Source organism: Cricetulus griseus, chromosome 7, assembly GCF_003668045.3.
Source record: "Cricetulus griseus strain 17A/GY chromosome 7, alternate assembly CriGri-PICRH-1.0, whole genome shotgun sequence".
In the NCBI taxonomy this organism is placed as follows: Eukaryota; Metazoa; Chordata; class Mammalia; order Rodentia; family Cricetidae; genus Cricetulus; species Cricetulus griseus.
In genome coordinates, this window is record NC_048600.1 from 43,663,711 (window position 1) to 43,902,213 (window position 238,503).

At 45.4% G+C, this 238,503-nt stretch overlaps 8 protein-coding genes, 1 long non-coding RNA gene and 1 pseudogene across 11 annotated transcripts in view; 1 reads left to right on the forward strand and 9 right to left on the reverse strand.

Moving 5' to 3' along the window:
- Pdpk1 (3-phosphoinositide dependent protein kinase 1) overlaps positions 1–18,579 on the reverse strand; it is a 62,638-nt gene extending 44,059 nt beyond the window's left edge. The window contains exon 1 of the mRNA XM_027424893.2: positions 18,434–18,579. Coding sequence (XP_027280694.1) covers positions 18,434–18,457 — 24 coding nt within the window. The 5' untranslated portion in view covers positions 18,458–18,579. The remainder of the gene's footprint in view (positions 1–18,433) is intronic.
- Positions 18,580–18,733: 154 nt separating this feature from the next.
- LOC103159143 lies at positions 18,734–21,896 on the forward strand. The gene is made up of 3 exons (XR_003487032.2): positions 18,734–18,832; positions 18,938–19,042; positions 20,952–21,896. It is a non-coding gene; the product is annotated as an uncharacterized LOC103159143 (long non-coding RNA).
- An 11,442-nt stretch (positions 21,897–33,338) lies between these two features.
- Amdhd2 (amidohydrolase domain containing 2) lies at positions 33,339–42,909 on the reverse strand. 3 transcript variants are annotated; one of them, XM_027424898.2, is made up of 11 exons: positions 42,730–42,908; positions 42,316–42,452; positions 42,098–42,237; positions 36,334–36,388; positions 36,005–36,217; positions 35,840–35,928; positions 35,612–35,756; positions 35,434–35,541; positions 35,222–35,290; positions 34,279–34,380; positions 33,339–33,602 (listed from the first exon to the last, which is right to left on the reverse strand). In XM_027424898.2, the coding sequence occupies exons 1-11, from the start codon at positions 42,810–42,812 to the stop codon at positions 33,514–33,516; spliced, it is 1,230 nt and encodes a 409-aa protein (XP_027280699.1). In that variant the 5' UTR covers positions 42,813–42,908; the 3' UTR covers positions 33,339–33,513. The 3 variants fall into 3 exon arrangements, with proteins under 3 accessions (XP_027280699.1, XP_027280700.1, XP_035303370.1); XM_027424899.2 differs by lacking the exon at positions 35,222–35,290 and having other exon boundaries at positions 42,730–42,909; XM_035447479.1 differs by lacking the exon at positions 33,339–33,602 and having other exon boundaries at positions 34,279–34,395; positions 42,730–42,909.
- Positions 42,910–43,002: 93 nt separating this feature from the next.
- On the reverse strand, positions 43,003–48,154 carry Atp6v0c (ATPase H+ transporting V0 subunit c). The gene is made up of 3 exons (XM_027424900.2): positions 47,907–48,154; positions 43,836–44,019; positions 43,003–43,745 (listed from the first exon to the last, which is right to left on the reverse strand). The coding sequence occupies exons 1-3, from the start codon at positions 47,983–47,985 to the stop codon at positions 43,541–43,543; spliced, it is 468 nt and encodes a 155-aa protein (XP_027280701.1). The 5' UTR covers positions 47,986–48,154; the 3' UTR covers positions 43,003–43,540.
- Positions 48,155–55,358: 7,204 nt separating this feature from the next.
- Tbc1d24 (TBC1 domain family member 24) lies at positions 55,359–65,361 on the reverse strand. The gene is made up of 6 exons (XM_027424903.2): positions 64,312–65,361; positions 62,891–63,049; positions 61,821–61,884; positions 61,463–61,558; positions 60,827–61,058; positions 55,359–60,496 (listed from the first exon to the last, which is right to left on the reverse strand). The coding sequence occupies exons 1-6, from the start codon at positions 65,274–65,276 to the stop codon at positions 60,342–60,344; spliced, it is 1,671 nt and encodes a 556-aa protein (XP_027280704.1). The 5' UTR covers positions 65,277–65,361; the 3' UTR covers positions 55,359–60,341.
- An 18,468-nt stretch (positions 65,362–83,829) lies between these two features.
- On the reverse strand, positions 83,830–87,247 carry Ntn3 (netrin 3). Its single transcript, XM_027424901.2, has 6 exons — positions 86,225–87,247; positions 85,965–86,153; positions 85,729–85,878; positions 85,549–85,599; positions 85,362–85,436; positions 83,830–85,091 (listed from the first exon to the last, which is right to left on the reverse strand). The coding sequence occupies exons 1-6, from the start codon at positions 87,150–87,152 to the stop codon at positions 84,742–84,744; spliced, it is 1,743 nt and encodes a 580-aa protein (XP_027280702.1). The 5' UTR covers positions 87,153–87,247; the 3' UTR covers positions 83,830–84,741.
- A 7,225-nt stretch (positions 87,248–94,472) lies between these two features.
- On the reverse strand, positions 94,473–98,963 carry Tedc2 (tubulin epsilon and delta complex 2). Its single transcript, XM_027424904.2, has 10 exons — positions 98,809–98,963; positions 98,634–98,732; positions 98,370–98,428; positions 97,853–98,264; positions 97,389–97,442; positions 96,477–96,570; positions 96,207–96,318; positions 95,994–96,095; positions 95,473–95,663; positions 94,473–95,137 (listed from the first exon to the last, which is right to left on the reverse strand). Exons 1-10 carry the CDS (start codon positions 98,856–98,858, stop codon positions 94,991–94,993), a joined length of 1,320 nt encoding a protein of 439 aa, XP_027280705.1. The 5' UTR covers positions 98,859–98,963; the 3' UTR covers positions 94,473–94,990.
- Positions 98,964–100,952: 1,989 nt separating this feature from the next.
- Ccnf (cyclin F) lies at positions 100,953–129,230 on the reverse strand. The gene is made up of 17 exons (XM_027424905.2): positions 129,101–129,230; positions 127,264–127,418; positions 123,773–123,879; positions 122,287–122,354; positions 120,935–121,128; positions 120,454–120,507; positions 119,656–119,760; positions 119,270–119,347; positions 115,268–115,419; positions 112,784–112,948; positions 109,333–109,456; positions 108,899–109,079; positions 108,257–108,344; positions 104,816–104,915; positions 104,608–104,735; positions 103,270–103,439; positions 100,953–102,727 (listed from the first exon to the last, which is right to left on the reverse strand). Exons 1-17 carry the CDS (start codon positions 129,114–129,116, stop codon positions 102,282–102,284), a joined length of 2,331 nt encoding a protein of 776 aa, XP_027280706.1. The 5' UTR covers positions 129,117–129,230; the 3' UTR covers positions 100,953–102,281.
- Positions 129,231–147,202: 17,972 nt separating this feature from the next.
- Positions 147,203–222,439, reverse strand: LOC100771037 (ATP-binding cassette sub-family A member 17-like). Its single transcript, XM_035447884.1, has 30 exons — positions 222,386–222,439; positions 221,152–221,413; positions 218,425–218,552; positions 217,115–217,280; positions 212,503–212,762; positions 210,457–210,573; positions 205,455–205,572; positions 200,520–200,693; positions 198,449–198,621; positions 197,413–197,538; positions 195,311–195,440; positions 189,937–190,091; positions 184,002–184,157; positions 183,606–183,816; positions 182,646–182,796; positions 181,109–181,207; positions 175,899–176,061; positions 172,742–173,048; positions 170,380–170,653; positions 170,005–170,209; positions 168,985–169,204; positions 166,827–166,985; positions 161,279–161,457; positions 160,349–160,465; positions 158,658–158,852; positions 150,362–150,549; positions 148,724–148,894; positions 148,080–148,270; positions 147,872–147,945; positions 147,203–147,454 (listed from the first exon to the last, which is right to left on the reverse strand). The coding sequence occupies exons 1-30, from the start codon at positions 222,437–222,439 to the stop codon at positions 147,203–147,205; spliced, it is 5,175 nt and encodes a 1,724-aa protein (XP_035303775.1).
- Positions 207,897–209,985, reverse strand: LOC103159154 (annotated as a pseudogene).
- Positions 222,440–238,503: the final 16,064 nt, after the last annotated feature.

The following is a 238,503-nucleotide window of genomic DNA, read 5'->3' on the forward strand; positions in this document are numbered from 1 at the left end:
TTTTCTTTGAAGGTACATTTAGCACTTCAGTAGAAATAACGTAAACTAGTTATCTCTGCCGCTGACACCTGTCTGAAGCCATCAGCATAGGCAGGGTACAAAATGCTCTAGAGCCTGAGCTAAGCCAGCTTCAGGTTTTTTGTTTTGTTTTGTTTTGCTTTGCTTTGTTTTGAGACAGGGTTTCTCTGTGTAATCATTCTAACTGTCCTGGATCCCACTTTGTAGACCAGGTGCACCACCACTGCCCTGCCCCAGAAGTGCCACTTGTATGAGCATGAAAACATCATCTCCTAGCAACCTAATGCTTACATGAATTCTGTAATTTCTTCCTGCCTTGGCTATAGTGCACTAACCAAACTCCTCTCCCTAGCTGGATGATGTTTACAAGGTCAACATGGTTGTGCCTTCCTCAATGTAATCATAACTTGCAACCATCACCACGGTTTAATGTCTGATTTTACTTGTAGTAAAAGGCAATGATAGTTGCAATCTTACCTTTTAAAGCATCAATTGTGAAATGAAATGGCTGAGAAAAAAGTCCTCAAAGTGTAAAGACTAGTTGGGAGTTGGTTGTGCATGACTTTAATCCCAGCACCTGGGAGGCAGAGGCAGGCAAATCTCTCTGAGTTAGAGGCCAGCCTCGTCTACAGGATGAGTTCCAGGACAGGTTCCAAAGCAATAGAGAGAAACCCTGTCTTGAAAAACAAACAAAAAAGTATAAAGTCTACAGCTATTATTACAAAGGGGGATTAAGCTACTCTGCAAGATACAAGATACACACTGTCCAGAGGGCCACATGCCAAGGAGGGCCCTGCTGTCTGTTCTAACCTGTGGCCTTGAAGAGGCCACACAGCCAAAGAACCCAGCTGATTCAGGTCTGGGGGTGAGTCATCCCCTTGAGGCACACCCCCATCACTTTGCCACCCACACAGTAACCCAAAATTATGGTAAGCAAATGTTTTGGTTACTCAACAGATTCTGAAATTTAAATTTCTGGAGAAATTTAAAGCAACAAAAAGCCAGTCTACCACCCCTCTTCTCTTAGTTCACTAAAGCTGAATATAGTAACACACACTTATGACCCTAGATTAGGATCACTAGGAATTTGAGCAAGTCAGCCTGGATTATATAGTACATTCAGCCTGACTAAAACTGCATCTCAAAGACAAGCAATAACAACAACAAACCTCTGATTAATCTCAGCATTCAGGAGGCAGAGGCATAAGAACCAGGGCCAGCCTGGTCTACATACAGAGTTCCAAGATCCCATCAAAACAAACCAAACAAACAAAAAAAACACCTCTACTTAAGGGTTGACTGCTCTTCCAGAGGACCCCAGTTTGACTCCTAGCATCCATATTGTGGTTCACAATGATCTGTAACCCCAGTTCCAGGGAATCCAACAGACATGCACATGGGCACATATGCATGCAGGCAAAGATTTATACACATAAAAATAAATCTAAATTTTTTTTTAAACTCTACCTGTCCTTGTTATTTCAGGACACCACATCCTTTTCCCCAGTCACAAACTGACACATCTATATCCTAAATCCTAGTCAGTCTCACTTATAATTAAGACTGGAAGCTTCAGTCAGGCATAGTGGTGCATTTCTTTAGTACCAGAACTTGGGAGGCAGAAGCAGACGGATTTCTGAGTTCTTGGCCAGCCTGTTCTACAGAGTGAGTTCCAGGACAGCCAAGGCTACACAGAGAAGCCCTGTAAACCTCCATCCCACCCTACCCCCGAAAAAAGAATGGAAGCTTCAGCCTGCCTCCATTCCACTCCTGCAATTCCATACAAGTGACCACCTCAGATGATCCACAGCTATGATATGACCAAGTCAGTGTGGCACTTCCACACCTAGAGTCTCCTACCTACTATGCCTTGGTCTATACTATAGCTTATTTGTAAACTTAGCATTTTCTGAGTGCTTCCAATTTGTCTTTTTTTTTTTTTTTTCTGAGTACTGAGCTCAGCAGTCTCACTCTCAGAAGTAGAAACTCCGGGCCACCAAGATAGCTTGGTGGGTAAAGGAGCTTGCCATACCAAACCTGATGACCTTAGTTTAATGCCCCAGAAACCACATGATAAAAAGAACAGTCTCCTGCAAGTTGTCCTCTGACTTCTACCATTGTCAGAACATAGTCCAAGAATGGAATCATTCAAGGGGAATTCTGAGTGCTTGTAAGAAAACGCCAAGAAAACAAGACAAGAGTCTTGTGACCTCAGTTTCTTCAAAAACATATAATTGTCCTTGGAATGTTTTCGTGCTCCTCCAGACAAGAGTGAGTTTATCTAGGTGTTGTTATTCATCATTCCCTTATTGAAAAACATGTTTCTGCCACATGCAGCTTTCCTTGTGATTGTATACTTTACTCAACTGACTCTTCTTAACCCTCAGAATATAAATTGTCTAACACTCTGAATAGAGTTGGCTATTGTATGAGACTTTAGTCTGCCTCTTTTTCTTTTCTTTTTCCCTTTTGCAGGGGCAGCAACCAGGACAAGCTCTGGAAAGAAAAAGATGTAGACAGGAGGTCTTGGTCAGGGACAGGCATGAGTTTCTGAAGAACCTTATTAATGAGACCACATGAGGTCCCTAAAGTCTTTTGGACTTTCATGCTCACTAATTCACTTTTGTTCATTAATTTCTTTTGAAATGAGTGATTAAACACTAAGGGATATTTGCACAGATGAATGAACTAGTACCTTCAGAATGCAGATTTATGTATAGGACAAGAAGAAATCAGTAACTATGAGAGCTGTATTAGAAATAAGCTGGGCGGTGGTGGCGCACACCTTTAGTCCCAGGCACTTGGGAAGCAGAGGCACGCAAGGATCTCTATGAATCCAGGACAGCCTCCAAAGCCACAAAGAAACCCTATTGGGGGGGGAGGGGGAGAAATAGCATGATAATTAAAGATAAATCGAACCAATAGACTAATTCCATTTCAAGGCCTGGAGAGATGGATCAGTGACTAAGAGCACTTGCTCTGGCTGAGAACCCACATTCAATTCCCAGCATGGACATGGTGGCTCATAATCATCTGCAACATCAGTTCGAGGGAATCCAAAGCTACCTTCTGGCCTCTGTATGCAAGGAGCACACACTTGGTACATATACACACATACAGGCAACCAGTCATATACATAAAATAAACTTTTACAGAAATTCCATTTTACCCAGGCGGTGGTGGCGCACGCCTTTAATCCCAGCACTCGGGAGGCAGAGGCAGGTGGATCTCTGTGAATTCGAGGCCAGCCTGGTCTACAAGAACTAGTTCCAGGACAGCCTCCAAAACAATACAGAGAAGCCCTGTCTCGAAAAACCAAAAAAAAAAGAAAAGAAAAGAAAGACAGATAGAAAAGAAAGAGAAAAGAAATTCCATTTTAATGCCAAAAACTCTTGGGTAAAATTTAGAATAAATATCAATTAAAAGTTTTACTAGGTGTAATCTATTCTTAGCCATCAAACAATAAAGTTCTTGCTTTTGCTTTGCTAAAATTAACATATTAAAGTTGATAACTAAGAATAACTGTGTTTCTAATCTGAAATCATATTATACGCCACTTAACCATGAATCTTCCCTTGGAAATTAAATTCATTCAACAAATGTTCTTCCCCACAATCTAGTCTGAGAATTAGAATGATGTTATGTTTCAGAGCCTGCAGGCATAGAGGACTTCCCTTTCAGACTAGAGCTCTGGCCCTGGCACCTTGTAATCAGCTTCCAGCTTCAGTACTAGCTCCTTATAAGAACCTTGGCCTCCAGGACTCCAAGTCACATGCTGAGATGAACTCTTACATATGAATATTTGTCATACAGAAAGAACCTTCCTCCGGGCTGAATGTGGGGAAGGGGCAGTGAAAGGAAGGGAGAGGAGATAGAACACACATACATACTCCCAAGTGTGGGCTAACCAGTGAGCTACAGGGACTGGCCTGTCTCCACCTTCCTAGCACTGGGGTCACAGATGCTTGCCTGGCTTTTACATGGATGCTAGGGATCAGAACTCAAGTCCTTATGCTTGAGAGGCAGGCACTTTCCTGACTGAACAATCACCCAACCCCTAATTTCTACCGTCCTACCATCTACTGATGCCAAGTGGAGAAAAGGCTATGGGTCTCAACCTGTGGGTCATGAGCTAGCTGTTTGGGGATTGAATGACCCTTACACAGGGATCAAATATATTTACATTACAATTCATAACAGTAGCAAAATTACAGCTATGAAGTAGCAATGAAAATAACTGTATGGTGGGGTCACCACAGCATGAGGAACTATATTAAAGGGTCGCAGCACTAGGAAGGTTGAGAACCACTGCTGCAGACTGAGGCAAACAAACCAAAATCCCGGCTTTCTGACATGCCTATCTTCCAAGGTGGACATAGTGGTGTGCCTATAATTCCAGCTACTGAAAAGCTGAGGAAGCACAACTGTGAGTTTAAGGTCAACATGGACAACATAAAAAGGCCAAAGTCTAAAACAAAAATTTAAGTTAGGCATGGTGGTACATGCACTCAGGAGGCTAAGGAAGGAGGATCTTAAGCTCACACCAACGGACTACAATAGTAAGTCTAAGTTAACCTGCTCTAATTAGAAAACTCTCTTTAAAAGTATTTTTTTAAATTAAAAGCTTCAAATTTGGGCTGGAGAGATGGCTCAGAGGTTAAGAGCACTGACTGCTCTTCCAGAGGTCCTGAGTTCAATTCCCAACAACCACATGGTGGCTCACAACCATCCATTATGAGATCTGGTGCCCTCTTCTGGTGTGCAGATATACATGGAAGCTTATGTTGTATACATAATAAGTAAATAAACTCTTAAAAAAAAAAAAAGCTTCAAGTTGCCCCCAGATTTATATGTGATTCAAGGCAAAGGTCATACAATAAATAGTCCTGAAGTTCTACCTGAAAACAAATTTGAGGTTACGAAGTTAACCACAGTGATCACAAAAGCCAGGATACAGACTCCCAGTTTAGAAAGCAGCAAGAATTGAAGTGTGTAGAAGTAAACTGATAACAAAGTGCCATCTCCAATGCAGTAGGAGACAAAGATCTGGTCCTCATTTAAAAAAAAAAAAGTGGGGAACAGTCTCAGTCTAGCAAGATGGGTCAGCAGGTAACGGCACTTTAACCTTTCCTTTCAATTGAGTTCAATTTCTGGAATACATTTGGTAGAAGGAAAGAAATGACTCCCAGAAGTTTGTCTTATGACCTCTACATATGTACTGTGCCAAACACGTGCTCATACCTCATACCAACATAAAGTAAACAAAGCTGGATGGTGGTGATGCATGTCTTTAGTCGAAGCACTTGGGAGCCAGAGGAAGACAAATCTATGAGTTCCAGGACAGCCAGAGCTACAGAGAGAAACCCTGTCTCCTGTCTCGAAAAACAAAAATTTTTAAAAAGTAAACAAATAACTGTAACTTAAATTTTAAATTTGTTTTTAGATCTTTGTTTGTTTTGTTTTGTTTTGAGACAAGTCACTCTTCATAGCTCCAGGGTCCTTGAACTCACTATGTAGTCAAGGCTGGCCTTGAACTCAAGAGAAACACCTGTCTCCCAAGTGCCTCGATTAAAAGTATGCCCGGCTTTAAATTTTATTTAGAGAAACCAGTCCTATCAAGGAGCACACACTCACTGCACTATTGGTATGTCTCTGTTCCTACACAGTGTCCTAGAAGTGTCTAAATCTGCAGATAATGACTGTCTGTAACAGAGTCTATACTCCAGGCCAGCTCTAACCTTCACCAGTAAGGAACTCTCCAAATCCCTAGCGTCTTCATCTAGAAGGACTTGACTGGATAAGCAGAATGATCCCTTCCAAAATAAAAATATCTAAAATAAATGACACACACTGCAAGCATCATTGACCAAAGGTTTAATTTTAGTAAAAAGTACAATGAACTTCATCTAACATCAGTCATGTGGACATCATGAACCCCCAACAGGATGAAGACGGCATCTCAGTTCCATAGGGTTCCTTATAACCATCACAAGAAAATATCAGACAAGGGGCTGGAAAGATGGCTCAGTGTTTAACAGCACTGGTTTATGGAGTATCTGCTTTAAAATTTACCAGACACGAATGAATTGGAATTCAGTACATTGTGACTATAATCTTTATTTGGTAATTGTTCTTATTGTATACAGTCTTACTATGTTAAAGTTAAAACTTTTCATTTTGTGTAGAAAAAAAGCAAGAAATGTTGAGGAATGTTATTTTAAGATGTTACTTTTGTTTATGTTGTATTTGTTTAACTCAGTGAAGCTGAGTTACCGTGCCTGTCTAAAACACCTGATGGTCAATAAAGAGCTGAATGGCCAGTAGCAAGGCAGGAGAAAGGAATAGGCTAGGCTGGCAGGCAGAGAGAACTATGAAGAGAAATCTGGGAGAAAGGAGATCTGGGAACAAGAGAGGATGGAGGAGGACTTCAGGGGTCAGCCACCCAGCTATACAGCCAGACACAGAGTAAGAAGGAAAGAAAAGATATACAGGAATAGAGAAAGATAAAAGCCCCGAGGCCAAAGATAGATGGGATAATTTAAGAAAAGCTAACAAGAAACAAGCCAAGTTAAGGCCAGATACTCATAACTAAGAAGCAGCCTCCATGTGTGTTTTATTTGGGGGGTGGATGGTAGCCCCACCCCCCAAAAAAAGGCAAAAGAGTAAAACACACTACAACTGGTTGCTCTGTTCTTCTAGAAGTCCTGACTTAAATTCCTAACAATGACATGGTGGCTGATGATCATCTATAGTGGATCTGATGCCCTCTTCTGGTGTGCTGACACACACACAGACAAAATACTCAAACATTTAAAAAAAAAAAAAAAGGAAAACAGACAAATCCAAATTATGGGATATTCTGGACCAGTATTCTCCCAAAAAGAATAAAAGGTCATAAAAAAATAAGGAAAGTCTCAGGATCAGAGAGGTAGACGAGGCATCACAGCTAAATGCAATATAATAACCTAGGACAGAAGATGTTCTAGAAGAAAGTAAAAAAATCCCAAATATGTCCTAAGTTCCATCAGTAGTGTTGTCCTATGCTAATATTGGGGTTTGGAAAGGTGTCCACATTAGGCAAGCTAAGTAGGGGGTGTTTACTGTAACTCTTAAGTATTTCAAAGTAAAGTTTACTCATTTATTTTTTGAGACAGTCTCTCTGCAACCCTGGCTGTCCTGGAACTTGATATGTATAAACCAGGCTATCCTTGAACCTACAGAGACCTGTCTGCCTCTGTCTCACTGCTGGGATTAAGGACATGCACCTCGATGCCTATCCCTACTTATTTTTAATTGTGTGTGTGTGTGTGTGTGTGTGTGTGTGTGTGTATGCACTCGCGCTCTCGCACATGAGCGCAGCAGGAGGACATGCCACAGAACACATGAGGAGATCAGAGCATAACTTTGTGGAGTCTGTTCTCTCTTTCAACCTTTACATGTTATTATGGGAATCAAACGTGCATGCATAAAATAAATGTAACTTACAATTAAAATAATGACTTTGTGTGGAAACTATCTTGATAGCTTGACACAAATTTATAGACGTTGAAAACACTTTGGGTCAATATTCAATAACTAATTTGAATATAGGACTACTGAAAGAAAATAATATACTTAAAATAGAAAAAAAGATTTAGTATGAATTTTTCTTTTTGTAATGTCTCTCAATGTAGCCCAAGCTAGCCTACATCCACAAAACTGGGATTAAAGGCATAGTATGATTTTTTCATTTTATTTTTTTATGTTATGTGTATTTGACTTGTATGTATGTCTATGCTGGGAATTGAGCCTGGACCCTCTGAAAAGCACCCAGATGCTGAGCCATCTCTCCAGGCCCAATTATGATTTTTTTTTTGGGGGGGTGTCTTTAGAGACAGGGTTTCTCTATGTAGCCCTTGCTGTCTGGAACTTACTCAGTAGACCAGGCTAGTCTCAACCTCAGAGATCCACCCACCTCTGCCTCCAGAGTGCTCCTCTGCCTCCGGATTAAAGGCATGCACCACCACCATCCAGCCCCAGTATACATTTCTTAACATGACCAACTTCATTGGCTAACACTGTTGAATGATGTGAGTCTGAAAATAAAGTCTCCGAGTAAACAAGCTAAGTAACAAGTAAGGTTTGTCTGGTCTTCCCAACCTGCATACAACAGTTCTTCTAACTAGAAACTCCTCCACTCTTGGCCATGTCTCTGCTCAGGCAAACCAAACTGTTCTCCCCTCCCTTCCTTGGGATGTCCCTCTCCACCCACTGGGTCCACCCTGAGGACTGGGTCTTTCCAACAGACCCTCTAGAGCAGCTCCAAGAAGGCTGAACCTTTCTGCTAGAACACCATTCTTGCCAGTCATAAACCACCTGCAATACCAGACTATTGACCTTTTCCTTCAGGCCATGGGACAGTCAGCAGTTAGCCAGCCTCACAAGAAACAAACTCCAAGCAAGTGGTTTTCTACACAGAAATGTTTCTCACCCAAGAGTTTTTTCAGGCCAGGAGCATGTAGTCCATCTTGTCCATGACCACTTCTTTAAACTATCCACCAGACACCTCCCTTACCCTTCTGATCCAAAGAACTCAGTGCCAACAGCATCTACACAGGATAAGTTAAGCCTTAAAACAAAAACTTAGTTCATGAGGCAAATAGGCTGGCTTTCTTTCTTTCTAAACTAAGAATAAAAAAAATCCAAAATAAAATCTATATTTAGATACACATTTAAAAAAAACTGTTATCTGATAATAATCAGCTGTGTACATACAATCAGTAGAAGACAGTAATCTGACCAATGAAAAACCCCTGAAAGAAAAATTTCAAACTGTAGCAAGAAAAAAAAAAAAGTTGACAATAGAAAAAAAAAAACATGCAATTAAATGCTGTGGATTTCTGCAATGGTGCACAGAAGAAGCAATATATTTTCTCTCTCTGGGTCCAGAATAAGCCATAGTCCACTTGGAGGAGACATAGGATGGCTAAATGCCCATATTCAACGGGAAGTTAGAAAGCAGCAGTTAGGTCAGGAATGAGCAAGCTATCATGCTTCTAAGATTCCAACTTCCCTAGAATCTAGCTGCCTTCCTACGGAAGGACCTAACAAAGCCAGGACTCAGGCAATTCTCCCAAGGTGGTTCTGTACCCATCAGTATCTAAAATAAAAGTCTATATGATGGTACTACGCAACAGCCAGTGTTAACATGCTAGCTCTGACATCTGGCATCACCTGCCTAGGATGATGGTGCTCTCAGCATCCACATCATGCATGGGCACACAGCAGAAAACCCTTAACTAAAGTGGGCTGCTCTGAAACTTAAGCACTAGGATACAGCCACCACTACCACCCTTACACCAGAACCAACAACAACACAAGTATCCTGGGAATGTAGCTGCAGTTCTGTAGGTGACTGCACCCCACCCACAGACCATTTTACTCCTCTTGCTATCACAGAACTCACCCTGGAAATCAGAGCCAAGCCAAGCCCAGGGAAAAGACCTTTTGGACCCTGCCCAAAGTAGGAGAGTCCAGAGGTAGCTTTTCAGGAGATACAGGGTAAAGCAATCCTAAAGACCTTAAGGAAAAAGGTCTTTCTATGGGAGTATGGAGAGTGCACTGGCATCTCTGAGGCTCTTCTACAGAAATTGAGGGTGTAATTGTGAGGACAGTGATCCAGCCACACCTCCTACTAAGGCTGCAACTTCAGCTCATGACACTGTTGCTCAGTGGTAAATCCAGCTAATCTAGATTCTTATCTAACATTTGATGGTCAGAACTTCCTAGGGAGGACTTTAGTATACAAACTAAACAATAGCAGCTTTGAAATACCACTTTTCAAGGGTCAGATAAATTCCTGGGGAATAGGGAAAAGAAACAAAAAACCAACAACCAAGATGACAGAGAGGTACTAAAACCATGATGTCCTTTGGTGGCTCAGAATTTAGTTCTAGATTTAATTCAAATCTAGTTCTTTGGGGTGTGGCTGTACAGGTCCAGGACACTCTTATTTTGAGGAAGAGAACTACAAAGACTGATATGGACATGACCCATCATGAGAGCCACATGGGGGCAAATTTTGCATTGATGTTCTAAGCAGAAGATACATCCCTCACAGTCCCAGAGTTGGTTGTCAAGCACTGTCCACCAAGGGCATGCACCCTAATATCACTACAGCCAAAACTCTATTCAGATGCAGCTGGCCCAATGCTAACCTCCCATAATCAAGGAACCAAAAACCCAAACCCTCTGTGCAGACAGTGCAAGGTATCACCCTGCCATCATCACATTACTTTTAAATTTCAATACCAAATGTTCCGTCAGTTATGCAAATATCTAGTCATCTCTCTTTTCAACGGTGAAACTTGAAAAAGCGGGCTAAACTGCCATTTTTCTTCATTTATGATCTTCAGTAATCCTAATTACTAATAATCTATACATGCTCATGCGTGCATGTGCACGAGAATTCAACTCCTAATACAGCACTTTGACAGCATGCTCTCTTGATGTAATACAATGAAAATGATAATTAATCCCATGTATTCTTCTCCTCAAGACCCATAACCAGGGGCTGGAGAGATGGCTCAGCGGTTGGAAGCACTGACTGCTCTTCCAGAGGTCCTGAGTTCGGTTCCCGGCAACCACATGGTGGCTCACAACCACCTTGAATGAGATCTGGTGCCCTCTGTTGGCATGCAGGCAGGACTGTATACATGATGAATGAATGAAATCTTTAAAAAAAAAAAAAAAAAGACCCATAATCCCAGTCTAATCATAAGGACACATACCAACAGTGGGCATCTGACAGTACCTGATCATTGCTCTTCAAAACTAAAGTCAGCAGGAAGTGGTAGTGCAAGCATGAGAGTGGCAGAGGCAAGCAGATCTCTGTGAGTTCAAGGTCAGCCTGGTCTACAGAGTGAGTTCCAGGACAGCCAGGGTTGTTACACAAAGAAACCCTGTCTGGAAAAAACAAAAAAAATAAGAAGAAGAAGGGGGGAGAGGGGAGGATAAGAAAAGGGAGGGGGAAGGAAAGGAGAAAAAGAGAAAGACACAGGCTGGGAGGATGAATAAATCAGTAAACTGCTTGTCATGCAAAGGACCTGAGTTCAATTCCCTGAATACACATTAAAAGCTGGGTGTGGTGGTGAGTCCCTTGTTATCTCCGCACTCAGGAAGTAAAGACTTGTGGATCCAGGGTCTTCCTGCCAGTCACTCTAGCTGGTTAGCCCCAGGTGAGAGACTCTGTCTCAAAATACAAGGGTGGATAACTCTAGAGAAATGATAAAGGAAAAAAGAATCAAGAGGAGTGAGAGAGAGAAAAGAACAACAGGGGTCACCTAGAGGCTGAGAGGTGTTTACCTTAGAGAAGAAGACACAGAACATAGAACAAATGTGGCGTAGAACCAAGGCTTGGGGAAAGGGCAGCCACCATGAAGCAGACTGGTCAGACAAGGCTGCACAAGCCAAACCATGGGAAATGTTTATGAGGGGCCTTCCACAGAGGGGAATTTCTTCAAGCAAAGAAGAATATGAAAAAGACAAGAGGCCACTAAGAACCTGGCAGCCACAAACATCCTGGACATTTGCCTGGGCATGGGTGCATGGGGGGTGGGAGTGGGGTTCCTGAGGCATAGCCATTGGGAGAAACAAAATGACAAACCAGGAGAAGAGGAGGGGGCACAAGCACTGGCACCTGGAGACCCAACCAGCAAGTCACTGGAGTGCTCCTTAATCAAGAAAGGGAGAAGCCAGAAGGAAAGGGCAACAAGGACACAAAGGTGGCAGTGGGCAGTCACATGCATGATGATAACATGCAAGAGACAGCAACCCTGAGTGAACTACAGCTTCCCTCCACACCTAGGACTAAGGTTCCACAGCAAGGTCCAGAAGATAAAATAACCTTTGTAGGCCCTGTCCACCATGCCCAGTTCAGGTCTCCCATAACACCAAGAAAAAACTAGAAATTAGCTCAAGCCCCTTCTCCTCTCTTCTCCTCTCCTCCCTCCCTCCCCCCCCTCTCTCTCTCAATCTCCCCTCCCATCCCCTCCCCACCTCTCTTTTTTCAAGACAGGGTTTCTCTGTGTAGTACTGGCTGTCATGGAACTCACTCTGTAGACCAGGCTGGTCTCAACTCACAGAGATTCCTCCCATGCCTCTGTCTCCCTAGTGGGGGGATTAAAAATGGGTACCATCGCCATCCAGCTCCTTCTCACATTTCTATTGCAGATCAAAGCACTTGGTGAGACTCTCAGGGAATCTTCTCTGAAAATATTACCAGCCTTCCCTGAAAGTATCCAATATACAGCTGCCACCTAGAACTACAACTCCTTCCTACTGCAATAAACTCAAGCTTCAAAAGAGAAAAACAGATGAAGAATGAGATTTTAACAACAATCTCACTGTAAAAGCTATGTTTCTGGTGGAGTGCATTTTGACCAAAACCTGTTGAGACATGAAGCCTCTGAAGTGGAAGACCAGCTATAGTTTCTCCAGGCACACACAAGACACACACCTCCAAAGGCAACATCCTTGGCCATCTAGGCAGACCTTCAAACAAGGTCTGTACTACCACTCCCTTCAGAATGAAAATGACTTGAAACACAGACTGGCACAGAGGTTACTGATCTCTCTGTGAAATGAGAGAAATCACCAGGCCACACAGAAAACATTTGCCCAACTTCAACTGGCCTCTTGACAAAACTACAGGCAGAAACCACATATTCATGTTCAATAGTGAGCAAAACCTTTAGCACTGGCTGTTCTAGCTTTTGTGGCCTCTGTGTAATCCAGCAACCTAAAAACATAAGCCTGAATCAGGCACCTTGATAAGGAACTAAATCCTTCCCAGTGTAGTCTGCACAAACCTGTAACCCTAGCACTTGGAAAGTGGAGGCAGAAGGACCAGAAGTTCAAGGTCATCTTCAACTACATAGTATGTTGAGGCCAGCCCACTATGTGAGATCCTATCTTTAAAAAGTAAAAGGGAGAGGGTCAGGTGTGGTGTTGCATACCTTTAAGTCTCATCATCCAGAGTGAATCTCTGAGTTCTAAATCAGCCTGATCTACATAATGAGCTCCAGGCCAGCCAGAGCTGCACATGAGATCCTTTCTCAATAGATAATAAATATTTTAAAAGCCAATTCTTTATAATAAATTGAGTAGCTGCTTTTGTTTCTTAAAAGACAGGCTCTCCACTGGCTGCTCTCCCAGAGGTCCTGAGTTCAATTCCCAGCAACCACATGGTGGCTCACAACCATCCATAGTGAGATCTGGTGCCCTCTTATGGTGTGCAAGCATGCATGCAGGCAGAATTCTATATATATAAATAAATAAATCTTAAAAAAAAAAAAAGACAGGCTGTCTCTTGACAGGCGGTGGTGGCACATGCCTTTAACCCCAGCACTCAGGAGGCAGAGGCAGGCGGATCTCTGTGAGTTTGAGACTAGTCTGGTCTACAAGAGCTATTTCCAGGACAGCCTCCAAAGCCACAGAGAAACCCTGTTTCAAAAAAAAAGACAGGCTCTCTCATTATGTTGCCCAGGCTTCCCTCAAAACTTGTGAATTCAAAGATTCTCCTGCCTCAGCCTTCCAAGTAGCTGGGAACATAAGCATGCACCACCATACCTGACAAATTTAATTTCCTTTTGTTTTCGAGACAGGGGGGTCCACTGGCTCCCTGGAGTGCTGGAACTAAAGGTGTGCACCATCTCCACCCAGCCTTCCCTTTGTTTTTTTAAGATTAAAAAACATTTTTATGTGTATGAGTGTTTTGCCAACATGTAAGTTGGTGCACCACTTGTGTACCTGCTGCCCAAGAAGGCCAGAACAGGACTTTAGACTCCCTAGAACTGAAGTTTCAGATGGTTATGAGCTGCTATGTGGGTGCTAGGAATAGAACCCAGGTCCTCTGAAGAGCAGTCAGTGTTTTTAATTGTAGAACCATCTCTACAGCTCTTTAAGTATCTTTCTTAACACATCTAAAACTTTAAAGAAAATCAACTTTAACATTCTAGAAAACTAAAGACTTTCTTTGACTATACAGATGCAAACAAAAGTCAGGTACCAAAGCAGAACCCAACAGCTATCATAATCCCAAAAAGCCCTTTCTCATCATAGAACACATCCCTTTCTTAAAGTGCTCACTGCCTCTGATCTAACAGCTGGAGACATAACATACAACCTGTTTACAACATCCAAGTAACTTTAAAAAGGTCTCGTTTCACACCAAACAAATGAACAATGTGATCCAGTCACAGAAGAATACATGACTGAGAAGATCTGACTGATACATGTCCCAAACTTACAGTTTCCACACAACACTTCCTCCCCCATTGACTTGCCCTTTGAACCTGCCTTCAAAACAACTGTACTGCATACCCCATTGCCACCTGTCATCCCACAGACAGGCCTAGGGCACACTTGCAACTGCTGAGGGAGTCATTTCTGTACCCGTGTTCCTCTGCAATGATTTGCTCTCCTCATTGAACTAAAAACCCACAGGGAATTCCCTGTCCACTCCACAGGAGACACCACTTGGAAAGAGGAAAACACATTCTAAGGACCACTCTCCAGATGACCTCAAACAGCCTCATCTCTACAGCACTTCCAGTTACATTCCATCTCTGATGCCTACCAGGGTCAATCAGCTGTCTAGAGCACCTCGACTCGAGCTCAAGTACAGATGAGGACACAGGCTGAAAAGGGAGACACATGTCCCCAGAAGACACCCATTCCTCCTCCCCAAAACTGTACTGAAAACAGCCTAGACCCAGACCCGCCTTCAGCCCTGTATCTCTGAAGACAGCTGCTAGCTTAGATAATGTTCTCACAAAATCCATGTCAGAAACATTTCTTAAAAGAGTACGTCCTGCTTTTCCCTGGGACCCAAATTTGCTTCCTGGCACCTATATCAGGTGGCTTATAACCACCTGTAACTCAAGCTCCAGGGGATCTCAGACCCTCTCCTGGCCTTTGAGAACAAACACAAACACATGGTATTTACTCACTCACACACACACACACACACACACACACACACACACACACACACACACACACACACACACACACACACATGTTTTGAAAAGAAACATAAAACAAGCCCTTGATTCCATCTCTCATGCGGACCTTGTCTTGCCTGCAGGGTCATCACTGGAGAAGAAAATGCATCCTGTCCCATGACAGGCAGAGCACCTAAGCACTAAAGAAATGTGGCACAGCAGGCTGAAGAGATGGCTCTGCAGTTAAGAGCATTTTTTGCTCTTGTAGAGGACAGGGGTCAGGTTCCCAGAGTACACATGGTGGCTGACAATCATCTATACTATGTTCAAGAGGACCTGACGCCCTCTTCTGGCCTCCAAGGGCACTGCACACACATGATGTGTAGACAGGCATGCACCCATATACATAAAATAAAAACAAATTTGTTTTTTGATACAGGGATTCTCTGTGTACCCCTGGTGTGTGTCACCACTCCACAGTTAAAAATAAATCTTAAAAAAGGGGGTGGAGGGGAGAAATAGCTCAGTGGTTAAGAACACTAGCTGGTCTTCCAGAGGTCCTGAGTTCAATTCCCAACAACCACACGATGGTTCACAACCATCTGTAACAAGATCTAGTGCCCTCTCTGACCTGCAGGCAAACATGCAGGCAGAACACTGTAAACATAATAAATAAATAAATCTAAAAAAAAAAAAAAAGGCAGCCAAGAGGTGATGGTGCACACCTTTAGTCTCAGCACTTGGGGAGGCAGAGGCAGGCAAAGCTCTATGCATTCCAGGTCAGCCAAGGCTACATAGAGAAACCCTGGGGATGGGGGGGGGGTTCAAGCTCTGGTTGTGGCACACACCTTTAATTCCAGCACAAGGGAAACAAGCAGGTAGATCTCTGGTCTACATAGCAAGCTCCAGGCCAACTGGAAGCTATTTATTGATATCCTTATCTTAAAAGAATTTGTGGGCCGGGCATTGGTGGTGCATGCCTTTTAATCGGGAGACAGAAGCAGGACGAATTCTGTGAGTTCAAGGCCAGCCTGGTCTACACTTTTTTGCATGCTTTCTAAATTTTCCTGACAGATGCAGCACCCTTGGGAAATCTAAAACACCTTAGATTCTGACCAAACCACATCTCTTTTTCCAAAGGGGTGTGGAGGCTTCAAGCCTCACCCCAGCAGAGCATCAGTCCTCAATGAGGGCAAATCATACACAGCTTCTTCCAAGCAGGTGTTTTCTGACAGGACACAACTGAAATGGGCGCCAGGTCCCATTTAAAATAATGTGGTCATCTGCCCAAAGAAATATAATGTCCCTCTTCCTCCAATGTGGCACAATTAATATACTTAGGAGGCTCAAGCTCCAGGAAGACCTCCTGGGCAGTGGCACTGAGGACTTCCTCACATCCTAAGCTGCCCACAGAGCCTCCCCTGGGAGATCCTCACATGAAAGACAGAGTAACACTGGACTTTCTGCCCAAATCCAATGTTACTTATGAGTCGTGTACTTGACCTCTCTAATCTTAGTTTCCTCACCTGGAAAATGGGAACAATATCTACCTCACAACACAACATAAATTATCTGCCTTGAATTAAGAGCTTAATAAATGATACTTAAAATGTGTTGCCCACCTTAACAGCAGACTGAGCTAGGCCTATTTCCACAGCCTCGGGACATACTGTTTGTTGGCTTTACAAGTATAAAGGGAAAAGGCTTTGAGGAAAGTTAATTGAGGCAGTGTCAGATGCCAGGTTAAAGTTCATCTTCCAATCCTCAGATGAAAATCCATCACAGGAGCCAATTCTGTCATTCCTACTAGGAAACAAGGCATATTCTCACATGTGGGGGGCTCTAGATGACAAAGATGCAAGGCCTAGTTCTTCTCATTTCTTTACAGAGAAGTCTATCATTGATTCTGTAATTCTCATCTGCTCAATAGATTTCAATGTTTTTAACACTGAAAAGGATGCCTGATGAGAAGAAAACTGCAGATATCAAATGCCCATCATGAAAGTGCCAAGACCATGTGAGAAAACACACTTTGCCTCTTCACATGACACCATCAAATGCACACCATATACGCTGAAACAGCATCACTGTGTAAAAGTTCACTTCATAAGCATCCACAATACTGTCACTCCAACTTCCACGATTCATGTTTTGTGTGCTAGCCCAAACACCCCGGGGTAAAGACACAAGTGTTGCAACACCCTTTTGCCTTTCACCATTTTTCTCAATAGGTTCTCCTCCTTTTAGAACTTGGATTAATTATCACCCATCTCTACAATGGAAGTTTAGAACTTGGAAGTCCACAGATGAGCTGCAGAAGGCTCAAGAGCCTCCAGTAGCAACAAAATTCAGAGCAGCTGTGCATGCTTCTCAAAGGGAATCCATACTTTCAGATTCTCAAAGAGGCTCGTGACCTTCCAAAAACATTTTTTAAAAACTACCACAGCTGCATCCTAGACCATACTGGATCAAGTGATTTTCTCCGGTCCACCTGAGTAAAGAGACCTACAACCCCCTTCCGCCCCTCCCCACCAATAAAGGAGATAGGAGTAAGGATGGAACACAAGAGCTCCGAACGTAAAAGGCAAGCAAATCACCACTGAACTACAGCCCTAGACCAAGGGGGTCGGTCTGCCTTCTGAATCAAATTTTGCTAGGCATCTGACATTCCATCACCCACCTCATATGGCATACAAGGTAGACATGCTGATCTACCTTGATCCTAAGAACTCTAAAACTTAACAGAAAATACCAGACGACTATGGATACTTTTAACAACACAGAGAAAACAGAAACATTTCACCCAACAAGTGGTTGGTTGGTGTTTTTTTTTTTTTTTTTTTTTTTTCCCCTAAAACTCCTCCTCCCTGTCAAACTTAGGCTGCCCTCACTGGGGCCTCTAAGCCAGGCCTCCCAGGGCTTCCCACCTCACTGAGCGCAGAAACACAGCACCGAAATGCCCCGCTGACCAAGAATCTGGAAAGGAGCCGCCAGCATCAGGTGTTACGAGCAGAAACTCACATCTCCTGCTGCCCGAGACCCTCCTTCAGGTAAAGGCCAGAGGCTTCTCCTCCGCAGGCAAGACCTCAAGGTAAGCCCAGAGGCTCGGCTCCAAGCTGCGCGGAGCCGAAAACAAACTTTCCAGGCACTTCCACCCCGCCCGGCCGGGTGACACCTCCCGGCCTCCCCCGCCCTCCGCGCCCTGTCAGCGCCCCCGGCTGCCGCCGCCAGCCCGAGTCGGAGCCCGCGCTCCCCGCCGCAGCCGAGAGGCACCCTCGGACGGCGCCAGCAGTCCTGCTCGCCGCCCAGCCGCAGGTGAGGCGCCGCCCGGCCCGCGGCACCGGGCCGCCCCACCTCGCCTAGCAGAACCCGGGCGACCGCCACGCTCCCGGGTAACGGACCGGCGCGCCCTGCAGCCGCCACGCGCTCACCAGCTGGCTGGTGGTCCTGGCCATGAGCCCCGCGTCGGAGCGGGCGCCTCCCCCGCAGCGTTGCGCTGCTCGGCGCCTCCTCAGCGTCCTCCTCCCCGCGGCGGAGCCCCAGCAATGGCCGCCCTCATCCTGCGCCCGCCCCGCTGCCTGCCGCCCCCAGCGCCACCCCGCCCCCGCGCGACGCTGGGTGGGACTTCCGCGACGCAGTCGCCGCTGCCCATACCCATTGGTCAGTATAACTATCACTCGCCGCCGGCCGTGAGTGCCCGCCCCCGCCCAGGAGCCGCATTTCCGGGTTGGGTCCCGGCGCGCCTGTAGAGGGAGACCGAGCGAGCCAATCCGAGGCGGCGAGGAGGAGCCGGTCTGGAGCGCCGAGCTGTCATCCGCGTTCCCTGTCAGGTAAACTGAGGCTCGGCGGCAAGCCGGCCAAGGTCACGCCTGGGGCAGCAACAAGGCTGAGTGTGAACTCACTGCCTGAACTCCTTGAATTTCTTTACTTCACAGCTCACGAGTGATCCGGGAGAGAGATTGGGCTATCCTATTATTGATTCGGAAAAACAAGTCGTCCTGTCACTGACAGCCTCGGAATCTGTTTGTGCCTAGATTTTGGTGGGTGTCTTTTTTCTCTTCGGATGTCTTTGTGAGCTTGCTTTTATTCTTTTTATTTCCTTTTCCCTCAACAGGATCTCACTATGTAGCCCAGACTGGCATCATACTTGCAGCAATCCTCTCTCCTCCTCCCAACTGCTGAAAGTACAGCTGTGAGCCACTACACCCTGCTTTAGGTGTCATTAATGACAACGCTGGTTTTTTAAATTAATTTATTTATTTTGGTTTTTCGAGACAGGGTTTCTCTGTGGCTTTGGAGGCTGTCCTGGAACTAGTTCTTGTAGACCAGGCTGGTCTCAAACTCATAGAAGTCTGCCTTCCTCTGCCTCCCGAGTCCTAGGATTTTGTGTGTGTGTGTGTGTGTGTGTGTGGTGAAATGAATACAAATTTTACAACCTTTTTTTTTTCTTTGGTTTTTCGAGACAGGGTTTCTCTGTAGCTTTTACAATCTTTAAAAAAAAAAAAGAAACCTTTTGTGCTTTGCTTATCGTGTATGTCTGCTTGTGTGTGGATGCTGGTGTCTTCAATACCATTCTCCACCTGGAGCCAGCCTAATTCCTCTAGGCTGGCTGGCCAGTGAGGTGCAGTGATCCTCCTGTCTCTGATTTCCCCGGGGGTGGAATTACAGACATGCCCACCATTTCCAGCTTTAGTGCTGAAGATCCAAACTCAGAATTTCATGTTTGCATAGCAGGCACTTTACTGAGTCATCTTGCCCACTTTTGTCCAGTGTTGGGAATTGAACTCAGGACCTCATGCTACGTAATCTCTAAAATGCCATCTAAATACACTCCTACCTCTTGCCACCTGTTTTGTGGTGGTTTTTGAGCAGGGTCTCAGGGTGTAGCCCTGGCTAACCTGGACCTCACTATGCAGACCAGGCCTGCCTTCAATTTGTGGTCTTTCTCTCTTAACTTCCCTAGTGCTTGGATCACAGGTGTGCACTACCCTCTCCAGATTATCTACCTGACCGTATTTTTAAAAAGTAATTTGAAGTCAGCTGAAATGAGTGTTCAGCCTTAAATGGGACATTCTAGAGCCAGGTGGTAGTGGTGCGCACCTTTAATCCCAGCATTCAGGAGGCAGAGGCAGAGGCAAGCAGATCTTTGAATTTGAGGCCAGCCTGGTCTACAAAGTGAATTCCAGGGCAGCCAGACTACACAGAAAAACCCTGTCTCAAACAAAAATAAATGGGGCATCTATATCATTCCCCCTTCTAAATAAAGCTTAGGGGATGTTGAGAAAGAGAGAAAGGAAAGAATGTCAGAGTGGTAAAATGGGGGGGAATGCTGAGAAATGTTGTTTCCTGAGCAAGTATGGCTATGGCACTGATGAAGTCGCAGCCACTGTGGTTACATGCACAAGATCAAGCCAGTCACAACGCCAACATGGACAGGAGACGGCCTCACAAGGCCACACCTATCTGAGTAGTAAGTCATTGGCAACTGATGGCTGCTGGGGAAAAGTCTTTTTTCTTTGAGGGTGTGACCATTGGAAGGTTGTCCTTGCTCTAGTGGATGACCCCATACACATTCACACATAGACGGCACTAACCAAACTCAGTAGGTTAAAAACTATACTACTACCTGCCCCCCACCCAAAAAAAAATGGTTTAAAGTCAAATGAAGTCGAGTGTACATATAGAGCCTTCTAACCTGGTAGAAGAATCAATTGAGTCCAGGAGTTCAAAGCCAACCTGAGTAATATAGCAAGATTTTGTCTCAAAAAAATTAGATGATATAGAACAGCCAACATTCTTGGCATAAATTCATCACCCCATGTAGGTAGAATGGATTACTAAACAAGCAGTAATGACTATTAACAGCTACTTCATATTGACTCTAAGTGAGGAATTTTCATCCTAGATATCATTCTAAAGCATTCCTAATATTGTTGCCCCCATTTTCAGATGAGGAAGCTGAGGCACAGGAGTGACAATTCTACATTTTGAAGTGCCAGAATGGGGACCTAGGCATCTACATCTGGGACCTGTATGCCATCCTCTAAAGATATAGCCTAGAGCTACCGCTTCTCCCAGTCTGTCATACATTTATAGGCCTTAAAAACTACAAACCGGCCGGGCGGTGGTGGCGCATGCCTTTAATCCCAGCACTTGGGAGGCAGAGGCAGGTGGATCTCTGTGGGTTTGAGGCCAGCCTGGTCTACATAGCAACTTCCAGGACAGTCAAGGCTGTTACACAGAGAAACCTGTCTCAAAAAAACAAAACAAAAAAACAGGCAGAAAGATGGCTCAGTGGATAAAGTACTTGCTGTAAAGGCATGAACACCTGAGTTTGGATCCTCAGAGTTCATGTAAAGCCAGCCACAATTAAACTCATCTGTAAGCTCAGTATTCCTGTGACAACAGAATCCTTGGAAGCATGTGGGCCGGTTATCCCAGACACTGAACAGACCTGATATGACTAAACAGGTAAAATAACTTGCTGTGCAACCCTAACGACCTGAGTTTAACCTAACCTAAGTCAAGATAGGTGATAACTGACTCCATACATGTGTGCCCCTCATGTGTGCTTGGTGCCCACTGAGGTCAGAAGAAACCTATCAAATCCCCTGGAAATGAAGATGGTTGTGATCAACATGTGGTTACTCAGAACAAGAGCAACAAGTGCTCTTAACCTCTGCCATTTTTTCCAGGCCTATCATAAGTTTCTATGAATCCCAGGCCAGCCAAGGTTATATAGAAAAACCCTGTCTCAAAACTAAAAACTGAAAATAAAGAAGAAACTTTGTGTCAAACATGGTGGAAATAAGGACCAACACCTGAGGCTGTCCCATGAATATGTGCCTACATCTACACACACACACACACACACACACACACACACACACACACACGGACACGGACACGGACACGGACACGGACACGGACACGGACACGGACACACACGGAGGGGGGTTGATTGATTTAAAGCAACAGGTGACTATAACCCCTAGTGCCCAGAAGTCTTATTCTATCCATGCTGGTTTGACCCAGCCTTCCTTTTGCACTCAACACTGTATCACCCTGTTTCCTGTATGGCTCCCCTGGTTGCCATCTGCCTTATCTGCAGAGGTCTCCATTGAAGGAACATTACATTTATACATGGGGTGTTTATAGATCCATATATTGATAAATCTCTACTAACATACCAAACATTAAAATAGTTCCCAGTTTTGTTTTGTTCTCATAAACCAGGTCCTACACCCAAATCCAGACACACCTTACATGCTTTCTTGTATAAATCTGTAGCCTATGAATTTAGTGGGTCAAAGTGCAGTTCGTTGCTGCTAAATCGCCTGCCATGTCCACAAAGGACATTCCAGGTTATACTCTCATCCTAAGAATACACAAAGACAAGCTGGGGGTACAGAGCTCTTGCCAGCAAACACTTTTGAAGACTATCCTGCATTGTTTACCCTACCACACAGTCAGAGCAGAGTTCCAGCTTTCAAAGCTTGATGGCCCCATGAGCAGCAGGTACTATGATCCTGCCCACTACCCACATGAGGAAACTGGGGGTGGGGGCATGGGGCAAGCTGCAGTGATCACTCTTTTACAGAGTTAAGTCACAGAATGCAGGTTTCAAAACCAGACCCATCCAATTCTGTTGCCCAACTCAGCCAACTCAACTGCCTCCCAATCCCTTCAATTTTGTTTTGAGAGAATACTGACCATTTTATATCATTAATCTTTCTTAGTTCTCCCTACAGCCTCGTGAGATGGATGGCTAATATCCACTACCATTTTACCCATGAAACAATTCACCAGACTCTACAGTAACCACTGAATATTGATATATATATATACATAGCTATAGATGTGTGTGTGTGTGTGAGAGAGAGAGATCATACTCCATTTCTCAGAAAGTTACTGTAAGAATGTGTTCCACCAAAAGCAAATAAAGGGACAAGCCAAGAAAGAATATATGAGAGGCATAAAAGAGACGAAGAATACACAGGAATAGAGTGTAGTGAGGTCCCAGGTCCTATTTATCCTTTCAACAATCATTGAGCCTCCCATGTGCCAAGCACTGTGCTTGGTAATTCACCAGTAAACAAAACACAAGGTTTTCCCATGGATTTCTAGAACTAACACAGGAGTGGAGGAAGAGAGCAAGCCCAATAAGCAAGTTTTATTGCATATTAGAAGGTAATACGTGACCCGGCAGTGGTGGTGTATGCGTTTAATCCCAGCACTTGGGAGGTAGAAGCAGACAGATCTCTGTGAGTTCAAGGCCAGCCTGGTCTACAAAGAGAGAGTTCCAGGACAGCCAGGACTGTTACACAGAGAAAAACCCTATCTCAAAAAAACAAAACAAAAAGGGTAATAAGTCTTGTGAGGAAAAAAGAAAATCAGGTCAATGGAGTTGCAGACATGCATAAGGAGGAAGTAACAGTTTAAATGAAGAAAAGCCAAGGTGAGCTGTGTGCAGCAAGCATCCAGACCATAGTAAGCAGACTTCCCGAATACTCCAGAAAAATACTTGGACTGGTAGGTTCTCAACACATAGAAAGTTGAGTTGAGAAGCTAACATAGAGGTGAAAAAACTCCAGGGAGAAAACCCAACAACCAAAGACTCTCCTAGAAAGACATCACAGACACAGTTTGAACCTCTTTTTGGTGCCTTTTCTGCTGTGTGTGATATTTACAGACATGATCAGGTACTGACTCAACACTGAATCATCAGACTCTCTTGACATGAGGCTGGAGCTGTGGCAGGGTATTCAGCACAAAAGCAATATATAACCACAAATGATGACTCAGAATATAAAGACACTATTAAGAAAGATGGACATAAAAAGCAGGAAGACAGGGAGGTTACTGATTTTATCACAGCCTTTTTAGAACTATTTGATTTTTTTTTAATTTTAAAATTTATGGGTATGGGTAATTTGCCTGCATGTATGTCTGAGCACTATTTGTGTTGAGTGGCTAGGAAGGTCAGAAGAGAGTATCAGATCCCCTGGAACTAGAGTTAAAGATGGTTTAAGTTGTCATGTGGCTGCTGGGAATTGTCCTGAAGAAGAGCAGACAATGCTTTAAATTGCTGAGCCATCTCTCCAGATCCACTATTTGGTCTTTTATCTATTGACACAAATCAAAATTGATAAAATGGAGCTGGGCATGGTGACTAACTTCTGTAATCCCAGTACTCAAGAGGCTGAGGCAGGAGGATCACCAACCATGCTTCAGAACCTCTCGCTCATGAATGTAAAGCTGGACAAGGATATTTGTGACCCCACAACTCACACTACTGTTTTGTGTTGCTGAAGATTATGGCCACAGCCTCCCTCCTTCCAAGCAAATGATCGACCGTTGAGCAACATCTTTAGTCCTGACTGCACAAATGAGAGAAAAGGGCCATGATTTAAAGAGCAAGGGGTGAGGTACATGGAATGTTTAGGGGGAGGAGAGGAAGAGGAAAATTATGTGCCTATATTATCATCTTTAAAAAATATATTTAAAGCCAGGTGGTGATGAAAGTGGCACACACTTTTAATCCCAGAATTTTGGAGCATCTACCTTTGGAAGGCAAAGTTCAAGGCTAGCCTGGTCTTCATTAGTTCCAGGATAGCCAGGGCTATATAGGGAAATACTGTCTTGAAAAAAAGAAAGGAAGGAAGGAAAGACAGACATATCAAAAAATACTTTAAAAAAAAAGCAGCAGCTGGGCAGTGGTGGTGCACACCTTTAATCCTGGCACTCGAGAGGCAGAGGCAGGCGTATCTCTGTGAGTTCAAGACCAGCCTGGTCTATAAGAGCTAGTTCCAGGACAGCCTCCAAAGCCACAGAGAAACCCTGTCTTGAAGGGGAAAAAGCAGTTTCTTATTTGTTACAAGGGATTAGGTTTTTTTATTTGGTTGGTTGGTTGGTTTGTTCAAGACAGGGTTTCTCTGTATTGCTATGGAACCTGTCCTGGAACTCAATCTGTAGACCAGGCTGGCCTTAAACTCACAGAGATCTGCCTGCCTCTGCCTCCTGAGTGCTGGGATTAAAGGCGGTGCCACCAATGCCTGGCTAAGGGATTGAAAAATAAACAATGATACTCTGGTTTCTCTTCAGATTGTATAAATCTTTCGCCTTTTACTCTGTAAAATAAACAATGAGAGGGACTGGAGAGATGGTTCAGCAGTTAAGAACATTCTTCTGGAGGACCCAGGTTCAATTCCCAGAACCCAATTGGCAACTCACAACTGTCTGTAACTCCAATTCCAAAAGATCTGACACCCTCACACAGACATATGCAAGCAAAACACCAACCAATGTTCATAAAAATAAATTTTAAAAAATTAATGATGAGGGCTGGGGATGTAGTTCAAAGGTCGAGTGCTTGCCTACTATGTATGAGGCTCTGTTTAATCCCCAGTACCACAAAAATAAAAATGAGATAAAACAGGGAGGAGGCAATGGCTCGGTGGATACAGCCCTTGTCACACAGCATGAGGACTGGAATTTGGATCTTGTAAACCCACTTAATAGTGAGGCAAGTACTTAACACTCAAGAGGTTGAGACTGGAGATTCTTGAGACAAGCAGCTAGCTAGCCTAGCCTATCATTTGAGAGATCCTGCGTCAACAAAAGTGGAGAGCCACCAAGAAAGATGCCCAATATCAACTTCAGGCCTCCATATGCATACACATACTAACAACCTTCTGTTGACCCTGGAGATCAGTATGCACTTGCTACAAGGAACAGAGAAAAGTTCTAACAAAAAAAGTAAAGTTAAAGAAGCAAACCAAACCATGTGTAGTGGTGCAGGCTTTTAACCCCAGCACTCAGGAAGCAGAGGCAAGTAGATCTCTGTTGAGTTCAGGACTGGCTGGTCTATGAAGTGAGTTCCAGATCAGTCAGGGTCACACAGTGAAACCCTGTTTGAAAAAGTCAACATTTTTTTCAAAATAATAGAAAAGAAGCAAGTTAAAGAATAAAAAATTAGCCAGGCAGTGGTGGTGCACACTTTTAATCCCAGCACTCAGGAGACAGAGACAGGCAGATCTTTGAGTCTGAGGCCAGCCTGGTCTACAGAATGAGTTCCAGGACAGTTAGGGCTGTTACACAGAGAAACCTTGCCTTGAAAAAAAATTTTTTTAATTTGGGGCAGTGGTGGCGAAAGCCTTTAATCCCAGCACTTAGGAGGCAGAGGCAGAGGCAGGCGTATCTCTGTGAGTTCAAGACCAGCCTGGTCTACAAGAGCTAGTTCCAGGACAGCCTCCAAAGCCACAGAGATACCCTGCCTTGAAACCCCCCCAAAAAAAAACTACCACACACAGGCTTCGGCATATACACCATATACATACATACATGTAAAATATGTTTAAAGATCCATTGAAATTTAGGTGTGCTTCTGGGAGATACAGGGCAGTGGCAGAGTGATTAAAGTGCATGATGTCCAAGGTTCATTCTCTGGTAGAGTCAAAAATGAAATCTGGTGGCACACTCCTTTAATTTTAGCATTCTGATGGCTAAGGTAGGAGGACCTCAAGTTCAAGGCCAGCTTTGGTCATAGAATGAAAACCTGTCACAAGTGAGGGAAATACAGTAGATTTTTTTTCCTGCTATAAGCATGTGATGAGCCAACAGATGGCTGAGCTGGTATAAAGGTACCTGCTGCCCATCATGAAGGCCTGAGTTATGTGATGCCCTGTGTGATGACCACACACAGAAGAGAACAAACTGCTACAGGTTCTATAACCTCCACACTTATACCATGGCACACAAGGACACACACACACACACACACACACACACACACACACACACACACACACACACTACTTTTTAGGTAAGGACTTAATATCTAGCCTTGGTTAGTCTATTACTCACTATATAGGTCAGGCTGGGGTTCAACTCATAGAGACCTGCCTGCCTCTGCTTCCTGAGTTCTGGGATTGAAGGCCTGAGCCACTATGTGAGGCCTGTTAAAAATCTTTTAAAGTGTATATAAAGGTTTTTGTGCATGTTGTGGTGTTGGGACTCAAATTTAGGAACTTGAACATGCTAGACAAATGCTCTATCTCTGAAGTACAAGTTCAAATCCCAATAAATTGATGTAGAATTAAAAGCCTAAGAGAAAGCAGGAAATGGTTTAGTTGGTAAAATGATTGCCTTGCAAACATAAGAACCTAATTTAATTCCCCAGAGTCCACATAAAATGTCGGCCATGGTGGTATGCTGGTTGAAATAAAAAGGTGTTGGGCTGGAGAGATGGCTCAGCAGTTAAGAGAATATACTGCTCTTGCAGAACAGCCAAGTTCAGTTTCCAGTACCAGTGGAATAGAATATTTGTTTAACTGTGTAAGGATGTATCACTGTTTCACCTTGCCTGCCTAAGGCACCTTACTGGTCCAATAAAAAGCTGAATTTCCAATAGCTAGGCAGAGGAGAGATAGGTGGGGTTGGTGGACAGAGAGAAGAGGAAGCCAGCCAGCAAGACATGGAGGAAGCAGGAAAACAGAATGGACAGTACGTAGATGAGGTAAATGAACCTCGGGGCAGCACAGAGATGAATAGAAATGGACTAATTTAAGTTAAAAAAAAAACTAGGTAGAAACAAGCCTAAGCTAAGGCCAAGTATTCAAAATTTACAATAAGTCTCTGTGTCATGATTTGGGGGCTGGCAGTGAAAGAAAGCCTGCTACAAGTATCCCCACCAGGAAATCTGACACCTTTGACCTGTGAGGGTACTTGCATGCACACACACACACACACACACACACACACACACACACACACACACACACACACACACACACACGTCTTAAAGACAACTGAGCAGGTGACAGGAGCAGGGTAGGGAGGGCAGCAGAAAACAGGACCTTCCTGGCAGCTAACAGGTAAGACCTCTTACCTCTGCAAAGACAGGGCACCTGTGTAGGTAGTGTCTGGCTGCCCACCCCAACACAATGGACAGGAGGGGAGATGGTCTTACCTGCTCTGGTACAGTTCATTGGTACCTGAGGTAAGGAGATGGACTGCCTGCCCCTTCTGTGCCCAGACTCTCTTGTGTAAGCAGAGTATCCCTGAGCCAAGTATGTTGTGGCTTGGGGTAACATTATGAGGTCATGGAAGGGCAAGAGGATGATGGGAATCACCTTTGAAGGGGCTGGTAGGTGTCTGGTATACACATGGCTAACGCTGTTTCACTCTCTTCAACCAGCCCTCGTGGTGTGAGAAAACAGGTTCAGAGGCTGAAACTGACCAACATGCCCCATCTGGATGGTTAAACACTTTCTTCTGTGTAACATATTGCCCCCAAAACATGACCTCATGAGGTTTTGGAATTTAGAAGCCCAGAAGTGTCCTGGACACATGGTTAGGCTCTGGTTTCTCCTGAGCCTGCACAAAGATACTGCTGGAACTGGACATGATAGCCTGTGTCTTTAATCCTAACACTTGTGAGATAGAGGCAGGAGGATCAGAGTTCAAGACTAGCCTCCAATACATAGCAAGCTTGAGAATAGACTGCCTGACCACCACTCCTCTTCCTCCAAAACCAAACAAAGCCAAGCCCCACAGCCATAGTTGAGAGGTCTAAAAGCTTGTGCAGGACTAAAGACTTACTGATACCATAGTGGACTGCAGACCTCAGCTCCTCCCACGTGGGCAACCCCATGCAGCTGTCTGCCGGCCAAACTAGCTGCCTCTCCTCAGACATGGGGTCCCACCTGGAAAAGTCTATACACTTATTCAGTTTGACAACAGAGTTGCCAAACTACTAAATGAAAAGTGCAGTCTGGCTCAGTAAAACAAGCGTGTGTAGGGGAAAGGCTCCGGCTGGAGCCCTTCACTGCACTCCTTACAAAAGCCACCCAGGCACTTCAGAGGGCGAGCCAAGGTACCCACCCCCCTGAAGGGGAGGAAAGAATTCAGTGGTTCCGCACGTCGTGCTCGGTGCTGCACGAGTGCTAATCGAGCCTACGTGTAGATTCTGCCTACTTTTGCTCCTTAAGCTGGGTCCAACGATTTCAAGCGTCCTACAGCTCCGAGCCTTGGTCTGCGAAGAACATTACAATTGGCCCTTGCCAAAGCAGCCCTCCAGAGGTGGGCGTGGCTTCCGCGGCACCTTGCAGCACCCACGGGCTGGGCTGAGCCACTCCTCCAACCTGCTAGAGCCTGCACAGGTGGTTAACGTTGTATGCCACACCCGACTCCAATGTGCGGATAATCTGTCTCAGACGACCCCCTCTTCACGAATCACCAGCCGGCCTTGAGAACATCATCTTGCCCCGACACCGGAGGTTAAAGAACCCAGGTGGTCAGGCTCGGGACTGGATTCAGAGTTCCCGCTGAGCCCGGCAGGCTGCTGACCAGCGCCGGCCGCCAGATGGCACCCGTGCGCTTCGCAGTACTGAAGCGTTTGCCGCCTAGGTTCACTGGATAAAAGCGTCCGCCTCTGCCAGCTGTCTCAGGAGCACTGGCTCCCAACCTGTTCAGCGCCCTACCACTACCGTGACTCAGCTGACCTCAGGGAGTGGCTGTCCCCCAGTCCACACCCATACCACAGGCATGTCTCATGTGGCTCCAACTGTTACCAACAGCTGGGGCGGCATCCATGCCCCAGAAGCCCCAGACTGAAGTAACCAGCACACCTTTCTGTGACTAGCCCTCCAGTTCTGAGCCATTGACAGGGCAGAGTGCGGTTGTGGTAGGAGACTAATGGCAATGACAGTATGTCTGGAAAGTAATAGTTCCTGAGATGATGGGGGTGATGGCTGCGCGACATGAGGGTGCTTACAGTTACTGAACTATACACACACGAGTGGTTAAAGTGGGGCTGCAGCTGGCTCAGTGGTTAAGAGCACTGGCTGCTCTTCCAGGGGATCCAATTCCTTCCTGGGTACTGCACTTAGGTGGTGCACAGACATGAATGCAGGCAAAACACCCATACTCACGAAATAAAATCTTAAAAAACAGTAAATAAAACACCCATACCCACAAAATAAAATCTTAAAAAAGAAAGTAAATAAAAGAATGGTGAGCCGGCGTTGGTGGCACATGCCTTTAATCCCAGCACTCGGGAGACAGAGGCAGGCAGATCTCTGCGAGTTCGAGGCCAGCCTGGTCTCCAGAGCAAGTGCCAGGATAGGCTCCAAAACTACACAGAGAAACCCTGTCTCGAAAAACCAAAAAAAAAAAAAAAAAGAATGGTGGTTAAAGTTGGCTGGAGAACTGGCTCAGAGGTTAAAAAGCATTGCTTTTAATAAAGGACCAGCGTTCAGTTCCCAGCATCTATACCAGGCAGCTCACCACCACTGTAACTACAGCTCCCAGGAGGTTCCAGGCTTCCAGCTTCTACTGGCACATGAACTCATGTGCACATACCTACATACATATACATGTATACATAACTAAAGATAAGCCTTTCAAGTAGTTAAGGGACCAGAGAGATGGCTCAGTATTCAAGAACCCAAGTTCTGTTCTCAGCACCTACCCCATGCACCAGGAGGTCTGACAGTCTCTTCTGGCCTTCTTGGACACCTGAATGCACATAAATAAACACACATAAATAGAATAAAAATGCCAGAGAGTGGTGGTGGTACCCGTCTTTAATCCCAGCATTTGGGAGGCAGAGGCAGGTGGATCTCTGTGAGTTCCAGGCCAGCCTGATCTACAGAGTGAATTCCAGGACAGGCTCCAAAGCTACACAGAGAAACCCTATCTTGAAAAACCAAAAAGAAAATAAAAAAATTAAGACAAGGTCCCTCTACATAGCCCTGGCTGTCCTGGAACTCACAGAGATCAGCCTGCCTCTGCCTCCTGAGAGCTGGTATCAAAGGTGTGGGCCACCACCTGGCCAAAAAGAAAAAACTAAAGTGACTGAACGATAAATGTTGGGTCTGGGACTCTAGCTCAGTTGAGAGTGCTTGCTTATTATGCATGAGGCATTGGGCTCAAACTCTAGCACCAAATATGCAGCTGTAAATCCACCCTCAGAACATGGAGAAAAGAGGATCATGTTCTCAACTACACACAGATTTGGAGGCTAGCCTTGGCTACAACAGACACCTTCCCAGTTTGCTGAGATTATTATACAGCCTAGGCTGGCCTCCAGCTTGATATATGGCCAAGAACCTTGAACTCCTGGTCCTCCTGCCTCTACCCTCCAGGGGATTACAAGCATGCACAACTACACTGAGCAATTTTATACTTTTGTAAGATTTTCTTTTTACCTTATTTACTTATGGTTTTCAAAACAGGGTTTATTTGTGTAACAGTCCTAGCTGTCCTGGAACTTGCTTTGTAGACCAGTCTGGCCTTGAACTCATGGAGGTACTCCTGCTTCTGCCTTCCAAGTGCTGGGATTAAAGGGGTATGTCACCACCACCCAGTTTGATTTGTTTTTATTATTTTTAATTATATGTATTGTGCATGTCTGTGTGGAGAATGTGCAGGTGCCCTCACAGGTCAGAAAAGTCAGATCCCCCTGAATCTAACCACCTGATGTGGGTGCTAGACTTAAACACAGGTTCTAGCAAAAACAGTGTTCTTAACGCTGAGTCATCTCTTCAGCTGATATATATATATATATTATATATATAATAATCCAGGCAGGTGGTGGTGTGAATCCCTTTAATCCAGCAAAGGCAGGCAGATCTCTGTAAATTCAAGGCCAGCCTGGTCTAAAGAGCAAGTTCCAGGACAGAGAAACCCTGTCTCCAACCCCTCATACCAAAAAAAAAATCTAATTAATAATAATCTGATCCCTAGAGCAGCTTCAGAGCCACTGACTCCTCTCTCCTGGCTATATTCCAACACTTAAGCCTGCTTGCCTCTGTCTTTTGTTGAGGCAGTTCCTTCCACCTCAAGCATCATTTCTGGGTTGCCCCAAACACACAGCTCACTCATCTGAGCCCCCGGCTTGTCCACCAGAGCAGCAGCACAAATCCAGTGGAACTGCATCTGGGCAGTTCAGGGCCAGTTCTGTACTGAAATGAAGCCCAGGACTTTATATATGCATGTTAAGTAAGCTCTCTACTATTGAATTGTCCCCAGGACTGTCCAGCAGCAGAAGTCAGTGCCTGGGTCCCTCATCTGAGAAACGAAGGTGACAGACAGGTAGGCCTACCATTGGGTTTCTGGTAGATGGGTGGAATGGGAGTGAGGCCTTCCACCAGCAGAGGGAGGTTTCCACAGGCTGGTGAGTCCTGATGGACTGGCCCCATGTGACTCATGCTCTCCCTATCCTTTGTTATGTGGAGGGGTGTGGCAATGGGGCAAATGCAGGCTCCCTCTGCTGAGGCTGGGATCCCTCCCTGGCTTTCTTGGATTACAGTGCCCCTGCCCACCAGCTATTCTCTCCAGGCTCTTGCTCTCAAACAGTAGAAGGTCTAAGTGTGTTTTGTTTTGTTTGCCTAGTTTCCTTTTTCTCTTTAAATATTTTTCAAACTTTGGCTTGCAAACAGTTCCTATATACTGTTTGGGACCTATATATAAGTGACCTGAGACATGATTGCAACCTCCTATCCCAAGGTATAAAGTATGACATGACAGGGGATTCACCTACCCCAGGACCCAATGCAAAGTGAAGGCATTCCAAGACCTGACCTCCAACCTCTGGTATATATTCCTACATCACAGCCATCCTTAAAGTCAAAGGAATCCCCAAAGCTTGTGCAGTGATGTGTCCAGGGAGCCTGATGAACCACATTCCCCAAGTGGGAGGAAGTCAGGCTAGGGTTCTCTTGGATGCCCTGCCTAGGACCAACAGTGCAAACAGAGCCATAAGGCCCAGAACTGCCCACCGGCACCAAGCAGGGTATGCCACAGCCACCAAACATGGGAATGAAGGAAGATTTGTCAGCCCAGCTGTTGGGGTCTTTGAAAGAAGATACCACAGGGAATGGAACTTTTGATTATCCAAGAAGGTGCTAGGCAGGTCTGGCAGGTCAGGGAGCAGCGGGTGGAGTCCTAGGCTCAAATCGGAGGCCCTTAAGGCACCTATTCCTGCATCCATTGCTAAGTAACCCTAGGCCCCAAGACCAACATGTGGCACTCTCCTGAATGTTGCTGCAGAGAGCCTGGAGCTATGGCTTCCATTTTTGCCCATTTAGCTCCGAGTCAGCCATCCATATACTGTCTCCTGCCTCTCCCAGTGGCTTCCCACCAAAATCATTCCACTCACTTCCAACCATAACATTTCCCTGGGTCTGCAGGCCTCAAAACAGATCTGGCCTACAGAAGCGGTCTCATGTGACACACCCAACCCTTGCTGGTCCCAAGCTAACCCAGAAGGCCCTAGGGCAAGAGAACATCTGCAGCCCTGCTGAACATAAGCAGAACTCAAAGCACAACTCGGACAAGGCAAGTCCTATTGTCTGTATTTATGCCTCCTCTTCAGTGAAGTGATGAGGTTCCACATGAGACTGGGGACAGGACTCCCAGCTTGCTCCCTGGAGACCAGCTCCCTGGACTGTGTGGCCTGTCAGTGTCCAGCTGGAGCCAAGTGTCCTCTCCAGCCAAGATCCTCAAGTCACGGCCCAGCTTCCTCTGCCTTCCACACCAATTCACCAGAGATGTAAGTGGCCTGGACATGGAGGGTGTCGTCGAGTACCACAAAGTCTGCGGCAGAACCAAAAGGTGAGAGGAGACACAGTAGGGTCACCCATATCCCCTACTGTGGAGTCATCCTTTACAACCGAGCTCAGTGGAAAATCTGAGACCCAAGAAGATCATTTGAACTGACAGAGGAGCTGAAAGCAAGAGCATCAGCTCATCACAGCTGGGCACGAGTGATCCCTGTAACCCTCACCTGGCCTGATCTCAAATACCAGAAGCCAATGTGTGACAGATAGCACACACCAACAATCCTAGAACTCATGAGGCTGAGTCAAGAAAGAATATTACCATAAATTTGAAGCTAGCCTGGTCTACACAGTGGGATGCAGGCCAGAGAGGGCTACATAATAAGACCCTGTCTTAAAACAAAAACATACAAACAAGGGCCAGCCAGGAGATAGCTAAGTGGGTAAAGGTGCTTGCCTCCAAGCCTGAGTTTGAACCCTGGGACTCACATGGTAGAAGGAGAGAACCAATGATTGCAAGTTGTCCTCTGACCTCCACAGGTGAGTTGTGGTACACACACAAAAAAATAAAAGGGTCTATGGTGAAAGGAAAAAAAAAAAACCCAAAAAACAACAACAAAAAGAATCTATGATGGGAATGGACCCCAAGGAGCAGGTACAGGTAAGAACCTCCCCTCCCTTGAGCCTGACTCAACCCCTACATGGGACCTCACCTGCATCAGCACCAAAGTCCAGGTTCCCCTTGGTCTTCTCCAACCCTAGCAGCTGTGCAGGGTGGAGGGATGCAGCTTCCAGAGCCGACTCCACACTACAGCCTGCTCAGGAACACACTGTAGTGAACATCCACAGCCCTTCCTATAAGCAGCTCCAAGCCTCAGGAAAGGCCTTGGACTCTGCAGCAGCTTAGGAAGGAGCCTCAGCTTTGAGAGACACTGCTCACCATTCTCTTCCCCAGTCCACTCATCATCCCAGCTCTACAGGGAACCTATCCTCTCAACAGACTACACATGGGTGTTAGAGTGTGTTCAGTGTTGTATGGTCATAGACCCTCTTGCCTACTTCTAGCAAAGAAGTCATATCTGGGCCCACCATGTACCAATCCGGCTCCCACCAATCCAGCTGCCAAATGGGACCCTATACTCTGAGCAGGGCCTACCTGAGGCCCAGTAACCACATTCAATTTACTGTATCACTTCTTGCCAGGATACAGTTATCTGCTTTGTCCTAGGCCATCCCTAGCCTATTTGCTCTAACATTGCCCACATTTAGAATGACACTCAATCTTGAGATGCTGACAGGTATTTGGGAGCAGAACCTGTCCCAAGCCCCAGAATGCCGCTTTCACTCCACCCCATTGAGACTTCCCCTGCAGATTCCCATTATCCCATGGGGCTAGGCCTTTGCTCATCTGTGAGCAATGTGAGCCTGCCCCTCCATGAGGTCACAGCTTCACACTGTTCACTATCCTTCTATAGCCTGAGCTCTATTTGGGAGTGACCATGGTCATTTCCATCTGCCAGAAGTCACATTTCCCATCTCCCAGTTTACAGGTAGCTAGAGGATGTCAGCACAGAACTCCAACTTCTCTACCTCCCTTCTAGCTTTTCCCAGATACAGCCTCTGCCTTCAGACACTTAGGAACACCAGCCCACTGACCTGTGGCTTGCAGGAAATGCCGGATGCAGACATCCATGGGGGCTATGCTGCCACACAGTGTCTTGGTGCCTTGAGACCAGAAAGGCCAGAATTGGAGGAGGGAGTTTCTGTGGACCTAGAAGCCCCATGGACAAATAGGGCATACCCAAGTTCTGCCCCACTCTAGGGAGGAGTCAAGAGACCATACATATGTTGGTACAGGAGTCACTCACCTGCAACGTAGGCTATTAGCCCATCTACCTCCACCTCCTGCTGTCCCAGCGTATGGCGGCCATTGCCCAAGCCCAGAGCAGGGACAGCATCAGTGACCAGTACCAGCCCTAGAGAAGGAGATGGCTCAGGACCTGGCCAGCTGTTATCCTACTTGCCCTATCCTACCCAGCTACTCACCCCGGGGATGGGCCCGGTGAGCAATGCGCAGAGCTGCAGGGTTAGTGTGTATGCCATCGGCAATCATCCCATAGAAGATGCAGTGGCCTGGAGGCAGCCGGTCACTGGTGAGAAGCCCTACTATGCCTGGGTCACGGTGGTGGAACTAAGCAGGGAAGGAAGAAATAACTGAGTGACAGTTATCCCTTTTGAGTTCCCTTCCACCCAGGAGTAGGGGGTGACACTCACAGGCAACATGGCATTGAAGAGGTGGGTGATGAAGGTGGCCCCATTTTGCACTGCTACTTCTGCAGCTCCAAGGTCAGCCACTGAATGCCCTGCATGGGGGACCTAAGATCAGCTTCTGCAGCAGTCAACAACCTTGAGCAGGCAACCCAACAAGTGGCCTCTCACCTAGAGACACACAGATGCCTTGGGCTGTCAATGCCTGGATCACTTCATGGCTCCGGTTTAACTCAGGGGCAAGTGTCACAATGCGGACATTGTCCAGGGCCCCATATGTGGCCAGTACATCGTGAAAAGCATTGTCTTCAAAGGAGCGGAGGTAGGCCTCAGGGTGTGCACCCCGCTTCTCCCGGCTGATGAATGGGCCCTCCAAGTGTACCCCTGAAGGAAGGGACAAGGGTGGTTCTAGTAGACATTCCCACCTAGCAGTCCCACCCCAGTCCCTCAAACCTGCCCCACTTCCCAACTGGGCATTTTCAAGCAAGTTAAGCACTCACCAAGGACCCCTGCCCCATGGGGACCTCCACTCTTCACAGGGATCTGAGGAAGGACCTAGGGGGAACCAGCTGTTAAAGTCCTGCCCCCCACAGCTCAGTACCCAGAGGCCACAGTTCAATCAAGGTCAGATCTTCTGGTCAGGGTTTGAGACTCTGACCCACCAGCCCAGCCCAACTATCCTTCCCATTGGTGTGGGAGATGGATAAAGGCCCCCCAGTGATCAGGAGCAGGAAGAAATGGCAACAGGGAATACTTGATAACCTACCCTGAGGATCAGGAGATGAAAGCATCCCCAGGCCACAGAAGCATGAGTGGAGGTGGAGGCACCAAGGGCTGCTTCAACCTGCTCTGACCTTCAAAGTGCCTTCTGCCAAACAGCCAGGATATAGTGGTCAAAGCCCTGAAAACATGACTGTACCCTTCCTAAGCTGTAGGACAAGGAAGCAGGGATGGGGGTTGCAGGAGGAAGGCAGGGCAGAAGCAGAGAGCTGGAGGTTGGGGAACTCTGCATGTGGGGACAGGGCTCAGCACGACAGCCCAGCCTACTCTGAACAGGAAGTTCATAGCCTCAGGAAAGAGTGACCAGCACTCACTTGGTCTTGGAGATGACCAAGTATAGCCATAACCCTCTTTCCAGACCCTTTAGTTATGGAAGTCCCCAGACAAAACAGTGATACTCTCCCTCAGAATTACTCATTCCCAATACAAATAAAGGGCATTTAAGGCCCTTAAACTGCCTTTAATCCCAGCACTTGGGAGAATGCTGGAGGATCTCTGTGAGTTCAAGGCCAGCTTGGTCTACAAATTGAGTTCCAGGACAGGTTCCAAAGCTACAGAGAAACCCTGTCTAAAAAAAAAACAAACAAACAAAAAAAAAACCAAACAAACAAACAAACAAAAAAAACAAGCTGGGTGGTGGTGGCACATGCCTTTAATCCCAGCACTCAGGAGGCAGAGGCAGGCGGATCTCTGTGAGTTCAAGACCAGCCTGGTCTACAAGAGCTAGTTCCAGGACAGCCTCCAAAGCCACAAAGAAACCCTATCTCAAAAAACCCAAAAAACAAAAACAAAAAAACAACAACAAAAAAGACCCTTAAACTGGGTATGGTGCACACCTACAATCCCAAGCACTTGGCAGGTAGAGGCAGGAAAGCAAGCCAGCCTCAGCTACATAACAAGTTCAAGGCCAGCCTAAGATACATGATGCACTGTCTCAAATTAACCAAAACCAAACCCACACTTAAATCTGAGGACAAAGAATGAGAAAAGGGCTGTCAGACTCTGAGACACAAATAGATGGACTCTGGACATATCTCAGTTGGAGAGGACTCAGGAAACTCAGACCTCACAGAACCTGGTACTGTGAGAAATAGGCTGGGGGCAGGACTGGTAGGGGGCTTCAATAGAGCAAGTGAGCTGGAATACAAATATTGAGAAGTTTATGTCCTAAAGGTTCTCATAATTGCTCCCTCTGAACAAAACAAGACTCTTCCCAGGGGATCTTACAAGTCCCAAAGACAGGACCTTGGCAGCATAACCATGTGTACCCCTACAAAGCTCCCCTCGAAGGGCAGGTATTCCTTGTGGCCTGCTAGTGCCATCCACTAAACAACCCACACTGGGTTCCCCAAGGAGCAGAGGAAGGAACACCAATAAGATGACCAAGCCAGCAGAGAGAAGATGCTAATACAAGACACAGGAAAAAGCCAACATTGATACCCTTGAGCAATGAGGCCTTCTACCCATAAAGCCAGAACAGGATGTCAGAGAGCAACACTCACTCTTCCAAACTCAAAGGTGTGCAAGAATCCCATGGGATGAACTCCAAGATAGAAGCTGAGGAAATATCATCTAGAAAGTGGTGCCAAGAAGAAAGATGAGAAAAAATGAGAATAGACCTAGAAAGTCCAATAGTAGACTAGTGGGCCTCCCATAGAGTGACAGTGGAATGGGAAAACAGTCACCAAGGAAACAATTCAACAGAAGAAGCTTAGAGAGCCTCAAACTGGAGCCATGGCTCAGGGGTTAAGAGCACTGGCTGCTCTTCCAGATGTCCTGGGTTCAATTCCCAGCAACCATATGGTGGCTCACAACCATCTGTAATTGCACACTCTTCAGGCCTATAGATATACATGCAGGCAGAACACTGTATACATAATAAATAAGTCTTTAAAAAAAAAGTCTTGGCTGGAGAGATGGTTCAGTGGTTAAGAGCACTGGCTGCTCTTCCAGAGAACCTGAGTTCAATTCCCAGCAACGACCATGTGGTTCACAACCATCTGAAATGAAAGCCGGTGCCCTCTTCTGGCCTGCTGGGATACATGGAGGCAGAACACTGTATACATAATTTAAAAAATTAAAAAAAAAAAAGAAATCTTGAGCTGAACTTCCCATTATGTCCAGCAGGCAGCAAAATGGATAGACACCCCATCCCCACAGCATGACACCATGAGATGTCAAGTCCAGGGAGACATCTTATGAGCCTCTAGAGAGAGAAAATAGTCCCCACAACGGATCAAGGAATAAAGCAGGTGGCTTCCTACTTCTTAGCTGCAACATGAGAAGTCTAAAGACAGTAGACACAGGCCAGGCATGGTGTGACACTCTTTCAGTGCCAGCACTTCAGTCCCAGACAGAGAAAGGAAGGATCTCTGAGTTTAAGGCCAACCTGGTCTACATGGAGAGTTCCAGGACAGCCAGAACCACAGACACAGCACAGGAGACACAGCACTGCTCTTAGCATTCTAAGGAAGTTGTGTGCAGTAGGGTCTATCTGTTGTCCCATACTTAGGAGATCACTTGAGCCCAAGAGTTTGAGACCAGTATATAACATAGAAAGATCCTTGGGTAATGTACAGCTGGGTGCATCCCAGTCATTTTGGGCTTGGAGATGTAGCGCACTGGCAGAGAACTTGCTTAGCATGTACAAGGTCTTAGGTCCAATCCTCAGCACCACAGACATGTTTATTATGAGTGCCTGCATTTATGTTTGTAAGCCACATGCATGCCCTCCTGGTGCCTGTAGAGACCAGAAGGAAGTGACAAATCCCCTGGAAAAGGAATACAGGTAGTTATGAGCCATAGGATATGGGTGCTAAGAACCAAACCTGAACCCTCTGCAAGAGCAAGTGTTCTTCGATGTTTGCCAGCCCCAAACACAAATTTTCTTCCTACACCTCTATCTAAAACCATGGATCAGGAGAATAAAGGCATAGCTACAAGTGGTGGCGCACGCCTTTAATCCCAGCACTAGGAGACAGAAGCAGGCTGATTTCTGGGTTCCAGGTTAGCCTGGTCTACATAGTGAGTTCCAGGACAGAGAGACTCTGTCTCAAAAAGAAACAAAGGAGAATAAAGGTAGGGCTAGAGAGACAGCTAGCTCAGAGCTTAAGAGCATGTACTATTTTGCAGCAGAGGGCTGGGTTCAGTTCTCAGTACCCACATCAGGTGCTCCAGGGGAATCTGATACCCTTAGGCTCTGAGGGCAGCTGCACTCACATGTACTTACTCATGTGCAGACACACATACCTACACGTAATTGAAAGTGATGAACCTTCAAAGCAGCAGCAACACTGCTGCCATCACTGCAGGTGACTCAGCAGCTTGAAGAACAAACAACAAGGGAGGCATGATAGCATGTGTGGGGGCTGGGCAACAGGTCAAGGCTAGCCTCAACTACAAAGTGAATTTGATCTAGGATACATTAAGTCCTTGACAAAAAAAAAAAAAAAAAAAAAAAAAAAAAAAAAAAAAAAAAAAGGGAGAAGTGGCTCAGTGGGTAAAGGCACTTGCTGCCAAGCCTCCTGATGACTTGAGTTCAGTTCCCAGGATCCACATGATGGAAGGAGAGCACTGATAATTCCCACAAGCTGTCCGGACTGTCACTTGCATTCCATGGAGTACATAAATGCATGTGCATGTCCACTGACAGCCACTATTTTCTAGAAGAGCACTTTGAAAGACAAAGTGAGAGCGCACAGCAGAGAGGACAGGGTAAACAAGAGGCGGGGGGGGGGGGGGAGGGAGGGAGATAAAGGAAGGGATGGGCAGAGCAGCGGACATTGCTGACCCTGAGGTGCTGACCTTCAGCAGCCAACAGATTTGAAGCAGATTAACAATGCCATCAGATTTGTCTTGAAGCATAGAAAGAAGAGGAAACCTCAGGGAAAAAGTGGGTAGTTTTGATGAACTAGAGGTTCGTGAAGGTTCCTGAGTGGTACCTGGATGAGTGGACAAGTCCCTCATCAAGAGGGGCCCTGGAGGAAGTCAGAGAACACAGTAGGGGAAAGGCTTGATGGTAGTCTCCTGGTTTCTAATACAATAGGATATTATGTTTCTATACTCAGAGCTGCCCACTCTCTGCTATCACTTCCTACCTGCCTCCTGAGGCTTCATTCTAAGTGTTTTCTGAGGGGCTACAGGTACCAGAAAGAAAACTTGAGGAATATCAGCCACTGCTACTGATGGAGAGTCATGCCTTGCACCATGTCCGTCAAACCTGCTGCAAGAAGGGAAGCTTGGTGGTGTGAAGGAGCATGGGAGCAGGGCTAACAGGAGAACAAGGCCTTCCTGGAAGAGCTTGGGAGGAGAGGGGATACCTGGAGCTGCTGGAATGTGCCTGGGGAAGAGAGAAGCAGCTTAACTGGTAGGAGGGGGATGTGGCAGTAAAGGGGGTGCATCCTGTCACCAAGAAAGGTGACTCTGGCAAAGCCCAGAGTCTGTGAGATCAGCAGAGAGAACCAAGGACCCATCTGTAGTGGGACAATATTTGACGGTGAGGTGGGGGTGCTGTGGGAAACTTTCAGGAAGACATCTTTAGTTAGCATTCAAGGAATGCTTAAAATGTGTCAAGCACTCACTGACTGTTCATACTTTAGGTTTAATGGGATTGGGGCTCAGAAGTGAGTATGGTTGTCCCAAGTCTTCCAAGGGTTGCAAGTCAAGAGGCCAGAGCGAAGCCTATGGAAGCCAAGGCCACAGCCCACACAAATACCCATGGCTTCTTACATACGACATATATATATATGTCTACATACCCAGAAAGGGAACCATAGGCAATCACACACTTCCTGATCCAGAAATGGATCCTGTACTGGAAGAAATACTGGCTGAGGCAACTGACAGCAGGAACAGAAAGAATCCATTGAAGCATGGTTAACAGCATTAATTTACTAAACTCAGCAATTGTATTACATTGCATAAGAGAATACCACAATTTAAAGCAAGAGTTCAGGACTAAGGGATAAATGTGCAGAATACACACAAACTGCTCTTGACCAGTGCTGAAGACAATAACCTAAACAAGCTGAGTTAAAACTGGAAAACCTGTGGGAAAGCCTTCACGTGAATACCGGATCAAAGACAACAGATCTCCTTCTAGCTAGAAGGTGGAAGGGTGAGGGACGCAGGGCTGTCGCCAATAAATACAAGAGCAGCTCTTTCTGAACTGCTTCTTCATGTGAGTCACATAATACAGGCAGGTTAGGGAGGAAGAGCCTGACTAGAGACAATGGCTGTGGCAGAATTCCAGGCAACCTTAATTCAGGAGGCCCAGAGGCTGCCTACAGGGCGTTGGGATGGTGTGGCAGATGACAATGGTGACAGAAAATGTGTGGCAACTGCACTGGCAGCTGCAGAGACTAGGCAGGGCACAAATGAGTAAGAGAGAGGAAGATCCCCTCGCAACCACAACCGAGTGAAGGGAATGCTACTGCATCTGGGGGAGGGATCCCTTTGCTCAGGAGTAGAGCAGCCTCATCTCACCTTGTGATAAATCTCTGGTGGGGAAGTGACCATGGTGGGACAGAAGGAGGTGACACCGTGGGACAGGATCCTCCGGGCCACTAGGGCAATCCCAGAACCCACGTCCTCCGTGGCCTTGGAGAAGTCAACACCAAATCCACCTGTGGCCACAGAAAACAAGGGGTAGCACAATGCTCAGAGCTCCTCCCCTGGGTTCCCTGGCCCAAGCCAGGCCGCACCGTTCATCTGCACATCGATAAAGCCGGGAGCCAGGATGCAGCCTCCGCAGTCCTGCTGCTCATCAGCCATGCGCCTCTCCTCAAAAAACAGCTTCTCTGGGTCCAGGATGCGGCCCCCGCGCACCCATAGATCCTCCCTGAGGGCAGAGCAGTCGGCACTTGGGTCAACAGCAGGCCCTGGAACCAATTCCTAGTTCTGTCTCACTCCCGGCTTGTCCCTGCACCCCCACTATTCTACTTGGTCCCCAGCCACACACCCAGGATAGTCCTGCCCTCCACATTCCTGAGTTCCCACACCCGACCCAGCCCCGCCGCTGTTAGAGCTTAGGCCCTACACTCGCCTCAGCCCGACACCCCACACTGCGGTATCACCAGTCCTACACCGGGCCTAACCCAGCACCACCCAGCCCAGACCTGAGCAGCGTGCCGCCGCGCAGGATGCGGCAGTTGGTGAACTGGCGCACTGGGGCCCCCGCCGCACGCTGCCCGCCACGCATCGTGAGTCGTGCCGAACCCAACAAGCTTTGGGCGAAAACCAGCAGCGCCCGGTGCAACGGTAATCGGAAGCAGGGACGGGCTACATCATGTGACTCTCAGCTGATAGGCTATCACGTGGGCACCAAGCTCACGTGACCAAAGACAACGTGACAGCGATCCCGCCCACAGAAGCGCCAGAACACAAGCCAGTCACATCCGAGAACTTTATTGGACACAGCTGGGAGCCAGCACTGGCGAGCAGTAACACTCTGCCCTCTACCCTGGCTGTCCAGGGCTGGGGGAGGGTGGCTCCATCCAAAGAGTCTCAGCAACAGGAACCCCACAAGGCAGCACTTTACTAATGATTACTATATAGTTGGGAGACAGGGCTGCTCCACAGACGCATGAATAGGTCAAATCTTTTATAAATAAACATCCAGTGAAGAGAAAAATGACAACTCTAATTCATCCTTATACACAGAGCACTCTAGGGCGATGGGTGGGGTAGCCAGAGGCTGACATCCTCAGTGGTCAGGGGCCTGGATGGGAGATGAGTGGGCCCAGATGTCCACAGCACGGGGCGGCAGGGGCCAGGCGGGGGCAACAGACAATGGGCACTAGGACACTGCGCATTTACAAGACCAACTACTGAGGGGGTAGCTGCCCGTGCGTGTGTGTCAGGCTGTTCGTTCTGGAATGAGGAGGGGTGGTCTTTACATCCTATCCCGTGACTGGTGGTGGTAAAGGGCTACTTTGTGGAGAGGATTAGGGCCACGATGAGACCGTAGAGGCCGAGCACCTCAGCGAAGATGAGGATCAGGATCATGCCCACGAACAGTCGTGGCTGCTGGGCAGTGCCCCGAACACCAGCATCCCCAACGATGCCAATGGCAAAGCCAGCAGCCAGGCCACTCAGCCCCACACTCAGACCAGCACCCAGCTGAAGAAAACTCCTGGGAAGAGAAGAGATAGAGGCTGTCAGCAATCTGCCTATCCACAGGAAAATGATGCACTTCACCTGACAGGACAGGCCCTGCACTCACCTGTAGAGGGTGATGCCATCAGTCAGGGAGTTAGCGATAAGTACTGCCACCACCAGGCCATAGATGGCAATGATCCCAGCCATAACCACTGGGATGATGGACTTCATGATCATCTCTGGCCTCATGACCGACATAGCAGCGATGCCGGTGCCACTCTTGGCTGTGCCATAGGCAGCTCCCATGGCTGTGAAGGAAGAGATGAAGTGAGCCCAGAGCAACATGGAAGCTGCCTGGGGAGCTTTTTTGCACTCTGGGAAGGCTCCCCAAGTTACCACCCACTAGAGGAACTGAAGGCAGGCAGCCAGGTAGGATCCCCCCTTAGAGAATAACCATCACCATAGCCACTTCTCTTTATACTAGCAGAGCCATACACCAGCCCCCCAGTCCACTTCTGCCTGTAGTAGTTCTTGTGGTCATTAGGAGCTCCTGGTTGGCTGTGAAACCAGCCTTTGTTCCATAGCACTCCCCTTCTCTAGCTTGTGACCTCTGGTAAAACAGTCACATGGAAAAGACAGATGGGCACCATAAGCCCTGCTTGAGACTCTGGGCATCTCTGTCACACACCCAAGTTCCAGGCACTTCCAGCATAGGAGGACTATCTCTCAGCTGCCTTAGAGGCCAGTCCAGGGTCAGTCAGTCTGCCTGCAGTGGGGCCTTCAAGTCTTCCAAGACAGGACAGTAGGGTCACCTGTCTCTTCTGAAGCTGTTCCTCGACTCCAACCTCCCCAGGGATGCTGCCTTCCTTTTCTCTGTCTGTCTCCAGGTCTTGAACTCCAATTTTTCTCATTTCTGACACTTGTTTTCCAGACCCTATAAGAACTATTGAGCTACTTATACAGGTAACATGGGCAGCCTCCAAACTGTCTCTGCTCAGGGCTCCCATAACAAGGCCAGTCTGGAAGCAGTGGTCTATAACCTGATGCACAGAAACCACAGGTCAGAGGTAAAAAAAAAAAAAAAAAGACACAAACAACCCCAGTCATTCTACATAATTCATTGATCTTGCTGGATCAGGAATACTCCTACAGTGTGCCCAACGCTGAGTAGGGCAAAGGTCTGAAGGGCTCCCTGTCTCCTCAGAGCTCAGGGAACAGCAAGAAGACAGGACAGTGACTCAACACATTGACATATCCAGTAAGGAAAGATACCAGGGAGTAGGGGAGCTACATCAAGTGGGGAAGGGTCTGAAAAAGGATCGTGGAGTAGGGAGAGGACTAGGTAAGCAGCAGAGCAAAAGAAAATCAGGCAAAGGGCAAGATTCTTGACTGCACATTCAGGCACCAAGCAAGATAGTGCTAGATGAGATCACCTAGAAGAGGCAAGGACTAGGATAGACAGCTTTTGTCTCTTCTACAACACCCTTAGATGCCCAGACTCTGCCAGACAAAGACCTTAGGTTTCAAGTCTTGGGTCCATTTCAAGAGATATTTCCCAGAACTTTTCTAGGTTCTTACTGCAAGCCAAGTCCACATTCAGCTTCACTACAGCGCAAAAGGTGAGTGGCCCAAGGGATCCCACTCCTGAGGACATGGTACTAAACATAGAGAATACAGGTTGCCACATGGTACTGTGAAGGTGGGGAATGAATACAATGACCTCTGAACCCCTAGAGGTGGGACTCTGAAAAGGCAAGGAGTTGAGTTGGTTCTTCCCCAGAGTACAGTAGGTAGATCATGGGGCTGAAGGATGGGTGACAAGAAGAGAGATGATGAGAAACAGGGATGCACGCCATCAGGGACTAAGGTAATGGGACATAAAAATTAGCGTAGGCCCAGACAGTAGCAGGTATCCAGAAGGTCAAGCCTGAGAGGCTGCATAAGGGAGACCTTCTGACAAATACCAATGCAACCGGGCAGAGACGGAGAGCAGCATCTGGAGGCACTTCCAGGAAACTAAGCAAATACAGGGGGAAGTTACAGAAAAGAAACAACTGGCAGTTTCATGGAGAACATGATGAAGAAAGAACCAACAGGATATTTGTCATAAGAAAAAAAGGGAAGCTAAAATGTGAGCAGGGAATAGAGGCCTCAAAGATGTGTGCAGAACAATGGTCTTTAAACTTGGCTAGTTAAGTCCAAGAAAGGCCATGGGCCAGTCACTGAGACTAAGCTTCGAGTCTTCCCAGCAGCAACACCAAAGGCCACAGAGATTTCTTTAGGTAGTGTCAGGACAAAGACATGCTACAGAATTGCAAGTTTGGAAGGAAAAAATGAAATTAAAAGGTGATTCAACTGACCAAGTGGGAGGCTAACTCCCACAGGACTGTGAGACGCTTGTGTGAAGGAATCCAACTGTCAGCATGTAGGTTTCAGTCCCCAGAAGCTAGGGTCAGGAAGGGAAAGCCTAGACCAGCAATACCCAGTTTTCAATAGTGCAGAGACACCTGTTGGCCAGATTTGGCACATGCAAGGTCTTGATAGAAGAGGTTCAAGAAGCTGGGTGCAGAAAAAGAACTCTGGACAAATTCAGAATTGCAGGAGCCATCGGGACAGCCAGAATATGAGCTCTACATGATCAGGAATATTTTTTTTGTTCACTGATGTTTCCCCAATATCTGGGAAACAGTAAGAACTCAAGAAAGATTTACTGAATTAATGAATGAGTGACAATCACAAAAAGTAATCACAGGTGGCCAAAATAGGGGAACCTATGGACATATTCTGGGGCAAAGAACAGAAGGAATGCTTGGCAAACTTCTCTAATGAGCCCTTAAGTGTGAGAAGAATGGGCATGGTCTGGGAGGAGAAAAGGAGAAGTCTAGACCACATCTCCCACCACAAATGATCCCTTAAGCCAATGATGTGGGGAGAGCAGGGCTATCTCAGCAGCACCTGACAGGCCCGGGCAGGGGAGGTCACTAAGACAGACAAACCCCCACCCCAATCTGCACCCTACAGGTGTTTACAGTCAACAGACACTGTTTGGAGTTCAAACTCTACATGTACCTGCACAGAGGGCCAGCCTCTCCATCTGCCAGATAGGGTGGGGCAGGGCGAGGTCACTTAAGCCAAAGACCAGACCTTCCAGAGGAGGTCCAGACCAGGCCAGACCAGTCCCTGGGGGCTGTGACTTACCTCCCTCAATCCCACATTCTTGGGTCTGGCCCAAAGGCTTTTCTCCCAGGAAGGCCAATTTTCACTAAATTTGACACCATAGAACTGTCAAGGCCCAACTTCAAAAGCAAGGTGCCATCAAGAACCTTGGCAGGCTTTTCCTTCTCTGAGCAAGGAAGCATCATCCCCCAGTTCCAGCCCCTCACCCACCTAGAAGAGGAAGGTCATTTGTTCACTCATCCATTCATTAGGGCCAGGACTGAAGATCAAAGACCTAATCACGTAAATGCTGACACTGTAATGCCCCCATCTCCCTCACCTCAAAGCACAGACTTTCAGCAAGCATACTCAAATGCTCCTTCCTAGACCAACCCCACTTCCATAGGCTCTAACCCGAGTCCTTGCAGTTTCCCAGGACCAACCCCTCAGCCCAGTTTTCCCAACCAACCCACACCGATGACAGAACTATTGGGAAACCGAGACAAGTCTCAACCGGAAACACCTGCCTCACCCAGGGTACAGACCCACCTGACCCCCAGCTGCACCGCCGCCATAAAAGCTGGGCTTGTGGACCTTAGCGGGGACAGAGACTCCCGTACTGGGCCCGCCGCAGCCTACGGACTGGCGCCTTTCAAGATGTGATGTCACACCTGCCCGCAGAATGCGGGATGCGGAGCAGGCGCAGGAGCGCCCGGGCACAGGATAGCGCACCGCCCCCCGCGCCCCCACCCCACCCTCCTTCCCGGGGCTAAAATGGCAGCCACACCACCTCCCCACCCCCGCACGAACCAGGATCCGTTGGCAGGCTGACAGAACCCGCACCCTGACCAGCCCCCATGCCCCGTGCTCCACACACTCCATGTCCCCGCCGCCGTGGGGCTGACTCGGGCCCGCAAGGCCCGACACCCACATAGCTGGGGATGACGTCAGAGTGACGTCACGCCAGGCCCCCGGTGAGCAGCGGGCTCGAGTCCCGCACCGCCTCGGCGCCTCCTGCTCCTCCTGCTGCGATGCTCACCGCTGAAGATCATGGCGGACGAAGCGCCTACGACAGCGAAAAACGCAGCATATTCGGGGCTGTTCTTGATGTCAGTCATGTCTGCAAGCGGGAACAGGGCAAGCTCAGCCGGCGGCGGGGGTAGGACGGCGGGAGAGCGAGCGGGCAAGCGAGCGAAGATCCCCGAGGCGGCTGAAGCGAAGGCGACCCCGCCAGTCAGCCGCTGCGCTCTAAATACCAGCACCGCAGAGCAAGATGGCGGCCGCGCTCGCGTCACATGATCTGGGCTCCGCCCCATGGGTTGTACCACTTCGCGCCGGTGGGGGAGCGAGGTCCCAGGCTCGCCAGCAGCCCTTGAACAGTGTCTGGGCCCTGCCACCAGCTCGCTGGGCCCGGGGCCCAACGCTTGGTCTTGACTGGAACTTCGCTGGCTCGCTGCTCCGTGCCAACGTTTTCTCGGACCCTACCGTGTTGGGCCCATCGGTCCCCGGGGCGGGGCCGTAGCTCGCCATATTAGCATACAGGGTGGAGCCTATGCTGGTCCGCCTTCTCTGCGGCTGCGCGGCGCTCGCTGGTGTTCGCGTACCGCTGTACGTTTTCCTGTGTTCCCGGCTCGAGAACCTTAGGCACTGCTGCTGCGTGGGGCTCAGGTTTTCACTTGTGCCGGGAGAGCTAGGTTAAAGTAGTGGACTACAGAATCCCGTAACGGTGTCGGGCTTCGCTCTTTCCTCCAGCCCCATGATTGCCGCGCCCCACCCCGCCGGGTTTAAAGTACAACAATCCTAGGTGTTCTCATGGCACCTCCTTCCATTCCGAACTCAGGCTCCTATAGATCCAGGCACACCACCTTCCCTCTGATTCCAGGAAAAAAAAAAAAAAAAAAAAAGGGATCCCTCATCTGACCCCTCCTCTTGCATCAGGGACCCTGATATCAGTTGAGGGGAGTCTGGCCGTTATGATGTAGGTATGACTGTTTTTGTTTTTGTTTTTAATTTTTGTTTTTCAAGACACGGTTTCTTTACATAGCCCCGCTGTCCTGGAACTCGCTCTGTAAACCTGCCTCCACCTCCTATGTTCTGGGATTAAAGGCGTGCCACACCATCACCCGGCTATTATTTTATTATTTTATTTATTTATTTTTATTTTATTTTTTTAAGATTTTATTTATTATGTATACAGCATTCTGCTTCCATGTATATCTGCACACCTGAAGAGGGCACCAGATCTCATAACGGATGGTTGTGAGCCACCATGTGGTTGCTGGGAATTGAACTCAGGACCTCTGGAAGAGCAGTCAGTGCTCTTAACCTCTGAGCCATCTCTCCAGCCCCCATATTTATTTTATTTTATTTTTGTTTTTCGAGACAGGGTTTCTCTGTGTAGCTTTGGAGCCTATCCTGGCACTCCTTCTGGAGACCAGGCTGACCTCGAACTCACAGAGATCCGCCTGCCTCTGCCTCCCGAGTGCTGGGATTAAAGGCGAGCACCATCAACGCCTGGCCTAGTTAGTTAGTTTGAGACAGGTTATTGTGTATTTTATGTATATGAGTGTTCTATTTGCATGAATGCCTGCATGACAGAAGAGGGTATCAGATTCTATTATAGATGGTTGTGAGCCACCATGTGGTTGCTGGGAATTGAACTAAGGACCCCTGGAAGAGCAGCCAGTGCTCTTTTAGCCACTGAGCCATCTCTCCAGCCCCTCTGTTTTATTTTTGTAAATAATTTATTTGTAGCTCTGGCTAACCTGGACTTGCCATGTAGACCAGGACTGTCTGCTTCTGTCTCTTGAGTGCTGGGATTAAAGGTATGCACCACCCTACTCGGCGTATCTTTTTTTTTTTTTTTTTTTAAATGGGCATGTCAGCATTGACACCTGTGAATGTTAGCTCAGATTTGTGAAAGTCTCAGAAAGGTCTGCTTGTCCTTCTAGTACCCATGCAAGGCCCATACCTGCAGGGCCTCCTTTCTGGACTGGTGATGGAGGACTGGTTTCTCTAGCAATGGAGTGGCTGAAGCTACCTCTGCCCTACTGATACCCCTACTGATACCCCTGAGGCAGCCTAGGCACCCCAGCTACCTGCCTTCCCTCCATCTATCAACTCTGGCTGCTTCTTTTCCTTTATGTCTCCCTTGAGGTTCAAACTCACATCCCAAGACCAGGGACTCTCCAAGTGGTTTGTGTGCTAGTACCTCAACTTCTCCATGGAGGCAATGGTGACACTTTCCCATCCTGACCCTTTTGCTATACTCTAGCCCGCTTTTCACAACAGAACCTCCCTGTGCCCCTTTCCCCACTTGTCCAAACTGGGTCTACCACTCTTTAAACTTGCCATGGAGAGCCCAGGCTTGTTTTGTTTCAGAGAAGAGGCTATAGAGAGCAGTTACTAGGGTCTCCCTCCACCCCTAGCTTGCTCCATTCTGATTTCTGAAGAGGAACCTTCACTGTTGTCTCCACCTCTTCACCCCTCCCTCTCCAGCTCCTTGCCCTTGCCAAAGTTGCACTGACTGTTATTTCTCTTCTAAGCTGAGACGCTTGCTTGCTTGCTTGCTTGCTTGCTTACTGGGCCTCTGTAGCAGTGTTTTCAATGCTTCTTCCTTCTCCCCGCTTTTTCTCCCATGTGCCTACTACCCGAGGAAGTCAGATCTCCTGGAAGTAGAGTTACAGACGGTTGTGAGATGTCATGTGGGTGCTGGGAATTGAACCCAGATCCTTTTGCAAGAGCAGTAAGTGCTCTTAACTACTGAGCCATTGCTCCGCCCTCATAGGTTGTTGTTTTGGTTTTCTTTCTAATCATCACTTAATATCCTACAATTCTTTGGTGCTTGATCGCATGCTAGACTCTTCTTGTTGCGCTCCCCCTTGCTCTCTTGTCCTCCAACCCTACTCCCCTCGTCTTACTTATTGCTCAGAATCCATTTCCCTCCAGGAAGCCCTCCTGTCATCCCTCCATGTTTCTCCTTCCCCTCCCCTGAATGTCCTCCTCACACCCCATTCTTGCTTTCATTGAAGGTTATTTGACTCTATTTTATTTTTTTGTATTCCAGATCACCAGCAGGGTGTCCATCTGATTTAGGCAACACGGCTGAGAGCACCTATGTGCTGAGACATCTGAGACCATTGCTATACCTATTTTTAGTCAGTGGATAGTGAAACAAACCTAGGAAGATTAAGAGCCTTGCACTGGTCACCAACTACTGATGGAATTAGAATTTTGATCTAAGGCCCAGGCTGCTGGGCTAAACTGACAGCTCAGCCACCATCTTTCACTTCTTTCCATCTCATAACCTCCCACCTGGATCTTCCAGGCACTGTGCAGGGCCCTTACTTTTAGGGGTTCTAGGAAAGAAACTACAGGGGCATCCCTGCCTTCTCCCTCAATGTTACTTCCCCCTTGGCATGAAATCATAGATCATGAGTTCTGCCTGTCACTGTCAGTGGGGATTTCCAGACACCAATCGGGAGGGGATTTGGAAATGCATGCCCCATGAGGAGAGGAACAGAGATGGAAGGTGGGACCCTTAGACAGCCAATGACACTTTTCAGAAATCCCAGAAAAGGGGACAAAGAAAGTTAAGACACCATAAATAACATCAACCTTAACAACCTTAACTGGAAAAGTGAACTTACTCCAGGGAAGCTATTCCAAGGAAGCAAAGACCAGGTTTAGTAGTGCACAGCTGTCAACTCAGCACTTTGGATGCCGAGGCAGAAAGAGTGTAAATTCAATGCCAGCCTAGATTGCATAGAACTGTCTCAAGAAAAAAAAAGGTGGGGAAAAGGAGGAGAGATAAAAATAGGAGGATGAAGAGGGTGAAGGGAAGGAAGAGGACCGTGAGGAGGGGAAGGGAGAAGCAGCAGTCTCTCAGGAACATCAAGAACTGTGTGTCCCAGGAGGAACCTTGCCAACAGCCTCCTTCAAAGCCACCATGGAGGCATGGGGTTGGGGGAGAGGAACAAAGGACATGGGACAGACAAGACTGTATAGGGTTGGCACCATGCTCTCTTACCCTGGTGAGACAGAACATGTGGCTCAGACAATGCTGGTGGAAACAAACAAACAAAAAGCATAATCACACTGCTTTGGGGAATGGAACATGATTAAAGGCAGCTAGTTTTTTTAACTCAAAAATAGTTGAGCCGCCAGTCATTGGTGGCACACACCTTTAATTCCAGCACTGGGGAGGCAGAGACAGGTGGATCTCTGTGGTTCAAGGCCATCCTGGTTTACAGATCAAGTTCCAGGACAACCTCCAAAACGATACAGAGAAACCCGGTCACAAAAAAAAAAAAAAAAAAAAGTTGAGCCATGCATGGTATTGTACATTTATAACCCCAGTATTTAAGGGTTTGAACAGGAAGGTGGAGATCTTGAGGCAGATCTTATCTAAAAATATTAAATAAGGCTGGCCACTGGGTGCTGACGTTGCTTGATGGTAGAGTGCATGTTTAGCATGCATGGGGCCCTGGACTTATCCTGAGCACCAGAAATAAATACCTTATGGAATAAGAATCAAAGAAGTAAAAACAGGCTGGAGAGATAGCTCAGTGGTTAAGAGCACTTGCTGCTCTTGGAGAGGGCTGGAGTTCCATGCCCAGGATCCACAAGACACCTGAAGCTGTCTGTAACTTCAGTTCTACGGAATTCGACAACATCTTCTGGCCTCTGGTGCACATGCATACATGCAGGCAAAACACCCTCAAAAATTAAAAAATAAAACCCCTGCTGCTTGTGGTGGTACACTCCTTTAACCCCAGCCCTTGGGAAGCAGAGGCAAGAGTTCAAGGGCAGCCTGGTCTACATAGGCAGTTCCAGGACAGATAAAGCTACATATGGAGGCCCTAAAATAAAAATTAAAAAAAAATTCTCTGTGAGTTTGAGGCCAGCCTGGTCTACAGAGCCAGTGTCAAGACAGGTTCCAAAGCTACATACAGAGAAATCCTGTCTTGTTAGTAAAGTCCTTTTGCTTGGCTCCTGGACACAGTTCAATTGCAAGGGTGGTTTGCAAATCTGCACTGCTTCTACGTATCAGACCTCAAGAGAGACAATACATATGCATTTACAAGGCAGACAGCTAGAATGGTCCCAAAGACAGGGCAACCTCTCACTTCTAGCAAAAATTCCAAACTTCAAGAGTTGGTGTAAGGCCTGACTGAGTCTTCCTCTCCGAAGACAAACGGGCATGTGGAGAGGCAGCTCTGCCAGCAGGGGGCAGTGTGAGGCTCTCAGAATAAAGCTAGTTTACTGTAAGCTTGGCTATGGAAGAAGCTTGTCAGGTGTTGGGTTAACCCTCAGTGTTTTTTGCCCCATCTGCCCTTGACCCTGTGTCTCCCCACTTGGTAATGGGAATACACTGAGTATCTGGAAAGCAAAGATGAACTGGGAACCTATTGTGGGAACAAACATGCCTGAACAAATCTCTAAGACTAAGTCAGAAATGGGGTTACTAATGTGGAGAGGGGGATACAGAGGGAGTGGTTAGGGCTCTATACTGGGGTCCCAGGAAAGATGATTCCTAAATTAAGTCTTAAAATATGAAAAGGTTTTATGACAGGAAGAAGATACAATCCAGTTTTTGTTGTTTGTCTGTGGGAGGGTCTTATGTGACCTAGGCTGGTCTTGAACCCCTGATCCTCTGACTTTTATGTTTCAAGTCCTGAGATTACAAGTGTGGTTATTGGGTCTGTCCATGCCGTGATGTCAATCACAGGATGGATCTGTGCACTGGGTAGTAAGAGAAAAGAGCTATTTTAGGGCATTCTGGGGATGCAGGACAAACCTTGGGAATGGTCCTATACCAGCAGTGCAAGCACTGTTTATTCTGCAATTGGCTACACTCCTGCCCTGGAGGGCTGACAGTTCTCAGTAGACAACAGAACAGTAGAGTTTTCTTAGGAGCTACAAAGCTTCACAACAGAGAGCAGTTTCCCAGGAAGGGGGCTTGAAAGCCCAGAAACAGGTTCTGGATCTATCTGAGGAACTGCAGAAAACCAGAGCTCACTATAGCTATGCTGGGGTAGTCCTGGAATCAAGTAGACATAGTGGACGACTTCTCAAAAGTGGGCCAGGCCTCCCAGCATCCTCTGGAGTGACCTGTGATACAGCAGGAAAGCTCTTAAGAGGCAGCAAAGGGCCGGGCGTTGGTGACACACACCTTTGATTCCAGCACACGGGAGGCAAAGGCAGGTGGATCTCTGTGAGTTTTAGACCAACCTGGTTTACAAGAGCTATGAGAAACCCTGTCTTGAAAAACAAACAAAACAAAAAGGCAGCAAAGGAGATCACAAGCCATATCCACCCTCGTAGCCAATATGGGAGAGAGAATTAGGGAAGAAGAAGTGGGCAGCCATTATTTCATGGAGAAGCAAGCAGGGTCCTAGAGCAACTGCAGAAATAGGGCAGGAACCCTGCCCAAAAGTCTCACAGCTAGGAACTAGACAGGGCAGTGGGCATTTGTGCGTGGTTCGAAGAAAATATTCTGGTAGGCCTGGTGTGCCTACTTGAGAAGCTAAAAAAGATCACAAGTTCAAGGTCTGTCTAGGCTATAGAGTGAGTTGAAGGACAGCCTGGGTACCTTAGGACACTGTATCTCAAGCAAAAAAAAAAAAAAGAAAAAGTCTGGGGATATAACTCAGTGGTATGTACAAGATGACACATCAAATTCTCAGTACCACAAAAAAAAAACAACAAAAAAACAAAAAAAAAAAAAACAAAAGTAGGATGCATTGGGAAAGATGTTAATATTAACAGCCTCATTTTGAATGAGAAATTTGAGTTTTGTGGGGGTTTTTGTTTGTTTTTGTTTTTTGTTTTTGTTGTTGTTGTTGTTTTTGAGACAAGTTTTCTCTGTGTAACAGTCCTGGCTGCCCTGGAACTCACTCTATAGATCAGGCTGGCCTCAAACTCACAGAGATCCGCCTGCCTGGGATTAAAGGGTGTGGGACACCGCCACCCAGCTGCTTTTCTTAAAATGATTTATTTTATATGCATTGGTGTAAGGGTGTTAGATCCCCTGGAACTGGAGTAACAGAGAGGTGTGAGCTGCCATGTGGGTGCTGGGAATTGAAGCCAGGTCTTCTGGAAGAGCAGCCAGTGTTCTTAACTTCTGAGCCATGCTTTTGACATTGAGTTTTACACTTCACAGGAACCAGGATGACTGGAGACATGATTCTTCACAGTGGTTCCTCTCCATCCTTCATTTACTCCAAATGACACACCTGAAGGCAAAAGGCAGAAGCAAGGTCAGGAAGCAGGTTATAACGGCTGGCAGTGGCAAATGAAACAGAATATATACCTGTGTCTGTGGGGTCTCCTTGTCATGGCTATGAGGGGCTGGTGCAGGCTTCAGCTCTACTTGAAGAGGGCAATGGATCCTTAGTTTATGCCTTCTCCTCAAGAGATGGACAGTAAGTATATCCTGGAAGAACAGTGCCAGGGACTTCCCATCCTGTACTCACATGGCACACACAAATACACCTCTTCATCAGTTATTAATTTTATTTAGGACTTACATTAACACTAACCAAACATCACCAAATCACTTATTTTCACATACAAAATTGTATTTTGCTGAAAATCCACTTTTGCTCTGTAAGCATGAGCATGTTTAGTACACTCATTCAGATGCTCCACAGGGTCAGTCCAGGGACCACCCTTTTTGTTGTTTCTTCATTTTTAAGATAAGGTCTCAGTATGTAAGCTAGGCTAGCATGAAACTCACTGTTAAGTCAGACTAGCTTCGTGCTTGCAATCTTCCTGCCTCAGCCTCCTGAGTGTTGGGATTACAGGTGTGCACCACAACTCCTAATTGGTGACCCCTTGTCAAAGCCCATAATGACAAGATCTAAGAGGTAAAGTTATGCTTGGAACTTCTTCCCCTTCAGTCTTCAGCCTACAAACTTTTTTTAAAGCTTTATCTTTATTTTACGCGTATGGTTGTTTTTACCTGCATGTATATCTGTGCATCTCTTGCATGCATTGCCCAGAGCCAAGACGAGGGTGGGAGATCCCCTTGAATTGGAGAAATGGACAGTTGTGAACTGCAATTTGGGTGTTGAAAATTGAACCTGGGTTTTCTGGAAGAGCAACAGTGCTTCCCCCACCCCAAGATAGGGTTTCTCTGTGTAGTCTGGCTGGCCTCAAACTCAGATATCCATCTGCCTCTGCCTGGATGGAGTACTAGAACTAAAGGTGTGTGCCACCGTGCCCAGCTGGCCTCTTAATGGATGAGCTGTCTTTCCACTCCAGCTCACAAGCTTCCAACCAGAGGGGCTCTGATCTCTTCATATAGGAAAACAGGGCGAGGCAGCAGCTGCAGAGCAGCCAAGTGGCACACCAGTGGGTGCCAGTCTACATCGAGATATTTTGTTTGGTTAGTTCCTGCCATGTCACTGGTCAGTGTGTCCATGTGTCCAATGACTGCTTCCTTAGTCCTAAGTACAATATTGACAAATTCCATGCAGTTTAAGAAAATGACTGAGCCTGCAAACAAAATCATTGTCTGTAGTAATGTACCATGTGACTCTTCACCTGATACCAATTAGCACAATCAGAAACTGAGGTAATGGGAGAGGTCTTAAAAAGTTTCTTTTTTTCTTTTTTCATTTTGAGACAGGACCTCTTGTAGCCATAGCTAGCCTTGAAGTCTGTATGTAGCTAACAACCTGATCTTTCTGCCTCTACCTTCCACGTGCTGGTGTTTTAGACACACACCAGGCCCAGGTAAGAATCTTAATACCAAAATTATCTTTTATACTTCACAAGCCTTCTGACCTGATGTAAATACTTCGGGGAAAGAACTCTAAGGCCTGCTTGGCACTCATGCTTGACATAATAACTTTGCCACATAAACCTGAGGAGAGCTGCTGAAGAGTTAGCTATATTGGAGGTAGTTCTATAGAAAACTACAACCTAAATAGTGGCTTAAAAAACAAAAACAAACAAACAAAATAACCCAAAAACTTAGTAGTCTTTTGAGTTTGACAACTTTCTAGATTTAGTGAAAATGTGAGAAAGCGGGTATCTGTACAAACTTCATATACTCCTGTCCAGTGGAAAAACAATGCTTGTGGTTTAGTCAGGGCTGCACCTATACTAATTTGTTTTATTTTTCCTTCATTTTTATTTTTTGTGTATGAGTCTTTTGTCTCCATATATGTCTATCTACTACATTGGTACAGTGTCCAGAGGCCAGGAAAGGACCTGGATCCCTGGGAACTAGAGTTATAGATGATTGTGAGCTGCCATGTGGTTGCTGGGAATTGAACCCAGGTCCTCTGGAAGAGCAGCCAGTGGCCTAACCACTGAACATGCTCTCTAAACCACCTCTCCCCCTATATCTTTTTAAAGACAAGGTCTCATTATTTAGCCTTGGCTAGTCTGGGACTTGCTGCATATAACAGGGTGGCCTTAAACTCACAGAGATCCACCTGCCTCTACCTTCTGAGTGCCGGGATTGAAGTTGTGTCAATAGGTCAGTGTGGACAAGGGTCCATAAAAACTTCCATCTCAGCAATTCGGATGTAAACTGAAAACCAGTTCAACATACAATGTAGGACTGAGGACATCAGGGGTAGAGAAGTTGCCTAGTATGTATAGGGTCCTAGGTTCAATCCTCAGCACCTTAGGAACAAAACCTAAATTAGTAAATATAAAATACTTGAGATCAGAAAAGCTCTAAAGACTCAGGAAATGAGTAAGAAAAACTTGAAAATCTGAAATTCAGAATGCTCTAAAACAAACTGCTCTGAAAAACTGGAAAAATAAAAGCAGGAAAACTAAGGGGCTGGAGAGATGGCTCAGCCGTCAGGAGCACTGGCATGTGGCAGCTCTTAAAAATAGGAAAAACTCAAAACAGTAATGTAGTTCAATAATTAAAATAGAAAAATTCTTAAAATGCAAACACCCAATGTTGTATCATAAATTACTTTGAAAATGAGCTGATTATCACCAAGCATAGCAGCAAACCACTGTGATCCCTATGATATTTGGGGTGTGGAAGCACAAAGATGAGTTCAAGGAAAGCTGCATCCACAGTTTGTTCAAGGCTAAACACAGCTACATGACACTGATTGTCATAAACAAAACCAAAGTACAAACTGATTTTCTGGGGCCCCAAAGGCATATGGTTTATATTAACAAAGTTATTTACTTTAATGTACTGGCTTATATTAAGTTCAATATTTGTTTTAAAAACAAATGTTTAAATGCTGATAAAATAATAAGTTCTTATACAATGCCATCAAATTTTGTCTTGTTGTTAACATCAAAAGCTAATAAATAATAGAAAGCATTAATAAGTACTAAGTGGAAACACTTAGTATCAGATAAGAAGAGTGATCAGAATAAACATATAAAGAAAATGACACCTTTTAGTAGAAAAGTCAGAAGAAAAAGGAGATACTAAGTTTAAAGAACTGAGTGTGTTGTGGGTAAAAGTGAAGAACTTAGCTTATGATGTAATTGTGACTAAGCATCAACCAATTTTCATGAGCTGGACCCCCAGGAAGGCCAGTAGGGACCACACAAGACAAGAAATCTACTACCCAATCAGGAGCCTTGCAGGGCCCTTCACACACTGCCCAGTTAACTTATTCTGCTTCTGAAAGGCTTCTGAGTCCCAGTGGCAATGCATGGGTGAGCATCATGATGGCATGGCCTGGAAAAGTCCTGGGGGCCTTCTGGCTGGAGGTCAAACTCAGAGTCCCAGAGTTAATGCAATGGGAAAGTGCTGAGCTTAATGCCTATGAGCCCAGCACTTAGGAGGCTGAGGCAGGTCATGATTTTGAGGCCAACCTAGGCTACAGAGCAACTTCCAGGCTAGCCTGGTCTATATAGGGAGTTCTAGACTAAGTAGGCTACATAGTAAAGTTCTTGCCAGAAACAACAATAACAAAAAATCAAGATGGCTTTAAATGAACACCAAAGTTGGAGGTACAGGCCTGGGACAGTGGGCTCAGAGGAATCGGTGGCAAGGGCTACAACACTCTGGAGATGAGTAACAACAGTTCCTCCCAGTACCTCTTTCCTCTAGAGAGTCATGTCGACCTGTCCCAGAAGCCAGCATGGTGGGAGAACTGGTCCACTGTGCAGAGTCCAAAGTTCTACGCAGGTTTACCAGGTAGCCCAAAGTTTCAGGGGGCTCCTTCCTGCCCTGTCTCGTGTGCCACTGTGGCCTTGTTGAGAGCTGATGTGAATAGACAGGACAGGGCAGGATGACCCTCCCACAGAAGAGTGAGCATCAGTGTGGAGACAAGCACAGGTGTGAGACATGCTGACTGAGCACGCCAGACATGGTCATGGGAGCCAGGCAGCTGTTCTTATGATTCAGACGTCTGTGGCCCCAGACCCTCAGGACCAGCTGAGGGAGGTCACAGGGAAATAGAGCTTGCTGCAGTCCTCAGAGGCAGCACTTCCCTTGGCATCCACTGTGCTCCCGGCCAGCACAGGGCTTAAGAAGCACAGACATCCAGAGACTGGAAGGCCATAATGGGAGAAGGGGCAGCACACAGAAAACATGGCACGAGGCTAGCCATAGTGACAACTTTAGAGGGATCAGAAGGTCACACTGGTTTATCAGATGCTGTGTGAACAGGTCTAGGGAACCACAGGCCTGAGGAGAAGGCAGACTGAGACAAGCATGCCATGCTAGGGTTCGGGTGACCCTGGGCCTCAGTCACTACAGTGACAAGGAAAGGAAACACAGGAGTCACCAAGACTACAGAAGTTCAGGAGGCTACAGGGATGGTCAGGAGGAGGGCAAACAGCCTCACTGAGTCCAGTCACCTCTGAGGAGAACCCTGGAAATGGAGCTGAAATGGCCAACTTGGTCAAAGCAAGTCTCTCCAGAGGCCACCTTCAGGTGTGGGCTTGCAGTGAGGCGTAGCGAGAGCTTCAGGCTCTGCAGAAACACAAAGACAAAAGACAGCTCTCCAGCCCCCATCCCTTCTGGGACAGAAGCTGCAAAGCTCTGCACAAATCCTGCCCTCCCCATCCCACCCTGAAGCAGCCACTGTAGCTCAGGGGAGCCTCAGAGCCTGCAGGGTCAAAGTACCAGCAGGGGGCACCACAAACCCACATTTGGCAAGAAATCATTTGCCCTTTCCCTACAAGAGCAATATAGCTCTGGGCAATCCTGGGTACAAGACACCTCCATGCAGAGCTAGGACCCTGGGTGAGGACAGAAACTGGACAGGGATGGGGGCATAATAGCCCCATGAGCTCAGAAGCAGGAGGGTTCAGGGGTCCTAGCCTAACAAATCCAGCCAGTCAAAGCAGAGAGTCAGCCAGTCCAAGGAGAGGCCAGACTTGGCTTTCGACACTGACATCCCCACTGCACACCAAGCATGCCTGTTTCCCGGGGGTGGTGTCTCACTCACTCCCTGCTCCCTCAAGGCAGCTTGGCTTCCACCCCATCATCCCACAGTGTGGCTCAGTCACCATCAGCACAGACCCATCACTGGGTGTCAGGGTCTTGGAAGCCCCAGGCCTCCACTGCTGAGATGAGGAAGTTCTCAGAGCAGAGAGGCTGGTTGTTGAAAGTGTCGCAGTGTCCAGTGCGGCCTCGGTTCAGATCCCCATCAATGTAGAGTGCTTGGCCACCTCCTCCCCCTGTGGGATATGCAAGGGAACAGATGTCTTTCTGCTCCAACAACCTCCCCATCCCTAGGTACCCCATCATCTCTGTCCTTGGAAGGACAACAGGGGTTCTTCTAAAACCACAAGTTTACCTGGGCCTGTCTGTCCTGGCTAATGCTTGTTTGCTAGCCCTTATCTCCCATCTTTCATGCCTGGTCTACCCCCAACAACGTAGGTCCTTTTCCTTTGTTTAACTGAGATGCCTACTACAACCAGTCAACAAGGACTGGGCACAAGGGCTTTAGCTACCCTCGATCCCACATGCCCTCCTCCCAGGCTGAAGTGAAAGGAACAGGTGCCCACCAATGATGAGGCAGTCATTGCCCCCAGCCATGAACATGGACTCGGTCTTGGAGGGCAGGTTGAAGTGCCGGGCAGCCAAGAAAGGGGAGAGCCGATCAGCAGGTTCTGGAGAGATGGAGTGGCTGAGGAAGGAAGAAGCAGCTGCAGCTTCTGAGGACTTGAAGGATGTTGGCCTGGTCAACTCTGGGTGCTTGATGACCACCCACTCATAACGCTGTACCTCTGGCTGCAGCTGGAGAGGAACAGGTAGCACGTGGCACCTCATTGGGCCTCCTGCTCCAAAGCCACAGCCCATCTCCATCCCATGAATCTGCTGTGGTGAGTCCCTAAATACTGTGGCAATGGAACACCACTTTAGCAGAGGAGGCCCTGCTAAGTCTTGGGGTACTCATAGTCTAACCAGCAAAACCCAGACATGAAAATGAAGCAAGGCTCTTGTGCTGGGGTGCTCAGGTACATGGCCTGATGACTTCTGAACCCCTCCAGCTAGCCTCTGTGACAGTCAGGGGTCAGGACAGATGCTGGGCCTACACTCAGTCTTGGAGGGCAGACTAAGTGCTCAGAGCATCTGAAGAGACAGCAACAGCTGAGGAAGAAGGGGGTAGGCAGAGGGACCCCACACTCAGCCCAACTCACCCTAAAAACAAAGCATTCTCCAGTTCCAAAGAAGCTCAGTTTGCCTCCAAACTTATTTCTCTCGCTCCAGTCTGTTGACAGGTAAGCTCCACAAACCTATGGAGGATGGCTGGGGTGAGACTTTCTGGCGTGGCTTTCTGTCCTCATTCAGGTATGCTGAATGAGACAAGTCGCAGCTTAGGGGTGTTGTTATATTGCATTCACCCACCATTGAGGGCAAAAGGTTGTGGGAGAGGACTGACTTTAGGGAAGTGTCATTTTGTTTCCCCTGTGGCTCTCAAGCATGAGAACAAGCTCCATGCTGGGACTATATCCACACTCATGTCTTGGCATCAGCCCAGTAAACCAGGCTTCTCACCTCCTTTTTCGTGGTCTTGATGAGCAGGAGGGTGGGCTCGTGTCCTTCACACTGGAAATAGAACCTGAGGGCAGAGACCACACGTGCTACCCTGCATGTCCTCCCTGGCATCTCCTGTTAGCACTGACAACTGTCAGTCCCTAGGTCTAGGGTAGAGAGGCCTGGGGACTATGCTCTTTTCCCACCACCTCTGTCCACAGTGGCTAAGGACCTTGCAATCTCATTTTGGCCAGGCCAGGCTGCCCTGGTATGACAAAGGAGAAGATTCAGTGTATTTCCCCCTCAGGCAAACTTGAGTGCTGGAAGCTATAGGGAAGCAGGAACCAGAGAAACAGGAAAAGCCCAGCCCTGGACATGTGAGGAAGGTGAGGCATGCCACTGTGGTGCTCAGATGTCCCTGGGGGCTGGGAGAAGACAGGGTTTCTCTGTGTAGCCTTGAGTATCCTGGCACTCACTTTGTAGACCAGTCTGCCTCTGCCTCTGCCTCTGAGCACTGGCATTAAAGGTGTGCACCACCACTTCTTGGGAAGAAGTAACTATTAACTAAGCCAAAATGCTTGTGTGGTTGCAGACAGGGGACTTGGGATTGTGGGAAGTTGTTCCAGATTTTGTGAACTGTCATTTGTTACTAACTGAACCCAACCAATCTAGCTTGCAGGGCAGTGTGCCCCTGCTAGAATACCAGGTGCTTACACAGACAGAGTCCCAAAAAGGGGCACCTGGTCCAGGCTTGTGATGGACATAGTGGGTGAGGGCAGCAGGGAGGCCAGGGCCAGCTGTCCTGATGACAACTCTCTAACAATTCTGAGCTCCTATGATAGGAATTTTAATTTTTGTATTTTATGATACCACACAGGACCCTCAGCTGTGGTGCACACAGCAAAGACTTCCAAAGTCTATGTAGCCTGGGAATGACAGAAGGCCAGGAAAAGAGGCTCCTTATTCTCAGGCCTCACACAATGAGGCAAGACCTTATCAGGGCCCCAGGTTCAAAGACTCATTTCTGCCAGCCCATAACTTCCTGAAGTGGAGTGTAGGATGTGACTCTCAAAGTCTTGGGGGCACCTCACCTGGTTAAGCTGTACCCATGCTGCAATGAGGAGAAGAGTAGGAGGGGTTGGCAGAGGGCAAAACGCTCAGGGATCCAGGACCAAATGTCTCTCATCTCCTTCACGCTGACAATCTCTGAGTGGAAGTTTTCTGCATGGACAGCCAAGTGCACAAACTGCCTGGGAAAAGTGAGGAGGGGTGAGAACCCACAGTGACCACAGTCCTGACTGCACCCCATCCTGAGGCATCACGGTTGCATTTTGGTACGTATCTTGGAAAAGATATCTCACCTACTCAGCCAGGTTTGCAGCTTGGCTCTAGGTGCCAGTTGGAAATGAGATGGAATTATTCCTAGAAGCCCCACCTCCCATCTGATACATAGGAGAGTGCCCAGCCTTGGGGTATGGGGGACAAAAGCCCTTTTCTTTAAGAAACCAGGACAAATGAAGTAAGCCTCCAGCAAGGCAAGGTTACAGAGCCAGCCAAGCACCAGCAGATCCCACAAGTGAGGCAGAAAGATGGACGGATGGAGGACAGACGGACAGACAGACAGACAGACATACAGACAGACAGACAGACATTGCCTGTATCAATCAGGCTAAAGCAGCAAGCAGAAGCCATCCCAGGAGAGCCAGGTGGGCCTTGAGAGACAGCAAGCAGCCAAGCCAGAGTTGGCTGGAAGAAAGGCAGGGCAGAGAGGCCAAGCATCGAGGTGTGGTTTCAGACCTACCTTTTAGAAAGTGAGACACTGAGAAACAGGAGGAAGCAACGACACGGAGAAGAAGAAAAATAAAACAGACAAGGCGAGGTTAGTGGTAGGTACCGATCCCCAGGTATGCCTTCCTTTGGGCCCAGGAGAATGTAACTCCATGCCAGCAGCCATGCCTATAGCAGTATACGGTGACTCTTCCCAACCCTGTTCCCCAGGGATAAGGAGCCCACAATCAGCATTTCCAAGGAATGCCAGCCATGAAGCTTGGAGCTGGAAGGGCAGAGTAGGAGCTGTTCTGATGTGACCACCCTAGGAGGCCAGCCTGTCAACTGCTGGACCTTCTAACCCCAATAGCATCCAGCTTCCTTGCTTGTTAAAACCATAACTACAAAGCCCTTCCTGCTTTCTAGTGTCCTATTCACATGTGAGCAGGTGGACAGACAGAAGGCTAGAATCAGACCAATGGCTGGCAGGACAAGCTCAGGCTCAGACCTCAAGGATGCATTCCACTAAAGCTCCCGGCTCCACAGATGTAGTATGCTCATGGCACACACACACACACATTCTCTCTCTCTCTCTCTCTCTCTCTCTCTCTCTCTCTCTCTCTCTCTCTCTCTCTCTATCTCTCTCTCTCTCTCTCTCTCTCTCACACACACACACACACACACACACACACACTTACAAACAGAGGAATGAGAACACATGCACACAATCCTGGGGCCCACCTACCTCTTCTGCTTGACAGTAATGCCCTTCTGCTTTAGTGCTTTCTCATTGGCCATTTGCAAGAGCTGGATCTCCTTTCGGGAAAATAGGCGGATGGCAAAGGCCTTCTCTAGTAGTTTCTCAGGGGACACTGTCTTGGCAATGTCCTTGACAAATATGCGGATGTCTTGCTTTACATTGTCTGACTCGAGGGGCTGCCCTGCTCTCACCTTATGGAAGAACTTGAGGATGGCCAGAGCGACTCGGTACAGTACCTTGTAGCCTTCTACAAGAAAGACATCAAAAACTCGGGCAAAGTAGTTGAGGGGCAGCTCCCCAAACAGCCATCGCTGCCAGTCAGAGTAGACCTGCAGGACATCCTCTGACACAGCTACCATCAGTTTGTGAGCTGCCTGGCAATACTTGTTCACCAGGTCCCCAAATGTCATGCAGGAGGACTCAAAGGCCAGGAAGCTCTGGTCAATGAGCTTCTTGCTGGGGTCATTGCAGGCTAGGATGCGGCAGGCCTTTTCGAAACACTCAGCCTCATCAATGCTATAGTGCAGCAGCAGGGCCACCACAGCAGGCAGGGCAGGACAGAAGGAAATATCAGGGAACTGATTGGCGATACACAGGAGAATCTTGCGCACAGCCCCCTCACCCCGTGTGTTCAGGCAATAGATGGGCACCTGAGTGTTGTCCACAAATTCAGGCAAGGGTAAGCTACTGCTGCTGTGCTTGCCCACAATCTTGCCCACGATATCACTGTACACGCTGGCATCCGGTGTGACCGTGCGGCAGGGGATGTCCCGGATCAGGCGCTGGTACACTTTACCCCGCAGGTCGTGGCTCTGAGCCCAGTAGCCCTGACGTGCCAGTTGCTTCAACTCCTGTAGCTCGGTACAGTTCAGTTCCTTTGGCCCCAGGTCCTGGATGGATGCGTTCATCTTGTCCTTGTCCACAAAGCAGTTGTACCCTGGGGAGTCCATGGTGCCTGAGGTGCCTGGGAGGCAGGTCCCAGGCTGCCAGGAAGTGAACCAACAGCAGCTAAATCTTGCAGCCCTGTCCTTAGGGACTTTCTGTCAACCAGTCAGTCATCCCACACACCTGGAAGATTGAAAACAATTTTAGTACATGCATTGAAAGTTCACAGTTTAAAGGCTTGGTTTTGTTTTTATTTTTATTTTTTTAAAGATTTATTTATTTATTACATATACACTGTTCTGCCTACATGCCAGATCTCGTTATAGATGACTGTGAGCCACTATGTGGTTGCTGGGAATTGAACTCAGGACCTCTGGAAGAGCAGTCAGGGCTCACAATCTCTGAGCCATCTCTCCAGCCCATTGTTTTTATTTTTCTAAAAAGGAGTAGGAAGATAAATAATTGCTCTGAAGTCATCACTAACTTTGGAAAACTTTTTATCACAGAGTTCATGTGTTACCAGAAAAGGCCATGGGTTCCAAGTAACAAAAAGGTAGTGGCAGGTTCTCAGTAATGCTTTGAAAGCCTGATTCTGAGGGACAGAGAGAGGGCTGGATGGCTAAGAGTGCTTACTTTCCTTCCAGAGGACTTGAGTTCATTTCCCAGCAACCAGTTCAGGCAGTTTAAAATTGTAACTCCAGTTCTAAGGGATCCAATATCTCTTCTGCCCTCTGTAGGCACAGCACATATGTGGGGCATATAAATAAGTGCAGAGAAACACTCATACATAAAATAACAAAATAAATCTTTTTTGTTTTTGGTTTTTCAAGACAAGGTTTCTCTGTGTAGCTGTGGCTGTCCTGGAATTTGCTCACAGAGATCCACCTACCTATGCCTCCAGAGTACTGGGATTAAAGGCATGGGCCACCACTGCCCAGCATAAATCTTCTTTAAAAAAAAAAAAAAAAAACATTTAGGGGGCTGGAGAGATGGCTCAGAGGTTAAGAGAGCACTGACTGCTCTTCCAGAGGACCCAAGTTCAATTCCCAGCAACCACATGGTGGCTCACAACCATCTGTAATGAGATCTGGTATGCATGCAGATAACTGTATACATAATAAATAAATAAAGTCTTTAAAAAAAACATTTAAAATTTTAGCCAGTTGGTCATGGTCCACACGCCTTTAATCCCAGAACTCAGGAGGCAGAGGCAGGCGGATCTCTGGGAGTTTAAGGCCAGCTTGGTCTACAATAACCAGGATTGGCATAATGGAGATTAGGTAACAAACACGTAGAAGAACATAAATTTTAAAATATGGGTTTAAGTTATAAAAGCTAGTTAGAAACAAGCCTAAGCTAAGGCTGAGCTTTCATAATGAATAATAAGTCTCCATGTCATGTTTTGTGAGCTGGCGGCCCAAAAAGAAAAGTCTGTCTATATACCATATGGGTGCTGAGAATGGAACCCAAGTCCTCTGGAAAAGCAGCCAGTGCTCTTAAGCACTGAGCCATCTTTTCATGCCCCCACCATCTTTAAAAAATAAAAATACAGGGGCTGGAGAGATGGCTCAGCAGTTAAGAGCACTGGCTGCTCTTCCAGAGGACCTGACTTCAGGTCCAGCACCCACATGGCAGCTCATGACTGTCTGAAACTCCAATTCTAGGGGATCCGATAGATAGCCTCACAGAGTATATACAAGCAAAACACCAATGCACATAAAATAAAAATTAACATGTTATTTTTAAAAATACAACAATTTTTTAAATTTAAATTAGAAACAATCTTATTTTACATTATCAATCCCAGACAAATCTTTTAAAAGATAAAAAAAAGCCTGATCTTACTAGAAACAGCTGTCCACCTGGGGTGCACTTAGGTCACTGCAGCCCAGGGGCCATCAGAAAAGGAACAAGGGTCAAGAGGAGCCTATGGGACAGTGTGTCCTCTCAGCCCTGAGGTATCAGTCAGGCTCCAAACAGCTGTGCTGAGGACATAGGCATGCACTGCCTCAGCATGCTGCATGGAATACCAGGCCAGCACTGCACCCCTGAGTTGCATCAGCCCATGGAGATCTATGGGCAGCTCTTACCTTCCTCTAACTTCCAGCTTAAGAGCTAAGTTCCTGACAGGTTATTCCAGGGGAAGCCACCAGTAAGGTGAGAAATGGAGTCTGGGGTGTAATTCTATAGTGTAAGGGTTGAGGGACAGGAGAAAGATCTCACAATTTCAAAACTAGACATTTCTGGCTCCAAATGAACTACAGCCAGAAGTCTTAGGAGAGATGATATTATCTCATTACATGGCAGCTGTCATGATTCAGGTGCACATGTCTGAAATATCAGAACCTTGGAGGAAGGGGAGGCAGGAGGATCATGAGTTCAAGGCCTGCCTAGGCTACACAGGAAGTTCAAGACTGAGTTATATAGTGAGACCCCACCTTAAACAAACAAACAAGCTGGATGTTGGTGGCACATGCCTTTAGTCCCAGCACTCTGGAGGCAGAGGCAGGTGGATCTCTGTGAGTTCGAGACCAGCCTGGTCTACAAGAGCTAGTTCCAGGATAGACTCCAAAGCCACAGAGGAACCCTGTCTCGAAAAACCAAAAATGAACAGGGTTTGGAGATATCAGCAGTTAAGCAAGGGCCCTGGGCTGGAGCTCAGTTGTAGAGCACCTGTCTAGTATGAATGAGGCCCAAGGTTTGGCCTCCAGCCCAGAAAACAAAAGATAGAGGAAAGGAGAGAAGGGGAGAGGGCAATGAGTGAGAGAGGAAGGGAGGGAAGGAGAGGGAAGGGGAGGGAAAAACATAAGGCAGAGGAGAGGGTAGTTGAGGGGGAAAGCAAAGGGTAAAATATACTAAGAGACCATGCACAGTGGGCTCTAACAGCCCATTGATTTGGGTTCTAAAGTTTCCCCCAAAGACTGCTGTCCGGAGCAAACATGCCCATATTCATTCATGCACACTGGGCTGACCGTTAGTATTCAGATACCTGTACTGGCCTGCCCTTGGGGTTCTGACAGGACATGCTCTCAGCTGCAGTCACTAAGAGCACCACCTGTGCACATTCACTATGTTCCCTTTAAAAGGGCCGACCCTCCCTCCCTGTCTCCCTCCCTCCCTCCTTCCCTCCTCTTTCTTTCTCTCCCCCCTCTCTCCTTTTCTTAAATTACAACACAGACCTTTCTGATCTGGATAGTAGGACTGTCCAACAATGTCACAGGGGTCGGCTTCCGTGAGTTTAGGTAAATATCCACACCACTCTGATTTCTCTTGCATCCAGAAAATTCAACTAGAAAATAAAGAGAAAAAGACAATGCTATTGAATTAAAAGAACTTTATCTGTTTTTGTTTTTTTCTAGACAGGGTTTCTTTGTGTAGCTTTGGCTATCCTAGAACACTCTGCAGATCAGGCTGGCCTGGAACTCAGAGAGATCTGCCTGCCTCTGCCTCATGTGCCACCATGCCCAGCAAGGCAAACTTTAAAAATTGGAGTTGCCCAAATGGCCTCTGTCCCCTGCCCGCCTTTTATTTTATTTTTTTTAAAGATTTATTAATTTATTATATATACAGTGTTCTGTCTGCATGTATCCCTGAAGACCAGAAGAGGGCACCAGATCTCATTACAGATGGTTGTGAGTCACCATGTGGTTTGCTGGGAATTGAATTTAGGACCTCTGGAAGAGCAGCCAGTGCTCTTAACCTCTGAGCCATCTATCTGGCCCCCTATTTTACTTTTCAAAATTTATTTTATGTGCATTGGTATGAGGGTGTCAGATCTCCTGGAACTGGAATTACAGACAGTTGTGAGCTGCCATGTGGGTGCTGGGAATTGAACCAGGGTCCTCTGGAAGAGCAGTCAGTACTCTTAACCACTGAGGCATCTCCGCAGCCCCTGCCCTCCTTTAATATACACGGTTTTGCTGTAATCATTTAGTGGACCATCATACCAGGCAGAAACATTATAATGTAAATGCTAATGTATGGGACTAAGAAAACACCTTGATTTTATGTTCTCTCTCTGGTAAATATATGCAAAACACCATTTTAACCATTTTAAAAATATTTGTGTGGGGGTGCATTGGACAACACACTTGCTGGAGATGAGAAGACAACCTTAGGTGTTGGTCCTTGCCTTCCACCTCGGTTGAAACAAGGTCTCTTGTTCACTACTGCATACACCAGGCTAACTGCTGCGAGCTTAAGGTAGTCTTGTCTCCCAGCCAAGCCCCAGGCTACTGTATTAGGGCTGGAATTACAGATGCATGCTTGAGTCCAGCTTTACATGGGTTCTGGTAATCTGAACTCAGTCCTCATGCTTGCACACGAAACAACTTATCCAATGAACCATCTCCTTAGCTTCCATTTTAATCACTTTTAAGACACTTCAAGGCTGGAGCCATGGCTCAGTGGTTAAGAGCACTGGCTGTTCTTCCAGAGCACCCATGTTCAATGCCCAGCACCCATGTGGTGGTTTACAACCATCTGTAATTCTGGTCCCAGGGAATCTGACCCCCCTCCCTCTTCCTCCCCCCCCCCCCCCGGCCTCCACAGGCATCAGGCACACATGTGTCACACAGACATACATGCAGGTGAAAGATACACATAAAACAAAGAAGAAAAAGATATTTCAGTGGTGTCAGGTGTCTTCATGTTGCTGTGCCATTGCCACAGTCTCCAGAACTGTTCCATCTTCCACAGTGAAACTCTCCTCCATCTTCCCCCTAACCCTAACCCTAGAGGTGACCTCTCCACATTTTTTTTTCCTTCGAGACAGGGTTTCTCTCATGCTGCTGACCAGGCTGGCCTTGAATTGAAGAGAACGGCCTGCTTCTGCCCCCAGAATGATGGGATTAAACGCATATGCCACCACCATTGCCCAGCACATTTTTTTCCCTTAAAATGACAGTCTTACTATGTAACACACACTGACCTTGAAGCTGTGCTCACCCTGCCATAGCCTCCTGAGTTCTGAAATTACAGCTGTGCATCACCATACCCTGGTCCAGAACTGCCTTCCATTTAAAAAGTAAAAGGGCCAGGTGTGGTGGCACACACCTTTAATACCATCATTTGGGAGGCAGAGGCAGGCAGATCTCTGTGAGTTCAAGGCCAGCCAGAATACGGAATTTCAGGACAGGGAGAGGGGGAGGGAGGAAGAAAGGAGAAAGAGGGAGAGGAAGAGAGGGGGTGGGGGGAAAGAGTGTTCGCCTCCATGCCAGATGCCAGAAAAGGCATTGGATTCCCCTGGAACTGGAATTACAGCCAGTCTTGAGCCACCATGTGGGTGCTGGGACTGACACTACGTCTTCTGAAAGAGCAGCAAGTGCTCTTAATAGATAAGCCATCTCTTCAGCTCCCATTGATAAGTCTTTACAGGGGCTTCCTCATAGTAATCATTAATTAAAACAAGGGTTTCTGGGGCTGAGGGTGGAGCTAAGTGGTACAATACTTAGCCATGAATGAGGCCTTGAGTTAATGTCTGGCACCACAAACAAAACCCAAAATTGCTCCAAGCAATTATAGAAATAGTAAATTGATTTTAATGTGTTCCAGTGGGAAAGCCTTGCTTATATCGGGACCAGTCTTGCTGCCTGGCTGGCAGGTATGGGGATCCCTCTTGCACTTCTCTGAAAGCAGAAGGCCCACCTACCTGCTTTCTTTCAGCCATGCCAGGGCCACACTGCACAATTTCCCACACCTGGGCCATTTTTAGACTTCGGTTCTGAGTTTAAAACCCTACAGAGCCACCACAGGCCCATTCTCTCTGGGTGACAAGGACCTGTTTCCCCTGAGTGAAATAAAAACATTTATAAATAGAACAGGAGTTTAGCAGAGCACACCAACCTGCTCCAGGTTGGACATTTAACGGAAAACTCCAAAAGTGATGGAGGTACTGTTCAAAGAACTCCTTCAGCAGGAACAGATACAGAAGGCTAATGCTACAGCAAGAGGTCCAGGGAATGTGTCAGAACCAGAGGGATCCTTCCTCCTCACATCCCACCCAAGGGGGGGAGGGCATATGTTACTGGGGCTAGGCACATGAGACTTTCTCTAGGCATCTATAAAATAGGCTCAGCTGCCTTGTAATTCCAGAGGACCTGACATCTTCTTTTGACCTCTAAGGGCAATAGGCATGCAGATGGTGCATATATATACATGCAGACAAAACACTCATACACATAAAATAAAAAAACTATACCAATTAAAAAAAGAATGCATAATCACAAAAGTTCAGATAAGACCAAATTACAGAGCAAAACTTGTGAGTACTGTTCAAACCATCACTCTAGTCCTAGCTTTCTTCAACTGAAAGATTTCTATCACTATTGCTTTGGTGTATGGCCCTCAAAACCTTTTATTACATTTACACACATAATACAACCGAGTCATATCTTCTATAGACCGGTCATTGAGATGGGGAAGTAAGAAAGGCAGGAAATTCATTACAAACATAAACCAGGCTTTTATACTCATGCTTTGAAGAATTAAAATTGTTTATTTATCCATTCATTATTTTGGGTTTTGTTGTTGTTTGGTTGGTTTTTTTCTGAGATAGCATTTCTCTGTGCAGCCCTGGCTGTCCTGAAACTCACTCTGTAGATCAGGCTGGCCTTGAACTCAGAAATCTGCCTGCCTCTGCTTCCCGAATGCTAAGATTAAAGTCATTATTTAAAAAAAAATTTTTTTTTGAGTTTTGAGACAGGGCCTCTACATGTAGCCCTGGCAGGCCTGACTCACTATGTAGGGTGACACAGCACACAGGACATCTTGCTCTCCTGCCTGGACAATGTGGACCCTGCACAGCTGCTGCCAGTGTGAGCAGTGCTGGAGAAGCCACTTTCCCTCAGCCTGAGGGATCAGGCTTCTGGTGTGAGGTTTACAGAAAGTACAGGGGTTGTGATTTGTCACCACATACACTGCACTGCCCCAAAGTCCCTCTTTGCACCCTCGAGTTTTCAACAGAGAGGAGCTGGTTCTCCCAGTGGCATCTTTGGCTGGCCCCTCTCCTTAGTTCCATGTGTTTGGAATGGAAAGCACTCTATAGCTTGTGACCTCAGTGCTGGGCCTCACCAGTAATTCCAAGAAAGCAAGAAAAATGCTACTTGACACCTGTTGGACTCATGGAGCAATAGCTGATGATGGTTTCAGACATAGTGGGTCTGCAGGGTGATGGATACTTTACTGAAGGTCCCCGGTGTGAACATCTCCCAAGAGATGACACATGAACTGAAGTAATGAGCTGCCACAGCTGGGGGAAGAGCTCAACAGTGATGGAGACAACGTGAGAGGGGGACAAAAGCCCTCAGAAGAGCAAGCTCCAAGAAGAAGTGTGGCCAGAAAGTACAGTCAACACCAGGAGCAGTGAGGCCAGCAGGGCAGAGGGAAGAGCCTCGGGAAATGGGGAAGGGCATGAACTAATAGAGGCTTCTGGTGTGAGGTTTACAGAAAGTACTCAGCATGACATGCCAGGACAGGTCAGAGCCTCAGCTTTCTCTTTTGGGGCTGCATTCAGAGTCTTGGGGCTGACACTCAATACTTAGGAGCATCTGGGAGAAGGGCACAGTTCTCCCATTAGACCATGAGGCCAGAGCTCGAGTTCTGGTGGTAGCGATCCCCCCAACTGTCTTTCAACAGCCCACTTCCCCTTCCTGCCCTGAGCTGCTTCTTTCTCCACTTCACAGGCTTCCCCTAACTTTTACAGCCTTTCTCTATCAGTATGGTGACTATTTGAAAGTTCAAGGTACCTGGAGATGGGAAGAAAGTATGTCTTTTAAAGAAAACAAAAAAACATAAGCGTTAAGAAATGCTTTCTAGCCTGGCAGTGATGGCTCACGACTTTAATCCCAACATTCGGGAGGCAGAGGCAGGAGGATCTCTGTGAGTTTGAGACCAGCCTGGTCTACAAGAGCTAATTCCAGGGCAGCCTCCAAAACCACAGAGAAGAAACCCTGTCTTGAAAAACCAAAAAAAAAAAAAAAAAAAAAAAAAAAGAAAGAAATGCTTTCTAGTTCCCCTAAATGTTATGTTGCTGGATTGGATGACATGTTCCAGGTGATGCCTGCAACCTGTTCCTATGAGTGTGTCCTCTGCCCACAGTGCTGCCCGGGTTCTGCCAAGGATAAGACCAGAGGATCAGGGGAGCCATAGATGGCCAGGCCACCAGCCAGTCTTCTCTGAGGAGAAGCATTGCTGTAAGACTTTTTAAAAAAAAAAAAAACCACAAATGTCCCAGGGAAACTGAAAACTCAACACCTTCCTTCCAGATCTAGTAAAGCCTGTTTTGCCCTTTCTCCACAGAGGAAGGTGGCCAGGACTGGGCCAAAAGAACACCATCTTGTCGACACTGGCTGGACTGTTCCATCACCCTTTCAGGCAGATCTCTGGCCAGGAGATAGGGTTGGTGGTTTAAATAAGAACAGGCCCCATAAACTCACATTTGGATACTTGGTCCCCAGTTGGTCATCTTCAGCCACAGAGGCTGACTGCCAAAGATGTGGCTTCACAGTCCATCCCAGTCAATCCCACGGATAGCCTGATGCTGCAGCATTTACCCACTTTAGAAATGAAGGCAATGGGAGAGGAGAGGTACTGCAGAGTCCCCTACACAGGAGGAACACCCAGGCTGCCGAAGTTCTAAGGCCTCCTTGAGGCAAAGGCCCCTTCACAGGCAGCTCTGCCCTAGCTCCTTCCTCAGCAAGGTCAGGACTCCCTTTTCAATACTGTGAGTCTGTCCCAAAACACTGCTTTAGTCATGAGACTGCATTTCTCACCTCTTTTTCCAAACAGGCAGATTTGAAAACAAACTCCTTAGCATGTGACATACAGACTGTGCCTTGAGGTTTACATCGTAACACCTGGACACTGGACTGCCCTTCCTAGCTTCTTGTCTTTGTCACAGAGAATGGAGAAGCCAACAACAATCATAGCTCCCCTTTGCTCCAAACTTTTATTCATTCCATAAACTTTTAGTTAGTTACTCCCCCCTGCTTGCATCAGGCTGAACCCTGGAGGTAAAGCAGTACAGGGACCCCAAAAGAGACCCCCAACCATAAATGTACACAGTGATGTTACCTCAAGTCTATAAAGATGGGGAGCTGGTTGGGGTTGGTGAAGACAGAGTACTGAGGGATAGCATTACATGAAGAAAGTGGAGGAGATACCGATATGTTTGGGGTCTTTTGGTGGGCAGTATAGAGAAACTGGTGTGAAGAGAAGCAGGAGGTTAAATATATGACATCTCAGATCTAGTTAGAAAACCACCCTGATGTCTGTGGTAGGAGAGTCAGGGGAAAGGAGGATCTAGTCCAGTTGAGAAAGTGGACAGAAGGGCTAGTAGGTAGGCCTCGGAAGGTCCAGATGTAGTGGTCCCCAGAAACAGCTTAGGGGCAGAGTCCAGCAGACCCATGAGCTTCCTACAAGTCTGGTGGTACTGGGAAGGCACCCACACTCACACCCACACGTAGCCACCAAACAAAGACAGACTGTCCTGGGGAGTCCTACACCCTTGTGCAGACTTAGCCTGACGATGCTTCTCCAGCCACAGGAACAAGCTGTGAGCCAGGGCTCTGCCTGACTGAACCTTAGTCACCATGCCATACGCTAGGCAGGACTCAGCTTTTCCTCTCTTGTCTTAGCAATCCCCACATGTTTTCCTGGAGACCGGGAGGGGGACATCGGGCAGGAATAAAGAATGGAGAGGAACTGAGGCTGGGCCCCCAGTCTGAGGATGTGGGAAACCTGATGCCTAGCAGGCCTCATAGGCAACACTGGACAACAGAAGGGGACAGTGAGGCACTTTGTGGACATTTCTTTTTTCTTTTCTTTCTTTTTTTTTTCCCAGCCAGGTTTCTCTGTGTAGCTTTGTAGACCAGACTGGCCTCAAACTCACAGAGATCCTCCTGCCTCTGCCTCCGGAAGTGCTGGGATTAAAGGTATGCACCACCACTACCCTGCTACTGTGGACATTTCTATGTGACAGACAAGCATACATACCTCTCATGCAGGTCACCTTCGTATAATTCAGGGCATGCCTATGCTTGTCCTTCAATCTTGCTTAACAAGAGAGTCATGGGAAAAAAAGAGCCCACCAGTTCAGGGAGGTGCACTATGCAGACCACTAAAGAACACAGCAAACTTCGACATCTTCTTGGCACTGACCATGCCTATAGGGCCAGGGAAGGACCATAAGCTATGCTGTCTGGGGCGGCGAAGACACAGCCATGACTACTCTGATAGTGACGGCTTGCTGTCTGATAAGATGCTCAGAGTGCCAAAATGGTGGCCCAGTGGTGAATGTGTGGGAGGGTTATTTAGTGGCTGAGAATAGAGATGTCAGCAGGTAGGGAACCTGAAAGGACATCTGAGATGGCAAGCAGGGGGGCAGTTTCTGGGACAGGTGTGTGTGTGGGGGGTAATCCAAAGGTATACTACTGAGACAGGGAGGAAGGAAGGACTAAAGGAACACATTAGACAGCTGGAAGGGCCAGGGCAGGGGTGCTGGACCTAATAGCAGACCTGGACCAGGGCAAGAATGGCAGAGACAAGAACAGAGGTAACAACTAGCAATCAAAAGTAAGCGACAATTACACCCTCTTGGTACATGAACTTTCCTCATACCCTCCAGAGACATATCTCCAAGGATGTGCCCATCCTCTAAGACCTGCTGGACATTCCAGAGACATATACAACCTCAGTGCATTGTCAGGAGTCCTGGGCACTGGGGGTACTGGATACTCACTTTCTCCTTAGACACCAGCCCCGGTACAGGACAGCACAGAAGAAACCTTGAAAGTAAGGGGCCACTAGTCTAATGCACCCATCCCACATCCAGTCTTTCCAGAAATTTCTTTCAAATGCTCCCAGGTCTCTTGTACCTAGTTGGGTATAGCAGATACAGAAACAAGATACCTGACAGCACCCACAGAAAGTGGATTTGTAGACACACTGATAATTAGGGCATGCTTCCAGAGGGTTGTGAACCCTTCTTGAAGGGGACTCCAATGGGAGATCAGAGAAGGTAAGGTGCCATTCCATGGAAAGGACCAGAACACACCGCAATAGGAAAGGCTTGCTGTGTTCAGAAGACTTTAAAGAATAACTTCCCCTGGGAGTGGGAGGCACATCACAAAGGCCCTGTCCACTGAGGGTCCATTACCCCCTGCTAGGAACAGAAGCCAACAGGGCACCGAGATGAGGAAGTATGAGCTTCATCCTGGAAAGATCTGTCTGTTTGCAGGAAAGTGGACACAGAAGCAGCAGCCATCAGAATCACTGTTAGAAGTGACTAAAGGCAGGCTGATCAGCGGGGGTATGCTGCATTTAGGATACAAGGCACCCTGGGCCTTCACATGCAGAATGTCACGGTGGGAGAGGTTCCACATGGACATACTTCCAGATATCCCTTGGAGACCTAGGCTCCTCTGAGCTCCACTAAGAGAACCTCAAGGGTAGGATGGTGCTAATAACCAGGGTGATGAGAGTACTCTGGTCTTCAGGCTGTTCAACCCCCACTCCTCCTTCTTACTCTCCTCCTCCAGGAGCCTCTTTCTCTCTCTTCTTGTTCCTGAACTAGCCTATGGCACCCCCATCACCACCACAAACACTTCTACTCTCTGGAGAGTCCCCGCACCTCCCTTCACTAGGTCTCTGGCCACCTGCTTCCAGCCCATGGCCTTGTTCTCTGAGGCTATCACTAGAAGGAAGGGTGGGCTGGGCAGCCCTGCCTCAGGCTTCCTGATGCCAACACCCCTCCCCATGTACACCACATTAAAAATCTTTACATTTCTACTTCATTATATGTACTCAGGTCATCCAACCCCATTCCACCCAGAGGCCAAATATTCATAAACTCTTATCTGTCTGTATGTTTGTGTCTCTGTCTTCTCCCCACCCCCAGATAGGTTCTCACCTTGTAGGGCTGCAACTTACATGTAGACCAGCTAGCCTCAAACTTTTAGAGATCTGCTGGTCTCTGTTTCTCTAGTTCTGGGATTAAAAGTGTGTGCCACTGTGCCAAGCCTAGCACCTATTTCTTAATGCCTTAGCATATGCAGTGCCCCTCCTACCCTGGAGCACCAGTCCCCATTTGCCAGCCCCCTCACTTGGCTCCTTTGCAGCTAAGTCTAGACCGGCCACACCAAACTTTAGCTCCCACTTGTCTTGTTCCCTTGTCTCAACTGCTAGGTAGGAGGCAGCCAAGCTGAAGCACGCTTCTCTACACCTACATCAGAGCTGAAGAGGGGACAACAACCAAACCATCTGTTCGTGGGACTTGAGCATGCTGGGCTCTGGGTGCTGCTTGGCAGGCCTTCTCAGCTGGCCTCCAGCACCTCTCCTGTTTCCAGGCATTGGCTCATAGCCTCGCCCTGCCCCTTTGAGAAGAGCAGGCTGTCAGGCAGGAGTTTCTTTTATCTGTATCCACACTTGGTGTCATGGCCCAAGTATAGGCCCCCTCCAAGGTTCTGATCTCACTTCCCTGGGCCCTCACTGAGGCCCTACTCTAGCCCTGTCTCTTAAATTCAGAGTCAAACAGCTGGTGACAGCAGGTTACATCTGACTTTAGGACATTACTAACCAGCTGCTATATATACATAACAGATACCTCAGGCCCTTATTGTCCTAAAGCACTGGTGGCTGATGTCACTCCCTGCGCTGTTCTCTACTGGATGTCTGTTCACAGCTCCAGCTCTCCCCCTACTCTGGCTCCTCTGCATCACTGCTGTAGATGTCTAGCTTCTCGACCTATGCAGGAGAGCTCTAGTCCATTACCTCCAGCTGCTTCCCAGGTATCATGCACATCTCATGACCTTCATGCTCCATGGCTCCACTGCAACTCGGCACAGATCCTAGCACTTTTGCCATGCCCCGGGCTGGGCTTGTCACAACCTCTTTCCCCCACCCTTCCTGTCCCTCTCACAGCAGCTTCAGGAGCACTGGTCACACAGTGGGAACTGCTAAAGGGACATGAAGAAGGAGAGGCAGGACATATTTGTCCCCTCTTCCATTCTTAGTTCATTCCAATCAAATCTCCTTCAGGGTTCCTCCAGTGACCTTCCAGGCCAGTGCCCCCTTATCCAAGTGTGTCTCCACCCACTTCGACACACTGTGGTATTATAGTGATCTGCTTATATGTCCCACTCTTGTATTATTAGATTGTAGCTTCCATACCCAAATGTCACATTACACTTTGTATGCCTGGGAAGGAAGAAACCAGAGAAGGAAACAGGTTAATTTTGAAGGCTGAATAACAGTAGGAAGCCTTAACAAACTTGTCCTATGCAGTGACCCCAGAAGGCTGTATGCTGTCTCAGCCCTGAAGCACAGCATAGGAATTTCTCAAGTGTCAATGGTGACTGGCACTCACAGTTGACTCCCGGAGAAGCTGGTTACAGGGAACTTGATAGTGGGCCTTATGCTGGTGGCACACAATGGTAGGCACGTGCCAGGTACAAAAGGGATGTAACCAGTAATGAGGCTTGAGTCATAGCACCATGGGCCAGCTGGACTGCTTGCTGACTGGAAGTTCAAATGCAGATCTTCCTAGAGGTGCCTAAGATCACACATGGGATTGAGACCCAAGCTTGCCTAGCCACTCTAGACACAGGCAGGGGCTAGAGCTCCATGGCACTCTTTTCTTGCCACAGCAAGTCAGGAAAACAGCCCCTCAGCACATACAGAATGAGAATCTGAGGAAAAGAATGCAGCCAAAATGTCAGCAGCCCTGGAATTTCGACAGACCTGAGTTCCAAGTTAGGTGTCTGAGACAGGTGTGCCTTGCAAGGCTAGGCACATGGCAGGTTCTCAGCAAACATCTTCAGACCAAGTAGACAGCTGTCTGGGAATCATGAAGGCTTAATCATGTTAATAGGCATTCAAGACATGCTTCCTGCATGCCAAGGTGCCAAGTGCTGGAAGACAAAGGTGTGAGGCATTGCCTCAGCTCTCAGAGAACCATAATCAGGACAGAAGAGTAACCAAGACCTTGAAGGTATAAGCATTACGACTGGAAAGCACAGGGCGTCAGAGCCCTCTCTACCTACAAAGAAACAGGACTCAGAGAGGCTTCCTATCGTCTGTGTCTGCCTCAGCTGGTCCTTGAAGGGTGGGGAAGCCTTAGCCCCAGGCAGTGACACAGAAAGCATGAGGAAAGGACAAAGCCACCAAGCACAGAGATCCTTCTGAATCTAGGTACTGTTTGGAATGAGGGCATAGGCCAGTGAGTATCTTTATGGTTCAGATCAAAAGACAGTCTATGGGTGGAGAGATGACTCAGTTGGAAAAGCGCTTGTTATTAAGGCATGAGGATGTCGGCGTTCAATCCCCCAGAATCCACATAAAAGGCTGGATGTGGCAGGTACATACCTATAATACCAACACTGCGGAGGTAGAGACAGGAGGATCAATGGGGTTCACTGGCCAGTTTAGCTGAATTGGCAAGCCCCAGGATCCTGTGAGAGAGACTATCTCAAAAGATAAGGCTGAGAGCAATTGAGTGAGACATCAAATGTCGACCTCTGGCCTCCACACACAGGAACTCAAATACACATATATATACACTCGCAAAGGGAAAAAACAAAGACATAGTCCAGTTCACAGGCTCCAAGAAGCCTAAAAGCCTAGAAATTACTGAGCTTCTGACAAAGGACAGTGTTCCCATGTGCTGTTCTGGGGGTAAGGCTTAAGGAGCCCAGGAAGTAGGAAAAATGCTCCAGGACAGGAGTATGTCCCTTAACTCAATTCTTCTAAGGGTCCACAAGCTTCCAAGACAGGGATGCTGGAAGGGCCTTGCTGGGAAGGATGGAAGGTAACTAGAAAACAGGAACAAAGTGATTCAAGGCGAGAGGCTGATGGGATGAGGGAAGAGTAGCTTTGGGTGATACCCAGACAATGAGTTACACTTAGAACAGTAAACCAGTTTTTATTCAGAATAAAATTACCTATCAGTAAACAACCAGTCTCAGAGTGTGTAACAAGCTAGGAGCCGAGTCACACATGTGTAATCCCAGCACTCAGGAGGCCAACTCAGGAGGTTCATGAGTTTGAGGTCAGCCTAGGCTACACAGTGAGAGCTTGCTTCAAAATATCAAAACCAAATTTGGAGACAGAGTTCAGTGGTTAGAATACTTGCCTAGCACTAGGCAGAAGGTCCTAGGATCATTTCCCAGTACCACAAAACAAGTAGATGAAAAATCAGTCAGGACAGCTTCAGAAACAGTTTGGTGGTCTGTCACTTACAAAGGAAAACATGCCAGGCTGGAGGGAACAGTGCAGCTTACACAGTCCACAGACAAGTGCTCTGAGGCTGTGGGCAGCCAAGGGCTCCTGTGGCAGTATCAGTTTTCTCTTATCCATGTGGAGACCACATGTTTGGCCTTACTCGGTTCTTACCTAAGTCCTGCCTATCTCTAAGGCTGACCAAACAGAAACTGGAGGCCTGGAAGGAAGGCAAGACAAGCTCCAAGTTCTAACTGTGAGAATACACTGAGAGCTCCAACCCGTGATTTGGAGTGGGATCTTCCGAGATAAGTAGCACCCAATCTAGAGGTTCCCCAAAAGACAGACAGGAAAAGTCCTGGAAGGCAGTGGGACCAGGGGAGGTTGTATCTTCAGCACTCGGCATCTCTCTTTTACTCAATAGAAAATCTGGGCTGACAGAAATACAAAGCCCATCACCTTACTCTACTCCACCTACAAAGCAAGAGGCTATTCCAGCCTTCTCCCTTATTTTGTGTCCCAAGGATATAGTATCAGGAGTCTGTATGTATAGCTCAACTCACTCCCCAGCTTAAATGCCACGCAGGAACGATCCCCACTCTTGAGCCCATGTACACTCTTTGGCTCCAGACCAGGAGACACTTACCCACTGTCTGAATGGCACCTTTCCAAACTCAAAGCCTTATTCTTCCCCAGGCCTGTCTCTTTCTGTATTCTATGCATTGTGGCCGTGGGCTACCAGTCACCCAATATCCTCCTTCCGCCCTGGCTCTTGCCATTCTGTTTTATGATTGTCTCAAGGTACATCAACTGTCCCCACATGCAGCACAGCAGCCCATGTGGTTTTAGAACACACTCATCTGATCAAGTCCCCCACAAGCCACACACTTCCAGAAGCTTCCAAATCTCACTCAACACTGTGTCCACAGCTCACACAGCACCTTCTCATATAAATTCATTTCCTTCGACTTTTTCCCTTTAGTACTGGGGATTGTGCCTAGGGCCTTGTGCACGCTAGATAAGAACTTGATTACTGAGCTGTGTTCCCCAGCCCTTTCTGTAGCTGTTTTGAAACAAGAGTCGTGCTCTGCCTAAAATTTGGTCCTTCTGCCCCTGACTCCCTACTGGGGTTATAACTTGGTGCCACCACACCCAGCTCATTTTTCCTTCCCCCTCAGGTGCTGGGCCTTGCATACACTAGGTAAGCACTGTTGAAGTATGAATTCAATAAACACATATTGAAAGGACAGTGAAAATTCCCAGATAATGAAATTCAGGCTTGTTCTCAGAAAAAGGCCTGAGGGCTTTTTGTTTGTTTGTTTTTTTAAATGTCTCCATTTAGAAGGTGATGGCTGCAAACTGCCACTGAAACAGCTGTTTGTAAAGGCTTTCTTTCTTCTATTTAGAGTTGTCAAAACAGAAAAGGTATGCTCAAACAGGTAGAACATTGAACAGGGCAAATGTTAACTGTTTTTTACAACCCACTTCATTGTCCTGTGTACTTTAAACTAGAAACCATGCAAAGGCAAATACTTTACTGTGTCTTCTGAGGTTGGCTCAGTCGCTAATAAGGATTAGGAGCAATGCTGTGTGCCCAAGGTCACTGAGACTTGCTGGACAGTCCTGGCAGGTGTGGTTAGTCAGAGCTAGTAAGGTACACATGCAGGTGAACTTGCAGTCCCAGGGAGGTGAATTTGATTGTTGTTATGAAAACCCTGCCTAGATTACTAGATTACTTCTGCAACCCAAAAGGTCACCCTTAATCCAGTTGAAAGCCACTACATTGCTAGTTCACTAGTTGACATCTATCACTTAGAAAATGGCATCTTTATTCCCTCTAACAACCACTTAAGAGAGTGGCTGGCCCACTGAATGCCAGGTCATGGGGGAGTCATGAGTGTAGCCAGTGGCTCCAGGCCAACCACACAAAGACCAGGTTCTAAATACAGCTGTCATTACCGAGTATGTCCCATAAAGTCTTTATCTGAGTGCTGAGGAGATTAGGTGAGGGTTAATCCTCAGAATAAAGGAAGCAAACAAAGGGGTCTTACCACTCAATATGAATGGTCACTATCAAATATTTGAAATGTTTGATCATTTGTCATCTGGGTAGGTCTTGACACCAACCTAGACTACACAGAATGGACACCAGCTGGAACGAGAGCTTGAAAGAGTATGAGCACACTTATCTCCACAACTCAGTGAACATTCACAGGTGCCTATTGAGAGGAGGGTGATAAAAAAAATGAGAATGGAGTCCTTGACCCCAAGCGGATGAAATGGTAACATGTGCCAAATTATGGGACACTTGTACAAACTGCCTGGAAGTCACCTGCTGGTCTTCCAGCAGAACACGATGAAATGAGGAAAATCATTTTGAGCCTTTACCACTTTGGAAAGATGGTAACACCACTGCCATGAGCCAATTATACCTGTATACGGCCCAGTTGGTTTAGACAACCTTTGAGCCTTAACCCAAGAAGACCAGAGCACAACTGCTTCTGAATTGAGCCAGGTTTGTCAAGGGAAAACTGTGGCCAGGCTGCCAGCATCCCTGATAGACTGACTTCTGTTACATGAAGCCCACCCCCATATGGTGCCAGCTCTGCCCTCGAGCTATGTTATTCAAGGCTCCAGAAGCACAGGTCCAAGCGAAGGCACAGGTGACACAGGCGACACAGACAAGTCAGGGACACTAGCTGGATAGGGCTCTCGGGCTGGGAAAGTACCTAAGCGTCAGGTGGGCAGCTGTGTCATCTTTGGCCAGTGAAGGGCCCGAACTATTGCAGGTCTTCGAGGGCAAAGGTATATAAACACTGCTGCAATTTCGAACAAACACAGAAAGAGGATTTCCTATTCCACAGGGACGGAAAGTGTCCTAAGGGAAGGTTGACACAGGGGCCGTTCTTTCCCACGACACAAAACCAAGCGGAGGCAGCGACGACCGAAGAAGGCCCGGCCTGCCCACAGGGATCTGACACCCGGGCCCACGTCACGCACCAGGCTCCGGAGCACCAGCCTCCGTAGCCCCCAACCCGCTGCGACCAAGACACTAAGCACCGCCCGTGTCTCCTCTCTCAGTTCGTCCGTGCCGCCGATCAGCGCAAGATGACTGCGATACCCTCACACCCCGCGTCCAGCCGCCACGCCCCCGCCGCGCACCCACCTCGGCGCCCCGCACCGCACCGCTCCCTTCAGCTCTCCGCTGGACCGCGCGAGCCTTTCTGCGCACGCGCGTAGGCGGCCCCGCCCCACAAGCACGCGCTTGCGGGCTGCCCACCCCGAGCGCCCCGCGTCTCGGCGCGGATGGCTCTGGGCATGCGCGCTTGCGCCCAGGCGGCGGCCAAGTCCGGAGCATGCGCTAGCCAAACAGTGGTTCCCGCGCTCAGGGGCAGGGGCTCGTCAAAAGAGGTGGGGACTCTAGCGCCTGGTGTTAGGCCAAGTCTTGGGCATCTGGAACCCCGATGGCTGCCCGTGGAAGTCGCCGTCTGACCCGGTTACATGTGGACCCAAACTACCCGTTCGTGATGTCCAGTCTTGAACATAGTGTAGGGCTCCTAGCTAGGGGCGGGACTTGTGCCAAGAAGCTTGGCGGCCAAGACTATTAGGAGATGCTTCAGGGAGTGACAACTGGACGGATCCAGAGATGGGGACAACAGGACAAGAAAGAGGTGGGAAACAGGCAGAGATGCAGCTGCGCATGGGGACACAAATACGCAACCGGCAGAGGCAGGCCAGAATGGACACGGGGACAAGATCCACGGTGTTGGACAGAGGCAGCCATCCTTACACCGGAGGAGCCCGCAGTATTTGCAGATCCCGGTTGGAGGCGGAGAAGTCACTGTCCTGGCTGTGCAGTTGGACCACGACCCCCACAGCGGTGTACAGGCGTCTATGGTGGCAACAGTGGCTTTGGGGAGTTCTGAGGACTCTAGTGTATCACAACATCGGAGAGCTGATGAATCACAGTGACCCGTGGGATGTGCTCAAACCCCAGAAGGATCCTAGCATCCCCTGGGAGTGGGGTGGTTTTCAACCTTTAAGATATATCAGGAGACCCCTTGTAGTAGGCAGCCAGGGTGATGAGATCAGGGTCCTCTGAGGGTGACTGTCCTAGGAGTCTCCAGGTAGCTCTTAGGGGCCTTCACACTCCTCCCTGTTGGAGGTGGGGTGTCGCCAAAGAAGTTAAAAGCGGGCATGGGGAGAAAGGGGGAAGTTAGATGGCGACGCACGTGACACTTCCAGCAGGCTAATGCACTGATGAACACGCCCAGTGATAAGAGCGGTGCCCGCCCAGCCCACGCCCGGCTCGCAGGTTCAAGCGGTCCCGCAGCGCCCCCGCCGCTCGCGCCTCTGCAACCTCCGCAGGCGCCGAGTCCAGGCATCCCTCCAAGGCAGCACGAGGCTTCCACGGGCAGCGCTAAGTCCGGGTCCCCGGCCCGCTGTGCTTCCAGCTGCAGCCCCGGGCCCGCCCCCCAGCAGCAAGTAACGCCGGCCGGGTAGGAGGCGCGGGCAACCGCAGGCGGCGTCTAGGGTTGGTACCCACAGCGCGTTGCTCCCGCGCCGAGCGCGCTCCTCGCCGCTGCGGAACACAGCAAGCACTGCTACCGGAAAGCGTGTCCACGCGCCGCGGGCCTCGCCGCGCGCACCCACTGACACCTGCACGGCTGGGGAGGAGAGTGTGAGAAAGCGATCGGGTCAGGCGGGGCAGGGCCGGAAGGGACTGTGTGGAGAAGCACAGAGTGCCCACCCGACTAAGGAAGGACATAAAGAGGCCACCCACTAGAGGGAGGTACATTGAAGACATAGCTGCTGAGTGGGCGGAGCCAGCATCAGTGGGAGACCCGAGGAGAGGATAAGGCTTGAATTTCAGCCAAGGGTCAAGGTTTTCAAAGGAGTTGGGGGCGAGATGGAAGGGCTGGGGTGAGGCAGCCTACCATAGTCCTTCTTGCAGAACTTCTTCAGGCTGATTCGGTAACTGCCACGCGCAGGTCTACAATGCGACTCACAGTCTAGGGGGAAAGAGTGGAGGCTAGCTGAGTCCCACTCCCCCACACTGGTCTACTTCAGCTACAGCCCCCTTCTCCAAGGTCATACCAGTCTGGGAGGCCGGTGTCCACTCACCCTGTGGCTCCACAGGACTGCTTTCTTCAGTGGGTCCAGGGACAGGAGTCTCTAAAGAGTGTGGGAGAATAGTCTATGATGGGGTGGCAGGGGTATCTGAAGGTCTCGGGGGACAGACAGACAACAGTAGCTAATTAATGTCTTTGGCTGAAGTGATTGAGACAGGGCAGGGTCACTCACTAACACAGGGCGCCACAGGAGAACGGCTCTGCTGGAAGCCTGGGGCACATCGGTTACAGGTGAGGCCAGTAACACCATCCTTACAGGGACACTGGCCTGTGGTTTGGTTACAGGTTTTGCCAGCAGCACCAACTGGATGGCAATCACAAGCTGAGGACAGAAACAAGGGGCTCGTTCAGAAGTGCATCAGGGTTCTGGGGAAGTAGAGCATGAAGGCATGCAGGTGGTAGGCTCACCTCTGCAAGCACGGCGGTCACTCAGGACACGGCCTGGGTCACGATAGAAGCCCTCCCGGCAGTAGTGGCAGTGTCGACCAGCAGTATTGTGCCGGCAATTGAGGCACACACCCCCACTGCGGCGGCCGGACAGTCGGTACAGCTCCATGTTGAAGCGGCATCTTCGGGCATGGCCGTTGCAGGAGCAAGCTGCAGGGAGGCATCAGTCAGGAGCAGCCCTGCCTGGTCAGAAGTCCCCAGGCTACCCTCCAAGGCCTCACCAAGGCAAGCGTGGGCTTCCTGCCCTGTAGCCCGCTGCCATGGCCTGTCGCAGTAGAAGGGCTTGCAGCGGCTACAATCAGGGCCCTCTGTACCATGCTGGCAGTCGCAGATCAGATGGCCATGGCTGTCCAACAGACACCTTGAGGCATGCCCATTGCACTTGCATCGACCTCCCACCTGGAGCTCAGTGGCTGAGTAGGAGTAAGGGACTGTGACCTCCCGGTCCCTGGTGTCCCCCAGTATGGCAGGCCTTGTGAGTAATATGCGAATATCTGTGGCAGTCACCCAATCTTGGAGCACGGGACTGTTGTCCAGATCCAGGCCCTGTGGGCTGCCATCCTGCACACTGAAGGCCAGAAGGCCTCCACCATCAGGCTGGACCTGGGGGGCTGGGAAGCAGAGGGCTTCTGGCCCTGGACCAGCAGGGCCATCAGCAGGAGCAGGCGGACGGCCGTAGTCCAGGCTACAGCTGGAGGAGAAGAAGCCCAGGGGGACCCAGCTGCGGCCATGGTCCTGCGACTTAAGCAGGGCCACGGAGGTTGGGGGAGCTGAGCAGAAGCGCAGGCTCACGAAGACCAGCTCAAAAGCCTTCCCCAGGGCCACCGTGAGGGTTACGTTGTAGGGTGCCCGTTGTAGCAAATCGGAGCGCCAACAGAGAGGACTTGCAGTGCCCGGAGCAGAGGTCAGGAGATCTGCAGTGTGTGCCCGCTGCGGGTCCGAAGAATCGCAGGCGCGATTGGCCGGCCTCCCGCACGTGCTGGACGCCAGCACCTCTCTGCCCAGAGCAGCATTCACTAGGCCCGGAATACAACAGCGGGGCTCACCCGCCTCATCATAGCAGGGGTCGGCGGTGGCCGGCAGCCCTGGGCTCAGTGCAGCGGTGAGCGTGCCCGCGGTCAGCAGCAGCCCCCAGGGCCAAGTGGGCATGGCCGTGGCCGCTGTGGGTCAACCGGCCAGCTTCCGCCCAACGATTGTGCCCTCGAGGAGAGAGCCTAGTCCGGGACTCTGCCTGCCGGGTCTGCAGTGCCAAAGTAGTAGAGCCCCTGGGCGGCCCCAGCACAGGCCCAGGAGTGGGAGCAGCCACGGGCACGCCCGGGGCCGAACACAGCAGCAGGGATGTTGGCTAGTCCTCCTGCTAGGCCTGGAGCGTTGACAGGCGTCGCCCCCGCTCCCGGTGCCTCCGCCCGCGGAGGCCCCACCCGCCGCCGGCCGCCAGCACTCACCCACGGAGGGCCAGGAGGAGCAGGTCTCCCGGCCTCCCGGGAAAGGCCCTGGGCGGGCGGGGCCTGGGGCTCCGGGGCTGCCGCCTCCTGGCTGCTGCAAGGGCGGAGGAGCTGTGCCAGAAGTGGGTGGGGGGCTCAGCAGGCGCGAGCCTGGTCCTAGCCGGGGGCGGAGCTGCTCGGGCCGGGAAGGAAGGAGGGGAGGGGGCCTTGTCCCGACAGCCAGAATCAGAAGCAGATTCAGACACAGGCTGGGCCAGCGCGGGAGGGGGCTGGGAGGCCCGAGAGCCGGGGGAGGGGCTGGAGAGCCAGGAATGCGCTGACGGGAGGGGGGGCAGCTCAGTCTTGCAGCCCGTAAGGGACCACCCAGCAGGGTCCTCGGCCTGAAGCCAGACTTTGGCTGCTCCTGGGGTGGTGCCACGTGCAGGGCTGGGGTCCGAGCCAGTCCTCCCAGAGGCCCATCATGCAGGCACAACCTTAGGTCTGAAGCTTGAAGACTTGGAAGCTACCCAGAGTAGGGGAACACAGTTGGGGCTGGCGTACTTGTAAGGTATCCCCAAGGTAGTAGTCTGTTCTAGCAGAAAGAACGCAGGTCTGATTTCAAATCCGAGCTGTTTGGATTTTTGGCTGTGTGGACTGAGTTTCTCAGTTTCCTCATCAACCAAAATGCCTACTTTGTGGAGTTGCTGGGAGGATTTGATGAGCCAAATAGATATCATCCTAAACTAGGGAACATCTGGCTTCTGCTAAGTGCTGAGATCACTGTTCCTCAGTGGAATCAGGCCAATCTCTTAACCTAAAGCATTCCTGGGTCTCGGTGAATAGTTGTCAATATGATGGCCCCGTTGTCCAGAAGGACTTGCAAGTTTGGAAACTGGGTAGGGAGGTACCGTCTATTTTATGGCCTCTTGAGATTCGGGGTCTGGACACCTGTTGAGGGCCCCTATGGGAAGGTAAGGAGTGGGGTTTGACACAGAGAAGGACTGGTCACAAATAAATCAGAGTCAGAATCCCTGAACCCATTAGTCTCTGTCCTAGTAGATTTGGATAGGGAAACAGGCCTGTGCACCATATGAGTTGCCAGGGCGCAAGTTGGAGATGAGCAGCAGCTATAGCTTCGAGGTTCTTGCCAAGTGGAACCAAAGACTCTTTTCTTACTGCCCTTGTCCTTGGCAGACCAGGCAGAGCTGGGTTGACTCCACGAAGAATGGGCAGGAATATTGTCCCATCTTTGGGGCTGTCCTGACACCCAAAGACCTACGTTCAGAAGGGAGGCTAACCACAGGCCAGTCTGCATATGGGGATGCTTGTGTACTCAGAGCTACCATCATGGACTGAGTGTTCCTGACAATAAAAAAGGAGAGAAACAGAACCACTCTGCTTTTCAGGAAAGGCATAGTAGAGCAAGGACGCTGGAACACTTGCAAAACAAACCAAGGTTGCAGCCAAGGCAGACACTAGAAGAAGCAGGATGACAGACAGGTTGATGGACACTTGGTTTGACCTGTAGAACGAAGTGCTGACCCTAGCACTTTCTCAGACCTGCTGTCCATACATTCAGGAATGGGTTCTGGAGGAACACATAGTCGAGAAGGACTACTGGTCTCTCTCTTCATCTGGACAGCCACAGAGACCTACCTTTCAGCTTCCTACAGTGAACCAGAATGTGTCCTTTAAACAAGGAGTCATGGGCTGAAGCTATGCTCTTCGGTAGATCAAGTTCAGAATTAGCCCTGTCCTACCACCTTCTAGACCAGTGGTTCTCAAGCTTCCAAATGCTGCGACCCTTTAATACAGATCCTCATGTTGTGGTGATTGCCCTCACTGTAAAATTATTTTCATTACTATTTCATAACTTTAATTTTGCTATGGTTATGAATTTCAGTGTAAATAATCTGTGTTTTCTGATGGTCTTAGGTGGCCTCTTAAAATGGGTCGAGACCCACGGGTTGATAACTACTGTTCTAGGTTCTTCTACACTCCTGCCCCGCCCCCCCCCATAGGGATGGGAGAAATGCTTGAGAAAAGACTCAGGGGAAACCCAGGCTGTCCTCTGAACTTCAAGACCCCTGCTCGAGTCCCCAGACTGTCAGCCAACTGTGGGGTAGCACAAGGGCAACAGCCTTTCACCCTGACAATGAAGTAAGCCTTGTCTCCAGCCCAAACTCCCTGTGAGTTATGGCTGCTGGGGTCTACAGAACATGTGATAGATTCTGATGCTGGTGGAAGCTGGTGTTGGACTCAGCTTTGATCAGGTCCAGGGGGATGGGGAGGGACAGGACAGGGGCTCAAATGGCATTGCATCATCAGCTCTTCAGGGAGGAGGCTGTGGGCTTCAGATATCTTCTATAGAATTGCTCTCTGCACATACTCTGTGGCCCCAGGGCTACTTTTGCAGATGGTGTGCTGGGCATTGGGATAGCTTTCTCCAGTCTCCAAGAGAGGCTTATAACTCTCTGTGGACCCAGCCACCTGTCCCAGCCCCTGACTGAGGCCTCTTAGGCCTCCCATCTTACTGGTCCCCACCCCCTCCAAGCACTTTCTGTAACAAAGAGGTTCCAGGTCCCTGCCTCACACCTGCAAATGCTCAAACTCTACACACTCACCCCAATTCAGTCACAGCAGCTGGCTTTGAGGGGACAGGGGATGATAGAGTTTGACAGTTTCAGGCCGCAGGGAGCTGCTGACCTCTCAAATAACCCCCTGCCCAGCCCAGGACCTACTGTCCCCTTCAGACACTTGCTCCCACTTGTTCTTGCCTTGTACAAATATTTATTGAGTGCCTATTATGCCTCCATGTGCCCAGACATGGTGAGGAAGGCAGGCAGCTTCACACTCCTTGCACCGCGCCACCCAGACGTTTTCGTGAACTCCCACCCTCCACATTGTCAGCCCAGCTCTGTCACAGCAATCAGCTCTCGGTGCTCAAAAGCACGGGTTGATGGAGGGAGGGTGTGAGGGTGAAGGGCAGAGAGCGCGGAGGAAGGGCAAAGGCTCATAGCCCTCTCCACTTCATGAAGGTTTGGAAATAAAGGTTAGGGAGGGGGTCTTCTGTGTCCCGCCTACACTGAAATGCAGCACCTTCCCCGCCCAGACCTCACTGGGCGGTGTCCCCGCACACAGGCTTAGGGTGCCCAGGCTCTCGCTGCTCCACAAACCCAGCCCTTCCACGCCGCCGTCGCCGAGTGCGCCAGCATAGAAAGGTGGCGGTCAGGAGTCCGAGGCCCGCGCCAAGAGCAGCCAGCGACATGCTCTGGGCTAGATCCAGGCAGGGCCCGCACAGCGAGAAGGTGATGCCCGTGCCAGCTGCACCAGCCAGCACCGCCAGGGCGCCGAAGGGCAGGACGCAGCGCGGCCAGGAGCCCCCTGCACCGCCGGTGGCCAAGAAAAGAGTGTGCAGAGCTCCAGGGGGGTCTGGGGACGCCAGGCCTGGCAGAGTGGGCTCAGGCAAGGGTTCTGGTGTTCTCATGTTTCCGACTAGGTGGCCGTGATCCGGGGTGGGAATGGGATTGGAGATGGTAAGAATGCCCACTACAGCCTTAGGTTACATCCTGGTCTGCCACGTCAAAGCCAATTGGTCCCTGACGTGGTGACGACACCAGGATGCCTCCACTGCCTCCTCCTGGCGTTGGCAAGAAATTGGGTGGGTGTGGGCGTGTGTAATATCTGAAGTGCTTCCCCTATTTTCATAGAATCCTTCACAAATACTCCACCCACTGTACCTCTCAGGGTTTGAGCACCTAGAACAATCAGTTGGATACTACCAAGGCCAGAATTGGCGGCAAGGTAGGATGGTCATGAAGTCAAAGGATTACTCAGCTTCCCAGAGGTTGGCCAGCAGCAGAGATGGACAGTGTACTTCCCTTCTTAGGATTTATGTCCAATGCGAGGCAGGACATTGAGACATAGGAACCAAGTGAACCAATCAGTGGACTAATTCTGGGTAGCCTGTTATGGAAAGGAGTCCTGGGGTGGGAAACGACAGATTGGCAGGGTTAAGGCCTCCTCTGGATCAGAACACTTGCACATAAGCTTTCCAGGTACCAGTGGAGTGACCAAAAAGGGATTGGTTAGTTAAATGGATGGTTCAAGTCAGTGGCATTCTCCTAGGGCTGGGTGCTAGTCTTACAGGGTAGAGCAGCCTCCTCTCTTGGCTCAAAGATACCTGGGTTCTGATCCAGGAGACACTTCTCGGTCCAATGAAGGCCATAGTTTTTCATGTTCTCCTGTCTCTCATTCCCTTGAAGCCATCAACCCACACTGTCTTGACTGATTTTGGTTGGCTGGACTGACCAAGCTGCTTAACCATTACCCAGTCCATACTAGTTACCTACAGACTTTCCCTGGCTTTCCACAGACTTGGTTTTACCTCTGTGCACACTTCCTATCAGGCCCCCTGTAGGGACAGTGATCCCTGTGACAGAGGCCATTTTTCCCTTGTGGAAGGTCCCTGTCCTCTCCCTAGTTTGGTGACACTGTGGCCAGCTCAAAGAAATTCTTGGGATGTGTTAAGTGCTCTTAAAATATACTTAAAATCAGCCAGGCAGTGGTGGAACAAGCCTTTAATCCCAGCACTCGGGAGGCAGAGGCAGGTGGATCTCTGTGAGTTCGAGACCAGCCTGGTCTACAAGAGCTAGTTCCAGGACAATCTCCAAAGCCACAGTGAAACCCTGCCTCGAAAAACCAAAATAAATAAATAAATAAATAATCAGGATCTTAATATATAGACCAGGCTGGCCTCAAACTCAGAGATATACCTGCCTCAGCTTCCTGAATACTGGGGTTAAATGCATAAGCCACAATGACCAGCTAAAAATAGTCTTAAAAACAAAACAAAACAAACACAGGTTTTTAGCCTGACTCCAGGCTTCTGTGTAACCTTTGGTGGCAGTACAGACCCTGGCTGTGGTAGGATCATGGACCCAGACACGGTCCTGGGCAGCAGCTGGGTCTGGATGTCATCATTGCCCCATGTGGCAGTAAAGGCCACTCAGATTGGCATGGCCCCAGTGACAGCATAGCCCTCAGGCACTTACAATGCCTCAGATCTTGGTCATCCATGTGGCCTTCAACAATAACAGGAGCCTTGGACAGCAACCTGTGACTCTGGTGTCCCAGGAACATGCTGCCACCAGAGCCATCCTGATCTGAGTGGCCCTTGCTTCCACCTGGAGCTAGCCCAAGCTGCTGCCAAGGCCATGTCTGGGCTGGTCGTCCTGCTGCAGTGGGGTCTGTGGCCCATGTTGCCTCAGGCGGCCATAGGAACCGTGTGATGGAATCAGAGGGCCAAGCTAAACCAGCCCTGCCCTTCCTTCACTAGATGCTATAGCAAGAGAGGTGTTCCCCCACATCTCAGGAGAGATGGTCCCACCCCTCACCATGGGAGGGTGAGAGCTGACCTTGCTGGCAAGGGTATAGGGGAGCTGACTCAGGCCTTTGCCTGATGGGTACAGCCCCAGTGGCCAAGACTAACCAGCTCAACTACCACCCAGGCCCACATCTGGACCTGGGGTTGGCCTATGCTAATATCTACCCTATCTATGTCTTGCTGGAGCTAGTGAAGGGACTGGTCCTGTGGAACAACCACCGGAGGATCTCCATGACTCGTGGAAGCATTGGGATATCTGAGAGGAGTTTCGGTGAGGATCAGTGTACCAGATGATGGTGTAGCAAAAACCGGAGGCCTTGAACTGGACCAGTCACTCATTGCAATGAACATTTGCAAGTAGAGCTGATGGGACAAAAGGGTATACTATGGGACACATCTCAGCTCTCAATGCCACCAGGATGGTGTTAGAGAGGTGGGAATGATGGAGGAATGAAAGGGTTTCTTTTTGATTTGTTGTTCTTTTTGTTTGATTTTTTTTTTTTAAATTGTTTGGGGGTTGCAATTCAGGGGGATTGGGAAATGAGTGGAATTATGTTGCATAATGTGAAAGTCCCAAAGATTCAATAAAGAAATCATGTTAAATTAAAAAAAAAAAAGTCTAGGGGCTGGAAAGATAGCTCAGGAGTTAAAAGCACTTGATACCCTGTACAAAGGGATCCAGGTTTGATCTCCAATATCCATGTGGCAGCCCATAACCAATTATAACTACAGTCCAGGGGATCTGAAGCCTTCTGGCCTTTGCAGGCATCAGATACACACAAGGTGCACATTTATACATACAGGCACCCACATATACATAAAATATATTTAAATTTATTATTTTACACATACATTGCCTGCATGTATGTATGTGCACCATATGTGTGCAGTATTTACTGTGGCCACTGGATCCCTTGGAACTGGAGTTACAGGCAGCTGTGAGCCATAATGTAGGTGCTCTTAACCACTGAGCTACCTCTCCAGCACCCAAAATAAAGAACTTTTTAAGACCTGGGGAACTGGGCTGGAGAGATGGCTCAGAGGTTAAGAGCACCGACTGCTCTTCCAGAGGTCCTGAGTTCAATTCCAGCAACCACATGGTGGCTCACAACCATCCGTAATGAGATTTGGTGCCCTCTTCTGGTGTGCAGATATACATGGAAGCAGAATGTTGTATACATAATAAATAAATCATAAAAATAATTAAAAATTAAAATAAAACCTGGGGAACTGAGGCTGGAAGTCCTTAAGAATCTTGCAGGAAGTCCCAAGCAAGAAATTCATGATGTAACCCCAAGTCCAGACTGTAGAGGCTAAGACCCTGACCCCTGCCCTTTCTTATCTTCCTAGGGAAGTGACAATCCCTTACAATAGTGGGTGAAGCCTGTGAGGTAACAATGCCACAAGTGGGGGTTCTCAATAGGAAGTAGTGACACCATAGGCTGCTACAAAACTGGTACCAGGTGACAGTGGGGGCGGAACTGGCTGAGTTGGCTGTGGGTAGAGTCAGGCCTGTTCTGATGTAGCTTATGGCTATCTGTGTTTGATAGGCTCAGAACAGCACTTGTGCACATGGGGAAGAGACTTCGGGGTCCCAGGGAGCACATGCTAATAGTTTCCCCATTCCTTATACAGAAGAGACAGTCATGTTTTTGAAAATTCTACTTGATATATTCTTCCCTTTATTTATTTTATTTAGGCAGGGTTTCAGGCTGGCCTTAGACTTAAGATCCTCTTGCCTCAGCCTCCCCAGTAGTGGGATTACAGGTGTGTACCAAGCCCCTCAATTGATAAAAGTCCTTAAAACCATAAAGAAACGAATATGAAAAGCTCCTTACCAAGCCCTACTTTGATATAATATAAATATACACACTTCCTGAAACAGCTCTAGTATCATACAAGTAGTTTGTGGACCTACAGTGAAAGAAAGTAGAGGTAGCTAAGAAGGGCTTCCCCAGGAAGGCAGAAAGCTGAGCCCTGATCAGAAGTCTGGTGGCTAAGCGGAGCCAAGGGAGCACCCTGACCGCCTCACTTTGACCACCCAGCTTTCCCAGTGAAGTTACAGGTATCTCTCTGCTCTTAGTGCCTCCAACAGGAAACTTTTCCTCAATCCCTGTTCATTATTCTCCACATGAGAGGAGGAGACTCTACCAGAGAAGCTTGTCTGCCCAGCCTTCTTAGTCAGTGGGGTCATCTCGAAGGACTGTGAGGAATTGCTCACCCCCTTCACAGAGCAGACTGTACGCAGCCCGACACAGCGCCAGCTGAGGTGACCCTCCTGCCTCCTGGGTGTTTATCAGAGGGAAGAGTTCAGCCATCAGAACCTGGGGAACAGTAAAGGGTCAAGGCCTCAGTGGACCCTATCCCGGGGAGCTAGCCCAGGGCTCCCCATGTGGGCAATCCTGGGACAAGCTTCCATTCTCCAGTCTTCCTTTCTGAGATTCTTTCTACGCATCCTGGGCAGGCAATGTACTGGAAAACGACCCAGATCACATTGGGCCCAGAGGCTCAGAGTCACAGCCTATCCCAGGTCCTTCTCTTGAGACTGATCCTCAGGGGCTCAAGTGCCAGCCTCAGTGAGGTCATTGGCTCCTTGGAACCCAGGTATACATCTCCTTGGAACCCAGGTATACATCACCACCTCCTGCTCTGGAAGTACCTTTTCTAGATGGATCTGCTGGTCTAGCATGGCCACTCGAAGCTTCAAGGTTGCCAAAGTCTGCAGCTCCTCGGTGCTAGAGTAGAGAAGGAGCTCAGGGCTCCAGGAAGTGTCCATCTCTCCTCCACCAAGTGATGAGGCCTGAGTGGGCTTCTCCACAAGGTGTAGTCCTGGCAATTGTTCTGTCACAGCTATGAGAACAACCCATTATAGTCTCATGGAGTGGCAGCCATTACCCTAGTCTACAGAGTGAGTTCCATGACAGCCTGGGCTACAGAGAGAAACCTTGTCTCAAGAAAAACAAAAACAACCAAAACAACAACAACAAAAAATCAAACAAAACAGAAAAAAAACAGAAAACAAAACAACCTAGTGTGTGGCAGGCTATGGTATGTTTGGTATGAGGGGTTTGCCTACCTCTGGTCCCTGGTTGGTGACTCTTTACTCCCAGGCAAGGCAGTTTAAAGTACCCTGACCCTAGTTTAGACCTTAGCACAGGCAGTGGTGGAGTAGAACCTCACCTGCTTGTAGCACCTGCACCCTGTGTAGACACTGTCCAACAATGGTCTGCAGTCCTTCTAGGATGAGTAGGCCTCGGTACTCCTGCATCCAGTCAGTGGGGGCTACAGGAGTTAAAGAGGGTAAGTGGAGTCCGTGATGGTCCCCAACCTCCCCGCCGCCCCTACCATCCATGCCTTCCACCCTCCACCCAAGTTCCAATCAGGATAACTGACCTGTTGAAAGCTCCTTCTGCATATGAAGTCTCAGCAGGGTACGGGCCTTCCTCAGGCTCTGGACGTGTGCCTCCACTTCTGCAGCACTGGGCCTGTGGCTAGATGATCCTGACTACATACTAGTCAGGGAAACTGTTCTGTGGCCAGAGACCCTATCCTCCCACCAAAGATGAGTTTGAAGAGATACCACTGCCATGCCACAATGGCCCTTTCCCAAACCCACCAGAGTTAGAGCTAGAAAACCCCAGTTCTTTTCAGCCAGAAGGATACAGCCATCTGGAGTTTGTGGAGGAACTCAGTTTTGGCAGCTCTGGTGACATCTGTGGAGTCACTGGCTTGTATAGAACTGAGCTGTGCCCACAGACTGGAACAGATACAAAGGCAGTCCCGGAGGAGAGACAAGGTTATTTTAACTAACAAGAGTGGACCTTAAGAGGTAGGGGAAGTGATGGACAGGGCCATATATCCCTGGGCAGGGTAGATCTGTGTCAGGCACAGTGCAAATACCGGCGAGGTGCCACCTTACCTGACCCTCACAGCACCAATATGAAACAGGGCCTATTACTGTCCTTCCAGAAGGAAGACAGTCCAGAAATTCGAGACCAGGTGTCATGCTCACCCCTTAAAATTAATTGTCATAGGCTGGAGAGATGAATGACTCAGTGGTTGGTTAAGAGCACTTGGTTCTCTATTATAGAGGACAAGAGTTTGCTTCCCAGCACTCACTTCAGGCAGCTCATAACTGTCTGTACTTTAGATCTAACACCCTCTCCTGGTAGTATACCCATAGAAACACACACACACACACACACACACACACACACACACACACACACACAAAGCTGGGCAGTAGTGACACACGCCTTTAATCCCAGCACTTGGGAGGCAGAGGCAGGTGGATCTCTGTGAGTTTAAGGCCAGTCTGATCTACAGAAGGAGTTCCAGGATAGCCAGGGCTACACAGAGAAACTGTCTTGAAAACCCAAAACGAACCAACCATGAGCGGTTGAACTGGGAACTGTAAAGCCACTGTGCCTGAGATGAACAGCTCAAATGAAGCAGATTCTCCACACACACAGGGACCTGATACAGCAAAAGCAGAGAGACCTGATGGTGGGTTTTGTTTGCAAGTCTCAACATTAGTGGTGTTTTCCCTGTCTCTCAGTGCCCACTCAGCCTCACCGAGAATTCTGGGAAGCTGCTTTCCTGAAGGCCACAGGTAGTTGCAGCAGGGTCCTGTCAGAGAGAAGCCAATGTTCAGAGCAGCCTATTCTCATTCTAGGCTGTCATTCTTACTCTTGGCTCAGAACCAATTAGGGTGAATCTCCTCAACCCCTCTCCTTAACAGTCTAATTGTCAGACAAACATCTTGAAAATGGCTTCTGGAGTAGCATGAGTAATGGCCCAGTCCAGAGAGAAGACAGGGCATCCCGCACCAAGAGCACATCCCAAGCCCTGCAGAGGCCATCTAAAGCCCAGGGTCTGTCAGGCTCCAGAATGACAAGCCTGATGCCATCCCAACCCGACCAGCTGTTCTACTCTGCCTGCTGCACTGCATGACCCTTAAGGGCGGTATAGCTCGATGCCCTGCTAAAATCTGAACAGATAGAGAAGGCAGTTTCTCCAGGGAAGTCTGGGACACTTACCCCTTCTCTTTTAGTGTGAAGAGTTCTGTGGAAGGAGGAACAGCTCCCGGGGCCATTTGTTGGCCCCTGAGGCCTGGTCCAGACCCGGTAACTTGGGCTTCTGTTCTCTCTTGGGTCCTATCTCCCCTTGACCGACGTCTGCACTCTGGATCTGCACTCCGGGAAGGTACTGTGGCCCGTTGTACACCCTTGGTGGATCTTGCACCTGATGCAAGGCTGCTAGCCTGGCTGGGAGCCTGGGAATGCGCAGGGGCAGTGGCACCAGAAGTGGCTGCATTAGATGCAGATGCCAGGCTGGGAGTTCTGTCTCTCTGTCGAGCCTTAGACACGACTTTCCTCACTCGTACAGCCTTCTCCAGTGCCTGGGTCAGAAGCTCCAGCTCTTTGAGGTCTTGAGCATTCGGTGTGCATGCTATGAAAGTCAAGTACCATGTAAAGTTCCTTTACATTGTCCCCCATGTCAACATGCCAGAGAAAAGCCAGGGGGCAGCACGCAGAAAAAGCAGTTGAGATTTACCTGGAGTTGCGGCCTCTTCCTTGGTTTCTGGCTCCGGAGCTGGGGTTCTGGCTGGTTCCCTGCAAGGACAGGGCAGCCATGGCATAGCCCAAACAGACCTTTCCCCTAAGCAGATTCTCAGCCCCAGACCCTGCAGGATAAGGGAGAGGGATAGCAATGGCAACCGGCCTCCTAAGTGGGCAGTTGACTTGGTCTCCCAGTCCCCGGGGCTCTGCATAAAGGGTCCGAGGAGAGCCTGGCCAGGAAGTCCCAAGGTCCGCGTACCAGACCTGCAGCAGCCTCCTGGAAACGCGCAGGCTCCGCTCCAACTGCCGCTGCCGATGAGCGCAGGCGTCCAGGGCGCCCTGCATCTCCGCCACTAGCCTGAGGACAAGCACCTATGAGAGCCTCGGAACCCCGCGCCCGCCCGCCCCATTCCCTCCGGCCGCACGAGACCCACCGGCGCGCGCAGTCCGTGGGTAGTAGGCAGTCTACTTTAGCTCCAAGCATTTTTGCCGCCACCACGGAGTCCGCACCTTCCGGGTAGAAATCCGCCCACTTCCGGCTAGGCTACCCAATCCTGAGCGAAGCGATCAAGACCTGCTGCTTAGTGCGAATCCACCAAATTAACCAGGCTCCGCCCTAATCCCGCCTCCGAGGCTCTGTTGGGCTCTGGATAACCACGCCAGGGTAGATAAGACTAGCTCGCTTCCGGTTTGGGTAACCAGATAATGCTCTTCTGGTAGGATATCCATGACTCTCTAATGTTTGGTTTTCTGTCTTAACCAGTTTTTGTCGCACATACATTGAAAGCAAAGGTTAAACTGGCTTGCTGACCCCAGGGTCACTTAGCAGTCAAGCATATGGAAGAAAGATGATGTTTTAGAAATGGGCCAGGGGAAAGGAAGCATGGGAATGAATTTCAGATAGGTGCCAGAACAGAGAGCAACGAAGCCCGGGAAGTCTGGAACATTTGACATCTAGATGGGTCGGCCAATCTGGCCTAAGTCATGGTAGGCTGCGAAAGGGTCAGATGAGTGACAGTTACTAGGAGGGGAGGCTGAGGCCCAGATATTGGTGGAGGTGGTTAGGAACAGCAGGTGGCAGACCATCCGTACAGCTAAGGCCCAGCAATGGTCTTTGCCCAGTCAGGTCAACTTTCAGTTAGTGTTTTTCTTTTCCAGTTTTTTGAGGCAGGGTTTCTCTGTGGCTTTGGAGCCTGCTCTGTAGACCAGGCTGGCCTCGAACTCACAGAGACCTGCCTGCCTCCTGAGAGTGCTGGGATTAAAGGTCACTACCGCCTGGCTCACTTAATGTTTCATAAACCTATTCAGTGCCGTCTACTCCATTAGTGCATTTCATTTGAAAGCTCGCTATGTACACTAGGCTGGTCTTGAAATTACAGAGATCTGCCTGTCTCCCAAATCTTGCTAATTTCTTTATATTCTCAAATATATATATATATATATATATATGAGATATATATATTATATCATATATATATATTTGAGAATATATATATCCTCAATTAAGGCAGAATCTATGTGAAGCAGGATCTCATGTAGCCTAAACTGGCCTTGAGTTTACTAGCTGAGGAAGACCTTGAACTCATGATCTTCCTGTCTTCACCTCACTTTTCTTTTTTTTAAACTAAACAACTTTTTATCAGCCAGGTAGTGGTGGTGAATGCCTTTAATCCCAGCATTTGGGAGGCAGAGGCAGAGGTGGGTGGATCTCTATGATTTCCAGGTCAGCCAGAGCTGTTACAGAGAAAGCCTGTTTTGAGAAACAAACACTTTTTATGTGTATGTGTACAGTCTGCACGCCTAGTGCCCATGGAGCCCAGAAGAGGGAATTGGATCTCCTGGAACTAGAGTCGTGGATAGTTAAGAGCCACCATGTGGGTGTGGGAATTTGAATCCAGGTCCTTCTGGAAGACCAGCAGATGCTCCTAATCAATGAGCCACCTGCCCAGTCCCCTTCTTCTATCTCTTAAGTGCTAAAATTGTAGAAGTATGCCTCTAGAAGTAGCTTTTAGATTTGTTTCTGAAGTTTAAAATGTGGTTGGTTGCTGGAAGAAGTGAGGTCAGGAATAGTGCCTGGAGTTAATAAAACGACTAATCCAAGAGGTAAGGCAACTATAGTTGCTTAGGTGTGAAGGTACAGGGAACAAAATGAAATTGTGAGCCCTGTATGTCAAGCAAAGGGTTAAGAGACTAGGTACAGGCATGGCTACTTCCAACTGGACTCTAGCAGCCCAGAAAACTTGACTTGTGTAGAGTAAGACCTCATAAAATCGGAAGTGGCCAGGAGTGTGCCCCTACAGGTTCATGGTAGTGAGTGGAGATTTTAAAAATCCTTAGATTGATTTTATGTGTGTGGTCAGTATGTATGTGTACAAATGTTGCTGCAGAGGTCAGATACCCTGGACTGGAATTTATGGTGGTTGTGAACCACCACGTGGGTGCTGGGAACCAAAACCAGGTCCTCTCCATGAGTAACAGGTGCTCTTAGAGAGAACCAACTCTGCAGCCCCAGTGAGCTGGGATTTTGACCAGGGTTATCATGGACAAGGTGGGAGGCAGTTATGGGAATGCAAATCGCTCATGTCATGAATCTCTTCACATTTAATCCTCACAACGTTGCTGTGAGGTAGGTATTACTGTCCCTTCTCACAGCTGAGGAAACATGCTCACACGTGCCCAGGTGAACACAATCGTGTAGGACTACAATCCAAGTGCTTGGGCTCTCCTTACACCAATGTGTACTAACCAGAGTGGTCAGAATTCTGTTAAAGGAGACAGAAGTTATACATGTCGGGTCAGTGTGTCTGCTCTGCCTTCAGCACTCCTCAGGTGGTAGGCCTGCTGCTTCAGACCCAAGGCCTTCCACACGAAGTAGACTCTCGAAGTCTCCGGCCAGCACAAAAGGGCTGGTAATCTGCTTTCTTCTTCCAGAGGAATCCAGCCATGAACCCGGTGAGTCTGGTGACCTGCTTTCTTCTGGTGGAATCCAGCGTTTTTGTTAATTTCATTATTACAAATGATTGTTTATGGCTATCCTCTACAAAGGTTCATTTTTCATAAGGAAAGAACACAAGAATAGAACCGAGAGGCTGCTATCAGTTTCCTTTTTCTGAGGCCAGACAGCCCAGCCCAGACTGACCTGGGGCTTCTGGTATGTCCCCACATACTTCTGGCAGCTGACATTGCCATGATGAGCCACCAAAGGCAACTAGATCTTTTTTCATTTGAAGCTCAGCAATGTTGGAAATCTGTTATCTTTTTATTTGATATCCTCTATTTCAAATGTTCCCCCCCTTTCATTAGAAGAAACCTAGAAATAAAGATGGGGGAATAATGGCCTAGAAGTTCAGTGCAGAAAGATGGCCACATGGATACAATGGGACACAGACAAACCACTCTGAGAGGACAGATTTTGAAAGTGAGCTCAAAGTGCCAGAGAGAGAGGAACCTTTAGCCTCAGCTTCAAGGTCCTCACAGCTGACTATGAGGCTGTAGGCAACACTGATGAGCAGGGACACAGGCTTCCTAGGTTGAAGGGGGCAGTGATGTGTTCAGATGAGACTTCCCTACTGACCTAAAACAAGACATGCAGCAGGGGGTTAACTGTGTTAGGCACTAGTATTCCAAGGAAGCTGTCAGCTCCTGGCCTGTGACTGTGAATGCCAACACAGAGGCTCATGCTCCCAGAGCCAGCAGGACACAGAAGGGTAGAGATGGGTTCCACGGGTGTGGCATGACTGCTGTGAGGCTGTTGACCACAAGAGGCTGAGCCTTTCACTGATGTTCTAGGGGCTCACACTGAACTCCCCTTCTGGGGTCTATATAGCACCTGCCTGCAATGTCCTAGAGAAACAGCAGACCTCCCCAGTAAACAGTAAACATTTCACCATGGCCAACACTAACGTACTCAGAGCTTCAGGAAGCCTAAGTTCGTGTCCTCGTCACTGTGCACTGACAGGTTTTGGCGCTTTACCCGTTGCTGGTGAACACCGCTCTCTGGGGGATTTGGAGGGCGACACTGTAAACATGACTTCTTGGCCTGATGGTGGCAAGGCTTTGTGTTTGAGTAGCTGCCCACAGACAGCACTGAGGTAGATCGGGGAGAGCCCCTCATGCCACCATCCAGGGAGCTTATGGGACTCAAGCTGCTGACGGAAGAGTATCCAGAGGTCGTGATGTCCTTGCCCAGATCTCCCCTGTTGCAGAGAAGGGGCCTGAGAGCTGGGGTTGGATGTGCCGCTTGGTGGCCCTTGTCCTCTGGCCAGGCCTCCTCATCACTGGACTCTTGGCAGCAGTGCTGTTCTGGGTTCATGTAGACCACAGTGACATCAAGGAGTCCACTGGGAGCTGTGACTGAAAAATTTGGGGGGAGGGTCTTTATGATACAGCTCAAGTTATCAGAAGTGACCCTACACCTGCTCAGGACTGGGTGGCCCCGGCTATTACTTAGGTGAGAGCCATGAGTGACCTTGCTTCTCTCAAGCTGGGAGGATTGCCCCAACAACGCTAAGTGCAGCAGAAGGTGGCTGGTCACCTAAATGGCTTACTCTGCGCAGTCACAAAAGCAAGCAATTGGAAAAGCAGCCGAAACGTGTCTAAGTCAGTCCTCCTGGCCAGAAAACGAGGGACAGAATCTCCTGCAGTTTACACGCACACACATGGCAAGTGTTCTATAAACCAGAACTCCAGACGGGTTTGTTTAAGTAAGGCCCTTCAACCAGAAATGACCCAGCCAGAGATGGTTACAGGCTTAGACTACATCCTCTCCCTCTGTGGGGTGGTAAAAACCCTTAACCCCAGGGTGTGATGTTCATATGCTTCTCTCCTCAGCACAATGCCAGGTGGCCCTCAGATCACATGCCATCTGCACAATCCATCCCTCCATCACCACTCACCGTCACCCTCCTTCTCTCCTTCACTCTCCTGGTCTCCTTCATAGCCAGAGCAGCAGTCCAGGCTCCAATCCAGCAGGCTGCCCAGCAGTGTCTCCTCCTGGCTAGACAGCTCTGCTGTGGGCGTGGTGACAAAGCTGCCCCTGTCCTCTTGAAGGCTGTTCTCCCGCTTCCTGCAAAGTAAGGAGAGTCCAGGAAGATCTGGTCAGAAGTGGCAGCATCTATGGAGCCAACCTGATCCTTCTCATCTGCCTTAGTGCCTATATGCCCCTTGTCCTCACCTTGTGTTCTGGAAAACACCCATGAAGCTAGAGTAGGTCTGAGCCCTCCAGGGCAGGGAATTAATTGGATGAAGAACTGGGCAAGAACTAGGCCCCAGTCTAGGAGTGAATTCTGGCTTATTTTGGTCAGCCTGGGGCCCAAGGCCTCTCTGGTAACTGGACAGAAGACCCTACCACTCTGGAGGGTACTAGATGCACCAAATAGGGGCAATGCTGGGCCTGTCTGCACAGAGCAGTCTGTCTTTAGAGGAGCCAGTGACTCACCCCTGGAAGGTACAGGTGTCTGCCTAAGATTTCCCCAAGGGTAACTGTTCCTGGATAGAGAAGAGTCCCTAATGCAGAATAAAATGTACACAGTGGCCCTCTCAGGAGGACCCATGTCTCCCTCATTCCACATGGAGGGAGATGCTGTGGTGTTTCTTTTGTGCCAAGCTTGAAAGGAGGTCAACCCCTGACATTGCTGTCTTCTCAGCTCCCAAGAGGCTAGAGTCTGAAGCCAGGGTCTCCTCGCACCACAGAACACTCATGGCTCAGATGATACCATCCAGGAGCACAGGAGCACACAGGGTGCTGAAGAGTCACAAAGACAGGGCAGAGGGAACCTGCCCCCTGGGCTTTTCAGGATTAACAAACAGTTCAGTGGGTGAGGTAGAGTTATTCTAGGAGGTGTAGTCACTTGCCAGTGTGTGTGATGGGGATAGATAGTATACATAGCAAAGGGAGGAGACAAGGGGGTGGCAACAAAGACATTATTCAGATTAAACCCAGCTCCCAGTGTGCCATATAATGGAGCAGCAGAGACAAGGTGAATGATGGTGTAGACGAGGAAAGAACCTGAACAGGATCTACCGTGTGCAGGACCATCTTCCCTCACAGGGAGCAGGCACAAAACAAGACAGTGACTTCTGAAACCCCTGGGTTAAACTTGGGATCTGCTGTTCCTTGGCACAAACTTAGGACACGTATAAAAATGATTGCAATGTCAAGGAGGAAACTCAGAAGACCTGACACACAAGAGAGCATGCCATGGTATGACTGCAGATGGACGGTACAGACTTACCGTTTGTTTCTCCTCCCAGACGGTGAGCTGAGGAAGGTGTGGATTTCCCCTGTGCTCGGGAAAGATGAGGGCTCTGGGCTCTCCTGTTTCACTCCTAGTGCAGTGCACAATTCTGCATAGCTCAGCACCTACAAGGAGGCCAGAGTGAAGAACCCCAAACCTACTCAGGGAATTCCACCAGGAGCCTAAGAGGCAAAGGAGAACATACCTCTTCCTGGCTGATCTCGTCATAGCACTTATCCTCAAAGCGCTGCTTCACAGCGGTCAGAGACACTTGTCTGTAGTCCTTGGGTGCATCATCATGGAAACTGCAAACAGACAGAGGTTGATATATGAACCTCACTAGTCTCACTCTACCACCTGAGAGGACAGCAAGCTTTCAGGACCAGCAATCCCATTGACGAGGACACACCACAGTGAAGACTGGCAGCTCCTTGGCTAGTTTCCCAAGAGAAAGAGAAACAAGTACCCAAAGAACTTGCACAAGAATGTTTATTGCAGTCAGAGGTAGAAACAACTCACATGGTCAGACAGACAGAGGTCTATTCAAACAGTGACACTCACTCAAGCACTGACACAAAAGGCAGTATGAACCTGAAACAGGATGCTCAGTGGGAGAAGCCAGACTCACAAAGTGGCATATTCATGAGACTACCTCACATGCAATGTCTAGAATGGGCAAAGCCACACATGGAGAACAATGAATGGATGCTGGGGTCAAAGAAGTTGGGAAATAGTAAGTGATGGCTGAAGAGTGGGGTTTCTTTTCTTTCTTTTTTGTTTTGTCTTTCGAGGCAGGGTTCTCTGTGTAGCCCTGGCTGTCCTTCAGAAATCCACCTGCTTCTGCCTCCCCAGTGCTGGGATTAAAGACATGCACTACCACCCAGCTGAAGTGGGGAATTCTTTTGAGGGTTAGTAAAAATGTTCTAAAATGGGTTGTACAATTCTGAATATACTAAAAGCCTTTTTTTTTTAAAGATTTTATTTATGTATTTATTTTGTATACAACATTCTGCTTTCACGCATATCTGCACACCAGAAGAGGGCACCAGATCTCATAATGGATGGTTGTGACCCACCATGTGGTTGCTGGGAATTGAACTCAGGACCTCTGGGAGAGCAGTCAGTGCTCTTAACCTCTGAGCCATCTCTCCAGCCCAAAGCCTTTTAAGTTACACAACTTTTAAAAACTTGCCCCAGCACTCAGGAGGCAGAAGCAAATGTATCTTTGTGAATTTTGAGGCCAGCCTGGTCTACAGAGCTAGTTCCAGGATAGCCAGAACTACACAGAGAAACCCTGTCTAGAAAAACCAACCAACCAACCAACCAAACAAACAAAAAACTTAGTTTATAAATAAATGCCTCCAACTTAACTGGTTTAAAAACAACAGCAAAATAACTGGAGATACATGTTAGCATACACAAACACCCTTTTGTATTTTTGTTTTGTTGCTAAAGACTGTTTATTTGAAGAAAAACAACTTCTAGTTGCCAGCCTCAGATAACAACCAGTACAAGAAAAGGTGGAGGGCAGAGACACCGACTGTTACAGTTATCCTGTTTCCTCAGCCACCAACTACATGGTCTGGGCACCACAGGAAAAAACAATGTAGGCAAAAGCATAATACTGACAGGTCCCAATCAGTGGAGCCTAGTGGAGAGGCAGGACAAAGGATGCGCTGGTCAGAGGCATTGTGGGTTATTCCAGAGGGCTCTGACTTCACCCCGGAAGCCAAGAGCGATGCTCTGGGCTGAGGCAAAAACATGCTATATATATAAGGGGGCAGTCCAAGCCATGAAGGCCAGCTCTCAAGGCATGTGAATATATGTAAGGAAAGGACAGGCACTGGAGCCAGAAACCACTAGGTTGTATAGATGACGGAGAAGCAGTCAATACTACCAACAGAAGGTACACTCAGCCAGAGCAGAGGACAGCAGCTCAGACATACAAGCAAGGTAGTCTGGACCCCAACCTGAAATGTGGATGTGCTTCCTTCAGGGGACCCTGGCCTCACCCAGGTACCGTTTTAAATCCCTACCCGTTCTCCCCACCCTGTTTCTTTAAAATGACTGATTTATTCTTATATGTAAGGGTGTTTCGCCTGCATTGTGACACATGTATAATTGGTGCCCATGGAGGCCAGAAGACAGCCTGGGAAATAAGATACAGATGGTTGTGAGCCTCCAAGTGGGTGCTAAGAACTGAACCCAGGTCCTTCGGAAGAGCACTGAATGCTCTTAACCACTGAGCCATCTCTCCAGCTCCACCTACTGCCCACTCCCATCTTTCTATAGACTCGTCACTACCTGAAAACCCTGTACAGACTGTGTTATTCTGTTCTGGTCTTTTTCCTTCTTTCTTTTTTTAACGTGACACAATATATTCTGGTCATGGTTTCCCCTCCCCCATCTTCTCCCCAACTAGCAAGCTACCCAACTCTTAGCCTTCTTATTCTCTCTTTAGAAAACAAACAGGCATGTTAAAAAAACAAAACAAAAACCAAACAAGCAAACCAGAGTAAAAAACAAACAAAAAAAACTTTAAAACACACACACACACACACACACACACACACACACACACACACACCCATAAAAACACAAAATCAAAAACCATGATAAAAGACCAGTTGGGCAGTGGTTGTGCACGCCTTCAATCCCAGCACTCAGGAGGCAGAGGCAGGCAGATCTCTGTGAGTTCGAGGCCAGCCTGGTCTCCAGAGCAAGTGACAGGATAGGCTCCAAAGCTACACAGAGAAACCCTGTCTCGAAAAACTAAAAACACACAACAACAAAAGACCAGTAAGACAAAAAAAAAAAAAAAAAACACCAATCAATCAATCAATACCTGACAAAACCAAAACAAAAGAAAACATGAAGTTCATTTTGTGTTGGCATCTACTGCTGGGCACGGGGCCTAAGCTTAATGTGGTTTGCATACACTGTGAGATTCCATTACAGTAAACTCTTTTTTCCTAACTACCCAGAAAAGGTCCCGTGAGGTGAACAAACGGCCCGGACAGAGTGGCAGTGACGGTGGGAGGCTGCGGAGATGAACGGTGGGTGCAGACAGGCACAGGCAAGGACTGTTGGGGTCATTCCTTGTCTGCTGGCTTCCTCTTCCTCAAGAATGCAGATTCTATGTGAATATAGAAATAAGTCCAGACCCAGGCTTTTAAAACCCCAACCTGGGGCTGACAAGACAGCTCAGTGGGTAGCTACAGGAGCCCAAAGAGCTGAGTCCAGTTCACCCACAAACAGGTGGAAAGAAAGAACTGACTGTAGGGCCTGGAGAGATGGTTCAGAGGTTAAGAACACTAGCTGCTCTTCCAGAGATCCTGAGTTCAATTCCCAACAATCACATGCAGGCTCACAACTATCTGTAATGAGATCGGTGCCCTCTTCTGGCCTGCAGGGATACATGCATGCAGAACACTGTATACATTAATAAATAAATAAATGTTAAAAAGAACTGACTGTACAAAGTTGTGCTGAGACTTCCACATGCACACGGTGGCACATGTGATCACACATCCTATAACAAATACAACAATAGTTGGAACTCTGACAAGCAGCTCAGGTTGACCAACAACCCTGCAACTGAGCTCTCTCCATCCAGGAGAGACTGCAAGTGTAGACTTGGACTCACCACTTTTTATGAAGGCTCAAGACGCAGGGCGTGAGGTCGTTGTAAGAGAACCCAGTGATGTCCCACAGATGAGTGGTCCAGGGCTGTACTGGGGAAGAAAGAAGGCCGGAAATGTGACAGTGCCCTCAATTTCTACAACTCTGTTAGTTTGATATCATATTCCCTGACTCAGGCTTTTAGTTTCTTCAAAATACCCTTAAGTAAGATGGCTCAGTGGGCAAAGGCACTTGTCACCAAGCCTAATGACCTAGAATAGATTCCTAGAAGCCAGGCACATGGTAGAAGGAGAAAACTAACTCATTCATACTCTGATGGCCACAATCACACCATGGCATTGTGTGTGCACACATTTGCACATATAAGTTAAATATAAATGTGAAAAACAAAAGAAAACAACTAAACTAAAACATCCTTGAAAAGCTCCATATAAGGTCCACACACTGCTGAAAAACTATATGCTGCTTCAGCAGAAAGCACCTCATTCCCCCTCCCCACAACTGTTTTGGGGCCATTCTGCTGCTCTTTTTTTCTCCGGGATGGATGAGGAAGTATTTATTTCTGCCCTTCCAACCTCTCCTGTCAGAGGACTTTCCCAGGCACCAGGAAACTGTTCCCCCACACCCCAGGAGGGCTTCTTCTTACTCTGTCCATGCATCAGTCTGGCCAGGAGCAGGGCTGCTGAGGCCAGGCGGGCTGGAGCGTAGATGGACAGGCTGGTGTGCAGCAGGGAGAGCTCACAGAGAAAGCTGCACAGGTGTTGGGTTCTGGATGCAACAGGGACCAGTGTCAGCAGGACCTCTTTATAATCAACCACCGTAGGGACCTAGACAGAAGAGGGAAGTTGATACCATGACTCATCCGTTAGTGTCACACTGAGGCACAGCCGGATGGGTCTGGTGTCTAGATGTTCAAGCTGAAGCCCGAGCTCAGGGTTTCAGTGCACATCATGACGCACTGCGGCCATGGCTTCTATGTGTTCTCTCCATAGCTGATGGCAGCAGCTCTCCCACCCCACTCCCTGTGACCTCAAACAGGAAGCTTATTTTGTTCAAAGGAAAAGCCAAAGCCCTACTTACTCGAATCTTCCCTTCCAGTGCAGAGACGATCTCTCCCATCATTCGTACCAAGTCCTCGTACTTGTATGTGTTGTCTGTGAGCCACACAGCCTCTCTAATGGTCAGAATCTCTTTGCTGATGAACCTGGAATGTGGAGATGGGGGTCTCAGCTCTGAGGGGCTACATCTCAGGAAGCCTCTGGGAGGCTGCACATGGCTTCAGCTGCCTTTGACTAAGCGTCAGAGGTGCCACAAAGAGGGAGCAAACACACAAACCACGCAGGAAAGGCATGGCTGCAGAGCAGGTATAAACATCCACGAAACTGTCAGGTCCCAAAGAGACCTGCAACAAGTCTCCCTGAGTACCTATGGTTCCTCCCAGCACTTCTCGCCCCATCCCCTACCCTGAAGGCTTAGATTCCCTCCCCCCACCTTCTGATCCTTACACAACTCAAGACCCTTTAGCTACACACCCTCTTTGTGTTCTCCCTCTCTCTCTATTCTGTTTCCGGGCCACTCTTGATCTCTCCTTTACTCTCATGGCCTGGTTTATTCTGCTGGCCGTGTTCACCCTGGACTCTTCCAGATGCCTCTGGCTGTCCTCTCCCTCATAGCTAAAATAAAGCCCTTCTCAACCATACTCAGGAGTGGTTATATTCCCATCTTCATTCAAAAAGGACCTATGAGTGACACTATAATTCTCTAATTCTGCTTACAACCTTATGGACGAGAGCCTTTTTTGTTTTTGTTTGGTCAAGCTGTAGTTCAAACCCAGACACTAAATGACCACTTGAACTCTGACAGCTCCTGATCTTATGACAGTATCTTGAGTATAAACAATGCAAATGCAAAAGTAGGTGAGCTACTGGGAGCAGGAATTGGAAGCAAAGGGCCTAGAGGTTGTTTGAAGGTCTACACACAGCTCAGTGTTTGGCCACAGAAATCCTGACTGTCCCTGAAGCAAGTGGGCACCCTGTTCTCTACTGGGCACAGGTGGTAACTAGAAGGAACACTCTGCTCCAGTGGTCCCACAAGCACCTCCCCAGCAAATGTGGACTGTTGCTCAATCTTGGCACTCTGCAGTATGAATCATTGCCATTTGGCCTAACAGAGGGGTCAGGAGGCAGAAGGCCACAGACACTAAAAAGAGGGATGTAAATGGGCTGATAAGAGCCCTGCGCTGGGCCCTGAGGCGATCAATGACAAGCAGAGGCAACAGAGGCTCTGAGAGCAAAGCCAGGGCACCTCAGCCTGCTGCGGGTGGGGGTGGGGGTTAGACCAAGGCTTCACATGTTCCAGATCCAACTGCCCTAACTCCCAAGTGCTGGGGTTAAAGGTGTGTACCATCATGCCCAGTCTTCAGCTTGAAACATTTTTTTAAAAAGATTTATTATATATACAGTGTTCTGCTGCATGTATGCTTGCAGGCCACAAGAGTGCACCAGATCTCAATTTGGATGGTTGTGAGCCACCATGTGGTTGCTGGAAATTAAACTCTTAACCTCTGAGCCATCTTTGCAGCTCCCCCCACCCCATTTAAAACATTTTAAAGCGGTAATTTTTCTGCTGTTTATGGTCCTAGGGCTCTGAAGATGTAACTATGCTGTTAGGTACATGTAGATGGCAGCCCCACCATTTGGTGACTTATCAGAAGACCTGGGGCGTGAGATTTAGGTCAAAGAGCCTATATGAAAAAGGCTTGGGGTATGGCAGGGTCAGCTTGCTATCCCTGAAGTCTATGAGTCCTCCTTTGGTGGTAATATGACCAGGCTTCTTTGGCATACAGACACCCAAAGGTATTACAGTATCCAGTGTGGTTAGCTATGACCACAGAAACAAGGACAACCCATGGAGCTTAGAAGACAGCAAGATGTGAGTTAGGGCTGCTTCATGTCTTCATAGCACAAAACCCCATCCCAGTAGCCTTGGGCGCTCTACCAGCTGCAGGTTCAGATATGTGTCAGTTTGACACAAGATAGGGTCATATAGGAAGGAGAAATCTTTCTGGACATCGATTTACAGGTAAGTCTGTAGGGCATTTTCTTGATGATGATTGATATGGGAGGGCCCAGCTCACTGTAGTGGTGAGGCCCCTAGGCTGATGGTCCTGGGTGCTACAAGAGAGCAAGTCATGAGGAGCAAGCCAGCAAGCAGCACCCCTCCATAGCCTCTGCATTAGGTGTGTGTGTGTGTGTGTGTGTGTGTATGTGTGTGTGTGTGTATGTGTGTATGTGTGTATGTGTGTGTGTCTGTCCCTGGCTGTCCTGGAACTTGCTTTGTAGACCAGGCTAGCCTTGAACTCACAGAGATCTGCCTGGCTCTGCCTCTTGAGTGCTGGAATTAAAGACCATGCCCAGCTTCTCTGCATCAATTCTTACCTCCATACCTGACTTCCCTCAGTGTAAGCTGAAAGAACCCTTTCCCCACCAAGTTGCTTTTGGTCATGTGTTTGATCAGAGCAATAGAAACTGGAAATAAGGGAGTTCTCAAGAAAACATAGGAAGTAGCAGCAATGCTACTCTTTACCCCTCAGGCCCAATAGACAAGGAGAAGGTCTGGAATGCATGTCCTAGGGGAAATGATAGACCATGTTGGGGACATTTGGTTTAGGAGAGTAAGAAAAGGCAAACCTCATTCTGAAAAAATGCTTTCCACATCACTTCCAGAGGCAAAACCAGGGTAGATGAAGCACTAACTGAGGACAGTTTGAGATAAAATATAGAGTGGCACAATCTAAAGAGTCAGATCATGCCTCCTCTGAGTGACATCCTTGTGGAGGAATAGCTCTGATGGGCTTTGTTGTCAGACTGGAGACACTCCTGCCCAGGACTATGGGAACCGATGATAAAGACTTGGGAATTCAATCTCAGTGGCAGTTCTGTGAACTCTGAGGACTGAGGAGGAGGGTAAGAGGGAACCACTGTCATCCTTCTTGGCAACTGTCACCCTTTGGCTCTTGGGAAAGTGTGGTCTAGCTTAGGCCCTCTCAGGTCCGTGCTCTGAGTCCTGAGACTGTGTTAGGAAACAGGCCCCCAGCAGAGGGAGACAACCTACAAAGGGTCCTCTGCCACCACTCCCTTGCAAAGGATACTGGGATTGGAAAATGCACAACTAAACCAGGTGGGACCCTTAAGACTCATTTTCCTTAAAAATTAGCTACCAGGCTGGGCATTGGTAGCACACGCCTTTAATCCCAGCACTTAGGAGGCAGAGGCAGGTGGATCGTGGGAGGCCAGCCTGGTCTACAGAGTGAGTTCCAGGATAGGCTCTAAAACAATACAGAGAAACCCTGTCTCGGAAAAAACAAAAACAAAAACAAAAACCAACCAACCAAACAACAAACAACAAACAAACAAACAAACAAAAAACCCAAAAAATCAGCTCCCAGAAGGGGAGGATGGTGGTCCCTGTACCTAGGAGGGACCAGCGCACATGCACATGGCCCTGCCAGTTTGGCCAAGGGGCTTCTCACCGAGTACAGATGACCATGCAGGCAATACCCAGAAGCTGGAGCTTGTATCGGGGTACCAGTCTCCTCTGCAAGTACCGGTCTACACACTCCACCGTCAGGTGGAGACACAGGCTTGTGAAGTCCTTCATTGTGGCAACTTCTACCAACCAGTCAATTAGAATGTATCTGTGGAGAGAGGGCCACCTGTGAAAACTAGGACAAGTATCACACCTTCAATTTCTGCCCAAGTCTGTCCAGCTTAAGCAAATAAGTGATCACTTTGGAATCACCAGCTTACCAACCTAGACTCCAGGTCCCAGGGAGTTGGGGAGGCCCACACAGCTACCCCTGGGAGCCTGGTGGGTCCCCACTTCTGCACCCTGCCTCCCTCCCCACCAGCAGTGCTCACAAATCCAAGTCAGCCCAAAGTCAGCAAAGCACTGGCTGGGCTCAGTCCTCTCAGTGCAAATAGGCAGTAGGCACAAAATGGGCTGCACAGCAGGGCTGGGGAAGGATGACCACTCTGAGGACTAGAAACAGTTTCGGTCACTCTGCACCACCAGGCTCTCTGTCTGGGCTCTTATAACAGTGTTCTGCAGAGGTCAAAGAGCCAGGAATGCCACTTAAAGCAAGAGCCCCTCAGTCCCTACACCGGTCTGCCTAGTTCCTTCATCCAGCACCCTAGATGGATGCCCAGACACCAGAAGGCTGACAGAAGCATCCCTCTCTACCAGGGAGTTAAAACCTGGGGACCAAGACCATAAATAATCACAGGAGGTATCTGGAAGACAGAAGGCAACTTTTGGGAATTGGTCCTCTCCTTCCACTGTGTGGGTCCTAGGAACTGAACTTGGGTTTTCAGGTTTGACAGCAAGCACCTCTGCCTGAAGAGCCACCCACCTCGTTGACCCCACTGATCTGTTTTTAGAAATCAGATTATTGGGCTATCAAGAGTACTGGGGCACTGGGCGTTGGGAGGCAGAGGCAGGTGGATCTCTTTGAGTTCAAGACCAGCTTGGTCTACAAAAGCTAGTTCCAGGACAGCCTCCAAAGCCACAGAGAAACCCTGTCTCGAACCCCCCCCCCAAAAAAAAAGAGTGCTGGGGCCAAGTGGTGGTGGCACACGCCTTTCATCCCAGCACTCAGGAGGCAGAGGCAGGTGGGTCTCTGTGAGTTTGAGGCCAGCCTGGTCTACAGGGCAGTTCCAGGACAGCTAATGCTACACAGAGTTCTGAGGTTAAAGGGTCTTTTACTGGTACCCAGGGCTTCCAAATTAGACTAGGTTGGATGGGCACAGAATCCCAAGGAGCCACCCATCTCTACTTCCTCAGTGTCAGGACTATAAGCATGTGCCATTATTTTCATTCCCCACTCCCCTCCAAGTACTGGGTATCAAACTCAAGTCTTTATTCTTGAGCAGCAAGTAAATTATTCAATGAGGTTATCTCCCTGGCCCCAACACAATAATTAAAAAAAAAAACAATTATTGGGCATATATATACATATACATACACACACACACACACACACACATATATATATATACATACATATATATATATATATACATATATATATATATATGTTCCAAGAAGTACCTACAAGGAGCCAGGTTTCCCATCAGAAATCCAATTTTTTTTTGAAATTTCAGAGAAAAGCTTAAAAACTCACTCACATTTTCCATTTTACCCTCTAACATTCTGCAGTTTTGTGTTACCACTAGTGTTTGGAGCCTGGAAGAAAGGCAATTGTGCCGGTGACACAGTACTTGCCCCTTGAAGGGATGTCCAGGATAGGGGATGGGGTGGGAGGACAACAGCTCTCTAGGTCTGATTACTAGTCACTAAGCGGCACAAAATGTACTGATGATTATAAAGAGAGCTGTAAAGAAAAGGTTATAGGGTTGGAGCTTAGCGGTGATTCATTATGAATAAGATGCTGAGTTCAGAATACAGGCCCTCTTCTATCAAAAAAAAAAAGGTTGTATTTTGGCTTCAGACACTAGAGATATGAGTCTTATTTTAGAAAGATGTTTAGAATAGTTTGTAACACACTATGTGGCTTTTAAAAAGACTTTAGTGGCTAACACTTCTACTCCCAGTACTCAGGAGGCCAAAGCGGGATAACCACAAGTTCAGGGTTAGCCTGGGCTACAGCAGGGCTGGGGAGATGGTTAAGTGCTTGATGAGCAAGTGTGAGCAGTAGCAATTGTATCCCCAGAACCCACGTAAATGCCAACTGTGTGTTAATTCCAGCTTTGGAAGCTGAGATGGGACCCTCAATGATCCAGTTAGCTAGAGTGACTGGTGAGCTCTGCTTTGCCTGAGAGACCCTGCCTTATTGAATAAGGCAGACGAGCAACGGAAGATTCACATCAACTTTGCATTTTGTGTGAACATGCACACATGTACTCCTATACACAGCAACGCACTCACACACACGAAAAGGGGTATGGGGAAAAGATTGCTCTGCCACCAGATCAAACAGAGCTCTTGAGGGGCTCACCTCATCGTATCGCTGAGCCCCTTCTGCACCGAGAAGACCCGCTGCTTGTTGACAGCCTGGGAAGCCTGGAAGAGCTGGCAGACTGTCTCATTGCAGGCTTTCCCTTCTAGTCCAAGCTGGCTTCCCCCTGCACAGGCTTTGGCCAAAGCCAGCTGCAGGACACAGAAGTGCAGTGTGAGCTTCTCCACTCAGAAGGCCTCAGCAGGTAGACAACACAGGGCACACATCTGCCTGCCCAAGTCTCTCTGCCTGGGACAGTAGCATGCTAAGACCCTAGGATGGGGACCTCTCCGCACCAGTTTCCCTTTCTATTTCCCTCTCCCAATCTCAGTTTCCCCTCCCTCCTCTCCTCCCATTACCTCCCACAGCACCCCCCACCCCAATCCACTCCTCCTCCGCTTCTGTACAGAAAGGGGAAGGCCTCTCAGGGAGATTAATAAAGCATGGCATATCAAGTTATAATCAGACTAAACACCTCCTCTTGTATTAAGGCTGGGAAATAAGGCCTAGTAAGTACGAGGAATAGCTTCCCAAAGGCCAGCCAAAGCATTAGGGACAGCTTATGCTCCCACTGTTAGGAGTCCTGTAAGTAGCCCAACTACACAATTGTCACATATGCGTGGAGGGCTTTTATCAGTCCCAAACAGGTTCCGTGGTTGTCAGTTCAGACTCTGTGAGGTCCTATAAGCCCAGGTTAGTTGATTCTGTGGGTTTTCTTGTGATGTCCTCGACCCCTCTGACTTGTACAATCTTTCCTCCCTCTCTTCAGCAGGATTCCCTGAGCTTGGCCTAACGTTTGTCTGTGGGTCTCTGCATCTGTTTCCATCAGTTACTGGATGAAGCCTCTCTGACGACAACTGGGGTGGGTACCAATGAGTTCTTTTTATTTTTTAAACTAATTATAAATATATAAATTAAAAATGTGTGTGTGTATTTTCCCTACATGTATGTCTGCACCACGTACAGGCCTAGTGCCCAAGGAGGCCTGAAGAAGGTGTCAGGTCCCCTTGAATTGGAGTTACACGTGATTTTGAGTGGATGTTGGGAAACAAACCAAGGTCGTCTTGGAGAGCAGTCATAGTCTTAACCACTGAGCATCTCTCCAGCCCCAACAGTTTCTTCTTTTATGAAATGGTACATTGATGGCCCTGGAGCCAACAGATGAGGATGGACTGAAATGCGTCAGAACTTAGGATATACTGTCTAGCACCCACCAAGATTTCAGATGGTCACTGTCAACAACTTTACAAACTTCCATCTGTTTTCCCAGGTACTTACAGCTTGGTGTATACATGTTTTCACAACCAGTTTATATGCATTTTTTCCACCTAGCAACACTATTAATTTTTCCAAGTCAACCTATATCTACTCTTCCATTTAGAGTGTTTCTGTTGACTCCTCTGTGGGCCATCCAATTCCCCACCTGCTGAGTCCACAGGACAGCTGCGGGGTTTTGTCTACACCTATTCAAAGGTCCATGATGACTGCTGACTTCATATCACTCATAGCAAACATTTCATTTATGTTACCTTCATTAGCAGAAAACACCATCATTAAAAATATCTTAGGTTAGAGAGATGGCTTAGTAGGTAAGAACATTGGCTGCTCTTTCAGGGGACCCAGATTCAATTCCCAGCACCCACATAATGGCTCAGAACTGTATGTAACTCCAGTTCCAGGGGACCTGATGCCCTCTTCTGGCCTTTCCAGACACCAGGAAGGTACAAGGATATACATGCAGGCAAAACACCCATATACATCATAAAAAACAAACAAACAAACAAACAAGCCTTGCAAGCATTATTAGCTATTGACTCAAAAACTGAGAGAAAATTAAATATAACACATTAATGAGATAAGCCCTAAATAGCTCATTTAAAAGTATAGCTCCAAATTTATAATCCTCCTGCCTCAGTCTCTTGAGGACTAGCATTAAGCCCCCATGCTTGGCAAATGTTACCCTTTTTAACCTGCTGTATTTTTTCCCTCTTTTCTGAGAATCTGAAGCCATCTGAACATCCCTCGGGATCTTACTACTCTTAAAATTTACTTATTACAATTATTATTTGTTGTGTATATGTATGTGTGATGGACAGTTTTATGTCAGCTTGACACAAGCTAAAGTCATCTGAAAAAAGGAACCTCAATTAAGAAAATGTCTCCATCAAAACAGACAAACAAACAAAAACCCAAAGAAAGAGAAAAGAAAATGCCTCCATAAGATCAGGCTGTAGAAGACAAGCTACTAGGGCAGTGGTTCTCAACCTTTCTAAAGGCTGTGACCCTTTAATACAGTTCTTCATGTTGTGGTGACCCCTAGACATAAAATTATTTTTGTTGCTACTTCATAACTATAATTTTGTTTTTGTTTTTCTTTTTTTTTTGGTTTTTACGAGACAGGGTTTCTCTGTGGCTTTGGAGGCTGTCCTGGAACTAGCTCTTGTAGACCAGGCTGGTCTCGAACTCACAGAGATCCGCCTGCCTCTGCCTCCCAAGTGCTGGGATTAAAGGCGTGCACCACCAACACCCAGCCATAACTGTAATTTTGGTACTGTTATAAATCATAATGTAAATATTTTTGGAGATGGAGGATTTTTGGCAAAAGGAGTCAATCCGCAGGTTGAGAACTACTGCTCTGAGGCATTTTCTTAATTAGTGAAGACGGGGGAGGGCCCAGGGCCCAGCCCAATGTGGGTGATGCCATCCCTGGGCTAGCAGTCCTGGGTTCTATCAGAAAGCAGGTTGAGCAAGCCACGATAGACAAGACAGTAAGCAGCACTCCTCCATGGCCTCTGTAGCCCAGCTCCTGCCTCCAGGTTCCTACCCTGTTTTGTTCCTGTTCTGACTCCCTTCAATCATGGACTACAGCATGGAAGTGTAAGCCAAATAAACCTTTGCTCCCCAGCTTGCTTTCGGTCATGTGTTTCATAGCAACAGTGGTTACCCTAAGACAGAGTGTGTGTGTGTGTGTGTGTGTGTGTGTGTGTGTGTGTGTGTGTGTATGTGTGTGTGTGTGTGCCATGGTGTGCATGTGGCAGTCAGAGGATGACTTTTGGGACAGCCATGTGCACCTAAGAGATCAAACTGGTTCTCAGGTTTGGTGGCAAATGACGTGCCATTTTACTATGAGAATGTTATGTAAATCTTTGACAATCGATTTAAGACACGAATATAGTGTTCTATGACAAAGCTTAGTAATCTCTTTGCTGGTATTTGAGTTGTTGGATATCTACCATCCATGTGGTGGGGCAGTAAGAACAAGCTTTTCCTTCGTGGCAAGCTACGGAGTACTTTGATTTGTTCTGAGCCATCTCCCCCATCACTGTTTAGGATGAACCGAGGGCCTAGCCTGCAAGTTCTCTACAGTTGGCAGGGGAGGGTCGGTCTGCTGAAAGGCAGTTATTAAATCTTGATTTCTTAACTGGATAAGTGAGGCCAGGTACTAACAGGAATTCCATATCCTCTACTCTCAGGCAGCCTAACATTTGTTCTCATAATAAACATGACCTACAGAACAACCTTCCAAAGTGATTGACATGAATTGTGACGGCAGCGTTTAGAATTAAGAGGTTAGCTGGTAAACAGGCAAGGGTGGAGATGGATAACAATAAACAAAGCATTGCTGGCGTCTTCTTATGCACTTAAGAGCTAAACTCCTTTAAGACTCCAAGCTCCAGGGGCTGGAGAGATGGCTCAGAGGTTTAGGAGGTTCAATAGAACAGGTTCAATTCCCAGCACCCACCATCAGGTGGCTCACAACTGCCTGTAACTCCAGCCGAAGAGATCCAATGCCATTTTCTGATTGCCACAGGCATGCACACACATGGGACACACGCAGATAAGCACACATAAATAAATAAATAAATGAAAAAACAAATAAAACAAAAAGCCTCAGCTCTAGTCCTGGACCAATCTTTCTTATTGCTTCCCCGAGTCAACTGCTGAGAGCCTAGGCAGTCCTTCCCCAACCCAGAAAGGAAAGAATACCGATCTCCACATCACCTGTGCTTCCCAGCAGCCCTTGGCAGCATAGTCCCTGAGTTTCCGGAAGTTGTGGAGACATCGTCCAGGATCAGACATCTGCCAACAAGAGAGTTACCCTTACATGGCTGTGTCCTGTGAGGGACTCAGAACTGCCCCACAGATTTCTAAATGTTTTCTTCCTCATTCTTCAGCTTCATTGGCTTCCCCAACATTTACCCCCAAATAATGGTAGTCTTTTGGAGTATGATGGATAGCAGCTCACTGCTCAGATGAGCCCAAAGGTCTGAGAGCCCAGGAGCTGAGAGGAAGCATCTTCCATTTTGTTGACCGAACTTCATCCCAGGGCCACACAAAACTGCTCCTATGTGGATGTTGTCTACCCCACCAAACGAGGCCCCACTTACGTCCATCCTTCTGTCACTTTCCCAAAGGAGGTATGAGCTGGCCAAGCATCCCTGATGAGCAGACTCTTCAAAAAGGGCACGAGCCTGCTTCCTTTTCTCTTCGTCCTAGAGTGGACCAAGCACAGAGGGTCTTTCTCACCTCCTATACAACACCAAGCCCTTCTATCAGCTGCCCTCTTCTGTTTCTATACTCTACACAGTCACATTCAGAGCAGTAACAGATGGAGTAACTACATCAGAGCAAGATAGCAAGACTAAGCATACAGTGCTCAACAACTAACCAAAAGGGCATGTGGCCCCGGGCTCTGCTTTCCCACTAGTGTTGGGGCAGCTCTGGGATACACAAGGCCTTAAACATCGTGAATCAGGGTGGTATTGGTAGCTCTTAGTGTTCGTCTGCCTCACTTGTCTTCCACATCCTTTTGTTACATTCACGGGAAGCTACTACCTGCTCTAAACCTGCCAATCCATCCACAGATCACAAAACCTGTTAAAACCTCAAGAGAATCCTGCAAGGGCCACCATCAGGAGAGCCACGAGAGGATCACAGCAGCACTGCCTGGCCAGGCCCAGCACATCCTCCCCACTGTGCCCTTATTTATGCCGTCCCGTTCACCTCCCTAAAAAGCAGTGTGGGTGCGGCCAGGGGCTCTATGCCAAGGACCAACGCAGGGCAGGTCTTGGGAGTTTTTACTGATATTAGACACTCCCTTTTGTCACTTTTCAAGTATTTGTGGATCTAGGCTGCTGAAAGGCCAAACAAGGCAAAGTCTAAGTACAGAGAAAAACTTAACTTACCTCAAAAAGATTTAGCACTCTTCCCAAGCAGTGTAGTATAGAAGCTTTATGAGCCTAAACAAACAAACAAACAAACCCAGGTTAAGTATGATTTTTGGCAGACAGAGCCCTCCAGTCCTACTGCCCAGATCCCTGCCCCACCACTCCCTGGTTTCAGTTTTCAGCTATGGCTGTTTTATTTAGCCTAAATCCACCAACAGGTTCACCAAGATCTCTGTCCTCATCCCAGACCCCAAGACCATCTGCCACATCTGTTCAAGATGTCTTTCCTACACCTGTACTCTTTGCTTTTCAGGAGTATTCCCAGCATGGTAGGAGAAAGCTCTACCACTGAGCTAAAGCCCCAGCCCTACACTTAATTCTGTGCACCTCCACTTCTTGACTCTACATCATCCATGGAACCTACTTCAGGTTTCTCTCCCTTCTGAGACTCTAGCTGGACTCAAGAAAGCTATGCCCTGTGGGCATTGCCAGGACTTACTCTCTGTAACTGGCACTCTGCCCTGAGGCTGTCGTGGACCACGGCCTTGCAGCAGCTTCCAGATGCTGACCATGGTGGGCGGATGAAGAGCCAGATGAAGGGCTCAGAACCCATATTCAATTTCTCAGCCATACTGAAGAAGCGAGAGGCCTTCAGGCCATTCACTTCTGCACAGGCCTCATCTGACACAGATACTGTGGGAGAAACAGGACAAACTCATGATGGCTCCGGGAGATGGAATGAGCAAAGATCGCCAGTCTTTTGGCAAAGCCTGACATGGTGCAAAGCAATGGACAGAAGAGCTCTGTGGGATGGGGCTCCAAATTCTTCCCATTTTGTTCAACTAATCTTTGATACACAGGCCCCTTCCGGAGTCCTTCAGGAAGCCTGGATTGTGACCCTCAGGGGACAGTGCTCCCACAGCCTCAACCTTCCTCCTCCAGGGAAATGACCCTGCATATGGCCAGAAGGAAGGGCTCTGGTTCACTGTCTCTCTGTCTCTCTCTGGTTTCTCTGCATAGAACTGTCCTAGAACTCATGTGGACCAGGCTGGGAAAAGGCCCTCTTAAGGATGAAACTGTTCTAAAGTGAGAACAGCAATAGTTACACAACCCTAGGAAAATATAGAAACAAACACAACAAAGGAAAAAACCACCAACAACCATGATAAGTACATGAACAACCTCTAGGAACAGCTAACTGACAAGATAGGGACAGGACCTCAGTGTGGAGAGCAGGTTATTCACAGGCTCTTAGTCCTAACAGTCCTGTTAGCTGGACAAGGAGAAGCACTATCCAGCAAGACACCAGACCTTTCAGATGTAGGAAATCGGTATTCTACACTCTAAGCATTACACATTTTAGAAACTGGGGCAGCACAACTGAGGCTTGTTCCTCTGGTGCTAAGCAGAGAAGCAGAAAAGCCTTTTAAGGAGCAGCTGGCCTTGTGCAAAAGGATTCAGGCTCTAAGCAAGCTCTGATGTTTGCCTCATGGAACCATGGTTGCCTGTGTCACTAATCCCTGGCAGAATAAAGCATGCTGATTTCTTTCCAAGCTCCACAGGACGGCCAAGGAAAGAACTTATCTACATCCATCCACAGGCCTTGGTGTTAGTGACCTGAAGGCGGGGCACCCGGACGCAGGCTGATTTGCCTGAACAGTCCCCATTCTGAGGCTCTGATCAATCATCCCTTGATAACCCAAATGAGGAAAAGAGGCTGACTTTCTCAGAACCAATCTCAAAGTGTCAAGGACAGACATAGGGCAAGAATAACTAAGCTGCTAAATCTTGAGAAGGCTGTGGCTTGTGCTTATCTCAAATGGCACCACACATCGGGGCCCAGGGACTTACAGCCTTCATTGTAGAGGTAGGCGATTCCCAACTTCACAGCAGCTTCAAAATTTCCCTTTTCAGCAGCCCTAAAGCAGCAAGAGCATAAACACCACATTGTTTTAAGTCACAAAGGTCATGCACCACCACCACCACAGCACTTGACACTGGTACTTATTTCCTGATTGAATATTTCTTTCATGAAATATAGTCAAATACTGATTATTGATTGCATGCTACAATGTGGCTGAATCTTGATAATCCTATGCCAGTCGCAAAAGATCAAGTATTGTATGATTCTGCTTACATGAGATGTCTACAATTGGCAAACCCAGAGATAGAACAGATAATGGATTGCCTAGGGTTTCTGGGGTTGGGGATGGAGTGGGTGGGTGGCACGGTGTGGGGGCAGGGCGCAATGCCTGCTAAAGAGTACATGATTTCTTTTTAGAATGGCAAAACAATCTAAGTTGGATAGTGCTGTTCGTAGAACTGTGACTACCCTAAAACCCAACAAATGCCATCTGTAACTCCAGTTACAGGGGACCCAACCCCCCCCTTCTGGCATCTGTGGGCACTGCACACAGGTAGTGCAAATATACACATGCGAGCACTCAAACACGCATGCATAAAATAAATCTTTACACTTTTTGATTTATGATTGGTGTTTTGCCTGCATGTATATCTGTATGAGGGTGTCAGATCCCCTGGAACTAGAGCTACAGACAGTTGTGAGCTGCCATGTGGGTGCTGGGAATTGAATTTGGATCCTCCTCTGAAAGAACAGCTAATGTTCTGAACTGCTGAACTATCTCTCCAGTCCCCAAATAAATACATTTTAAAAGAAAAAAGAAGTACACAAATCTTATCTAGAAGTAACTCAAGCATGGCATCCTGCAACTAAAGTTACCTACCTGCACTTCTCTGGCAGCTCAAGCCTGAGAAATAAACCTGTCCTGAGTTAGTTTCTCAGTTGTGAAAAGGCTCAAGCTCAGTCCCCTGTCCCAAGAACACGTTCTGTCTTTAACCACCAATATTGGTCTTAAAGACAGTGGACCTGACCATTGGCATCTAGGGTCACAGATATAGGTTTGCTGCGCGTCCCCACCCCCAGTCCTGTCTCTCAGTCACGACTACAGTGAAGGGATGAGTCATCCAGTGACTGAAATATAACAGGACCGAAATTACTCAGTTTTGAACAGAAGCTGGATAAAGCTTCTATGGGCAAGTGACTCACATCCAAGTCAATCAGGAATAGTCACAACCCAAGTGGGACCCTCTGGAAGTAGGACAGGCATAGCGGACAGGCAATGACATTGCTTGCTGGAAGCAGTATGACTCAATAGATGAGTTCTTCAGTTTTGGATCTCTTTCCCAGGATGAGAGCAACAGGAAAACAAGTCCTGAGTCAGGTATTGGGACATTAACCAGCACACCAAGCACACCTGCACACCCAGAACACCAAAGGCAGAAGGGACTCAAGGCACTTTTCTCAGAACAGGAATACCTTTCAAAGAGCTTCAGGTTCTTCGGAGAAGGCCACAGCTCTTGGAAGCTGGCAGATGCCCACACACTGGCATGGTTGTCCACCAGGTACTTCAGGTGAGAGTGTACCTGCAGAGCAATGAGAACCATGTGTGAATTAGCAAGGGACTTCCCAAATTCTTGCTCATGGAGGCTTCTGAAGATAGGAGACACACATAGACATAACAGTCTCAGAATGGCAAAGAACCCAGGTTCTATATATAAAAACAACACTGTTTTGTATAGGAGACAGAAGCCAGAAATGAGTTTCTCTGACATTCTGAGCAGAAGAAATGATGGCACTAGAGGAAAGAACAAGCACCCAGGTTAAGAAAGGGACGAACTTGGCAAGGTGGTGCACACCTTTAATCTCAGAACTCAGAGGAAGCAGACACAGGCACATCTTTGTGAGTTCCAGACCAGCCTGGGGACACAGTGTAGTGACTCTGACAAAGGGAAGGAGAGAGGGAGGGGGGAAAGAAGGAAGAAAAGGTAGAAAGAAGGAAAGAGGGAAGACACCTTTACAAAGAATTAGAGAAATGGCTTGGTGCCAGGCAGGACAGAAATTTGTCTTGTGCTGGGCAATCGTGCTGCACACCTTTAGTTTCAGCACTCAGGAGGCAGAGACAGGCAGATCTCCTGAGTTCAAAATCAGCCTGGTCTACAGAGTGAGTTCCAGGAGAGCCAGGGCTACACAGAGAAACCCTGTATCAAAAACAAACAAACAAACAAACCAAAAACCAAACAAAACCAAAAATCAAAAAAAGAAATTTGTCTTGCATTTCTCTGTCTGGTACCCTGGTGGAATATCTGGGGCATGAAAGTTACAGGAACTCAAAGGGAAAAGACTGAGTCCCACTGTAGTAATCTTAAGACCCAAGAGCCTCTATCCCAGCCAGATAAAACCCAAGCCAAGAGCAGAGGTGAGTATTTTAAATCCTAATGTTTCCACTGTAGCTGGAAATTTAGCATCCTATGCTTCCAAGGGTGTGTTGTGACAACAATGAACATGACTATAGGAGTCGTACAATGAATTCCTGGCTTGTGTTTTCAGCCAGTTTACTGTATATCTAGGGTCAATCATTTAAAGTGAAATTATGGCTATAAAATAACTCAAGTCCATTCCAGCAAGTTAAATGGGATTTGTCTGAAAAGAGATTTTTGTTTGTTTTATTCTGTCTTTTTTTTTTTAAAGATAGTTTCACTATGTTGCCTACAGCACAACTTAAATTGCAGGTTACATAACTGAGCATAGGGTTACAAAAAACTTTCAATAGTAAAAGATTTCTGAACATGCAAAGACCAGAATTTAACTGAACTGAGGTGTTTCTGACATATTGCACCACACGACTTCACTGTAGAAGTGGTTCTGAACACACAAAACCTATCTGTAAGCCATGTATGCTGTTGCCAATACATGATGCCTAAATCACTTTGTGCAAAGTTTTCTGCTCTAACAGAAACATAATCATTGAATGCTGATACACAAAGACTTTTCATATTTTCCTAACAATATTTCCTCAGGATTTAATTACCAAACTAGTATCTCTTTGGATTGTAGTCTTAGAATATTTGGTTTTTAAAATTGCTCTTGAAGCTGGGCAGTGGTGGCACATGCTTTAATTCCAGTATTCAGGAGGCAGAGGCAGATGGATCTCAAGACCAGCCTGGTCTACAGAGTAAGTTCCAGGACAGGGCTACACAGAGAAACCCTGTCTCAGAAGAAGAAGAAGAAAAAAAAAGCTCTTCAAGTTGCTGACTCAGGTTTTTATAAAACAAAAATCCCTAAATGAAAGGACAATAGAGATGGCTCAGTGGTTAAGGATACTTGCTGCTCTTGCAAAGGACCTGGGTTCAGTTCTCAGCACCTATACAATGGTTCAAAATCATTCCTAACTCAAGTTCCAGAGGACCTAATGATACCTCCTTGGGTAGGAGGTACACATGGAGGACATGCAGGCAAAACAGATACATAAAATTATATATATATATATATATATATATACATATATATATATATATACACATATATATATATTAAATTAGTATTTAAATTGATAAACTTTGTCTTAAGACATAATTCCTAAACAAAACAAACCCCTGAAAGGGACCTAAATGTATTTTTGAGATAGTTTTCTCTATGTAGTGCTGGCTGTCCTAGAACTCACTGTATAAACCAGGCTGGCCTTAAACCAGCAGAAATCCTCCTGTCTCTGTCTCCAAGTACCGGGATTAAAGACATGCACCACCATGCCCAGCTATATTTCCACCATTTAAAAATTCTTATCAGCACTATCTTACTCCTATTTACTTAGTTGTATTTATTATTTATACGGTCTATGTGTACAAGCATTATGGGCATACCTGTGCCATGGCATGTTTGTGGAAGTCCCGGGACAGCTTTTAGGAGCTGGTTCTTTCTGTTGTTGGGGTTACAGGAATGAATCACCATGTCCAGTTCATGATCTTTTTTTCCTTTTTTAAAACTTTGTTTTTATTTTATATATATATGGGTATTTTGCCTGCATGTATATATGCATACCACATGTATGCCTGGAGATACTGGAGTTATAGATGGCTATGAGCTTCTATGTGGGTTCTGAAACTAAACCCTGGGCTCCCGAAAGAATAGTCAGTGCTCTTAACTGCTGGGTCATCTCTCCAGCTCACTGTCTTCTTTTCTTGAGATGGAAATTTTACTGCCATAAAAGGGTCTTTTTTTCTCTTGAAATAAACATTACAATGAATCATATCAAATCTCAGTATGTGGTCCTTATAACTGAAACATCTTCAAACACCTATTAATAACATCACCCTTGTTTTGACAGGTACAATGCTAAAGGCCTGTAATCCCACCACATGAGGTAGAAGCAGGAGGATCAGGAGTTCAAGGTCATAGTTCACTATATAAGTACTTTATGACCATCTCGAGCTAAGTGAGACACTGTCACTTCCCCAGGAAGAGCTAGGGAAAGTGATACTTGTGGCCGGGCAGTGGTGGCGCACACCTTTAATTCCAGCACTCGGGAGGCAGAGGCAGGCGGATCTCTGTGAGTTCAAGACCAGTCTAGTCTACAAGAGCTAGTTCCAGGACAGTCTCCAAAGCTATAGAGAAACCCTGTCTCGAAAAAACAAAATAAACAAATGAATAAAAAAAAACCACCCACTTCCTTTGCTTTCCTTTTGACTCAAAGTTTTGTACATTTAAGAATTTGAGATCTCGGGGCTGTAGAGATGGCTCAGAGGTTAAGAGCACTGGCTGCTCTTCCAGAGGTCCTAAGTTCAATTCCCAGCAACTACATGGTGGTTCACAACCATCTGCTATGAGATCTGCTGCCCTCTTCTGGTGTGCAGACATACATGGAACCAGAATGTTGTATACATAATAAATAAATAAAATCTTAAATAAAAAAATAATTGAAATCTCTACAGTTTAGTCAACAATACTGAGACTGTTTCCATAGGGTGACTTACAGCTCGGACAGCAAGGATATCCCCAACAGAAAGCCATTTCAGGATATGAAAGAGTACATCTTCTGGAAGACTCAAGATGGTTAAGTTTCGGGGTCTTCTTTTGATTCTTCGCTTGGTAGGATAACAGAAACACTTGGCACACCTACAATGGATCACTAAAGGGAAAAAACCCACAAGCCTCAGTGAGTTGAAAAGTTGTATATAAAGATGATTCAATAGTTACTTCTCTATTCATACAAGGAGCACGTCCTGAAATTAAAGTGTACTATATAAATTACTTAAGATAACACCATTCCTTTAATATCCGATGATTATTCATGGTGAATATCTCATAACATGTAATTGAATACTGGAAACTTTCTGATTCAGGATCCACATGACAACCAGAAAGGGGGGGAAAAGCACCAATACTGATAAATGTTTTCCTTCAATTTCATTCAAGAAAGTACTTTGGAGGCCTGAGAAACGGCTCAGCAGTTATCTCCAGGCTCAAACCAGTCAACAAGGTGGTTTGGACTTTTGCTATATATTTTTGCTTCTTGTTTTGTTTCTTGAGATGGGGTCCTCTGTAGTCCAGATTCACTCATATAGCTGCTTGTACCTCCCAAGTACTGAATTGTAAGTGTTGACTTACTTTGCTTATATTTGCACGTGTCTAAAAAGTTTGGGAACTCAAATTAATAGGGAAGCTCTCCAGAACACAGAAGCCAGTCAGTCTCAGAGCAGGTCTCTACTTCGCAGATGTCAATGTTGCCCAGTCCCTGAACCCACTGGTCTGCTACATCCAGCATATATAGTGAAAATTGCAAGGTAAGATCTAGCTCAGTGGTTCTCCACCTTCCTAATGCTGAGACTCTGACACACTTCCTCATGTTGTGCTGACCCCCAACCATAAAATTATGACGTTGCTACTTCATAACTGTAATTTGCTGTTGTGAATCATAAGGTAAATATCTGATATGCAACCAATGTGAAAGGCTCGACTGTCCCGCACCCCCAAAGAGTCGAGAGACACACACGTTGAGAACCGATGATCTAGATGCTGAGCACAGCCACTGCTCTTTCAGAGGATCTCTCTTCCCAATTCCACAGGCGGCTATTCCAATGTTTACTTCAGCAATCCATTCTTCACCCACCACTGATACCTTTCCCCTTTATTTCACAAGCCGCCCCACCCCAGGTCCTGACTGTAAATGTGAGCGTCTTTCTACCTATTTTTTTTTTCTCCTCACATTGAGGTAAAGTAGTTGTTCCCCTGGCCTTGGTAAAGCTGTCCACTAGGAGGTCTTTAGAGACTGCCCACTCCCAAACTCTTGACCTGAGTTTTATCAGAAACTAAATGTACTGCAAATGCCAAATGCATACCCAGATCTATAATCCCCAAATATTCTGCGAATATTATACCAGTTTCCTGATTCACCTGATCTAGAATACACATCTAAAGTGTTTAACCACTATAACAAGTGAAATCGATCCTCCTGGGCGTGCGAAGTTTTCACAGGGCAAATCCTGTTGCCTCCGCCGACCGTAGCTGCGGATCTGACACTCAGGTGATCGAGGCCCTCCACAAGTTCCCGGACAAAACGTGAAGTCGATCTATATTGTGAGGATCGCTCTCGACTTCACAGAAAAGAGAAATCCAAGTTTGCTGGGCAAAGGACCTAAATCGCCCCTGGTAGCAGGAGGCGTAGGCGCCGGGCGGGCATTTAAACCGCGCGGGCGGGCTCACAGAGGGGGATCCGCGCCCACCCCGTGCTTGGGAGATGCGTCGCGTCCTCCCAGGTCACGGGGGCCCGAGCCAGGAGCCATCGCCTGCCCGGCTCCCGTCCGCACTCACCGCCGCGCTCCCCCATCGCCGAGCTCACGCCACTGCCGTCCCAGACCGCTCGCGAGCGCGCCCGCGCCTGGGGCAAGAGCGCCGAGCGCCGCACGCAGGCGCGGACCCCACCCGCCCCGTTTTCAAACGCGCCCGGAGCTCCTACTGGTAGGACCGCGGAGTTACGCCCCCCAGATCGCCAGCCTCTCCCGCCCCGCTGGCTTTGGGCACTTGTGATTGGTTTCACCAGGACGCAAATTCAAACGCTGGCTACCTATTGGCTTATCGCTCATGGCTGACCCGCCTTCTCCGCTGGGCGGGGGACGGCGAGAAGCGCAGCTGGCGCCGGCGGGCTATCCCCAAAAGCCCGCCGGCCCGCCGCTCGCCGCCCGCCCCCCGCTCGCCCGCCCGCCGGGGCGCAGAGAGAACCCTTCTATCGCAGACTGGTCCGGTCCTCTGGGATCCGGCCTGGATTCGTACCCCTAGCGGCATTCATTACCTGTCCCTCTCACGCGAGCTTCCGGCCAAGAAGGCTGGGTTCGAGGAGACCAACTCCGACCATGATGTGGAAATTGCTGAAGCCGGACTCGGATCTCCCTTAAAATATTCTACCCTGTGAATGGGGGTTCGCATTGTGCCAAGCAGCTGCAGTTCATATTCATATTGACGTTTTATTCACTCGGGTATCGGGCAGTGACAGCATCATGTCCCATCTCTTCATGAGATGAAGTCTATTGAGGGTGGGGAGGCCTAGACTTCTCACTCAGCTTATACCAGCCTTCACCTCCCTCCGCGCAGCCTGCATGCTTACTGGACCCCTTGGGGTACCTGGCCTGTGCCAAAAGCTGCCTGTCAAGGCCCCTTGGGCGGTCTGAGGAAGTAAATAGGGAAAGGGGTTGTTCACAGCACGGAATATTAGAGAACCCTAGGGCAAGACGGGGTCTGCTCCTCGTTGCTGCTGATTGCCATGCAGAATCATCACACTTCAGTCCCTTTCCTGGAGAGATTACTGTTTCCCACTTTGTTACTTTTTTTGCTTTCCCCCTTTGGACTTTGTTACCTTGTTACCTGTCCCAGCGCAGAAGCACTGCTTTTTTGAATTTGCTTTTGGTAGTACCTGGACCCGATTAAAAAAAAAAAAAAAACTAAACCCAAGCCGGGCAGCGGTGGCGCACGCCTTTAGTGCCAGCCCTGGGAGACAGAGGCAGGCGGATCTCTTTGAGTTCAAGACCAGCCTGGTCTACAAGAGCTAGTTCCAGGACAGCCTCCAAAGACACAGAAAAACCTGCCTCAAATCCCACCCCCCCTCAAAACAACAAGAACAACTAAATCCAACAAAGAGCAAGTCAGCTGTCAGTCACATCCCAGAATCCCTAACGATATCTCTGGTCTCCTGGTTACTCAAGTTACAAAGTCATCAATTAACTTAGTGACTCTACCTTGTTCTTTGTATCCTGCTCAATTTCTCTTATTTACTATGAGGCCATTTTTGTTGGTTTTGATAAAGGGTCCTCCCACGTCTTAATTAGCTTCAGCCGTCCACCTGACATTGCTTAGAATCATGAGGGAGACTGAATTGTGGTCTGTGGCCATGTCTGTGAGGGATTGTTGTGATAATTGAGAGGGCTCAGCCCACTATGAGTAGCACAAGTCATAGGTAGATGGACCTATGCTGTATGTATAAGAAAAGTAGAGAGGGCTGAAGAGATGGCTCAGTGGTTAAGAGCAGTGCCTGCCCTTTCAAAGGTCCTGAGTTCAATTCCCAGCAACCATACATGGTGGTTTACAACCATCTGTAATGAGATCTGATGCCCTCTTCTGACATGCAGGTATACATGCAGGCAGAGCACTGTATACATAATAAATAAATCTCTTAAAAAAAAAAAAAAGCTAGGGAATGGGGGCAGGAAGAGAAGGCAAAGAGTTTGGGAGCAGTGACTGCTCTTCCAGGGGTCCTGAGTTTAATTCCCAGCCACAACATATTGGTTCACTGCTATCTGTAGTGAGGTTTGGTGTCCTCTTCTGGCCTGTAGGCATACATGAAGACAGAACACTATACATAATAAATAAATCTTAAAATTTTTAAAAAAAAATCTTAAAAGAAAGGTATCAATCAAACCAACACTTTATGATTCTGGCTTGAGCTCTGCTCTGACTTCCTTCAATGATGGAAGCGCTAAGACAAGTTGTTTTGGTCGTGGTGTTTGTTACAGCAACAGAAAGCAAACTAGTATAGTTCACCTCATGTAGCCCACAATACCTACAACTTGAGGTCTCTCCTGCTTCCACTTCCTGAATGTTGGATTAGAGTCGTGTACTTCACCTGGCCAAAATGTTTTCATGTTTTAGGAACCAGGTGTTCTCTCTGCTATAGATCTGATCATGCTGTAGCCTTTTCTCCTGGTCCCAATACAATTGAGGCCCCAGGGGTAACCTAGGCTAAGAGCTACTCCTACAGAGTGTGAGGTACACCCATTCCCCATTGGACTTTGAGGGATGAGCAAGAAAATCTGCTCTTGGGAACTGAGGATTAAAGGGACCCATTACTGCAGGGTGCTCCCCTCTGGACCCCAGACACAGACCACATCCAAACACCAATTTCCAAACACACACACACACACACACACACACACACACACACACACATACCACACCACACCATATAGAGATCCTTTATTAAGCAAGGCAAAGAAACATGTTGGCTGAATCTGAATTGGGAAAAAACTGCTGCAAATAGTTAATTTCAAGAGGGAAAGGGGGAGGTCTGTGTTAGAATGAGCTAAGGTGTGGTTGGTAAGTTCTGATTGGGTATTTTAACAGGTTAGTCAGAATAATGAATTTTGGTTGCTGGACCTTGGAGTTTTGATAGTTGGACCTTAGTGATCAGTTTCAGGAATGAGTCAGTGGCCAACTAAGGGAATGGACCTTGGGGCTGGCTTTAGGAATGTAATCTAATGATTTAGCAAGGGAGAGGAAAGGGGAAATGGCGAAACCTGTTGGTGTCATGTTTGCCATGTTCCGGCCTGCTAGAGCCATGCAAAGAACACTCTTGGCTTAATAAAATATTAGTTGAAGGCCTGGGGGTGGGGTGGGGTGGATGAGGATAGACACAAGAATTGCAGGCTACAGAAGCAAAAGTTAAGAATTGTGGGATCCTGAGGGACCTTACCGATTAGAGAGAGGGAGAAGAGCTCTGAGAGGAGACTTGGGGGGAGCATGAAATGTGGTAAACCCTAAAGGAGGTTTCCATTATGAAGGATCAAGGAATTATTGTGAAATTCTACAGAACAGTCACCTGAACAAGATCAAGAAACCATCTGGTATGGCAGCCAGGGGATGCTGATGCTGTTGCCTTGGGGAAGAAGCAGCGGGGACTGTGAGAAAGGTCGGTGTGGCTGAGAATGAACATCTTTGCAATAGGGCTAGGGGAGCTAAGGGTCAAGGTGACTTCCACAGAGGCTCTTTGATAGAAGACGTCTCAGAAGACATTCTCCACATGACAGATGTACACAAACACACCCATCCATGAGTATGGCCAAGGCAATTGTCTTAGCTGTGCCTGAGCACCTGAGACAGTGCTAATAACCCCACAGCTTGACTGGGCCCCAATCCAGAGGCCACTAGCTGCTGACTCAGTAGGCCTTGAGTGGGCTGTAGTGGTTTAAGTGAGAATGGCTCCCAAAGTCTCATGTTTGAATATTTCATCTCCAGTCGGTGGAACCCTTTGGGAAGGGTTAGGAGATGTGGTCTTGTTGGAGGGGGTGTGTCAGTGGGGGTGGGCTCTGAGATTTTAAAAGCACATGCCATTCCCAGCTTGTTCTCTCTGTTTCATGATTGTGGATTAAGATGTGCTTGGCTGCTGCTCCAGTGCCATGCCATGGTGTGGAATATTCCTTTACACTGTGTGAAGATGTATCACTGTGATTGCTGTAAATAAAATAAAATAAAAAGCTAAATGGCCAGCGGCTGCAGAAATGGCTCAGTGGTTACACGCACTGGCTGCTCTTCAGAAGTCCTGAGTTCAATTTCTAGCAACCACATAGTGGCTCACTACCATTTACAATGGAATCTGGTGCCCTCTTCTGACATGCAAGCATACATGTAGATAGAACAATCATACACAGAAAATAAAAATGTTAAATGGCCAATAGCCAGGCAGGAGGTATAGGCGGGACTTCTGGACAGAGAGAACTCTGGGAAGAAGAAAGGCAGAGTTGCCAGCCCGACACAGAGGGGGCAAGACAAGCAGGAGGACCAGTAAATGCCACAAGTCACGTGGCAACATGTAGATGAACAGAAATAGGTTAATTTAAGTTATAAGAGCTAGAGGGACAAGCTTAAGCTAAGGCCAAACTTTCACAATTAATAGTAAGTCTCTGTGTCATTATTTGTGAGCTGTCAGCTCAAAGAAAGATCTGGTTAAAATGCCATGCGTGCCTGTTACCATGCTCCCTCCATGATGGTCATAGACGTTAGTCCTTGAAACTGTGAGCCTCAAATTAAACACTTACTTTTTTTTAATTTTTTTTTCTTTCGAGACAGGGTTTCTTTGTGTAGCTTTGGAGCCTATCCTGGCACTCGCTCTGGAGACCAGGCTGGCCTTGAACTCACAGAGATGCGCCTGCCTCTGCCTCCCGAGTGCTGGGATTAAAGGCGTGAGCCACCAACGCCCCGCTTTTTTAAAATTTTTAATGTTTTAAATTTAAATCAGAAACAAGCTTGTTCCACATGTCAATCCCAGCTCCCTCTCCCTCCTCTCCTCCCCTGCCCCCCACTGACCCTCCATTCCATCCCCTTTTGCTCCCCAAGGAGGGTGAACCTTTTCATGGGGGATCTTCAAAGTCTGTCATATCATTTGGAGCAAGGCCTAGGCCCTCCCCCAGGTGTCTAGGCTGAGAGAGTATCCCTCTATGTGGAGAGGGCTCCCAAAGTCCATTCATACACCAGGAACAAACACAGATCCACTACCAGAGGCCCCATAGATTGCTCAGGTCTCCTGACACCCATGTTCTGGGGGTCTGGATCAGTCCCATGCTGATTTCCCAGATATCAGTCTGGGATCCATGAGCAAACCCTTGTTCAGGTCAGCTGTTTCTGTGGGTTTATCCAGCCTGGTCTTGACCCCTTTGCTCATCACTCCTCCCTCTCTGAAACTGGATTCCAGGAGTTCTGTTCAGTAAACACTTTCTTTTATAAGTTGTCTTGGTCATGGTGTCTTATCATAACAACAGAAAATAACTAAGACAGGGCCCAAGAATCTACATTACTTTTTTTCTTTGTTTGCAGGGAAGGTATTAGAATTTAATCAATGCCAGACAGTGGTGATGCACAACTTTAGTCTCAGCACGCAGGATTCAGAGGCAGGTGGATCTCTGTGAGTTTGAGGCCAACCTGGTTTACAAAGTGAGTTCCAGGACAGATTCCAAAGCTACATAAAAACCCTGTCTTGAAAAACCAAAAACCCAAACAAACAACAAAACAAATCAGGAATTTAACCCCGATCCTTCACATACTAAACCAGATTGTATCACTGAGCAAAGACCTTAACCCTAGGAAATCTAAATTTCTATCAAGTTTTCAGAAGCCGCTCCTGCTCCTGCTACTAGTTGGAGATCCAACTTTGAGAATTCTGCCTGAGTTTAATCTTGGCACAGCACACTGCAAAGCTGAATATCTTTAGGTTTCAGCTTACACAAGAGGGAAATGAGACCATAGTATGTCCACTTTGTACGCTGATGGAATTCACATACTGGCTCACCTGTAACATGCAGGAAACAGGGAAAAGAATACATAAATGCCCACATACTTCAACATTTAAGTATTGAAAACTGTGACTTAGGTTAGCAAAGGAGTTGGTATGTTCTTCTTACCTTTGGAAGAGAGTATCATCCCTATCCCAATATTGGTTCAGGATTGAATTAAGAATTCAGTGTGACATTACATAAGGAGCCAACTTCAGTCCCAGTAGTATGTTGTTTAGTCTCCCTGAGCTTTTGTATATTCTAGGGTTTCTCTTGTTCCAATGTGATCAGATAGAATATAAGGAATTACTTTCCCCTTCCTACATTTGTTTAGAGACATAGCGTAGGCTGATGAGAAGAATACTCAGATGCCTCTCAAGTCCATTTTATCTATGATGTCATTTAGTTTATGTCAGTTGGTGTGAGCAGGGTATATAATTTACCTACTACTATGATTCTGGGATTGGTCTGTGACTTTACATTTAATAGTATTTGTTTTATGGAGTTAGGTGTACTTATGGGACAGATAGAACTGTAAAGTTCTTTCGATGGGTTTTAATCAGTAAGAAGTGGCCTTTATTCTTTTTCCCACTACTTTTGGTTTAAAGTCTGTTTTGTCAGGTGTTAGAACAGCAACAGCTGCTTGTGGTGATACCTTGCTTGTACAAATAAAGCTTGTCTGTAGTGGCATCTTGCCTTGCCAGTGAGCTTATAGTAGTAGTGGCCGCAGCCTTTGCGCATGGTTTCAGGTACAGACTCGACCCATTAAAAGGTGGAGGAGGGGCTGGATATTGAGCGTGGGTTCTGAAGAGCGCTGGAAGGGCAGAGACTGCATCTTCTGGAGCAGGAAGGCTGCAACCGTTATTTACTCCTATCTGTGTAATTTCTTCCCTAATAAACACCTATTTATCATTTATCTTGGGTCTGAGGAACTCATTTAAATCCCGCCTTCACTTGTGTGAAGATCAGAGGATGGAGCTTTCCACTAGCTAACCATAGATGTCAGGAGGGCACTACAGACAGGAAGTGAGATGGCTGGGCAGAGACAGGAAGTGAGATGGCTGGGCAGAGAGAGGATATAAGCAGGAAGAAACGGGAACTTGGTTTTTACCCCCTTCTGGGAAGCTAATGAGGTAAAGGTGGCTTTGGCTTGCTACTTCTTCTCTCTGATCTCTCAACATTTTCCTCTATATCTGACTCCCGGCTTTTATTGACTAATTAAGAACTCCATTACACCTGCTGGCTTCCTAGGCACATGCCTTTGGAATACATTTTCTATCCTCTCACTGTAAAGTAACTTCTGTTACTTTATGCCTAAGAATTCCTTCAGCTATCTTCTATGGTGAGATGAGTTTCTCAGAGGCAACAAATAGATGGTTCCTTTTTTCAGATCCAATCTACAATTCTGTGTCTTTGATACTTAGAGTTGTTATTGAATGTTGTGTGTTGATTTCTATCATTTTGCAGTGTTTGGGGTTTTTTTCCCTCTTCTTTTCTTGCTTTTAATTATTACTCTACCATCGTTTATTATTTCTTTTAAAAATATTTTATTTTTGAGTGGGGTGGTGGTGGTGCATGCCTTTAATCCCAGTACTGGGGTAGCAGAAGCAGGCAGGCCTCTGTGAGTTTGAGGCCAGTCTGGTCTACAGAGTGAGTTCCAGGATAGGTTCCAAAGCTACAGAGAAATTCTGTCTCAAAAAACCCCAAAAAACAAAACAAAACAAAAAATATTTTATTTTCATGTGTATGAGTACTTTGCCTACATGTATGTATATGCACCACATGTATGCCTGGTGTCCTCTGATGTCAGAAGAGAGTCGGAACCCTGGACTTGGAGATATGGATGTTTGTGAGCTACTATGTAGGTTCTGGGACCCAAAACCAGGTCCTCTACAAGAACAAGTGCTCTTAACTGCTGAGTCATCTCTCAGCCCCAGTTTATTCTTTTTTGCAACCTTGTGGATGATTTTTTTCCCACCTCTGAGGAGCCTAAGAATTCCTTCAGCTATCTTTGTAATGGCTTAGCAATCATAAAGTCCTTTAGCCTGCTTTTAAAAAAAAATTAAAAAATGTTTATGTCAGGCAGTGGTGGCGCACACCTTTAATCCCAGCACTCGTGTAGCAAAGGCAGGTGGATCTCTGTGAGTTCGAGACCAGCCTGGTCTACAAGAGCTAGTTCCAGGATGGCCTCCAAAGCCACAGAGAAACCCTGCCTCGAAAAACCAAAAAAAAAAAAAGTTTGTTTCCTCTTCAATTATGACAGATCACTTTACTAAGTATAGCCAAGTATATTCTGGATTATAAATTCTTGTCTTTCAGAATTGAAATACATCCTTCCAGCCCTTCCTGTGTGTAAGAGCCTTGTAACCAGGCAGGCAAAAGGCCTGGCTGGAGGGAGATTAAGACAAAGGTTACAACTGGGCAGGCAAAGTCCTGGCTGAAGAAAGATTAAAAGAAAAGGAGTATAGGCCTACTACTCGGCTGTTGTAGATAAGAGTGAGAATGTGTGGAGTGTGGCAAAGTGTGATTAGCAAGATTTAGCAAACTATTTAAGGACCAGCTCAGAGCTGGGAATTTTAGAGTGTTCCACGACTCTATGTCCTGTAGCTCTCCTGGAGCTAACCTGAAATAACCAGTCCATCAAGCTGAGTGCCACCCGCTCAGGAGACAGCCTGAATCCAGAGGAACAGAAATCACATGCAGGAGAGGCACCCCCCTGCTATGAGCCTATTGTCTGTGGTTGTTAGGATTGTTTGCTAATGTTTGTGTGTTACTTTGACTTAAGTGTGAAGTAAAACTTACATACTCAAAACCGACTCACTGAGTTTGTCATTCCTCCCAAGTCAAAACCTGGTAAGGGCTGGAGACACTGTGTTTTGAAGTTTTACTTGTAAGTTGTTGCTAACTGCCTTGTCTGAGAAAGAAACACACTGTGTCTAAGAGTGCTGACCCTTGACTCACTATGTCAGGGGGAAACCATCTACACAACACAAGTTTCTGCCTCAGGGATCTGGGAATGTTCGGTTTCTTAAGACACGTTGAATTGCAAGTTCCCATGTTTTTTCTATCCCTACTTCCTTGTCCTGTTTTCTTTGTTTTCCCGGTGATCTTTTAAGCAAAACATCTGTTCCTTATAAACATGGTTTGATGATTTTTTTTTTGCATTATGATTATCTTTGCATAATAAAAGCTCAATGTAAGAGGCACTCTGGACCCTTAGACCTTCTTGCATGCTCTTTGAGTCCCCCGCCTCTGTGAAAATCCACACTGTGGACCCAGAGTCTCATTTCATGGACTCAACTCCAGTATCTATGGCAGTTAAGTCTGCTGTTCACTATGGAAACTATGATGGGCTTGCTTTGATATGTGTTTTGGTATTTCAACATGTTTTGTACAGTATATTTAGTGTTTTAATATGATGATGGAGGGTCTTTTTTTGGAGGAGGTCTTGATGGTTTGGTGTTCTAAATGCCTTCTGTGTCTAGATCGGTGTCTCTCTAACTTGGGGAAATTTTACCATGATTCTTTTGAAAATGTTTTCAGTGCCCTGAGAACGAGATTCTCCTCCTTCTATCCAGTCTTTCCACAATGTTTTGTGTGTCTTGGAATTCCTACCCTTACCTTCTTATTATTTTATCTTTGATCTTGTTGGATCTGTTCTTGTTTTCAAGATCAGCTACTTTGTCCTCTCTTTGATCTATCCTATTGTTGAGACTTCCCACAGAGCTTTTTGGGGGCTTATGTAATGTCTTACTTTGCTATCTATTGCTGTGGTAAGGGCAGTGACCAAAAGCAATTTGTGAAGGAAAGGGTTTGTGTACTCAATTTACAGGTTACATTGCAGCATGAAGGGATGTTGGGGAAGGAGCACAAGCCAGGAACCTGGAGGCAGGAACTGAAGCAGGCCCTGTGGTGGGATGCTGCTTATTGGCTTGGTCCCCATAGCTTCCTCAGCCTGTTTGCTTGCTTGCTTGCTTTTCTCACGTTCTTTCTCTTTCTTTTCTTTTTTCTTTTTTGAAGCAGGGTTTCTCTGTAGTTTTGGAGGCTGTCCTAGAACTCACTCTGTAGACCACATTGGCCTCAAACTCAGAGATCCGCCTTGAAAGGTTCAGGCATTATGCTGGCCTGCCCCTGTTACCTGGTGGAACAGGCATCACCCTGGTCAGCCCAAGGTTCCATGGGAACTAAGTCTGCACGCAGGTGCAGAGGACCCCTTTAAAAGACAGGTCCCTGCCCATTTACGCTCTCTGTTTCCGCTCTGCTTCCACTCCCTGCTTTCTCTCCACTCTGTCTCCCACCTATGCTCTATGGCGACCGGCCATGGCGGTCAGCCATTTACCCTGTTTCTTTCCTCTTCTTAGAAGTCTCCCTACTCTGCCGGGCCTTATAATAAACTTATAGTCAACATGTCTCAGCATTTCTCTTTTCTTCTTTTTAAACAAAAGAATAACATTTGGCCAAAAGAATAACATGCCTGCCTCTGCCTCCTGAATGCCAGGATTAAAGGAGTATGCCACCAATTCCCAGTCTTCTTTCTTTTCCTTTGTTTTATTTATTTATTTATTTATTTATTTATATTTTTGGTTTTTCAAAGCAGGGATTCTCTGTAGTTTTGGAGCCTGTTGTGGAACTCACTCTGTAGACCAGGCTGGCCTCAAACTCATTGAGATCCATCTGCCTCTGCCTCCCCAATGCCGGGATTAAAGGTGTGTGCCACCACTGCCTGGTTTGTTGTTTTCTTTAAAAATCAGCTGTATTCTTTCAGTCAAGAGGGTCTTAGATGTGATAGAAATTCAAAAATCAGTTCCTTAGTCCAGCAAGCAGTTCAGGGTGCCTGGTGTCATCTCCAAGTTATTCCCTGAGTAGAATAGTAATTGTGAGAGCAACCACAGCTGAAGAATACCACCATTGTGCAAGTGCACCAGCTAACGGCAATAGCCCATGTGGTTCCCATAACTATTGGAGGATACACACCCTAGGACAGTACAGAGTGCAATGGTATTTTAATTAATGAGATTAGGAGTGGAAGGAATATGTAACGGGTCAGGATGGGGTAGATACAAGACTGGTGTGTTTTGTTTTGTTCTGTTTTATTTTTTTCAAGGCAGGGTTTCTCTGTGTAACAGCTCTGGCTGTCCTGGAACTTGCTTTGTAGACCAGCCAACTTTGAATTCACAAAGGTCCACCTGTCTCTGCATCCTGAGTGCTGGGATTAAAGGAGTTTGCCACCACTACCAGCTTTGATTGATTGATTGATTGATTGATTGATATGTGTGTGTGTGTGTGTGTGTGTGTGTTTCCCTTCCCTCCTCTCTTCCTGTTCCCTCCCTCCTCCACCTTCTGTCTGTCTCCTCCTTCCATTTCAGAAGGGGGCAGGCCTCCCATGAGAGCCAACAAAGCATGTTGACAAATGATAAATGGGCTGAGAAAGAAATCAGAGAAACAACACCCTTTACAATAGCCACAAATAATATAAAAATATCTTGGGATAACTCTAAACAAACAAGTGAAAGACCTGTATGACAAGAACTTTAAGTCTTTGAAGAAACAAATTGAAGAAGATATCAGAAAATGGAAAGATCTCCCATGCTCATGGATCTGTAAGATTAACACAGTAAAAATGGCAATCTTACCAAAAGTAATCTACAGATTCAATGCAATTCCCATCAAAATTACAATACAATTCTTCACAGACCTTGAAAGAACAATATTCAACTTCATGTGGAAAAACAAACAAAAAAAAAATCTAGGATAGCTAAAACAGTCCTGTATACTAAAGGAACTTCCAGAGGTATCACCATCCCTGACTTCAAGCTACACTAAAGAGCTATAGTAACAAAATCAACTTGGTATTGGCATAAAAATAGACAGGTGGATCAATGGAATCAAATTGAAGACTCTGACATATATCCACATACTTGTGAACACCTGATTTTTGAAAAAGAAGCCAAAGTTATACAATGGAAAAAAAGAAAACACCTTCAACAAATGGTGCTGGCATAACTGGATTCTGGCATGTAGAAGATGCAAATAGATCCATATCTATCCCCCTGCACAAAACTCAAGTCCAAGTTGATCAAAGACCTCAAAATAAATCCAGTTACATTGAACCTGATAGAAGAAAGTGGGAAGTGTTACTGAATGCATTGATACAGGAGACTACTACCTGAATATAGACCAGTAACACAGATACTGAAATTGACAATAAATGGGACCTCCTGCAACTGAAAAGCAAAGGGCATGGTCAACAAGACAAAACAGCAGCCTACAGAATGGGAAAAGATCTTCACCAACCACACATCTGACAGAGGGCTGATCTCCAAAGTATGTAGAGAATTCAAGAAACTAGACAGCAGGCAGGTGGTGGTGGCACACTCCTTTAATCACAGCACTTGGGAAGCAGAGGCTGTCAGATCTCAGAGCAAGTTCTAGGATAGCCAGCACTGTTGCACAGAGAAACCCTGCCTCAAAAAACAAAAAGAAACTAGATATCAAAATACCAATTAATCCAATTTAAAAATGGGGTATAGATTTTTGAAAAGGAAAAAAAGTTGAAGTAAGGTATGGGGTTTGTTGGGATTTCGTTAGAGTCCACAAATTCTAGGAACTGTTAAACCTATAGAAAATTACAACTAAAAAGTAAAAACAATCAAAGGAAAAGGCTGGACGGGGAAAGACATAGAAATAAGAAAGTATATGAGATATGGATGAAACATATAGTAAAAAGCACTCAGAAGGCAGAGGCAGGCAGATGGTTTGAGTTCGGGGCCAACTTGGTCAACATAGCAAGTTTCAGAACAGCCAGGGGTATGTGAAGAGACCCTGTCAGGGGAAAAAGTGTTAGTAAAGAATGCCTTAGAAGACCAGATGAAGAAACATCCAGAACAGTCTTAAAATCTAACTGAGAAATATACAAGCTAAAGAAAAACCATTATGACACATATATGCAAGAGTGGAGATTAAATAATGGAAAGTAAGAAATATAAAGCAATCTTAGGAAATGAGTTGCTGGCACATCGGCACTGAGTCAAGATATGGGCTTCTCAGATTCCTCTGGTTCTTGCAGACTCCACTGGGTGTTGTGTGTGGGAGAGCTGAGCAGCCCCTGTGCTCCGAAGGTCCCTTGACCCCTGGGCTCCTCTTGAGGTCTGTTCTGTTCCTGCAGGGCCAGCAAATGTGAGCAGCAGCACTTCCTTAAAATTTTTTGTTTTGTTTTTGAAGCTCACAAACAATTTTATTAGAATTTAAAAGAAAAACCTCAGTGCAGGCAAACCATAAATATCTGAAGCTGCCCAGAGGAGGGAGATGGAGAAGATGAACACAGAAGTTAGGCATGAAGTTTGGCCAGCAGGTAGCAACATCACAGGAAGCAGCCACAGGACAAAAGTGGGGGCTTTAGAGCCAAAATTAGGACGTTCAAAGTCTTAGAGAAAGCATGCTTAAAAAAGAGGTAGAAAATGGTTATGTCTCTCTGAGTGATTGAGAACATCAGGCAGGCTACAAAGCTGCTTGTGTTTCTATAAGTATAGTAGAACCCTGCTGGCCTGGCTCAGGGAGTTATCAGCTAGCACTACCTCCCACCCTGGGCCACACCTGGTCTAGCTCGGAGAGCTAGCACCTAGCCTAAAGCATCCTTTGTTGAGCAAATTCTTTTTGTTCCCCTGTGTGAATCTTGTCTGAGAGTTTCCCAAGGATACAAAGCCTATGCAGAACTTAGTTCAGGAAACCCAGAAAACTGTGGTACCTGATGAATTGAGACTCTGCACTTGGCATAGTATTTGTGGAAGCCTCATTCAGGTTGTTCTGAGCATATGGTAATCAACTGGCTAAAATGTAAATATTGAGAAAAATAAAAATGCCCTGGGCACAGGGAAAGTGCTCCAGTTCTTCAAGGCTGAGAACCCTCCCTGCAGCTGAGAAAGGCAAAGCTCATTTTTTTTTTTTTTTTTGGTTTTTCGAGACAGGGTTTCTCTGTGTAGCTTTGGAGCCTGTCCTGGCACTCGCTCTGGAGACCAGGCTAGCCTCGAACTCACAGAGATCCACCTACCTCTGCCTCCCAAGTGCTGGGATTAAAGGCATGCACCAGGCAAAGCTCATTCTTAAAAGTGACTCTGAATCTTCTTCCGACAGACCCAAGTGAATACATCAAAACTACCAAGACATTTAAGCACTTCAAAGATGGCTAATATTCTGAGAAAGAAAAGTATATTATTTCACTAAAGGAATAATCATTTCTCTGGTGGTGGTTTGAATGAGAATAGCCCCCATAGTCTCATATGTTTGGATGCTTGGTTTCCAGTTGGTGGAACTGCTTGGTAAGGATTAGGAAGTGTGACTTTGTTGGAAGAGGTGTGTCTCTGGGGATGGACTTTGAGGTTTCAAAAGCAACACCATTCCAGCTAGCTCTCTCTGCCTTGTGGTTGTGGTCTGATGTGCGCTTTCAGCTACTGTTCCAGTCCCATGCCTTCCATGCTTACTGCCTTGCTCCTCACCACATTGGTCATGGACTCATTGAAATTTTTTTTTTTTTTTTGCCACTGAATACAATTTTATGTATGTACCACATTTTCATTATCTATTCATCTACTAATACATATCTTGCTAGTACCATTTCCTCATTATTGTGAATAGAGTTGCAGTAAATATGAAAGTACAGGTCTCTCTGTTGTAGGGTATGGAATCTTTTGAGTTATGTCCAGGTGTGGTATACCAGGATCATACAACTCTATGTTTACCTTTTTGAGGATATCCCACACTGATTTACATAATGGCTTCCCAGTGTTCACTCTCTCCAATAGTGGATAAGGGTTCTTCTTTCCCCAAAAGCATATGTCATTATTGTTTTTTTTTCTTGATAATAGCTCTTCTGAATGGAGTAAGATAAAATCTGAATGTAATTTTAATTTGCAGTTTTCTGATGGTTTACAGGTTTTTGGTATTTTAAAAATTATAGTTCATTTTGTCACGCTCTGAAATTTTAAGTAAGTCTCCAGTTAAATTATTTCATTTATAAGTTGCCTTGGTCATATTGTTTCATGGCAATAGAAAAGTAACTAAGACATCTCCCATCTCTTTAGCATGGCTTTAGGTGAACCTGTCTTCCTAAGTGGTTGTGCCTTGGTCAGGTCACTGACCTTCTCAACTGAATTAACTTTTTTTTTGTTTTATTTTGAGACAAAGTTTAACTGTGTAACCCTGGCTGCCCTGGAACTCACTCTGTAGACCAGGCTGGTCTTGGACTTAGAGATCAGCTTGTCTCTGCCTCCCAAGAGCTGGAATTAAAGGCATGCTCCATCATGCTGGCTAGAATTAACTCTTAAGGGAGGAGACAATGTCATGTTTCCACCCAGAGAGAGATTCCAATCATTTGGGTAGGAGGTAATAGCTTTTCCTTAATTGTGGGGGACCGAATATCCCTGTTATGGAATATTCTGGGATCCAGGCCCTGGCTGACATAAACAGTGGTGGTGCCAGGGAACCCGGAGTGACCACTGTATTGTTAATTAACACCAGGCTGTAACTGTTTACCGTGGCTGAAGGTGATATGCCTCCTAATTTGCATCTCTGTAGCTTAAGCCTTGAGTAGGCCCATACCTGGGCTCAAGACTCTGCCTGCTTGACCAAAAGTTGTTTAGGCAACAGAATCACTTGATGTTAACGATATGCATTGTGAAAAATGCTTCCTGATGTTACCCCTGCCCTTAGAGGACTATTTAAATGGACCTCTCAAACTGTGGCTGCTAGGCGTCAGCTGGGAGCCCTCCAGAGATGATATGGTGTTTCCTGTCTCATCATTAGAGTCATTGGGTAATTAAACTTCCCTAGTCCACACACCTCCACTCAGAAACGGACCCGGGACTGTACGGCTGGCTCTGTCCACAGTCCTGAAGACATCGGTCCGGAACACTTAATGGGCCTTCAGTGTAACTGTACATTTCTCCTCTCTGAGGAGGTAGCTCTAAAATCATTTAGGAGATAGGATGGAATTAATAAACACACATCCACAATCCCACAGTTTCCACCACTTTTTTCCAGACAGCTTGACTTGGCCAGTGCAATGTCAGTTCCAGAGGACTCAAATGTGGGGTCTAATTCTCAGTTCTCACACCTGCTTTCCTGTAGTGATCTCTCCTAGCTTAATAAGTTCCCACAGCCAGGTCTTGATGAGACCACAGGCCAGCAGATGGAACTCTGGGCCATTCGTTTCCACTGAAATGCACCTCGGTTCTGCATCAGGCCTCTGAAGCACTTGTACACTCTGCAATTTGGGATGATCCCTGCGTAAGTTTACTGGGCTGTGAGCTAGCCTTGGAACCTTGGCAGGTGTGATAGCTAATCTCACTTGTCAGTTTGATGAATATGTTTGTGGAGGAACATGCTTGTTTATCTTGGCTGAGATGAGAAGACCCACCCACAATGGGAGTCTTGTTATGTTTAAAAAGAAGAAAGTGAGGTGAGGAGGGGAATTGGTGATCTCTGCTTTCTCATTGTGGGTGTGATGAGACCAGCTGCTTCAAACTCTTGTCACTTTGACTTTTCCACCATAGTAGACAGTGACCTGAAACTGTGAGCCTGAATCAACTCTAAAGTTGCTTTTGTCAAGACATTTTATACAGCAAAAGGAAAACAGCCAAAAAAATTAATACAGACAGGAAGTACTGCTGTTGCTGTAATAAACCAGACCTTTGCAAGTGGGAGAAGCAGAGAAGAGTTTGAAGCTTTGGGCCAGAAAAGCTTTTGAACACTGTAAGCAAAGCTTAAGGAACCAACCATTCTGGCATCTTTGGGCTGTGGAAGCTCAGGTCATGGAGTTTCAGAGGTGAACAAGGACTCTACAGGCACGGGAATTGGGGCCCTTCACATGGTATTCCCACTAAGACTCTAGTTCCATTCTGCCCATACCCCGAGAATTAGAGTGAAGGAGAATTTTAGGTAATGGACTAATTTGTTAGGAAGAGGGAATTTCAAGACAGAGCATTCAAGGTAGTTCAGAGAAAACAAACACAACTGTTAAGGAGGTCAGCCTCCTGTGAGGCAGTAAGAAAGTTGTCTTAAGGTAATCTCCCATCTATCTTGTCAAGATCCAAATTTATTTGAAAGTGAATGAACTGAAGGAGTTTCTGGTTCTTCAAAAGAAACTGTCTAGGACAGTGCCCCTGGGTCAGCATAGAGAAACTGACACTATTGTGGTTCAAGGAGGCTTGGCTGCCGCTTGAGCCCACAGCAGAACTTGGCAGCATTGTCCAGATAGTTCTGTTTTTTTTAGTCACGAAAGTAGGGGCAGGTGGATCTCTGAGTTCAAAGCCAGCCTGGTCTACATAGTGAGTTCCAGAACAGCCTGGACTACACAGAGAAACCCTGCCTCAAAAAACAAAAAACCAGAACTAAACAGGCTATATGTGTTAGAGACAGCAGAGATGGAGAAGTGGGGCTATCTAAATCCTCTGGTGCCCAGAAAATTACATCATGAGCTCCAGATGTCTGTCCTGGAGCTAGCTACAGGGTTTGGTGTTTAAGCTGTGAATTTTGGTTTTGCTTTAGCCTGATCATTCCTTACCATGTTTATTCTGTGCCATTGTATGTTGTAAGTTTATAATTGTTTTGGGTTTTATAGAATTTAACAGTTAAGAGGTTGCCTTGGATCTCAGATGAGATGTGAGCTTTGGACTTTTCAGCTGTTGAAATTGTTTGGGTTTTTTTGTTGTTGTTGTTTGATTTTTTTTTTGAGACAGGGTTTCTCTGTGGCTTTGGAGGCTGTCCTGGAACTATAGACCAGGCTGGTCTCAAACTCACAGAGGTCCACCTGCCTCTGCCTCCTGAGTGCTGGTATTAAAGGCGTGCGCCACCAATGCCCGGCAGCTGTTGAAATTGTTAAAGACTATGAGGACTTTTGAAATTGTTTTCTATCTTGCACTATGAGATGAGCATGAGATTTTAGGACAAAGAGCGAAGGTTATGATTTAAATGATGTGCTTTGGTGTCAATCTCAGTTGTCAACTTGGTGAGACCTAGAATCACTTGACAGACAGGCCTCTGAGTATGCCTATGGGGGATAGTCTTGATTAGGTTGAGGAGAGAAGACTCGCCCTCTGTGAGTGGGTATCATTCCCTGGGTGGGGTCCTGGGATGTACAAAAAGGGGAAAGTGAGCCAAGCACAGACATTCATTGCTCTGTTTCTTGACTGTGGATGTCATGTGACCAGCTACTTCAAGCTCCTGTACCTTGATTTCCATGTCATGATGGACTGTATCACTCAACTAGGGGCTGAAATAAACCCCTTCACCCTTAAATTGCTTTTGTTAGGGAATTTGTCACAATGGCAGACAGGGTGCCTAACACAGCAGGCTATGCACAAAAGGCTACCCTGCACTAGGATCTTTATTACAGTAGTACAGGCTCTGAGGGAGGTGGAGATGGAGGTGGTATGGAAGGCTGAGAAGAAGAATGTAAGGGAGAAAGTAAGTGAAAGGATGATAAGGGGCTGGCTACGACAGCTTGCCCTTGTTGGAATTTTCCTTTAGTGGAGGACATAGGGCTGGTAAGGCTCAGGAAGATGTCCTCCAGAGAGACCTGGTTGATGGAGTAGTCTTCCAACATATAGTCCTTCTTGGCTTGTTCCATAATGCCGAACACCTGTAGAAGAGGGAAGGCAGTTGCTGCACATAAGTCCAACTCACCCTTTAGGTGATGTGGCAGACACAGGGACATGTGATTAGGAAAAGGCAGAGAGGGGCACCCTCTAAGAGCTTGTGACAAGGCACAGAGTGCTGGTCTTGCTCAGCTGCTACAGAGTACCTTCAGAGGAGGTAAGCCTGTCTGCTCTCTGGTGGGAATGGTGGCAGGAAGCCAGTTTCTGCTGGGTCTCTGGCCTGCTATGTGGCTCCTCTCTAGGCCTGCTCCCTGCTCTCTGAAATCTGGGGATGGGATGAGCTGTCTTCTGAGGCTCCTTCTAGCTCATATCTTATATGACTACCACACAAACATTTCCATGGTGTTGGCAGAGGACACACGGACGCCATAAATAGTAGGTGAACTAAGAGGTACACTCACCTTTGCCCAACTGAGGCTGTAGCCAGGCAGGTAGTACTGAACCATGCCTTGGTGCTCATCTTCCAGATTGCTGCCTGTACAACACAGAAGCCGTTTCTGTGAAGGCTGACCTAAAGGGCTAGAAAGGGCAGCCCGAGTGCCCAGAATCCCTAGGGACAGACTGTGACAGCTAACAGGTTCAGGCAGGACATCCAACACCATCACACACCTGGGAAGGTCATTTCCACAAATGCCTTAAACTTCTTTAGCGCCTCCTGTTCCAATTCCCTCTGGACTCTGGCCTGCAGGGAGTAGCCGGTGCCAAACTTGCTCTTGAGGTGTTGTGGGCTACCCAGGCACTTGAACTGGCCCTGAACCATGATGGCCAGCCGGGTACATAAGGCTTCACACTCCTCCATACTGGGGAAATGGTGGAAGCTTGAGACAGTGCTGGAGGAGGCTGATGTCAAAGGCTTTACAGACAGGTTTCTTTTCTTTTTCTTTTTTTTTTAAAAGAATTTATTTATTTATTATGTATACAACATTCTGTTTCCATATATATCTGCACACCAGAAGAGGGCACCAGGTCTCATTGTAGATGGTTGTGAGCCACCATGTGGTTGCTGGGAATTGAACTCAGGACCTTTGGAAGAGCAGCCAGTGCTCTTAACCTCTCCAGCCCCCTCAGACAGAGGGTTTCTATGCCCAGATCAGGCCATTCCTGATTCCCTATGCTGAACGTGCCCACATGCAGAGCCTCGGAAATGTCCCGGCAGACCCTGTGCTAGCTGCTGCCATATCTTCTGTTCACCTTGTTCCACCCCCACCTCTGGTTCTGGCTCTACCCCTGACCCACAGACACCCAAGCTCTACCTGTGGGAAGTGATGACAATGGACTTGCCAGACTCCCGGGCCCTGGCCACAGTGTCCCAGAGCAGGCGCTGGGCCACAGGGTCCATGCCAGTAGATGGCTCATCCAGTAAGATGACTGCAGGCTCTCCAATGAGGGCGATGGCGGTGCTCAGCATGCGTTTGTTACCGTCACTAGAGATGGATGGGTGACAGGTGGGACATGGAGAATGGTAACCAGTGTTGAAGCCCACTGGTTCAGCATCTGACTCCTTCCTTCTCTGAGGTGATCCCTACTCTGGTGGGGCTTTCAAAGACCGCCCCATCATCTTTACTCAGGTTGAGTTGTGACTTGGTTTGTTCACTGAGGGTCTAAATGGACCTAGATGTCCAGGGTGAGCATGTGGTCATGAGACTCTTCAAGGGTCTCCATGAGTGCTGGGGGTAGGGCACTGCCCATCTGAGCGTAAGGTTATAGGACCATTTTAGTTAACTGTTCTTCTTAAGACGCTCACTATGTAGGCCCAGCTGGCCTTGACTTCTCCAGCCTCTTGACCCAGCCTCTCGTGAAACACTGGGACTACAGGTGCACACTACCATGCTGGCTTTATTTATTTATTTATTTTTCTTCTTAACTTTAAAAATTTATGTACATGTGTGTGTGCCTGCTCATGAAAGTTCTAGAGAGCGTCAGATCCTCTAGAACTGAGTTACAAGTGGTTCTGAGCTGTTTTGTGGGTGCTGGGAACTAAACCAGGGTCCTCTGCAAGAGCAGTAAGCACTCTTAACATGCTGAGCCATCTTTCCAGCCCCCCCCATTAAACTCACATAGTATTTATTGTAAGCAAAGCTCCAGTCTAAGCTTTTTTGTTTTGTTTTGTTTTTTTTTTTTTCAAGACAAGGGTTTCACTGTGTAGCCTGGAACTCTCTTTCTAGATCAGGCTGGCCTTGAATTCACAGAGATGCTCCTGCCTCTGCCTCCTGAGTGCTGGGATTAAAGGTGTGTATTGCCACTACCTGGCTTCTAAACTTTTTAAATGTAAATTTGTTTGATCCTCAAAATATGCAAGAAGATATGAAAAGCTGCCCCGAGACTCAAACCAACAGATTGGGGAAAGAGACTTTATCTGACACCTGGATCTATTTGGTCAGTCAGAGGATCTCTCCACTTTCCAGTTCCAAACATGGAGTACAGCCAGACACCTGCCTACAAGGACACAGTGTACAGTGTGAGGGGAGAAGAGCCTGTGAATCTGGATAGTCAGTGGCTTGCTTTGATTAAGCTAATCTGAGTGTGGATTCTTTTACTGGCAACAGTAAGAAACCACCTCAGACTTCTTGGGAAACATCAGGACAAGGCAACTATGTGTCTAATATGAAAATCTACAAAAATAGGAAGCTTGATATCAAGTAGCAGACACAAAGATCCACCTACCTGTTGTTATGATCACACATGACAAAATAAATACCTGTTCTCAGCATAAAAGCTGCCCTGGCTTGGGATAGAGATCAGCTTGCCCTCTTCCCCATCTTTGGTGGCATGGGCTGCACAGCTTCTCCACCACGCCTGAGCTGAAGGGCTTTACCCTACACTCCAGTACTGACAACTGGGATTATCTTGCAAATGGAGGTGGGAAAAGTGAGGGAATCCCCAGATCTTACCTGTAGGTCTTTACCAGCTTGTCTGCATACACATGCATGAGTAAGTCCTCAATGATCTGATCTATGCATGTTTTAATGTGGCGCTCAGGGATGCCCCGGATACGGGCATACATGACCAGCATCTCTCTTCCTGTCATGAAGTTTAGCAGGGCATCAAATTCAGGACAGTAACCAATCCACTGCCGCACCTGGGGGAGGGAGACACACCAGAGTGAAGCCTCTTCTGGCTAGTTTCCCCATACTGCCAACTCAGCGGTTCCTGGATGTTCCCTTGGCCTTTTGCCTCATTTTAGCTCTTGTTAATATCCATGTCTACAATAGGAAAAGACACACAGCATGAAGGAGCCATGAGTGGAATGGGGGGCAATGCTGGGAAGTCTTAGTCTGTAGCCTTTGCTGGTGGTGTTGGTGAACAGGCTTCTGAAGGGTGGAGGAGGAGGGTGTGGCTGGGTCCCTCCTCCTGCCCACAAGTTCTGAAAACAGAAGCACTCAGTGCCCCCTATTTTAAGAGTCAGGAGAAGCATCTTGGCTTTCACTTTTCCTCTTTTTTTTTTAAAAAGTTACTTATTATCATTATTATTATTATTATTATTATTATTATTAATGTAGAGGGAGGAATTTGTTCAAGGATGCCAGGGTTCATAACTGGAGACCAGAGGACAACTTTGTGGAGTTGGTTCTTTCCTTACACCTTTAGATGGGTTTCAGAGATGGAACTCAGGCTTTTGTAGCATGCCTTTACCCACAAAACTGTCTCACTGGCCCTTAGATTTCCTCTTTAGAAATATTTTCTATTAGACATGCAATCTATAAGTAGATTTTCTTCATGAAACATTAACATGAAGAAGACCACTGGAGTCTCCACCAGGGCTTGTGGTCTGGTTGGTATGTATCCTCCAGACTTCTGTGCTAATGCAGGTCCCACACACATGCTCTCCTAGGCCAAGACTGCACGTATGAAGTTTGTCAAATGACATCATCACATACTTACCATTGCTTAATGTGCTTTTCTAACTGCATATTATGTTCTATAGATCTTATGTGGCCCAATACAGCTCTACTCCCAACTCAGTTTAGCCACCCAGAGGTTTTTAAAATGCTCTTTTAAAATTAAATGTCTTCTTTGATAGTTCCATATGGCATATAATGCATTCTAATTACTCTCACCTGTAACTTCTCACATCTCCTTCCTACAAACACCTTTTCCACATGTGTGCCTTTCTGTTTTGTTCTGGGACGCACTGAGTTTAACCAGAGCTGCCTGTGTAAACTCGGGTTTAGAACTACCTATGGAGCTTGGTGGGCTCATTGATTACTATACAGCTGAAGACAATGGCTTCCCCTCTCCCAGGAATGGGTAAGGCCAGGGAAGTTTCTTAGGTTTCATTTACAAAATAACTAATTTGGTATTTTTAGACATATTTGAGTTACTTCTGTCTTTTGTTATTATAAAAGTAGAGCTCCCCACCCTGCTTTGTTCCATGTTCAAGCACTCCTGTGGGAGACACTAAAATAAAGTAATACAGATGTTTCGATTTTGTTTTTGTTTTTGTTTTTAAAGTCTAATTTTGAAGAAAGCTCTGATTAAATACTGGCCAGACTGATGAACTCTCTGACCAGGTCTATCTCTGGTTTCAAAGAAAATGGCTGAGTTTTGGTTTTTCAAGACAGCTCACTTATTTAGCCTTGAACTCACGAATCTCCCATTTTCATGTTCTGAGTTCTGATTACAGGCACACAATATCAGGCCAACCCCATGCTGAGAAGTTTTCAAATCATGAGTGCTAAGTTTTTGATAAGTGTTGTCTAAGTACCTTTGGATAAGCACCGTCCTTTATTTATTAACAAATAATCTGTCGGTGGAACCATTGGGCCTTAATTATATTTATGGGTTAAGCCTGACTTGATTATCTGTTTTATCCTTTTAATACCTGCTACATTTGTCTGTTAACATTCGGGATATTGGGTTCCTGAGTGAAGCTGCCCTGGACTCCTCCTGGGTGTCCTCTCTGTATGCTTTTACTAATCCATGAGTTGGATGTATCCCAGCTTCTCCTATGCTTTTTGCAAGAGGGAAATGATGGGTTCTGTGAAGGTTGATGGGTTTGTCTACTGGTCCCTTTCAGCCAAACGGTAGATCTTGGCTATCATTTAGATTTTACATCCCATTTTAGTGTGTACATGTTTTCCATTTCTTGAAGCAATTTGGGGCTAGAAGGCTTAGAAATGTGGTAAGTTAACTTAAAGAAAACAAAGGAATGTTACATTTGTTTTGTTTCGAGACAGTCTTACAGGGCTGTCTTCAAACGTCATCCTCTTGCCTCAGGTGTGTAATTTCCTACATTTCTCACACACCTGAGTCCAGAGTAAAACCTACACCTATCACATAGGGTGGCTAATCTTGGATTGCCAAGGAGCACTATTTCTGTTTTTCAGGCAGGGTCTTTCTATAGGCTCATCTAGAATTCCAGATTCTCCAGCCTCTACCTCATAAGTACTGGGGTTACAGGTGTACACGTAATGCCTAGCTCCACTGAGTGTGTTTTAGGGCCATCCATCTTAAGCGTTTTCCTCTTTTTCATTTTATTTTATGTTTGTCTTCCCTGCATGTATTTATGTGCACCATGTGTGTGCTTGGTGACCACAGAGGACAGAAGAGGGCATAATTTCTCCAGGAACTGGAATTATGGATAGCTGTGAACCCCAGTGTGGGTGCTGGGAATCAAAACCAGGTCCTCTGCAAGAACAGCATGTGCTCTTAACCCCTGAGACACCTCTCCAGCCCACCCCACTGTAGCTTCTGTCAACTTGACACAACCTAGAATCACCTGGAAAGAAATTTGATGAGGAATAATTTAGATCATGCTGGTTTCTAGGTTGGTCTCTGTGTGTGTGGTGATTGTTAATTGATGCAGGAAGACCTAACCACTTTGGGGCACCATTCTCAAGGCAGGGAGAAAGGGTAAGCCAGCAGGCAAGGGTCATGTGTTTATCCTCTCTCTACTCTGGACTATGGGTGCATTAAGTTCCTGCCTTTAACTCCCTGTAATATTGGGAATAGCCTAGAATTGTAAGTCAAATAAACCCTTCCTCCCCTGAACTGCTTTTTGTCAGGGTATTTGTCATACAACAGAAATTAAACTAGAACAGCTTCATTTCTTTTTATGGCAATAGATACCCCATTGATTTCTAAAATATCATGTTTATTTGTTTGTCAGTTGATGGACATTTGATTTGTTTCCATTTTGGCTACTAGAATAATGTTTCTGTGAATACTCTTGTAGGTATTTTTTCAGTTGTTTGGAGTCACTCGTTATATGCTTAACATTTTTATTATCTTCTATGATCATTTAAGTCATTTAATTAAGTGGACTAATTCATCTTTTAATTTATATAATCTATCTTACTATCCCTTTATTTTAAATGTTTTTTAAAGATTTATTTTTTTAAAGATTTTATTTATTTATTATGTATACATTCTGCTTCCATGTATATCTGCACATCAGAAGAGGGCACCAGATCTCATAACGGATGGTTGTGAGCCACCATGTGGTTGCTGAGAATTGAATTCAGGACCCCTGGAAGTGCAGTTGGTGCTCTTAACCTCTGAGCCATCTCTCCAGCCCTAAAGATTTATTTCTTTATCTTATTTATTTATTTATTTATTTATTTTTGGTTTTTCGAGACAGGGTTTCCCTGTGGCTTTGGAGGCTGTCCTGGAACTAGCTCTTGTAGACCAGGCTGGTCTTGAACTCACAGAGATCTGCCTGCCTCTGCCTCCCGAGTGCTGGTATTAAAGGTGTGCGACACCAACGCCCGGCTTTATCTTATTTTTTTTAAAGATTTTATTTATTTATTATGTATATCACATTCTGCTTCCATGTATATCTGCACACCAGAAGAGGGCACCAGATCTCATAACGGATGGTTGTGAGCCTCCATGTGGTTGCTGGGAGTTGAACTCAGGACCTTTGGAAGAGCAGTCGGTGCTCTTAACCTCTGAGCCATCTCTCCAGCCCTTATCTTATTTTTAATTTAAAATTTTACTTTTATATGTATGGGTGTTGTTGCCTCAAAGAAACACACCTTACCATCAAGGACAGACACCGCCTTAGGGTAAAATGATGCAGAAATGTATTCCAAGCAAATAGAATTAAGAAGCAAGCCAGAATAGCTCTTCTAATAACATAGACTGCATACCAAAACTAGTTTAAGGAGATCATGAAGGAAACTATCTGTCAGGAAAAATATACCAAGGGATGTTGCAACTCTTAAACATTTATGCCCAAAACACAGGAACACCAAATTTCATAAAAGAAACACCATTAACTCTAAAATCATAATAGTCCTTAACAGTGATATTGTATGACTTCAGTACTGCACACTCACTTATAGACAGGTCTGTTGGGTTGTAATTGCTACCTTGATCCTGCATGATCAGGAAAGCCCCATTCCTGTCTCTCCCTCCAAACCCCACCTACTCAGAGAGTCTCTGAACAAAGGAAAGGTACCAAAAAGCCCAGTTCTGCATTCTTGGCAGCTACTGCAGCTTCCTTCCCTGAAGTTGTCAGCCACCCAAGTCCCTGGCTACAGTGCTCAGCCTTTGACCATACTTAGGCACAAACCCAAGAGACACATCATAACCCCTCACCTACAACCTATAAAGTCCTCCTGCTTTTGTTTGTGGGTGCAGCTTCTTTAGCCTTGATTCCTGGGGCTGGAGAATTCACCCAGGAAGTTACTTTGCTTAAATAAACCTGTTCTTACACTTTTTCAATTTGGCTTCATCTTGCTTACTGTGTCTTGGGAGAAACCTATTATAGAGAGACAGAAAACCTATTATAGTCATCTGAACAAACTAAACTCTGGAATTAAATAATACCATGAGCCAAAAGATCATAACACATCTACAGGATGTTCTATTCCCACACTAAAAAATACATTTTCTTCTCAGAAATCCATGGAACTCTTTCCAAAATTGACCACATAGTAGGACACAGAGAAAAATGCAACAAATAGCTAGGACGTGATGGCGCAAGCCTTTAATCCCAGCACTCAGGAGGCAGAGGCAAGCAGATCTCTGTTGGTTCAAGGCCAGCCTGGTCTACAGGACAGGCTCCAAAGCTACAGAGAAACGCTGTCTTGAAAAACAAAAACAAACAAACAAAAAAAACAAAACAAAAAAAAACTAAAAAAAAATGCAACAAATGTAGACTGAATTTTCTGTTCCACCTGGTCCCACAACCATTTAGTCCCAAATAAACACACTGAGGCTTCTATTAATTATAAACTACTTGACTGATGGCTCAGGCTTCTTATTGGTGAGCTCTCTCTTAATTATTAACCTATTTGTATTAAATTATGTATTGCCACAAGGCTGTGGCTTACCCGTAATGCTCTGGCATGTTACTCCTTTGGCGGCTACTTGGTGTCTCCCTTTCGACTCTCTCTCCCTCTTTCCAGAATTCTCCTAGTCTGGTAGCCCCACTGGTACTTCCTTCCTGGCTACTGACAATCAGCATTTATTCATCAACCAATAAGAGAAACATATATTCACAGCATACAGAAGGACATCTCCCATCAAACAAATATAGAAACATTGAAATGACATCTGCATTTCATCTGACTATGAAAGAATGAAGCTGCACACCAACAACAATAGGAATGGCAAAATGTACAAAGTTATGGAAACTAAATGACACATATGATTGAAAATTGGGTCAAGGGGGAAATCAAGAAGGAAATTAAAAACTTCCTGGAACTGAATGGAAATGAAAACATAACAGACCAAAATCTGTGGGACACAGCAAAGGCAGTGCTGGGAGGAATGTTTAAGGCACTTCTCTCACTGAATGGTCTCACCAACCACCAGAAAGTATTTTTAAGAAAAATTTCTGGCCAGGCATAGTGACTCACGCCTTTAATCCTAGCATCCAGGAGGCAGGAACAGGCAGATCTCTGTAGGCCAGCCTGGTCTACAGAGAAAGTTCCAGGACAACCAAGGTTACATATAAAGAACCTGTCTCAAACCAATAGCAACAGCAAAAACAAAACAATAACAGAAAGAAAAATTCCTGTGAGGTCTCGTGTGTGTGGTCTTTTGCTACAGCAGCTCAAGTGGGAGCTCCAGAAATGTGGGCTCAGACAAATTTCCACAGAGCATTTAAAAAGGCAGACACTCCAGTTTTTGACTAAAATTGACAGCTTCAATTAGGCCAAATTGAAGAAAATGGACAATGCAGGAGAACAACTTGTCTACCAAAGAGACCACTGATCAGGAAAGGCAATAATTTTCCTAAAAACCTTGAATGGAGGAGTCCCCCACACCACCCTGTCATCTCTAAGACTCCCTCATGATATGGAGGAAGATCCGTCTACAAGATAGACCCAGCCACAAACTACACTGCAAGCCTGGGCACTCTGCAACTAGTGGGGGTCTCTGAAAGGGAACTCTCCACCAATCAGACTGTCAGATTTCACCAGTTTGCCCTAGGATGTTATAGAAAAGTATTCATGTGATTAATAAAAATAAAACACACCCATACCAAAATAAATAAATAAATAAAACACACTCAATGGCAATAAAAATCAAATTCTGTATGTGTGATGCTGGAGGTGGAACCAAGGACTTAATGCATGTTGACACAGAGTTTGATTTACTTCACCAACCTACAAAGTGTCTTTTTCTTAAAGTACAGATTCATACAGCATATTGCTACCCTGTTTGTGTTCAACAGTCTGATGACAACCCAAATGCTGTTCTTAAGGTAACCCACCTTTTTATTTATTTATTTTGGTTTTTTGAGATAGGGTCTCACTGTGTAACCAACCAGGAAGTCCTGGAACTCGCTCTGTAGACCAGGCTGGCTTGGAACTCATAGAGATCCACCTGCCTCTGCCTCCCAAGTTCTGGGATTAAAGGCATGCACCACCACACCCAGCCCCCAACTTTTACTGATGGGTTACCTTAGATTGTCTCTATTCTATTTGGTTTACAGCTTTACTGTATCAATATTCCTTGGAGCTAATTCCTTTTTTATTTATCCTGCTTATGGTCAGCAGGGCTTAATTCATTTATAATCAATCTATTTGTTTTGCAATGTTGGATAAATTTTAGCTATGAACTTCAAATATTGTTTTGTAGAACTAGAAGGCAGAGGCAGGAGGATATCTGCTTAGAGGGTTCCATGCCAACCAGTATTAAATAATGACACAGTGTCCCCCAAACAAACAAACAATTGGTGCATACCTTTATGTCCAGCATTCAGGAGGCAGGGGCAGGCAGATCTCTGTGAGTTCCAGGCCAGCTTGGTAAACAGAGTGAGTTCCAGGACAGCCAGGGCTACACAGAGAAAGCCTGTCTCAAAAAAAACGAAAAACAAAACAAAACAAAAAAACCTTCTCAATGTATGCTTTTATATATAATGTATATGTAGATAGATATATAAAAAGAGGCCGTGGGGATTGGCTTGTATAGTTATAGAAGCTGAGTTCTACAGTTTGACACAGGACTAGAGTTGGGTGCATATGTGGCTACTAGGGAAGCAGCATCCAGCGGAAAGTAACAGGAGCCAGAGAAACCAAAGGACCAAGCAGGGAGAGTGTGAGGACAGTGGGATGCGTGTACAGCAGCTAGGAACACTATAATCTCCAGGAACAGACAACAGTCTACCAAAGGAGCTATGTGTGGTGGCACATGACTATAATCCCAACTCCTGGGGTCACACGCTCGAGATCAGTCTAGATTACATCATAAGACCCTTTCTCAGAGTGAAACAAAAATATTTATTAAGAGTCTGAGAAAGAATTGTTAGTGATAAGATGAGCAAAGAGAGAAGAAAGCTGTTGAATAAGCAAAAGAAAGCTTAGGCTTGAAGTTGGAAAAGCCAGAACTATCAAGTTCTACAGAGAAATAAGGAAGATACAGACTAGGTGACTATAGTAGACATGGGTTCAAGAGAACAGATCTGAGGGGTTTTTGGTGGGAGCCGACATGGACCATGGAGGCCAACTGGATAACCTGGATGGTACCTTGATTGACAGGTGGATATGTGTTCCTTCATTGCTAGGGAAGGACAGGAGGGGGAAGACAAGGCAGTAGAGACACTATGGGGCTCACAATGGTTCCTGTAGGCACTTGAGACATTTGACCTAGAGTTCAGAGAAGCATCTAGGAATCATTTAGATTTGGGGGATTACAAATAAAATAGACACATGGAATTTTTGAGATCAAGCTCCAAGCTTCATGACTCTGAATCCTGTATCAATCCCCAAGATGTGTTGCAGACACACCCACCTTCACTAGGTCAGACTTGATGTTGAAACCCTTGACAAAGACATCCCCTGAAGTGATAGGCTGCTCCCCAGTCACCATGTTGAAAATGGAAGTCTTCCCAGCTCCATTGAGGCCAAGAAGGCCAAAACATTCTTTTTCTTCAACAGTGAAGGACACTTTGTTCACAGCCAGCAAAGGTACCTTCATGTTATAGACCTGAGAGACACAAGGCAGAGATGTAGAGAGGAGGCCAGCAGCCAGCAGCCAGCAGCCAGCAGCCACTGCACTTTGAACCTAGCAGGTCTGAGCTACCTCTTAGGACCCAAGCTCAGACAACCTTTTCCTTCCAGCCACAAAGCTCCCTTTCTTCCTCCAACCCCTACACACTGTGAACTTAGTTCTTGGATGTAAGCCATTTCTCCTTGTCCCTGAGCAAATAAAACCCTTTGATGTTGCTGAAGGGATTTTCTTTTTCGGTTTGGCTTTTTTGTTTGTTTGTTTTTATTTTGTTTTTCAAGACAGGGTTTCTCTATATAACCATTGCTGTCCTGGAACTCACTCTGAAGAACAGGCTGGCTCCAAATTCAGAGATCCACCTGCCTCTGTCTCCCCAATATAGGCAGAGTTTCTGTTGTTTGGGCTGAGATCAGCTCTGTTCTTCCAGCTGCTTCCCAAATAACCACCCAGAGACTTCATATTTATAAGTGCTTGGCCAATAGCTTAGGCTTATTACTAACTAACTTTTTTCTTTTTAATTGTTTTTTTTATTTTAGAGGCACTCACTAACTCTTACAATTTAAATTAACACATTTCTATTAATCTATGTGCTGCCCGAAGGCAAATGGCTTTTACCTCTCCTGCATGTCCTGTTGCCTTTCCTTCTGACTGGTGACTCCTCTGACTCTACCCTTCTTCCCAGCATTCTCTCTGTCATGAAAATCCTGCCTAGCCATCAGTCAATCAGCTTTTTAATAGGAATGACATCAATACATATTTACAGTGTACAACGATTGTTCCACAGCACCCCAGAACTGGGATCAAAGGCATGCACTAACACTGCTGGGCTGTTTTTAGGTTTTTTGTTTTTTTTTAAAACCACTAGATACTGAAGGAAAATAACATGCCTGGAAAACCTGGGGGAAATGTTATAAAATACCTGGATGCTTGAAAGAGCTTTTGAAATTCTTCCTAGGAATCTTAGAGAAACTTGGGAGGCTCCATTTAGTTTCCAGAGCCCTTTTCCCACTTGTCACCTCCATGTTTGTTATCTGGATACAGGAGAGGTCAAGCAGGTTCCATCTCTCCTTTTATTCTTTCTCGGGGTTTTAGCAAGCATGGCTCCCATTCCCTACTATCCCTTTATCCAGCTGACCACAGAAGAGACAATAAAGGTGCAACAGTCTCTGTCTCTGGGCATAAATTATCTGGGCATAAATCTGTCTCTGTCTTCCCTGGAAGCCCATCTACTGCTATGCACAGGCCACAAGCCCAGCAGAAGGCTGATTCTGTGTGTAAAATTTCCATAAGAAAGTATCCTTAGCTTTCTAACACTAACTATGAGGGCCGGGCATGACATATACTTGTAATCAGAGTATTCAGGAGGCAGAGGTAGGAGAATCATGACTCCAAGGTCTATGTAAACCGCACAGCAGGACCCTGTCCCAAATCAAACAGACCAACAGATAAAGAAGCAAAGGTGAATTTAACTTTACCTTTGAGACTTCTTTAACAATAAGTGGATTTTTCTTTATTAATGTTTCAAAATAAAACTTGATGGCCTCTGCCTCTTCTAGTACATCTTCATCTTCCATCTCATCAAGGAATATTCCCTACATTCCCAAGACAAGGGTAGACATGTAACTGGTTTATATTTTCCGGGGGGTAGAAGGTAGAGCTTGACTGGAGTTGGAAGTGGCCAAGTCTCTCTGGACCACCCTGAAGGCACTGTATCTGAACACAGTGCTCATGTACACACTACCGCTCCATTCTCATGACCATGATGAGGTAGGCATGCGAATCACAAAGCATCAGCTTTTGAAGAAAATAAGTTTAAAGCCCAGGAAAGTGAAGGAGGTAACAAAAGCCATCTCCTTCAATTTCCTTTAGAGGGTGATGGTCCTGTGACCTAACAGAGCAGACCTTTCTCTAGTCTGCTCATAGCTGACTGCAGAGCAGGTGTTTCACAAGGTGAATTGTTCTAGCAAGCTGGGGTCTTCTTGTTCCTGTTTGGCTGAGGAGCTGGCCCTTAAAACACCCCATTTGTGGACCAGGGTCTCAGGGGCTGAATCAGGGTCTTCTCCTCTGGAGGTCCCTGTGCATATGCTGTCACCTCTCTGCCCTGGGATTAAAAGATGGCCTCTGGGATCCCTCTAATATGGAGAATCAGGGAGCTAAAGAAGACAGTAAGCTCTAGAGCGGTGGTTCTCAACCTGTAGATTGCAACCCTTTGAGTGTTGAACATCCCTTTCATAGGGGTTGCATATCAGATATTTACATTACAGTTCATAACAGTAGCAAAATTACAGATATGAAGTAGCAAAGAAAATAATTTTATGGGTGGGGTCACCACAGCATGAGGAACTATATTAAAGGGTCACAGACCCTGACCTGTTTTTACATGACTTTCACCTCTATTTACTCACCATTTTTTCCTTCCCAGAAAAGCCAGAAAGCTTGGATTTCAGTATGCAGAATGTATTGGCTTCAATAAGGAAAAGCAAGATGATGTACACAGGTCCCAAGATAGCCAGAGCTGTCAGGTATTTCCCTATCCCCAGAGATTCCCAGGCATAGATGTCCTTTTGGACCACATATCCTTCTGCTAATATGAAATAAACAGATGTTATCAAACATTTTTGGGGATTTTCAAAGCTATTTATATATGGCAAGTAAATTTATATATAGCAAAGCTATTTATATATAGCAAGTAAGTTCCCATAGTAACAAATATTACTAAAAGAAGCATCATTGTTATCAGTGCTATCGCCACATCCTAGTAAATAGTAAGCAAGAATATGTTTCCTTGCTGTAACCAAGGATCTATAAAAACAATGCAATTAGCTGAACATGGTGGTTCACACCTGCAATCACAGTACTCAGGAGTCTAAGGTGGGGAAGATTGCCATAAACAGGAGACTGGTCTGGACTATGTAGCATTTCTAGGGAGTTCCGTGATATATGTGAGAGATTGTCTTAAAAACAACAAACTGTGTGTTGGTGGCTCACACCTTTAATCCTAGCACTCAAGAGGCAGAGGCAGGAGGATCTCTGTGAGTTTGAGGCCAGCCTGGTTTATAGAGCGAATTCCAAGACAGGCTCCAAAACTACAGAAAAACCCTTTCTCAAAACAAAACAAAACAAAACAAAAAAAACCAAAACAACATCCAAGAACTTGCAACTAAATAGGGTCATAAGCCCTAGGGGAAAACCTACTACTATTATTCTGTTAAGTGAATGTAGCAATCAAATGATTTCTTTTTTTTTTTTAAAGATCCACTGTTGTTGATATTTAAAAAGAGATAATATGGTTTGGAAAGATAGCTCAGGGGGTATAGATGCTTGTTGCCAAGTCTGATGACTTGAGTTTGATCCCCAGAGCCCACATGTAAGGAAAGAAATGACCTCCACATACATGTCATGGCACCCACAAAACATTTTTAAAGAGTAGTATACATAGATGTTCCTAACTGTTTACAATCTTCCTTTTTTCCTACTTAATTTTCCTTCCCCCCTTTTGTTTAACTTTACATTTCTTCCAATTTTGTTAAACTTTCCTTTCCTTTCACTTTTACTTTATTATAGGTTTAAGAAATGAGGGAGATTTTGAGGTAAGTAAATCAAAGAAATGCTTTTATTCAGATCTAGGTCATTCAGAAAAGATAAGGAATAGATGAAGAAAAGCACATTTGCCTTTGAAATATTTATTATTATTATTATTATTATTATTATTATTATTATTATTAATTCAAGTTAGGGAACAGGCTTGTTTCACATGTAATTCCCCTCTCCCTCTCCCTCCCCTCACCCCCATTCCTTCTCCCCCACCTCCAACCTACCCCCACCCCATCCACCCACCATTCCCCAGGCAGGGTAGGGCCCCCAACCGGGGCTCCACCAAGTCCACCAAATCTTCCTATGCTGGGCCTAGGTCCCTCCCCATGTGTTCAGAGACAGAGTGCATCCCTTCAAGTGGGATGGGCTCTCGAAGTCCCCCACACACACCAGGGCAAAACACCAGTGCAATCAAATGATTTCTAATGACATTTTTTTTTTCTGGTTTGGTTTTTTTGAGACAGGGTTTCTCTGTGGCTTTGGAGGCTGTCTTGGAACTCGCTCTTGTAGACCAGGCTGGTCTTGAACTCACAGAGATCTGCCTGCCTCTGCCTCCCAAGTACTGGGATCAAAGGTGTGCGCTACCACCTCCCGGCCTAATGACATATTCTTATACCCATTGATGATAAATGCATTACTCAGCCCTCATCAGATAAGGTTCTTTTTGCAGTAGATAATAATAGGCAGAGAAACCTACTATGTTCTCTGCAGAAAATAAGAGACGTTGGAAGGCTCAGCCCTAACTGGGATGGCTATATTACACCCTTTTCAAGGCTCAGTGATCGATGCAAAAGAAGGGACAGAAAGATAGAGCTAGAGGTACTGACACAATGGGGAAGACGCTGGACAGCACACATAAGTTCAAGCCAGAGCAAATCCCAACACAGAGGAGGAAATGAGGGCATGAAGTTCCACCCCTAACCAGGGAACTGTCTGCAGCAGATAACTGCTGGGAGAAGAAGGTACATGAGTTTTCTTTAATGGAGTGACACTGGCTACATCAACACACTTCAGGGCAGGCTCCATGCTCAGAAGTAATTGGCTTACACAAACTGGGCTCCATATTTGTTGTTGTTGTTGTTAGAATGGAAAGAACCTGAAGTTGGGTGGATAGGAAGATAGGGGAAGATCTGGAAGGAATTGGGGGAAGAGAAAGAATAAGATCAAAATATTTCATGAAATTCTCAAAGAGCAAATAAAAACATTATTTTAAAAGGAATGTAATAAGGGACTTTTCTCACACTGTATTGTATAAATACATATAATTTTTGTTAATTAAGAAATAAAAGGGGGCTGGAGAGATGGCTCAGCAGTTAAAAGCACTGGCTTCTCTTCCAGAGGATCTGAGTTCAATTCTCAGCACCCACATGGCAGCTCACAACTATCTCTAACTCTAGTTCCAGGGGATCTGATCCCCTTACACAGACAGACATACATGCAGGTAAAACACCAATGTACATAAAATAAATTTAAAAACCAAATAAATAGAACAAGTATTAAAAAAAAGAAATAAAAGGGCTTGGAAAAGTAGCTCAGTGGTAAAGCATGCTTATCATATTTGAGGCAAAAAAATTAATAATAATCAAAGACTTTCCTTGTTTATAGACATTTATCTAAATCACAAAATACTTATGTGTTTGATTATCCTTTCAACCATCAATCCCCCTGCAAGTGAACTCACCACTTATGTAGAAAAATCTCAGGAGAGATTTGGGGGTTAGCTCAGTGGAGAGTACTTGTTTAGCATGCAGGAGACCCTACGGGTTTCATCCAGCACTGCAAAACCAAACCAAACCAGCTCTGAAGGGCTCTAATTATTTTTTAAAAATCTGATCTGCCTTAAATTTTTGTAAATATGTATATTTAAAAATTATGCAAAGAAACCAAAATAATAAATAAAAATTATGCAATAAATATATACTCATTGGGGAAAAATAAAAAAGAATGAAGTAGGCAATGAAACTACTTTTCATTTTCTTTAAATATTGTAATGATTGCATATTTTGTGCATAATTCTTTCATACTTTTATTTATATTTATTGTTCAGTATTAATGTTCCAACCCAGGGCATCATGCATGTTAGCCAAATCACTACTAAGCTTCAAACCATAGATATTATCTTGTTAAATTTTTTATATGTGTATAGGCATTTTTCCTGCATGTGTGTCTGTATATCATCGTGCATGTGCTTAGTGCCCACAGAGGTATAAAGAAAACAGTGGATCCCCCAGAATTGGAATTACAAATAGTTATTAGTCACTATGTGGGTTCTGGTCATCCAACCCAGGGCTTCTGGAAAAGCAGCCAGTGCTCTTAACAGCTGAGCCAACCTCTCTAGCCCTTAATTTGTAAAATTACCTTTATGTATTTACTTATTTGTGTGTGTATGTGTGTATGCGTAGAGCAGGGGGCATATGTGCTACACAGCATGTTTGGAGGTTAGACAACTTGTGGCAGTCTGTTCTCTCCTTCTACATGTGAGTCCTAGGTCCTTAGGTCATCAGCAAGCACTGAGCCATCTCACTGGCCCAGATACTATCTTTTAAATGACAATGTAACAATATTACACATTATCTTCACCAATGTACTTGCTTCACTTAATATATAATGGATATTGACTGCATAAGAATATATAGATAAAATCACTTTTGATACTTGTAGCATTTTGTATTGTATAGGTGTACCACAATTTGTTAACTAGTCTCCTTTTGGTATACATGTAGGTTACCGTCTTCTCTAAGCATGGCAGTGATTCACATCAACACAAAAATCTACAGACTCAGGGCTGGAGAGATGGCTCAGAGGTTAAGAGCACTGGCTGTTCTTTCAGAGGTCCTGAGTTCAATTCCCAGCAACCACATGGTAGCTCACAACCATCTGTAATAAGGTCTTGTACCCTCTTCTGGCCTGGAGGGATACGTACAGGCAGAACATTACATACATAATAAATGAGTAAATCTTTTTTAAAAAATCTACAGATCCTTGAGTCCCGTACAAAATGGCATAGCACAGTCATCTCTCTGTATTCCTCGGTTCTTTATCCATGGACTCAACCAATGAGAAATTAGGGGTGTCAAAACTTTTGGGAAAATGAAAACTGTATCTGTGCTAAATATCTATAGTTTTCTCCTCGTCATTATTCTTATAGTGTAACTACTATTTACATAGCATTTACACTATATTAACTGTTTTAAGAAATTTATAGATAATTTAAAATATGTGGGAGCAGACTAGGGTATAGCTCAGAGGTAGAACACTTGTCTAGTATGCAAAAGGCTCTATTAGATTCCAGGCAACAGACACACACACACACACACACACACACACACACACACACACACACACACACACACAGGGGTATGGGGAGAATGTGCAGGTATGTATAGCTTATATGCGAATACCTTGTCATTTCATAAAAAAGGCGCAATAAATTATACCTTGGTGGGGTGGCACATGCCTGTAATTAGGTAAATCTTTGTAAGTTCAAGGCTAGCCTGGTCTAAATAGTGAGTTCCTGGACAGCCAGGTGCTGTGGAATAATCCTTCTGTACACTGTGACTATGTATTCCTCTCATTGGTTAATAAAAAAAGCTGATTAGCCATTAGCTGGGCAGGAAAAGATTGGGTGAGACAGCCTGACACAGAGAGAATTTTGGGAGGAAGAGGGGAGTTAGAGAGTCACCAGTCAAACTCAAAGGGCTCAAGAGATGAACATACCGTGATAACAAAGGCACTGCCACGTGGTAGAGTGTAAGTAAGAAATATGGGTTAATGTAAGTACAAGAGTGAGCTAGTATTAAGTCTGAGCTATTGACCAAACATTTATATATATAAAAAAATATTGTCTCTGACTGGTTATTTGGGAACTGTAGGTTGGGAAAGAAAAGTCCAGTTACAGCTAGGAATACAAAGAGAGACTTTGTCTTAAAAAAGACAAAACATCTGAGTAGTGGTGGCACATGCCTTTAATCCCAGCACTAAGGAGGTAGAGGCAGATGGAACTCTGTGAGTTGGAATCCCCCCCAACCCCCCATCTTCAGAGCGAGTTCCAGGACAGCCAGAGCTATGCAGAAAAACTCTTTGTCTCAAAAAATAAAATCATATTATATAAATCATATCAAGATAAAAATGTTATCCACATGGGGGCTAGAGAGATGGCTCAGTGGTTAAGAGCACTGACTGCTCTTCCAGAGGACCTGGGTTCAATTCCTAGCACCTACATGGCAGCTCACAACTGTCTATCTCCAGTTCCACGGCATCCTATACCCTTATACAGACATATTTGCAAAACATCTAACTATGCACATGAAATAAAAATAAACAAAACTGTTATCAGTAAGTTTTATTTATAATACTTACAAACATCATTGCAGGCAATATCACTCAAGTTCTTAGCACTGCAAAACTTTTTTAGTTCAAAGTTATAGTACAAGTTGGAAAAGGCCATTCCCAGGCAATGTCCAGGAAGTATTAGGAACATGTGATCCAAGGAGTTTGAGAGTTCTTCATAGCCAAGGTCTGCAAAGAGAACAGAAAGTCTGGTTTTACTTGCATGAGTCAAAGTGCACACATCACCATCCCTCCTAACTTCTTTAGTACAGACCATCATACTCTCAGGTCTCCACCAGAAACCTGGTTTCCCTCACTCCTGGTGTTGACTTTCCCTCTACTCATTCAACCCATAAGCCATGAGTACTTTTATTTGCTTAGTTCCTTGAATCTATCACTTTACTTCCATATCCTTGTTCTTGTAGGTGAACCTGAAGAGCAGCATATTGTGCCTGAGAAAATCCAGGAGGGCTGTGTGAACAGAGGTGGAAAGGTAGAAGGGTACAGGTTGTCGGTGAGCTGAGGCAAACAGAACAGGGCATGGGAGCCAACTCTGGAGTTGCTCGGTTGTTTTATTTCCCCCTGTACTGAGGATTGAACTGAGGGCCTCACTCATGTCAGGCAAATGCTGAAGCACATTCCCAGCTCTGGAGTGTCATCCTGCAGTCAAAGAGTATATGGTCCCTTCCTCCATAGTTTATGGAGGCTAAACTGTCATGAAGGGTTCCTTGGGAGAGAGAAAAAGTCCCCCAATAAAAGAAAAGGGAAATTGTAAGCCAGGTTTTAAGTTAAAAAAAAAAATCAGGATGAGAGCTGGAGATATAGCTCAGTGATTAAGAGCACTTGCTGCTCTTACAGGGGATCTGGATTTGGTTCCCAGCATCTACGTGACAACTCACAGCATCCTAACTCCAGTTCCAAAGGATCTGACAGGCCTTTCTGGCCTTTGTGAGTAGCAGGCATGCAAGAGATGTACATACAGACATTCAGGAAAACACTTATGCACATAAAATAATTTGTCTTAACCTTTGTGTGTGTAAGTATTTTACCTGCATGTATTTTCTGTACACCCTGTGTGCAGTATCCTTGACCTTCTGGGACTGGACCTACAGACATTTGTGAGCCATCATGTGGGTTCTGGGTATAAAACCTGGGTTCTCTAGAAGAGCAGCCAATGTTCTTAACTGCTGACTCATCTCACCAAGCCCCCAAATAAAAATTACTTTTAAAAATAGAGAAAAAAAGAGGAAGGGAAGAAAAGTCCATCTGGAGGAGTTGTGAGGCATAAATGCAAATGAAAAGGAGCATTGTAGGGGCTGGAGAGATGGTCCGCAGTTAGAACCTTCTGCTCTTACACAAGACTGGCATTTGGTTCCCAGCAACTATGTCAGACAGCTCCCAATCTCTTGTCACTATAGCTCCCGAGGATCTGATGCCCTCTTCTGGCCTCCCTGTGAACCCCCACACGTGCACATTCACCCAGAAAAACACGGACACATGCACATGACAATAAAATAAATCCTAATGAAAGAGCATTGTCGAGGTAACATATCCGTCATTTTGTCCAACTGTGACCCAGAGATGGCAACATAAATATGAAGATGTCAGTTTCAGGTGTGTGTTGTAAATAATGACTCAATTTTAGTTTCTTTTACTTACCAGGAATCCTTCCTCCAGTGGTGACTTATTAGTTTACTCATTATCTTTTTTAAAGTAAAGAACACCACATTTTAGTGAAATGCATGGATCTCAGGTAAATAGTGATTAGAGAGTATGTAAGTCCATGTACACTAGTGCCCAGTTCAAGATCAAGAACATCTGTGCATTCCCAAAGTTCCTTAGTATGTTGTTGTTCCTTTAGTCATCCTTTTCCCTACAACCCAGAGGCAACCCCCTTTCTGATTCTGTTTCCAGGATTCACTTTGTCTGCTCATGGACTTCACACAAGACATAGCAGACTCTTTGCTCAGTGTAGTCCCTTTTTAAAGCTGAGCAATAATCTACTGAGTGAGTATGATTGAATGGTTTCTCTGCCCGCTATGGAGACGTGTTTGGGAATCTCCAGCCCATGGCAGCTGTGAACACTGTCTCACAGGTCTTTGGTAGACTCACATTTTTGAGGGTGTAACTACTGGAGCTGTTAGAGGAGAGATTTAGTGCTTTATGCAAAACATAGATGTGATCTCACCTTTATCACTTGTGACCGTGACAAGCACATTGGGGCTGATGCTCAAGAAGGTGAGCATTACCACAAGCTTAACGCACGCGTTGCCAGGAGTTTTAAAAGAGAAGCTGACTGTGTAGATGAAGGGGATGACCGCCCAGCCGTAGAGAATCATTATCAAGACCACCGCTGGGCTGTTCTCATGATGAGCAAAAGCTTCTTCCTTATACCACAAAAACACCAACTTAAGAAAAGGGGAGGGGGAAAATTTTGGAAAAGTCAGTGAGTGTTCATTCCAAGAGCTAAGAATACAGAAATTACAGCTTTAATTAATTTATGTATTTGTGGGGGTGGGGTGGAGTTACTGCTGTGTGCCAGGGATTTGTGTGTGGAGGACAGAGGACAACTCTCTAGGGGTGGTTCTTCCTGCCATCTCGTATGATCTAGAGATTAAACTAAGATCATAAGGACTGTGAGCAAATACTTTTACTGATTGAGCCATCTCACAGGCCCATAATCTCAGGTTTTAAAGCAAGGTGTTAACAATACTTCACAAGCATTCACTCAGGAACTAAAGGGCAAACTCAGAGATATGCTCCCAGGGAGCCACCCTGAGTATCAGCAACACAGTGAAGTACAAATAAAGGATGAAGAGATGTTTACAAAACACACATAACAAAGCAGACAATGACCCACTCTGCACAGAATAATCAGGGAACCCTTGGACTACTTGATTCAATCACAATCTAATACTTCAACTACTGTTCTCTGATTATCTAGTACTCAATAATACATACATGTCTCCAAAATACTGTTTCTCACTGACTGGAGGCAGCAGCTCTGTGGGTGTTACATAAATACCACAGAGCAAGGAACCCCCTTCCTGAAGATATCAGGGTTAGTGATGAAAGAGCTTTCATATCCACCTTTCTAGTCAGGGCTGGCTCCCAGGTGAACTTCCCAGCTGGTCCTGGTTCCACATGTGGGGCTTTAAGGGGAGCCTCTGGTCCACAGAGAATGACCCCAGCACCACCCAGTACTCACCACTAGCAGGAGAGTGGGGACAAGGAAAGAAATGAGATCCCATAGCAGAGCAGAGAGCCAGAAAGCAACTGCACTGACGCCGCTTACAAACTGGATGTGCTTAGACTTAATGTTCTTCTCTGTGACTGTCAGGATGCAGAAAGAGCTTGACAGGAAAGCTATTCCAAAAAGAAAGTTGATAACAAGATAATGTCCTTTAGGGCCCCTGTAAAAGTTAAAAACATGAGGCAGCAGTTTAAGTAAAACTGTGACTAGCAGCCTTCTTCCAAAGCAATCATTTGGAATTAAAATGAGACAAAGAAAGAAATAGGTGGGAAAGCAAGAGTCCCTGCCGATGTGTAAGCTTGAAGCTGGGAGAAGGGAAGGCGCACGTACTGGTACAAGATACTCTCTGAGAGCTCTTCAGCTGTCTGAGGTTGAGGGTAGTTGGTTGTGGTAATGGAAGCATTGGTACCAGAAAGCAGCTTGAAGAGAAAATTGTCCACCAGAGCCAGAGCAATACTTGGGGAATGGTATGCCTGGTTGTTGAATAGTGCCTTCACTGTGGTGTGGTTATTCACGTCTTCAAAAGAAGCTGCTACCACATAGAGCTTATCAAAGTCCTCAGGAGCCTCTTTTGCCTTTTTCAGTAGGAAGTCCTCTACAGGACCTAGAAGGGAGCCAAAGGAATTTGGGCAGTAAGAATTCCTGAGAAAATATCACACCAGGCCCCTGGCACACAATGCATTCATCATGAGCCCCCCCATTCTTCTGTTCCTTCTGGGTACCCCACCACCACCAACCTCACATACATCCAACAGCTGGCCTCTTCCTTCCCTATTCTATATTGAATTCCAGATCTCCAAATTTCCATCTTTTAAATCATTTTGAATTCCAACTACTTTTTTTCTCACTACCACCTCAAGCAAGTCTAGCGCCATAATGTCTTCTTGGACCATGTGGTTTCAAACGAAACTCTTCACCTTCTATATAATATCTCCATACTTGGTGCAAAAGGACACATCTAATAATAGTATATTCAGACCTATCAACTTGCAGTGACTCTGACCTTCTAGTCAAAACCACATATTCACATATTATAAAATGCACTTTCTGGTTTTTTGTTGTTATTTGTTTTTGAGACAAGGTCTCGGGCTGGCCTGAAATTCACAGAGATTGGCCTGCCTCTGCCTCCTAAGTGCTGAGATTAAAAGCATGTACCACCATACCTGGCTTAGAACCCATTTTCTATGTTATGTTTTGGATGTAGTTTGTTCCCTATAACGTTATATAAAAAGTCAGTACCAGTGTAATAACACAGAAAGGTGGTGAGAACTTTGAGGTGGATGACTGTGTGGGTTGGATGCTTCACCCCTAGGGGTTATTGCTGCTCTAGTAGGAGTGGGTTACTTCTCTTTGGAGGTGGTTACTTATGGCAACACTGCGCTATTATGACAGTGGATTCAACTTCCTTTTCCTACCATGAAATTCCTTCCTCCCATCCATCATGTTCCAACACACAACATGAAGCTCTCCTCAGAAGCTGAACAGATAACACCTCATGCTTGAACTTCTCAACTCTTAGCACCATGTGCCCCAATAAACCTCTATTTTCTTTCCTATTGCATTCTGACAGAATTTCATCACTATCCACACCTTGCCTCATGTCTTTAGATTCTCTCTATACTTATGAGTTCCTTAAACTCGCAGGTCTTCAGGTTGTTTGGAAGGTATTTTGGTTATCTTCCCTTCCCACTGGCCAGTCCTACTCAGGTGGCAGGCTGACTGTGGGGTTTCCTTGTATCCTTCTGAGCTGAAATGCATCCCTGTAATAACTGCTACTAGTTCTGTAACTACATATCAGTTATCAATAGGATTCTTGCTTAGAAGTTCCTTGTAGGGTGGTATTAATTCTGTTCACTACTATATTTTCAGTACATAGTGTCTCATCTCATATACAACCTACTTACACTTTTAGAGCTTTTAAAGCTGAAAAAGGTCTTTAGTGATCTTAAAACAATAATGATGACATTATCACATTGGACACCAACTATACCAAATGCTCATTATAAAACCGTCTCAGCAACACTGCAAAACAGGATTCTCCCAATTTGATGTATGAAGAAACTAAAGCTTCGAGAAGCACAATGTGTTAAGCCAGCTTTCTGTCACTATAACAAATACCTGGGAGAAAAGGTTTGTTTTGGTTAATAGTTCAATTCATGGTCAGTTGGCCCTGTTGCATTGAGGCCTGTGGTGCAATATCATGAAAGAGTATGTGGAACTGAAAACTAGTCTTCGAATGGATGGGAAGTGGAAAAGGATGAGGAAGGGTCTGGTATGCCTCCATCCCCTTCAGGGATGTACTGTCAATCACCTGAAGACCTTCCTCTACAACCTCAGCCAGGCAAGAGTAGTGCACATCTTTAATCCCAGCCCTCAGGAGGCAGAGGCAGGTGGGTGGATCTCTGAGTTTGAGTTTAGCCTGGTCTACAGAATGAGTTCCAGGACAGACAGAGAAACACAGAGAAACTGAAAAAACAAAACAAAACAAAGACTCTATAATCTCTGGAGAAAGACAATGGTCTCATCTCTAGAAGTCCTCCATTTCCTGTTATCCAGAGTCTAAATGACGCTTCCTGAGCTTCCAGATATTCAGTCTGACTTCAAAGAGCACTATGTGGTCCAGAAAGACACAGTTTCCCTGAAAAGAAAAGCAGGCCTACTTCCCACTCAGCTCCCTCACCCTGGTACTTACCTTGAACATGCAAAGGAATCTGTCCTGCAGCCACAAGCATTTTTATAAAATTATCTGAAAGTTGAGGATCCAAGTGGGAATTCTTAGAAACAAAAAATGGAACAATAGTCTGACCGTACGTTTTTAAAGTCAGCTCCAAGGGTACATTTTCCATTTTCTTTAATTTGAAGTCAAAAAAAGTGAGGCTTAGCACAGTGACCACCAGAGGCAGCAGAATCTGCACACACAGCATCAGCATCCAGTTGCGCCAAGAATATGCGACCTTTTTCAGGAGCATGGCAAAGAATTGTTGGCAGAGAAGACAGAGCTACGGTTAAAAGAGAAGGTGGGTGCTGTGTCAGCACAGAGACAGGAGCTGGAAGCACTGAGGAGGCTGCTTCTGCTCACACCCACCTACAGCCCTTCACTGTACAGCCACCCCCCTTTTCAGTTGTGTTCAGAATTGGCTTCAGGTTAAGATGCTTGATGATTTCATCCCGCTGACCAGCAGGAAGTTCAGACTGGAACACTTCTAGAGGTAGGACGTAAGGTACTTCAGATACCAGATATAAATGGTAGCATTTCCCCCTGACTTGTAAAAATTCATATTCTATGAGAAAATGGTGGATTGGTGGATGTTTCATTTGTTACAACTTAAAAAAAAAACAACAAAAAAAACCACTGGGGGCTGAAAAGATGGCTCATTGCTTAAGAGCACTGGTAGCTCTTCCAGAGGATCCAAGTTCAATTCTCAATGCCCACATGGTGGCTCACAACCAGCTGTAACTCCAGTTCCAGGGAATCTAATACCCTCTTCTGATCCATGGACACCAGGCACACATGTGGTGCACAGACATACATGCAAGAAAAACATCATACACATGAAAAGAAATTAATAATTCTTATCTAATACCCTCTTCTGATCCATGGACACCAGGCACACATGTGGTGCACAGACATACATGCAAGAAAAACATCATACACATGAAAAGAAATTAATAATTCTTTTAAAAAAATCATTGCAGGGTAAGACACACCTTTAATTCCAGCATTTAGGAGGAAAAGGCAGGAGTTATCTCTATGAGTTCAAGACCATCCTGTTCTGCACAGTGAATTCCAGGCCAGCCAGGGCTACACAGTGGAACCTTATCTCAAATAAAAAAAATTCTGTAGATGAATACAACTTAATTCTGAAGTAATCTAACTTACATGTTCCACTTCTAGTCAGATGAGTTGTATAAATAGGACGGACCTATACACATGTCCTTGTGGCAATGATAGTCAAAATCAAAATATACAGTTATATGCCCCGAAGTCCAAAGAGCTGACACTGAGCCTGGAGTGGAAAGCCTCCTGGGTTAGTGCTGCATGTGCTCACGTGGCTTCTCTGGGGAGCAGCATGACTGAGCACATGTGAAAGGGCCTTCAAAACCGGGTTCCAGTACTTACTCATACAGTTTTGGCCTAGGAGCCCCTGTGGAAAGTCCTCGTTTAAATCAAGCATTCCAGATTCCTGACCCAAAATATCAACAGGTCCCTGCAGGTGTCAACCAAACATTATTTGAGTTTTCTCCCTTCAAAGTTCTCCAAAGGTCTGCTACAACTAATCTGAGGGCATACATAGAAGAACTTTGTAAGAAGCTCCAGGGAGTCGCCTTCAAAAGCATACCATGGCCATATGGCACCAGATAATGCCTTGCTAAGGATTTTAAGAGGCAGATGGTTGACCCCCAACCCCAAACACTGGCTTTATGGATGATGACTTCCCCATTACTATGTGGTCAAGACTGTGAAACAAGCAGATCAATCTCTAACCCATAATAATTTTACACTAATACTGTTGATAGTTAAGTGAAAAATACTTAACAAAATGTATATCAATATTATTTTCCAATATTAAGAAAACATCATAGATTTCTCATGTTTTTCATAAGGATATGTGTATGTATACAAGTCATATTTTTTATAAAAGGTCTCTCTAGATAGAAAGTTCAAGCTAGTCTCAGACTTAGACTCCTCTGTCATACTCACATAAGCTGGGATTATAAATACACTTTTTAAAACTTGAATTCTATATGGTACAACACGTGATTTACTGCACAATGCAAAGGCTATGGATTCTGGCCAGTATAAGTAGTTCTTTCAATCTCTTACCTGATGAAGAATGGCCAGACCCCTGCTAGGATGTTTTTGGATATTGTTCTTTTATTGGGTTAATTACCACTTGTGGTGGATTCAGTGAAAATGGCTTCCATAGGCTCAATATATTTGAATGTTTGGTTCCTAGATGGTGGACTGCTTAGGAATGATTAAGAGGTGTGGCTTTGTCAGGGGGTGTGTGTCACTGAGGTGGGCTTTGAGCCTACACCAAGCCTAGTCTCTGTCTCTGTCTCTGCCTCTCTCTCTCTGCCCCTGCCTACAGATTGAGATGTAAGCTCTCAGTGACTACTCCAGGGCCATGCCTACCTGCCTGCTACCATGTTCTCTGCTATGTTGGAAATGGACTAATCCTATGAAACTGTATGCAAACCCCCAACTAAATATTTTTTAATTTTTTTTCTATTTTACATCCCAGCCACAGCCTCCCGCCTCATCCTCCCCTCCCAGTCTCTCTCCCCCACTCCCCCTTCCACCCTCAGGCCTCCTCTTCTGTCTCTATCCAGGAAAAGGCAGGTCTCCTATGAGTTAAATGCTTTCTTTATGAGCTGCCTTGGTCATGGTGTTTCATCACAGCAATAGTAACCCTATGACCTATCTGCCTTTGAACTAGAGCAGGCTGTGTAGTACTGCTGAAGCCTGATAGACCCACTCTTTATCTTATTTTATTGGCATAGGATCTCTACAGGTAGCCAAGGCTGGCCATGAACTCATCATCTTCCTGCTTCAACTTCTCAAGCACTAGGATTACAGGTATGTGTTACTAAACCTAGCTCTTATTTTTTTATTTTATTTTATTTTTTGATACAGAGTCTCTCTACACAGCCCTGGCTATCCTGGAAGTCACTCTGTAGACCAGGTTATCCTCAAATTCACAGAGATCTGTCTGCCTTTGTCTCCTGAGTGCTGGGATTAAAAGTGTGCACCACCACACCCAGCCTAAATCCAGCTCTTGATAGAATGATAGCATGGTTCCATTTATTAAATCACATTTTTGCAAGCATTTGAAAAATCTGCTTACTCCAGTATTTAGTATAATTGGCAGGTCAGTCTGCGTTGAGAAGATCCTTGAGTGAAGACATTTAATTCTGTCAACAGGAACTCTGTGAATTCGGGGATGAGGATGAATAGAGGGTCGCTTCTCAGATAAGATATTTGTGGTGGTATCAGCCAACTTATAAACTCTGAGTCAAAGCAAACACAAAGTCTCAAATTCACAATACATTTCATTCTGTTTGCGTTTAAACAATGAAACTCATATAATATTTGGAAAAAGTGGTAAACTAGAATAAAAATAATGATGGCAAAAAAAGCTACGTCTAAGTTGTAAAAAGGGTTGCATGGTCCTCCATAAGCACTGAGCATTGCATTAACTAGCCATTGTCTTTTCCAAAAATGCTATGCAACACTATCATGATCAGATTTTGATCTTTTGTTTTGAAAAGTACTACATAAAAATTAAAACCAAATAATATATTAGCTAATCTTATAAGCAAAACTAAAAATTTACAAACATTGCACTAAGACCATGGGCCAGTCATTGGTGGTGCTTGCCTTTAATCCCAGCACTCAGGAGGCAGAGGCAGGCAGATCTCTATTTGAGGCCAGCCTGGTCTACAGAGCAAGTTCCAGAAAAGCCAGAGCTACACAGAGAAAACTGGCTTTCAAAAACCAAACCAGATTTTTTTTAAAAAAAATTTCAGAACAGGAGCTTAATAACTGCTAGTTAACCGGGCATTGGTGGTGCAAGCCTTTGATCAGCACTTGGGAAGCCAAGGCAAGCAGATCTCTGTGAGTTCAAGGCCAGCCTAGTATACAAGAGCTAGTTCTAGGATAGGCTCCAAAGCTACACAGAGAAACTCTGTCTCAAAAACAAAACAAAACAAAAAGTGCTGGGTAGTGGTTCAGAGCAGCCAGGGCTTTTTTCATGGTCCTGAACTTAGAATTGTTTTGTATTTTTGAAATGGTTACATGTTGGGTACTTATATAAGTACCTATATAATATCCTGATTGTCTAAGTTTACATAGTATAAAATGCTATCGGGATCTTTTTCTCCCCTTTGGTTTCTTGAGAGGGTTTCTCTGTGTGACCCTGGCTGTCCTGGAACTCATTTTGTAGACTAGGCTGGCCTTGAACTCACAGAGACCCACCTGCCTCTGTCTCCCACATGAACCATCTGGCTTTTTAAGAATAGTTTGCTGACACCTGCTCTAAGCAAAAAGATAAGCCCAATTTGCAGTAAAGTGTTCATTTCCAGGTAATGTATTTCTGTTTATAACCCTTGAGTCACTTTTCTATTCCTGGGAATTTGTTCCAACAAAAGACCTAATTAGTTGTGGCTAATTTTTCTTTCAGCATTTTTATACAAGTTGGTACATTAGTTATTTATTACTGCAATACAGATTATCATCAAAGTTGGGGCCACTTAAAACCACTGTAAACATTTGTTATCTCACAGTTTCTGTGGGTGAAGAAAGGTAGAGTGAATTAACTGTATTATTTTTGTCTTATGGCTTTTCATAGGCTGTATGTTTTCTAGCTGTTGGCAAGGGCTGCAGGCACCTGGAGATTGGACTGGGACTGCTGGATCCACTTCTAAGAGCAGGAAGTACAGAGAGCCTTCCATACACTGCCTCTTTCCCCTGTGATTAACATCTTGTATTGATGTTTTACACTGCTTAAAATTATGGACTAACATTCCAACAGGGTTTTTTAAAAAAAAAACTGGCAAGTTGACATCAAAGTACCTATAATAACTGAAATAATCTTTAAAAACAGAATAAGGCTGGAGAGGCTATAGGCTACCTGCTTCCAAGACACACTGCAGAAATTACAGCAATCCCAACAATGTGGTACTGCCATCTAGGAAAAACTAGATCCTTGAAACAGGCCTGGGAATGCAGAAAAATTAAAGTCTATTGACTTTTGGTGATCAAATCAAATAATTTGATGTGGAAAGAAAAATCTTTTCAAACAAATACTTGTATCCCAACTAGATAGCTATGTAGAAGAAAATGAACACTGACACTTTGACAAGTCATACCCTGAAATAATCATTAGTTGAATTATATATTTAATTTAAAATTAAAATAATAAAGTTCCCAGAAGAAAATATAGGGGAAATATTTGTGATTATCTAAGGTAAATATTTTTAAAAATAGAATACATTTTAAAAATCCATGAAGGACAGAAATATATAAATTAACTTCCATAGAAATGAAAAAGTTTTCATTAAAACTGGTAGTGGGCCTGGAGAGGTGGCTCAGAGGTTAAGAGCACTGGCCACTCTTCCAGAGGTCCTGAGTTCAATTCCCAGCAACCACGTGGTAGCTCACAACCATCTGTAATGAGATCTGGTGCCTTCTTCTGGCCTGCAGGCATACATGCAGACAGAACACTGTATATATAATAAATAAATCTTAAAAAAAAACTGGTAGTGATGCCAGTTGGTAGGTACACGTCTTTAATCACAGCACTCAGGATGTACAGGCAGATGGATCTCTGAGTTCAAAACCAGTCTGGTCTTCAGAGAGAGTTCCAGGACAGCCAGGGCTACAAAAGAGAAACCATGTCTCCAAAGACCAAGAACAAAACCAAGGGCTGGAGAGATGGCTCTGGCTAAGAGCACTGACTGTTCTTCCAAAGGAGCTGGGTTCAATCCCCAGCACCCACATGGCAGCTCACAACTGTCTGTAACTCTAGTTCCAGGGGATCTATACCTTCACCCTAATTCGTATAAAATAAATGTTAAATAAATTATTAAAATAATTTTTAAAAATCAAACAAAAACAAAACAAAAACTGGCTAGTGAGCCAGGCATGGGTGTAATCGCAGCTGCTTGGGAATCTGGAGAAGGGGATCATAAATTCAAAGGCCTTGGGATAAATTCAAGGTCAGCCTACTCAAGTTAGTGAAACTCTACTTCACACTAAAATAGAGAGAGGGCTGACAATATAGCTTAGTGGTATAATGCTTGCCTGGTATGAGTGACACCCTCAGTTCAGTCCCCAACACACACACACACACACACACACACACACACACACACACACACACACACCTGATCGTAAATATATGAAGGAATGGCTAAAGATGTAGCTCAGTGATAGTGCATTCACCTAACATATGAGAGATCCTACACAATCCCCAATACCACAGAAAGGGGAAAGAGATGAAATTGTTTATTTCAAAAGGATTTTTCTGCTATACATGATAGCCATGCCTTTCATCCCAGCACTCCGTAGAGGCAGGTGATCTCTGTGAATTTAAAGTCATTCTGGTCTACATTAATGAACCCCAGGACAGCCAGGAGAGCATAGTGAGGCCCTGCCTCAAAAAAAGTTCCCTATAAGAACTTTCCCTATAAGAAAACACCTAGTGCTTGGCACTAGTAGAATAAAACTACTACAGGAAAGCTGGGGATGTAGATTAGTGGTGGAGCTTACACAAGACAGAGGAACAACACTGTTAAATGTCTGAGAATCTAAATCATTTTGTGGGCTGGAGAGATGGCTCAGAGGTTAAGAGTTCTGACCGCTTTGCCAGGGGTCCTGAGTTCAATTGCCCGCAACCGCAAGGTGGCTCACAACCATCTGCAATTCAACCTGGAGCCCTCTTCTGGCAAGTAGGCAGAACGCTGTATATGTGATAAATAAATAAATCTTTAAATCTCAGACAGCAATAACAATGCTTTGTTAAGGCTAAAGAGATACAGAATTAAAAATGCACAATAATATGTGAGTTGACAATGGTGGGACACATGTGAATTAAAGGTTCTGGTATTTTCCAAGAGCAGGCTAAAGATTCCAATTTCTTTGAGCCTTTGACAATGACAGTGTATGTATCTCCACTTCTAGGCTGATCATTAAAATGACACAATTGTAGTACATAATTTCCAACACGTATGTATGGATGGTTGAAAACAGAATAGGGAAAGAATGGGAAAGAAAAAAATCATATACAATATATACTTGTCAATAGTGGAACATATCAAGTAAAATAATAGTTATAAATTTGAATATTTTATGCATAATCATAAACAGCTACACATTCACATCAAAAGACAAACATTGTCAGACTGGATAAAATCACCAGTACACTCCTTACCAAGTTCTAGCCTGGTACATACATACTTGTTGGAAATTATGTACTACAATTGTGTTATTTTAATGATCAGTCTAGATATTGAGATACAATATCTTTGCCAAAGGCTCAAAGAAATTTGTCTGCTCTTGGAAAATACCAGACCATTAATTCACATGTGTCCCACAAAAAAAAATGGAAGAGAAAAAAAATCACAATATATACTTGTCAAAAGTAGAATACAAAAAAGTAAAAAAAAAAAAAAACTTGTTTGGATAAGTGTGGTGGCACACAATTTTAATCCCAGCACTCAGGAGGCAGAGACAGGAGGATCTCTGTAAGCTCTAGGCCAGCCTGGCCTAAATAGTGAGGTCTCAGACAGTCTTACATAGAGAGACCCTGTCTCAACCTCCCCCAAAATATCTCTGTTGGATGATAGCACATTTAACACAATCCCTCATTATCTAATATCCTATTAGATCAAAAGTACTTTCAGAGGCTAGATGGCCTTTCATTAAGACAATTAGGAAAAAAGTCAAGCATTGGGTAATGTTGAGATGAATGATATGTAAGATACCTTCCAATCCTAAGGTCTTTGGAGCTGTCAGGGTTTTTTTTTTTTTTTTTTTTTTTTTTCGTGTGTGTGTGTGTGTGTGTGTGTGTGTGTGTGTGTGTGTGTGTGTGTGTGTGTGTCTGTGTCTGTGTCTGTGTCTGTGTCTGTGTCTATGTACAGATACTTATTTTTAGAAATACATCTTTTTAAAAAAGATTTATTTATTACATATACAGTGTTCTGCCTACGTGCCTGAAGAGGGCACCAGATTGAATTGTAGATGGTTGTGAGCCACCATGTGGTTGCCGGGAATTTAACTCAGGACCCCTGGAAGGGCAGTCAGTGCTCTTAGCCTCTGAGCCATCTCTCCAGCCCATACAGATACTTTTTTTTGATAACAGAGAAACATGTCTAGTGCCTTCCTCTATTGCTTTCCATCTTGCCCTGTGAGACAGGTCTCTCACTGAACCTGATGATCACTGGGTTTTTGCGAGGCTGGTCAGCCAGCAAGCCTATCTCATGCCTGCACAGAAAGTGTTCTTCTTACCCACCTGAGCCACCTCCCCAGCCTCCTGGTTATTTTACTTTTGCTTACCGTATGAACACTTCCTCCAATGTAGTGACAGAGACTCCCAAAGTGGAGATTCCCAGCTCTGTCTGTCTCTGTTCCAAGTCAGTAAATAGAGCTTCAAAGCTAAAAGAGAAAAAAGTATTACTCCTGAAAGAGGGAAGAGGACTCCTTTACCATCCTGAGCCCTCTGTAGCGGAGAAGACATGGGGTTTGCTGTCCAGATATGTGTTCAAATCTCAACTCACTTAGTTTCATAACTATAGCTTGTAAACGTGTAATATTATTTACTTTGGAAGGTTCCTATGGGGCTAAATCTAAAATATATATAATACAAAAGTGAAGTTTTGGTATTTCTGAGCCCAGGCCTAACGATGAGTGACTGTCCCCCTTTTCAGTCTCTCTTGGGATGCCTTTTCTTGGGTTCTACCTGCCATGTGATGAGAAGCCCAAGTCATTTGAGAGTCACCTAGAGGAGCACTGAGAGCTACATTTAGCAGCTCCAGGAAGCTCCCAGCTCTGTTTTCCCAGATGTGAGAATAAGCCATGCTGGATATTCCTGATCATTCTAGGCCCAGAAAAAATTAATGTGGAGCATAAAAAATCTCCAGCTCAGTGCAGCATATCCAACAGACTTCTGCCGGGGCAGAGGTAGGCAAGAGCTATAGCCCCTGCTTTTTATGTGCAAGGCCCTGGACCGAATCACCAGTACTAAGGGGGAAAAAAACCCACGAAAATAGTTGCCATTTTAAGCCAGAATTTTTTGAGTAAAGTTGTTATTCAATAATATACAACTGATCCAGAATCTGAAACTAGAAGGGCTGGAGAGATGGCTCAGAGGTTAAGAGCACTGGCTGCTCTTCCAGAGGTCCTGAGTTCAATTCCCAGCAACCACATGGTGGCTCACAACCATCTGTTATGAGATCTGGTGCCCTCTTCTGGTGTGCAGATACTCATGGAAGCAGAATGTTGTATACATAATAAATAAATAAAATCTTTAAAAAAAAAAACTACTCTTATGAAGCCAGGTGGTGGTGGCGCACGCCTTTAATCCCAGCACTCGGGAGGCAGAGGCAGGCGGATCTCTGAGAGTTCCAGGACAGGCTCCAATGCTACACAGAGAAACCCTGTCTCAAAAAACAAAAACAAAACAAAACAAAACCCTACTCTTGTGAAGCAAAACCATCAATGTGCATTCCCTGTTCCAGAAAAAGCAGAGATTAGAGACTCATGTCCACCCAGAATTTAGAATTGCTGAAGAAAAATATGTGTCATTTGCCTTTATTTTTGTTTCTGAATGACGTCTCTTGTGATTCCATTACAATCTCAGCTCACTTGAGTGTATGTGGGTTAGATAACATCTCTCTCTATTTCGCAGGTCTTCAAGAAGAGCCATCCCCAATGAGTTGAACCCAAGTTCTATGCTAGACGTACTTCAGATAATGGGGTCCTGGATTCTATGCTGAGCCTGCAGACAGGAGGGACTATATTTTGTATGTGGGCATGTGTGAAGGATGTGGATTTTTGTGGCCATGGTGGACTGTGTTAGCACCTCGCTCCATACCTGGGCACATTCTTCTTAGGAAGTATGAATATCATTTCTTCTCCATTGCTGGACTCCAAAACTGCATTTGGTATGTGATGATAAACCACGCTAGAAAGCTTCATTGTGTCACAGAGAGGTGTTTTTATCAAAGTCATATAATACCCTGCACCTGAAATACCATGTAAAAGACTATAAAATCATCTTATTCTTTATACTATTCTTGGATATTTAGTTTTCTGTATCTCAGAATGGCAGATTTAGGGCAAAGAGAAAGAAATCTTGAAAGGTCCATTTAAACCATAATAACTTGGCTTCAGAAGCTCTTTAATGATTTTCTAAAGTCTTCCCTTCTGTTTCATAATTTGGAAATGGAATGGTGGCAAATCTAAGGGCTCAGCAGTGATAAAGGACTACAATAAGGGTGGTAGCAAGGTGACCCATGGAATTCTGAACATCAGAATGCTACACATTGTCAGGTGCTCACTTGGACAGCCAACAGAGTGAGAAGATGTAAGATTAGAGACAGAGAGATAGGCTAGGAGGCATCTGTAATAATCCAGGTGGGAGGAAAGGGGGACCCAGAGTGATAGAATGTAGCCAGAAATGTGATAGATAGAACCTAGCCGGGCGTTGGTGGCACACGCCTTTAATCCCAGCACTTGGGAGGCAGAGGCAGGCGTATCTCTGTGAGTTTGAGACCAGCCTGGTCTCCAGAGCGAGTGCCAGGATAGGTTCCAAAGCTACACAGAGAAACCCTGTCTCGAAAAACAAACAAACAAAAAATAGATAGAACCTATAGACACACACACAGAGAGAGAGAGAGACAGACAGACAGAGAGACAGATCTTCCACTGGACTGACAGAACAGGAAGTCTAGGGAAGGCTGTGCCCAGCAAGGGTCAAGGCCCTTCACAAGGGCAGTGGAGAGTGGCACTGACCCCATCACAGGATAGAAGACTCCTGCTGCCCACTACTCACCATACTTTTCCTTGAGGAATGGTGGTGACCCACAACACTGTAGCTCCCCCTTGGCCAAGATGGCAATGCGGTCCCCCAGCAGGTCAGCTTCGTCCATGAAATGGGTGGTCAGTAGGATAGTGTGACCACTCTTCTGCTGCTGAAGAATGTCCCAAATGGCCCTCCTGGAGGTGGAGTCCATGCCTGAGGTAGGCTCATCCAGAATCAGTACCTACAAGGGCAGAGGTGAAGCCTTTTAACATGGATGAAGCCACATCCCAGGCCCAGGCTGGCCATGCTGTGGGACCCTGTGCAGCTGCAGCTGGGGGTTTGACAAGATGTCCTCACAACCTTGTCTTTGTCCTTGTGTGGGAGCCTGACTTAGCTGCATCAAGAAGCCAGACCCCTGCTCTCTACCTTAGAACCAGCTATGAGGGCGATGCCAAGTGAGAGCTTGCGTTTCATCCCGCAACTCAGGAACTTGGATCTCGAGTTCCATTTGTGCTTCAGACTGAGGAGGCGCAGCATCTCCTCTATTTCTTCACGACAGTTCTGGTGAGATAGCCCTTTCAACTGAAAGGCAGGAAACGAGGGGCTATGAAGCAAGTGATACTGATGGGAGCTGAGATATCTAATCAACATTTTGCTTGTATATACAAGAAATATGGACAAGAAAAATAAACTTTATGTTCAGGGAAAGGGACAAAGGATGATTCAAACTATGTAAGTGAATCAATAGATGAGGGAAAGGCACTCTTTTCTATCGAAGGGCTAAATGAGACAAAGGAAATCCCATCTTTAAAGAAATCTATAAAGATACCATCTTGTAAAAATTCCTCTGCAGAATCACCTCACTTCCCCTCCACCCCCCATATTTTAAGACAGGGTCTCACTATGTAGCTCTGGTTGTCCAGGAACTCACTCTGTAGACCAGGCTGGCCTCAACCTCACAGATTTCTGCCTGCCTCTGCCTCCCGAAAGCTGAAATGAAAGGCCTGTGCCACCATGCCCAGCAAATCAACACTTTTCTAGGATCAAAACTGTTTCCTTCTCTCAAAAGTTGCACCTTGCTTATCAGAGGTGTCATTCTGAATTTGCCAACTATGTAAGAATGTGAGGTCAGCTTCTGACCACTCAGGCTGAGTCAGAGGACCTCCATGTGTGTATGTTTAATTGCTTAATTTGATATGGCTACCCACCATTCTGTGGAAATACTTTGGGTTGTTTGGTCATGGCCTTGGGAGCCTTGGGCACTCAGATCCATTTCTTCTTCTTCTTCTTCTTCTTCTTCTTCTTCTTCTTCTTCTTCTTCTTCTTCTTCTTCTTCTTCTTCTTCTTCTTCTTCTTCTCTTCTTCTCTCTCTCCTCCCTCTTCTCTTCTTCTTTTTCAAGACAGGGTTTCTCTGTGTTGCCTTAGCTGTCCTGGAACTCACTCTGTAGACCAAGCTGGTCTCGAACTCACAGAGATCCGCCTGCCTCTGCCTCCCAAGTGCTGGGATTAGAGGGGTCCACTACCACTGCCCAGCCCTCAGATCCATTTCTAACAGTAAATGACTTAAAAATAAATACATTAGCATGTTAAAAAATAACACATGAACCCGTCAGTAGAGGTGCACACCTTTAACTCCAGCACTTGGAAGGCACAGGCAGGCGTTCTGAGTTCTAGGACAGCCAGGGCTACACAGAGAAACTCTATCTTAAACAAACAAACAAAACTCTAAAAACAAACAAAAAACCCACATTATGACTAAGTGGGATTTTTCAACACATGTTTTTTAAAAAATCACTGTTTTTTGTTTTGTTTTGTTTTTTTGAGACAGGGTTTACCCGTGTAACAGGTCTGGCTGTCTTGGAACTCACTTTGTAGACCAAGCTGGCCTTGAACTCAGAGATCTGCCTGCCTGTACCTCCTGAGTGCTGGGATTAAAGGCATGTGCAATCTCCACATAGCTTTAAAATCACTGTTGTATAGTAATTAATTTATACAGCCTTTGTCCCTGTCTGAGTCTTGGAACTTCCCAAGTGACAGGAGCATCTTTGTTATCACTAGGTCCTCAGGTCATATTAGAGGTCACACAAGGGAGATGATCAGCTCTGAAAATCCAGCTTTGTACAAGTTTGTATTTCTGTCGTGTGTTTGTGTCTGCCTGTTTGTCTATCCATCTGTGTGTATATCTGTGTATCTGTGTGCCTGTTCATATGTGTGCAAGCACATGTACTTGCACATGTGTTTAACATATGTGCATATATGTGAATGCATGCTTGTACGTGTGCTCGTATAGGCTCATGTGTGCATGTATGTGGATGTATTCATGTACACATGTGCATGCACATATGTAGGCTAGAGGTCAGTCTGTGTACATGTACATGCTCATGTGTGCATGTATGTGGATGTATTCATGTACACGTTTGCATGCACTTATGTAGGCTAGAGGTTGATGCTGGTGTCTTCCACTATTGCCTTCCACTTTATCTTTTTGTACATTTTATTCTCTTTCTGCTTTGCTTTTCCATCTTATCTTTTGAAATAGGGTCTCTCACTAAATCTAGAGCTCACCCATTGGCTAGATTGGTAAATCAGTGAGCACCAGGGATACACCTACCCCATTTCACTTACAAAGCCCCCAGCCTTCCCCACCTCACCCCAGGCCTGGGTAATAGATTATACTCAACTTTTATGGGTGGCTTTTCCAATACTTTACCGACTGAGCTATCTCCCAGCCCACGGTTTGGTTTTCTGAAGCATGTAGCTCAGGCTGATCTTGAGTACACTGTGTTATGAATGACCTTGAATTACTGATCTTCTTGTCTCTACCTCTTGGAGCACTGAGATTACAGGTTTGTACCACTACCCTTGATTTTCCATGGTGCTGGGGATTGAACCCCTGGCCTCACGAATGCTAGGCAAGCACTCTATCAACTAAGCTACATCCCTTACCCACAGTTTGTGTCTTTTTATACTAGCAATAAACAATATAAAAACATTCTGTTTACATTAACATCACAAAAATATTTAGGAATAAATTTAACCATGCGAAAGCAAAATTGTATGTGAAAAACTATAAAACATTATTGAAAAGTTTAAGAAGACCAAATCTATAGAAACATTCACATTCAAGGATTGGAAACTTTAATACTATTAGTCAGGTAAATATGTTGTTACTATTCCAAGAACAGTACAAATTCAATTCTTATCAAAATTCTGATAGTCCTTAAAATCTTAATTTTTTTGTAGAAATTGGCAAAACTCATGTTCCTAAACACATATGGAAATTCAATGAAGCCAAAGTAATCAAAACAGTCTTGAAGACAAGAATGAAGTTGAAAGACTTTCTGAAACCTCAGTTTCAGATTTCAGCACTTACTGTAAAGTTACAGTAATACAATAAGGTAGTTTCACAAAGACATACAGAAAAATGGAGTAGAACGGAGATTCTGAGGATGGTGCTGCCCATTCAAGGACAAAAGGAGATGAAACTTTTTTAAAAGATAAACTCTTCCTATATCTCTGATAGCCCGGTATTTGCTATGCAGACTAACTAGGTAGGTCTCAAGCTTGCAGTGGTCCTTCTACCTCTTTGGTGCTGGGATTACAAGAATGTGTCATCATGATCAGCTAAGAAAAGAGTCTTTCATTTGTTTTTGAAAAATGAGATTTACACATTTTATGTGTGCATGTATGGAGCAAGTTTCTGCAGACCATCTCTATTTGGTAGAGGTCTAGTATCCGGCATCTAATAAAAATGCCTTACAACTAAATTACTAAAGGATAAACAGCTCAACTGAAAAATGAAAAAGGGTATGGAGAAAGATTTCTTCAAAGAAGTATACAAATAGCCTCTACATTCTAAAGGATCAGGCCTCTGGTTTCTGTGGGATCCAAGGGCATTGAAGGAACAGTCCTTCTTCTCCAGAGGGCCCTGAGAGCACCTAGAGGCTAGATGCCCCAGCTCTATCAGGGGGACCTGGAAGGAATACAGGGACAGGCCTCCAGTCCCAGTGGCCTCATAGGCTAGTGCAGTGTATGAGCTTCAGCTCCAGGATGCTCAGGGTTTCTGATATACTGGGGCTTTGGTTCCAATGATCTCTATCATCAGTTTGAGTGTGTGGTTTTGACTTCTGAGGCTCCAATGCTCATTGTGGGACTGGGGTAATCTTATTGCTATGGTTTTAGAAGTTACTTCAGTCCTGGGGCTCTAACGTCAGCCTCCAGAGAGTACATAGGTTTCAGTGAGTTTGATGTTTGATATCTAGTGGGTTCACAGAATTCAAGGGATGGCCAAGGTTTGACTCCATCTGGTTGTTTTGTGGCTTAGTGATACAGCCATACCCTTGGTCCTGTTGGCAGACAGCCAAGATGAAATTGCCTCAGCAACTCCATCCAACAGTCAACAGCAAGTCCCATATAGATATCCCTCTAGAAAGAGTCACAGAAGATAAAACATCCAGATAAACTTGGAAGAAGAGGAAGTCAAAACTTAGAGACAATCCCACTCTAATAGATGCATAAAAAAGAACAAAGAATATAATCCAACCACCAGTATAACCCATTCCCAATCAGCCAGCTCCCCTAAAAAGGGAACCCCAAACTACAGACATAGCTGAAATGTCTGAGAAAGAATTCAGAGCCTTACTTTTTAAAAAGATTAATGACAATACAAAAGACTCAAACAGATGCATGAACTAAGAAAATCTATCCAAGATCTTAACAATACAGTCTTCAAAGTGAATGAGATAGTAAACTGGAGGAAAGGTCCAAAATAGAAGAAAAACTCAGTAAAGAGATCAAAGCATTTAAAAAGAACCAAATAGAGACACTTGAAATGAAGGAGATAATCAAATAAAAATCACAACAGATACCATCATTAACATATAAGACCACATATAAGGATAAATTTCAGAGATGGAGGACCAAGTAGAGACAAAAATACTATAGACAGGTAAGGAGGTGGGAACTAAGGAGCATGAATAAAATTTCCAAGCAATCTGGGGTACATTAAAAAAAGTCAACCATAATAATTCATGGTATAGAAGAAGGGACATGGATAAATCAAGTGTAATAAACGGGCTATTTAATGAAATTATAGCAGAAAAAAATTCCAAACAGAAGTAGACATCCAACCACAAGGGGTACATAGAACTTCAAATAGACATAACCTGAGAAGAATGTCACCATGATGCATCATAGTCAGGATGTCAAAAAGAACAAGTAGTGGATTTCGTGCCTACCTCCCCGCCTCTGTGCCAGGATTTTGTCTGACTTGAGCTTCACCCATCTTTTACATGCTGACATAATTGCTATGGGTTTATATTTGCAACTCTTGTGAATATAACCAAATATATTGCATGAAATTCTCAAAGAATAGAATTATTTCTGGATATTGTAGAGAACATCATTAATTTTAGCACTAATGAGGCATAAGTAGGTGGATCTCTGTGAGTTTGAGTCCAGCCTGGTCTACCAGCAAGTTCCAGGCCAGCCAAATTCTACATAGTGAGACTCTGTCTCAAAACAAACAAGAAATAATGAAATAACAAATTTTATGTGATGTGCATTTTATCTTGATAAAACTAAAACCTTAAATACAAAAAAATTGATAAGGATTCTAGAATTCTCTTTTGTACTAATATCTGATTTTTAATTTTATACTTGAGTTCCCTTGCTACAGATAGAACCTTAGTTCCCTAGAATTATCTGAATGAAAGGCTGGTCTCTTGTTCTAATGAGGTGATTCTCAGCATGCCACTATCAGAAAGACTAAGCCATGGTCTGAAGCTCTCCTTCCCAGAGAAACTGGATAAATAACCCATCATGCCTACATAATGAATCTTGGATAAAAATTCCTAAGCTGCTAAGCTTGGGGATGGGGGAATAAAGTCACTGAAGAGCTGGAAGGTTTTATGCTCCTAAGGAGCATGGAGGCACTACTTCCCAAAGACCTTGCTCTGTTGGCTTCATTGTGTCCATATTTTTGTGCAATGAAATGGTCACTATAAGTAAATATTTCCTTGAGTTTTGTGAGCAGTCACAGAAAACATTGAACCTGAGAAGTGGGCTATAGAAACAACTCGGGGTTTACAGTGACATCTGGAGTGGGATGAAGTATTTGTGGGTGCTTGAGCTGGAAGGGAGAGTTATTCTAACTCCAGGTAGCATTAGAACTGAATAACAGGACACCCAGTCAGTGTGTAGAAAATTGGACTGGATGGGAAACTGCCTTCCCACATTTGGTGTCAGAATTGAGAAACATATGCGAGTTCTCTTAAAAGGACTCCCCCAAAATGAATCGGAGAGCTGTAGTCTCTTTCAACATTCCTATGAATGGACACACACTCATTATCCACCAACTCACCTGCCCATAGAAAAAAAGATGGTCGGTCACTGTAAAGTTATCAAATAAAATGTCATGTTGTGGGCACCAGCCCAGGCTCTTCCTAATTTGAATCATGTCTTTTGAAACTTCATACCCATTGACATATGCCTGTCCCTTTGAAGGAGAAATAAGACCTAGAACCACAGAAAAGACACACTAAGGTCATTTTCAGGCAGAGGCTGCAAGAAGGCCAAACAATCACCCTTGCTCTGTTTGTTCTCCCATAGACTGTCCTTATTCTCTTTTGCAACCATCAGTCAATCAGCAGCATCCCAAGAATGTACATTCTATGTGTGACAGTGTTTGGGGACATGCAAGAAAGATCACAGACAGGAAAAACCCTTCCTGCTTTTGAGCAATTCCAATCTGGTTCAATGAATTTAATAATATAGGCATTTGTAAAGTAAATCACATTACTGCAGGGATCATAGTAAATTTGTATGCTTAGTAAATATTGTGAAGAAAAAAGCACTTTGGGAGTATAATAATTTTGAAATATGATCCTCAAAGGCAAGGTAGACTTCATTCTTATTACTAATAAATATTTGTTCCCTGAATGAATAAATGAATGAGTGAAGTTACTGACAAATGTATGCCAGTATGCAACTTGGCAGCCTGACTTCCTACATACTATCTTTATCTTTACTCTTGGACAGAATGATACATTCTCATCACAAAAGTTTCAGAAGAAGAAGGAAAAATTATCACCAAAGTAACAGGCTGGAGGGATGGTTCAGTGGTTAAGATCGCTTGTCCCCAGAACTCACATGGTGTCAGTAACTCCAGTTCCAGGAGATCTAGCACCCTCTTCTGGCCTCTGCAGGTACCAGGCACACATATACATACTCCCATGCAGCAAAACACTCACATGCATAGAAAAAAAAAAATCTTAAACTAAGTAGTGGCGCTGTCGGTGGTGGTGGTGGTGGTGGTGGTGGTGGTGCACACCTTTAATCCCAGCACCGGGGAGGCAGAAGCAGGCAGATCTCTGTGAGCTGTAGGCCAGTCTGGTCTACAGACAGCCAAGTCTACACAGAGAAAACCTATGTCAAACAAACAAACAAAACTACAAAAAACCAAAATGTACTTAAAAGAAAGAAAGAAAGAAAGAAAGAAAGAAAGAAAGAAAGAAAGAAGCTGGGCAGAGGTGGCACACACCTTTAATCCCAGCACTCAGGACACAGAGGCAGCAGATCTCTGAGTTCAAGGCCAACCTGGTCTACAGAGCTAGTTCCACTACAGTTAACGCTGTTACACAGAGAAACCCTGTCTTGAAAAAAAAAGAAAGAAAGAGAGAGAGAAGAAGAAAATAAAAGAAATAAATGTTCAATAAGTCCCACCAAGAAACGATAACTATAGTTACCATTTTGATATATTGCCTTACATAATTTTTATACACATTTTGTTTATTTATATTTGTTGTGGTACTAGGCAAGAGTTTTACCAACGAGCTAGACTCCCAACCACATGCATTATTTTTATACTAAAATAGGAAAATATAAATTATGGGGTTTTTTGAGATTTGGTTTTGGTTTTTGGATTTCTCAAGACAGAACTTCTTTGTATAGCTCTGGCTGTCCTGGCACTCAATCTGTAGACCAGTCTGGCATCGAACTCACAGGGATCTGCCTGCCTTCTGCTTCCTGAGTGCTGGGATTAAAGGCAAGTGCCACCACTGGCTATCCTATTCCATTTTTTTAATTTTAATTTTAATTTTTTTTAAGATTTATTTATTATGTATAGTGTTCTACCTGCATGTATGCCTGCAGGCCAGAAGAGGGCACCAGATCTCATTACAGATGGTTATGAACCATCACATGGTTGCTGGTAACTGAACTCAGGATCTCTGGAAGAATGGCCAGTGCTCTTAACCTCTGAGCCATCTCTCCGGACCTATTCTGTTTTTTTGTTTGTTTGTTTGTTTGTTTTAAGCTTTTCCTTTTCTGTTTTGTGGGTTTCTAGTTGTTTGAGACAAAGTCTCTATGCACACTAGGTTGACCTTTGCTTTGCTGTACAACACTTACAGACTGTAAACTATCTCTTACAGATCAGGCTGGCCCTCAAGGCATGCATTAAGAAGCTCTGCTTAGGCCGGGCGGTGGTGGCACAAGGCCAGGCAGTGATGGCACATGCCTTTAATCCCAGCACTCGGGAGGCAGAGGCAGGCTGATCTCTATGAGTTTCGAGGCCAGCCTGGTCTCCAAAGTGAGTGCCAGGATAGACTCCAAAGCTACACAGAGAAACCCTGTCTCGAAAAAACAAAAAACAAAACAAAAACAAAAAACAAAAAAAAAGCTAAAAATATTTCATTGTCACAAAGTATTTGTGATTTTCTATAAGTATAAACATAAAATTTAGCAAAAATTTAAACTTGTGACATATATTTTTTATTCTAAGACAATATAGCTAGATTTGGTTAAGTCATATAAGAGAGGCAAGATTTTATTTATTTGTTTGTTTGTCTTGGGTCTTTGAGACAGAGTTTCTCTGTATAATAGCCCTAGCTGTCCTGGAACTAGCTCTGTAAACCAGGCTGGCCTCAAACTTACAGAGATTGACCTGCTTCCTTCTCCTGAGTTCTGAGATTAAAGGGGTGTGCCACCAACGCCTTGCTCTTATTTTTTTTAATGTTTTTTTTGTATTTTTAATGTGTACTACTGTTTTGCCTGCCTGTCTGTGCCCCATATGTGTGCAGTACACATGGAAAACAGAAGAGGTGGAATTGTAGTTACAGACAGTTGTTAGCCTTCTTGATGCTGGGTATTGAACCTGTGTCCTCTGGAAGAGCAACAAGTGCTCTTAAGCACTAGGCCATCTCTTCAGCCTCCACCCCTGAGGGACAACATTTTTAAAGGTTTTGATACTCTCTTCCAAATTAGATCTTCCACCCTGGCTGTTTCTAATAAAGTATACATAATTATCTGGGGAATGGAAGGTAAAGGATAGGGCTGAAGAGATAGCTCAGCATTTAAGAGCACATACTGCTTTTGCAGAGGACCTAAATTCAGTTCCTATTTTCTATAAGCCCCTCGAGTCAGGTGAGTGGCCAAGACCCACCCCTGAGGACCTCCAACCACCAGGCTCTGCCCAAAAAAACACTCTAAAGGCCACAATGTCCTGACTCAGTCCCTCAAGATGCCAGTGACCAAGCTCTGTCCTACAGCATAAAATACCCAGCCAGGTGTTGGTGGTGCATACCTTTAATCCCAGCACTCAGGAGGCAGAGGCAGGCAGATCTCTGTGAGTTTGAAGCCAGCCTGGTCTACAGAGCGAGTTCTAGGACAGCCTCCAAAACAATACAGAGAAACCCCATCTCGGAAAAAAAAGCAGATAAATAAATAAATAAATAAATAAATAAATAAATATAACAGAGCATAAAAAGTGTCCAAACTTGGGGCTGAAGCGATGGCTCAGAGGTTAAGAGAACTGGCTGCCTTTCCAGAGGTCCTGAGTTCAATTCCCAGCACTATAGATGGTGCCTCACAACCATCTATAGTGGGGTCTGATGGCCTCTTCAGGAATAAAGTTGATAGAGCACTCATATACATAAAAAATAAATCTAAAAAAAAAAAACCAAAAACATCAAAACTCAGGGGTTAAAATCCCACCAATCCCCATCCTGGAAAACTTTGCCCTTCCCCAAAACCCTGTATAAAGCCTGCCTCTCAGTTCCCTGCTGATTCTCTACAGAGAAGACGCCACCCTCTTGTGTCTTTCCCAATAAATCTCTTGTGTGATGTTTGTTGTGTAGTATGACTTTGTGGTATTCCTTAGCTCCTGACTGCTAGGATACCTTTCCCCTTAGAGCTGTAACACTTACAGTACCCACATAAAGGGGCTCACAACTAGCCGTAACTTTAGCTCCAAGAGATCTAACACCTTCCTTGGCCTCTGTGGCGATTGTTAAGGCATATCTTGAGTACATGCATGCTGAAGCCAGAGGTCAACCTCAAGTGCCATTCCTCAGGAACTGTCTACCTTGTTTTGTGAGGCAAACTCACTTACAGGGAGGGACTAAGGTTTGCTGATTAGGTTAGGCTGGCTGGTCAGTGATGCCCAGGGATTTGCCTGTCTGTCCCTTCCCAGAACTGGGACTGCAATGTGTGCTGGGGATTGTATTAAGTTATCATGCTTGTATGGCACTTGCTTACTTTACCAGTGAAGCTATCTCCTCAGCTCCTAAGAACTCATCTCAAGGCCAAAGGAAGCTGTTTCCATTCCAGATACTATTAATTAATCTATGAGTAAAACTGCTTCAAATACCCACTATATCAGGTGAACCAACTCCAACTGTGAGGACCAAATCAGAGTACATGAGTTCCCCAACACAAGGAATTGAGACTAAAATAGGGGCCTTCTACAGTTGTGCAGCTTAACACTTCAGCTAACAAGAGAAAAGATCCCAAACTCAGAATGTCAAGCTGCCTTTAAATGTCAGTGTGTCCTCAGGAGCCTGGTACCCTGGAGCCCTGGTTGCTGCATCAGGTGCAGCACACATATGCATTGATGACTCAGAGACCCCTCTACATGTGGGAGAGCTGCATCCCAGGCATTAAACCCTTTGCTAGGAAAGTATTCAGTCATTCATTTTATACCCCCAGCTCTTCAGAAAGAACAAACAAGTATAAACTTCTCCTCATTACAGGAAAATCCGCAAAACTAGGCTCAGCATGGAAGACCAGGATGAGGTAGGTGTGTTAGAAGAGCAACGGCGGCTACTTTTCCACAGGCTGGCTGAGGTGCTGGCAGCTCTCTAGCCCGGTGGAATTCCATGTGTAAAAACTGGTTGGTCTTGGAGCTCCTTCAAAGCTGGGTACGTACCCTTTGATTTCTGTCCAGAGCTTTACACATGTTAAACCTCCAATAAATGTTTCCTGGGAGAGGCTTCAAATTTCATAGAATATCATTTTAGTTGACAGGATGTGAAATAATTATTTAAGCATAAAATTTATTCTGGATGGTTATTTTTAGAATAACTCATGGGTATCATTCTAAAAGTACCCGTGGTAATCAAAATCCAAAGATGTTTTTGTTGAGAGACTTGAGATGTTGAAAGATTAACAGTGTCTCACATTAAACAGGAAAGTTCTATCTAGAAAGGAGTGTTCATGTCTTGTCATGGTGAATAAAATTGAGTTCTGCACACTGACTGAAAGGCGCAACAATTTTCTTTTCCTAGTTCCAGTTATTGAACTCTAACTATACACAACCAGATACTACCCAGATGGTACAATTAATAACAAATCATATTTAATAGTAAAATGTTAATGAAATTTAACAAAGAAGTTCAAAATCTAGATCTGTGGAGCGATATATTAAGGGCTTCCTCTGCAGAACTGACCCACACAGGTACCTGTAAGAATGGAGCAGATCGTGGTTTTCCCTGCTCCATTGTGTCCCAGGAGAACAGTGATCTGTCCCTGATACAGGTTCATGCTCAGATCTTTGACTGCTATGCGTTTACTCCTTCCCCTATAAAACACCTGTGGGAAAGTCAGGGTGTGACTGGCAGGGTAACACCACACACAGAGGCATTTCTGAGGAGCAATGCAAGCTTCATATCCATATCAACTTTCTTTGAAAGTTCATCAAACAGGGAGAGGACTGGAACGAAAAGAGCACTGGCTGTCTTTCTAGCTGTCCCAAGTTCTACTCCCAACATTATGGTGGCACTGTGGCTTACACCATTTATAATACTGCCTTCTGTCTGCAGCAAGCACTCATTCATATACATTAAGCAAATAAGTAAATAAATAAATAAACCTCCCCCCCAAAAAATAAGGAAGAAAAGAAAAATCACCTATAATGCCACACCAGAGACAGCAATTGCATTTTACTGTCTTATTTAGACTATTTCTGTCACATCTAATGGCATTTGGGTTGTACTTTGGGTATGAAATGCAGACCCTGTTGGCAGGCTGTGACTTAGATGTCACTTTTCACAATTCACCGATGGTGCCTAGAATAGGAATTAAAGAAGGAATTGGCACACTCCCCCTGACCTGTTTGGTCTCTATTGTTTTGAAGCAAGTGTGACAGTCTTGTTTTCTGACTTCTGTCTCCTTTTCTGTAGAGATGCCCATGTGGCCAAATTCTGAACAAGGATAAGAGGTAGTCTGCTAAGAGGAAATCAAGGGAAGTAAGGGAGAAAAGAAGGAAAAGGGACGGCAAAGGAAGCCTTCTAGCCTGGTCTTTCACCACAAATGAGCTACTTACTCCAGCCATCTGCAATCATAAAAGCTCATTATATGGAAAAGCAATTATTAAATGATACTCAGTCAGAAAGAGCTGTGAGCTGGCTCTATAGATCAGCTGAAATCACATAGAACCATCTGCCCTAAGACTGCATATTATGAAGACATTAGTTTTCTTTTTTTAATGATTTATTTACTTTATTTTATATGCACTAATGTTTTGCTTGGCGTGCATGTCTGTGTGAGGGTGTCAGATCCCCTGGAACTGGAACTACAGACAGTTGTGAGCTGCCATGTGGGTACTGGGAATTGAACTCAGGACCTCGAGAAGTACAGCCAGTACTCTTAACTGATGAGCTATTTCTCCAGCCCTTACTAGAAGAGAGAGCTAGAGCTAGTAGAGGAGAGTGAGAGAACAAGAGAGAATCCCTATAGAAAGTTACGGAAATGCCTAATTACTACTACAGAGGACCTGGACACCAGTCACAAGTGTCCTGGTCTGGGATATAATCCACTTGCTTCCCCAGGTAGAAGGCAACACAAGGCTTAGTAATTTGTTTGTTTTTGTTTTCAGACAGTTTTAACTAAGTATCTCTGACTGTTCTAGAACTCCCTCTGTAGACCAGACTGATCTCATACTTAGAGAGATCCATGTGCCTCTGCCCAGTAAGTATGGGATTAAAGACTTGTGCCACCACACTCAGCAGAGTTAGAGTTTTAAGGTGACAATGACAAAGAAGTAGAGAAGGTCCACTTTCTTTTATAGTTGAAGACCAGAGAGTTCCAACAGACAACCACACTCTGCAGACACTCTACGCACTGGGATTATACCTTGTGCAGAAGCCCTTAGTAAACAGGGCCCTGTTTGAAGCAAGTCTTTGCAAGTACCTATGGAAGAACAACTGCTTGTTCCTATATTTCAAGGCCAAGGCTAACAGCGAGATCTCATTTACATTTTGTTTTGGAGGATATGTCATTCACCAAATGGATGAATTCTGGCCTATCTCCAAAGGAGGTTGGCCTGGAGGTTGATAGGGCACTGTTTCAAAAAACAAAACAAAACAAACAAAAAGATCAACAGACTTTCCATTTAACTTCATGATGGGGCATTTTAAGCCATGATTCTAATTTTTGAGAGTAGGATCACATAGGGAATTACAACTCTTGATTCCAAAGAGTAGCCTGTAAGTACTGTTAGAATAAAACACATGCCTAAAAGGGTTGTTTCCCAAGTCCCTATAAGGAGGTTTGAAGCCAATACCTTATACAGATGTTTGATTTCAATTTCTTTCATTTGATCAGTGGGACCGTCCTGCATGAACTCTCTTCTTGAATGTTTCTCAGGATCCCCAATGTCTAGAAGTGGCAGTACTACTGGAACAGGCTTCTTGAGGCAGGGCAGACACTGAAGGAGAAGTCAACTTACACACTAACCGTTTATGTGGTTTTTCTCTTATGGAAGATGAATTTTTGGCAAATCAGACGACTGCCCCACAGACAGTTACTTGTTGAATCAATTATTTAATGGCACCTGGAGAAGTTATCAGCTCACTGATGGATGCATTACAGATCAATGGCATTTCAGCCTATAACCCCCAGCACTAAGAGAGGATCTAAGCAGGCTCTGACTGTCCTTGGAAAGCTGCCTCACCATCAGTCATGTTCTCGGGGTGGGGGTTGAGACCTGGATGGGGATGCTGCTGTTACAGCGTTTTTGTTTCTCCATACCCCAAGAAGGAAGGCAGAGCACATGCTGCAGAGGTTCCAGCCCCTGAGCAGACCACCACAGGCCACTGTGAGAGGCTGAGTTAAGCACAAAAGTCTCATATTTGTGAAAAAAAATTTAGTTTGTGAATTTCTGGAGTTGTGACACTACTATTGGCATACTGAGGTGATCATAGAGGTCTCAAAGGGCCCTCTACCAATGCGGCTGAATGGAGAAAGGGTGTGTGCGAACTCTAGCACGTTGGGGAATGAGTTCTGTGGGATAATGCAGAGCCTGGTATTCAACATGCGCATATAGGAATCTGAAGGCACTGCCAGGTTTACTGCATGAAGTTATCCTCCCTGTCTCATCTGCAAGTCCATTGCATCAGCTGTGGAGCAAGTTCAGAGAAACCAAGACTCTGTTAACTATGCTCCACAGCCAGCCACAGGCTGATAGCTAGGAGGCGAATCCAGGGTAAAGACTTACTGGTGTCTGAGTCCTTAATTAGTACATTATTGGGAGATGGAGGAACACAGATGACAAATATAAAAATCTCAATACCTGTCTCTAAAATAGAATCAGAACTTACCTTGGCAAGGAAATACCAAAATTTAGGTATTCCAAACTTTCCTGAGAAGAGAGAGTCCACCAAAAAGGCTATCAGACAGTACAAGAATGAGTCCAACAGGAGCAGTAGCAGCACCTGAGAGAAGCTGAAGTCTCCTTGGACACTGCCTATGTTACTCCATTGGATGCCTATGCCTGTGATGAGGGAGGAAGACAATGCTGCATGTTAGGAGGTCTGCTCACCCCACAACACTCAGCAGTCCTAATCCAGAGATAAGAAGGACCTGGAGGATTCCTGGAGTGCTGGTCTCCATTCCATACTGGAAAGGCAACCCAGCTGGGCTCTGATGTTAGTAAAGGATGGCAGCAGCAGCAGCAACAATTCACTTACCAACAGTTTCCCCTCAAATATCTTTAAACTTTGGCCACCACTAGGAGTGTGCTCCCTACCCTGGATTAGAGGTTCTTCCTCCTGCAGCTAATCCTCACAGAAAACACCCTCATGAATATATCCAAAGACATGTCGTTTAGTTGATGCCAGCTCCAATTAAGTTTATAACTAATACTAACCTTCACAGGTTTTCAATATTATTGTAATAGTACTAAGGATTGGACCTAATACAGTTAGCAAGCACTGTACCACTGGACTGTATTCCCAGTCCTTTAACTTTTTTTTGTTTAATAGACAAGGTCTCTGAGTTTTCCAGGCTCTCATTCTTCCTGCCTCAGCCTCTCTAGTAGCTGGAAAATTAATGGAGAATTTTTTTGGTTTCTGTTTTCATACATTTATTCATTTGTATGTATGTGGTGTGTGTGTGTGTGTGTGTGTGTGTGTGTGTGTGTGTGTGTGTGTGTGTGTGTGTACATGTGTGGAGGTCTCAAGACAACACGTAGGAGGTCAGCTTTCTCCTTCTACCACATAGTTTCTGAGGACCATGGTCATCAGGCATGAAGGTAGGCTGCTTTAACCACTAAGCCATCTCACAGCCCTTTTATGGTTTCATTTTATCTCCACTTTTGATTTATTAGTATCTTTTAAAAAAGAAATGTAGTTGGGCTGGAGAGATGGCTCAGCAACACTGGTGCTTTTCCAGAGGACTCACGTTTCATTCCCACCACCTATATGTTTGTTAGCCTTCTGAATATCCCTTTCCCCATAAAGTAACAAGTGTTTTGCTTCATTATTTTAAATTACAAGAGCAAATTTCCAATGATGTGAATGAGTTCTGTAAACATTCTGAACATAAACTGCTTGCTAGTATCATACGTCTTTTCTCTTACTATAACGGGTCTTTTCCCTTTTCTCATATATCTTAATTTAATGTTGATATTTTGTTATCCCCACACACACACTGGATTAACAAACCATAGGCTGAAACCTTAAAAACTTTTAAAACAAATTAAGTCTGGGATCTTTTAATGCTGATCATCTCAGGTATCTGCTACAGTGATGAAAAGCTAACAGAATATCTTAAAAAGGTTTGGTCACCAGGGTGACGCTAGTGGGAGTTGGAAGAAACTAGGAGGTGTGGCTTAGCAGGAGATGTGGCTTAGCAGGAGGTGGGGCTTAGCAGAAGGTCTTCATGTTATTGGGGAAGTATTTATGACATTTGGATCCCTTTGTTTTCTTGTTCATCCCCTGGTAGTTTGCTTTGCTGTATACATCTCTCATGAAGGGCTGGACACCCAGAGGTCCAACATAAGGAGGCTACCTAATCTTCAACTAGAATCTACAGATATGTAAATCAAAATAAGTCTTTCTCTTTATAAGTTAATTATTTCCAGACAAACCTGTAAAAAAGGGGACACCAAAAGCAATGAGACTAATATATGTGAAAACTACATTATCAGTAATGTTCACTATTTTCTGAGCTTCTAATCATAAAGTTATATATTTCATAGCTATAGAATTATATAAGCATATAATTTCTAATCATTTTTTTCAAACAGAGTTATTCTATTGCCCAAGCTGTCTGGATGGAATTCCTGGGCTCCAGTAACATTCCTGCCTTAGCCTTCCAAGTAGCTGGGACTATAGGCCCATGCCAACCTGTTTGGCAGCCTAAATAGAGTTTAAGAAAGATAAATCTTACCTTTTGCTTCAAACAGAGAGATGAATCGGACTCCTATTGCCATGGCAACATTTGAGAAGAGGCAAAAGGCTATCTTTTGAAAATAGGTCCTCTGGTGGTAACTGAAAGTGATGTACAGGTAGGGGAGGTAAGTCAAGAAGAAGACGATGCCACCTATCACAGTTCCTACATGCGCTGCAGATTCAGAGGGGAAAAGATGAAGCATTTCATTAGTACCATGTAAGTTACTATGATATAAACCTTGTTTCCCTACCATAAAAGGGAGTGTCTCTGTGACTGTTCCATCATTTCTGAAGGCAAGCAACCTCTTTTTATATTTGCACTTTTACTAGTAAAAGATGAAAAAAACGTTTACAGCACTTTAATAAAATGAAAGTAGCTGGGTGTGGTGGCACACTCCTTTAATTCCAGCACTTGGGAGGCAGAGGCAAAGGCAGATGCAGATGTATCTCTAGATTCAAGGCCATCCTGGTCTACAAAGTGAGTTCCAGATCAGCCAGGCCCACATGATGACACCAAATTAGGAAAGCAACCAATATCGCTACACAGCTATGATGCCTATGAGCTACAACAATGACTAGCATTACACAATAGTCCTCCGGGTGCAATGGTGACACACATACCTTGGCTGTAATCAACATCTCTCTCATTGGATTTAAGGCCTATTCAACAAGAGGGAAACTATGCTTGGTACCAGAAACTTAGCAAACTACCAGGGCAGGTAAAGTCACAGATCTTGGAAAAGAGCTGCCACTTTGCTAAACTATCATGATCCCTAATTTCATTCTAAGTATTTATCCATATTTATGTCCATATATATCACCCCTCATCAAAGAGAACAACAAAATGGAGACCATTACAGAAGAGAACAAGTGATCATGTAATGCCAGTCCCAACTGATACAACACAACACCAAAGCTCAAGAATCATAGTGGAAGAGGGGGTAAAAAAAATTTAAGATCCAAAGGACAAGGAAGTTTTCTGTGATATTGTATCTTCTGAAAATATCCGAAAAGCTATACCCATAAAGTCTCACCAACATCTCTGCCTAAACAAGACCTGGACAAAGATGACCCAATAGATATACTAGTATGGAAGCAGGAAATCTTATGGGACACCAACCCTAAAAAATGAATTACATGCAAGTAAGCAATACTGAGAGTGGGAGAAATATTCTTCCCCGGGGTAGAGCTCTCTAGTTCTTTATTCAATACCAAGTGATTAGCCCTGAAATCATACACATACAAGTCACATTATATTGAGTGATCAGGTTGTATTTATATATGTAGGAATTCATGTATATGTAACAACAATTAAAAGGGGGGGCCATAAATTTGAAAGAGAGAAAGGAATGGGAAAATTATGTTATAATTTCAGAAAAAAAAAGCAAGTGCTCTTAACTGCTGAGCCATCTCTTCAGCCACTCCCCCTTTTATTTTTTTTAAGATTTTTATTTATTTATTATATATACAGTGTTCTGGCTACATGAATGCCTACATTTCAGAGGAGGGCACCAGATCTCATTACAGATGGTTGTGAGCCACCATGTGGTTGCCAGGGATTGAACTCAGGACCTCTGGAAGAGCAGCCAGTGTTCTTAACCTCTGAACCACCTCTCTATCCCTGCCACTCCCCCTTTTAAAAAGATTTTAAAAATGTGTATCTCTGTGTGCTTGTGTGCACCATATATGTACATACATCTACATAACATAAAAGAGGGCATCAGATCCCTGGGAACTAGAGTTAAACGTGGGTCTTAAGCAAGAACACTGAGTGCTCTTAACTCACTGAGCCATCTCTCCAGCCTCCTGGTCTATAGTCTTATTGTGATGCCTTTTGTGAGTTTGGTGTGTGATAGGGATTATTTTTTTATCTTTGAGTTGCATGGTTATTTTGTTTATTCTGGATACAAGTCTCTTGTATTATTCATATTTTTAAAAATGTTTCCCCAAGGATATAGATTATCTTTTACTTTATTTTTCTCCACATGTTTGCTATGCTGCACTCATTGGTCTGGTTCTCTGTAACAAAGACTGGCCTTGAATTCAGAGCAATTGTCTCATCTCAGCAACCCAAGTCCTGGAATTATAGGCATGTGCCACCATTTTTTGTTCCTGATAATGATGCACAGTCCCTCTATTATGAAGCTCTGGCTGTTCTGAAACTTACTATGATGTAGACCAAGCTGGCCTTGAACCCACAGAGATCTGCCTGCCTTAGCCTCCCAAATGCTGGGATTAAAGGTGTGTGCCACCACTGCCCAGCCACTACCACTTTCTTGATGGCAACTTTGATGTACAAATTTTTAAATTTTTCTGAAATCCAACTATGAATTGTCTCTTTTATCAGCTGTACTTTTGTTGTCCCAAGAAGTCATCATGTAACATAAAACCAAATAGATTTTCTCTTATTTTTTTAAAAAAATATTTCTAGTTGGACTGGAGAGATGGTTCAGTGGTTAAGAACACTGACTGCTCTTCCAGAGGACCTGGGTTCCATTCCTATCACTCATATGGTGGCTCACAACCATCTGTAACTCCAGTTCCAGGAGATCTGACATCCTCATCTGACCTCCGCAGGAAATAGGCATGCACACAATGCACATGCTTACATACAGGCAAACCAATACACATAACATAAATAAATCTAAAAAAAAAATTGAAAAAGAAACCAGATGGTGGTGTACACCTTTAATCCCAGCTCTTGGGAAGCTGAGGCAGGTGGATCTCTGTGAGTTCAAGGCCAGCCTGGTCTACAGTGAGAGTTCCAGGACAGTCTCCAAAGATACACAGAGAAACTCTGTCTCGAAATTTTTTTTTCTATTTAGTCTTTGAAAGTTCCAAACTTATATTTAATGTGTTTGGATTATATCCACCACTCTGACTTTATCCACTCAGTTCCCACTGGGACACCCTTAGCCCATGACCCTCTTGGCTTCATGTGCCCTATTATATTTTTGTGTGTGTATGTATGTGTGCATGTGGATTTATATGTTTATGCACATAGAGGCCAGAGCTGATACGAGTATCTTAGGTAATCATTCTCTTTTGGTTTTCTTTGCTAAGGGTCTCTCGGTGAACCTGGAGCAAGCCACAGTGATGCCTCTGTCTCCAGTTCCTCAGAGTTGGGATGGGAATGTATTGTACCCAGCTTTTGTCATGCAGGTCCTGAGGAGTTGAACTCAGGTCCTTATGCTTGCATGGCAAGCACTTCACTGAACTATTTCCCCAGCTCCCTGTATTTTCTTCTAATATGGTATATCTCTTACATTCGGATTTATAATCCAATTTGAGTCAATTTTTGTATATGATGTAATGGAGATCTCCAAAGTGTTTTAACAAGGCTTTAATAAAGAGTAGCATTCTCCCACTGCTGAAATAACTATGAAACTGAAAACTTAGCTGTGGAGGAATAATACTAAATGCTCTATGTAACAGGAATGACAATGCTTTTAGAAAATAATCATTAACATCCCCCAAGAAAAAATGACATCACTCTTTTGAAGATAGATTTCCAGTCATTCCAGCATCATTTGTTAAAAAGACCCCATTGTCAAAAACCACTTGATTACTGGTGTTAGGTGACATGATTGATTTTTTGCTTCCATTGGTCCCTTGCCCTCATATTGCTTCCTTCTGACTATGATTTTAATTTCTGGATTCTTTGGTCAACTTTTATTTCTAAATGCCTGCTTATTTATTGTACTTGACCAAAGTTTAATGTTTAACTTTTAAGGTTTTAATCTTGAATCTTGAGCACTCTTTTTTTTTTTTTTTTTTTTTTTTTTTTTTTTTTTTTTTTTTTTTTTTTTTTTTGGAGACAGGGTTTCTCTATGTAGCTCTGGCTGTCCTGGCACTTGCTCTGGAGACCAGGCTGTGCTTGAACTCACAGAGATCCGCCTGCCTCTGCCTCCCGAGTGCTGGGTTAACAGTGTGCCACCACTGCCCTGCAAATGAGCATTCTTAAACCTCATTTGCAGGCATCCTTCCATGCTCACATTCTAAGTTTCCTGACTTGACTAGTGCCCCTCTGTGCTTGCTGTAAAACTACGCAGGGGGGGTGGAAGTCAGAATGTGAATCCTTCTCCATCTTGGCAAAGTCAGTATTTTTCCAGGAATCACATGTTAGAGCATGCTATTGATATAAAACATTCATGAATATGAATGATACATTCCTCTTTCCTGGTTCTTGCAAACACTGTCTTTTTGGGGCAACTGCTGAGCTCATTTTCTCTTAACGAAGTGAGGGTAACTCACTCCAGTTCTCCTGCACTCTGGTTTGACTCTGCCTCCTATCATTTCTATCCTCTATGACTCATCAATTCATGTATAAATATTTTAGATGTAAGACCTCTGACAGGAAGTCCTTTGTGGCATCTTAGAAACCATTTTACTATTGTGCCCCAACTTCAGAATCATGATCTGCAGGATTTTCTTCCTGAAATGCCTTACCCTTCTATTTTATTCTAAACTGAGACTTATTGGGGCAGGAGAGACGGCCCAGGCGTGAAGAGTGGATGCTGCTCTTCCAGCGGACCTGAGTTTGGTTCCCAGCACCCACGTCATATGGCTCACAACTGCCTGTTAACTTCAACTTCAGGGAATCCAAGGGTCTCTTCTGACCCCCAGAGCACCAGCACATGCATGACATACACACAGAGAGACACACAGATGATAATAAAAACAAATAAACTGAGACATTATCTACCTCAATTTGAAATTATTTTAAGGACTTAAATATAGCAAAAAAATGTATGTTTCATGTGTTTTAACAAGGCTTTAATAAAGAGTAGCATTCTCCCACTGCTGAAATAACTATGAAACTGAAAACTTAGCTGTGGAGGAATAATACTAAATGCTCTATGTAACAGGAATGACAATGCTTTCAGAAAATAATCATTAACATCCCCCAAGAGAAAATGACATCACTACTCACCTCTTTGAAAGAATGTGCTCATCATGAATGCAAAGAAAATTGTGGCAGTGGCAAAACACATCAGAAAAATAAATATCAAGCTAGGGTTACTGTTCCTGAACACAGCCACACTGTTTATCTACAAAACAATGACACATGTGAAGAAAGCATGAAGAACCCATAAGACACTATAGAAAATATTAATTTAGAATTACACATATTTTTATAATTTATTTTTTATTTTTATTTCGTGTGCATTTTGGGTTTTGGCTGCATGTATATCTGTGTGAGGGTGTCAGATCCTCTGGAAGTGGAGTAACAGGCAGTTACAAGCTGCCATGTGGGTGCTGGGAATTGAACCCAGGCCCTCTGGGAGAACAGCCTGTGATCCCAACCACTGAGCCATCTCTCCAGCCCTATACATAAAATTTTTTAAAGCAGACATCTGATCTGCCATCTGATATCATTTATAAATTATGCTATGAGTATTTTTCAGGGAAAAAAGTTTGGATTCAATTTTTGATCTAATGTGGATTATTATTTTTTCTTTTGAGGGAGTTATTTTGGGTACTGAACTAAGGGCCTTAAATACACTAGGCACGAGTTCTACCATTGTTCTACACCCCCAGCATAAGTTCAACTCATGGTCACATTATCACTATGACATGTATTTGGTGTTCCTTTTGTTACCTTTGTGTCTTCTGTTTTAATGCTTTCTGGTTACTTCCTAAGTTTGAAATATTGTCCTATTTATTCTGGGTTTTCTTCCATCCTTTCACCACACTGACACAACGTTAACAATTTAGAAAGTAAGTTACTATTTATCCAAGTAGTGGGTTATTAAATAAAAGCAGGCAAATGTTAAACTCCATTGGCAGCATAAAAGAAAAACATGATAACAAGGAAGTAAAATAATGTTTTTGTTTTGGATGTGGCCATTGTGCTTTTAATGGAGATATAAAACTTCACAATGCAAAAGAATGTTTAATATATCATTAGCATAGTGATTAACTTAAATTATGTTTTAATAATGTAAAATATAGTGTGTTAGACCTCAAAAGAGAATCTACAAAGTTTCTCCTTAAATTGTTTTTACTCACCAACTTTATAATACTCAGTAGCATCTGGGGGGGGGACATAAGAAAATATGAGGCTATTTTCAGTTGTGATTCAGAGTTTAGTAAAGCTGTATGGTAATATCACTATGGGACCATAAAAATTTCCCACAAGTACTTCCAATACCATAGACAGTTCAGAGGCTTCATAGTTTAAAGCATAGAACGCAGCTAAGTTATCCTGGAGAACATGAATCCTGCTACTCTCCTACAGAGAAACTTTCTAAAATGTAGGTGTAACTCTAGGATGCCATTCTATGAAGTTTCAATAAACACTCCAAGGCACAAGTGTTGAGCACAGCCTGTTAATCAAGATGTCACTGCACCAAACTTTTGGAGATTCCGGATGCTGTGCCTGAAGTGATAGAACACTGACTTTATTCCTAGTTAAGAGCACCAGGTGTCAAGTTCAGCCTCCATTTACACAGGATGCACCAATAAATCCTTAGGGTGATGAGTGGTCAAGTACTACATTCCTAACACATCTTCTCTTTTTGTTTTAGTTGGCCTAGGGCTCTTTAAAGACCAAGTCCGTAGGACTTTGGGGGCTCTGACTGCCCTAAACGTGGTCTTGAAGCAATAGTGTCGTTTTCTTTCTTTTTTTTTTTTTTTTAAAGATTTTATTTATTTATTATCTATACAACATTCTGCTTCCATATATATATGCACATCAGAAGAGGGCACCGGATCTCATAACAGATGGTTGTGAGCCACCACGTGGTTGCTGGGAATTGAACTCAGGACCTCTGGAAGAACAGTTGGTGCTCTTAACCTCTGAGCCATCTCTCCAGCCCAATAGAGTCCTTTTCAAAGAGCTCACTGCATACTTAGAAAGGAATAAAGGCAACAATTGCAGTAGGCTTAATTTCTCTCGAATGAAAAATGTTAGAAATGACTTGTAGGCTAAATTTTTTATATCAAAAATTGCAATGTAACAGACATTTAGGGGAAAATATATTGATAAGGTTAATTGTGTGAAATACTCTATATATCTACTAAACAGAAAAATTTCAAACCACTAGAAGCTCATAGCAAGAGAAACAGCTAAAAGACAATCAAAGTCAGGGAAGTTTACTAGTTTTAGAACACATTAACACACTAGATATAGAAATATTTCACTTTTAAAACTAATGTTTGCCATGGGAGTTATTAAAGGTCAGTGTACCGAGATACTGTTTCTAGTATGGGAGTCGGTTAAGTTAGTGCTTCTGTAAGAAGGAACTGAATCACACCGTAGCATCAAGCCTCTTTCACACACTAACTCATAATTTGATTTCTATTTAATAGTCCAAAGCTAAGCAGGAGAGGAATTAAGGTGACCAGCCAGGCCTTGGAATAAGCAATGGTTTGGCAAGTCACAGTCACTCAGCTCAAGGATGTGTAGTCTGCAGGGAAGCTGCTCAAATCTAGTAGTCCATTGCTTCACATCTGTAGAGGAGTTCTACACAGCCATTTGTCTATCACCTTTAAGCTTCACACAGGCAAAGAGATCACAAACTGCTGGGAGGCTGTGGAAGTTATGGTGTTCTTGCGGGGGGTGAATTAAGAGATACTTCCTGGGCCTTCTTTCGAGGTAGCCACTTATCTTCTCCAGAGGTGAACTGGCTGAGGTTTCCCACTTTCTCTCCCCATAAGACCCAGTCATCAGTATTAAAAGAGCACCAGGAAGTGGCCATAGGACCTTTAAGCATTTCTTTGCCAGCTCTGTCTTCAGTACCAGGCACTTCCTTAGGACCTCTTCCTTTGCATGTGGGCCCAGTAAGCCACTCTGACAGGGAACTGTTCTTTATGACTTGGAATGAATCAGCAATTTTAGCAGGAGCCATTGCCTTGGGTGCCTTAGCTTGTTGTGTTAGCTCATTTCTGGAAGAGTAGAGCCACTGATTCAAAGACTCTTGGAGTTTCTCAGGCTCAGATTTGGGTTCCACTGGCTTTCCATTCTTATCCTTTCCTTCTTTCTTCAGAAGCCAGCTGTCTATACACTGCTTCCTTCTCACAGCTGTCATCACACACAGTCTGCAAAGCCTGTTCAGGGCTCATTGGCTTTGCATACATCCTCTACTTTACATGGGTCCTGATGGTTCTGGACAAGCCAGCCCTCGGTGGTCACGCTGGGAACTGACAGTGGTATTTTTGGCCTCCAAGTGGTCATTCAGGCATTTCAGATTGCCCAGGTTCTCAATCTCCACACCTTTGGGCTGGTTACCCTGACAGTTGGTACAAGAGTCAGGCTTGGCAAGCCAATCATTGACATTATAGGGCTCTTTGAATACCTGGAATAAGAGTTTAAACTTCTCATGGGTTTCACAGCTGCCATTCTCAGGCTTCTCCAGTTCACAGGGTTCTTGGGGAGTCACCAACCAATCAGACAGTCTAGCTCATCTTGATCAAGGAGCTCTACATCTTCAACCTTTTCCACTTAAGCTGGTGCTACAATGGCTGTTAAACTTTGAGGAACTTGGTTTTCCAGGAATGTCTTGTTGATGACTGTTGAGTCAGTTTTCTAAGCCCTTTATATTTCCCCAGGCATTGCTGAAGAAACTGCAGGCTCTTGCAGAAGTCTGACTACTCTCCAAGTTCTGTTTTGGGGTGAGCCAGTCCTGTGGGTTGGTACTGAGTACATAAGGAGCCTGATGACCAATGGCAAGTTTGCTTACAAGAACCATTTGCTGCCGGGCATTGGTGGCGCACTCCTTTAGTCCCAGCACTCGGGAGGCAGAGGCAGGCGGATCTCTGTGAGTTCGAGGCCAGCCTGGTCTCCAGAGTGAGTGCCAGGATAGACTCCAAAGCCACAGAGAAATCCTGTCATGAAAAACAAAAAGAAGAAGAAGAGGAAGAGGAAGAGGAAGAAGACGAAGACGAAGAAGACGACAAAGACGAACCATTAGCTGAGCGAAACAGCTGTGCTGCTGGATGCTGACTTCTGCTCTGGCACTTGGATATAGCCTCTTTTCTCTCTAGGAAAGGCCCAATATTTGAAGAGCTAGTATGAGCCATCAGGTGCTCAGGAGCTTCAAAGAGTAGTAGGATAGTCGAATCTTCAGGTGTAAGGGCCAAACTGCCCAGTCTCTCCAGGCACAGAGAGACTTAATTGTCGAGATCTTTGTTCTGGTGTACTCCAGTTGATGAGTAAGACAACTGAATTGGTACACTAGCCAATAAAGCTGCTGAGCCTGTTGCTGAAGTGTCTCCTCTTTAAGCTGATGGATGAGATCTACCTGTTCATTGAGTCACACCTCACGACTCTGGAGACATTCTAGATGGCTACTTATGCAACTGTGAATCTGAGCTTTTACCTTTCGTAAGTCGTCTCTAATTTGCTGTTCGGCCTGGAGTACTCTACCAATAGCAAGCTCCAGCTCCTTTCCTGCATTACTGCACCTCAAAAGTGTTTCTCTGTTACTGTAGCAGCCACTCTGTTCCAGGGAAGTATTCATTCTGCTTACTGTTCTTCACAGTCTGGTCTTGTGGTGCAAACTACTCGTAAAATAATGTTTTATGGTAACTATTTTCAACTATTGTACAGTATGAAATTTATCTTTTAAAGTTTATAAAAATGCATTTTTGTGATCCTTAAGTTCCTAAATACTAGATTAGTTATGATAGCACAAGACTGAAATCCCAGTACTTTAGGGGTAAGGTTGCATATTAACACAAATTCAAGGTCAGACTGATCTACATAGGTAATTCTAGGCTAGCCAGGGCTCCATAATGAGCCTCTGTCTCAAAAAGAAAAAGAAAAAAAAGAAGGGGGGGGGAGAATGCTCAATTCCCCATAATTTCAACAAATACCACTGAATATTCATCAGAGTTTTCCCAAATGGTCATCAATAACTGTATCACCCATACCATACCAGGTTCTTTCCTATCCATTCATAGCTCACCATATTTTAAAGAACAGAGCATACCTTTGTGCAAAAAAGAATGGTCATAACAGAAACAGCAATTAAGACAGAAATGAAGAATGTAATGAACCAAGCAACCCAGTGCAGCCAGCTCTCCAATCCCATCATACACATATATTCCTGAAAAAAGGGAAAGAGCCAAGTGTTAGAGTCTACTTGTCTCAGGTACAATCTGGGAGGATGTTACTGGGTTAGGATGACAGGTTATATGGACTGGGGAGAGGCAGCTACTGGGGCTGATGGAGACTGGCGCAGCTAGAAGGCAAGAGAATTAAACAGGGAGTGGTACTTGGTTTAACTATGACGGAGTATGCACTGTATAAACATTAAAGACAACTGCTAGGAGAATTTAAAAGTAGGACACATAAGGAGTTTTGACTTTAAAGAAGAGTATAGTAGTCTATGCCTATAATCCCAGCATTTGGGAGACAGAGGCAGCAAAATTTGTCAGAAGCACAATGCCAGTCTAGGCTATAGTGCATGTGCCAGGCAAGTCAGGGGTTTGGACTTTATTCTCAGGGCTATTTACTTACAGGAGACATTCAGTAAATGAATGAACCAACAGCATATTTATCATGTGTCTTCAAGCCTAACTTCTACAGTGTTAAATTCATCTGAAAAGAAGATTCAAGTATCAAGAAGAAAAACATGACCAAAGTGCAGACATTTTATGCCTACCAGCATCTATACAAGTTTGTTGTTGAAGTAAAAAATGGGGAAGGTACAATTTCAGCACACAAGTGGAAACTAAATGAGTATCCTAGCCACATGCCAGAAGCTCCTAGTTTCCTGGGGCTTTTCAGTGAGTAAAAAGTATGATAGAGCATCTACCTGTCAGCCATTGTCCCACTGTCATCCATCCCATAGGCAGCCTCAAGGAGCACCCCTGTCTGTCTGCCTTTTCCAATTGACTGCACAAGACAAAGCAGGCCAGGGAAAACAGCTCTCTGGCCATGGATGTTATCAACAAGGCCAAGAAAAGCCTCAAAAGATTTTAATATGATCATAAGAATCAATTAGAGAAGAAAATTGGTGCTGGAGAGATGGCTCAGTGCTAAAAGCACTGGCTGCTCTTCCAGAGTTCCTGAGTTCAATTCCCAGCACCCACATGGTAGGTCACATCCTCTCTGTCAATTCCCAGCATCCATATTGTGACTCACAACCATCTATAACTGTAGGCCATGGGATCCAGTGCCCTCTTCTAGTGTGCCAACGCACATGCAGACAAAAACAGCCTATACATAAAATACACAAATTTAAAAAATACTTTAGAGCTGGGCGGTGGTAGTGCACACCTTCAATCCCATCACTCAGGAGGCAGAGGCAGGTCAATCTCTGTGAGTTTGAGACCAGCCTGGTCCACAAGAGCTAGTTCCAGGACAGCCTCCAAAACCATAGAGAAACCCTGTCTCGAATCCCCCTAAAAAAAAGTATTTTAAAAAGAGAAAAAAATTAAAGTGAGAAGATTTTAGCCAGATGTACCCCTAGTGCTGGGGAGGCTGAAGCAAATGGATCATAAGTTCATGGTCAGCTTGGATTACACAGTGGGTTCCAGGTCACTATTGGCTACTTAATGAGACCATGTCTGAGAAATAAAAACCTAGGCAATACAAGGTATTTTTTAAAGGGAAGAAAGTGAGAAAAGAATAGAGGTTATGTAAATAGAAGAGTGAAACCAGTTTTGGAACCAACTCAGAGGAAAAGACCCTGTCGTGGTTGTATTTTCCTAGAAGATGCTTCTCAATCATCTTCCCACAAAACGGGAGTATGTTTATTGTGGATAAAAATCCCCTCAATGTGGACATTGAACACCTGCCATATTGTCAACAGTGTGATAACCTAGCGGACTGACTAGGTTGGGATATGTGTGCTAACAAGAGATGGGGGTCCCTAAACTGCAAGCAGGATAAAAATATGAAAGTACTTGTGATTTCCAATTCACCCAAGAGGCTGATGAATCCTCCCACCTGCTTGGGCTTCAGTCCCACTCTAGACATTTCATTAGCAGCCTCCCCATAGCCCTGCACTTCCCTGAGTAGACAGAGCTACCTTCAGTTTCTTCTCCTTCTCCAGTAAAATGGAATTGATGACTATGAGCTCAATACAAATGAAGTTGAGCATGAGGAGCAGAGGGAACTCATTCTGGAGGATCACTAAGAACGGGTCCTGGACATGGGGCCCAAATGGGAATCTCTGCAGCAGTACATTGAGATTCTTGAACATGTTGAGTGTTGCGCTGGGAGCATGGTGCCACATAATGGCTTTGTCTACTGCATGCTGTATTGCCAGGAAGCCTTCTTTGTTGTATCCTACAAGAAACCAGAATATTGAGCATAAGAAAGTAAAGACTGAAGATCAAAATGACTGAAAATTCAGGTGGATCTTGACTAGTCTTTAAGACAGACAACAGCCAGAAGGGATGCTTAGAGGACAGAGAGGAATCACTTTGGAGAGCCATGGAAATGAAGCATTGAAAAGAAAATGAGTTCTGGCAGAAAAACAAGGCATGCTCTATACAGGGGTCTTCATTCTCTGCTTCTGTGGACAGAGCACCTACCTGTCCTGTATTTTTGATTATACAATAAACACAGGATATTTAAACTCAAACACAAAGACTTCCTGATTGTGTTGTGACTGCTGCATAGCCCGAGGGTTACATTTATGTATTTTGCTGGTAAGCTACAAACACTGTCCTTATAAGCAACCCTGATTTCAGCAGTGTAGCTGGTGTGCCAGGATTAACTTTCAATAAAAATAGGTTGCAAGGAAACGATCCCCTGAGTGGTATCTAGTTCCAAGAATGGCTAACTAGCCTCGATGGAGGGATAGTAGAGGAGTAGTACAGAGCCCTGCAGTAGAGGTGACCATTGTGTCCTATTGTCTAGACATAAGCAGACCTCCAGATCTGTCAAACTAGAAAAGGAAAGGGCAAATTGCTGGCCATGAGTCCTGGATATTGTTATGTATTCTTGTTTGTTTTGTAGGGAGTGTTTTTCACTAAACATTATAGGATATTGTCTAGAAGCAGAATAAATATTTGGTTACTTAGACTTGAATTCCACTTGGTAGACATGCAGGCCCAAGACGGAAAGGCAATTGTGTGGTCGTCCTATAATGAGTGGTGGATGATCAATTTTGGATTTTTATTTTTCGAGACAGGATTCTCTGTATAGTCCTGGCTGTCCCGGAACTCCCTTTATAGACCAGGCTGGCCTTGAACTCACAGAGATCTGCCTGCCTCTACCTCCCGAGTGCTGGGATTAAAGGCATTTGTCACCACTGCCTGGTTGATGATCAATTGTGGAAGAACAGTTGCTTGATTGGTGTTCATGTCCAACTTCTCACAAATAGGGAAAACAAGAAACCTAAAATGAACTTAAGAGTATGCATCATTCATGTGAGAAGTAGCTCCTGGGCCTCACTCAGGAATACGTTGCTTCATGTGCCATCACTTCTCCATAAGTCTGGAATTGCCAGATTGGAAACAGGGAACTGTCATGGAATGGGCAGGTCCAAGGAAACTGAGTACCAAGTAGGGATGTCTGCACTGTTAGATACGATTATGTCCCTTTCCATAGCAGAGAACAAGATGACAGAAAGCAGACACTAAGAAAAACTCTCCAAAGCAGAAAGTCAGCAGTGCTTCCTGCAGAGAAGGTTTGGTACCATCCAGCTTCAGAGCCACAGTTATGCCTTAGGACATAGGAGCTCCTAGGAATGCCTCACCTTCTGATTTTAATGTTATCCGTTTATCCTGAGTAAAACAGGGAAGGGCACTTTCTCAGGGTATGATTCCAGAGTGGGAGACAAGAGAGTGGAGCTTGGCATAGCCAGCTGAGACCATGACATCTGGAAAAAGAGGCAGCTAATATTCTCCAGCTAGTCGTGGGTCGGCAAAATAGATGGAATTAGAATCAAAGAGACGCCTGGGGTTGGTGGTACATGCCTTTAATCCCAGCACTCAGGAGGCAGAGGCAGGCGGATCTCTGTGAGTTCGAGGCCAGCCTGGTCTCCAGAGTGAGTGCCAGGATAGGCTCCAAAGCGACAAAGAGAAACCCTGTCTCGAAAAAACAAATAAGATTGGACTGAAGAATCAAAGAGACATCCAAAGATTCAGAAAGAGCATGTAAATTCAAACGAAATATTAGCCAATGCAGAGGTCATGTGTTCAGAACCCACCCATCTCTGCCCCACCCCTGCCCCCACGACACCCATGTGTGCACATGAACTTGTGTGTAGAGGATCAAGGCCAACTGTGGGTGTTGTTCCTGAAGAGCCATCGACCTTACTTTTTGAGACAGGGTCTGTTATTGTTTTGTTTAAAAAGAAGAAAAGAGAAATATTGAGACAGACATAAGACTATAAGTTTATTATAAGGCCCGGTAGAATGGGGAGACTAAGAAGAGGAACAGGGTAATGGCTGACCGCCATGGCCGGTCGCCATAGAGAGAAAGAGCGGGAAACAGAGAAACAGGGAGAGAGAGAGACAGACAGAGAGAGAGAGAGAGAGAGAGAGAGAGAGAGAGAGAGAGAGAGAGGGAACAGACAGAGAGCGTAAAGGTGCAGGGGCCTATCTTTTAAAGGGGTCCTCTGCACCTGCGTGCAGACTTCTTTCCCATGGAACCTTGGGCTGACCAGGGTATTGCCTGAGTGGATTCCACCAGGTAACAGGGGCAGGCCAGCATAATGCCTGAACCTTTCAGGGTCTCTCACTGGGACCTGGGGTTTGCTGATTAGGCTAGGCTTCACAGTGAGCCCTAGGAATCAGCCTATCTCTGCCATCCCGAACTGAGGTTATAAACATGTGATATCACACCCGGTTTTTTACATAAATCCTGGAGACTGGACTGAGGTTCTCAGCTTGTGTAGTAATACTATACAAACTAAACTATCTCCCTAGCCCCAAATTCCAGGAATTTTGGAGGCCGAGCCTGGAGATGTCCTTCAAATCAGGAACAGAATCTTTAAAAACAACACAGGCAATCAGGCAGGGAGCCCTGCAGCAGAGCAGACAGTTTTCTGTCCCTCCTTGTTCAAACTAAAAGGAAAATAGATAATGCAAGAAGTATTTTTAGCCGGGCGTTGGTGGCATATGCCTTTAATCCCAGAACTCGGGAGGCAGAGGCAGGCGGATCTCTGTGAGTTTGAGGCCAGTTGGTATCCAGAGTGAGTGCCAGGACAGGCTCCAAAGCTACACAGAGAAACCCTGTCTTGAAAAAAAAGAAAGAAAGAAAGAAAGAAAGAAAGAAAGAAAGAAAGAAAGAGAAGAGTGAATGAGACATGCTAAACACGGATAAAAGGAACATACATGTTGAACAGGATGGGTGTTCAAAACAACATAACAACACTGGGTGTGATGACACAATCTTGAAATCCCAGTACTTGGAAGGCAGTGGCAGGATATCAATAATTCAAGGTTATCCTTGGCTTTGAAGTGAATTTGAGGTCATCTTAGGCTCCATGAGACCCTGGCTAGAAAGAAAAAAGGAAGGGAGGAAAAAAGAGAGAAAGAAAGGAGGGAGGGAAGAAGGGAGGGAAGAGGGACAGGTCTTGGGAGACAGCTTAGTGATAGATACTTGGCTAGTAAATGTGAGATGCTAATCTCTGTCCCCAGTGCTGTAAAAGTAAACAAACAACAGAACAGGGCTAGAGGTATGAGGAAAGTCCTGGGTTTGATCCCCTAAACTATAGGATTTAGGGAAGGGTAAGAAAAGGAGTATGTTACTTACAGGTGGAAAAGTGAGGTCACATAAACATTACATATTCACTAAATGTAATGTAAGTCATGTTTCTTTCATGAACATGTTTCTTTTTATGTCTTCCCTAAGTAATTGGCGATTTTTGTTATTATGGTTCCACTCTGGTCCTGCATGTGTGCTGCCCAAGAAACATAGGTAATGCCCATGGGTTCTCAACAGGCTACTTGAGAACAACCAGGTGGCTACGCTCAAGGTAAATGCACTGTTATCTGCCCAATTCTCTGGCTGAATTCTGGTCCCTAACCACACCACCAGGCAGAGGCTAGTGTGGCTGAAAGCAGAGTCTGTGAATGCTGTTTTCTCTAGCCTCTGGGAGGCCTTTCCTGTCAGTATCTTTGGAAGCTACCATTACACCAACATGAATTCCCACACAGCATTCCTAAGAGTCAGCAGTGAATGCTTGTTTTGGTAGTACATAAGACTGAGCATGAGGTTTTCGGCATGCTAGGCAAGTGCCACTTAGGTACACCCCCAGCCCGGTAGTAACTTTCCTAAAATGAAAAGGAAAAGGTAAAGGAGTCATTATTTTATAGGATTTCGACAAATTAAAGAAAGCCACTTAAGTTGTAGTTTGTAGAGAACAGTAGCAAACATTAAAACTTTAAAAAAGCAAAATGTTACAAATATAGAAACTCAAAACCCTTATTCTTGTAAAATGCATTCATTCAAAGTCATTATAAACAACCAAAATACATACCTGCTGTTTTAACTTACTCTGGAATATAAGCATTTTATTGAATGCCACGTTTTCCAAAGGCAGCTCCTTGGACCTCAACTGAAATGCTAATCTTAGGCAAGCATTTAGTTAGCAAAACAGTATCACAAATAGTAACACAAATATGTGGTAGACAGCAAATGTGGCTGTGCTCAGGGTAATGTTATAGTCTTCAAAGTTTCCTCACCAGGGCTTCCCCCATCAGCATATGCAAATTCCCGGGGTTCTGGGTTCATATTAGGAGGATAAAGAAAGGCTGTGCGCCAGCCTTCTACCTCGTCTGGAAAAAATAAGTGATTCAGTGATGGTACATAGTTCCTCTGAACATAACTGAAGCGCAAGTCATACTTAACCTACAAAAAACAAGGAGAAAACATTTGGTCATGAGATCCTAGACCTCAGCAATGGTACAGGCAAAGCAAAACTTTTTGACTTTAACTTTTTAAGGCCTACACAGGCAGGTGTCCCTCCTGGAACCACACAATGGTCTTCCCTGTATTTCTCTGCAAGTTACCCCCGTGACCGCCTCGGGAAAAGAGCAATGAACTGTAGAATACTCTGGAACGAGGTCACCTAGACCTCAGCCTCATATTTCTTATTGAAGTACTGTCACCCTTGGCAAGTTATTTAATCTCACTTAATCATTATACCTCAGCTCTCTCACAGTGAAAAAGGGGTGATAATAACAGTCTCTGACTGATTAGAGGCCTGGAGGATTACATAATGAGGTATCTGACATGTAGGTGACATTGCTTGTAAAATATTGTTGGTTTTTATTAATCACTGTGCAAGTTCTAAAAGTCATTAGACACTTGTATAGCAAAAAACTACACATAAGTGTTTCACCCATTGCAAAATCAAATATTCTTGTTTAACATACAGCTTTTTCTTTAAATACACATGCAGAGCTATCATATCTAAATCTGTGTGACTAGTAGTAATGACAATTTTTGGTTGTGAGCCTAGCCTTTAATAGCTGAGCCATCTCTCCATCCCAGTAGTAATGACAATTCACTAATATAACCAGAAAATTCTTGCTCCCCATCCACCCAACTGCTCTGTTCTAAGCACTTTACGTGCATAAACCTGAAAACCACCTCATAATCCAGGCACTAATTTAAACTCAACTACACAGGTAACAAAACAGAGATTTGATTCAGAAATGTTAATAACTGTCCCAAGGATATACTGCTGCTAAATTGCAGAGCTTGGATTCAAGTTTCTTCGGTCAAGTGGTCAAGTCAGCTTCTGTACCCAAACAGCTGAACACACTCCATCCTGTACTGAGGATAGAGACTTTCTCAGAACAGATCTCTTTTCAACAGTCTGAAAACAATAGTGTGGACTGTAAGATATGAATTTGGAATATCCACTCATTTCCTTTGGCAATAAGAGGACAAAGCTGCCATAGAAGACAGCTGAGGAATAGAGAGCCTGACTGACCCACACTCAGGGTGTAGTCACATAGTAAGATTGTTAAAGAAAAGATTTTCTTACCACAAGTGGCAAAGGTTCATTGCTGCTATTGAAGCTATGGTCAAAAACAATTCCTACTAGTATGTAGAAAGACTTGGGATCCTTAATTATATAGTTTTCAAATAAAGGCACTGAAGGAAAGCCTAGAACTACAAAGAGAAAAATACAGTCAGGGAATATCTCGGCATGAAAACAAGATGCCATCAACCATCTACCTAAGGAGATTTAAGATTCCAGCTTACTTCTTCATTCACTCAGTCAGTCACTCCGAAAACATATGAGCTAACAGAGAGGGAGAGAGAGAAGGAGGGAGAGAGAGAGAGAGAGAGAGAGAGAGAGAGAGAGAGAGAGAGAGAGATAAGATTAGTTAAAAGGCATGATTTTGCTGGGCATTGGTGGCATACACCTTTAGTTCCAGCATTCGGAAGGCAGAGGCAGGCGGATCTTTGTGAGTTCAAGGCCAGTCTGATCTATACAGCAAGTCCCAGGACAGCCAGGACTGTTACACAGAGAAACCCTTGACCACCTTGACCACCACTCCCCAAAAAACCCTTATAATAGTATATATAACAATCACAGTAATGTTGAAGAACCTTCTTGTGTGAACTCCATGTTAGTATCAGACATCTGTACCGGCCTGCCCTTGGGGTTCTGACAGGACACACTCTCCATGGCAGCCACTAAGGGCACCACCTGTGCATGCTCACTTCATTCCTTTTTAAAAGGGCCCTGCCCACCTCCCATCTTTTTCTCTTTCTTTCTCTCCCTCTTTTCCTCCCTCCCTTTTTCTCTTTCTCTTCCACCAATCTCATCCCCAGTGACTGGTTTTTGCCCTCCTTTCTGCCCCTTTTCTCTCCTCTTCCAATAAACCTCCTATGTGAGTCCTGTTGTATGATGTGACTTCTCTTCATGGCATTTTTTGAAATTACAACACTCCACATTTAGAAAATTTTTATTCATTTAGTCAAACTGTCATGTTCAATACTATTTACTTGGACACCTACTATATTCTAGGCAGTATAATGGACAGAGTGATGACCAAACAAGACATGGTCCTCTGCCCTTATGAAGATAAGACTACAGTGGGAAAAGGTAGACAATACACAGAAAACTAGTATATATGTAATTAAGACATTTATGAAAACACTGATAAAATGTCAAACAAAAGTTTGTAAAGGAGAATAAGGGGGTGGAGAGAAACACAACCTATTTATGTGGTGATATTTTGTTTATAATCTAACAAATAAAGCTTGTCTGAAGATCAGAGTGCAAAGCTAGGCCCACTAGTTAGCTGTAGAGGCCAAGCAGTGGTGGTACACACCTTTAATCCTAGCACTCAGGAGACAGAAGCAGACAGATCTCTGTGAGTTCAAGGCCACCCCAGGCTACACAAAATTGATCCAGTCTAAAAGAGAAACAGAGCTCACACGAAAGTGATCCTAGCACTTGGAGTGACATGCCTTTAATCCCAGCCCTAGGGAGGTGGAGACAGGAGTGATATGGTTGGGTGTTAAGTAGGGGATGGACAAAATCCTAGTGACTGAGTATCTTTCTGCCTCTGTTTGGAGATCAGGTTACAATAAGAAAAGAGGAGCAGAGAAACCTGTTAGACTCTGTAAGTATGTTGTGGAATAATCTTTTGTTTTTCTTTTTAGTTTATTTTTTAAGACAGGGTTTTTTTTGTGTAAACCACTCTAGCTGTCCTGGAACTAGCTGTGTAGACAAAGCTGGCTTTGAACTCACAGAGATCCGCCTGCCTCTGCCTCCTGAGTGCTGGGATTAAAGGCATGTGCCACTACCATTGCCCAGCTGGAATAATCTTTTTGTATACTATGAAGATGTGTCATTCTAATTGGTTTAATAAAAACCAAAAAGAAAAAAAGAAACAAACCTAAGCTAAGGCTGAATTTTCATAATTATTAATAAGTCTGTGTCATTTTTGTGTGTATGTGTGTGTGTGTGTGTGTGTGTGTGTGTGTGTGTGTGAGAGAGAGAGAGAGAGAGAGAGAGAGAGAGCCGGCTTGTCAAGAAAAAAGTTCACCTACAGGATTGCTTTCAATTCTTGATTAGTCAGAGATGTATAAGAATTAGCAAATTGGAGCTACCGATTGATAGGAAATAACAGTGTCATGATAGAGAGTTTTTAAAAAATGGTATTTAGGTGGTATAAAAAAAGTGGTGGTGTGCACCTTTAAACCCAGCACTTCGGAGGCAGAGGCAGGCAGATCTCTGTGAATTCCAGGCCAACCTGGTCTACAGAGTGAGTTCCACGACAGCCAGGGATACAAAGAGAAACCCTGTCTCAAAACAAAACAAAGAAAGCATTTAAACCTTGAGATACAAGTATACAGGCCTCCAGTGTGGTCTGTAAAATAATAAAAATGCATCAAGGACAGGTTTCCTTTAATTACCACCTCAAACACTACAATTTAGAAATTCCAGATTTTGGATCATTTTTGTAAGAACTCTCAGGAAAAAAAAAAAACAAAACTTCAAACTACACTATAAAAAATGCCTCCTAGGAGGCAAGATAACTCCAGCAAACTGGATAGCCTGAGTTCAATCCCCGGGACCCACAGGTAGAAGGAGAGAAATTACTCTGGCAAGTTATCCTCTGACTTCCAATTGTGTGGCATAGCATGCACACGTACACATACCTATACCCACACACACAATAAATAAATGTAATGAAACGTGTTAGTACAATAAAAAAGTGAAATGCCCTCCCTATCCCATCTTATTTCTGACCTTCAAAGTCAACAGCAAAGGTTTGTTCCACCATTTCAGTAACAGCTTTCAAAGTCTCACTTTTGGAAGGGATATAAACCAACTGAAATTTACTTTTCAGAGGATAATGATGGAAATACACTGGCAGTAAACTGATATCAACTTCTTCATAGGTAGTAGATGATACAAGTTTTGGCATACTATTGAAACGAAGATACAATATAATTGCAGAAAATATTAACGGCATCAAGATTTCGAGAAGTGTTATCAGAGTCTTCCGCTTCTAAAATAGAAACAACAGCTGTGTGTTAATCCCAGAAAAAACTCAAGTGTAAATTTCTACATGGCAAGCATTCTTCTATTTAAAAACCTGAGACTGGAGACACCTTCTAAGTACTTTCTTAGCATATATGAAGCATGATCCCCAGTATCAAATAAACCAACTGTGGTGATTCACATCTGTAATCCTAGCACTCAGGAGGTCTGAAGGCAGAAAGATCAGAAATTCAAGGTCATCCTTGGCTACTTAGGAAGTTCGAGCCCATCCTTTGATATACCTTTGAGACCTTGTCACAAAACAAACAAAAAGAAAAAAATGAAAATTTTCTTTCATTTCTTCTAGCCTCCATACACAAAACACACACACACAAAAGGGAAAAGACAGGATGAGAGCTAGCTAAGGATCTCCACTTAGTACTTCTTCAAAACCATCAATGGCTAGAAATCAATGACGAGGGTTGCTTTTAACAACGAGAGTTAACAGAATCATGGTGGGAGTGTGAATTTTTAGAAATGGGGTTCTTAATTGTTCTTCAACTCATTATTAGTGATCGTGATGTCAACTTGACAGAATCTAAAATCACTTGGGAGACAGGCCTCTGGGCATGCGTGTGAGGATTAACTTTTATTAACTCAGGTGACAAGACCTGCTTATCGTGAGTGCCACCATTCTGTAGCTAGGATCTCAGACTGTGTAAGTGGAAAGGGGGAATGGAACAACAGTATGTATTCACTGTCCTCTGCTCCCTGGCTGGGGATGTGATGTCACTACCTGCTTCGAGCGGACACAACCACTTCCCTACTGCAATAACTATACCTTTAAGCTGTAAGTCAGAATAAACCTATCCTTTAGGTTGCCTTTGTCAGGGTGCTTTATCACAGACACAGGAAGAGAAACTATGACTGTAACTTATTTAACTTAAACATGCAGCTGCTCCCCAGAACCTGTTCTCCCCACAGATAAGCATGTCTGTACCTTTAAGATGAAATTCTTCCAGAGAAGAAGTTTTAACTTCTTGAACACTTCCATTTTCCCCCAGCTGAAGATGTTCACCACTAGTCAGGAAACAAATTGAGAAAAATACTATGTATAACACAGAAATGTTAAGAAGCATTCTTTCAGCCACATGTAGTGGTCCACACCTTTGATTATAGCACTGTGGCAGGCAGATTTCTGTGAGTTCGAGGCCAGCCTGGTCTACACAGCGAGTTCCAGGACAACCAGGGCTACATAGTGAGACCCTGTCCTGAAAAACAAACAAATAAAAACGAAAGTATTCTTTTCATCCTTAAGCAACTTTGTTTTTGTGGGCACTCAGAACACTGTCAAATTGCTTTTCTTCTTTTCTATTGTTAATCCTTCTCCATCTTTTTGAGCTGACTCTTCCACCTCTCAGCAGCCTGTAAACATTAAAGTGCTACAGGGCTCAGTTTCCTTTTCATACCAACATGTGACCTCAGATAGCCATGATTGGATCCACATACCTTCAGACAATGTCTACTTTGATTTCTCTAGCCTGGACTTTGCCTCAAGCTCTTTTCACAAATATTCAACTGTAGGATATCTGTCCCTGTTCCACTTTGTTTTATCTCAAAACTGACTTGGCCTCTTCGTGGTCCTCCTAAAACAAGTCATCTTACAGTCTTCTTCACCTCAGTTCATATCAGTCCCATTCTTCAAGGTAAGAGCCATTACTTCCTTCTCTTTTGAAGTCTAAATGCAGATTATCACTAACCCTTTGGTCCAGCCTCTGAAATATTCCCAGAATTTGATGCCTTTCACCACCCCAGTTCTTACCATCCTTTGCCTTGCCTGAAGTGTTCAGTAGCTCTAGCAGTGCAGTCACTGCATCTGATCCTGTCATCTTGCAACTCATTTTCTATGCAATGACAAGAGCAACCAAGTTCAAATCAGGTCACCTCTACTCTTCCACCACAAACGCTAATGGCTCTCATCTCTCTCCATGAAAAGGCCTTGCCTTACAATGACCTACAAAGTTCTGCACTATATAGTTTCTGTTATTTTATCCTTCACCCATCTACTTTACTGTTCCTGCTACTACAACACAGCCCTAGCTATTGTTCCAAAACACAATAAACACACTACTGCACCAACATTTGGATTTCTTTTGCCAAGTACACAATTCCTTCACGTCTTTACATGGAGAATCCTACAATTGATTTTGGATATTTATTCAGAAGTTACTTTCTCAATGAGGTCTTCATTGACCATTCTAAATAAAATTTCAATCTCTCAAAACATCCATATCTACTTATCATGTTTATTTTTCTTCTTAGCATATTTAAACAAAGAACTGCTCTTCATTTCAGGACTGGGGAAATGGCTCAAGAAATGTCTCAGTAGGTAAAATATTTGCTGCACAAAATGCTTGCAGGATCCGAGTTCAGTCCCCAACATCCATGTAAAAGTCAGGCATGGCAGCACATGCCTGCAACCCCAGCACTAGCTGAGCAGGGGCAGGCAGATCTTGGGGGCTCACTGACTAGGTAGTTTAGCTGAAACATTGAGCTTCAAGTTCAGTGATAGCCCCTGCCTTAAAAAATAAGATGCATAGGCTGGAGAGCTGGCTAATCATTTAAGAGTCCATCCTGCTTTCCAGAGGACACAAGTTCAGTTCCTAGCATCCATATGGGGCAGCTGACAATTGCCTGTAATTCCAGCTCCAGAATGTGTTCTGATATGTTCTTCTGGCCTCTATAGGCACACACAACACACACACACACACACACACACACACACACACACACACACACACACAGAGAGAGAGAGAGAGAGAGAGAGAGAGAGAGAGAGAGAGAAGGTGGGAGGTGGGGGCAGGAGAGAGAAACAGACACGAATACACATAAATAATAAAATACTAAAAAATATGATGCATTACTTAGAAGGTGTCATCATAAATAGCTACACCCACATTTAAAAAACACATCAAATCATTATATTGTTTTCTCTTAGTATAATGAAATACATGAGAATAAGTGTTTATGAAAAAAAGAGGTTTATGGTTTTGGAGGCTGAAAGTCCAACATAGTACCAAGCTCTGGCCGTGGCTTTTGTGGCTTCATCAACTCAGGGCAGATTGTGCCACATTGTTAGGAAACACACAGATATGAAAAATTGCATCATAAGGCAGGGTGCCAAAGGGTGACTGAACTAACTGAGGCCACTCTTTTCCAAGGGTCTCCCAATAATCCAAGGACTTATCTATGGGCTCTACCTTTTAAAGGTCCTATCACCTCAACATCGCCACTTACCCCTTGGGGGACAAACTACATCTCCTACATTCACATTCTCTGGCTGGTTTATCTGCACCCACATCAATAGGGTGTTTTAATTTTTTAACAAGAATATATATCCATATAATACTTGTTAAATTTTAAATTTGTGAATGTACTAAGTCATCCAGCTCTGTTCCTAGATTTAGTTCTGCAGAACTAGGATTCGGTTTGGAAAGGTCTAAAGGGTTGCAAACTCTAATCAATTTAAAGCTGGAAATAACAAGCACTGGTTTGAAAGGCAAAGCGATTAAGGAAGAAGTAGGCTAAAGTTTTAGTCAGCCAGGCTCACACAATTTTCTGGCATGAAGTAAAGAATGGGAAAGACATTTTGTTTGGAGGAATGATGGAGAGAAAGTCTTTTGGAGATGTTTGCAGCACATTAATAATCAAATCCCCATCTTGCTTTAATCGCGCCCCTCCCCCTCATTATCGGCTTGCATCCTACTACCATTTAATTAGCATTTAAGTGCCAGGCATTATAGTCACTTAAACATGCATTTCTCTCATTTCTCTTTCAAAAAAGCGGTGGGGTGGGAGGGAACAACAACCTTTGAATCTGCTATTGTTACCATTTCAACTTGAGGAATAGGAAATTAAGATTCTGAAAAGTAAAATGACTTGAATACACTAGTGAAGGATTCAAAGACCTGAAGCCAGGTCTTTGTGCTCCTTCATTCTGCAAACTTGGCCAAAGCCGCCAGGGAACTGACCATGTGCCACGCAAGGGCTCTTTCCTCAAGGAGCCCAACTTCTGGGTTAACCATATCCGACCCCAGAGAGCGAGAGGTTATGACCACAGTGAAACTGGCATCTTTTGACTCGCAAGTCACGATGCCGGGGGTTACCTTATGGCACCTGCCGCGGCCCGCCCTCCGCAGCCCGGAAGCCTGGGAAGGCTGCGCTTCACTCACCGCCCGCACCAAGCCAGTGGCCGCGGGCACTCAGGGACCCGCTGGACCTCCCGCGACGACTGTTGGCCCCGCGATGCAGTCGCCCACGCTCCACCCGGTGACCCACTTTCTCACGGGCCGGCGCGCGGCTGCACAGACCTGGATCCAAGAGCCTGTGGTTTCACCGCCATTCCCTCTGGCCTGAGGCGAGCAGAACTGCTTGAGGGCACGCGGACGCTCGCACGCTGCCTGAAGAACCACGACCTCCAACCCTCTCCCCTGAGAGTGCCAGTCTCCTGTCTGAGGGAACCCTAAAGGCCGCAGTCTCCTGGCCGAGGGGACCCAGAACCCTAAGAGCCTCCTCCCAGCCCCACCCCGCCTCCCGCTACTCCGACTCCGTTCTATTAGAGGTTTTGCTGGGCTGGGTCCTGACTCTAGCTTTATTTGCTGCCGGCCGTCGCCTCTGGAAGGGTCCTCAACCTAACCTCACTAGGTTTGGGTTCCTTCTGCTCAGGCACCTGTCCTTGGTGACAGGAGTGAGGTGGGGCGAGGGCCCTGAGGAGAAAGAGGAACTTGAAATAGTAAAACCCCGCCGCGAAAGTGAAATACGTAATGTTCCAGCTTTGAAACACGTTTGTCCAGAGATTAACCTCAGGCCCACGGCCCCGGAGCTCCATCCTCCCCGCGTCGCACGCTGAGCCTCGGGAGCAGAACCCCAGACTAACGCCCCCTGCTGGACACAGACAAGGGCGCGCTGCAGGCTCAGTCGCCGGCGTGTGGACCAAAACCCGCAGGGGCAACCCATCACGCACGCGCAATACAGCCCCACCCACCCCACCCGCACGCGTGCCCCTACTGGAGGTGCGACCTGCGTGGAGTACTGCGCAGACGCAGGATCCGGAATGTTAAACTAGGAGGTGGCGGGGGGGGTGCCGGGAAAGGGGGTGCGCGCGACGTGGAGCGCCCTCTGTCGGAGATGGGCAGCATTGCGAGGCACTGCGCAGACGCTGAATCCAAAGCTTAGGCGAGGCTAAGGGGCCGGGAGCAAAGCCCAGGCACCTGCAGGGGTGGCCCACTGCGCACGCGCGGTCCGACGCGCCCCCTGTAGGAGCCGGAGCTTCCTGGTGCGCTCTTCCACCCGCGCCTGTCTCTGGTGCTTCCTCCCCGCAGGGCTGTCAGCGCCGGCTGCAGCCGCCCCTGCGAGGCTGGAGCGGAACCGGGAATCTCAGGGAGGGAACTTGGCGAGGGAGCTACGCCGACCGCCGCCACCCTGGCGCTGAGGGTCGGTGAGTGCCACTAGGACCCGTCACTCCGGGTTAGCTCCGGGCTCTGAGGTTGCCGGTGCCTGCCCGTGTCTCCACTCTGCCAGGGGGCAGCGCCCCAGCCTGGGGCCTCCCGGTCCCTGCCTCGCGCCGGGACCGTCGGCGTGCGCGTGTTGCCGCAGGTGTTGCTTTAGCGGCGTCCTCGAGACTGGGTGTGTCCCCGCTATAACGGGACGGCTGGGCGCGCAGGAACCAGCTCAGACAGCCAGGGTCGTTATGGAGTCCATTGTGCGGGCCCGGCAGATGGACAGACAGCCGCCGCCCTCCGGCGCGTTCCTGGCTGCGGGGTAGCAGGCCGGCCGGGTGCTCCCGGCGCACCCGGCCAGTGCTGGTGCGGCGTGGGATTCCTCCCAGCATCAGAGTCCTTCAAGCTCCACCCTCTCATTTTCATGAACTTCGGCTCGGGGTTCAAGGGGGTGCTTTGACAGAGGTTGAAGTTGGCGAAGCCCCCAGTGTGAGGGACAGAACAGGGAAGGGTGAACCACTGGTGTGGGCTATGGTCCTGCAGCAACTGGGCCCAGGGTCAGGTGTCACGGTGTTGGTGCTCCGAACTTTAGCCAGCCCCTGATGGGTAGGGTCGCCTTCTGAGCCTGCGTCCAGTGCAGGTGTTCCTGGTCCTGCATGCTTGAGAGAACCTGCCTTCCCTGTGTGTGGCCTATCCGGGCCTTATCTGTCTGCCCTTTGCCTCCAGGCCGGGAAGGTTCTCGAGTCATGGATAGGACTCGTTGTTTGCTCATCAGGAGCATTCGGGAAATGCTCCCAGAATGTTTGAAGGAGGCTCTGTAGTAACAGTGTGGTGACCCAGTCAAAGTTTAAGGAAATGAGTTCCACCCTTGTCTCCTAAGCAGCCTTGTATCGTTCAGAAAGTTTTTGTGTTGCCGTTGTTAAGATTGAAAAGACTGAAAGATTGAAAAGACTGTTAAGACTGAAAAGACTGAGACCATTTTAGAAAGCTTGCCTCATGGTAAGTCATGGGTGGGGGAGGAGGTAGGGAGAAGAAAAGTTGATAAAAATGGATGCCATGGGAATCTTCCTCACCCACATTGGTTTGCACTGAGACCTTGCAAACAGATAACATCTTTCTCTAAGGTGCTGCACCACCAATCTGATGGAACAGCCTTTTGGAGCATGACAAGGTAGTTGTAATTGTTTTAATAAGCCACTAGCTTTCCATGTTATATTGACCAGGTAGTCTCATGGAAACTATTTTGACTTAGTCTTAACTGGGAAGGCTGAGTTTGGCTTTTATGGAGTTTATGGTTTCTCCTCCAGCCCTCCTCCTGGCAATTGGCAGGAAGCTCCTTTGCTATTGAGTCTGTCTCGGCTACATTCTAGAACTCTTAGGTATGCCTATCACTCTTCTAATGAGCAAGGCTCCAGGCAGGATTCTGAGTCACTGGACATTGTCCCTGGTCTTGAAGATCTTAGAATGGCACTAATTTACTCACAAGAAACTAGCAAAAAACAAAAACAAAAACAGAATAAGGACTAGCAGAATGGGTCAGTGGTAAAGGTGTTTGGCAATCACACCTGACCCATGTGGTGACCCATGTGGTAGGAGAGAACCAACTCCTTCAAGTTGTCCTTGACCTCCATGTAGACACCATGGTTGTAAGCATGCCCCCCACCACAGCACAAATAAATAAATAAATACTGTATTTTTATTAAAGAATGAGGTAAGTGGCACATGATGCATCCAGAATAGGTGCCACGGGTGAACAAAGAAGTGGTTTCAATTAGGAGCAGAAGATCTGAGCTGAGGCTGCGTTTTAGAATTACACAGAGAAATGTTCCTGTGCCCAAACCAGAGCCCACAATCTTCATAGTTAGGCCTCAGCATCAGTTTCTATCAGAAAACATCCCTAGAAGAGTCTGCTTTGCAGCTAAGATGAAGAACTCCTGTTTACCAGAGACAGCATTACAGAGAGCCTGGCATTGAAGTAGGCCAGGAAACAGTAGGGTTTCACCAGGTAGAGCAATATTTTATGTGATATTCTAAGCAGACTGAAGGTCCATAACATGTGTGGAGAGAAGGGCCTGTGAGCCCATCCCTGCATAGATGCCCATTCCCCTTGAATGGAACAAGGCCTGGAGTTAACAGGTCAGTGGTCACCTTTACAGAAGCCATAATGTGCTCCTTGCTGGTTTGCTTGTTACAGAAGATCCATGGTTACCTCCCTGGAGACTCCTGCTGCTTCATTACCTCATTTCCCATGCCTACGAAGGCAGAAAAGTCAGCTATCCAGGGAATGAGACAAAGACTGCAGCCTGGGAATCAGGCAGGAAAGCAAGCAGCAGCAGAAATATTGTGGAATTCTCTTCATAGAACCTTCTTTGGGCCACATATTAGGCCTAAAATATACCCTACTGAGTCTCACCAAAAGCATCCTGTTCTAGGGAGACCACTGCCACCAACTCTGGGTAGAGCAGGTAATGATGAGTGTATGTTCAGAAGCTGCATTTCTTTATCTACCTTGACCTCTAGAACAAATCACCCAATCTCAGACCTGGCTTCCTAAAGCTCTGAAACAGAGGCTCTGGCTTACAGGCCATGATCACCTCATCCATATAAGGGCCATTGTGTAAGCAAGTCATCCCCATACACTTTTCCTAGTATACTGCTATATAGAAAAGAATTTGAGAGTGTCTATATACAGTCAAATAATAAATCCCAACAAATGAATCTAGAAATATAGATGAATATGGACCCTTTAAAACTGATACAAGGTGAGGTTGGGCAGTGGTGGTGCTCGTCTTTAATCTCAGCACTTGGGAGGCAGAGGTAGATGGATCTCTGAGTTTGAGGCCAGCCTGCTCTACATAGCAAGTTCCAGGACAGCCAGGGCTGCACTGAGAAACCCTGTCTCAAAAAAACAAACAAACAAACAAAAGAAGAGGTAAAATTAACATGATGAAATTTTTCTAACATATTAATAAAACAAAAATTATAGTGTAAACATGCCTTGTAAAACAAAAGCCATGCCATCAGGCTCACATCGCTTTGTGAACATGCTGGTTCTCTGTTGGCTTATTTCAGTTCTTGTTGAACTTACAGATAAATATGATATACCTTGTGCAGGCACAGATGCTGTGCTCCTGGGGCTGAGCTCATTTACCTGCCATGCAAATGCTCTGGATGGGTTTGAGCTGGTGTGTGTTTGCAGGTAAAAAGAAAAGATGCAAATTCTGGTCTTGAGTGTTTTTTGGCATATTCCTGTATATGTGGCACTCATAAAGCAGCTGTGGCAGTGTAATGTAGTAATTAACTGTCTTATGCTTATCAGCTTTTTATTGCTATGACAAATACTCGAGGCAGTTTTTTACAAAAAGGCTTATTTTGGCTGGTAGTTTTAGAAGTTTCAGCCCATGATCATTTGGCTGCTCCAGACATCATGGTTGGGTTCAAAAAGAGCTCTCAAAGGTGTTAGTGGTGTGAGACCCCCCCTACTAGGCCCCACCTATTAAAGTTCTGCCAATAGTATCAAGCTAGGGACTCTGCTTTTGACATATGGGACTTTGGGTAACACACATGATCCAAACCACAACACATTTGTGTTCAGACATTTATACTCACTAGGATTCTGTTCTTGGCATGGATTGTTTGAAAGTTGTAATTCTCATATCTTGACACATTTTCCTTGAAGGGACAGGTTTGCATATGAGGTTTTTGTGGGGGAGAGTTTTTTTTTTTAAGGGGACTATATCTAAGTGTGTGTGTGTGTGTGTGTGTGTGTGTGTGTGTGTGTGTGTATATATATGTATGGTGGGGGGCGGGGAGTATAGGTCAACATTGGTGTCTTCCTCTATTTCTCTCCATCTTATTTTTTGAGACAGGCTCTTTCACTGAACCTGGAGTGCATTCATTTGACTGAATTCCTGTCTCTGTACCCCTTCTCCTGCACTGGCTCCCATTCCAGCACTGGGATTGCAGACACACATTCTCATGCCCTGCTTTTCACAAAGTTGCTGGGGATCTGAGCTCAGGTCCTTCTGTTTACATAACTGGCAGTTTACCCAATTACATCTGCTCAGCCTTAATGTGTTTATTTCTTTTTTAAAGATTTATTTTTATTTAATATGTATAAGTGTTTGTCTTATATGTATGTATGTGGACTATGTGTAGACCTGGTGCCCATGTCTGCAACAGGCGTCAGACCCCCTAGAACTAGAGTTACAGAACATTGTGAGCTGCCACATGGGCGCTGGGAACCAAACCTGGTCCTTTGTCCTCTGCAACTGCAAGAGCAGTCAGTACTTTTTTTTTTTTTTTCTTTTTTGGTTTTTTCGAGACAGGGTTTCTCTGTGTAGCTTTGGAGCCTATCCTGGTGGCACTCGCTCTGGAGACCAGGCTGGCCTCAAACTCACAGAGCTCCGCCTGACTCTGCCTCCCGAGTGCTGGGATTAAAAGCGTGTACCACCAACCCCAGGCGGTGGAACATAATTTAATGCAGGCATTCAGGAGGCGGATCTCTTGGTCTACATAGTGAGTATTCACTATGTAGGATTCAGCTTGGTCTACATAGTGAGTTCTAACAGCCAGGGCTGAAACCCTGTACTCTTAACTGCTGAGCCATCTCTCTGCTCCTCCCCACCTCTTTTAGGCTATTTTACACACCATTGCAGTTATTTGTTATTTAACTTTTTAAAGGTCTCAAGGATTGGAAATTTCATGAAAGAAATCCATACCCTTCTTCTTAAATCACCCAGTAAGTCCTGCAGTGAACTCTGCAATTGAACTCTGCAGTGAACTCTGAAGATGATTGTCATCACTTCTCAGATAACTGCAAGACTTTGTAAAGCTTTGGTTAGTCTCTGTTAAGCTTTTTATTACATGTTTGTTTAGTGGGTGTGTGTGAGTGAATGTATGGGGAGAGTACAGTACAACTTAATGAGAGTCAGTTCTCTCTGTCTACCTTGTGGTTTCTAGGGATTAAACAGGTCACCAGGGGTGGCAGCAAGCACCTTTACAGACTGTACCATCTCACTGGTCCTGTCTCTTTTTTGAAAACAATCCATGATACCTTTCTTTAAAAAAAAAAAAAAAAGATGGTATCTTGAGGGCTGGAGAGATGGCTCAAAGTTTAAGAGCTCGTCCAGAAGTCCTGAGTTCAATCCCCAGCAACCACATGGTGGCTCACAACCATCTGTAATGAAATCTGGTGCCCTCTTCTGACATGCAGGCATACATGCAGGTAGAACACGGTATAGATGATAATTTAAAAAAAATGATACATTGAAACATATAAACTTTGTCTGAGATGCTTAAATAAACTCCTGAGAGAGGCCCCACCACCCATGTTATAGACTCTTCATCAGGATCCATAGCCACTGCCTCACAACTGGCAAAATCAGAGTCTCTTGTATATTAAATATTCATGGAGCTTTTTTCTTATTTTAGAGAACAGAAGAAAATTGCTCACTATTCCTCCACTGCCATGCACTGTCTTGTTCACCCCACTTGAAAACAACTTGTAAAGTTCACAAATGAGGGTCATATACTAAAAATGTGCTATTATTCCCCATTTTGTTTTGTAATATGTATTCCATCTGCAGAATCCATTGCATTTGACATTTTCCAATGTTTAAATAGCCTCAGGAAAAGATCATGAACAAAGTCAGAGTAGAAGTAAGCCACATATGCTTTAGCAGCCGGAATGTACCCTTTAACTCTTTCTTGGGACAGAATCCAAAACCTTGTGTCTGCTGGGCATGGTGGAACATGATTTTTTTTTTTTTTTGATTTTTCGAGACAGGGTTTCTCTGTGTAGCTTTGGAGCCTATCCTGGCACTCGCTCTGGAGACCAGGCTGGCCTCAAACTCACAGAGATCTGCCTGACTCTGCCTCCCAAGTGCTGGGATTAAAAGCGTGTACCACCAACCCCAGGTGGTGGAACATAATTTATTGCAGGCATTCAGGAGGCAGAAGCAAGTAGATCTCTGTGAGTTTGAGGCCAGCTTGGTCTACATAGTGAATTCTAACAGCCAGGGCTGCATACTAGACAGACCCTGTCTTTGAAAAAAAAATTTTTTTTAAGCCTTGGGGTCTGCTTTCATCCCCATCTCATTGTTTGCTACTGTCAGGCTCATGCCCATGTTCAGGTTTCAGGGTAACTGTTTTTCACAAATATCCTTTCATTTCTCTATGATCCTCCAGAAACACCTCAGGGATGAAGCAACTAGAGCACCATGGTCTCCCAGCCCTCTGTCTGTCTTACTTGCTGTCTCCATACATACAATTAATTCCTGTCTGCTCCAGATTTTTTGATACTATTTGTGGTGGTTTGAATGAAAATGGCCTCCATGGGCTCATAGAGAGTGGCATTATTTGAAAGGATTAGGACATGTGACTTTAATGGAGTAGGTGTGACCTTGTTGGAGGAAATGGATGGGCTTTGAGGTTTTAGCTCAAGCCAGGCCCAGTGAGTCCCTCTCCCTTCCACTGCCTGCCGATCCAGATGTAGAACTCTTCTTGGCTCCTTCTCCAGCATTATGTATGTCTGTGTGCCACCATGTTCTCCTCCATAATGATAATGAATTAAACCTCTGAACTGTAAACCTGACCCAATTAAATGTTTTCCTTTATAAGAATTGCCATGGTTGCCGGGCGTTGGTGGCGCACGCCTTTAATCCCAGCTCTCGGAAGGCAGAGGCAGGTGGATCTCTGTGAGTTCGAGAACAGCCTGGTCTACAAGAGCTAGTTCCAGGACAGCCTCCAAAGCCACAGAGAAACCCTGTCTTGAAAAACCAAAAAAAAAAAAAAAAAAAGAATTGCCATGGTCATGGTGTCTCTTCACAGCAATGGAAACCCTAACTAACAGTCTTAACTTGATTTCCAACAGTTACAAGAGAGACAAGCATTTACAGACTGTAGGCTGTAAGAGCATTTTTGGGTCCATTAGTAAATCTTTAGCATGTTGTATAGATACCTATCACAGTAAGCATTTAGCAAATGCTTGTTGAATGAATAGATGCTTTCTGTTTTGTGTATCCTAAAAGCCACAGATTCTGTAAGCAGATATTAAGTATATGCAGTGTACATACACACAGAACTTTGGTCCTGGATAGCTGTGGGAAAGTCTCCAGATTGGTAATAAAAAGCTTTCCTAAAAGCATCTCAAGTAGGGCAAAGCAGTTCCTCATGCTGAAGAAGGAGCACTAAGTGTGATCAGGGCTGCCCACCAGGACACGTTTGTGTCACACACCTATATAGGATGTGAACCACCATGGCCATCAGCTCTCTTTGAACAACCTCAACAGGCCTATTAAGGGCTTTATTAAGGTTCCTTTCTTCTCGAGGCCTGTGACTCCATGGAGGGAGATGCACCAGTTCTGGGGAAATGACAAATACATGGCACAGAGGGATTTCTGCTTGACACCAGGTCCCTGTCGAGATTTTGGGGTTTTAAAGGTCCCTCAGCACCCTCCGAAGCACTGACACTGTTCTGCTCCATGCTTGCAGATATTCATATTGCACAAGGAAATCAGATGGCAGGGATCAGTGTAGCTACCATGGTGCCTTAGTGGTCAGTTCTTGCCTGGGGTGAATGAGGCACTAGTTTCAATCCTGGAACTGATTGGGACTCTTCTAGCTTGCTGCTGAGCAGAGGCACCATAGTGCTCATGGACTGGCACAACCCATAGTCCCTAAGCTAAGAGCGATTGTGAGAAAGACCATTTGACAGGACTCCTACAATCTGCCAACAGAGTTCTCAGAAATCAGCACTTGCTTTATACATAGCTATTTGCTTGTTCACTTCTAATACAAACACTGAAATACTCATTGCCTTGCGCAATGTTTGATATTTTAACTGGAAGCAAACAAGCCTTTGGGAGTGTGGGGGCTACCTCCTCTTTCTGATTGTTTCCTCAGGAGCAAACTGAGCCCTCTTCAGTGGGACATGCTCAGAGGATTCTTGCAGGGGGTGGGGAGGCTAAAGTGACCAAGTCTTGGTGTTTGCCTTAGAGTAGCTGGCACTTGATACTTCCCCTGAGGTTGGTCTCAGATCTCAGCCATCACTGTTTCTGAGTACTCTTCAGTGCCACTGAAGTGTTAAGTGTGTTAAGGAACTTTAACTTCCTTCCCTTTCGTACATTGGCTTTCGTAATCAGAAAGTGTTCCAGATTTTGTAATTCCAGGATCTCCTCCTTTAAATGCCTTTGCTCAAAGAGAACATGCACAGTTCAAATGTAGCCTTCACTGAGACATCAGATAAGGCTTAGCAAGGACAAAGCAGTAAGCAGGGTATTGGAGTGGGATGGGAACAAATTAAAGCACCAAAGAGGTGGTGGGGCTGACTCTAATGTTGCATTCTAGGAGTGATATGTGAAAATGTAAGAAAGATGTCCAGTGTTTCTATACAAATAGGTAATGTATACACAATGTGTATTCTGTATATAAAAGATAGAGGTATGCAGGGGCTAAGAGCTCAGATTTAAAGGCTAAGACAGGCTGAGCTCTAGCGCTGACACAGCTTACATGCAGTTAGGCCTGGCTGGTACTTCCTTTTGGTCTCCATCTATCAAGGATGATAATACTAGGAACCTGAGCTACATTAGGAGCCCATCAACATAAAGTGCCAGGTACCACTGTAAAATGTTCATACTATAAATTTGTCTCCATTGTCAGAGATATTCTGTTTTAGTAGCATCCTTTTATGTGTGTTGCTGGGGTGATTAAACCAGGCTCCTGTGAATGATAGGCAAATGCTCTACCACCGATCTACATTCCCTAGCCCCTAAGAAACGTACTTGCAACACATTTTGCTCTCTTATTCTCTAATTTGGTAAAAGGTGTTTTGTGGTTATCCTTCAAATTATACTAAAGCACCCTTCATCTTCCCAAAGGTGCCAGAAAGTCATGCCTGTGAGCCCCAGGTCCCTCCAGATGTCCCTCGAGATCTCGGCATTCCTGCTCCCCAGGGCTACTGCTTCTCTCCAGGGGCACACTGGCTCTACCCCACAGTCATCTGTGTAGCGCTCCTGCCACCAGTCCTCTTCACCTGTAACCTTGGAGGAACACCTTCATCCAACCTTGCCTGGGACTAAGGTCAGTTTCTGGTGCTGCCTCTGCAGTCTGCCTAGGTGTGTAAACTGTGTCCTTTGCTGCTCTGAGCCTGAAAGGAATGCGAATAAGCAACAGAGTGTTTATATTATTCGACAGTAGCCAAAAGATGAAACCATCTACTCCTTTAACCAGAAAATCATTTTATATCCTTTTTGAGATGGGGTCTCATGTAGCTCAGTCTGGCCTTGAACTTACTGTGTGGTGGAGGAGATTGAACTTGAGCTTTTGATCATCCTGCCTACTGGGTGCTAAGATTCCAGGCATTTGCCACCATGCTCAGTTTATATAGTACTTGGGATTAAACATAGAGTGCTCTGTATGCTCGGTAGGCAAGAAGGGAGCTACATCCTGAGCCCCAAAGCCTTTTTGAATTGTGACCTTTTTAATTAGCTTTGACCAGAGCTACCTGGTCCCCCTTTCAGCTAGACTGTTGTTTTTTTGTTTGTTTTGTTTTGTGGGTTTTTGTTGTTGTTGTTGTTTTGGTTTTTTGAGACAAGGTTTCTCTGCGGCTTTGGAGGCTATCCTGGAACTAGCTCTTGTAGACTAGGCTGGTCTCGAACTCGCAGAGATCTGCCTGCCACTGCCTCCCAAGTGCTGGGATTAAAGGCATGCGCCACCAATAACCTGCCTCAGCTGGACTGTTTATGGAAACCTTTCATAAACACAAATCTGGAATGGTGAAACCACTCAGTGGGCAGAGGCACCGCTGTTAAACCTGATAACTTGAGTTTGATCTCTAGAGCTCAAATACAAGGAAAGAATTGACTTCCTAAATTGTCTTCTGACCAACACCCACAAACAACACAGACATAGAATAAATAACTAAAAATGTATTAACATTAAAAAATAACTGCAAGCCTTAACAAGTGTCATTAAATCACTGCACCTTTATCAATCATCTGTAATTGTTTTTAAGATTTTATTGGACAGAGGTTTTATTTGCTGTTATTTGGATTTTGGTGGTTGGTAGTTGTAAGTTGTTTTTATTTTTTAGACATGGTCTCACTACATAGCCCTGGCTGTCCTGAAATTCAGAGATCTGTGTGCTTCTGTCTCCACCTCTTAAGTGCTGAAATTAAAGGCATGCATCACTACTCCTGGCCTGGTGGAGGTTTTATTTTTGTTTTTGTTTTTTCAAGACAGGGTTTCTCTTTATAGCCCTGGCTGTCCCAGAACTCACTCGGTAAACCAGTCTAATCTCAGACTCAGAGATCCACCTGCCTCTGTCTCCCAAGTGCTGGGATTAAAGGTATGTGTCAACATGCCTGGCTTTGGTGTTTTAAAAATATACTTATTCTGAATAGACTTATTTAAGATATTTATTCATCTATTTATTGTTGTGGGTAGAACCCTCAACTCATACATACCACACAGACAAACTGCTGCCTGCAGCCTTTGTAAATTAAAAATATAAAAGTTTTGAGATTTATTATTAGGTCACTAGTTAATGACACTTTGTATAGTCATAGCTTTTTTCACTTGATAGTCCTTCCTTGTCATTAAAAGTTATATTTTAAAAGTGGGTGTGGTGGCTCATGCTCACTCAGGAGGCTGATACCACAATTTTGAGGCCAACCTGAGCTAATTGCAAGACTCTTTCTCAAGAACAATCCATATTTTAAATGCATTTGTAAAAGTTCTCTACCACCTTTCAATGCATAAATTTTGAGTTTATGTTTTAAGAAGGCAATATGTTTAGTGCTGTTTAATATCTGTTTTAAAGGACCTAGGTGTTTAGTTTTTAAAATAAATTTTTTAGATCTCTGTCTCTCTTTTAGATTGTGTGTGTGTGTGTATCTGTGTGAGGGTCTTTGTGCTTGAGTACAAGTGCCCATGGTGGCCCCAGGTAATGGATCCCCTGTACTTGTAGTCTAGGCAGTTGTAAGCTGCCTGATGTACATGCTCGGGATTGAATTTGGTCCTCTCCAAGAACAGTATGCAGTCTTAACCTCCAAGCCATCTCTTTAGTCCTAAAAAGAGTCTTTATGAAAATTGTTTTTAACTGTAAAAGTAAAAACAGGGATTTTTTTTGTTTTGGGGGGATTTGTTTGATTGTTTGTTTCAAGACAGAGTTTCTCTGTGTAGCCTTGGCTGTTCTGGAACTCACTATGTGTAGAGCAAGCTGGCCTGGAACTCAGAGATCCACTTGCCTCTGCCTCCTGGGTGCTGGGATTAAAAGCATATGAAACCTATTGCCCAGCTAGGCTTTCTTTAAAAGCAAACAAACAAACAAACAAACAAACAAAAACCTTCTTTATCCCATATATTCTATAATCTCCAGCTATTCATGTTAGAAGCATACAAGATTTTGCTCATTAATGAGTGATTCATGAATTATCTATATACCCTGTTTTGCCTTTGTCTGACTAAGAATTGGTGTTTTGTTAATATTGGCCTTGAACTTAGACCTGATGAACTGCACTAAACTCCCCACTGTGAGTCACCAAGGCTTTTCCCCACTTAGAGACTCTGAGCTGGGAAGTGCTTCTCTCTTCTTACAGCTCTCAAGAGCCTTGCTACT

What these genes read in the sequence shown, in the direction of transcription:
- Amdhd2 (XM_027424898.2), bottom strand. Translation starts at nt 42,812, where the DNA reads ATGCGTGGCGGGCAGCGTGCGGCGGGGGCCCCAGTGCGCCAGTTCACC. An exon ending in AGGCATCTGTGTGTCTCTAG is followed by an intron (nt 35,929 to 36,004) that starts GTGAGAGGCCAC and finishes TCCCCCATGCAG; the next exon opens with GGCATTCAGTGGCTGACCTT. An exon ending in TCACCGGGCCCATCCCCGGG is followed by an intron (nt 35,542 to 35,611) that starts GTGAGTAGCTGG and finishes CTCCTTCTCTAG; the next exon opens with GGCTGGTACTGGTCACTGAT.
- Atp6v0c (XM_027424900.2), bottom strand. Translation starts at nt 47,985, where the DNA reads ATGACTGACATCAAGAACAGCCCCGAATATGCTGCGTTTTTCGCTGTC. An exon ending in GTCCGCCATGATCTTCAGCG is followed by an intron (nt 44,020 to 47,906) that starts GTGAGCATCGCA and finishes CTTCCTTCACAG; the next exon opens with CCATGGGAGCTGCCTATGGC. An exon ending in GATGGCATCACCCTCTACAG is followed by an intron (nt 43,746 to 43,835) that starts GTGAGTGCAGGG and finishes TTCTCTTCCCAG; the next exon opens with GAGTTTTCTTCAGCTGGGTG.
- Tbc1d24 (XM_027424903.2), bottom strand. Translation starts at nt 65,276, where the DNA reads ATGGACTCCCCAGGGTACAACTGCTTTGTGGACAAGGACAAGATGAAC. An exon ending in ATTACTGTCAAGCAGAAGAG is followed by an intron (nt 63,050 to 64,311) that starts GTAGGTGGGCCC and finishes CACTTTTCCCAG; the next exon opens with GCAGTTTGTGCACTTGGCTG. An exon ending in TCAAGACCACGAAAAAGGAG is followed by an intron (nt 61,559 to 61,820) that starts GTGAGAAGCCTG and finishes CATCCTCCATAG; the next exon opens with GTTTGTGGAGCTTACCTGTC.
- Ntn3 (XM_027424901.2), bottom strand. Translation starts at nt 87,152, where the DNA reads ATGCCCACTTGGCCCTGGGGGCTGCTGCTGACCGCGGGCACGCTCACC. An exon ending in TGACCGCCGTGCTTGCAGAG is followed by an intron (nt 85,879 to 85,964) that starts GTGAGCCTACCA and finishes TTCTGTCCTCAG; the next exon opens with CTTGTGATTGCCATCCAGTT. An exon ending in GTTCTGCAAGAAGGACTATG is followed by an intron (nt 85,092 to 85,361) that starts GTAGGCTGCCTC and finishes TCTCCTCCCCAG; the next exon opens with CCGTGCAGGTGTCAGTGGGT.
- Tedc2 (XM_027424904.2), bottom strand. Translation starts at nt 98,858, where the DNA reads ATGCTTGGAGCTAAAGTAGACTGCCTACTACCCACGGACTGCGCGCGC. An exon ending in TTCACACTAAAAGAGAAGGG is followed by an intron (nt 97,443 to 97,852) that starts GTAAGTGTCCCA and finishes TCTCTCTGACAG; the next exon opens with GACCCTGCTGCAACTACCTG. An exon ending in GGTGCAGGTGCTACAAGCAG is followed by an intron (nt 95,664 to 95,993) that starts GTGAGGTTCTAC and finishes TTGTTCTCATAG; the next exon opens with CTGTGACAGAACAATTGCCA.
- Ccnf (XM_027424905.2), bottom strand. An exon ending in GAGTGCTAAATCTTTTTGAG is followed by an intron (nt 119,761 to 120,453) that starts GTAAGTTAAGTT and finishes GGTCCACTCTAG; the next exon opens with GACGAAGAGAAAAGGAAGCA. An exon ending in TCTGGGAGGAGAAACAAACG is followed by an intron (nt 103,440 to 104,607) that starts GTAAGTCTGTAC and finishes CTTACTTTGCAG; the next exon opens with GAAGCGGGAGAACAGCCTTC.
- LOC100771037 (XM_035447884.1), bottom strand. Translation starts at nt 222,439, where the DNA reads ATGGAAGTGTTCAAGAAGTTAAAACTTCTTCTCTGGAAGAATTTCATC. An exon ending in TTGTTAAAGAAGTCTCAAAG is followed by an intron (nt 158,853 to 160,348) that starts GTAAAGTTAAAT and finishes TGTGTCTCTCAG; the next exon opens with GTCTATAACATGAAGGTACC. An exon ending in AAGCTGGTAAAGACCTACAG is followed by an intron (nt 148,895 to 150,361) that starts GTAAGATCTGGG and finishes ATCCATCTCTAG; the next exon opens with TGACGGTAACAAACGCATGC.